A 288,358-nucleotide genomic window follows, 5' to 3' on the forward strand; every position below is an offset into this window, starting at 1 on the left:
ACCAACAGATAGGTCATCCAAATGAAAAATTAATAAAGAAATTCTAGATCAAATGGACCTAGCTTATGTCTACAGAATATTTCATCCAACTTCTGCACAATATACATTCTTCTCAGCAGTCCTTGAAACTTTCTCCAAAATTGATCATATCTCAGGGCACAAAGAAAGCCTCAGCAAATATAAGAAAATAGAAATAATCCCATGCATTCTATCTGATCACAATGCATTAAAACTAGAACTCAACAACAAAAACAGCAATAGAAAACATGCAAACAATTGGAAGCTAAAGAACACATTGCTTAGTGATTAGTGGGTCACCGATGAAATAAAAGAGGAAATGAAAAGTTTCCTGGAAGTTAACAAAAATGAAAACAAGACCTACCAGAACCTATGGGACACAGCAAAGGCAGTCCTAAGAGGAAAGTTTGTAGCCATGGGTGCATATATTAAAAGGACAGAAAGATCTTAAATCAATGACAAAAACATACGACGGAGAAAAGACAGCCTCTTCAACAAATGTTGCTAGGAAAAATGGTTATCTACCTGCAAAAAAAAGAAAGTAGATCCATGTTTATCACCCTGTAATAGTACCAGCTCAAAATGGATCAAGGACCTTAATATCTGACACAAAAGTCTGAAGTTAGGACTGGAAAGAGCAGGAAACACTCTGGAAGCAATATGTATACGCAAAAACTTCCTCAATAGAACCCAAAAGCAGTTCAGAAACTAAGAGAAAGAATGGACAAATGGGACTACATAAAATTAAAAAGCTTCTGTACAAAGAAATGGTCTCTAAACTGAAGAGACCACTCACAGAGTGGGAGAAAATATTTGCCAGCTATACATCAGACAAAGGACTGATAACCAGAATACACAGGGAGCTCAAAATCTAAATTCTCCCAAAATCAATGAACCAATAAAGAAATGGGCAACTGAACTAAACAGAATTTTTTCAAAAGAAGAAATTCAAATGGCCAAAAAAAACATGAATAAATGCTCACCATCTCTGGCCATAAAGGAAATGCAAATCAAAACCACACTAAGATTCCACCTCACCCCTGTTAAAATAGTTATCATCCAAAACACCACCAACAACAGGTGTTGGCAAGGATGTGGGGAAAAAGGAACCCTAGTACACTGCTGGTGGGAATGCAAGCTGGTGCAACCACTCTGGAAAACAATATGGAGGCTTCTTAAAAATCTAAACATAGATCTGCTATATGTCCAGCAATCCCATTCCTAGGGATAGACCCAAAGGAATGTAACTCAGGTTACTCCAGAAGCACCTGCACACCCATGTTTATTGCAGTGCTATTCATAATAGCCAAGTTATGGACAGCCAAGATGCCCTACTACTGATGAATGGATTAAGAAAATGTGGTATTTATACACAATGGAATTTTACTCAGCCATGAAGAAGAATGAAATCTTATCATTTGCTGGTAAATGGATGGAAGTAGAGAACATCTCCTGAGCGAGGTTAGCCATGCTCAGAAGACCAAAAATCGTATGTTCTCCCACATATGTGGACTTTAGATCTAGGGCAAAGCCAGTAATGTTGTTGGACTTGGGTCACACAGTAAGGGGAGAGCACATACGGGAGGAATGGGGATAGGTAGGAAACCCAAAACTTGAAAGTGTTTGATGTACCCACTGTAGAGGAGCTAATACAGAAATCTTAAAGTGACAGAGGTCAATATGGGAAGGTGACTGGGAAGTAGTGAAGAGGTCAGGTAGAGATGAATCAATTCATGTTGTAATACACTTGTGCATGGAAGCAATGCTAAGAATCTCTCTGTATAGCTATCCTTATCTCAACTAGCAAAAATGCTTTGTCTTTCTTATTATTGCTTATGTCTTCTCTTCAACAAAATTGGAGAAAAGGGCAAGAAGGGGGGGGGAAGAGGAAGGGGACAGGAGAGAGAAATGACCCAAACCATGTATGCACATATGACTATATGAATAAAGAAAAAGAAAAAAAAAGTCACTGAAAAAAAACTTGAAGAAAATATTTTGAATGTCTTTACCACAAAGGAATGATGAGTGTTTAAGGGGCTAGATATCCTTATACTGACTGAAACACTGCATATGTATAGATTAATTGAGCATCCTATCAGAGAGATAACTATGCATTGCTTGAATTAATTAAAACATAGCCAGAAAATGATTTACACTTTTCTGCATCCCAGCATCTGATGTGAGAAAACTTGGTGACAGTAGGATGCCCAGAAATTTAAGAGAAATTTCAGGGATTACACATAAAACTGGATTAAAATGGCCCAGTCTACCCCAAATGTAGCCATTATGGCTAACAAACTCTTTTCTTTATTGTCTTCCCTCATTCATTAAAAGCTTGTTTAAAAAATCATTGTACAGATTCAAGATATTGGGATTTTCCCCAGTATATAAAAATGACAGGATGACAGAATTTCCTCCCAAAAATTGCAGAATGAGGCTGGATGTACTTTTTCACTGTGTCAGCATTTGAATGATGTTATATATTCTTCCTCAAAAGTACATGAAGTAATTCTGAACATAAATGAGTCAGAACTCCCTAGCATTTCTTTTTACTCAAGTATTATGCATTACAGGTGTGTGCCCTTTTTTCCCATAGACCATGTCACCTTGCCATTTTATGCTTCAGCAAACTATAATCTGGGGACAGAGAGAGTTAGAGAGAGAAACACAGAGGGACCAATATCGTCAAATGAGATAAAGAATAAAAGAAGGAATAGGAGGAACACTGAAAAAATATAAAGGCTGTTACAGAAATCAAAAAGGAAGGTCCTGGTACTAATTCCAAGATCTCCATTAAAAATGTATTTAATAACCTTCTCCAACATTTCCAATAATAGTCATAGAGATCATGTGTCATATTTACCTTCATCTAGGCATCTTCTCCATCTGTCATTGGCAATCCCTAACAATATGGCCCAGCCTGTGTCTCTGGCCTGTACCTCCTTTTATCTTTGAAACACGTCTCAGGCTGCTCTCCATTGCTCATACCACAGGCTGGTTTTAGAGCTTTCTGAACTTCCTAAAATAATACATTCATTGGCCTTGTTTTTCATGAATTTTAAGGTGTCTGCAACTATCCCAATGCTAAATAATATAACAAAGGGACATCACTCTTAGTTCTGAGGATAAAGGCTACTGAGTTGAAGGATGATCATTTGACCACTAATGGGAGTATCTGTGAAAATTATCTACCAGACCAAGGGATTCTCTTCTACCCTGAACTAGTAAAAGTGCAGTGATGGAGGTGGTGAGGAAGCTGTAAACCAACTCTGATTCCTGGGATAGTAAAAAGCATTTCTGTGATGTTCACTCTTGTGACTTTCATTTTGGGATTGTGTCTTACAGACTTTCAGTGACCATGTATTTAAGACATGAATGACTGAGTAAAAAGATAATGAAGTCCAAGTTTGGCAAGCAGTGGTGAGTTTATCCTGGAACACACTTATCAACCAGAACACAGCAACACTGGTCTGTTTCCACCTTCTCCACAATGTTGATATTTGCTGATAGATAATACTCAGTGCAGTGCCATCTTCATTCTGTGTCTGTCTCATTTCCACAAGTTTGCTATAAATGAAGGAACTTTGCCCTTTTTAGTTAGCACCATATTCTTTGTATAAAGACGAGAAATGAGTTGAAATGACTAAGAGGAAGCTATTCTTATAAGCACATGTGTGTCATGTGATCAAGCTACTCTACAAAGTCTCTGAGACCCTTAATATCCTGAATTGCATCACCTGTGTCTCTCTCAGTGCATGTCCCCAAGTATCAATATCTTGAGGGCAAACATTTTTTAAATTATATTTTCCTCCAACTCTAAAAAATAGCATGTATTCACACACACAAAAAAAAAAAAACCTGAGAAAAGACAAAGGGCACAAAAAATAAAATTATCCATTATATGCCTAGTAACAAATGTTGGCCTCTTCCTTCCATTTTTGTCATGAATATAAATATACAAATATTCACATAATTATCATGAGATGAAATAAGACAAGTTCCATGTTATTATTAGTTGGTCTGCTTCAAACTCTGAGATTATCCTACTTAACAGTGTACCCTAATTCAGATCTGTCCACCCAAATCTTAAATCTAATCCTCTAAAATTTACCTTATATAAATGCATGATCCCTAGACATTTGACTTAGCCTATCAGTTAGGAAGCTCTTTGGGAATTTGAATTTTCCATTAAGAATCTTTTTTTTTCTCATAGATCCCTTTTCCTCTCAAGTTCTTATGAATGTTTAGATTAATAAATGAATATTTTCATAATCTTACCCTCTTAATTGATGGAAATTTGATCCTGATTTGAAAATGGGACATAAATAAGAATGACACTGAGGACTGACATAGGAGCATCACCATGCAAGCTGCTGTATCATTTCACTCCTCCACAGCCATCCTGGCCATGGCTGCCAAATTCATGGTGATGGCTATGTGAATGCTGCATGCTTCATGAAGAAATATCACTACAGTAGGAAAAAAACACAAGGCATGCTTCCTTTGCTTCAGTTTTTAGATTTTTTTCCTTGCATTGAATCTTTTCTTAAAGGAAATTTTCTAAGTTCCCCTAACCAAAGTGTGTCAGATTGTCATGGCTGCTGTAGACATGGCATCAATACTAGGAACATAAACATCTTTCTGAACATAAAGTAGATGATATCTTCCTAGCTCTAACTGTTAACACAGTCTCTCAAATATTTAAGGAAAATCAACTGCCAAGAGGAATGGTTGAGGGAAATGATACTGCTTAGAGAAAGAGAGGCCTAACTTACCATCTTGGATTTCTCCAAAAGCAAAGTAGTTGAAACTCAGAAAATTCTAGAAAATTGGTAATTAAACTAAATGAAGTAAATAACCAGTGAAGAGTATGGCGTATGTTCTAATGCTAAGAGTGGGTCACAACTCATTAATAAGCACTGTTTATTAACAAAAAAGTCACTGTGGGTTGTGGAGAAAAACACTTCAGATTTCCAAGTGAGCTCAGCAGGGTTAGTGACTTCTGGCAGGCATATGAAACCTGAAATACTTCAGAAAGATGCCAATACGAAGATAGAGAAACTAATTATCCAGACTATCTGGAAGATGCATGATCTCCATCACTGAGAGATATGCAAAATAAAAATAGTCAATATCGAGTTATAAACTCACAACAGACAAAAAGGTCATTTTTTAAAAGTTCAAAAGTAATATCCATTTGGTTATGTAGACTTTTTTCTTTAGTATTGTCCCTTAAACAAAAATTTCCTTTTGTTGATTTTTAAAACGAAGTTACCATTACCCCTACAAGAAGCTATGACCTTGATCATTCTTAGCACAGAAGACATCTGATAATATTTTAGTTTTTTAATTAATCAGTTGTTATTGGGAAAGGAAAGCCCAGTGTCATTCTAAAGCTTTTTATGAATAATACATCTCTATGTTATAAACACCAGTATATTATAACAGTTAGGGTTTCTCTCACCATCATTATGTAACTTCTCAACTTAAAATGATTTAAAGGCCAAGCAGGAGATCTTAAAATATTTTTTAGAAAGATAAGCATTTATTCGTCGCCCAAACATCTATCAAATGGGGGTGATATCTCCTGATCTGTGCCTGAGACGTATGTGTGTGTGTGTGTCTATATATATATATATGATCAAGGAAAATAAACATCTCAATGCAAACTTTTATAGATTGATTATATATACATATATATATATGTATATACAATCACTTCTATACAAGTGATTGTACCTTGTGATGCTTGAGGCCTAGCAGTTATATAAATTTTCCTTACCCAAATGACATGTACCCATTTCTCTGATACTGACACCCAATACAACAAATACCAAGGCCAAGCTATTAGTGCTTATTGCTGGTGTTTCTCACAAGAAAAATATGAATATTGGTATATTTTTCCCCTTTCCAAGTGAACAGATGAATCATGCTGACTGGATATGACACCCTACTTCACTTTCTCTCAGAAACTATTTTCTGTGTTAATTGATGCCCTGCAGTTGACCACTGATGACTACAATTCCACCAATAGAGAAAATTGGACTATAACTTAGCTTCCACTGGAAAAAGGGCAGAATGGCACAGCCCCCTTGACAATGACAAGAGGGTTTGGGCTGATGAGGAATGATCAGTGGACCCACATGTTGGTTGAGTACCTGTCCTATGCCTAATGTGAAGACAAAGATACAAGAAAAGACAGCCCTGTCCTTCTAGACCTATATAATCTACTTGAGAGGATGAATATAAAACATATAAAATAATGTATAATATAGTATTTTATTCTCATGAGCAGACTTGAATGACACACAAACTAAAAACAGGGTGCTAAAGGAGAACAGAAAAGATAAGTTGAAGTTTCCCATAGTAGGAGAAGTTCACAGAAGTCATTGAACTTATGCTGAGCTGTGAAAGTGTAGGTGGAATACCTGGACATGTGGAAGTTGGAATAGGAAGTGAAGACGCTGAGCATTACCAAGCAGATGGACTGTGTGGGGAATAGTGGGATAATGAAAGGTCTTGACATCTTGTCAAAGGAGTTTAGACTCAGTGCAGCTGGAAGTAAAGACCCACTAGAGATTTTGAGCTGAGGAATAGCCTGACAATATAAAACAGCTGAAAATACAAAACAGCAATCAGTTTGGAGCTTTTCCCATGGGTACAGAGAACTGAGGGATTAATTCAGGTATGACAGGCTGGATATTTTCCATGGTCTCTGAAGTAGACCCAGGATCTCTGAGGTACAGCTCTCTACATCCTGAATCTAGTAAAGTCCCAGCCATAAAAAATGGCTCAATGAGGAGCAAGATGTTAAAAAGAAAGTTGTAGATATTTAAAACAAATAATAGAAGTGATGGTTAATACCTAAATTAAGCACTCTTGAACTGGTGAAAATTTACAAAAATACTGCTGTTCAGAATTTTATATAATCCAGGGAAAACCAACTTTTTCCTCTGCAAAAACCATATTAGTTAAAAGTGCAAACTTCAGAGCCAGAGCACCTAGAGCTAGAGCTCTGCCACTTGCTTTTTTGTCACCTTGGATGAACATTAACCTCTCTGGGCCTCAGTGCCCCACTTTATAAAACGGAAGTGATTAAAGTACCTACTTTATAGGTATAAGAATTACATTCATACTTGTACATCACTTTAAAATTGAGTTGTGGACATAATATGTTTTACTTAAATATTTGTTAATAATAAAGACCAAATAATTAATATGGAAAACCCAAAATATTAAGGTTTCATAGAGTTTTCTCAACCCACTGAAGAAAAATACATCTATTTAAAGAATTTTGGAATATTGAGCATAGTAATCTATCTCAATATGGATGAATTAGAAGGAGTAATGTTGATATTCCTCTACCCCAGGAACAGGTTTGGCAATATATGGAGACATTTTTGGTTGTCACAACTGCAGGATGGAAGCATGGGGAAGCTGTCAGCATCTGGTGGAGACCAGGGATACTTCTAAACATCCTGTCATACATAGGACAGCTCCTACATAAAAAAGAATTATCTTGCTCAAAACAGATAATAGTTTATTAAAAGCATGCTCAGAAACTCTGGATTATGCTATATACACATCGCTGATCATTGTGAATAAAAGATCTGCCTGAAAAATAGCAAAGAAGAGTGGGACCAAAAAGAATCCATACCTTAATACACTGCTTATATGACATTCCCTTGTTAATCCATTTTTTGACCATTGTCCTGATTGTTTCCTATTGTAGTGAAGAAAGTTGAAAATAGTTATTTTTCTATTCAGTATAGCACTATCTGCTAGTTTCATCCCCCTGTCCACTTTTTTAGCCAAACAAGGCATGTCACAAAAAGGAAAGCAAATCTCTTCCCTCAGATAACAGTCTCCTCAGTTGAGGAAACAATAGGAACACTTAGGAAATTATTATGAAACCTTACACATGGTGTGGGACCAAGACTAAGAACACACCTTGATGACACAGGTACCTAGACCAGCACTGAAAGGGAGAAAATAGTGTAGCTACAGCTTTCATAAAGGCTTCCTAGATTCAATCATGTCCACGTTGAGCTTGAAACATGAATAGAAATTTGATGGTGAGGAAAAGGCATTCTCTTTGATGATACTGGATTATCTAAAATAAAGTGGTGAGCACATGCATGTGTCCAGAGAACAGTGAGTAATTCTCCCTGGGGGGACAATTTCAGGGGCTAGAAATGTAGGAAGGTTAATGAGAACAGGAAATAAGTTTGGATAAGGATAGAGCCAGTGAAGGCACAAGGATCCCTTCCTGAAGGCTGAGGAAATGCATAATCAAGACATTCATGCATTAAAAAAAACCTAAAAGCAACAACAATGGAGCCGGGTTCTGGTGGTTCACATCTGTAATCCTAGCTACTTGCGAAGTTGAAATGGATTAGACTGTGCTTCATGCCCAATCTGGGCATCTGGGAAAATAATTCATGAGACCCCAAAAATAACCAGAGCAAAATGAACTGGAGTTGTGTGTCAAGCAGTAGAGTGCCTACTTTATAAGCACAGAGCCCTGGGTTCAAAACTCAGGCCTACCAAAAACATGACAAAAACAAAACAAAAAAGGAAAAGGGTGTTTTTAAAATGCTGTACTACAGAGAACACGAAGGTAAACCTCTTCAAGGAAAGCAGAGAAAGGAACCTGCTTTCTACCCTTACTACAGGGGAAGAAAGGGGCCCTCGCCCTGGAGACCAATGCATGCAGCACAAGCTGCTAAGTCACTTGTGCTTCCTGGGAAAGGTGTTGTTTAACCTAGCAACAGATTTAAGTTTGTACACATTTGCATGCCAAGATGTGCTTCCACACAGTGCCATTTACAAACACCACCACGAGCCCAGCCTTTAGCTTGGGGTGGATATTCATGTTTACTTAGCTATCTGGGTTTCTTTTTTTCTTTTCTTTTTTTTTTTCTTTTGGTTACTAAATTATACATGTAAATCAATATGTATCTTGAATTTACATACCAAATGCAAATGGTGCGACTGTCGCTTTTACTCCTATTCCATATTTGTTCTCTGCAGAATGAATACCATATGCACCTTCAATGAATCACTGTAGGCCCTTGCCCTTCTTGCTTCTCAGAAAATCTTTATCAATGAAGTTGGGAAAATTCTTCAGGGTATTTCAAACAGACAAGCAGTGAGGCCTTTGGTGCACATAGCTTAACAGGAGTTTAGAGTCAGATAGTTAATGTAAATCAAGGAATCATAGCCACTATCAGACTGTAGAGGATCATGACATCTGCTGAAAAGTGGAGAATGAATGCCTCACTTAGAGATATTAAGTTTAAAAAGAAAATTCAGTGTGCTGGGAAATGGGGAGCTGAACTAGGCCAAAGGGCTTGAGAGCTACTCCTTGCCTGCTATCCTCATATGTATATGTACAGGCAGTCAAGATATAGAGCTCAAGCTTTGTTATGGTTTCAATAAGAAATGATCCACACAGGCTCATGTGTTGAAGACAAGATCCCTTCTGGGAGGTTCTTTAGGAGATAGTGCCTGCCTGGAGGAAGTAAGTCACTGAAGGGACATGCCTTTGAAGGTTACACCTGGTTTCCATTCCCCTCCTCAATCTCTGCTTTCCATTCATCGTCGATTAAACAGTTTTCCTCCACCATGTGCTCCTGCCACCATGCTGTTATGACCAAGTACATGGAACCAAGTGACCATGATCAAAACCCTATGAAACTATAAGACAAAGTAATCCACCCTTAAGTTATTCTTTCAGATATTTTGATGAGAAAACAACTTGATACAGGCCTTTATCACTAAGTAGCATCTATGCCTCAATACCCTTCTCAAGGAAAAACCCTGGGAGTCCTACTTATTTATTTATTTATTTATAATCCTAAACTCTTTGTGCTATGCCTTCCTTTTCTTTGCCTAAACCCCAATCTTCCAGGACCATTGACCCTATCTGGCCTCACTGGGCATGGGCCAAGATCTTTCTGTCCTTCCAGTTTGTCTACATTGACTCTCAGACAGTATGGCTCACTTGTTCTGCCTAGAAATCCTCCTAGGAAAGGCTGCTTTATCATTCATAAAAAGAGATCAAATACACTGTAAAACATGGTTTCTAGGAACAGTTTGGAATAGAAAAGAAAATTAGTTTCCCTCACCACTCTTTTCTAGTTCTAAAATTCCACCCTCATGTTTCTGACATTGTCTTTCTTCATGTAAAATAATGACTACTATTAACTGCATAAAATGGCCAAGATTAATTCTGAGAGTTTTTTAAAAATAAATTTGTATTAGAGTTTGATTCTTTTTTGCCAAATCTCAGTCTATTTTTTTTATCAGTTCAGTACAGCTTCCTATTAAGAGCTATCAAATTCAATCAAGGTATTCAATTCCTACTGTTCAACTTTCCTGAAATTCAGTGCTCTTCTCTCCTTCTCAATGAACTTTGCTAACTACATGCATAGAATTGTCACTCAACCTTAGTTACATCAGACAGATGCATTTTAAGTCTTCACATCTAAGACAGGAACGATAAGAGCTTAATCATTTCCAAATGGAAACAAAGTTCTCTGATCATTGACAGCCATCTGAGTCAGCAGCATAGAATCTTCTGCTATCCCATAACTGGTGGAAAGTGTTTCACTCCTCTTATGATGATGTCCCCATGTCTCATGTATGTGGGAATTCAATTATATTTGAAGTGAAATAGCTGATTTCAAAGACTGAAACGCTTCATAATTCTTGCCACTGCTTTTGAGAGTGAGAGTTAATGTTCAGAATGCCCTAAAATAATTTGAGCTATGTTTATTTAATTTACTTCCTCCATACCCATATGCACATATATCACTTTATTTTATTTATTTATTTATTTATTTTTGGTGCTAGAAGAGAAGTCAAACCAATGTATACTAGAATGGAACCACTAATGAGCTGACGTTATCTACTGGTCTCTTAAAAATGCTGCTCCCTTTCTGTTTTGCATTTGTTGCATTATAATTTTAAATTGTATATGCATCACCAATTCTCCTGTCACCATTCCTCTAGAGTTCTTTCCTCACTCCCTTTCTTTCATTTTGTAATACAGGAAGCACATTTCCTTAGGAATTTCCACAGATTCACACTTTCATGAGCACACATACACGTCAACACCCAGGCACAAAAAGCATACTCTAGAGTCAATTTAGATTTTAAGTTATAAGGGAGATGTGTGAATGTATATAAACTCTCCTTGAGATGTACACGTATGTTATCCTGTATCCCCTTTCTTTCCAATAACTTTGAGCTTCAATTTGTTGACATTTGTTATTCTTTATTTCTTAGGGATTCATTGTTTCCTACAAGGTAGCTTCTTTTGTGTTTGTTTAAATAAAATCTTCAATGTCTGATGAGGGTACATGAATGAAGCTTTCTAATTGGAAAGTGGAATAGGTGATGATATGTTGAGGAGAATGAGTTATATTTTATGTATGGAGAAATTATGCATCCAGTTTCCCAGGACATGTCCTTTCAGCTATTGTCCATTACCATTAGTGGCATCCTTTTTACTCTCTTAGTGGTGTCCTGGCTTGGGTCATATATTATATGGTCATCATTATGTCCAGCACCTATACACAATGTCATTATGGATGCTGATGAAATGCATTTACTGAAAAATAGAATGCACACAGATGAAGATACTCTAGATTTTTGTAAGAATAAGAAGAACATTTCAGAAAGGCCAGCTCCAGTCCTAATAGTGGATTAACAGCACCCAACAGCTTCCCCTTCTGGCGCCATCTTTTGTCTGTGTCAATTATCCCGTCACTCAAGGTTTTCATGTTGCCTCCTAATCTTTCCACTCAGCCTCCAACTTTGCTATTTGTAACCATAATCTACCAGAATGTGTTGAAAAATATCCACACCTAATATCAAGCTCAAAATAGTATAAGAGTCTTCTTTTTCAAATTCAGAGTTTTAGTAAGTGGCAAAATGAGGATTTGGACCTAAGAATAAAGACTTAAGTTTAGTGGTTGCTCCACTAAACTTAACTTAGGTGAGTTCTCCCAGTTTGTAGTAGACTAAAAATGGTACATTCTGGGCTTGATCACTTTCATAGTTCAGCATCATGTATAATAGTCAGCAGAAATATAAGAGAAGTCTACTGCCTAAGAGCTTTGGATATCAGTTTAGGGTGTGTGTGTGTGTGTGTGTGTGTGTGTGTGTGTGTGTGGCTGTTTACCTAGTAACCAGCAGGAATCAGAATGCAGAAAAAACAGGATATTTCCTCTCTAAGGACCAAACTCATCCACCTTTACTTTGAATGCTGGCCATTCAGCTCACAGTAAAATCATGTTTTACTAAGTTCCAAGTACCCTTGTTATGTAACTCTCATTTGGCAATGATCATTGGGTCTAGTGTCATCTCTTACCTGTGGTAAGTGTTCATGTGTTAATGTGACCCCCAATTGGACTAAAATCTCTTCCAGAACAGAGGCAAGGCTACACTTTCAGCACTGATCCATCAATGAAAGGATTTTGGCAACTACTCTAAACCATTGAGATGAAACCTAAAGTTGCACAGTTTAGAAAACCTGTACTAGAGTCAATGAAAAAGCAATGTCCCTTAAGAATCACACCTAAGTCTTCTAAAACATTGAATAAGTATCTAAAAGATCCTTTGGACACTCATGGAGTTCACTGTGTATCAGAGGTGGAAAGGATTTCACTGAGAATCTAATTCAAAAGTTCTGCTTTACAGATGAAAACAGGCAACCCTATATGATATGACTTGCTAAGGTGACACCACAACAGGGTGTCAGGGCTGGGTCCTAGAATGCACAGTGATGTCCTGTCCTGATCTCTTCCCTGTAAGCCATGCCTATCCTTTAGGAAAGAGTTTTGGAGGCAGAATATCAATTTCCTGGTCAGGAAGTTTATGATTTGGCCATGAAATAAAGACTTGTGCTCCCTCAATGTCATTGCTTGGCTTTCTTCTTGTAATTTTAGTTGTTTTTTTTTTTTTTTATCTTGAAATCATCTCCAGACCAGTAATCTCCCAAACTGCTTGTCTACCATCACTCTCTGCTCTCCACAGGAGGGAATCATCTGCAGAGCAACTACCAAAAATCAAGAGTGTTCTTCACCTCAGGCCTCTGCCAAGATGGATCTCCCTCCTGTTTGAAATCTCACTGCATCTTTCCTTAGACACCTCAGTATCACTCAGCGTTGGATCTGCACAAAGTTAGCTTCCTCCTTCCCCTCCCTCTTCCTCTTTACTTTGTCTCTCCCTCTCTCCTCAAGCAGATATTTGTGCTCAGAGATACCTATCTTGCCTCAGTCTTTTTTGCAGCAAATTCCATGTCCCCAGCCTTTGACCTCACAATATCCCTATTTTTTTCCTGGCCAGGAGTTGTTATCTCTTCGAAAACTTCAGTCCCTTTCTCACTACCTAACAAACTCCTTTCCAGTGAATCTCTTTTAAATAATCAAGTTTAATAGAATATATGACTTCTTATTTACTTAGCTGTTTTATAAGGCATTTAGTAAAATACAAAACACTATATGGCTATTGCTACTTTATTTATAGTGTACTCCTTACAGGGTACGGGTCATTTTTTTATTAAAAAATTCTTCAGATTATCAATATAAAGGTTCACATCACAATCCTGTATTACAATATTGTACTCGTGATAAAATCAAATTAAATTTTGAGTCACAATGCCTCAGGAATATGGTTTTCATACCACTTCTATTTTCTGTAAAATATGCTATTGCAGCATAAATTGGCATGAGCCAGCACTCTAGGCAAGGTGAGATATGAAATTTATAAGTTAAAGATAAACAAAAAAAATAAAATGGTATCTTAATAAGAAGAATAAGAAAGGAGAGAGGATTTCTATTTTTTTTTTTAAATTAGCCATTCATTATCACAGAGAAAAAAGACAAATTAATCTTTTCAAAGGTACTCAGACTGTCCTTACAAAGTCTTTGCCACTTGGAGACCTTCAGCTATGCATGCCATTCCAGCCTCTACCCTTTATTAGCTGTGACATTCAGCCTTATTCAGACTTCTGTTTACTCAAAGAATATCCTATTGATCCCTTCCCTTTTCCCCTGAAGTTACTTTCTCAATCTCTGTTTTTCCTTTACTCCCAGTTCCTAAACTGTGAGTTTTCTGAAAAACTGAACCAAAAGCCTTTTCTTCCCTCTTCTACCCTGGCCCCATTTTCTTCCTGCCAAATCTTCTTGGCAGTACTTGCCACCTTGCTGGGGGAAAGAAAATACCATTGCTTACCGTCTATTTCAAATCACACCCTGACCCTTAGTCTAATCACTCAGTTGGGAATTGCATAGTGTCTGCCCCTGGTTCTTAGTCCTTGGACCACATAAGTGTATAGCATTGTATGGTCCTCCTTTGGGAATGAGGGGGTCATAATGAGGAAAATTCTGACCTCAGAGAGTTTATAGTCTAAGCAGAGGAAAATCATGTACAAGTGGAAGGAAACAAGAAATATGAAAGAGAGAAGAGTCAGCACTATGATTTAGATATGGCTTGTCTCACAAAGATTCGTATACTAGAAGCATGTTTCCTAGCATGAGAGATGTGAATTGCTAAGGAGTGGGGCCTTGTGGAAGGTGATTAGGTCACGGAGGCATTACTCTTAGAAAGGATTAATGCCCTCTCATGTGCATGGGGAGCATCTGTGGGACTGGATTAATTCCCAGAAGAATGTGTTATTACGAAGTCAGCTCAGCTTTCTGAGCTTGCTTCCTTGCTTCACTCTCCAGCATATTTGTTCCTTTGGCACACAGCTACTTATCTACCATACTGAGACATAGCCAGAGAACCCTCACCAAACATCACTGTCATGCTGTTGGACCTTTCTAGCCACCAGAATCATTAACTTCCTTTCTTTATAAAGCATCTGAGGTATTTCGTTAAACATATTAAGACAGTCATCTAGGATAAATCATAGAATAGAGAGTGGTCTTTAAGCACAGAGACAAGGAGATAGATCTCAGGTGAAAATGGCAGAGAAGGTTGGATATAGTTGGAGGCTTTAGGGCTATTGGTTCTCAGAACAGGTGACATGCTTATCTGCCTGGAAGGTAAAATCAGGACCCATCCCATGTCTTCCACTGCAGCCTTGCTCCTTGTACCACCTGGCAGCTTTAAGAAAGCAATGAAGCTTCAACAGCCAAATACAGTGAGAAGGAGGTTTGGGGGTTAATGAGTTTTGGTAGCATGTTACTTTAATTGCTGTTGTTATTTCTGTACATGTGCCTAGAGGCTTGCAGTCAATGCATTTTATTATTAATATTAAGCATTTTGTACAGCACTTTCTGTTTGCAAAGTGCTTTACAATCATTAATTAGTTATTCCTCCTGACACCCTGGTGAGGTGATCCAAGCCTCATTCACTCCCCTGCTCAGTTATAAAGTACAGCTCCAGCGTGTTGAGGTTAAATGACTTGGCCAAGGTCATCAGGCCATTCAGGGAAAAGCTGGGATTAGAATTCTCCTGTTTCTCTTTAGGCTGGAGCCGATGCTGCTGGACCCAGAAGCTTCCCTAGGCAGTGCTCATAAGTGTTACAATAAATAAATAAATGAAGCTAGAGGCAGGAAAAAAATGGTTCCAAGGCTTCCCTGTTAAGGCCTGGGGACACCTCTGTCACAGTGGCAGGAAGTAGAAATTGCTGAGAGAAGACCAAAACTGAGTTCCTATAATAACATAACCTTCCATAGCCTGCTCTAACTTGTCCTCATGGAGACCCTCACTGTCCTTGCTGCTGGCTCCTCTGAGTCCCTTTCCTTTGCACATTCCTTCTTAACTCTGAAGGCAGTTACTGCCCAAAAGGACTCCGAGATGTATAATAACGTGGTGATGCCTGGAAGAGCACTGTGTCAATTTAATTTGAACCAATTTGACAAGTCTGATACACTTTCAGGACAGCAGCCCACCATGAGACGACACAAGGCTTCTCTTGTTAGGTTCTTACCCTTGCTATTTCTCCTGGAGGTAATTACCTTAGATCAAGAGACCGATTGTAAACGTGTTATGTTTTGCTGACAGCACAAAGCTGGGGAGAAGCAGGAACTCCAGTTTGAGAGGCAAGGAAAATGCAACACGATGTGCTTCCCTCTCTAAACTGCTATATGCAGCAAATGAAATTCAGTATTGACAAACGCACATTAATGCCATTGGCCAGGGAGAGGAGCAGACAGGAAAGTGCTGACCTGCAGAAGGAACATTTTCTAAAGGTGTCCCTGGGCCACACTGCTGAAAAATATCACAGAGGGAATCATTACAACCAAGAGGCTCTGGGAGATGTCTTTTTATTTTAAAATAATTCATCAGCTTAGGAAAGAGTTGCCCCCTCCCTCTTCACTCCACACACCTGCCCATGCTCACACTCTAGTACTTCTGCCAATTGGAGAAGCTACTAAGACATTTTCCAGGGATTAGTGATCAAAGCCGACATCCTGTAAGGAAATAGAGATTTTTCTAAAAACAGGAGTGCTCAATTTAAATCCCCTTATGGCAGATGTTTTTTAAAAGCAAAACCTGTTTTGCCTCAATTTGAGCAGGACCAGCCCAGCCTTGATTTATGTTCATTACTCTCAGAATCTTCCTTTCCGATGTAAGAGTGGATCATGATTGTTCAGTTGGTAGCACATTTCTCACTTCCATTTTGATGGTATTTCCACAAAAATGTCACAGAACCAGATGGGCCACCTTCCTCCGCAAAGCCCAAAGTTAGCTTTACCTTCAAGGAGAAGAAAACACCATGGATGGTTTAGCACATAATTCCCAACAGTTCCCTTTTTGGTTTGTTTACTTGTTTTAAGTGATCTTTCCATGTGCTAAAATGAGTACATACTAGGGATCTACTGCACTGCAAGTGCAAGTTGAGGTGGGTGGCAGTTAGTGACACATGGGGGAAATGACAGGCTATAATCCCAAGGAGCTCACAATGGAGGCAAGAGTAAAATAAAGATTTGGAAATAACAATTCTGCTCAGCTGGGTCCGATGCCAACAGAGAGATAATGAGCATTACAGGAATTTTTGGATCACGGATAAGAATAATCCTCTGGGAATTCATGGAGGAAGAAAAAATGGAGCAAGGCCCAGAAGAACGAATGTAATATACCTACACACACACACACACACACACACACACACACACACACGCATTGACAGAAACTGTGGTTTTGTGTGTGTGTGTGTGTGTGTGTATGTGTGTGTCTGTGTTTCTAATCTAAAAAAATCTCATTTGACCTAGTATTGCCAACTAGTGCTCTTTGAATTCTGTTTGATTGCTATCAAGGTTCTAGAAACTGGAGAAGAATTTGGTTTGAAATTAACTTAGTTCACAGTGAAAAAAGCAGGTCTCAAACTGACCTGTGCATTAGGTGTAGTTTCTAGGCATAGGACTGTATTCATGCACACAAAGATTTTGGGTTCCTTTAGGGGTTTTTTTCTCTATCTTTTTCTCCTGATGAGACTCTAAGTCACTGAGTCAAACCCCACAAACTCCCACAGGGTCTCAAGGTTCCTGAAAGAGAGCATGTAGTTATTCTTCCAGAAGAGTGCCTGCTCATCCTCAGAAACCCTGTCAGACAGCAGCTTTTTCCAGCCATGTTTTTTCTGCTTCCCCCAACATCCACTGCATTATAGATCCTTGATCAGGAAGCACTGCCTCAGTGCACAGATTCTTTATGAATGCCTGCTTTGTGCCAAAGTGTTGCTTATTTGAGTAGTCCTCAGTCTCATAATATGGGAATACTATCTAGTATTAATTAAACACCTATTGTTATTGTGTGTAATGTACTATGCTAAATGTATTGTGGTATTACTCCATAGAATCCCGCAGCAGCGCTATGAAGCAGGTATATCTGTTATCCCCATGTCTAATGTGAATAACCTCAGGCTTAGAGAGGTTGCTAAGAATTTCAAGATTATACAACCAGTAATTGGCTGTGTTGAGGTTGAAAGCATCTCTGGCTGACTCCCAGCTTCAGCTTTCTGCTCTTAATCTTCACCTCCCTATGTGAGCACAACTAGATGACAATACAGAATATATGCAGAAGTATTGTTCTTCCAGTTCAATTGCTTTTAACACAGATGAAACTTGGAGTTAAGAAAAAAAGACATGTAACAACCAAAATAGATTTTAAAAAACTCCAAGTACTTGCTGATGGGCTTACCTTTGACTCATAGGAGAATCAGTTAGTGACATTCTTCTTTTACAAATAATTATCTGCCTTTGTTCCTATGACTTACCTAAGATCAGAAACAGCTACCATTCCTTTTTTAACCTATAAGGAAAATGAAGCTGGTAGATATTATAGCTGTATTTCCAAGGAAATGATACTGGAAAATGAAGGAGTCTGAATTTAAAAATCTCAATTTGTCTAAATCCTCACCATGATTTTTAAGAGGGATTTTTAAAAACATTCTCTTAAAATCAAATCCAAATGTTAATTTAATTTCAAGACTATAAAGGGGTCTTCATACAAAGGGAATCATAAATTATGGATTGCTAGAACTGCAAAAAAGACTCTTTTAATCTAAGCCCATATTTAACAGTTAAGCTGTAAGTCCTTGTGAAATGTGAGAAATGTGGTAATTAAAAGATTCCACACTTTTTAATGTAGTTGTAGCAACCTAGACAAGAAATCTATCATTAATCTAGAATGTGCTATTCCATGGATTAACTATAACCAACCCAAAGTATAAAAATAAACAGCTAATATGATGTTAATGTAGGTCTTACAAGTGAATGTCTTGAATAAGCTACCTTGTTCTCCATCTCTACTTTCAAACATGTGTGCACTTTAACTCTGATTCATACCCTCCTTCTTCAAGAATTAAGTCCTAAATGCAAAAATGATAACTGTTGAAACTATTCCAGGAATGAGGGAAGAGGGAGATAAAAGAAAGAGGTAGAGGGGGTGAATTCAAGTTTAATATATTTGATACATTGTAAGAACTTTTGTAAATGTCACGATGTATCCCCACCCACCACAATGAGAAAAAAAAAATAAGGTCCTTTGAAGCAAAATTTTACTATAATTTATGTGAGGGGCCTTTATACTTGTATCATAAAGAATTTCCAATCCATTGAATCCATATTAATGATATGTTTATGACAAAATTTCTTAAAATTTAGTCTCAGTAAAGGTATCAACAGAACTTACCTCTTTCTATGTAGGCAAGACATCGTCATATGGCATTTAGATAGCAAATGCAACTTTGAAGTCACAAAATCTAGTTTAACTTAATTCAATATGTACTTATTAAACATACACAATATATTCAACACTATTTCTGGTACTGAGGGATACAAAAGAAAGTATAATACTTTTCTGGGTAAATTTATAGTTTATCTGAGAATAAAGAACTTGTACACATGAAACAACTGGTAACAAGATAAAGAAGCACAAACAATAGTGTGTGCTAAGAGTAACACAAAATGGAACATCAGGAGAGGTCAATACTGAAAACAGCGCTGTCCCTGAGATATTTAGTGGGTGGACCCCTACATAGTCCTTCATTGCAGAGAGGTGATTATCTAGAGATGTGTGAATGAATTTTCACTAAAAAGTAAAGGAAGATCATTGCCAGTGTGTGGGTACAGCAAGATGTGAAACAAACTGATGTTGGAGGCCCTTAGGACAAAGGAGGGAAGATCAGGTTGGAAAAGAAGTTTGGTGCATTAGATAGATAGCCACCCTCGTGTACTTTAATATACAGATCTATAGGATGTTCTTCCCTTATTCACAGAAGGAAAAATGGGCTTCAGTTGCAACTTGGAGGGACTGGTCAGAGCACCCTGCAGATTCTCATTGAAATATCTCTCATCAAAAGGACATTTAAGACTACGGAGAGGGGTGCAAATGGCCAATAGAAGGACTTACTGAAATAAGAGCAGCAAAATAATTTCCCAGATTTCCAATGACTATTAAAATAGGCCATGAGGGTCCATGGTTATTACTTTAACAATTAGTTAATTTTAGCAGCAGGGAGGCCATTAGCTGACCAGCTCACTCTTCTCCCCAGCATATCCTGGCCAATGAGCTGTGATTGGGGCAATAAAAATGAGATTGTGCCCAGACAATAAGGTATTTAGACTTTTAATATGTTGGTAGAAAGTAGACTACATTTAAAGTGATACAGCATCATATTTTCTTTTTTTTTTTAATTTTTCCAAGGCCAATGTGCCTAATCATTGGCTTAGGAATTTGAGAGTCTGTGTAAGACAACCAAATGAAAAAAGAAACACTGAGAAGAAACAAAAATTAATAAAATCAAGAAGGAAGCATAGAATACATTTTCTCTGCTGCAGTGAGTAGACATACTTGGTTGCGTTTTCAACAAGGAAAACAGGTTATGTGTAAAATCACCGCATAAATATCAAAATGGCATAATATATAAAGGATATGAGAATTAATGATGTAAACATAACTTTATCTGTGAATAGTGTCTATGGCTAATGTCTTTATCCATAAATGCCACCCAAATATAAGTGATACAGATTTAAATTTAATTTACAGAATGCATGCAAATAACTTAAACATTCTATATTCAAGTTAGTGTAAATACTGCAAACCCCCTGAAAATGGAAATGAGTATGCAAAACTTTCTGCACCAATAAAGCCAGCATTCATATTACTATTTTCTTTCAACAGAATTTTGGTTTTCTACAACAAATGAAAGTATATCATAAACTTGAGATTTATCCTGAGGTGAGCAGAGCCTAAGTTCTATCTTTCTTAAAATCCTCCCCCATCCTGTACATATGCAATAATGACCATGCAGTCAAAATTGGTCTCTCTTCACTCATGGTCTGTACTTGACTATTCTTTGTCTTGTTTTATTGGGAATATACAGTCCCACATTCTCTCCTTATCTAAACACTACACAACTTTGAAACTTACCGTGTCCATCCTGAAAAATTGGCCTTCTTACTTGTAAGAACACTGTAGTTTAAGGATTTGTAGCATTCCAAGAAGATTTGACGGTAGTCTGAAGCAATCAAGGAAAGTTTTGTAATGAGGCAAACAGCTGACCAGATTTTGAAGGACAAATACTATTTGGATCAGCAAGAAGAGATGCAAAACCCTATTAAAAGAGAAGATCCTGATGAAGGAGCACTTAAGGACCACTTTTGCTACCTTTACAAGGACAAAGCCTACTTTGCATGAAGGAGGTTCAAATACAGAGCAATAACAGACCAGACTCTACCTTCTAAACCAGCCAGCTCAACCCTGAGATACCATGCTCTCTAGGTCAGTCTATGTAGTCCCTATCCATGTGTTCCTTTTGCTTCAAACTAGCAGATGGGTAGCTTTCATGGCATTACATCATCATTGAGTTCTTGGCACATCCTTAGCTTCAAATTTTCTAGTATTCATTATTTGGTTTTTAAAAAGTAAAAAAAAAAAAAAAAAGGAAAGAAAGAGGATAATTTACATTTCCTGATTCAAAGCCAGTGCCTATTCATCATCGCCTGCACATCGCTTATAAAGATGATAAATGAATGTATAGTAACTGAACCCTAAAACAAAATAATGTGTTTTTCTTAAAGCTTCGCAGGGCTGCATTTCCATTGTAATTAGTTTACTTTTTTTAATCAAATTCTGTTAAGCGGCAGTCAAAATGAAAGCTGATTTTCAGACTGCTAAAAGCAACCCAAAAAAGAGAAAAGGAGAGAAAATAAGGATATTTTTTCATATGTAATGATGCAAAAATATCAAGGTAATTTTTCAGAAACAACAAGAATATAATCACATCTTGGTTACTGTATGATATTCAAATACAGGATGCTGTAAGAGAAGCTACCATTTGATAAAAACCTAGATAAATTGCTACTCCATTTTTGGAAAGTCATATCACATTGAAAAGAACTCCTTTAAATTTCTAAGTTTCCACAATTCCCACAGGATAAACTGAAAACTCTCAAATATTACCATTGCAGTTTTAGTACTTCACCCTAAACTAACTCTCTGTTCTCTCAAAAGTATTGAATTAATCCATTTTGGGGTTCTTTGGTTTTGAGCCTGGATTGTTCTCACAGTATGAAATGGCATTATCACTCCATTCTTATCAATCTGATTCCTGTGCATGTTTCTAACATCATCATAGTTTGCTTTCCTTCTCTGTAAAGCCCCTGCTATCCTCTCCTCCAACAATCGTAGCTCATTCTGTAATTAGATCTTTCACTCACAGTTCACTTAGCGTGTACATATTCTTGGTATTGTCTTATTTTTAGACTTTGAATGGTTACTAACTTCTCAGATGTGTCCTTATCTTCCTGATTATACTTCATAATGTGGAGGTCATGTCTAATAGAAGTCTAGTGTTTATTGACTGAAAGCAAATCCTCACTGGGTACAGCAGTAGTGCTACCGAACTGAGGTAATTTCTTAACAGCCTAATTGCCTTTCTCTTACAGAGAGGAGGGAAGATATATGTGTGTTCACTGTCTAGCTTATGTGTGTTGGGTATCTTTTTCTACATGACACCACACTTGGAACACATTTGAAGCGGTTGGAACTCTCTCTGAGTAATGGTGTTCCACTGTTTTGCATTCAGTCTTGCCACTGATCTTTGATGTTCTAAAGCTACCATCCCCAAACACATTTACTTACAGTGTCCCAGAACCACTATGCTCATGACCTGCCTCTTCATTTCCCATTTTATTTGGACCAGTTTTTAGAACTTGCCTTCTTTCTGCAGGCAAATGTTTGTTAATGGCTGAGCATCTAGGCTCTACATGCTGAAGGAATAAGTCAGGCCCTCACTGCTCATGTGCTGGTGCTGTGATAAGGGATGAAGGCCAGCACTGAATGAGTACAAAACACGTGCCAGGAATCCCACCACATGACTTACCAATTTCCAATTTTACTTCAGCTTCCAACATTTGCACATGATATTGCATGCTTCTGATCGCCTTGGAGGAAAAGGTACCCATTTCCTATGCAAACCTAATCTTTAAAGTTGACTTTAGATCTGATCCCTTTTTATCTTAAAGGCTTACTTTCCCTTTTTTCCTTCCTTCCTTCCTTTCTTCCTCTCTCTCTCTTTCTCTCCCTCCCTACTCTTTTAGTGGTGCCTTATTTTTCCTCAGAATCAATTAGCTGTGAGTCTTCTTGTTGACTGTGCCTGTTTTGCAGAAAGCCATTTCGGTCTGCATCCAAGACTTTAAGAAAACTTTTTTTCTATTTAATTTGCCGTTGTGTGTTGCATTTGGTATTCCTTAAATGGTCTTCTTTTAAGTATTTTTTTGCCTCTATGTCTCTTTCCTCTCATTTTGAAGTAGAGAATCTGAGGTATATATGCTCCCCCCACCATAGAACCTTCATCTCTTCAACTTTGTCTGGATTTGGGGTGTCTTTGGAGTGGTGGTAGACAAGGGGTGCCAGATGTGGCCACGGAAGCTGCATGGAAGCATGCTTATCACAGCAAGCAGGTCTTTCTCTTAACCCAGTGGGTTTCAAACTTTGACTGCTTCAGAATCTCCTATAGGATTGAATGAAACATGGACTGTATGGCTGCACTCTCAGAGTTCAGGATTCACTTTATTGAGCAGACGTAGCAAACACAGGTTTCTAACAAGTTCTCAGTTGATGCTGCAACTTGTCCAAGGATCACTTTTAGAGAATTGCCACTCTAAATAATATATCTAAATGATCTTCCCTTGTTAATGTGAAAGGAAATTTGGAAGTTGGTTTGTTTTTAAAAATTAGAAGCAAATGTATTTATGTACTCCATCTAGTAGAGTGTCTGTCTGTCTGTCCGTTTGTTTTTAAAATCAATCTCCAAGATAGAAGTCAGAACAGCACAATCTGTTTTGGAAAAGTCTTTCAAGTTCACAGTTCCAACCAATGATCAAGAAAGTTCCAATCCAACCCAAGCAGCACAGCAACTAAGAGATAGCATAGATAAATGGGACCTCATAAAACTAAAAAGCTTCGCTCATCAAAAGAAATGGTCTCTAAACTGAAAAGAATACCCACAGAGTGGGAGAAAATATTTGTCAGCTACATATCAGACAAAGGACTGATAACCAGAATATATAGGGAACTTAAAAAACTAAATTCTCCCAAAACTAATGAACCAATAAAGAAATGGGCAAGTGAACTAAACTGAACTTTCTCAAAAGAAGAAATTCAAATGGCCAAAAAACACATGAAAAAATGCTCACCATCTCTAGCAATAAAGGAAATGCAAATTAAAACCACACTAAGATTCCACCTCACCCCTGTTAGAATAGCCATCATTAGCAACACCACCAACAACAGGTGTTGGCGAAGATGCGAGGAAAAAGAAATCCTCTTACACTGCTGGTGAGAATGTAAACTAGTACAACCACTCTGGAAAAAAGTTTGGAGGCTACTTAAAAAGCTAAACATTGATCTACCATTTGATCCAGCAATACCACTCCTGGGGATATACCCAAAAGAATGTGACACAGGTTACTCCAGAGGCACCTGCACACCCATGTTTATTGCAGCAATATTCACAATAGCCAAGTTATGGAAACAGCCAAGATGCCCCACTATTGACCAATGGATCAAGAAAATGTGGTATCTATACACAATGGAATTTTATGTAGCCATGAAGAAGAAGGAAATGTTATCATTTGCTGGTAAATGGATGGAATTGGAGAACATCATTCTGAGTGAGGATAGCCTGGCCCAAAAGACCAAAAATCGTATGTTCTGTCTCATATGTGGACATTAGATCAAGGGCAAACACAACAAGGGGATTGAACTTTGATCACAAGATAAAAGCGTGTGCACACAAGGGAGATATGAGGATAGGTAAGACACCTAAAAAATTAGTATTCATTGCCCTCAACACAGAGAAACTAAAGCAGATACCTTAAAGCAACTGAGGCCAATAGGAAAAGGGGACCAGGAACTAGAGAAAAGGTTAGATCAAAAAGAATTAACCTAGAAGTTAACACACACGCACAGGAAGTTAATGTGAGTCAACTCCCTGTATAGATATCCTTATCTCAACTAGCAAAAAGCCTTGTTCCTTCCTATTATTGCTTATACTCTCTCTTCAACAAAATTAGAGATAAGGGCAAAATAGTTTCTGCTGGGTATTGAGGGGGTGGGGGGAGAGGGAGGGGGCAGAATGTGTGGTAAGGTGGGGGGGTGGGGGCAGGGGGGAGAAATGACTCAATCATTGTATGCACATATGAATAATTAAAAAATGAAAATTTAAAAAAAAAGAAAGTTCCACTCCTGCATTTTATAGTCAACAACGAAGATTTTGTTTCTGCTGCTGTAATTTTGTCAGCTTTTCTTTCTTATTCAGATTATCATCCTACCCATATTATCGTTTATTTCTTCACATTGTAGCTTGAGTCTAGCCTTTGTCATTATTGATTTCTTTCCCTGTTTCTCATAGGCCATGTCTTATATCAATGAAAATAGCATGGAATTTTCCAAAAAAATTTCTAGCTATTTTATTATATTATTTTAAAAAGTCTTAGCTTTCTATTAGCGTTCAGACAGTATTTCATTATCCTTTTGCTTTTAGCATTTTTTTCTTAGTTTCTGGTCTAGCTTTCCTAGGTTTGTACATCATCAAATAGTTAGGTTTAAGAACATCATTTCAATATAGGCATTTGATTAGCTTTTCTATATTTGAATCAGTAGTGATCTATTTCAACTCAACTTTTTTTTGAAAAGTTATGATGTTTACGTGTATTTTGGTCTTATACACTATTTGTGGTTGCTTGTCATAAAGCAAGCACAACAGAACCATTTTCAAGTCTTCAGCTGCACAGTAACTAGACACAATCTAACCAGCCTAAGACTGCTTTGCTGGGTGGAGAGTCTTAACTATCTTAGTCTGTAGCCTGGTTCCAAAAACTGATGTCAGATATAACAAACAAATATTTAAATAATAAATAACAAAAATAATAAAACTATCTGCAGTATATGCTCCTGTTAAGAATTTGTTGTGTATGTGGTAGGGGGATGTTTACCAGAGTTTTAACTCAGGGCTTCATACTTGCAAGGTAGGTGCTCTACGGTTTGAGAAACACTTCCAGCCCTTTTTGCTCTGGTTGTTTTGGACACAGGGTCTTGGTTTTTGCTCCAGCTGGCATGGGCTGGAATGATAGGTGTGTGCCACCAGAATTTTTCTGTTGAGATGGAATCTCATAAACTTTTTGCCTGGGTTGGCCAGGAACCATGATCCTCCTGATCTCAGCCTACCACATAGCTTGGAATGGCAGGCACATACCACTGTGCCCAGCTATTTTGCTAAGACAGGGTCTCACAAACTCCCTGCCTGGGATGGCCTTAAACTGTGATCCTTCCTATCTCTACTTCCCAAGTAGCTAGTATTACAGGCATGAATAACCAGTGCCCAGAAAGAATTTCCTTATCTCTGTCACTGCCTTAAAATACAGTACATGTAGATTTATCAATCAAAGTGTAAAATCCCAAAGCCAATCTGTGTTTGTACTTCTAGCCTACCCTCCTCTTATTATGCTATCTAGAGAGGCAAGGGCACTAAACTGTGCTGCAAAATGCCACACCAATGTTAGGTGGCCAACATAGGCACTACTCACAGTGGGTGTTGAGCCCAAGGAGAAGACCCTAGACAGGACAAATAAGGATGCACACTACTATGCTATATAAAAAAGCTATAGATTTTTTTTCTGTCCAACTACATGGACCATATAAATGTTGAAATATTTCCAAAATTCTGGCAATGGCTTTCTTTCTGCCTTAGTTCTCCCAGAGATATGAGGACTTATTTTTTAATTACTCATAAAACTACCATTGGCAAATGTGCACAGAATAGTCCAGGGATGGCTAGTCAATGTTTGTTTAACCAGAAATCAAAGTAAGCTGTGTGACATAAATTTTATCATCCTTTCTACAGTTAAAATCCTTCAATATCTCCCCATCATTAGCAAGATAAACATTAGCATTCCATAGTGTGAAAGTCAGTCTTTTGTATTATGTTCTGGCCTACCTCTCCAGATCCCCCTCTCACTACTGCATCCAATGTTATGGACCAAATTGTGTTCCCCTAAAAATGAAGTCATAAAAGTAAAATCATGATAAAACACCATCTTTATAAGAAGAAACAGAAAACATCTCTCTCTCTCTCTTTCTCTCTCTCTCTCTCTCTCTCTCTCTCCATGGCCTATCTCAACCTTCATACACATACACATAGGAAAAGCAATGTGAGAACACAGTAAGAGTGGAGAGGGTGACCATCTATACACCATGAAGAAAACCCTTACCAGAAAAATTATTTGTGGGCATCATAGCCTCCAGAACTTTGACAAAACAATTTTTTATTCTTTAAGTCAACCAGTCTCTAGTATTTTGTTATAACATCCTAAAGCAGACTAAGATAACAAGTGTCTTTATATTAGTCAGGGCTCTCCAGGAAAATAGAACCAATAAGATAAGAAGACAGGCGAGAGAGAGAGAGAATATCAATAAAAATATATTAAAAGATTTGGCTCTTGGCTTATGTGATCAGAGGGACTGAGAATTTATTCCCAAATTCTGAAGTCGGAGAGCTGTAGAGCAAGAAAGTCCAGAGCACACTTCTACCCCAAAGGCAGGAGAACACTAATGTCCCATTAGACAGTCAGGCAGAGAGTGTGAATTCTACCTTACACAACCTTTTCTGTTTCATTCAGGCCTCAACAAATTGAACATGCCCCTCACTCCCCACTGGAAAGAGCAATGTGCCTTATTCAGTCTACTAATTAAAATGTTAAACTCACCAACATATATCCCACACATACAGCAAAAATAATGCTTCACCAACTATCTGGGCACCCTATGGCCCAGTCAAATTGATACATAAGACTAACCATAACAGTTTTCTTCATGGTTCACAACAAACACCATTCTACCAGTTTGGCAGAATGTCACTTATGTTATCATTTTGGTACATATTGTTGGACCTTCCTGCCCTGAATGGTTTCCCTGTGCATCCTTCACTGACCTTCTTCAACTAAAAGACTCTTACCCATCTTTAAATGTCAATGCAAAGGCCTCTGAAATCATTCTTGATTTCCTCAAAGAAAATGGATATTTTCTTCTATTGCTCTTTTCAACAACTATGATAAAGATCCCATCAGGTATCATTGTTATTTTTATTTATAAATATAAAAGACTTTTTGAATAGATTATGAGATCTTCCCAAAATATCATGTTTTTAATTTTTTGTATTTAGTATAGAGCATTATATATAAAAGTACTTCAATAAATTCTTGATCATTAAAGAAATTCCTATATGAAAAAAGCAAAGTTATAAATCAAAAGACAATAGTGTAAGTCTGTGACAATGCCACCTTAGATGCTAACTAGTAGTGTATTACCAGCACTCCCCATGGCAGCACATAAGATAATGTTCTGCTCCTCGCAAACATGAACACTCCATTCAGTTTCTGCAGCTTTATTACTTTTTCCTCTCAGTTTCCTTTCCCTGTATTTCTTTTCACGGTACTATGGCGTAAACTCAGGGCCTACACCTTGAACCACTCCACCAGCTCCTCTTTTTGTCATGGTTTTCTTTTTTTTTAAATAGGGTTTTATGAACATTTGCCTGGGCTGGCCTCTAACTAGGATCCTTCTGATCTCTGCCTTCTGAACAGCTAGGATTATAGGTGTTCAGCCTTTCCCTCTATTTTGCCAAATAATGGATGTTCTCCCATCAGGTAACTAAGTGAGAGTTCTCAACAGCAAGAGCACTGGACACTTGAAGAATATATTTCTTCTAACTATCTTCATATGTAAGGAGATTGAATATGATAGAGAGCCGGGCCAAGTATACCAGTGCCTGAAACGGTATTACTAAGGCCAAATTAGGCACAAAGATCATTGGAACCAAGCAAAAAAGGTTACTGGATTACTGGGGAATAATCTAGAATTGTGGAAGATGAAGCTTGAGGAAACAGAGAAAAAGGGATCTTCTCTGTCTGAGGCATAGTCTCCTGTACCTTCCTGCCAGTTGAGAAAGCAAGTACTGAGCACAATAGCCTCTGCACAGTCTCACACACAAAGCTGGGGAAGCCCCTACATTCCTGGTATGAAAAACCTCTCCCAGAAGATATGCACTTGTTTACACTTCTAGGACAAAGAAAGGCAAGTAGTGTGAGAAGCTGGGCAAGGTCCAGGCAATGCCTTTGGCAGAACTCCTTGATGAAGTAATGGCTATTGGTCTCCAGCCAGTACATGGAAAGTACCAAGGGGAAATGCACTCATGTGGACCACTCAATGTGGTCTCCTATCTCTATATCCAGCTTGAAGGCCGTAATGGTCACAGGAATGCCAAATCCCCATAATCTTGCTTCTTAATTATATGATAGTGGAGAGAGAGAGGCATAGCCTTCTAGGTTTTAACCTCATCGCTTGGCTGTCCATTTTTCCCCAAATCATCAGGCCTACATCTTAGAAGCATATGCAAGTTTTCTTTAATTTCTAAAGAAGTGAGAATTTGTCTCTCTTTCTGACTAGAAAATTTGCAGCCAATTCTCCTTTGGAAATTTTTCTGAGCACCTATATGCAAGTGGGTTTATCTGCACACAAGTAGCATACCCATCCTAACTAATATCAGTACCACATTTCAAGAACCAAAGGGCTTCAAGTGAAGACATAATTTTCTTTCTGCTCACAGTAGAAATATGTCTTGGAAGATGGAGAAAGAAGTTTTCAATGGAAGCTTGAAGGAGAATTGAATTACAACCATATTCATCCCCAGCTCACTTTCACACATAGCACAACTCAACCTACAAATTCTAATGGCCAGAGAACTGGCCTTTGCCAGATCAACAGGAAGTTTTGCTGGATGAGTCCATTCTATATTTTGTTTAGAGTAGTAAGATCCAGTGACACTAAGCCTGCCACGCTCTGGACGTTTGAATCAATACATTCACTGTGACAGATAGAGCTCTGAAAAGCCTACAGAGACCCAGTGCAACTGGTGTTATCGTTGATGCAATTTATCATCTGATAAATCTGATAAATGAATTTTAACCAACTGATGAGAAGCAAGTTCTATGACCACACATGTTTTCTAATGAAGTGGAAAATCCACAGAAGCAAAAAGAATGGTCTCACCAAGGGCTGGATGATTTCTAGTCACCTCTATCGTCTCTATCATGAAGCAGGGGTAGCTGGGATGTGGTAAAGTTTTTCCTAAACAAAAACCAGCAAGGACAGCATAAGTTCTTTCTATGACTGCTGTCACCTAGAGTCTTCAGATTCTCCCTGTTGCCAACGACTAATATCTTTCAGATTTCTACATTCCATTTGTATTCATGTTTAACGATCATTTGAGTTTCCATTTTGTTTTGAGTTCAGAGAAAGTCTAATATTTTGCTACATATTCATCCTCAAGGAATTCTGGAAATTCTCTAGGAATTCTTACTACCTGTCCCACCATCACCTGGCCCCTTCGAAAAGTGTGTGCTTCAAAGAACATCATTGAATTCTCCCTCTTATCAACACTCTTCAAGTTTATTACATATGTTAAATAATTTAGTGTCCACAACAATCTATGAAATAATAATAAAAAATAACTACTATTTCCATTTTCTGGTTAGTAAAAGAAGAAAAATTTAAATACTTTTCCAAAGTAAGAAAATGAAGTAGTAACTAAAGGTCACATGAAAATATCCAGTGAAACAGACAAAATACTGCTGCCATTTTAGAACAATAGCAATCTTACCTCCTGCCATTACTTTCCCCTGACTTGCTCAAACTCTGCCTTTAACCATGAAGTGCAAATTATAACTACGTATACTCTCAAAACCTCCATAGAATCCTGAAAGCAAGTTGTGTTAGGGTACAAATGTTAGGGTACCTTTGAGACTTGCAGCCCACTCAGCCTGAAACCCGCCATGGCTAACATGACCCAAGCCACCACTTACTGGAACAAAGGGAGGTGGGACGGTTTCTGGGAACAGGGACTGTTTCTGGTTAATCTTGCTAAAACGGTATGTGAGTCAATGAGTTGAGACACCTGGTGTTTACCAAATTCCTGATAAATAATCTTCAAGTAATCTGGCCCACCACCAGGATGTGGGAGATATCAGAAATGTGTGACCCCAGGGACCATAAAACTTGCTGTGTAACCGTGACTAATGTCTAAAAAAATATAAAAGCAGCCTGAGTTTTGTATTCGGGGTCCGTGTTGAAACCCACTGCATTGGGCGGATACCCGGACCCCAGCTGGCTGGAAATAAACCTCGCTTTGTGGCTTACATTATCGTGAGTGTCTTTTTGTTCCTCTGAGGGGTGGTCAACTCTGGACCCCAACATCTGGAGGTCCCACCGAGATCTGAGCTCCTCCCTGAGAGGAACAAATGGCCTCCAATACCGGGGTTTAATTGGGAAAAGACCACGGAAGGAGGATTGGCCACCTCCGTTTGGAGGGACTTAGAGTCCCTGTCTGAATTTGGTTGAGAATTCTCATTGAGTGGAAGGAAGGAGTTACAGCCCTGGAGGCTTCACTATTGGAAGTTGTGGGAGACATCCCCGATGGTCAGGAGCTGCGCCGGCATCCTCAGTGGACTCCGTTTGGGCAGTCTTTGGGTAAGGATCCAGAGTCTGGTATGAATGGAATTGCGCCTGTGAGAGTGGTCTGGTTGACCGGCCGGTACTTATGTATGTTAGAGAGTCCTGTGCGAATTTGTTTGTCTGCTGGAATTGTCTCTCTTGTTCTTTGCTGTCTCCTCTGTCCATCTCTCCTGATCATCATGGGACAGGCTCAGGTAACTCCTAAGACCCTTCTTCTGAGTCATTTTTCAGAACTCCGTGCTAAGGGACACAATTATGGTGTGAAAATTAAGAAAGGTAAATTTGACACCCTTTGCTCAGCGGAATGGCCAACCTTTAATGTAGGCTGGCCTCCTCAAGGTACCTTCTCCTTGGACACGATTAAGAAGGTCCGAGATGTCATTAATAGACCCGGTCTATTAAGGCTACTGCAGGCTGTGGATATTGGGGTATGCTGAACTGGCAAAACCCTTATATGAGGCAACTAAGGACAAGGCCCCTTGGGCCTGGGGGGCCAGATCAACAAAAGGCCTTTGAGGAGCTCAAGACCACCCTCTTGAGAGCCCCGGCCCTGGCGCTGCCAGACCCTCTAAAGCCCTTCACCCTCTTTGTAGACAAAAGAAGAGGGATAGCGAAAGGGGTACTAATGCAGCGCCTAGGGCCCTGGAAGCAGCCAGTTGCTTATCTATCCAAAAGGTCAGACCCAGTTGCAGCGGGCTGGCCCCCATGCCTGCGGATCATAGCAGCAGTTGCCCTAATGGTAAAGGACGCAGATAAGCTCACTTTTGGGCAACATCTGAAGGTGGTAGCCCCCCATGCAGTAGAGGGAGTCCTAAAGCACCTTCCAGGTAGATGGATGACCAACGTCCGACTGACTCATTACCAAGGGCTCTTGCTGGATGCTCCCCGAATCCTCTTCTCCGACCTGGTCTCTCTAAATCCGGCCACCTTGCTGCCAAATCCGGACCTGGAAGCCCCTCTACATGACTGTCAGGAGATTATAGCTGCAATCACCCAAGTGTGCCCCGATCTCCAGGACTCAACCCTACCCAACAGTGAGCTGGTATGGTATACAGATGGGAGTAGTTTCGTCTTGGATGGGGTACGTAAGGCGGGCACAGCAGTGGTGGACCAAGGTGGGAACATAATTTGGAGTGCCCCGCTGCCCCCGGGGACCTCAGCCCAGAAGGCCGAACTGATTGCGCTGGCAGAGGCACTCGAGCGGGCTGAGGGAAAACGAGTGACTGTTTATACCGACAGCCGTTATGCTTTCGGCACTGTCCATGTACATGGCGCCATCTACCGGGAAAGAGGTTTCATTACAGCGGAAGGAAAGAAGTTACGTAATCTCCCAGAGATCCAGAGACTACTGACTGCGGTGCAGAAGCCCCAAGCTGTGGCGGTAGTACATGTTCCTGGTCACCAATCTGCCCAGACTCCAGAAGCTACGGGGAACCGGCGTGCGGACATAGCGGCCCGAAATGCTGCTTTGGCCTCCACGACCCTAGCGCTGACCTTACCCGTGCCCTAGCTTCCATGCTTGCCACCATGACCCGAGTACACCCTGGAAGACAAACAATGGATACAAGATCACTAGTGCCCAGAGCCCAATCAGCAAGGCTGGTATTGTGTTATCGAAGGGCAGCGGATCCTTCCTGAAAAGTTAGGACTGTTTCTCTTCTCCAATTTACATCGAGCCAACCATTTAGGCAAGAAGAAACTACTCACCCTCCTCAAGTCGGCCCGCCTCCGGTTCCCGCACCAAACAGCCCAGATTCAAAAGATTGTGGACCAATGTGCGGGTGCCAGGCTATGAAACCCAGCAAAAGGGGACTCCTACATACAGGTACACGGGTATGGGGGAGGGCGCCGGGATTGAGCTGGGAAGTGGATTTCACTGAGGTGAAGCCGGGAAGGTATGGGTATAGGTATTTGTTGGTTCTGATAGACACCTTCTCAGGCTGGGCGGAGGCCTTTCCTACAAAACAAGAGACTGCCCAGGTTGTAGCTAAGGTTTTGCTGGAGGAAATCATAACCAGATATGGCATCCCTGAAACTCTAGGCTCTGATAACAGTCCGGCTTTCATCAGTAATGTCCTACAAGGGCTGGCCCGTGCAGTGGGGACTAATTGGAAGCTACATTGTGAATATAACCCCAGAGCTCAGGGCAGGTAGAAAGAATGAATTGGACCCTAAAGGAGACCTTATCTAAATTAGCCATCGAGACTTGCGGAGACTGGGTGGCCCTCCTACCTTATGCCATCTTCCGGGTTCGAAATTCACCATATGTACATGGATTGACACCTTTTGAAATTCTATACGGGGCTCTGCCCCCCATTATTGTCTGAACCCTACTGGACCAAGACCCCAGTATGGCCCCAAATTACTTGGCCAGCTTAAAAGTTCTACAGAGGTCCAATGTAAAATCTGGCCCATAGTGCATGCCTTGTATGAGACAAAGGACACATTGAACCCAGAATATGGCATCGTTCCAGGGGATTGGGTATGGGTAAAGAGGCACAGAGCCCGCACTCTGGAAGAAAGATGGAAAGGCCCTTACCTAGTCATTTTGGTTACTCCCACTGCTCTTAAGGTTGACGGCATCGGGCCTTGGGTCCATCACTCCCACGTGCGTCAAGCCAATCATCAGGAACAGAAAAAGGCTAGAGAGTGGACTGCATGGCGGCACCCAGATAACCCATTGAAGCTGAAGCTTTTGCGGCCCCGGGAACATGCAGAGTCTTCAGGAGCAGCCACGGATGGGTTGGCTGGTCACTCTGATCTTGCTCAATGCCCAGAGCAGGAGCCTTGCAGAAACCAACCCTCACCAGCCCTATAAGCAAACCTGGATACTCACCGATGGGGAGACTCATACCACCCTTAACGAGACTACTCGCACTGCCCCCATAGGAACTTGGTGGCCGGAGCTTCAATTCTGCTTCAGAGACATCAATCCTGCCTACAAGTCTACTGCCCCGGAGTCAGCTCGACGATATGGTTTTTATGCTTGACCCAGCCACAAAAAGAACAAGGACTGTGGGGGGATACAATACTCCTTCTGTAAGTCATGGGCATGTGTCACATCCAACGATGGTGAATGGAAGTAGGGGATATCAAAACCAGACCTAGTCAAATTTGCCTTTGTAAATGGAGTATCCTGGGGGTGCAGAATTCCATCACCCACCCATAAATGCCAGCCCACAGATACAGATAGAATCAAGGTCACCTTCACTGACAGTGGCAAAGAGGACACCCCCAGGTGGATACAAGGTAAGGTGTGGGGACTTGTGTTTTATAAATATGGTGGACATTCTGGCTCGACCATAGTAATCAGATTAAAAGTTGAGCCCATGGGGCCACTGTCCAAAATGGTAGGCCCCAACAAAGTACTTAAGCCACCCTATGTAGAGCCACCTCTCCGACCTCGCACAACCCCAGTCCCTACCCAGCCTCACACAAAGGCTAGTATTAAAACTCCAGGACCATTAGGCACCAGCCCTCCCTTGGTGAAGCCCAGTCTCATGACCGGGTCCACAGACCCCCTCTGGAATCTGGTAAATGCTGCATTCCTAACATTGAACCACACCAACCCTAATATGACTACCTCCTGCTGGCTGTGCTATGATGTGAGGCCCCCATTCTATGAGGCAATAGGGCTAAATGTCACCTACGATATCTCAACTAGTGAAAACCCCACCCAATGTTCCTGGGGAGACCGTAAGAGAGGTCTGACCATACAACAAGTGAGCAGCCAAGGAACCTGCTTAGGGAAGGTGCCAGTGGGAAAACAGGACCTATGTGCTGTTGTAAAAGACAACCCCACCTGGGGCGATGGTATTAAGTGGATAATTCCAAAAGGCAATGGATGGTGGATATGCTCACAGTCTGGGCTCACCCCTTGCCTATCAACTAATGTGTTTAACGGCTCTAAAGAATTCTGTGTCCTAGTGGCTGTGCTGCCCCGCATCCTCTATCATTCTGAGGAGAGCCTATATTCATACTGGAATACAGGAACAGGTGAGAGAAAGAAGAGAGAGCCTATTTCTGCATTAACCATTGCTACCCTACTTAGCCTAGGGGTGGCTGGGGCAGGAACTGGCATAGCCTCCCTGGCTACTCAACATAAAGGGATGTCCTCTCTGCGCGCAGCCATAGATGAGGATATAGAGAGGATAGAAGCCTCCATTAGTCACCTAGAAAAATCCCTTACCTCTCTATCTGAGGTAGTGCATCAAAACCGACGGGGCCTAGACTTGTTGTTCCTCCAGCAGGGGGGACTATGTGCAGCCCTAGGGGAGGAATGCTGTTTTTATGCTGATCATTCAGGGGTAGTTAGGGATTCTATGGCTAAAGTGAGGGAAGGACTGGCAAAAAGGAAACGAGAAAGGGAAGCCCAAGAAAATTGGTTCGAAGCTTGGTTCAATAGGTCCCCCTGGTTCACTACCTTGGTCTCTACCCTGGTGGGCCCTCTGGTCATACTACTGCTTATCTTAACCTTTGGTCCTTGTATTCTGAATAAGCTAGTGACCTTCGTGAAAGATTGAGTTAGTACAGTCCAACTAATGGTCCTGAGACAGCAATATGAAAAGTTACCTAGCCCTGAGGATGTTTACACTCATTGCCCAGATGAGCATGATTCCTCATTATGAACAACTAAAGGGGGGAATGTTAGGGTACAAACGCTAGGGTACCTTTGAGGCTTGCAGCCCACTCAGCCTGAAACCCACCATGGCTAACATGACCCAAGCCACCACTTACTGGAACAAAGGGAGGTGGGACGGTTTCTGGGAACAGGGACTGTTTCTGGTTAATCTTGCTAAAACGGTATGTGAGTCAATGAGTTGAGACACCTGGTGTTTACCAAATTCCTGATAAATAATCCTCAAGTAATCTGGCCCCACCACCAGGATGTGGGAGATATCAGAAATGTGTGACCCCAGGGACCATAAAAATTGCTGTGTAACTGTGACTAATGTCTAAAAAAATATAAAAGCAGCCTGAGTTTTGTATTTGGGGTCCATGTTGAAACCTACTGCGTTGGGCGGATACCCAGACCCCAGCTGGCTGGAAATAAACCCCACTTTGTGGCTTACATTATCGTGAGTGTCTTTTTGTTCCTCTGAGGGGTGATCAACTCTGGACCCCAACAGTTGCCAAGGTCCTGCCTTGCCATAGGGACATTTTTACTGAATGGTGAATGGTCCCTTCCATGGACAGGACATCTTGTCACTGAGCCATTATCTAATCCTAGTCTAATAGGAACTGTGGGTTTAAGCACTACTGAGAGTCTTGTTGGACTCAGGCACACAGTGGAAATAAGGGGACACATAACTTGAGGCAACATCTCATGTTGAACAGGGATTTAGAGGCCAGTAACTGAATAACAAATTAGAAACAAGACCTTTCTTCTTGTCCCTAACTATTCCATTACAGATGTGCTATATACTCTTGATTCATTTACTAATTAGTTTGTATTTGAAAATACCACTCAGTAATAAAAAAAGAGTGAAACACTGATATGCAATGATGGGGATGCATCTCAAAATATTAGGATAACTAAAAAAAGCCAGATATTCAAGACTACATCAGTGATAGTCTGGCCCGAGGCTGGTAGGTATGGTGACTGGCTGAAATGACATCAGAGAGAGAGAGTTGGGGTGACAGAAGTGTTCTGAATCTTGTAAATGGCAGTGGCTTCATGATTATACAAATTTGGTTAAAAACCATCAAACTGAATTTGAAATTGGTGATTTTTTAAGGTACAATCACGTGCCAAATAACAATGCATTCTATGAAGTTCCAGCAACAGCAGAATTACCTAACAATATGTTTTTCAGAATCCATCCCTGTCATTAAATTATGTATGACTGTACCTAAATTATACTTCAGTAAAACTGTACGTGGCTGCATATGCACACCTACACATGCACATGTTCCCATGTGTGGACACACACACATGCATGTACATATGCAAAACCAAACCCAAGAGAAAGTTTTAAAGCAGGTATCTGAAACTGACAAATAAATAAAGAAGCCTTAATGGCCAGGTAAAAAAGTGGAAAAATTTTAAGTTGTGAGCTAAAAGGGTGCCCAGAATGCTCTCCTGGAAAACAAGATGTGGCCCATAGCAATTAAACACAACTCCAGTGTGTAAAAACTACTGGAAATTGACTTAAGCTCACTTGTCAGAAAAGAAAGACCTGACAATAATGGGAATATTTGGAATTTTCACCCCCAAATATTAGGGTTTTTTATAGGGTTTTTGCTGTAGACCCCACTATATATACAGCTTTATATTTCTAAAATGCAAAACGTCAGAAACTTATCTGCCATTGAGATTTTCAGATAAAAGATTATGGGTCTGTATCACATGCAGAAACTCAGTAATCTCAGTCTGTAGCAGAGATTCACTGAACTACACTGATGTGTAACTGAGGATGTGGTATATGCATTCAGTCTATGAATACTCCATCTGTACACACGCACACACACATGCACAAGCACGTACACACACATTGGCTGATAAGGCTTGAAAAGATAGAAGGGCATTAGATTAGTGGATTTAATAGTGAAGAACAGAGGGAAGATAAAGATAAAAGAGAGGCAATGGATGGAGGCAGGATGATGCTGGGGTACGGGCTGATCTTCTGATAAACATTGCCATTGGTCAGATCTAATATTATCCTTTAAAGAACTGCAGTTGGCCTCTCAATTCCTTAAAGAACAGTGGTGTCAGATGGGATAGGAAAGACACATCTTGATTCATTCAGAATTATGACTTCATATATATCAACTCTTATTCCAGTCATACACAGGCAGAGTATTAGCTTTGAATCTCCTTATTTCTTATCAGGTTCTTATGGCAGACTAAGTCTCCACAGTGATGAATAGAATCTAGCACTTTCAACCACTATGAGCAAGAACTCCTTTGCACTGCTGTCTGTCAGCACTCTGTCACTTCAAGAAAACAGATCAGATTAGGATAAGACAAAGAGCTGATGGGTATGAGAGGTGAGACATCACAGTACAGAGGAAGGGTATATACTGCATCTAAAGAACTCTCTCCATCCAATTAGACTCCATAAGTCCTTGGATAAGTCACTCTCTCACTCAAAGCTATAGTTCTTTTCCCCAAACATTACTTGCAAATGCATGCCATTATTGTGCAGTTGAAATTAAATAATGACTGTAAAACTGTTCCCAATATGCATGAATATCAATTAGTGTACATCTGCATCATCATTTTTAAAGACTGCATTTTATAAATGTACCAAACTTACTGAAATAGTCCATAATTATCAATTGCATTGTTTTCAGGTTTATCTGTCATAGGAATAATGGGGTAACATTTCCTATATATTATTACATGCTTATCTAATTACTTCCTTCAGAAAATAATCATAAAAATAGGATTGGTGCGACAAATTTTTTTACTTAAATCAACTTTACTGAGGTAAAATTACACAATATAAAAGTACAAATTGTAAGTCTAAATAGTACACTGAGTTTTGACAAATACATACATCCGTGTAACCACCATGACAATGAACACACAGGGCAGCTCTATAATCCAGTTCTATAACCCTAACTCTCTTGTGCCATTCCCCTTTAAGTCCTATCCCTCATTTTAGGCACCAGCAACCACTGATCTGTTTTCTGTCACTAAAGTTTAGATTTACCTTTCTTAGGTTTTATATTAAATAGAAGCATGCATTACATACTGCATTATAGCTGATTTCTCTTGCTCAGCATATTTTTGAAATTTATATATGCTGTTGCATTTATTGCAAATGTGTTCTTTTTATTACAGAGTAGAAGTCCATTGAATGAATTTAGCACAATTGTTTATCCATTTACCAATTAATAAGCTTTTATGAGTAAAGCTGCTATGAACATTCATGTGTAAGATTTGGGAAGATACATATTTTCATTTCTTATAGAAAAATATCAAGGAGTAAAATTGTGAAGTCATAGAGAAAATGTGTAACTTTATAGAAACCATTAAACTATAATGCAGAATTGCTGCATATTTTTCATCACCAATAACTGACAGTTCCAGTTGCTGTACATCTTCACCAAAACTTGATATTATCACAGATAAAAAACATATTAGCCATTCAAATGGGTTTATAGCACCATGTCACTATGGTATGAATTGTCATTTCCCTAAAGACCAAGGATATTAAGCATCATTCATTTGCTTATTGACCATTCACACCTTCCTTCATTTTGAAATGCCTTTTCAAATTTTCTATATATCAGGTTACTTGTCTATTGTGATGACTTGAGTTTTTTATGTATTCTGCATACAAAGACATTTGTAATACAAGAATGTGCATATCTTCCTTGCAGCTCACTTTATCATGCACTTACAATTGTCTTTTAGACTGCAGAATTTTGATTAATAAGTAATAGATGAGGATAGAAAAGTGGAATCCATTTTATCAAAGTTTTTTCTTTCAAATTCTGTGATTTTTATATCCTTTTAACTTTTATTTTTAATAGATACATAAAAATTGTATAGTCATATGGTGTAATGTGATTTTTCATATAGGTATTACATTGTTTAGTGTTCAAACCAGAGTAAGCATACCTGTCTCCTTAAATATTTATCATTTCTTTTTGGTTAAATCATTAAATGTCCTTTATTTTAATTTTTAAAAATAGATAATGTTTCATTATCTATAGTCACACTACTACAGAATAGAACAGCAAACTTATTTCTTCTATTTCATCTATGCTGTAACTTGGTACTAACTCACCAAATTTTTCACATGCTTTCTCACCAGCCTCTTTCTAATCCTCTGAAACAACAATTTTCTCTGTTTTTAGAAATTTTTTATCTTTTAGAATTGGTTTACAAATATTCCATATTAATTATTCCATATATTTCCATATGCCAATATCTTCCTGCCATAAAAGCCAAAAGTTCCAATAAGGAAGGACTTTTAACCTTAAAGTTTCTATCTACTTACAGTACCATTCAAATATAAGAGCTATAAAAATAGTATTAGACATATAAGATATACGAAATGGCTGCACAAAATGACATATGGAAAATAGTTTGGAATGAAGAGAAGGCTAATATAGGTAATACTAAAGTATACACAAACATACATATATACATACATACACACATATATGTATATGCCTACACATACACACACATGTATATACATATATACTTTATATGATTCATGCTGTATATACAAAATCCATACAGATTTTCTGTGACACAAAAGCATATTATAGATGATATGCATAATGGGATCAGATTTTATGTGATAAGTATCATATACAATATGATGTATGTGTTACACATCAAGTATTTTTATACTGTAGATTGTTATGTTTAAAAGTAACTAAAACAAAGCAAAAAACACCAGTGTACCCACAAAATCTAGAATTAAAATCCATAGATGGTATAGATATCAATTTAGAAAAGAAAAATTATTAAAATGACAAAAGACCTGAAAGAATTGTTTTTAAATTTGCACATTTCAACAGATATTTTTCAATTATTGATAGAACTAGTCTACAACTAAAAGAATTTGAAGATAAAAAACAATATAATTAATAACCTTGAACTAAAGGCCACCTATAGAATTTTCCAAGAAATAATTGCAAAGTACACATTTCTCTCAAGTACTAATTGAAAATTTATAAATATGATAGAAAAATGAATTCAACTATGATATATTTGATATATTGTAAGAACTTTTGTAAATACCACAATGTACCCCAGCACAACAATAAACAAATTTAAAAAAAAGAATATTTACAAAAATATAATATGCCAAGAAATCAGAAAACCTCAACAAATTTCAAAAACCAAATATAATTCTTAGGCACACCTGAATTTTCACACTTAATTTTTCCTCTTGATGACCTTAAATCAGAGGTTGGAGTCATCAAAAGTCAAAGTAAAGGTTGACTTTGTTTTCCTCAATATAATGGAAGATAGAAAAACATGCATAGACGCTATTGTTCCTTTCCTCTTTAATCACCCCACAGACATACCTGATCACCAATAGGTTTGTGCCAAAGCGAACACAACTCTATGCATATTTTCAAAGTAGCTTTACATACATTTCCATATGTGGCTATGATGGGATAGCTTATAGAGAATGACATACTTTTTTTTCTGAAAGCAAACAAAAAATCTGGATAAAATACTGCCAAGTATATGTTGAAATACTAACTAGTATATGTTCAGACACATTGGAATCTTCGGAATCAGCCAAGACATGAGAAGCTAAGATCTTTAAACAACTGGGGTTTGAACTCAAGCTATTGCACTTGCTAGACTGGTGCTCTACTACTTGAGCCATGTCCCAAGCCCTTTTTTGCTTTAGTATTTTCAAGTAGAGTCCTGTGTTTTTGCCTGGGTCAGCCTCACACTATGATTCTTTTGAATAGCTGGGATCATAGACATGCACCTTTATGTCCAGCTAATTGATTGAGATGGCTAGCCCCAAACCATGATCTGCCCAGTTATTGCCTCCCAAATAGCTGGGGTAATGGGCATGAACTACCCTGACTGGACAAAACCTTCCATGTATTTTTTTTAAAGTTTTGGCAGTACTGTTTGCTAGGCAAGTACTCACTTGATCCATGCCCCAAGATCTTGAGAGTCCAAGCTTTCACTTTTAAGTGAGAGGGAGCTCAGGGGCATTTGTCAGATTTTAAGTAGTGATATGTAAGAGCCTAGAAATTGAATTATATTTTGTCTTTATGAGACAAAAAAGGTAGCAGAGCTTTTGGCAGCTGCACATAACTCAAAAAGCCAAAATTGGACATGGACTATGAAGGTAGTTAGGCTGTTAGGGCTAGGGTCCTGAAGAATACCAGGGTGGAAAGAGTGAGACTAACATCCTATACTTGGAAATGGATGAGCCACAAAGTCCAACAGAGCACCCATAGTCTCTTGGTACTTCTTGGTACTTTGGAGTAAAACTGGAGTTCATGAATTTCCTAGGAGCAGTTCCCCTAAGGACCATCCAAGGATCTCAATAGCAAATTATGAAGAGCTACAAGTAGCCCTGGAGGACAAGTAAATATATATGTATATATATATATATATACATATATATATTTATATATATGTATATATATATGTATATATATATATATACATATATATATATATCAAGACTTACAAAGTCTCGAAATACAGCTTTGACTCAGATCAATTGATGACTGCATTGCAACTTTCCTGCCTAACAAAGAATAAGGTTCATTCTCTATGGAGCAATATAACATTACCCATAGCCTCTTAGGATTTTTTCATTTTGACAAAATTTAAAAATTTTATTTTATTTTACAAAACATCTATCATTCCATCAAAGAGTTACCATGCATTCTATAAGAATGGGCCAAGAGGAAAAATAAATAATAGTAATAGTCTCACGGTTATTCCAGGTACTAGAGTTAACAAGGAAGAAGTTTAAAATACTATTATTGATACGTTCAGAAAACTAGATGACAGAAAGAAGCGGTTAACCACAGAACTGAAAACTTTAAAGAGAATCAAATGGTCATTCTAGAATTGACAATTACAATATCTAAAATTAAGAACTCAATAGGTAAGGTTAACAGCCATTGTGTTACTACTACTGAGAGTGAAATGAAGTGAAAGGCAGTTTAATAGAAAATAATTAAAGCAGATATATAAGTAAATGGAAAACAATACACAGAGAGAGAGGTGTCAATGGTGCATGGTGAAAAGGTATAATATATGGATAATCGTAGCCCATAGTGAAAAATAAGAGAAAATGAGATTTTATACATAAATTAGAGAGAAAGAATTTCTAATAATTTTGCAAACATTACAAAATTTTTGAAACCTCAGAGTTAGAAGCTCTAAAAACCTCTAAGAAAAAAAATTACAAAGAAAAGATGCCTATAATATGTCATACTAAATCCTCTGAAAACTTAAAACAAAATCCTAAAAAGTATCCAGAAGGGGGGAAAAGACATTATATTTAAATAAGAAACAATAAAATGAGCACTGACTTTTCAGAATATATTGAAACCAGTTGATATTGTAATGACATGCTTCAAGTACCAAAAGGAAACACCTGCCAACATAAAATTCTAAACTGATTGAAAATGTCCTTCAAAAGTGAAAGTAAAAAAGTGTCATATCTAATCCAATACCGACAGAATTGTTAATGAGCACCTGCATAAAAGGAAATATTAAGGAGTGTTCTGAAGAAATAGTATCAAAGATAAACTCAAAAAAGAAAAGAATGAAGAAGGGATAGAATAGAAAAGGGTAGTAAATACGTGGATTAATATAAATTAACTCTGGTCTTTCCCCAAAAAAGATCCTGCATTTTTATCGTAGGATATATCAATTTTAGATTATTTTTAGATTTTCACCATTCTCATGATTATCTCATGAACTACACTTACAAATCTTGCTCCAAAAATGTGAATTTCATTAGTAAAACATGGCAAATCTAATCTGCATTACGTGATATAGAAGTTCTACTTCACAAATATAATCTTTGTATCAAACTCTGTGTTACATCACGACATCCTCATGGTTGCTATTGGGAAGGAAATCACCGAAAACACCACATCTTTGAAATGTACCAATGTCAATCTATGACTTCTCACACTGCCCCTGTCCCTCCCCTTGCACATCACACCAAAATCTTCATAGGCACATTTCATTGTTTTTACTATGCTCTTTCCATTCATGTGGTGTATCATCAGGAAAAGCATATAAGTCATATAACCATCTAATAAAGTCTATTCCAGATACCAACTGATTATTCAGAGAGTAACTATGTCAGTTACTTACCTAGTGTCTTACAGACCCACATTGTTGCTTCCCTCTTTTCTGTAATGCTGAGGCTTAGTGTCTACAAATTAAATTTTCCAGTTTCCTCTGCCAACAAATTTCCTATTAGTTTCTCCCAAAGGAGGCATTAGTTAGAGATTGGAAAAGAAGAGGGAAGAAGAAATTCTTACCTGATTTCTCTCTGCTTCTGGCAGCATACTGAAGTGTATGTGCCTCTTCAGCAACCTTGACAGAACTTTGATTGATACAATATTTGGAACTGAGAGACTTGATATTTATAGAAGATGTAAGTTCCATCACTACACTGCCATTTAACTAGCCATTTTCACTATACAGAAGATGACTAGATCTTGGAAAGTGACTGCGGATTGTCACAAAATAAACCAGGTTATAACTCAATGCAGCTGATGCTCCTGGTATAGTATAGAGAACAAATCTCTTGGGACCTGACATACAACTATTTATGTAGCATTTCCCTCCTCTGTGTACCAGTTACAAAGAACAAATGAAACAGGAAGGGTTAACCTCACAACAATATTCTTTAACTGATAGACTCCAAAGTCTTGTGAACTTTCCTGATCTCCATGACAACACTAACATATTATAACCCCCACAACTTTGTGATGGTCCACTATCTTGATGACATCATGTTGATTAACCTTGATGAATAGGAAGTGACAACTGCCTTAGAAGCCTTACAAATATTTAAATATGACAAAAATTTAAAGGTCCATAAAAATATATGGACCTGACACCTTGGTGACATTCCTAGGAGTATAGTCAGTCACATTTCCAACTGTATAACTACCACTAGGATACAAGTTCAAAAAAAAACATATTTGACTCCTTTGGATTTTGGAGTAACATATACTCATTTGAGAGCACTGTTACAACTCACTCCTCAGTTGAGAGGCTCCAGTTTTGTGGGGACTCTGAAGCTGACCAAGGTTATAGTGTTTGGTGCACTGCCAAGCAAGCTTTAGCATCCAGCATTTCCAATGGGACAGAGTAACTGTACCAAATAGAATGGAGTCTGGATAACTCACCCTTACACAAATCGTAGTATGGTACCTCAAGATTTTGAAGCAAGAAAATGAAGATTTCTGGAGAAAATATTTACGGTTGGAAAAAAATCCTAGATTAATACCACGTCCTGATAGAGATTTAGTATCTGATTACTGTGCAAAACCAGCCACCTCAATTACATCATAATCTTAGTGTCTCCTCTAAATCATGAACTTAGGGTTTGTAGTGGCACTCCATCAAATCAAGTGGAAGTCTTATATACTAGAAGACATTGTATAAGGATCTCAAGACAAAATGAAGTTGCACAGGCAGGAGGCTCAGAATCTTCCTGCGTTTCCACTGATGCACTATCTCTCACCACCACTTTAGCCACTCCTATAATTTTATGGGGTGATCCCAATGATAACTTTACAAAAGAAGAAAGAGGTCAGATCTAGTTTGCAAATTATTCTATATGATTTACTGTCACCAGTTATGAGTGTCCCCGGTCAACCTCAATCAGGAACATCAGAGAAAGACAGCAATGAAGAGAAATCTTCCAACCAATCTTCCTGGAGCATAGATATCTCCCTATAGATATAGATATAGATATATAGATATATAGATATATAGTGTATAACCTATATACTTACTTTCTTTACATGGATGGAAAAGATTCACAAGCAATACATAGCTGTTTGGATTAAGAGTTGCACATTTAAAAAGTAAAAAGATTTAAAAATTAATTATAATGAACTCAGAGGGGAAAATCACTCTACCTATCCTGGGAGGGTCGCAACAAAAGACATATTTGTTCTATGTTCTATGCTATTGACTACTAAAGGATACTCAGAAGAGATGAGGCTCTCAAACATTAGATAGACAGGCAAACCCTTTCTGCAGATGTTAGCCAACCTCTTTCCCCAGCAACCTGAAGCTTATGCAATGGACACCTATTTATATGTTCATGGCAATAGGAATGCAAAGTCATATATATAAGTGAAGTATAAGATCTCACATCATTAAATGATGCCTAACCTTCCAACAGGTCCATATGGGTCATCAGTTCTCAAGGGGATCATCATAGTCACATGATGGTAATTTGATTATATTCAATCCTTTTCTACAATATTGGGAGCAATAATATATCTCCAACATGTTAGGTATATATTCTAATAAAGGTTTTTCTTTCCAGATTCAGAATTTTTCTACAAGTATCACCACAGATTAATGAAATGCCTTACTCACCATCATGTTTTAACAAATAGCACAGGCTGCATAAAATTCCATTGTGTATAGATACCACATTTTCTTAATCCATTCGTCAGCCATGAAGAAGAATGAAATGTTATCATTCGCTGGTAAATGGATGGAATTGGAGAACATCATTCTGAGTGAGGTTAGCCTGGCCCAAAAGACCAAAAATCGTATGTTCTCCCTCATATGTGGACATTAGATCAAGGGCAAACACAACAAGGGGATTGGACTATGAGCACATGATAAAAGCAAGAGCACACAAGGGAGGGGTGAGGATAGGTAAGACACCTAAAAAACTAGCTAGCATTTGTTGCCCTTAACGCAGAGAAACTAAAGCAGATACCTTAAAGCAACTGAGGCCAATAGGAAAAGGGGAACAGGTACTAGAGAAAAGGTTAGATCAAAAAGAATTAACCTAGAAGGTAACACCCACGCACAGGAAATCAATGTGAGTCAATGCCCTGTATAGCTATCCTTATCTCAACCAGAAAAAACCCTTGTTCCTTCCTATTATTGCTTATACTCTCTCTACAACAAAATTAGAAATAAGGGCAAAATAGTTTCTGCTGAGTATTGAGGGGGGGAGAGGGAGGGGGTGGAGTGGGTGGTAAGGGAGGGGGTGGGGGCAGGGGGGAGAAATGAACCAAGCCTTGTATGCACATATGAATAATAAAAGAAAAATGAAAAAAAAAAAACAAATAGCACAGGTTCTAACCAAACAACTTATTTAAATGTAAAAGTACAGCAGTGAAATAATTCTATGACATTCACTTGTTTCTTGGCACATTTTCCTTCCCCTAGATGCACTTGGCCAAAATAAAATGATGAAATGACCAACTGTAAACTCCCTTCAGAATGTTATATGAACTATTGATCAATATGTAGTACTATTTCTTTTGTAGCTATAATGTATGCATTTTGAAATGAAGAAATAGAAATGGGACCACTGCCCTCACTCTACACTGATAAACTACTCACAAGATTTTTCTTCCCATCCCAGTAACTTTAGGGTTACTGATTTAGAATTCTTAGTTTTCAAAGCAGTAATACTACCAGTAGTTAACATAACAAGATTGTCTTTGAATTGGAAATTGATTTGTCACCTGTTCTTTTGGGGTTTCTCACACCATTAACTCAAGAGGCACAAAGAAGGTTAACTATTGGCCAGTTAGATTACCAAAAGGAAGCAGGGTTGCTATACAATGGAGGCAAGAAAGACTATGTATGGAACCCAGTGGATTCCCTTGGATACCCCCAAGAAATCCAAAATCAAGTTCAGAAAAGTCATAAAAGACCACAGCAGCCCAGTATAGGTGAGGCCACTAAAGACTAAAACCCTGTAGGAATGAACATTTGAATCACCTAAAGCTAAAATACTCCGACAAATTGAGAAACTAGGTAAGGACAATGGGATCATAGAATAGATAGTAGAGGAAAGAAGTTGTAAGTATCAATGGTAACCTTTTTACAAGATATAGAAACAACAGTTACAGTAGGAATAGGATTTTTTTCCTAACTTAAATTCTATCCACATACCCAAACAACCACACATATATACAAAACTTTGTCCTCTTCTTTCCCCCTAATACTTCATATAAAATATGGGCAATACTTTTATTTTAAATTTGGCTTTTTTAGTTACCTAATATCCAAATGGCTTATACCTGAGACTTAAAAAAAAAAAATCTAATCTTACTCAGAGACAAAGGCAGAGACTGATCAATGGAACTTGGTATCTTCCCTTTAGGATCTTGCTCAAAGAAAATACGAATATAATACCAGGTACTAAGAGAAATGGATTTTATCGAGCAGAAGTATGGAGTTACATGACTGTGGTTCAAGAAGTATAAATATTAGTAGAAATAGAAGAGACAGGGTCAGTTACTGACCTCTGCTTCTTAGTTTCACAGCTGCCTTTCTCTACTCTGCTCAGTAATGCCAAGACTGGAGATTGTCTTTCCATCTGGCTTCCTGGAGGGGTCAGAGACAGGAGCAGGAAAGAAGCAGTATTGCTTTGATCCTCCATCCCCAGTGGCAGCTCAGGAAGTGCCAGGAACTCTGTTTCACCCTGTTTTTTTTCCTCACAGTTCCAGTACTAACCACATGGACTTTGCTCAGGAATTTTGGACTCTGATAACTACACATCCTCCTTTTTCTTCCACAAGCTCTGTGATTGGTGGCTGTTTCCAACATTTATTAATTCAAGTCATCATTCCATTCACATTTACTTTCTCTTTGAAACTGGTAGGATGATTTCCTTATCTGCTTGTCATATCCTTCCTTGATCCATTCTGTCTATCCTTCCTTCACATTTAAATGTCTCAAGTCATCTGAATCAATGATTTTTATATAGGTTTTTGGGGTCCTAAACTCTTCAGAGCCTCTGCTAAGAAAACAAGGAAGGAAAAGAAAGGGGATCTGAATTGTTCAAAAAAATATCTTTGCCCTCTTCAACTGTATTATTTCTATTTCTGCATGTTTTGTTTACATTTCATAGAGGGCTTTCCTCAGAACAAAGCCTTTTGCTGATTATAAGATGTTCGAAATCATGGATCTTTGCCTCTGGTAAACAGTTCGAATAGAAGTTGGTCAAGGATAAAAATGTGTCTACTGCTTCAGTAGACATTCTTTTCTTCTAATCAGAAGGTGGGGGAACACATCACTTGAACCCAAATTTCCTTGCCTTTTGCTCTTTTACCCCACTTCATCAATTACAATTTTATTCTATCACCCTGAGCCCCTATACCTTGTTTCCAGTGTATTCTCCCTCAAAATCCCAGCTCAAAAATTCCCTGAGCATATTGTGTATCGAAAGAGTAAATGCATCCAGAAAGCCTGCAATAAAAATAACCCAAACAAATGACTACCTTGTCACATGTCCTATTAGCAAAGTACTGTGTGGGAACAAAATGTTGTTGTTGGTTTTGTTTTCATTTTTTTTAATACAGTCAAGGCCCCAGTGGGGCATGAATGTGGAATATCATCCCATTTTATAATATATGCACCATAATCTTCTTAAAATGAGTTTTCACTTCAAGAAACATAAGGACTTAAATATGAGCAGCCTGTTTTGTGCGCTTGTGTGTTTGGCATCTCATTACACTTCAGACCATTTTGTCTTCTTAGAACAATTGAATATCATTAGTGGAGGCATATTTTGTTGCCAGAACTTGCTTGGTTGCGATTGTGCTCGTTAAAATGTGTCCATTTGCCAGCTGATGGATGGGAATTCTGAAGGGTGCCTGGTGGGTGAGCATTTGAATATCAGAACTTTCATCTCTTTCTTCCAGAGAGAAAAATAGCTTTGCTACTAACCAACACAAAGCATGAATTGTCCTTGACTTCCCCTCCCTCCTTTTGTCTTCTGTGTGTAACACTCAGTTTAGCTCACTGAGTTTCTATCAGGCACCCAGAATTGTGGAAGACAGGCAGACTCAGGAGCAAATGTAAGCTCCTCAGTTTTATTTGTGCTGTGACCTTGAGCATATCACCTAACCTCTGAGAGCCTCAAGATTTTAATTTACAAAATGGGCCTCAGAATGCTTACTTTTCAGGTTCATCATAATGAAAATCCCAAATTCATTCTGAGTACATAGATATGCTATTGGTCAAGAACTTGCCCAAATGATGATGTATAAAACACTTAGGAAAGAATTCAAAAGCAAATATAGTGCAACATGAATTAGAATACAATTCCACCAAAATAAATCTAGAGACAAGACCTATACGATCCAGTCAATTCATGTTACTCACAGCGGTATGAAGTTCTAAGGTGCAATACATTAGCAGTGAATGATCTAAGCCACTGAACTATTGTTCCTAGGGTTAAAATAAGATTAGGTTCCTGCGATCCTCTGGTCACATTTTCATCAACTAACCAAGACATAATCTTATTTAATATGTGTTTCCATTTAAAGACCTTTAATATATCTCATTGATTCATTAATATTGAACTTACAGTCAATCTAACTATAATCTGTGCCCGAATGAATCTTATCTAATGCACATATTTTCTCCACTGTGCACATCACAGCCTTCTTGCTTTTCTTGGTTAAGAACAGTAGACAGCAATACAACACTGTGTTTGGGAGCCATTTTAAACAGCTAATTCACAAACAAAGCATAAAAAGCACAAAAGTGTGAAAAACATCACACTTCTTAGATAATGAAAAGGACACTTGTTTACAATCTGGGAGCTGGCAAAAGAACGTAGTGTCACTGTCACTTCATTCCACCTCAGCTGAGAATGCACACTCCAGTGAATTGAAATTTTCTCTACCTGTGTGTGCACAAGTCCATGAATGATCACAAAAAATGTCATGAGTATTGATTTGAGTGTAATCTACAAATAATGTAACTACCTGGGAGGACTCTTGGACAAAGGAGGAGATGGCTCAAAATGAATGGAGAAAAGAGAGAATCCAGGCAGGAAAAGCCACATTGCATAGTAATGAAGGTAATTAACAGTCAGGAAACGAATGTGAGAGCAAGTCATATCTACCAGGCACCCTTTTAGCCCAGTTCCTATGTGACATCCCTGCTCACTTCTGTAGATCAAATCAAATGTCCCTTATTTACAGTCATCTTATCTGGCTTCCCCCTTAACAAAATTACCCATCTCTGGTCCTTTGTTCTAGAGTCCTTTCCCTTTATTCTTCTCCAAAGCACACTTTCATGACCTCCAACAGGTTTTTGTTTGTTTCTTAGTTGCTTTTTTGTTTATTTGTTTTGAGAATTATCTGCCTGTCCTTGCCAGAAAGCAGACTCATTGAGGACAGGAACTTTGTTGCATTCACTAGCCCTGACACCTACACAGTACCTGTGATAGCATGATTGTCTCTGTCTGTTTTAAATACAGAGATGAATTTAATGGTCTGAATAACACATTAAGAAACATACCTTCATCTAAGAGAAATAGCCAGTTACTTGAGCAGACATGGAACATTGTTCCTGCCATTGCAAACTGCGCATTATGACAAAGGAGAAATGAACTGAAAACAGAACGGTAGAGATCATTCTCAGCTTACATGGGGTGTTATAGTTGAGTGCAATTGTTTATATAAGAAAAACACATTTTGAAAGAGACATGGGACTTTGGGACTGTGGAGCAAGAGAAAGGAGAATGTAGATTGATGTTCAGGCTTGTATTCAAAATGACAATACCTACTTGCCCAAATTGAGTAGACCAGTTTCGCTGTCCTAAAACTTTTCGATTCTTACACTCAAAAACACTATGCTCCTCCAATCTCAGCCTGTAAAGCCTATCTGATTACCCCTATTTGTTTAAGGTTCTTCCTTGCTCAAAATCCTTGGCAAAATTATAGCAAGCATCTATCCTTAACAGAAACAACTTTCCGCTCTTTTTTGTGTTTATTTCAATTGCGTCTATCTACAACCTCCATGATATAATTTGATATAAACTGGGAAGCTCCCTACATTATCAATGATGCCTAAAATGAGAATATTATAGAATATTTGGAGCTTAAGGGCTTTTAAAATTCCACTGTACTTGAATAATTAACAAATTAAGCTACTGTCAGTCATTAATACTTTAGTGTAAATTAGCTTATCTTGCAGTTTGAAGCAGCAATCATGTAATTCCAAACTATAATTTTATAGAGTGAGAAAACTGATATTCATAATGGGAATATAGTTTTGTAGTTAACTTAGTAATATGAGAGAGGACAAAACCCCAGCTCTCCTGGCATTCAATTAACTATAGCATTCTGATCCAAAACCCTTCCAAATGTGACAGCTAGCTGACATGGTTAAGACTATCTCCTAATGAAATTTTTGATTAGTAAATTCTTTTGAGGAAAGGGTATAAAACCCTCAATAAAAATCAAATGTCTTAACAGAAAAAATGCAAATAACTCAAAAATGTTTTATCTCCAATTGGCTTATCCAGTGAGCTATTCCCAGAAGTCAAGTCCCATCTAAGGCACAGTATCCTCCTATGGAAGATAAATTGGGTTTACATTTCTTAGAGAGAAAGAAACAGAGGAAGAGAAGATTCAAGAAAGGACTGGAAATCTGAGCAAACTAGAGCTTATATGCAGAAAAGAACAATAGATCAGTTCAAGAGGGGAAGTCATAGACTAGACACAAGAGTGTCTTAAAGCATGCCTCAGCTTTGCTAGTCTTCTCTGCCTAACTGTGGCTTGTTCCCAGGAGTCCAGGTCCCCTAAAGGCTGGCAGGCAACCATAGAGAGCCAGTGCTTCCTGCACTCTTAGCAGCTGTCTGCATGTCTTAAAGAAAGAATTTCAAAGCCTTGTGACTGCAAATGCTAATCCAGAAACTGATTACCTCACCGAGAGAAGAAAGATGAACTAATTCCTTAATGGAGGAATTGGGTTTTGAGTAAAATGCTTTTGGAAGCATTTCATTTCAGTGCTGCCCATTTCTTTAATATATCCCACCACCACACTCACAACCATATCCCACAACACACACACACACACACACACACACACACACACACACACACACACACATACACATACACATGCAGAAAGCCTGCTTGAACTAAGCACAAAACATTGTTCTTCTTATCCCAAAACCCGGTAAACACTTGTCACACTGGAAAAGACTTTATAAACAATTACACTTTGCTGTTATTGCTTAGATGCTATCTTCAAACCATTTTCTTTGCTTATCTTCTCTAGGGTATTTAAATGATCAAAAAGAAATTTAAACTTCTTATTCCAAAAAGATAGAAATATCTATTTTCATCTTTAACTTGAATACAAAATCAGGAAATATATTTTTGCTATGAATTGAATTGACCTGCTAAAGGTGAAATTTCTAACATGACAGCAGGCAGCAAGGAAGGATCTTAGAGAAACATGATCCATTTCTACTAGCTTCCTAAGTGAACTATAATTTGTCACCACAGTTCTATACACCCATCTCTCAACAACATTTGAACACAGGATATTGAATATTAACCGAAACCTTATCTACAAAACTTTAGGTGGGTAAAAGAAAATATCTGGCGTTCTTCTTTGAAGGGCTATGTTTTCCTAATTTCTTAAAATGGATTAGGTAACTGTGTTAGGAAAAAGAACAACATTGCTCTAAACCAGAGGTCAGTAAACCATGGCCCTTCAGTCAAATCTGGTGTACCACCAATTTTACAAAGATATGTTAATGTGCACAGCCACATTCATTTATTTGTATATTGGCTATTGCTATTCTTATGCCAGAAGAATGGAAACAAGAATCCATGACAGAAACTATATAGCCCACAAGGCCAAATATATTTAATATTGGTCCTTAACACACAAAAAAAGTTCATTCTAAAATAGCATATCAGGTTTTTTATATAGGCATTAATGTTTTAGCAAGGCTTTCAGGAAAGTCTACTATCTACTGGTGATTGAGAAAATCCACATTGAGCTCTTTATATGCCAGACTCCAGAGAGGGCCAATGGCAAGAGCAGGAAAAGGACACATTTACAAACTGTTGCCCAATAGTCTGGCTCTAAGGAAATCCTACATGATAGCTCCTTTTTTAACTTTTCAAGTCTCATATTTCCTCCAGCTTCCTAATTTAGCCTCATATTTCCTGATACAGATTTTGGTACTTTTCCACTTGGCTCTTGCCATCCTCCTGTTAGGAAGCCAGTATTTACTCTTGGCATCACTCTTTAGTTCTACTCTTGCCACTCATATTGTGTATGTTTATCTGTTCTTGCTCCACTGCCGACTCCAGACATCCAATTCCCATCTTAGTTTGAGTATAGGCAAAACAACAACAACAAATATTCTTCTCGGTTAAATGATTTATCTCTCAGGAAGTCTCCAGTTCTCAATGCTTGATGCTAAGACAAACATGAAATTGAGACACCCAAGCAATTGTTTTTATCTCAAGGTCAATCTGTGCTCCAGAACTTGTTACATGGGATTGTCCCAGGAAAAGCTCTATCACTGAGCTTATGACATGGGATCACCTGGTATACTGGTTAAATTCATAATCAGTATTTTTTTCAGATTAAAGAAAGCAAGATTTCTTCCCAACTCACTCTATTTTTCCAAACACTGAGAGCAGAATCTTCGCTAGGAGAAAATGTGGGTAATAACAATTTCTCTGTGCACATCCCACTCAACCTCCATGGAACTGAGTGGTCTGACTTTCTCTCGGTCACTAAGCTACTTCCAAACTTATTTCAACCAAAAATTATAGCTCACTAAAACTTAAAACATTAATCTAAAAGCATAGACCTTTGAAGGTTTAAAGACTCTCAGAATTAGGAGCACATTTATTTCTATAAACAGAAAAAAATATCAAAATGTATGTAATGTCACTCTATATGTATTCATGCACACACATGAGCATTTATATGATATTGTTATAAAAAATATATATATATCAGTAAAACAAGAGAAAATTGTGTTCAGAGGCCACAAATCACTATAATTTGAACTCATTTATATGAGAGCCAGATAGCCCTACTTACTTTAAAAAGTCCCAATATTATACATACCACTAAATTCAAAATACAAAGCAATGTATATTTGTTATAATGACCTTGAAAATTTGATTAACAATTTAAATTATGCTCAATATCTCCTCTTAGAAAGGTAAACCTTTCATAATAAATTTTACAAACTTATCTAACATATTAATTCCCTTGCAATAGAATACTGATCTGCTTATGGAAACTCACACCCAGAAGGCTTACAAAAGCAGGGGTCCTGTGGTTAACTATTTAGATAAAAACTGAAGGTGACCTTTTGAGATCTCCATGAGACATGATCTGTGTCACATTCATCATTGCATCATCAGCACAAGACACCAGGAATCCAGCTCCTTCCAGAAAATTCTACTAGCTCTAACCTCTTGGATAGAGTGCCCTAAGATTCAAACTCCAGTTTGCGTTAGGTAGAATTATTGCTCATCTTTGAACACTGAGCTTTGAAAAGTTGGGCTTCTCCCACTCAGGACTTTATTGTCAACTTGGCCTCCCTCAGGCCTGGTCTAACTCAGCACTGGCTTCCTTCTCCCCAATTAGTGTCAAGAGTGTTTCACAGATGGCTCATTCAAGATAAAACAACTCTCTCCTCTTTAAAATTTGCATCACCCAATTGTTACTGCTTGTAAGAAACTATGAGCCACTTCCAGTAGTTCTTTCAGAGCTCCTGGAGTTCCCCTCAAGGAGATAATGAAGACATGTGTCAAAGTTAAATGAGAGTAAACCCCAGGGGGTAAGAGAAAAATGCAGCCATTGAGAGTGATAGAAATGATAAAGGCTGTAACACAAGGACTAGCTACTGAGGGCACTGGATGATGTACAGGTTGCTGGATCCTGAAAGTGAAAAAACTTAGGATAATAATTTGATCAAAAAAATAATACCACAAGAAATAACACACCAAAAGATGGTTATTGCCAAGAAAAAGTGATGATATTTTCAAATCTTTGACAATGATCACAGTTACCCTCAACCTTCTCTTCCCTTGAAGGAATACCTTGTGTGAGAAGAGACATGAAAGAATACTCTTGTTCCTGCTAGTGGCCTTCCACAGTAGGGGTGGGAAGTATGTAAAAGCAACAGGACACTTAAACCAAAGCACAGAGGAAAAGATACAAGTATAAGTAAGATGAAGCATGAGTAAGTATGTATGTTCGAAAATATATTTTAATCTCTTTCATTGGTAAATCTTATTTTTCCACCTAGACTGCCAGTTCCTATGGGGCAAGAACAACATTTTATAAGTATTGAAAATATTATGACACATACAAAATCTTGTCCACATACATAGACGGGCTACTCGAAGCTTTCATGATTAGTAAATAACAGAATTCTTTGGTCTTAGAGTTCAATCCCAAAGTTCTATCTACCTAAATCAAATGTGTTTTTAATATGATATGCATTTCATATATGCTATGCTTCATTCATGGCTTAATTCTGTTCTGTTGTTTCTTCTTCTTTCTTTCTATTTTTAATGTCTTACATAGTTAAAGTTTATGAATCTCTGTAAATCACCTTTTATCCTTTTCAAGTACAAAGCAGTTAACCGAATCAAGAAAGAACATACTCATTATTGTTATCATCATAATCATCATCAGTGTTATTTATGTGTGTGTGAGTTTGTATGTTTCCTGCTAAATGAAATGATTTGTTCTGTGTAGGTACAATTTGATAAATGTACCTTTTAATCTATAGGAATACTGGAAGAAATCCATTATCTATACATTACTTAATAAATTACTTAGGAATCCAAGTAAATGTATCCCTTCTTTGAAATTTGGAGTACCTACCTAATATCCTTTCCTTTCAAATCATTTCTCTCAAATGTATTCTTGGTTGTCCACCTTCTGTGGATCCTTCTTTTTTCCCACAGTCTCCATTCCATTCCAAGTTTAAGGAAACAAAATGAAGGCAAAGGGACCCCGTGGGGTCTTACACATAGAACATCTATTACTTACTGCTCTTTTGTTATTTCTTATCCTTAGGAGGCATATGGAAATGGAAATTTAGATTAACTTTCAGCAATGTCAAATGTGCTATGAACAGAACCAAATTCTGTGGTATCTGAGTTGCTTTGTGTTTGTGTGGGAGCAGATACTGGGGTTTGAACTCAGGGTTTCATGCTTACTAGGCAGGTACTCTACCACTTTTCCACCAACCCACTAATTGCTCTTGGAATATGAATTTTAGTTTCTCAATATGAGATGCTCTCTGAGTTTAAAAGAAGTCACCCAATAAAAATAAATGGTGAATAACAAAAAATCAGAAACTGAGGAATTTACAATAAAAAACACAAATTCATGTCAAAGATGATTATGAAATCATTAAACAATTAATGCTGAGGACTTAATGTTTTCTTAGAACTGTCCTAGACACAGTTGTGAATGACAAAACAGGGAAATCTCAACATGTAATTGTTGAAAACATGGAAGACATGAAACATTGCACAAAAATGGTGAAGTTGGGAGAAAAATGACAATGCAAATGTGCAGGGTATATTTTACATATGCATATACACACATGGAGATAGATGATTAGATAGCTAGCTAGATAGATGATAGATAGATAGATAGATAGATAGATAGATAGATAGATAAACAGACATGGGTCTCATTACTCTATAAGTGCTAGATTAGGGAACAAGAGTCCAGAATCAAGCTCTAGCTTGGTCACCAATAAGCTTTACGAACCTGACAAAGTTATTTTCTATGTCTGGCTCTTTCTTTATCTATGAAAAGAGGACAGTTGAGATATTTCTACTCTGAAAGAATATGTTATGATATGAATATTTAATCTACTTCTTGATTTTGAACACTGACTTATTTATCAGAAGAAATAGGAAATACTTGATTTTTGCACCTAAATTAAGTTACTTTGACAGAAGAAATTGACTCCTCAGAGAGTCCTTTGATAAACTGAGATACAGTCCAAGGCAGAGGGTAGTGAGGCTAAACTCAAACAGGATATCTTAAAGTTATATTCTTAAAAGCTGAGTGATAGTGGAAATGAAAAACCATAGTATTGGATTAGAATTTTTTGGCAGTACTGAGGTATGAAGTCAGCTAGGCAGTCCCTCTACCACTTGTGGCATGCCTCCAGCTCTTTTTGTGTTAGTTGTTTTTTGAATAGAGTTTCACATTTTTGCCTAGGGCTAGCCTGGACCATTATCCTCCTATTTATGCCTCCTGCATAACTGGGATGACAGGCACCTGCCACCACTTTCAGCTTATTGGTAGAGATGGTGGTCTTGCTAACTTTTTTGGCCCAGGCTAGCTTCAAATCACAATCCTCCCACTCTCTGACTCCATATTAGCTGGAATTACAGGTATGTACTATTATGCTCAGCTTGTTTCGGGATTTTTTATAACACAATTCTCCATTGCCCTTTGTAGGAAAGATGCATAGTGCAGTGATTTGAAGATGAGGAAAAGCTCCAGGATTCAAGAACAAAGAAAGGCCCAGAACTATTTATTAGCTGTTTCCCTTTCAGCAGTTAACATCTCTAGAATCAATGATTTGAAAAAAGCAACATTATCACTGAATCAGTCTTGTGGGAAAGGAGTAAGCAAAATAAGCATTTAATAAAATGCAAACAATCTGATATTCATAACAATAAGCATAGTAATGCACATTATTAATTTGGGAGTGATACCCCTACACCATAGAAAACTTAGTTAACTGTTATCACTATTTTAAAAATTCAGACAGTCCCACTAACTGGTCACCAACTATGTATAATTGGTGATATTAATTTTAGGAACAAAATGAAATATAAAATCAATATTTTCTAAAAGTTGGTCATCAAAAGGGCCTGTGAGTTTAGTCTTCACTTTAACCTATATTTCTGGGAAGAGAAATCTCTATGGTTGGTCCTCTACATTCCTGTCCTTTGTCCTGTGGAATATGCCTTACTGTCTCTCCTTAATACATAGGTAAAGGTGATTTCTTCATCTGAACAACTCTGCAAGACTTTTTTTTTTCTTCCTTTCCCATCAAACTCTTTGAGGGCATTGAGCTGACAGTTCTGGGTTGGACTGAGTTTAATCTTTTCCTTTCAAATCAAATTATGGGGAAAATACCAGGGAAATGGCTCCCTAACAGCTGGTATTGTTCATAAATCACTGAGCTTGGTGAATTTGTGAGATAAGTGTCTAAATTGTGGAGAAAGGAAGACAGCTTCCCTTCTTGGGCTGATATCTGAGGAACTAATGACTAAATAACTCCATTTTGTTCTTCACACAATGGCCTGCCCAGAAGGCCAAAGAGGCTCTTGGGTTCAGGGACTGCTCCAAAAATCAGCCTGTCGAAAAGCTAGCTTGGGATCTTCTTCACTGCCTTTGCTTCTAACTTTTAAAGCTGGTGAGGATAGAAGAAGGTACATTCTTGACTTGAGTAATGTGAGAACCACAGAAATCTTTCTATCGAGATACGTAGAGAAATGGCTAAGATCATAGAAAGACTAAGAGGACAAAAGCCAAAAAGGGAGAAGCAACTTTTAAAATATTATCAGAGAGGCACTGCATTCGCATTAAATACTAAAATATTAAAATTGATTGAGGTTGTGAAATAAGTGAATTACTTAGTCTGCCATGCATTAAAATTAATTTTTCATCTCCTTCTCCAGGCCACTTCCCACTGGCTTTCGTTGAGTCCTCTTAATATTTTATTTGCTGAAGGGAAAAGGTTTCCTTCTGACATTGGCATTCTTAAGGTTGATTGACTATCTCACTGCCAAGTCCATAAGCAGATTTCTCAGTCCAAGTAAAGTGATAACAAAGAATTAGAGAGTCACCACACACAAAAAGCCAGATATATTTTTTTCTAACCAGATTCTCAACTAAAATCTTTTATCCATGAATCGACTACCTTTTCTCTGTACAGTACCACCTTTTTATTTTCCCTCCAACCTCCCCAACCATTAGCCTATTGGTAGTTTATCCAGAGAAGAGAGACTAAAGAAGAAGTTGAGGTAACTACTTGAACTGCCCAAACCAGCTCTTATTTTTATTTGGTCTCTGAGAAGGGGGCTGACCTCCTTAGGGATTTTGATCAGGCAAGATTTGATGGTCCCTAATTTCTGGAGCTCAGGAATTAACATGGCAGATCTTCTGTAGCTGCAAAATGAATCTGAGCTGATAAGCAGGTGTTGGAATAGATGCTAAAGGCAGAGTGGACAAAAGACCAAAAGAGTCAAATAGGCATTTGCATCCTAGAAATGGACTGTGGAGAATTACTGGGAAATTAAACATAAAACCTTCAACTTTCCAGTCACACACTTACAAGCTGAACCTGGACTCCCTCCTGTAAAGTAAGTTCGTGATTGTGAGGACATAAGAATAGAAATACTCAATGTGTCTTTGGAATCAGGTGGGATTTCAAATCCTTCGTAAATTCATGTGTCTTTTCGTGATCACAAAGGAAGAACAGAGCTTCTGAGCACAGATAAAATTATCAGTGTTACATATAAAGAGGCATTTGACTCTAGTTTAGTCTAAAATCCTCCTTTAAAGATCCTAAAACACCAGCAAACAGAAGTGACCACACTTTTCCAGACAAAACAGAGCCTATATCCACATCAAAATCCTTCTTTCCAAGTTCCCAGTTTAGGACCTTTGCACATGTAAGAAAGAAAAAAGCCTTCCTCCTGCCCATCCAGGTTTAGTAACTCAAAGCCAGCAAATTAAACTGATGAAATAGAGAGGAACAGGCGAAAAGCCATCTTTATCGATATCAATATTTTTACATGCATGGGGGTTTCTCAGAAAAGAAGTGAAAACCCACAGAGGCAGTTAGGCTCATGGGCTTAAATATCATTTTAAGAAAGGCTGATGAATGCAAGTAAGTTCTTAGATGAAGAAAAGGGTGGATTGGGCTTCTAGAGGTGGTAAATTGTAAAAGGTGAAATGTATGGTAGACAGGGGGTTTTAGAACAGTTTGTTTGGAAGATTCACATGGTCTCTGGTGAAGAGAACTGTGCTTCTTTTCCTGGTATGGGAAGAGGAAGCATCTTTACAAAGGGAAACTTATCCCTCTGCTTTTATGCAGAAAGAAGGGCAAAGAGTTCCTCTTATAGCTGCTTCTTCTCAATCGTTTCAGCTCAAAATAATCAATATGCCAAAGTGGAAAATTTGATAGTGGCATGTCCTGATCTCCACACAGATTATTGTTTGCACAAATGATGGCCAGACTTTCTTCTTAACTTTTTTTTCTTTTTTTTTTTCCAGTACCAGGGCTTGAACTCCGAGCTTTGTGCTTGCCTGGCAGATGCTCTACCTCTTGGGTTATGTCTCCAACAATTTTTGCTCTGGTTATTTTTGAGATAGAGTCTTGCTTTATTGCCCAATCAGGCTAGATCTTGATTCTATTTATGCTTCCCATAGTAGCTGGGTTAACAGACATGTGCCACTATGCCAGTTTTTTCCTTTGAGATGAGTTACGGCAAATTTTTGCCCTGGTAGCCTCAAACCATGATCCTCCCAGTCTCCTCCTCCCAAGTAACTAGGATTACAGGACTAATTCCCAATGGCTAGCTATCTGCTTACTCTAAAAATGCATTCTTCTTTTATCAGATAAAGATTAGAGGTCAGTGCTGAAATCATGCTGTTTAAAGTCACTAGAGTGACTTCAATGGAACAAAGAAATTCTCTGGTTATAGTACTTACATACTCCTGATCTGGTTCAGTGTTCAGACTGAACCTCAGCATATAAAACCAGTAACCACTTCTATATATACAAAACACTGTCCATGTTCAGTTCCATCTATCCCTGTGATGCTCATAGGAGAGATGTCAGAAGATATCAGTCCCACTCAACTCATGAAAAAAATGTTGATCCAGTTCCATTATTCATCCAAAGGCATAATGTTGGTTAATCCTAAAGGACAGAGATCAGCTGCCCCACTACTAATTCTAGGCTCTTTACTGTCCCCAAATGGAAGGAGAAGATACATTTGTCTACTGAAGGACATCACTAAGATGGAAGATTCCCAATGCTTTAACAGAAGGGAACACCAACCCATATGATAAAAATAATGATTACAAAACTCAAAGGAAATTCTATACCAATTAACTTAAGAAATTAAACTAAAAGGACTCAATACATTTTTATGCTATAGAATATTCCAGAGTCTCTAATATCTTATTGAGCTTTGCAAATATTTAAGAGGTATATGTACCAAGCCTATCACAAGTATGTGTGACCATGACAAGCATCAAATAAAAAGAATTTCAACCATATTCATCTTCTTAACCTACTTCTATTACCCTCCCTCTCTTATATGTGACCTTCCCTTAGTGTGACCTGTTTTCCTTAACAGTGTTTGTGTTTGTATTGGGTCTATATTCCACATATGAGATAAAACATGCAGCCTTTGGCTTTCTGAACCTGGCTAACTTCACATAAGGTGATGTTCTCTAGTTCTATCCATTTACCTGCAAATGACAAATTTTCATTCTTTGTGGCTGAATAAAATTGTATATAAATACCACATTTCTTAATCTATTCATCAGTAGAGGGGCATGTTGACTATTTCCATAGCTTGGCTATTGTAAATAATGCAAGAATTAATACAGAAGTTGAAATTTTCTATATTTGAATATATATGTTGAAATCACCATAAGAAGGGGGCTAAGGTAGAAAGGAGAAAAATAGAGGGGATTAACCAATTCAGGTTATATATACATGGAAATGTCACAATGAAACATCTTGCATAGCTATATTAAACAAACAAAAATGTAATTTGTTTTTACAAAAATGGAGAACAAGCAGGCAAAATAGGTCCTGTCTGGGGGTTGGTTCCAATGGGAGGGGGTAAGGTATAAGGAAAAGATGTAAGAGGATGAATATGGTAGAAATATTATGCACACTGTATGTATGGAAAAATGAAACCTGTTGAAACTATTCCAGGAATGCTGGGAGGGAGGATAAAAGGGAATGATGGAGGGAGTGAATTCAACTATGATATATTGTAAGAACTTTTGTAAATGTCACAATGTACCAACAGAATTTCAAGTCAGTACTGAAATTCAGACTGCACCTCAGGAAACTAGGTCATGCCTATGGTTTCCCACTCTTCTTCATCAGGTTTTCCAGGATGCCAGATAGAGACAGGGAGCTGAAGGATTCGTACTCTGTAACTCCAACAACTTTTGTTATTCTGTACTGAATATCACCACAGTTCTCAGCACTTCAACAATCAGCTCATTATGAATGTGTTAAAAATCACAGTTTGCAATTTCTTTTCTTAGGCCAGACCCATTGCTTCATGTCTAACCCTCTTAACCTGTCCACAACTTAGGTGCAATCTATATTTTTCACATTAATTACAATCATACTCTTTGCTCTTATCACACTTGCCAATTTTCTGTTCCCATAATGACCACAGCTCTTTTAAGATCTTATCTTTGCTTATATTGTTCTTCTTATCTGTAATGAATTGTTTTCTCTTTCCTCACAGTCTAGCACAATCCTCACTGTGGTGTCCTTACATCCTTTCTTCTGTCTATGTCAACATTGTCCCTAATTCAGAATCAAGATTCTTTGACTTTAAATATTCAAAGTATTTTTTAGTTTCTGCCTAGTTTTGCTAGTTTTACTTCACAGATTTGTGTTTCATCTACTATTTAGCTTACAAGGTCTTTTATTCATCTTTGATTCTCTATCAGCACAGAGCTTGATGTCTGGCACATAAAACATTTCAAGTAATTGTTAAAGTTAAATGAAACATGGGAGTTGGAGTTTTATCAACAAGTTGAGATCAGATTACAGAGGGCCTTGAAAGCCGCATAGAAGACTTTGGACTTAATCTGATAGATGTTTGGAGATGATCTGGATTTGTTCTTAAATAAAAGGAATAAGACAAAAAGCACTATACCTAGGTTGACAAGCAGCATGGTTAGAAATCATAGGCAGGTGTTCTAAATCACACCTTTTAGGACCAAATCCCATCTCTGTTCTTATTACCTGTGCAACCTTGGAGGAAGTTGCTAAATTTCTCTGGGCCTCAATTTCCTCATTTGTAAAATTATAATAGCTTTTCTCCTGGGGTCATAAAATCCCTAGAGCAATGCCCAGTACTCTGTGTGCCCTCAGGAAGTATTAGCTAGTATTGAAATTAACCGCATGGAGAAGTGAAAAGAGCATTCATCTGGACATCAGGAGACCTGCACTGGGCTGCAGTTTGAAGGGAAGGTACAAATGTCACTTGTTGAGAGCCTTCCTGGCACTCAAGAAAGGAGAATACATGTTTGGTAAATTCACTATTCTCTGTACCTCAGAGTACAGAGAATATTTGCTCAGCAAATGCATTAATCAAGCTCACAGAGGCGATCTATAAAACACAGAAGCCCAATTCATTAATTTACAACAAGAAATATAACTATTAAGTAGACAAGATGTCAGTGTTTATGGATAAGCACACACCTTCCTTGTGAACAACTATATCTAGGAAGCTAAATTATAACCCAAGGATTGTTCAAAGAGAAGGAAACAGAATAAGGAGAGAAAGTGCCTGACCTCATTCACATGATCACAATTAGGTACATCTACTCGGCCATGGGCACCCACCCACCCACCACTCAAGGGATGCCACAACACACTCTGCACCTCAGTCTTCCAACGACAGAGCACTCTCCATCCTCTGCTTCTGGGAATGCCCTCTACACGTATCCATGTATACTATCATTGACTGTTTGCAAAGCAGTTACTTGAATGGATGTTTTTGAAAAGCAATCAAAATTACCAAGGGTTTTGCCTCAAAATTACAACTGAATTTTTGATCTTTATGGACCATTTATTAGGATAATTTTACGAACATTAATATTTTCTCTTAAACTTCTTTGGTGGGACTCTCAGCACCAAGACTCAGAGTAAGAGATTTCTGTATCCCTTCCACTGGGTGTCTTCTACATTTATCCTTAAATAATATAATCAGTCATCTCATGGTGCATAAAGCAATGACCCCAAAACTTATTGGCTTAAAATTGTCTAAGCCCCTTTATTCACTAAGGACCCTGTGAGTCAGCATTTGGGGATAGCCTCAGTTGGTGGGTACTATCGCACATGTCTGAGCTCAGACCTATCCCAGACAGCTGGGACTCTCCCCATGTGTCTCTCACCTTCCCTGTTCTATTAGGCCAAATCCTGAGCTAAGTCAGAGGAAACAGACCCTACTTCTTCAGGGAAGAGAGAAGCTGTAAACAATCTATACTCAGATTTCCTGAAAACTACTGTGGATGGGAGCAAATTACAACTGAGCAAATCACTGAATAAATGAGTATGTCTTCAGGGAGAGATAATACTTGTGGAGGACTAGAGGCAGCTCTGATATGCAGAAGTCCAGGAATGTATACATCTATGCTACAATAAAAGGGACTCCAATTCCCCCAAAGCAGTGCAGGGCCAGGCAGCTTGCAGTGTTCCCTCTTAATGCTGAAACTTTATGATCCTAAGAACGTAATCAGCAGGGGAGGCGAGAGCCCTGAATGGAGGCTGACATCAAGTGACCCTTCCTTAGGAAGCTGACACTGACCACTCCTGCTCAGTGATCGAATTTGATGGGTTTCATCATCTTCCTCCTGTGTCCGCTCCAGCTCTATCGATTGCATCGTCTTCAATATCTCTTTTGTGGTTAAAGGCTGCTCCCGAGGCTGCCCTGTCTGAGTTGCCTAGTTTTGTCAATTCCAATTCAGCCAGACATCCTTTTACCCTTTCCTAGACAACAAAGCTTTCTGGTCGATGTTTAAAAGAAAAAAAAAGAGAGAGGAAAGAAAACTCATAGAAGACTTTAGACACCTCAGAAAATCTTACTAAACCCTTCCTTCTGTAGGGCCAATTCTCCCAAGCCTGGGTTAAGGACAGCAGTTCTCCTTTTCTGATGAAAGTTTCTACTTATCTTTTCTTTCAGCTTTTTACCTCTGCCTTGGGACCTGAGACAGAGCCTCCCTGTTATTTTCCCCTTTTTCATTTCTGAAAATTAAAAATGCTTTATTGAATATCAAGATAGCCTGGACATGTTAACTTTGTACATATCTTTCACCTTATTTTTTACATCAGAAAAATACATTTTGAGAATTGTCAGTAGGCCTAAATAATGAAACATGGACTTTCTGTTTTATGCTTCAAGTCCTGTGTGTCTCTTTACCATGCTGCAGAAATGGCTTCTCAAAGTGGGACTGACACTAACATCCTTGGAAGAACGTTACAGTTATCAAGTGTCCTCATGGTGTCTTGTCTGTATCTTCATGATAGACATGCATTGCATTTCCAAAACCAATGCTAGACAGAGGTCCCTAAATTATAGGATAAAATCTAATCACCTTATCCTAAGAATGAAAATTTAAAAAATCAGCTGACATGTCCAGCTTACACCTTGGCCACTCCACCCTGTCTAATGTACTCAGAAGCAACACCAAATCAATAGAATGAACATTCTATCCTCAGCCTCCATGAGGCTGCACAAGTAGTTCTGCACAAAATATCCTTTCTACCAGTTTTCACGGAAAACTCCTTTTCAGATTCTATTCCACATTTCAGCCTTATTATCCTTACCTGGCAATCTCTTTTTGGTCCACCTAAATAGTGCATTACTTCCTCATTTATACCATCACTACACATATCTCACCTCCTTAATGCAATTGCATTAAAATGTAGTTAACTATAAAGTAGACTTTCTCCTTAGAGAAGTTTCAGAATTCTGTCTTAGTGTTTTGACGCAGCCCTCTGTTAAGGTTTGGATCTTAAATGACCCCAAAGACTGTGTTTTAAAGGCTTGGTCGCCAATGTGTGGCACTGTTGGGAAGTGTGGGGTTAGTGAAAGAAAGTTAGGTCATTGAGGTGCGCTCTTACAGTCAATACTAACACCGTGGACCTTCTCTCTCTCTTTTTGACTGCAAACCACAGTAATATGAGTGGCTTTACTTTACTATGTGGTCTCTGCCATGATGTTCTGTCTTGACACAGGTCCAAAAGCATAGGATCCGAATGACATAGACTGAAACCATGAGCTGAAATATATTTTTCTCCATTAAGTTATTTATCTCAGGTATTTTGTCACAGTGACAGAAAGCTGACTTATATATTCTGCCTTTGTCTGAGAGATCTACTTCTCTTTTAGTGGCCAATATTTGTTTGAACTACCTGTGTTTTGTAGCAAATCCTATTTCATCTTCATCCCCACAAAATCCTCCTTTATCCAAGTGCTACTTACAGACTGTAAATATTATCTTCTCTTCTCCATGCTAAAGTCTTATTTATCTGACTTTGCTTCTCCATCAAACTCCCCACCATTCTCCTTTTCCTGAGCACCTCATTCCTTAAAAGAGTAGTTTGCACCTGCTATCTCTGCTAGACCATTTAACCACTTCTTAATTTTTTTGCAATCTGGTCTCTAACTTCAACACTCTTATTGCAATTGCCGTCAAAGAAGGTCATAAATTATTTACTTGCATAAGCATACACATATCCATGCATACACATAGATATGTAAATATAAAATTTTATGCAACCCTTATTATCCCTTCCTGAACAAGTAGGAAATTTTAAGCAGCATTCCCTTCATGAACCTTTGAGACCTCATCCTTCATGACCTTGTACTTGTCTTATTCTGGCTAAGAGGCAGTTCAGTGAGGGATAATAGATGACACTTATTTCAGACTTAGGATTAATTGGTGTTCTCTCCCATGCTAAGGTCATACTGGATTCATTTGACTGGGAATGAATTCCCTGGATTTTCTGCATACTTCTACTTCAATTTACAAGTTCCATACTCACTGAGTTACTCATGATTATACCCAAACATATTTTTGCCATTTGGGCTTATTATTATAATGGTACATTTTAATTAAATAATATATCAGCCAATAAAATATGAATAAAAAGAAATAATCATTTCTTTCATGAAATCTAAATTGAGAAGATTTGATGAAGGCAATTTGGAAATAACAAAACACAGCAAACCCTATTAAGTTAAAGTGAGATGTTAGTTATAGGAGAAGAAACAAAATAAAATTCCTAAGTGTCATCATTTATAACATTTAGCATCATTTTAAAGAAACAACAATGAAAAAGCCAAGATAAGACAGTGTGGCTGTGTTTTATACAGACAAAAAGAGTAGCATGCTTCTTGGCTGAAAGGTAAATGCTGGTGTTGAGGGAGATTAGAAGATGATAGAACCCAAACAAATACCTTTCACATCTGGAAAAGGCATTTGAGCATTTTCATTAGTCTACAATGACCACACCATGAAAGAGAGCTCCTGTAAGTGCTCAGTAGCTCCTATCAGAGAAACATAATATTAAATCCAGCTCAGCCACTTATTATTTGTGTGTGCCCCTGGGCAAATTGCTTACCCTCTTTAAGTTCCAATTACCTTAAATAAATAAAGGAAACAATAATAATTTACTTACACTGTTGTTATGAGTTGATACATAAAATGGTCAATTACATAAAAAGATGTTTAACCTCATTAGTATGTAAAGATTGTTACATAGTGTCTAGTCAGCTAAGATTTTTACACAAAGTGCTCAATAAATTATCATCATCATCACCATCATAACGAATACTACTCATTGATGTTTTTCTTCCTTCCATTCATCTTCATCGTGTGCAGGCCACATGGTCTGTACTCAATTCTGTCATCTCTTCAAAACAAAATTTCTCCTTTAGCTGGAGCATCCATCATCATGGCATCAAGGTGTTGTTCTGCCTACCATTCTTCTTTTTGTAAAGGTGTGGATTCCATGTCTATTATGTGCAAGGCCCTAAGAGTACAGTGTGAAAATGATATTGACCTCAAAGGTTCTCCTCTATGGCTGGCTAGCTCATCCCACAGTTGTCTCTAGTGAATCTGAAAATTCTGTCAATACCTCTCACACAGGAACCATATGGCACTGTGTGTTGATTGATAACAATACTATTTGTGGGGTGATAGGTGTACAATCTAGTTTTGTTTTGTAGAAGATCCTCTGTACCACCTCACTATATTCTATTTCCTCTTCATCTCCCACTATCCCTCTCAACTAGCATGCTACTTGTTAAAAATAGACATGATCTTGTCTTATCCATGCTAAAGTCTTGTTTGTCTCCTCTTGCTCCTCCATTAAACTCCCCATCATTCTTCATTGCCTTAGTACCCAATTCCTTAAAATAAAATAGTTTGCACCTGCTATCCTTGCTCTACCATCTAGACACTTCTAGACTCTTTGCAACCTGGTCTCTGACTTCACCATTTTTTTTTTGCAATTGCCTTTAAGAAGTTCATAAATTATTTATGTGCCAAGAAAATGCACACACACACACACACACACACACACACACACACACACACATGAGAATTTCAACTAACACAAAGAATGTTAAGCCTACAGTGTATGTTTAAATTTTGGGGTCCTCTTGACATTTCATTTGGGAAGCACAGCTTGAGTTAGACTTTGTGCTTTTCAGATCCATCCTTTAATAGGAAGCAACACTGGCATGTAAACCTTGGCAAATCCAGATGCTCTGACACAAAGGTAGAGATGTTCTGATCCCATAACTAGACAAGACTAGCATAACATTCATAGGTTCACCAGTGATTCTAGACTTAGTTGTGCTACCAAGTAGTTCTCCCTAAATACAAACATACCATTTATATTCCTCCCTAAAATTCCCTGATGTGCTTGCTAGGTCCCAGTGATTACACCTGGATTTGAGTTTTCATTACATCATAGTCCTTAGGTCCCTGGCTGAAGCCTCAGCAACTTTTTGGGAATTTTCACACATTGTGTTTTCATGGTCCTGCTTTCATTGCCCTTCAAACATTTCATTCTACCATGTCTTCATGTGAAGTCTCCAAGAACTTATATATTTTGACTTTCTTGATATATGCTCCAAATTTCCAAATAACAAGTCTTTTTTACCAGATTCAGCTTTTAGCTCCAATATGGAATAAGGTCACCACCATTTTGGGGATTCCACATGGAAGGTGGCCTGCTCCCTCCCTCAATCTGGCTAGGTTGATGCCCTACACAATTGTCTGTGCTACCCCTGCCTCTTGTCATGTTCCTATCCCTTTCTGTGGCTGAGGGCACAACATGACTCTCATCTTTCTTAACTCATGTTATGCTAGGTTCGCAGCTGGTAAATTATTGATGATGAATTGGTTGATACCATGTAATAAGACTCAAGAGCAAGTTAAGCATGGGGCAGTGACATTGAATAGCAAGGGGAAAGATAAATCAGGGGGTTAGCTTCCACTTGATGTTGCATCAAATAAAAGCCCAAGAGAGGTCATACCCTGGATCAGCTCAGAACTTGAGGGCCAAGAAGTAGGGAATGGCAGGATCCTGAAGGGATAGTAGCTATAAAAGAAAAAGCACAGTGCCAGCAACATAAACCAACTTATAAGTCCAGGTACAGGAGTACTAACATTACCCGTTAAAAAGGACACAAAGAAGAAAAGATGAATGTATGGAAAAATCAGCAGGGAAAACAGAATTCTTTGCTCACAAGGAGCTGAATAATTAATGGTAGGAGGTAAGTGCATTGTTGATGAATAAAATAAAGAAAAACCTTATGGAAAGTGTCAGTGAGGTCACCAATAGGAGATGAAGGGACTTTATAATCAACCTAGATCCTCTTGGACACTGAAGTCAGAAATAAGAGTTTAGGAACCACACAGAGTGCAATTATGTTTGATACTAATGGAAAAGGAAAAAGCAATCTTTTGGGGGTGATTCACACAGTGAGTAATTGACTCTGAGTTTGGATTGTAATTGCAGCAATGGCACCTCTGGACAAAATGATGATGCTTTAGGGGCGGCAATCAGGCCGGTCCTAGATCCAGCAGCTTCCTAGGGGGGATCTACTTAAGCTTGGAAGGGAGAATCTGTGCCCTGTCCTTATCTGTCTTCCTGAACCTGGAGCCTAAAAGCTGGAATCCTGATACAGCTTCTCAAAGGTAAAGGCAGGGCAAGAAGGAACTGGGTATAGGCAGGTCTGTCATAGTGGTGATGGAAACAGTCATCTCTGGTGTCTGGGAGATTAAGGCAGTACTCAACAGTAGCCCAAGGAGACATGAAATCCATAGGTGTCCACAATCTGCTTCATTATGGCTGTACTCCTTGTTATCCTCTTAAAGCCACTTAGTATCTTGGCTCACACTATTGTCCTGTCTAAAGTACACTCCGTTCTTTCAACATCCTTCTTCCAAGGTTAAGCAGAACTAGCACTCCTTAGTAAATCTTTTCCAGCTACTCAAACCTACAGAGCCTCTCTCTTTCCTGGTCATTCAGTCCTTGGGGTCTAGTAAACAGTGGTAATGTCATCGATTACTGTTTGAATCTTATCACCCGAAAAGATCATATAAGCTTCTTAAAAGCTAGAGCTGTATCCTCAACAATATCCAGCACAGAGTAGAGGCATTAATTGCCTAGTGAATACATATTGATCAATTGATTATTTAACTCACTTAACACTTTCACATTACTTGGCTTAAGTATCTGATGGTTAGGGAAAATTCAGTGGAAGTCAAACTGATTTAATTCTAATTAATGAGAAATAGAAATGAGACAAACAGCTTCTTTAGAGCAATAAAAATAAACTTGAAAAGTAAAATGAGCAAACTTATAAAAAGATTGTTTGACCTCACTATTAAATAAGAAAATACATTTTAAAACTAGAATGAAATAACATTTTTCACACATCAACTTTGCAAACAAAAAAAGTAACTCTAGTATCGAGAAATGGTCACTCATACATTACATATTTTAGTGGATTGTAAATAGATTCTTCACAGAACTCAGCAGACTTTTCTCAAAATTAGAGATTATACTTTTATGAGCCTGTCTTAGCGAGAAATGTATACTTAATCAAAAATTATAAGTACCAAGATTTTTTTGCCATAAAGAAAAGATGAAAACAATCTACGTGCCCATCAATAACATATTACATAAATAAGTTCTGAGGCTTACTTATTATCAGACAACATGGAGCTATAAAAGAACAAAGGCAACAGATAAGGAATAATCGTCAAGGTACATGTTTGAGCAACAAATTAAGCAGCTCATTAGAATCACACACAGAAGCTCCTCAACTTATGATAGGTTATGTCCTCTCAAACGTTGAAGCTACCTCAAGTTACAAGTGCGTTTAATACAGCTAACTTAACAAGCATCACAGCTTAGAAACATAGTACACTGTAGAGGATTGGTTGTTTGTCCTTCTTATCACATGGATGACTGAGAACTACAGCTTACATCACAAGACAGCATCACAAGATAGAATTGAGTCACATATCACTAGCCAGGACAAAGGTCAAAACTTGAACCACAGTTTCTACTAAATGCCTATCACTTTTGCATCATCACAAAGTCAAAAAACCATTAAGTCAAATCATCATAAATTGGGGACCATCTATATACAGATGATCCCATTTAGGTTTAAAATGTGTATAAATGTACATATCTACATAAATATATATATATATCTGTATCTACATATATACATGCATATAAACAGAGCTGGAAGGGCATTCAGCAAAGTGTCCATTGCTGTTGGTGCTCTCCAGAGGAATGGAAATAGGAAGGAAGGGAAATGAAGGGAATGATTCCATATAAAATAGAGTGAATACTGTTTTAAAGAGGGGGAATGAATAGAGAGGGTGAACAAATTTTAAAAATCTTCAGATGTAGTAATATTCAATAAGTATTTGTAACATATGAAATAAAATAGAGTTAAACATGAAATAGAAGACTAAATGCAGGAGACACTCAAAGATTTCCTGCATTTCCAATGTGTGTATACCTAGGTTAATATATATTCTGCTTCAGGCAGCTGTCTACACAGTGTCCTATTGCGAACATCCAGGACACCCTTACCTCATAGTCTTGCCATCTTCACACCTGGTGTGCCTCCCATTCCATACCTCAGTACTATTCTTCTTCCAGATCCCTTTGGGCTACCTCAATCTGCATTGATTTCACCCTCTCAGAACTTCTATGGCATATGTCTGCATCAATCAATTGATAATTAATTATGAATGATTGTGTGACTTTGGAAGAGTAACTTTGAAATGAGCTACTGAGAAATTCCTCTATTGTAATGTTTACAATTTCATTTGACTCTTTAGCAAGTGGCAGAATTATGGAAGTCTATTCCCCTTTTTTCCTTTCTGTTCCCTTTTTTAACTCCCCTCTTCCCCCCCTACCACCCCCATTCTGGGGCTCTTCCGTTCAAAATGAGAATACAAAATACTCCTGTAGGTAGAGAGCATGGATCCTTCTTTCTCTCAACTTGCTACATCTCAGCTCCCCTCAAGGTGTAAAGGTAACATGGTACTTTAATTAACATGAACGTCTTTTTCTCTGATGGACCCAATGGCAATAGAGTAACTAAACACCTGCCTGTGGCAAAATGACCTCTGCAAATTAGAGAGCCTAACATTTCATAGGCAAGCTCAGCTAGAGTTATGTAACCATATGAAAAACAAACACTGTAATAACAAGAATCCCATTTCAAGTGTTGATTCTGGGTATTGTGCCTCTGAGTTTAAAAAGCTGGGAAAATATCTCTTAAGTGCCAGTCAATCAGTTTGCATCCATTACTTGGTCTCTACTAGAAGGAAGTCAGACCAGCTAGGATTGCAATTGGTCCCATGGCAGAATGGCCTCTGCTCAGCACAACCAGTCCCCAGGGCTTCTGATTGCTCTGTCCTTAGAAGGAAGGGAGGCTGCTAAAGATACACAAAGTCCTCAGGGTCTTCTCTGTTTTCCTATCGTCGCCACTTTTACTCAGCTGTCTTCATTCCCCAATTTTCCCAACTCCTAGAATTTCATAATAGATGCACAATACATTTTTAATGAATTAAATTAACATTTTTAGCAACATCACAGAAATAAAAGCTCTGCCTCTGGCTGAATGGGAAATAAAGAGGTGCTGCTTAATATTTAAGTGTTATCAGATAGAGAGAGACAAAAAGAGAGAGAGGGAGAAATTTTTCATCTGAATTCAGAAAGTCTGTAGTTAAGTAGAAAAAGATAAAAAGGTAAACATGAAACAAATAATGAAATTTTATATACACCCTGGTAAAAATCTGGATATATCATACAAAGGATCCATGAAGAACTTTAAATGAGAAAAATGTTACTATCAAAGATTGGTCTTAGGTAGCTCACTGTATGTTAGTGTAGATGACAGACAGATAGGTAAAATTTACATCAAAAGAACTAGCAAAGAGACCATGATAGTGGCTCTTCATGAGAGCATGAACAAATGTGAGGCCCAGGGGCTGCACTGAAGGGCAATCTGGAAGATGTTGGATGGAATCAGGGCAGCCTGGAGTCCAGAGACAGCCAGCAGTGAGTCAGGAAGTCTCACAGGTTGTAGTGTGAGGGATGGGTGGATGACAGTGTTAGGCAAAAGACAGAAAGTCCTATAGGTTGTTTGGATGGGAAAGAAGCTGAGTTCTGTTTAGGACATTGTAATTTTGAGGTCCTATGTGGGAACTGCAGGTAGAGTTAAGATGAGGACAGCAGGGATATTGAAAGAACAAGCACAGAGATCTGGTAAGTGGGCTTAGAGTCACTGGTGACAAGATGGGGCTGAAGCCCAGTGTCATGAGGTCACCCAACAGCTGAATTGAGGAAGAAATGATTGAGGTTGCATCCCTAGGAATACTCAATTTTAAAGGTCAAGCAGGAAATTATCTCTTTTGACTTCTCATCACCCATATTTAAGTTTAATTCATGACATCTGAGATGAGTCACCTCCGTTTTCAAATTCCCATGCTTGCATGATGTAGAGCTATGTTTCTCAGTCTCAATTCTTTTTGTTGTTGTTGTTTTGAGGCACTGGGATTTGAACTCAGGACCTTGGACTTACTAAACAGGAGCTGTACTACTTGAGCCACAGCCCTTTTGCTTTAGTTATTTTTCAGGTGGGGTCTCACATTTTTTTGCCTAGGCCAATCTGGATCATAATCCTACCACTTACACCTCCCAGTAGCTGGGAAGACAGACACACGCCATCATGTTGAGATAGGGAGTCTCACTAACTTTTTATCCAGGCTGGTCTTGAATGAAATCCTCCCAATATCCACTTTCCAAGTAGCTTGTATTACAGGCATTAAACACTGTACCCAGTCCCTCAGTCTCAATTATTTTCATGCCTTGATACATTTTATTTTTTTCCTTTATCATCAACAAAGGACCCTCCACAAGGACACTCTGCTGTGATATTTTAGAATCTATTGTCAACTCTTTCCCAATTGTAGAGGTAGCCTTATATCTGCATCAAGGTCTTCACACCAGAATTAGAAACCTCAAATGATTCCAATATGGTTAAGGATTTTGACATAATTTCAATACATTCTCAAGATATATGAATGTCAATTCATCTGAATGTATTATAATAAGAATAAAACCACTAATGAAATAAGGCAATATAATATTTCAATATGACATTTCAAAAAATTTAACACACCTTCCAAAGATGGCAGAAATATGCACATCAGGAATTAGTCTCCCACTAAATTGTGCCTGAGGCAGAACCAGGACCATAGCCTAAGACTCAAATACAGTGCCAAACCCATCCATGCTTACTTCCATGAAAATCTTGTAAACATTCATCTATCTCTCTGCTTCTCCAGCTGAGAGTGATATCTTTCTGCCTCATAAGCATCAGAAGACAGCTGGTATCTAAAGGTACTATAATGAAAAACTTTGCTCTTGGGTGGGCCAAGGAAGTTGGGAGGGGGTAGCAGGAATCTGCAGGGTTGTCAGTGCTTGGCTGGAGTGAAGGAAAATAGACATGCTGGTACACAGAAGGAAGGAGCACAGACAGGAGTTGGCTGAAAGTCTAGACGCATGATGAAAAAGAGGAAGGGGAACACAAAGAAAAAGAAGAAGACAACTAAAGTACCTGAAAACCTGATCTGAAAAAGCTTTTGGAGATGACTTGGATTTGTATAATATTGAGACAGAAATACCATTTCTTGTAAATAAATGTGATGAATTATAACAACAAAGAGACCAGGAGGATGGAAAGACTTGAATACAAGAAAGTGATTGGAAAATATGAAGCATTGTAGGAGTGCAGGAAGAAGGAAAAAGGATGCCTGTATGTTGTGGACTCAGGGCCTCAGGGAGCAGCCCTGAGCCTTGACAGAGCCATCCAGAGTTTGCCCTCCTCCAGTGGCCTCATCTCCTTTGGAACCACCTGTCAATCATACCTCTGAGGGAGCCCAGTGGTGTGAGAACGTTCTTCCCAAGGCATTCCTTCCATTATCCTCGCTAAACCTGCCTCTGCCGTAGGGATGCACGGAGATTGCTCACATTAAGAAGCAAATTGATTATGAACTGAGTTTTGTCTACCAACAATTTTTAATATGTAATCTTGTCATGAGTGAACGAAAGTCATTAATAATACAGTAAGCAAAATGTGCTACAGTTAACCTTAAATTATAACTTACAAAGAGCATTCTTGCAGTTTCTTCTTTGATTTATGAGCTCAGTTTATTCTATGCAAATTCATGCACAGTTTCTAATAAGAGGGAGGAGGAAAGATAAAGGAGCTTTGAATATTTTATAAGCTTTTTCCACTTACCTTAATTTAGAATTATGAGGCTGAATATGTAAGTAGAGAATAATTACCTATTACTAGTCTCCCACATAGTTTATCTATTTCATCTCTGAACATCCTGAGCAATGCAAAGCATAACTGTTTTACTACCTGCACCACTGTGAGTATGATAATTAGGCCTCCTTCAGTGTTACTTGTTGCTGACACATGAGAAGATAGACACTGTACTATAACCATGCAGTACTGCACTGTTGTTTAATATCTCTTTTTAAAATAATGTGCCAGTTGTTCAATATTTCATTCATTGCACATGGCTAAAATGAACTTTTAATGAGGTCTGTGTTCTGAAAAATTTCCTTGCTTTTCTTGTCCCAATGTTGCATGCTACGAACTTCAGAAGTATGGAATTAAGTAAACCATATAGAAAGACATCAGATTGATGGTCAAGAAGACCTAGAGATCATTCCAGAAGCAGCATGGCAGCAACTCTATTCTCTTACCCACCTCCCCACCTTAGCCACCTCTTCTCACATGCAAACACTATATCTTTAAGTCTCCATCCCAAAGCCATGGTCTCAGGGCATTAGACCAATGTAAAGGGGATGGAGAGAAACAGAAAGAAAATTCAGGATTTAGGAGGTTTGGTGGAGAAAAGCTAAAATAGATGAAGTTAATGATGCTTCCAGGTGCCGAAAAGGAGGCTCAATTATTAACTGACTACAAGGAAGGAAGTACCTTCCAAGAGGTACCAGAAGGAATTCTTCAAAAGAAGGAATGAGTGACTAATAGCAGCCTCCACAGGGAGGTTGTATCTGAAGGCAGACAGTGATTCTTAGGAAAGGGATTGGGAGTACTCCTTAGAGGTAGACTCAGGAGTACAGCCAGACTAGGCAGATACTAGCAGTACCCAGACTTCAGGATTCACACACACTCTCCCAGGAAAGCCACTAATCATAGTGGCTTTGTTTTTAAGAAATCTGGACCTACGTAGAATATTGAAACTGACCAGCCCATTTAATGAAGGAAATGGGATAGAATGGACAGCCAGGCATTCAGTTTTATACACACAAATGGATTCAGAGGCCATGGAAAAAATAAGGCCCTGCCCTCTGCCTGTTCTTCACGAGACTCAGCCAGACTCCCCTTGGAAATGAAACAGTATCTAAGGTTTGTTTTGTCTTCTTAGATTACCAACAGAAACTCTTAAGCACCCAGTGATGTGCTGAATTATCTGAAAAATAACATGGATTGAGAGTGAACTGTCCTTTGCATTAGTTAGGGCTCAAGGCAAATGAGGAGCTGTGGTTTCCTCTTCTATCACAGTAAATGCTGATCAAATTTAACAGAAGGAGCAGGCAACTTCCAATAAAGGGAGAAAAAAGGTTTTTCTTTCCTGGCAAATTGCATCATTGGATTTCGTGATAATTAGGACTTCATATTGTATTATAGTGATGGTGTCAGACCAATAGCCAAACAGAACTAATGAGTTAAATATCTGTCAGTGGGATGTGTCAGGTCTGATTAAGGTCACTGAAGGTGTGTCTGTCTATTTCTTTTCTCTTTTTTTATTTTCTTGATGGTCAGTATATGGAATTGTCAAAAGACCATCATTATATTGACATCAATTATCAATGGGTAAAGAAAATTATAATCACTTCACCTGAAAATAAGAAAACTCTGAAGGATAATAACTGATATCATAAGAAGAAAAAAAGACACACTAAAATGAAAAAATTATAATCTCATCTCCAGTACCTGAATATTTTAAGTGAATAGAAGAATGAAGCACGAGTCAAATCATTCATTTTTGTTCGGCTGCTATCTGATACTTCAAAACAATTAAACAGCTTTGTGACATAAAAGTTTCCATTACTGAAATAATCCTGGAAATATGAGTTCACAAAGACTTACCAAATAGCAGGCACTTCACCTATCATTTTATATACACCATTTGTTTAATCATTCCATCAGCCCTATGGTGAAATTTTGTTATTCTAATTTCTGGTGAAATGCAGCCTCAAATGGAGCTGCCTGCCCTTTATTTTAAGAATTAATAGTTATTAAACACTTTCTCTGAGTCCAATTATATGATGAGCATAGATTAAGGTAAAATATGAGAAAATAGGGGAAATCAACCCTGTCATAAAGGACATTTGACCGAAGTTACAATTATGAAGCAAAAATGGGTGGGGAAATTGATTAAAAAAAAAAACCTTAAAAACAGAAGAGGGAAATAACTATATGGCACAATGTAATATCAGAGCTGTCACAATGCATTATATAGTTGATTGTCAAATGAGTGGCAGAGATAGAAACTGCTATTAGTTTAGAAAAGAAAGGAAATTATGGGCTAAAGCGGTCTGAGAAGATTGAAGGAAGAGAAGCATGCTGACCTTGGTCCTGAAAGATGAGTAGAATTTGGATACAACAAGGTCAGGAGGACATGATGGGGGCATTTCAGACAGGATGGAGAAAAGAAACATCAGTGATGAAAGAGCACTAACACCGTTAAGCAGGCAAAAGCTGTCCAGTCAGGTTGGAGAGGACAGCTCATACAAATACACAATGTGTAAGAAGATTGGAGGGGTTATACAACAAGACCTTTAATAGGAGAGAGGAAAATTTGAATTGTTTTCTTCTAGAAACATTGAACCATCCTTATTTTAATCAAGTCTATTGTGGGCACCTGGTTTCAGTTAATTGTCCTAAATTGATCATGTAGTTCATTATCCTTGTACTTTGCATTTTCTATTCTGTAAAATGCTCTCAAAAGCAGTTTCACATCGGTCATATAATCTTCCATAAACTTTGAACTTCAAAGCTAGTGGCTTCTAACAGTTTTGATCACACACACACATACACTATGTTTATGGCAAGCTCAATTTTTACAGATGCACACATATTCATAACTAATAAATTAATATGTTGCATTCCCTATAAAATGTGCATTAAAATATAAATTTAAAAATAATGGAAAACAATGAAATAAGCAAAATTTACATTTTTATTTTATTTTGTAATCATAATTCCATGTTAGCTTTTTGTGTAAATTGAAGCCATTATTTATAATTATATTTTCAATGAAAGCAATAAGACTGAATGCACTTCACAATTCAGAAAACCTGGATCTAACACCTCGTGATAGAATGACTTTACAATCTTACGTGGATTTCATAGGTTTCTGTGGCTTCTCTACCTGTAATAATGTACCCCACAGAGACACAATGCTCCCAGGGATAAAGGCACAATCAGCTCAGCTAACTTGTTACAAACTCACTATTCATTTCCATGTTCCCATTGCTCAAAAACATTTGTTGAGTTTTGCTAACCAATTTAATATTAAGAGGGTTAGAATGTTTTTCCTAGTATTTTCAAAGTGCTTATATAAAAGTTTTAATCAGCATTTTTTAGCAACAATATTATACCAAAATGGAAAACTTCCTAATTATCCACTGTCGAGTGGAGTTTACTTTCCTGTTCATTGCTTGACCTGTCTTTAGACCTAATTAGACAGCTTTTATTCTACCTGGCAATGAAGCCAAGGAAGAGAAGTGTTAGCTCTAGCATGGCCTAACAAAACAATTGTCCTCTACTTGTATTGATCATGCTACCTTCAGCCCACAGTGGCCATCACAAATCCACTTACCTGGGCACATATAAACTAAGAGACAATAAAAGAGCTATGCAATTCCACCAAACCTTCTGCACTACAGAGTTGTCACCCTCCAGACACTGCACGTCCACTGTGAGTCATGTGATTTTTCTGTCTTAAGGTCTAAGAGGGCTTCAATGACAAATTAAAAATTAAACCTTAGAATTTTAATTTTCTTACCAGTGTAATTTCAGATATTCTCTTCCTACATCTCAGGTTTTCATCCTTTGATTATAAAACATCACTCTGGAAACAACTGGCCTTCCCCTGTTGTTAGTGTTTGCCATCATAAAGCAAAGGAGTTTTAATTGGACCCAAGTGCCAGACCTGTACTGTGCTGATGTGCACATCAGAAACACCTCTATCCACTGGCCTTGTGGTCACAAGGTGATAGCTATACGTCAGGCATTCATGAGAAGTGTACACAGATAAGTCAGAATTCTAAATGAGGAGTCTGACTCATTTTTGTAATTTCTTCCTCCATTCCCTGATCACCTCACCCTATCATCACAATGAACTTAGCACAACAATGTTCCCTTAGTATGCATTCAACATATACTTTAGATTTAAATTTAATCCAAAGCATTTCCCCAGAGTAATGAGTGGTTAACTAAAACACATGCTCACAGGCACATGCAAAAACCAATGTACAGATGTAAGTTGCTCTTGTGACAGAAAAAGAGGACCCTAGCCCAAATGTAATCCCAAAAGGCCTGATGCAACGTCAGAAATACCTTCAGCAGAAGTTATTCTTAACAAGGTCTTTTCATTATTTTCTCCTACTTGGGATAAGAACATTGTATACTTGAAGCCATAATACATAGCACATGCCTGTTAAAATCGTACTATTAATATCAATAAAATGGTTTAAAATTTAGAGTTTAATTATGAGGTTTAAAATGTAAAATGCCATATGAATTAGACAAAGAAATGATGATGGTCTGGGGATGTAGCTCAGAGACAGTATGGTTGCCTGGCATGCATAAGGCCCTGGGTTCAATCTCAGCAGAGAGAGAGAGACAGAGAGAGAGAGAGAATGGGAGAATGGTCTGGAGAAGCAAAGGAGGATGTTTCTGTAGAGGAGAGTCAAATTCATCTGGACTTTGAGCTCTGATTAGGACTTGCAGAACTAACACAGAGAAGGCAGAGTCAGTAGGGCAGAACAGCAGCTGTGGCATGATGTGTGTGGGGGAGATGGAGTTGGGGGAAACAGCAGAGGCTCACTGGGTCAGGAGCAGACTCATGGAGTCCAGTGTGCTGTGTGCTCATGAGGGACTTTTCTCTGAGAGATGTCTTTCCTGCCTATTTGAGACAAAAATACCCCTCTGGAAGTGTCAGCCCTGTCAACTGAATTTTCATATCTCTCCATTAAATAATCAGGATGTGATTGGGATGTTACATTTATGAGGCAGTTTTTGAAACCTCTTTGAAGATAATTGTCAGTTACTGCAGTAAAAAATATGCCCTTCATGCGACTTTCCCCCCCCCAAAGTTCTTCAACTTCACAATCTGGTGTGGGTTTTTAACTCTTGTCTATATTATCACATCCCATAAAGATTAAAACAGAGGATGATTTCAAGGGGCACAAAGGGTGGGGCAAAAAATGAATGTATGATATTCTAATTGCTATTTAACATCATAGTATTAGAAGGAATGAGGTCAATGGCCCATCCCAATGCATATACAACCTTCCTCATGCTGAATGGTTCTCTGGCTCCTTTGATTACCCACTAAAGGAATTCAGCTTCTTTGGAGATGAAAAGGCATCTCAGAGGCCACTTTTCTGCTTCGTCACTGTTCCATAATTTTTGCACATAGAGAACTCAGCCCTCTCATCTTTGAAAATGGTCTATCCACCTTGTCCCCAGGATGACTATGGGTATGACTTCACACATCTGTTTTCCAAAATAGTCACTGCACCTTACATCCTGTGCCATCATGAAACCAAACACAAAGAAAAGAAAAAGAACTGGGAAAATACAGTCAATTAACTTAAGGGAAATTGCCTCTGATGTGCCTGTAGAAATGAAGTTTATTTTACCACTAACAGAAACTCATAACTAAACCGACTCGTTCTCTATCATGACAAGTTTCTTTACTTCTCGTTTCCATGTACATCATAATATGGGCTCAGAGGCACTCCACATCATGGTCCCACCCTTGATAAAAGGCCTCAAGAATCAATGCAAGATTTCACAGACACTTCAAGACATCCAGGTCTCTCATTTTGTTTTTTCCCTTGAGTCCTTCCTGTCTTCCAGGCACCTTCACCCTTAACTAAGGCTTATAATTTGTTGTTTTTTATGTGCATGTTTCTGCTTCTACTATATTGCTTATGCAAATTTTTCACATTTTTAATTCATAGTTCTCTGGGTCAAGGATACATCTGAGATGATGCACCCAAAGACCCTCATAGACAGCTATACCTAATAAAGATCATGATATCATGGAATTCCAGCCATATTCTGTAACTTAAATGAAACTTGAAATTATAGGAGCAGTAACTTTTCCATGTGGTAAAAAACAAAACAAAACATGAATTACTGGGGCCAGAGGGTATCCTGTCGTAGATATATGAATCATATGAGTCTGATTTCCTGCCCTCTTATAGTATTTATTCTTGAAGTCTGCATGTGACTTTCTCTGGTTAATAGGACAGCTACAACTATGACACAAATAGAGCCTTGAAAGGCTAGAAGATTAAAGCTTTCTTTCTTGGAATGCTCTCAACATCACTTTAAGATTCCCAGGCTATAATCCCAGCTACTCAGAAGGTAGAGATTTGCAGGATTGTGGTTCAAGGCCAGACCAGGCAAAAAGATAGCAAGACCCCATCTCAATCAATAAGTCAGGCATGTTGGTATATGCCTATCATCCCAGCTATTGGGAACATTGATAGTAAGATCATGGTCTGAGGCTGTCCCCAGGCAAAAAACAAAATAAAACAACAACAAAGAAAACCAGTGAGACCCTACATAAGAAATAGCTAAAGCAAATAAAGAGTGAGGTTGTGGCACAAGTGGTAGAACTCCTGCCTAGCAAGCAAGAGGCTCTAAGATTAAAAGAAAAAGTACTATCCAGAATTTTTAAAATAATATCTAAAAATTTAGAGTCCCAGGATCAGCAAGGTGTTGTGGTTCATGCCTATAATCTCAGCTACTTGATGGGCAGAGATCCCAGGCAAAAAGTTAGACAAACAAGCAGGCATGGTGGTGAATAACTACAATCCCAGCTACTTGACAGGTGGCATTAAGGAGAATTGCAGTCTGAGGGCCATCCTCTGCAAAAGCAAGACACTATCTGAAAACAAACTAAAGTAGTAAGGACCAGAGGCTTAGCTCAAGTGGTAGAGTGCTTGCCTAGTAAGTGTGAGGCCCTAAGTTCAAATCCCAGTATTGCCAAAAGAAGAAAAAAAATCCCAGGTTATTTGTTGATGATATGTGGCCCAGCTGAAAGCAGAAGCAGCCAAGAAGATGTGAGAAGCTACCTATGACCATCCAGTGCTGTAGCTGTCAGATGATGACAACTACAGAATAAGACCAGCAGAGAAGCCATCCAGCAGAGCCCAACCCAAATTGCTGACAACCTACAAATGATATTTTAAGCCACTAGGGTATTTTTTCTCACAGCAATAGATAACCAGCAACCATATTTTAAACTGAATGGTGATATGATCTAACTTAACTTATAAAAGGACCTCTATGGCTATTATTTGGAGAATATGTACAGAGAAATAAGGGTGGAAAGGGAGATTTTTTGGTCAGTAGGATACCAACAAACATAATACAGAGGATTGAAAGTGATTAAACATTGGTAATTTCTCTCTTGAAAAGCTGTTGCCACCGCCCATGTTTATTACAGCACTATTCACAATAGCCAAGTTATGGAAACAGTCAAGATGCCCCACTATTGACTAATGGATCAAGAAAATGTGGTATTTATACACAATGGAATTTTACTTAGCCGTGAAGAAGAATGAAATCTTATCATTCTCAAGTAAATGGATGGAACTGGAGAACATCATCCTGAGTGAAGTTAGCCAGGCTCAGAAGACTAAAAATCGTATGTTCTCCCTCATATGTGGACTTTAGATCAAGGGCTATACAGCAAGGGGACAGGACTTTGGTCACATGATTAGGCAAGAGCATACAAGGGAGGTATGAGGATAGGCAAGAACCCAAAACACATGATAGTATTTGATGTCCTCAGTGCAAAGGAACTAATGCAGAAACCTTAAAGCAACAGAGACCAATAGGAGAAGAGGATCAGGAACTAGAGAAAAGGTCAGCTTGAGAAGAATCAATTTAGAATGTAACACATATGTACATGAAAGCAATGTGAGGAATCTCCCTGTATAGCTATCCTTATCTCAACTAGCAAACACCCTTTGTCCTCCTTATTAATGTTTATACTCTCTCTTCAACAAAATTAGAGATAAGGGCAAAACAGTTTCTGCCTGGAAGCGGGGAGTGAGGGGGAAGGGAGGGGGAGAAGGGGAGAGAAATGACCCAAACATTGTATGCATATATGAATAAATGAAAAAAAAACAAGTTATTGCCACCATGTGAGGAGACAGACTCATCTTCAGAGGCATGTGGCCCAGGAGATACACAGACAGCCAGCAGATGTATGTGGTCATCTGAGATTATCCAGCATGAGACAAGTTGTCTAGCCTGTCAGATTACTATACTAATAACAGAATTCCCCAGGAAGAAAGTTATAATAAGCGTCCACTGGAGCCCAGCCTAAATTCCTGGCCCCCAAAATAAAAAGTAAATGAAAATACTGTTGTTTTAAGCTAGTATGCTTTGCAGTGGTTTATTACAAGAAATATATCACTGAAGGAGAAATTAATACTAAAAGTAGGTTACTACTATAATAGGTACTAAAACGTTATGCCATTGGCTTTGGAACTGGACAGCAGATAGACTCTAAAATCAAAGGCAGATCCACGACATACAGTAGCGGGACAATGAACAAAAATATTGTTGTAAAGGACTACACAGAACATGTACTTAACGAATTTGTGATCTATCTAGATACAATCTTAAAAATGTCATTGAACATTTCTATCTCTATATATGGTAACATTACAATACAGGGATAAGTTAGAAAGAGACTGTTGAAATTTGTCAGCAAATTTGATATATGGAGAGAGACATATGTCAGAATGGAAAACAAGACTATCACTCATCTCCAGTCTCTGAAACCAACTAAAATTCTCAATGAATGAAATGCCCTCTGCTTAATTATATGTTAATTGATGGGTGTACTGGAACATCATTTGTTAAAACTTCAGATAGATACAGGTAGCACCTAGTAGACTGTCTCTAGTAGAACATGTGCCTTCAGGCATCTAAAGGTTATGTTTCTCAGGGGAATAACATGCCCCAAATAGTCAGGATTTATCCTAAACAGAAATGTGGGTATGACTTTTTCATATCTAATGGCATGAAATTAATTTCATACTTAAGAGGCCAACAAGGTTTATAAAAGAATTTTATTAGCATGAACTAAATGGACCAGAGACATTTCAAAATAAAATAGACATCTGATTACTCAATGTGTACACACTGGAATCGGAAAGAGCTATTCGTTTATAAAAATAGATCATTTGTTACGTAGAAGGAAATGTCAACAGGTGAAGTCAAGAGCCCAGAAGGAAGAGGTAAAACTTTAAGAGAAAAATTGGCACGGAAATTATCACTGGGAGCAGAATCATTCCCTAATTGAGGAATAACTTCGGACCCAGAAGTGAGAAGCCTGGTAGCATGTGCCTGGTTTAATTTCAGAATTAGAATCAATCTGCTAAATATTTAGGAATTTTTCACCTTGATGGCTAACAAGAAATTCACCTTGATGGTAACATGAAATCAGTCACAGTAGGAATATTGATACAATAAAAATCAGCAAGTGGTAAAGATCAGAAATGTTCTTTTTTTTAAAAAACCTGGTTAATCAGAATACCATGGCTATACATTGAAAAAGTCCAGTCTTGCTTGTTGGACGATGAGAGCCCACCTAGAAAAGATGATTGTTTTAATATAAGGCCCACGAAAACCACCTAGCCTAAGATGTAGGTGAGGCTATCTAAAATGTTCAGCAGCCAGCTGACCTGCAGTATGATTTTTGCTCCCCAGATATTGGCAAACTTGTATGCAATAATGAACTATGGTAGTTCATTTAGGCTGTAAATCTGAACTGGTTTATTCCATAATTCTTACCATGACCTACAAGGCCTATATGCTCTGAATTTCCACTATGTACAAACCTTACTTCTCACTATTCTTCCCCTTTGCCTCACCTGCTCATTGCCATACTGGTTTCTGTGCCATTACTCAAACTGGAGAAAACACAATCCAACCTCAGCCATTTTGCATTTCCAGTCCTGTCTGCCTGGCACACTCCAAATATCTTCCTTTTTGGTTTCTTACCAAATGTCAACTTATCAGATGGGTCTTCCCTACTTACTCCTTTGTAAAGTAAATCCCTTCACTTCATTCTCCTTCATATTGTTGTATTTTCTTTCATAGTATATATAATTATTGGTATCATTATTTATTAACACATATTGTACATATGTACACTTTAATAAAATACAGTACAATATTCTGTATGACAATTTTATTATATAACAGATACATACTATTATAATCACATGTAATATATTAAATATCATATATTATTATATTTATCTATTTATTATTTATCTTCCACCAATAAAATATAAGCTCATGATGAGCAGGGCATTACCTCTTTTATTCTTTTCAAGCTCTAGAACTAATTTGACACTTAGAAAGTATTTAACTAATATTTGCTGAATAAATGATTTGTGTGGAATGTATTAATGATATAGTATATATCTAGGATTCTACTATGCATTTGGAAGAGAAGATAGAGTATAAGGCAACAATTAAAGCTATGATATGATAATAATAATAATAATATATACAGTGCTCCTATGCTCCCAACACTGATCTATGTGTTTTGCAAATATTAACTAATTTAATCTTCACTTAATCCTATAAAGTATGTGCTATTGTTATTCCCATTTTATAGATGAGGAGAGCTAGGGAGGGGTTAAGTACTTGTTTAAGAGCTCACAGCTAAACTTCAAAGATAGATTCCAACCAACAGCTAACTCCAGAGTTCAATCCTTTTATCACTATTTTATATATCCTTCAATTCATTTATGGTCTAGTTAGAGAAACAATAACAATATTCTCAAAATAGAAAAATAGTCAAGTGCTGTGGTATGAAGCTTAATGACAATTATGATAGAAACTCAGAGAAACTGAGTGTTCAACAAATTTGGGACGTCCAGGAGAAGTTTCCTAGAGAAGGCAAGGGTTAGTCTGTCCTGAAGAGCAAGTCATGAGATGCAACCACTCTAGGTGGAAGAGTAGCTTACATAGTGATGCAGTGAAAGAAGTATTTCAGAAAGAGCAGGAAAGTTTCTTGACCATCACTGGTGTCCTAATGGACTATACTTGGTTTTAGAGGAATTATAGGCCTTCATGAAACCTTGGAGGAAAGATCAACAAAGTATGTCCTTTGTGAAGGAGTGCTAAACTAAAAAAATCCACCTCTGTTTATCAATCCCTTCTCTAAAAGGAGCATCTCTTAGGTAAGAAGAGCCCTGCTGGGGTCAGTGTAGACGGGGAAGCTATGGGGAGCATGAACCTCAGCTTGAAAAAGCACATCCTAGTGAGGGAGATAAAACATGGGTGCAAAGACTGTGGTGGAAGACAGATACATAGGGCATCCTCTGGTTATTCAACAGGCTTTTGAATGTCAAAAAGGTGAGATTCCTTTCTGTCGAGGTGGTTGAAAAGGATATTTGGCATTAGTAGTGCTAGACTTGAGCTTTATAGGGCAAGTAAATTTCATATGTAATGACTTGAGTGAAGATCGATTCCAAGTAGAAGAGTGATGACAAATCCACATGCACAATTTGAGTAGAGGTGCGAAAATAGATTTGAATAATAATGAGTAGTATGAGTTTAAAAACAGAAGAAGAATTTGCTCAAATTATGTTCCCAGAAACACTACATTTCCAGGATACAAAGTCAAAGAGAATTATTTTTTTTAATGTATGTTTGTGAACATACATGTGTTACATACACAAACAAGTAAGTGTGTTCATGTTTGGGCATGTGTGTGTCAAGAAAATATTAAAGACATCAGAAAACCAAAATAGAAGATGTGTAGTGCAGGTATGGCTACAACAGTAAGTTAAGAGCAGATTGCACAAGTCCTTGGAAAGTCTGTGAACAGAGAGGTGACATGAAAATAGCAGCACACACAGATCCAACTGGATGAGAGACTAAAGGAAGAATAAGCTGCTGCTTAAAGCTTTAGATAGGAAGCAATAAAGGTTTTTTGTTTTTTGTTTTTTCCTAAATAAAGCTTACCAAAGTGTGATGCAAAGTAATTTGTGTGTTAACACATTTTTCAAGTCTCACTCCTATTTTTTCCCTTTTAAAAATAATATTACATGGGGGTAGAGTAGCATTTAAATTCCCATTGCCTAGGCTACTGATTCTTTGAGAACTCCAATTTTTCTAAGGTTGGAGGCAATAAGAGACACCCTCTACAGATATTGGGAACAAGATGAGAGATTTCCAGTTTCTGCTCTGGTGGTGAAAGCTCCCAGCTCTGAGTAGCTCAAATGATGTGCAGCGCCAGGACCCAAACCTAAGAGAACATCTTGTTCTTTTGACTTCTCATTCTCAGCTGGTTCTCAAGATTATCTCATTTTCCTTTCTGAGCCATTAATGCTATCACCCTGAATTCCGGTTAAAGGGCATCCCTTGCATGCCTTGGCATGGTTCCCAGATATGTATTTCATCCAAAATATAGAGACCAAATTACCAATAAAGAAATTATGAGTGACTGCAACTGCTCTGTCTCTGTCATCCTTCTCCACAGTTGAATACTCTTCATTGTTAGGGACTCGTTTTTTCTTGCAATTCAGCTTAAATTTTCCTTACTTGGCTTCCTCCCATCACTCCTAATTATAGACTAATAAAGCCTTTGGATTACTGTGAGCAATTTTCATCCCTGCCTTCTCCCACCTCAGTGTTTCTCCAGAGGTTTCCTGGGCTCTACACTGGATTGTGCAAAATGGTGACGAAACCCTACAAGTTTATTGCACAGAATTAAGATGTGAGGTGTGAGGCTTTATACTCAGGGGTTTTTCTCTATTTTCAATCATTCTCCCCCTACTCTTGGTCTTAAAAGCATTCATTACAAAGGTGTCTAAGCTGAAGACTTCCTGGAAACCATAGAATGGATCTCTGAAAGGTGCTCACAGGCCAAATTTTAACTAAGGGGAACACTGCTCTGAATTGGTAAACCCAGTCTATCTGCCTGTATCCATTGGAAGGCTGGATTTTTCTAGCCCCAGAAAGAGGAGTACATCTCCCAAATTATTCTGAAACCAGTCCCTATCCACTCCACCTCACAGAATTAATGAAACTTCTTCCCCCTCAAGATTAAGTTACCCCACAGAATAAAACACTGAAGAGCTTAGAATTACTGATTAGAATTACTAATTGTGTGATCTTGGGGAAGATCTTGTTGCTGGACCATGTATTTATTTTGAAGATTCAAGGAAATAGTTCATAAAGACTCATTAAATGGCAATGTGATGAAGGATACAATTACTGTCAAGTGCTGTTAATACTCACCAGGGCAGAAGTTCAAAAAACAGGAAAGCTAAGAACTAGAATATTGAGAGCTTCTTAAGAGGACAGGAGATTTATGATAGACCTCCATGGAGAGGGAGAATTTAGTAACTGGAAATCCTGAGAGAGAGCATCCCAAGGAGGTGAGCACTATAAACAAAGCTTAGTCTTTCTTAAAGAACAGGCCTTAATTTGCAATGCTCTTTCATCCTTATCTTATATGTCCACCTATGATTATTGAGTTGTAAAATCCAGTGTAAAACCTCACAAGGTTTTGTGGATCACTCCTAATAATTTGGAAATAAAGTTCTATTATGTTCCCAATTAACACTTCATTATTTAAGAGTATCCAACCCCTACCTCCTAGCACTGCCACTCTCACCGCCATTATGTACCACGCTACTCTAGTCCCATTCAACCATAAATCCTAAAGATCTGCTTAAATTGCACCTTTTAGAATGGATAACTGGAGATGAATAAAGTTGGTCTTATTAATGACCCCAGATTAGGAATAATGACATGGGTTTTCCAGTGCCATGGGAATCAGTCAGGGTGGCCTGACTCTGAGGACATCTGACTGGCTTGCAGACACTTTGGATGACAGGGAAAGTGAGGTGAGAGCCCTCCCATTGGTTACCTCTGGCCTGGAAATCAAACATGATTTATCTACATTAGTGGGCTTCATCTTTGTCTTATTATCCCAGCCACAGCTTGCGACCCAGGCTGTCTCTCCTGCCTTTTAATAAACAGACTTAATAGGACTGATATTTTGGCAATTTGTAGAGTAAATTAGATTTAATTTGGCCTGAATACCACTGATTTCTCATATTGTTCAAAATAATCTTATCCAGGGATGCATGTCATCCCAATGCATTCCCTTCTGATGCAGCTGAAAATAGCCAGCTGACAAACTTAAATAAGTGGATGTTCTCCAACAAAGCTGTGGCTTTCTTCCATGCTTCTTGTAACTTAATTCACTTACAAATATGGCCCAGTAGGGGTGTATTGACTATAATAGTAACAAAACCAGTGATAATTCCATTGTGTCTTCACTATCAGGTATCCTTGCAGAGTAAGAACCTGAAGATAGTCCTCCTTTACATACAAAACACCAATGTTTTAGGGATTTGGCATGGAAGTAATTCTAAAACGTCACACAACTACCCAAGCTTTCATAAAGAATGCACAGAACACTATTTGGGTATTTTTTTGCTTGACAACTGGAAGCTGATTTCAGCATCATTTGGTATATTGTGATAGAAAGCAATTAATAACTCAAGCCTCTGTGGCTAGGCATTTACCCCCAAACTAAATGGCCCCAAGTCTTGCATCTTGAATTCTATTCTTTACATTGTCTCATCCCTTACAAACAGCTGTCATCCTTTAATGTTGAAGGTGGATCAGCTGTAACAGTTACAGCCTTCCCTCACCTCTGGAGTACTCATTAGTTCTGATCTCCAAAATATTCAGACTCTGGTAGCATTGAACATTCTGTGACCATTAGGGTTGGGAGTATGTGGCCTGGGCCTGTCAATTTTATAAGAAGTCTAAGCCTCCATGAGGGTTTTCCTGCCACTGTGACTGGCAGCATTCCAGAGGTCTTCTTTGTCAACCCAAACCTTGAAACAGAGCCCCCAGCTAACCTGCAATGATGGCAGAGAGAAAGAAGTGTTGTGTTAAGCAACCAGGAGTTTGAGGCTATTTTATTAGGATAGTATAACCTAGTCTATCCTGGGAGACTTACTTCTCCACTTTGTAATTAGAGCATTCTGACATAGCTCAAACCTGGCCACAACATAATAAACCATAAGTTTGTTTTTCTAATTGTACATGAAATTGTAAGTTAACCTTTCAGTGGACTCTTATATATAGGTAAAATGCATCAAAATGCATAAAATTTATGGCTTCTGTGGTTAATGTTTAGAATTTTTTGAACCTATATATCATTCAGGGAAAATTCATGTAAAAAGTGAGTGTCTTTTCCAGTAAGAATAATGAAGTACCCTTTCCATGATGGAAGAAGGCCAATGTAATCAACCTGGCTCCAGGTAGCTGGCTGGTTACCCTGGGGAATGGTGCCATGTCAGTGTTGGTCTCTGCTGCTGGCAGATTGGGCTCTCAGTAGTGACTCTAGTCAGGTCATCTTTGTGAGTGGGAGTACATGTCACTAAGCCTACATGTACTCTCCATCTCTGCCACCATGGCCACTTTGTTGATGAACATATTAGGCAATGACAGGAATAGCTGGAGAAAGAGGTCAGCTGGTACCCACAGAATGGGTCATCTTAACCACATGGTTATTAAAATTCTATCCCACTGGGATCACTCTGTGGGGATCATTCACATGGAGTACAAATATTTCACTTGGTCCCCATTCAAGTGGTTCTACCCATAAAGCCTCTTCCCTAGACCTTCTTCTCACTAATTTTCCACTTATGCTCTTCCCAAGTCCCCGACTTTCCATCTAAACTGTTCATAGTTAATGAGTTGGTATAGATTATGTGACTCTTACCATTGCTCTTTCTAGGCACTACCCAATATTCTCCACTGAGAAGGCTTTGCCTCACTAAGATCTTTTAAGACTGTATGGAATGGGGGTACAGCAGCCTTATGCTTTATAAAGGTGCCTGCATATCATACAGAAAACCAAGAAAACCAAGATTTTCCTTTCAGCTAACTGGTTATAAAGAGTTCCATGTGAGGTCCAAGTTTGAGAAAAAGTTTGTGACACAAGTAGAGGCCATCTGGGCCACTTCCTCATGGAACTGTGTCCCTGTGTTTTCAGAATCTGCTTAAGCCTAGTCTCGTGCAGATCACTTCTATTTGATAATGGAAAACTTCTGTACTTGGCCAATTCCTGGCTTGGTGAATCAAGAAACACTAATTTGGGATGGAAATCTCAGGTTGCACAGCAACTTGCTGCCATAGGTTCAATCATTGAGTCTCTACCAAAGCCGAATAACAAGTGAAAATCTATCGCAGCAAGAAAGTAGTTTCTGAATAGTGACTATGATTTTATTCCAAATCCTAAGGTTTGTGCCACAAATTAGGTTTAGCCATAGGTTGTGCCACAGATTCCACACAGTTTCCCAATCTTTCATGGACACATCAAGTATCACTTGGAGCTGCTGGATCATATGACCTATACGGCAGAGCAGTTTATGTGGCATCCTAGACCTATTTCAAAGCCATCTCTTATTCTGAACGCCAAATTATCAGCTTTCTGTGTCAGTCAGTAAAGGTCAAAGGAGGGTGAATAAATGAGGTATAAGTTGCCTCCAAATTCCTAAGGAATACAATGACAGTAGGACCTTGAAATTTTGTAGGATTTATTTCCCACTCTAGCATGTAATTGTATTCTTAATATGTATGGGGAAAGAGCCACTTCCTGATTGCTGGCACCAATCAGCATAATACTGTCCATGTAAAAGGTCATTGTGATGTTCTGTGGAAAAGAAAGGCAAGCATGATCTCTATGGGCCAAACTATCACATAAGAATGGAGATCAAGAACAAGCAGGAATGCACAAGCATAAATTGCAGCCTATAAAGATAAAATGAAAACTCCTCTGAGTACTTACTGTCTTTGATCTTGAAGGTATCCTGCAGAGGCCAGGGTCCCTTGTCTCAGAATTAGTCATCTAATCTGACCTAGGATTCAGGAGAAGGGGGAACAGATGCACCTTGTCTCAAAACAAGATGAGTCGGCAAAAGGTGACAATGTGTGTGAGATACTAAATGACTGTTGCTTCCCTTTGCACTTCCAAATCTTCCATAAGAGTCTCTTTTGTGGCTTCCACTAACCAAAAACATAAAGGAAATGGAATCCAGCCTAGCTGGGCCATCACATTATAAAGTCATCATAGCCTATAATCAGATATTCTGGATGCATGCATCCTTTTTGTATAAGTTCAGCAAAAAGGGATGTGTGATATAAAGTACACACATCCCTTCTAAGGAAGCCACCATCATTTATAATATAAACTTGGCCTCTTCCAAATCTCAAGAGACAACATCCCTGTCAACTTTGTGCTGAAGCCTGGTTATTTGTTGACCAACAAAATTCCCACCACCTGATACTACTGCTGGCAAGGGCTAAACGGAAGTGACTAGTCCCCAGAGTTCTGGATGTTCAGGGAACAGTATAAGAGCAACATCCCAATAGAGTTTATACCAAGAATAAACTGCATTATCTTAGAGTCTCTTCAAAAAGAGAAAAGAGGAAGGAAGGGAGGAAGGAAGGAAGGAAGGAAGGAAGGAAGGAAAAGAAGAGAGTGGGAGGGAGGGAGAGAGACAGAGAGAGAAGCAGAAAGAGGGAAAAATAAGGAAAAGATAAAGCTGTTATATATGATTCTAGCCAGGTATCTTTCAGTTACGAGAGCAAGAGCAGAATCTTGGGCTACTATGGTAGTTAATTGTTTTTTAATTTATTAGCCCTCACCAAAGAATCTTTCCAGATTGAAGAATTATAAAATATGATGTACAGTGGGTTCTAAGATGGGATAGTATTCATCAGCAACAATATCAATCAACTCTATGAGAAGCCAATGTTGAAACTTGTATTGAATGGCTTAGAGACCTTTGGAGAAGGAAATTAAGGGATAAAAAAAATAGGTAAGTGGCTTCTGAAGTCCTCTAAAACTGTGGCTCACAAGATAAAGAGATCTCATCCCCCTCCATCCCTGCCACCGACCTTCTTGACTTGAAGTGCATCCTTGTCCTCCTCCATGCCTTGGGACTTCAAATAGGAAAGCAGTGTCCTTCCAGTTCCTATTTGTTGAATAAAGGGAGTGAGAGAGGGTCTTGGGAGGACTGTGGAGGGAAATCCAAACCTATGACACAGCACAGGTACTTGGAGAACATCCCATCCCCACCAGTATATTTGCCCTTTGTCCAGAGAAGTGCAAAGTGTTCTCTCTGTCCTGTTTTACTAAGCAGAGAAAAAAATTGAGAATGAAATAATAAATAGGAACCCAAGATCTAAGACAATATGCTTAATTTTTAAAATCATTTAGAGTGAAATTCAGGTTTCTTAATTACAGCATGAAGTTCCTATCTGGAAGATTTAGCCCTACAGAATCCTTCAACTCTCAACATCCCTAACTGTGGACCAATGTAGTAACTAAAGCAGAACAAATTCCTTTGTCATTCCTTCTTGATGACTCAGTCATTATGCTAAATACCAAGTTCAAGCTTATGCACTGAAGCAGTGATATCTGTAGGGGAGGAGGCAAGCTACCTAATGCAAAAGGGCTAGAGAAAACACTGGGCTCATAAATAGTGGCCTATCGTTGTCCAGGCACAGTGGGGCGGCCACACAAGTGAGTAGCTCACCCATGACCATGCAAATAAGTCTATAGCTTCCGAGCCAGGCTCCTGTGCTTACTCAGGACCTAGTTGGTGGCAACTTTCACCTCCTTCTGTATACCCAAACACTCTGGTCACTTGGAAAAGCCCAAGCTTTCCAGTACACTGTCTTCCTGTATCCCATTCCTGGGAATCCTGAGGAGCACACAGAAGTCTCCACCTCAGAAAAGGGCTCCAGGTACATTTTATACAGCCAGGGCCTGCAAAAGAAGGTGGAGGCCTTCTGCTCATTGGAGCTCAGAGCTTCTGTTTTGCCACCACTATGCTGATTATATCACAAAATTAGGGTCTTTTTCTACTTCCAAGCCATGGCCTGTTGAGAGCATCCCTGGTAATTTTCTGCTCAGTTTGTGGCCTTTGGTGGAGTTTTAGAAGGCTGCTTCATTTTAAAGGGCAGAAGGTGTGAGAGGGCAGAAACATTGGAGGTGATTAAAATAAAGTCAGTGTCTTTATCTCTCCCTCCCTCCTTCCCACCCTTCCTTTCTCCCTTCCCTCCTATATATGCATGTTTCTAGAGAGAGAAAAAAAAAGACATGGAAGTAAAAGTGGGACTATTTAGGAAGAGGAAGGGACAGTGGCAGGGAAAGGGAGACAAGACACAGAAATAGGAGGAGTGAATATGACTAATTGTGTTGTACACAGGTATGAAAATGTCACAATGAAACCCATCATTTTGTACAATTAGTAAATGCTATTAAAAAGGGGAAAATAAAGATATGAGACAGATCTCCCCAGGAGGAAATCATAGAATTGAATCCATGAAACAGGAAACAATATATGACCCCAAGCATGTGATTACAAAAAGACCAGTCCAGGTAATACATGGCAAAGAACAAGGAGAATTGACATGTACTGGAATTTTGGAGCTATCTCTTGAGCTAAAATAACAAGCAGAGAACAAAGGCAAGAGGGACAAAAGTGTGGTGTGCAACCCAGCAGCCACTGTGGCTAAGGCTTATGGGGAGGATTGTCCCATGTAATCTGCACAGTAATCTTCAGGAACCCAGTATTACTATGATCCCTGCTTTTTGGATAAGAGAGCCAATACCTGAAGACCACATCAATTTGCAAAGGTCATGCATATAGAGACACCTGCTTGACCAAGAGTTTAACCCTGAACAACTTCACTCTACATGGTGTCCAGCCTAAGACTATGGTGGAGGCAGAATGGAACACCTTGTAGAAGGTGTAACAAGAGGAGCCAGGATCAAATGTCCATGACTATAAAGGAAGCAAGCCCTGCCCACAATGGCTGCTTTGCCCAATTCTGCCCTTTCTGTTTATGACTTGCCCCCATCCGGCTGACAGCACTAGGGAGCAGATGCTCACTTAATCCTTGGGATTAGGTCCAGATCATGGAGAATAGTCAGCAGTAGCCAAAGCACAATGCAGGTGGCACCTGCAAACACACACTTCCAGATCCAGCTTGTTAAATGTAATAATGATGCACAGTTCATTCCTAAATTCTTCTCTGGAAACTGAGACAAGGCTGTCAAAAGTTCTAGCATTATACCAACAAAATGAGAACAAAGTTCTTATTATTTGGAAAATGCTTTGAAATCTATTAGAGAATGACTGAATGTGTGTGTGTGTGTGTGTGTGTGTGTGTGTGTGTGTGTGTGTGTATGTAAGAGAGAGAGAGAGACAGAGAAGGGGAGGGAAGGAAGTTGGGAGGGAGGGAGGGAAGTTGGGAGGGAGGGAGGGCGGGAGAGAGAGAGAGAGAAATAAAAATGGAAGAAATGCATCTAAAGGTAATACCACTACATTCTTAAAGTTTAATGATTCAGTTCTTGATGTGTAGAATATATTATGTCCATGAATGTGGAATAATGAATCAAATACATGGTTGAGGAAGAGACCCTGAGATTGGTAGATGTTGGGAGCCCCTAATGAGCTATGTGACCCAGAGTGAAGGACCCCCACATTTCAGCCTCATTCTTCATCTCAAAGACAGTGGAACAACATTTGCCCTTCCTGCCTCCTAAGCAAATAGCGAAAGGACCTATGTACGAGTACTTTAGAAAGAAGAAAATGCCAAATAAATGAAAGGGGTAATTATCAGTAATCACCATCATCATCATAATTTAATCCTGAGGATGACAGGCATGGTTGGGGAGAAACAGACTCCATTATAATTATCTAGAAGATACAGCCAAAAGTACATTTAAGCCACAATTCCCACCTACCATATTGCCTACTTTTGTACTTTCTGTTCTGCATCTGAGATTCATTTGAGAGATCTGCTGCTTTGTAGGTGGAAGGCAATTGCTGGCATAAAATCCACAAACTAAAAAGGACTTTCCCCCTTATTTTTATTGAACTACCCCAGCCTGAGAAAGCTTTCATGGATGCACACAATCCTTCACAACTTAGTCTTTATGGAACACATAAGCATTACCAGCTTCAGTGCCCAATCCCATCTCATGCCTCCCCTCCATACTCACTCCATGTTGGTGAGCTCTTAGTAACCTAGAGCCCCTCTCAGTAAAGAATCTTGGTCTGGGAAGTAACTGGGGATTGAACCTGGGGCCTTATACATGGTAGGTTGACCTCTTTGCTACAACTCTGGGCCCACTTCTGAGTTTTGGTTTTTTTAATATTATGTAATTGTTATTTAAAAAAAGAAAAGAAGAAGAAGCCAGGAACAGTGGCCTGTCTGTACCTATAATTTCAGCTATTCGGGAGGTAGAGATTGGGAGAATCACTGTTTGAGATCAGCTGGGCAAAAAGTGATACCCCATTTTAACAAATGATCCAACTGTGATAATGCACATGTATGATGCCAGCTACTGCAGAAGGCATAGGTAAGAGAATCATGGTTCAAGACTGGCCCCCCACAAGAGACCTTGTGTGAAAAATAATGATGGCAAATGGGCTAAAGTGTGCTTACGTGGTAGTGTGCCTGCCTAGCAAACAGTGTCTGGGTTCAAACCCTGGTACTGCCACGAAATACGTAACACGTCACTTTTTTCCCTTTCTTTTTTTTTCTCACTGAATTCTTGTTAAGTTATATTGTACACTTGGGGGGGAATAGACAGAAGCAGATGGCAATCACACATCTCTAGATATTAAAGTGTAGGTAAGGGAAAAGTGTATAGTGACCATGCACACTTTTTACTTGGTTCCTCTCTTTTTTGGGTATCAACGATCTCCTGCCCTTAGACAGGGTATTCTCCAAAGCCTCAGGATCCTTAGTGGAAAATTCTATTCAAGGAGGTGCTATCCCAGTTTTTGGAATTGTGGTTAACTTTTAATTCCTTCTACGTTACTTTTCTTTACTAGTCCAAGTCTTCTACTTGGAAACTGAGTTGTTCTCTAAAAAAACTACCATGGGTCTATATTTTTAACCTTCCTGTGACAAACCTCTCAGACATTTACTGTTCTGCTTCTCTCCTTTCCTTTATAGCTAAGCTGGTTTCAAGACTGTACTAGGGCAGTTGTCTCTGCTTCCTCAAACCATGTTAATTCCTTTTAAAGTATGTTTTCACAGCTGATAAATCCTCTTTGACCATTACATAATGCTTTTTACTTTAATTATGCATAGACTATTATTAATATTTCCAGGACTAGCTTCCTTCCTCTGGATTTTCCTGTTTTATCATTACTCATTATCTTTTATTTCTAACTTTTCTTTGTTTGCCCTCTTATTTAGGCTATTCTTTCCTTTAAACTTATTATTAACTCAATAGAAAAGTCATCAATTTAAATATTAGATGCTAAGGCATTTATAATTGTTGGAGTGACATGTATCTTCTCCTACTTATTTCACCTGATAAGTTATCAGTTGTCTCAACATTCTTGTTCCTGCTGTGGTCCTCTGTTTCTAAGTCTACAGATACAATCTATCTGCTTATGTGTTTTGTGGTTATTTTTAAATGAAAATTATTAGTTTTATTTCTAATTCTTCACCAAGTTTGCATTTAAATCTCTCCCAAACTATCAAAATCAAGATCAAATCAATATACTTTAAGCTGATTCTCACCATTCCTACATTATCTCCCCTTCTTTTTTAAAGAATTATTTCCTGGGTTTTGCAACCTGAGTTTCTGTTGCCTTCTTATCTCTAGCATTTTCTCATTTCAGCTAGCTCTTCAACTCCTGATGTCCCCTTCTCCTCTTGCCTGAATGCCAGTTTCTTTCACGTGTTTTCTGCTATCAGAAGGAGCAGAAAATTGCAACCATTTGTGTTTAACTAGGTAACACATAAGGCATTTGAGAGAGGAAAGAATAGGCAGGTGGAAAGATAGCTTATGCCATGATCTGACCTTAGAGCAACTCCTGGCCACCTCTGGATAAGAGAAGGGGCAAAGGCAAATGCAGCCATGCAACTTGTCAACAAATCTCTGTGAAACTCTGCTTCAAGCTCAGCTGGTTTGGGGTGCCTGTGGGAAATGAGAGGGGAGCTTGCCTTCCTCTAAAGGGGCCATTTCAAGTCTGCTTCTCTGAAGCATGAAGCCTGGGAAAGTCCAACAGTTCTGCTGGCCCATGAGTCACACTCTCCTGTGACTCTCAAAAATAAACAGTGACCTTTGCAGGATTGTCTAGGGTACTATTATATAGAGAGGATGACGGCCATAAAGCCGCACCTGTGGAAAGTTCTGGACTGTATGTTTCTTGATTAACTTATTTGACCGGATGGCTTCTAGGCTATTTGTCTTTTTCATGTTTAAAATAATTTTACAGTTGTACTACTAATTTGGATACACAGGTACTCTTTGTCACATAATTATAGGTGTCACACACATGGATACATACACTTCACATTCATGAATGTCTCTGGTAGCCTACCTGTAGCTGAATACATTCTGGGCTTGACTTTCCACCTAGACTTTTCTGGCTACCTGTATGCTCCTTTGTACTTCCTGAGTATACTGTGGTCCTTATCTCTCTGCTTCTTTACTCTGACATTGCTTCCAGTTGGAATTATTCCTCCATACTTATGTAGTATCATCTTGAAGCCATTTCTTCTTCTATGAAGCCTTTCTGGTTCCTCTTCCACCCCATTCCTGAGTAAAACAGAACTCTTCCTTCTTATGCCCTTGCTGTATGCTAGGCAGACCTCCATGGCACTGTCACAGACATCGCTTCTTGTAGTTTTGTTTTATACATTTCTTACTCTTCTGGATTATTAGACCTTTAGAATAGAGACATTTGTTATTCTTGTTTATATCTCCAGAATATAAGACACAAGTAGAAATGAGAGTGGATCTACGTTTATGGTTTGAATGGTGAAATGAATGAAGAAATAAGCCAGAATAGCTGTGAACGTGCAGCTAATAGCAGAGGAAATGAAAATCTGAGGAGTAAGGCTTTTCATCTGTTGACAGTAGGGAGCCATGGAAACCTCTGGAAAAAAGTCAGCATTCTGAGTTCTCTGAATGAAAGAAGGTCTACTGGGTCTTTGTTATGTCCTGACTTCAGGTGAACTTGATACATAGAAATGGCACTCTGTGAAGCAAGCATTTAGGCAACATCCCTCCTCCAAGAAATGATTTCTCCAAGAAATCATGCAAGTTAGAAGATAGAAACAAGGTAGAAATCATAAGCTCATGGATCATGGGGGTCTTATTCTGCTATAATAATACAGGTCATGATCTCAAGAGTTATGTCTAACTGAATAGAAAATTCAAAATATAGCACTGGAACCAGAAAATAAAATCTTTAAAAAACCCTTTATTTCTACTTCTTTTTTTTTCCTATAATTACCAGAAACCCATTAGGCTTTAAGGACAAAAATAACTCTTAAATCCCCAGACAGAGGTGCCAAACTAGTCTCTTTCACCCTGGAAACATTTGGGGAAGATGATTCCTTTGGTCCTTGAAGGTCTGAAATTGTCAGCATCCTCTAGCCACACCCCTGGAAGGGGGGGTCTCCACTCTGATTATGCCTTGCTTTGGAGCCATATTTGGACATCTCTGGGGCTGTCAGTTTTGAATGGTGTTTATCCAGGAAGAAAGAAGTGAGAAGGAAAGAAAAGCTGAGACAATCCAGGAGGGAAAAAAATAACTTGGGAAAATCTGCAAGGAACAGTGGCTGTAGAGGGCCAGGAAAGGGAAGGCAGAAGGTCCATCAACAAGGAGTACAATCTCTCCCATCTCAAGGACCTAAACAACCACATTCTCCTTGTAAAATGACCAGGACTGAAGAGTAGCTGTGTTGCCAAGCAGCTGATGCTCCACTTCTGTACCTTTGTCAGAAATCCAACCTTTTCCCCTTGGAGTTGCTATTCTTCTCTTTTCCCTGAATGCAATTTTTCCTCAGCCCAACAGGGATAAATCTTATTCAGTAGAGATGTGCTAATCATAGAATTCAAGAATTACCCTGTATTAAAGCTTTGGGAATTGAAGAGAGGATACAATGGGCACCAAGTGATGAAGAGCCACATGACAGGTAAGGACAGCAGTCAGCACCTCATTCTGGAGGTGGTCCTTCATTCTGGAATAAGCTCCATGACTTGGGTATCAGCAGATGCATCTTCAATATCTGTGATGCTACAGTATTGCAGCATCAGGATTGGCAGCTCATTTGCCAGAATGGTTAAGAGTAAGCGAGCACCTGTGGTCAGATCTCCCTGTTAGGGCTAAGGAAGCACAATTTGGGTACTCTGTGGATTATAATTGCTCAAAAGAAAAGGGAAAACTCCACTGGCCCAGATTTCCAGGGAAATGAGATTCCTAGCACAAGGCAGTGAATAAAAGAGACAGAGCCTCTGTCTATTGGAGACTAAAGCTGGCAAAAGGGAGAACGAGAGAAAGATTGCTTCTTGGACATGGGAAGTCTTTACATCTTCTAGTGTCTTCTTTAGTTTCTTTCTTCAGCATTTTATAGTTTTCATTGTACAGATCTTTCATCTCCTTGGTTAGATTTTTTTTTTGCAATACTGTGGCTTGGACTCAGGGCCTTCACCTTGAGCCTCTCAAACAGCCCATCCTGGGCTGGCTTCGAACCATAATCTTCCTGATCTCTGCCTCCTGAGTAGCTAGGATTATAGGCATGTGTCACTGGCACCCAGCTAGATTCTTAATTTTGTATTTTTTGAGACTATTGTGAATAGGATTGTTTTCCTCATTTCTTTCTCAGCATGTTCATTATTGTTATATAAAAAAGCTACTGATTTTTTCAAGTTGATTTTGTATGGTGCTATTTTGCTGAAAGTTTATCAGATATAAGAGTTTTTCTGGTGGACTCTTTAGGGCCTTTTAAGTACACAATCATGTTGTCTGCAAACAGGAATAAGTTGACTTCTTCTATTCCTATTTGTGTTCCTTTTACTTCTTTCTCTTGCCCTATTGCTCTGGCTAAGAATTCAAGCACTATATTGAATACAGTTAGAGACATTCGACCCACATGTCTCATTCTTGATTTTAGAAGAAATGCTTTCAGTTTTCCTCATTTAGTATTATGTTGACTGTAAGCTTGTCATATATAGTATGAGGAGGTAGCATCTTTATATCCCTTCTTTCCTTAGGGCTTTTATCATGAGAATTTTGTCAAAGGCATTTTCTGCATCTGTTGAGATGATCATGTGATTTTATCCTTCATTCTATTTATGAGTTGTACTGCATTTATTGATTCGTATATGTTAAACCATCCTTGTATCACTGGAATGCAACCAATTTTATCATGGTGTATGATTCATTTAATGTGCTATTTTATTCAGTTTGCAAGCATTTTATTAAGTATTTTTGCATCTATAAGTCATCAACAAAATTGGTCTATAGTTTTTGTGTGTATGTCTATATTTAGTTTTGATATCAGGGTAATACTGGCTCCATGATGGGTATGGTAACATTCTTTCAATTTCTACTTTACGGACTAGGTTGGGGGACATTTATGTTCTTTTTTTAAAGGCCTGGGAGTAATAGAGGATGATTATGATCAAAGTACATAATATGCATATGTGGAAATATCACAATGAAACCTTTCACTTCATACAATTGATACGTGCTAATTAAGAAAAAAACAAAAGAGTAAAAAATTAAAGAATTAATATTGTGAAAATGGCCATATTACCAAAAGCAAGCTACAGATTTAATGCAATCCCAATTGAAATTCCAATTACATTCTTCACAGAAATAGAAAAAAATTCCTAAAATTCATAGGGAAACACACAAGACCTCAAATAACCAAAGCAATCCTGAGAAAAAAGCAATTCTGTAGGTATCACAATATCTGAATTGAAATCATACTACAGAACCACAGTAATAAAACACCATGGCACTTGCACAAAAACAGACTGTAGACCAATATAATAGAACAGGGAACCCAGAAATAAGTCCACTCATGCAAAAACCTCCTTTAGAGAAAAGACAGCCTCCTCAACAACTGGTGTTGGGAAAACTGGATGTCCACATGTAGAAGACTGAAAACAGATCTGTCATCACCCTGTATAAAAGTCAATGCAAAAATGAATCAAAAACCTTAATTAAGACTTGAAACTTTGAGGCTACTAGAGGAAAACATGGGAAATACTTCAAAATACAGGTATACAGAAAGAGTTTCTTAATAGGAACTCTATAGCTCCAGGACTGTTAAGAACTGACAAGTGGAATTATGTACAATTTAAAAGCTTCTGCACAGCAAGAAAACAATTATCAGGATAAAGAGATAATCTTTTGGATGGGAGAAAATATTTGCCTGTTACTCATCTGACAAGGTAGTAATATCAGGAACATATGAATTAGTAAACCAGAATGGATACTCCTCAAAAACTAAAAACTAGAACTGTTGTATGATCCTGCTACTTCACTCCTGAGTATATACCCAACATAGTTGAAGTGAGCATACATAGAGATACCTCCACATCCAGTCACAATTCACAGTGGCCAAGTATGAAAATCAGCCTAGGTGCCCATCAAAAACAGATTAATGGATAGAGAAAAGGGGCTATGTATACACAATGGAGTATTATTCAGCTATAAAAAGAATAAAACTATATCATTTGTAAGAAAATGTATTGAATTGGAGATAATCTTGTTACACAAAATAAGCCAGACTCAGAGACAAATATTACATATTTTATCTTATTTGTGAAATATAGATTTTAATCCCAGTGAAGTCACCTCATTAATTTATGCTAATTTGAAAATAAAATTAAATTCTTTCAAAAAGATAAAGAAACACACACACACACACACACACACACACACAAAAACATGAAATCATAAGGGGTCTATTTGAGAAGAGGGGAAGCCAGGAAGGAAGGAGTTAAGAGAAGGTGATGGGGGTGAATGTATGCCAATTTAAAAAAAGATTGCTTCTTGAGACCCTAGTGGAAGTCTTCAGCCCCAATCAAAGGGTTTCTGTTAGAGTCCTGACAACCAGGGGACTGGCTTTCTCTGATTCTGCTGCATTTTGCATCCCTGCCACAAAGGATCGGACAGAGGGAAAGAGATAAGAGAGTGGCAGCCAATGGCCAGGACACCTTAGAGCTTGTTCACACCCCAGAATACCAAAACCACTGGACAAGGTTTGTATAGCAGCAGTGAGGACTGCAGTCAATGGGATGCTTCCCCTTCAGCAGTGCACCAAAAAGACCATGGAAAGACAACACTGGGCTATAGTTTGCTGAATCTGGAGAACACTGTTCTGTAAGATCCAATGTACAGAAGGCTCTAATCACTGATCTCTTCCTTCAGTATCTGGAGCTAGATCTCAGCCACTGCACTTTGGCACTAGCACCATGTAGCCTCCCCTGGCCCACTGGTGGTAGTAGAAGCACAGTAAAGGAAAGAGTCCCATGATTCAAGAGCCAGTCCAAATCTGTTTCCTTTCAGGAGAGCAAATTCAATTAACCCTGAGCTGTGAGTAGGCAGAAGGCAAGAGGGAAGGAGATACCAGTAGAACTTTTAGGTTCCTGCCAGTAGTAAGATGGGTATAGAAATGAGGCTACCTGATTGGATCTGCACTCTCACTCAAACATAGCAAGAGGACAAGGAGACCTTGGCTAAAAGAAGACTTCCCCTTCTTTACGTGTGTGTGTGTGTGTGTGTGTGTGTGTTTCTTTTATTCAGTGGATACCAGAACTCCCTCCATTAGATATCACTGGCCAAGAATAACTACATCCTTTGTTCAATTATTCATATTTACCATAAATTTACAGTGGTCAGTACTGGGGCTATAGAGGCAGATGAAAGGAAGGTCAGCAACCAAGAATGGTTATTCAGTTATTTGCAACTGACACAAGTTCCACATCAGCCCAACAGGGAAACATCAGGCAGAAAGACCTGACACATGCTATCAGGAATGACTGCACAATGAACTGCAAGACTCTTTCTACCTGAATGACTCAAGGTGTTTCCAAAAGGAGATGAAATTTGACTGAGTAGAAATTCTCCAGCACATGAAGGGGAAACAAAAATGTAAGTAGGCATGAAAAAGCCTTAAGTATTCAGGCATAATTAAAAGTTTGATGGGGTTTCAACACATAATGGTGGGGATGGTGGTGGGGCAAGTGGCACAAGAGACATAAGAAGGTTAGCAATGCAACTCATTGTGAAGGTGGACAGCTTAGGAATGGGGGAAAAGCCAGCATGGGAATCTTAATAGTAAAGTGATATAATCAGATTGAGTCAGCCATAATTGCCTCATCATCCAAAATGTGCTAGATACTGTACAGGATGTGAGGCATAGAGACAAGATTTGATCCTAGTCCATGAAGAACACATTATTTAGTGAGGGACAAATGTAAGGAACCAATGTAATGTGGTACAGAGGGAAATCAACTAGGAAATTTCAGGGGCCTTCACTCACCTTTATACTCTTATTTAAATTCTTTCTCTTAAAACAGAAAGAATGCAAGCTTCAGATCACAAAAGCTAGATCAATCCCTCTTCACTAAAGTGTATAATACCATTGTAATCACAAAGAATGGGCAAACTTTTCATAACTTTGGTTTAGGATCACAGAAGGTCATAGAAGCTGGTACAGTGAGTGGCTTAACCTAGTGTAGTTTAAGCCATACTAGATTGTTAATTTAAAAAACGAAACAGTCCAGAGCAGGGCTGGAGTGTAGCTCAATGGAAGAGGTTATACTTAGCATGCTCAGAGGATGATGGTACAGAAGGAAGTGAAAAAGAATGCTTTTGATATCAGAGTGGAGGCAAGAAACCAGGCTGCCCTAGATCAATCATTCTCAAAGTGGGGTTCTCTATATCAACACTTCAGCACTTCCTGAGAGTTTGATAAAAGTGCTAGCTTGGGGCCACTGCTCAGACCAATTGAATTGAAAACTCTGGGAGTAGGCCTAGAATCTGTGTTATAACATGCCTTGCAGGTGATTCTGATGTATGCCAAAGTGAGAAGGAATGCTTTAGACTAAGGAATGGGAACTACAATGAATTCCCTGGAAAACATGTTTAAGCTGCCTTCCAGACCAGGTGGAGGAAGCAAAACTTCCGTCACCAGGAAAAAGCAGTTTTGCATGGTAAGGAAGAGAGGGAGAAATCTATACTTAGGATTGTGGAAGATTTTGCAGCGGGGGGAAATGCATTAGTATATTCTGTCAAGACCAAACTTTTTACTGTTTGATCACACCTCATTTGCATTTTTAATAGCCCCCATTAGACAGCCTCTGAGCTAATTAGGCAGGCGTCTATAATAGAAGACTTCTGTTTCCTGTTTTCAGAACTCAGAAACTAATGGCTAAAGCACTGCTAAAACAATTAAGTAATAAGAAAAATACTGTGTAAGATTGGCAAAAGCACAGCTGCCATAAATCATTACAAATGACTTGCAGCTCAAAATGTTTAATTAGGGAGGAAAAGTAACCTATCACATGTTGGCATGGTGGGGGAAAGCAGAGGGAGAGGGACCCCAGAACAGTTTATTTGCCCTCTGCCAAAAGCAAGTGAGATAGGTGGTTGAGAGCCCAAAGTAGTTCAGTACTGACAACATATTCCAAGGCCTCAAGGGATGCTCAGAGGCATCTTTGACTACATGGAAGTTTAACAGTGAATGAAAACTGCAGCAAGCCAATGAAATCAGGACTACAAAAGATTCAGACTTATTGGAAATAAAATGTGGGTCAGTCATTAGGGGAAGAAACCTGACCAGCTAAGATACCAGCTGAGAGCAAAAAAGAAACATGGAGTGGATTAGTAGTAAAATCAGGAAGTTATAAATATTGAATACAAAATGATCATTTTCAGAATTGAAAACAATAGCAGTGTATGTATTTCCTTCATTTTCTGGGTGCATATTTGTATTTTTAAGCAATTTCCTACTCTCTCCTATATATAAAGATTTACATATGGAGTATTGGTGATGGTTAGCCCTACAATTTAGGCTTTAGGTTATAGAATATCCAGACAGAATTGTGTCTGGGCTAGATGCACATTAACCAAGCACAGATATGATGATTGATATAATTTTATGTTTGTACTTTTAAAGGATGGTGGCAAATCCGTGTTAGTATGAGGGCTTTAAAGAGGTGGATTGTGCTACCGATTGTATCTTGTCCTTAGCTCCACAGTTACTCTCATATACTCTTCTCTCCATGGCGATTGTAGGCCTAGAAGTTACATTTTCAATTTTGCTTCCCTCTGTTTGAAACAGCTAGAATGGTTTCTGTTTTTCTCTGACATGACTTTGAATGATACATAACACTTAATTAACAAGAATGTAATCTGAATGTAAATCTATTTTATTTGCTAGTGTCATTGTAAATAGGTTCACCTACAATCTAAATCCTGTTAATTTGCAATGTTGAAGTGTGAAAGCCTGTAGTTTATATTGATTAACTTATAAGTTTAGTATAATTTGGGGACACATTGTACACAATCATCAAAGAAGGATTAATTTGAGTACTATAGAATGAACTCCAGTTTGTGTTTATTCTTTTATGTATTGCATTAAATACTTACAGACCACAGGCCAGGTATTCAAGACCATGCTAGGTACCTTGAGTAAGATTAGGAAAGATAACACATTTCTAGGTCTCAATACAAAGATATCACAAGGCAATAACTATTGAAAATAAGAAAAGCACATGATTCATTCACATTTGTGACGTTCTGTGTTCATTGGTCAGATAATAGTATGCTGTAGTGAAGCAAAAACTGAACAGAATTTTGCAGGAGAGTCTAGGGATTAGAAAGATGGAGAAAATAAGTTAGTCCAGACAAAGTTAATATTTCAAAACTTATTCTCAGATTTACTCATTTGACTTAGTCTATTATTTCATAGTCATTTAACATAGAAGTAGAAAACTTGACCCTTGGGTCAAATCTGAAGCACTACCCTTTTTAATATATCCCATGAACTAAGAATAGTTTTAACTATTTAAGGAAAAAAAATGTATTTCATGACATGTGGAAATTATTCAAGTTTAAGTGTTGACAAATTTTATTGAAACACAACCACACTCATTTGTGTGCTTTTTGTGTATGACTGCTTCCACTTTACACAGACAGGACTGAGTATCTGAAACAGTGACTGTATAGCCTACAAAGCCTAAAATACTTACCATATGACACTTTACAGAAGTTTGTTGACTCCTGACTTAATGTATTACCTTAAAATTCAACTTCAACATCTGAGCTCAGAGCTCACAATATATAGAAGGCATTTCCAGATGCTTTGTGCTTGGCAATAAGTGTGGCTCCTCATTTGTTAGCTCCCTCTCTGTCTCATCTTTTCCTTCCCATTTTTTACTACTTAAGGATTTCCAGGTTTATTCAAATGACTGACTCATAGACCCCATCCACATCTTCCCCTGTTCTTCCCACTGAACATTTCTTCCATCTAATTGTGTATTTTGTTTTGTTTAAGGAGGATGATAAATTGTTGGGCAGATGCAAAAGAATAATTAAGGATACCAATGGCTATAAATAATAAAGAAAAACACTCTATCATAATTTCAAAAACTCCATAAAAACCTCTTTCTCCTTTTATACCTTTGATTCTCAAGTCTCACCTTCTTAGTGACACTTTCTCAGATAGTGCCAGACAGTGGTCAGAGTACATGGGACATTATCAGCAACACACAATTTAATGATAATTTTAAAGTTTAGAAGTTATAAATTATTCTTAAAAACTCAATGTATAATTTCAAGTATATTTAAACCACCTTCAGAAATATATGCAATCTCATATTCAGTTCTTTGTAATATTCTGAATCTCAAATACATTCATTCATATTCTTGGGCTCTCAGAGAACTTCAATTTGCCTGCTATGAAGTTCATCCCCCACATTTACTAAATATTTTCATAGACTTGGAAGATTGGTGCTCCTGCAAACATCTTACCATCTGATGGTATTTAAAATCCATGACAGTATTTAAAAAGGGGATCTGGTAAATCTCATGATTTTATTTAAGCCCAAAGATGACTTTCAGTTAAACTATCTGAATTAATGAAATAGGAATCTAAACACTTCTTTCCTCTTTCTTGTCTAAAGTGATTAAGTCCATGTCCTACATATATAATGGTGCTTAAGCTCAGACTAATGCAAAAAGAAAAGGACCTGGACTAACAGTTAAGGGTATCAAGATCTAGTCTTAATGCCAATGTGAAATTTCTGAGCCATTTGAAAAGAAATAACTACCATTTTGTCCTCAGTCTTATATCTGAAACTTCCAAGGAACTTGTTATCATTTTCTGAGTTCATGGGTTGTTACCAACATCAACAGATAAAAGGGCCAAAGCTCCCTTTCCCCCAGTACCCAACTTGTGCGTGCTCTCTCTCCCTCTCTCCTTCTCTCTCTCTCTTTCTTTCTCTCTCTCTCTCTCTCTCTCTCTCTCTCTCTCTCTCTCTCTCTCTCTCTCTCTCTCCTCAAATGTTAGCCCTTTTCTTATGCTCCTGAAATCTATATAGGCCCAGGAATATGTATTTTTCAAACGCTTCCCCAGTGGTCCTGAGAACAGGAGCAATGTTGGGAACACTGATCTAGAATATACACAGGAATCTAGGAAGAAATAAAAATGGGCCCAATAGTCAAAAGAAATCTCCAAATCTCTAGTTATTACATGCCTTCTCATGGAAGGTGATATCTTTCTCACTTAAAGCTTCTCACACTCTTCATTGAGCACTTAGAGTTTATCATACTCTTTGCTAAGACACATTATGGAAACCCATTTACAAGTTTCCCACAATAAATCCAAAGCCACTCATAAAAAGTACATACACAATTTGCCTAAAACCTGTTATATCCATTGCCCAAAGAAGTGACAATTGATAACTAGGAATATGAATCATAAACAAAAGTGTAAGGAAGGAAATTTTTTATCCTTCCCCAGGTCTCTTTACCCCTTTTGCAGTCTGCCAGCAAAGGACACTTTGGTTGTACTAGTCTACATTCCCACCAACAGTGTAAGAGGGTTCCTTTTTCCCCGCATCCTCGCCAACACCTGTTGTTGGTGGTGTTGCTGATGATGGCTATTCTAACAGGGGTGAGGTGGAACCTTAGCATGGTTTTAATTTGCATTTCCTTTATTGCTAGAGATAGTGAGCATTTTTTCATGTGTTTTCTGGCCATTTGAATTTCTTCTTTTGAGAAAGTTCTGTTTAGTTCACGTGCCCATTTCTTTATTGGTTCATTAGTTTTGGGAGAATTTAGTTTTTTAAGTTCCCTGTATATTCTGGTTATCAGTCCTTTGTCTGATGTATAATTGGCAAATATTTTCTCCCACTCTGTGGGTGTTCTCTTCAGTTTAGAGACCATTTCTTTTGATGAACAGAAGCTTTTTAGTTTTATGAGGTCCCATTTATCTATGCTATCTCTTACTTGCTGTGCTGCTGGGGTTTCATTGAGAAAGTTCTTACCTATACCTACTAACTCCAGAGTATTTCAACCACTCTGGAAAAAAATTTGGAGGCTACTTAAAAAGCTGGACATCGATCTACCATTTGATCCAGCAATACCACTCTTGGGGATATACCCAAAAGACTGTTACTCCAGAGGCACCTGCACATCCATGTTTATTGCAGCACTATTCACAATAGCCAAGTTATGGAAACAGCCAAGATGCCCCACCACTGACGAATGGATTAAGAAAATGTGGTATTTATACACAATGGAATTTTATGCAGCCACGAAGAAGAACGAAATGTTATCATTCGCTGGTAAATGGATGGAATTGGAGAACATCATTCTGAGTGAGGTTAGCCTGGCTCAAAAGACCAAAAATCGTATGTTCTCCCTCATATGTGGACATTAGATCAAGGGCAAACACAACAAGGGGATTGGACTATGAGCACATGATAAAAGCGAGAGCACACAAGGGAGGGGTGAGGATAGGTAAGACACCTAAAAAACTAGCTAGCATTTGTTGCCCTTAACGCAGAGAAACCAAAGCAGATACCTTAAAGCAACTGAGGCCAATAGGAAAAGGGGACCAGGAACTAGAGAAAAGGTTAGATCAAAAAGAATTAACCTAGAAGGTAACACCCACGCACAGGAAATCAATGTGAGTCAATGCCCTGTATAGCTATCCTTATCTCAACCAGCAAAACCCCTTGTTCCTTCCTATTATTGCTTATACTCTCTCTACAACAAAATTAGAGATAAGGGCAAAATAGTTTCTGCTGGGTATTGAGGGGGGGAGCGGGAGGGGGTGGAGTGGGTGGTAAGGGAGGGGGTGGGGGCAGGGGGGAGAAATGAACCAAGCCTTGTATGCACATATGAATAATAAAAGAAAAATGAAAAAAAAAAAAAAAAGGACACTTTGGGAGTCGGTTTTGATTTTTTCCATTTTTCCAGTTCCTTATACTCTAGTGGGTAATAAACACCTGACCTCTTACTTCAACTTCTTCCCTATAGAAAGATTTGATTCAGGAGTAAAAGAAAGGAGATAATGCACAAGCCACAAGATTGAACTTCAGACCCCAAAGATTTCTATCGGTTGACCGTACAGCCACTGAAACCTGACACTCTGATAACTACTCTTCTCAATTTTGTCTTCAGTAATTTCATTCACTATAGTTAGGGAATTTCAGTCACTATAGTTAGGGAAAAAGAAGTTCAAAAACAGTAGTTTAATAGTATATATTTCTGATTATTACACCATCTAATGTGATTATATCTCCACAATATCAGTCTTCAAATACTCCACTCCCAATAAAGCATGTCACTTTTTATATCAAATAGCACAAACTATTCTTCTTCTCCTTAAACTTCTGATGACCTTGGGAAATGCTTCAACTAACAGAATGTGACAGAAGTGTTATTCTAGAACTATTGAGCCTAGAGGACTTCAGAAGACTGGCAGCATCTGCTTCCTCACTCTTGGAGCCTTGCCACCATGCTGTGAGGAGGTACAAAGAAAAGAGAGGCCCTGGAGGATGACAGGCCATCTTGGACATTCCAGCCACTGCCTGCAGTTGATAACAGCTGCATGAATGATCCTAGTTGACATCAAATGGTGTTAAAGATCTGCCTAGAGTTGAACTCTGCCTTAATTCTTGACCTACTGGATTTGGAGAAACAATAAATTTTGGTTTTGAGCCACCAAGTTTGTGAAGAATTCATTATGTCACAATGGGTAATTAAAATTCTCTCCTTCACTCAAACTGAAATCTTATAGAGTGTAACAGTTAGATCTTGCTTAAAGCAGGAAAAACAGTAAGAAACTAATCTGTGTTACAGCAGAATATACTAACTGATATTACCAATAATCATTAGGAACACCCTGCTGAAGTTTGCATGACATATTTTAGATATAATTCCATTTGAATTTGTTAAAATTGTGAATATTGATATAGCAACTTTAAAGATAAATATCAGGAATCTGGAATGCTGGCTTATAGGCTTATATGGGAAGCTTCCTCCCTGAGAATGTTAGACACATAGCTTTTTATACAGGAAAATCACCTTTGCCTTGAGACCAAAGAGCCTGAAAAAGCTGTTGAGTTCAGGGCTTGCAGACAGAAGATGACCAGTTAGGGGGAAGACATCTAAAGAATAAGTGCTTGAAGTTAGAGGATAGAAACTTCCTTGGTGGTCTGCTGGCCATCATTAGCCTTCTATGTTTATAGTTGCATCACTCTGATCTTGCCTATCTCACATGGTATTCTTTCTGTGGGCAGGTCCTTAATAGTTTCTGTGTATCCTGGCCTAACCACTAACAATGCACTTTTTTGAGTAGTGTACCTCAAAGAGGAGGTCTGGATCCTATCCACACCACAACCATTTATTTACTGTAGGATGTGGGCAAAATTACTTAACCTCTCCTGAACCTTAGTTAAAGAACAAGTCTGAATCCTACCGATTCTCCTTTCAGATAGACTCTAGAGGTTTCTGTTCGAGAAAGAACATCATATTCCTCTATGGGAACTATTACTGTTGAGATAATATGACTTTTTGAAAGCACTGGGTAAGCTCCTAAATGGCTGGCCAAGCTTCCCTAGTGAACGATGCCTAGACCAGCTATAACAAATAACACAAACCATGTTTGTTTATTGGCTCACCCTATGAAAGTCAGACATCTGAGATCAAGGTGTAGAAAGGGTTGATTCATTCTGAGGGCTGGAAGGAGAACCTGATCCATGCCTTTCTCTTAGCTGTTGGTGATCTGCTGGCCATCATTAGCCTTCTATGTTTATAGTTGTATCACTCTGATCTTGCCTATCTCACATGGTATTCTTTCTGTGGGCAGGTCTTTGTGTTCAAATTTCTTCTTTATGTAAGGACTCTGAATATGCTAGATTAGGACATACCCCGGGGACTTAATTTTAACTTGATTACTTTTCTGAAGACTCTACCTCAAAACAAGATCACATTCTGAGACAGTGAGGGGTCAGGACTTTAAAATATCTTTTTTAAGGGGGTACAGTTTAAGCCATAACACCTGGATCAGTTCGGGTACACTATTCTGACCTGCAGAACTGTAGCGTTTGAGCATCTATGGAAGCAGAAAACTCTAAAGATACCACTCTTGACATCTCTTAGACTGACTCAGTTTTCTCATTACATCATGGTTTATAACTTTCAAAAAGAGTTCCATCAGTTATCCAGATGGCCTTTGCTAGCCTAGACCCCTGCTGACCTCATCCCACCTGCTGCCTCAAGTCCTACTTGCTCTGTGGTCACTCACCCTTGTCCCCAACTCATTCAACAAGCATCCCCTTAATGGAATCCCTGAACTCTGCAAACCCTAGTCCTCTCTAAAGTTTCTTCCATCTATGAGTCTCAGGCATTAAACTTAAGGAACTTTATTTATTTTTAAGTTTTTCTTTCCAACGCAGGAAAAGACACAATATCTGAATGACAAATTTATCTATCCCTTACTTAGAAACTTTAGAAGAAAAAAAAACAGCCCTTACAAAGCAAGAAGGAATAGCCACTTAACAATTCAGTGACTGTCTTGGTGCACATGCCTCCCTCCTAGTTAATTCTTTTATACTAACAACTGCTTTGGGCACCATAAATTATATACCTGCTTTGACTAAAAGGAGCGGCATGATGAGTGGTAGGGCTTATCAAAATCGAGTCAACATTGCAGTGCTGTCAGCATGATAGACAGAAAGGCAAGGTGTAATCCTGATGACTCCCTGGTGAAACATATACAGAGGCTTAACCTAATCCCTAAAGGAATGACAGGGAAAATAAGGTGAAAAACCAATTAGCCTCTTTCCATATAATCTTAAACTTATTGGCCAGCTATTTCCTTTTCTTCTATTCTATGATTCACTAGGTAGCAGCCAGGAAGTGACAAAAACCACTGCTTTCTCCACCAAGCCATCCAATACTTTTTGGAGGAAGATCGACCTGACTTTTTACTGGTCCCACACCCTTTCTTTTATTAGAGTTGTAAAAGACTACACATTTATCCCTATGCTTTTCTAAATGGTGGAAAGTAGGTATGTGGGAAGAAATTGTATTTCTCTCAAATGTAATTCATCAGTTATTAGTGACTGCTTTGTATTTACTCCTTTTTAAGTGTTGTGGAAGATACAAGGAAAAGACTTCTTTTGAAGTCTAGTGTGGGAGAACATATATAAAACTCTGCTGTAGGAAGAGAAAGTCTTAATGATGCTGCTGTGTTTTATGTGTGATAAAATTGTCTCTTCCCTTTCATCAAGACAAGTATTGCCTTTGAGATTTTTATCCAGATCGCAGGATGGTGTGCACTGGATGCTTATCTATCTGTACTCTTTCATTTAGTGCCCATTGTACCCAGTGGGGTACAGTGGAAGGTAAATTGAGAGAGTTAGAGTAGCAGCTGCAGTGGTACTCAGGGACTGAGACAAAGAAGAAATGAAGATATGACCTACAATGCTGTGATTACCTACCCATGATGGGGAGTAGACTAAAGGTGCACTGGAAATAATTGTGATCAGAATGAGGGAATACATTTTTAGTTGTAGAAAAAAAGTTTCCTGCAACTAATGGCTGGAATCTTTATAGTCCTCAAACATACTGCTTTGGCCATGTGTCCTTACTAAATTCTCCATATAACCTACTCTAGGTAAGTTATAATAAAGCCACTAAGGTGCTTTACTCACTTCAGTGAGCTGCCAACCTCACTGAAGAGCCTCAGCATCCAAGCAATCCTAGTCCATTTCCAAAAACTGGAGCACATCCATTTAGAAGGAGAAACTCATGTTAATCAAGCCCATGTTATTTCTTCTCTGTTGTCTTTGCCCACATATGCCATGTTTCCCCCAATCAACTTCAATTAAATTTAACTTAACAAAAATTGATCAAAATTATCATTACCATCAACAAATAGTCAGTTTTTTCTCCTCCCAAAGTGCTTTTTTATTTTTGTCGACACCATTTTCACATGCATTCATTAATTCCTTGAGTCTAGCTAGGTGCTAGGTATTGTTGGGGACACAAATGGCGCAGCTTCTCACACCTACTGACTTGCTGGTACTCTTGTTCTGACCTTTCAAAGATCATTGTGACCAAACTATCAGGCAAAGATACCAGAGAGAAGGCAGGGTTCTTTTCTCATAGGACAAAATATAAATCGCCCATGTGGCCCATCCTGCACCTCCTGTCATTGCTCCATCATGGTACGTGACTGGCCTGGTTCTCCAGGTTGCTTCCAATCCCTAGGATCATGGATCTGCTATTCCTCCTTTCTTGATGGCTCCAATGACTCTGTTTCCAATCTTACCCTCATTCTAGTCATACCTATTTCCTCATAATTTCTTCCAGATTCCTTTATGTTGCATTTTGGCTCTTGGCTAGGTTTGCAACTCCTCCCAATTTAGCAACATCAGAAAATTTAATTAGCGGGAGGTTGTCTCCCTCTTCCACATAATTAATGAAGATGTTAAAATAAAACTGGATAAAGAATTTATTACACTATAATTTGCAAATCATTGCCACAGTTACTAGATAAGCTCTAATAAGGCAGGAGGGAGCAACTTGAGCAGGGCAAGGTGGCTGAGCCATCATGGTCTTTACTCTGAGCTGGAGGCAGTGCAGCACAAAGAAAAGAGCTCAAGCTGAGAGTCTTTGGGAGCCCGGATGTTCACAGGAAATCTGTCACTAATTAGTAGAAACTCCCTTATAATAATCCACCCCTAAATCCCAATGTGTGTGCTTAAGAACATCAAGCAAATCTCAGCTCAAGGACCCAAGAAGTTAGATGCTCATGTGAGATTGGGACAAATGTAGTGATCTATTAGAAAAGGATGGCATGAAGAGTGGAAAAGAGAAACATGTGTCTTTTACTGAATATTGTAGTAAGAACAAGATATTTTGGAGATCGAACAAGATAGTATTAGGTTGAATCATACAATACAAGGAAACACTTCTTTCTAAATATTTATTCTTGGTTAATGCAACCAGCCAACCCTAGATAAAAGTAGGCAAGCTTAAGAAATGGGAATTTCTAACATTTAGAAGTAATAGACCATTTGGGAAATCTTGTGCCTTATTTTATCTCAGACTACTCCCAAAAATATCCATAATTTCTGCTTTTGCCTTCTGTGGACCTTGGTCTTAGTTTAGTTCCAATGGTTTCTGATGACCTGGAGACTCCTCACAACAGAATCTGTTACCTTGACTCTTTACTTTAACCTCTATTGCCTTACATCTGTCCTTATTCTCCTTCATGTTGGCTCTTCTTAGAGCTAATAAGTCTCATGTCTTTTCAGCACTGGCTGAAAAACCTGCTCCAACAGACAGTCCAGATGCACTGCTGGCTCCTAAGACATTCTGGTGCAGGTAGCTCTGCTTTGTCTTTCATCTTGAACCTGGCACCTCCTTCTTGCCTGTAGGTCATGCACACCCAGCAGGGAACAAACCTTAGAACAGAATTAAGTATATTTACAGTGGACAGATACAAATGGGTTATTAGAGGAGTTAGTAGTCTTTAAAACAACAATCTTTACAGAGCAAATATTAAATAGGAACTATGCTTGTGGAATATTTTCAAGAAAATAAATGTTGAAGAATATAATTCACGAAATCTGATTTGATTCCAAAGTCCTTTGGTTATGTCCCATAGATGATTTGGCAAATCATATATGACTTGACTGTTTTCCTGGACCCATAATGCAAATTCTAGGTCAAGTTTGGTACAAGATATTCATTTCAATATTTAAGCCCTGAGAGTTCTTTAATTCATAAATTGGAAAAGGAAGCATGTTTTGTTTAAAAAAAAAAAAGAAAGAAAGAAAAAAGAAGTATAAGACAAAGCAGTGATTCACGCAAGGGAATACCTTGAAACGGGTATAATTTATAAAACAAAATACCCTTAATGTGACAGCAGTCAATTTAGCCTGATATAAAAGAGGGTCTGTGTTTTCTTTCATTTATATTTTTATGATACGTAATGTCTTTATAATTCCACCACTCCACATCAAAGCCGCCAACTGCTGAGAGCCTAAATAAGTAGCATGTGAAGAAAATGAATGAATTGCTAAATGTCCCATTACGTCCATAGAGAATATCCTTCTATTTGGAGTCAGGAATCTTAAATTGAGACAACAAATGAATGGTTTTCACTCCAATGGAGAGAGAGTTTTGGCAACTTTATTATTTTCAGCATTTGAATTGGAATAAGGGAAAAATATAGAGAAATGAAGTTTTAAAAAATAACAAGTGTTGTTGATGTCTAGGTTCTGGCTCTGCATGTCAGTTCCCCTGTGAGACAGAGTGATGGAGACAGTAGGGGGCATAGCACATGGATAAAAGCTCCTGGGAGAGGGAGTGAGGGCCTGTCACTAGTGTGATTTCTCCAGCACAAAGAAGCTATTTGGAGAATCTTAACAAGTTCCAACATGTTTGGCCCAACACATTAAGGCTGACATCAAAAATTAAAAAGCAAAGAATGTATCAAGCTGGTTAAAGGAAATCACAATAATCAGCAGCTTTTAGACATCTGGGAGTCCCAAAGAGAAGGATAGGAAATGGAGGTGGGGTGATTACAGCACTGTCCAGGTACTCAGGGATCTTAAAAATCCAACCAGGGTGCGCCAGAGGAGCACACTTAAGCAAAGGCAATACAGCTGCCACTCAAAACGCCACACAGATCCACCTCCATGGCCCCTTGCTAGCCCCTGAATGCCCAACATTAAAAATTATTTTTCATGTTTTAGGTCTCATCTCTCTCATCTCTTTTTCTCTTAAGAGTTCCAACATACCATGGAGACTTCCTCTTACCATGGCATTTTGTGTCATTCTTGATGTCAGAGAGGAAAAGGGACTCACTGGTATGCTGGGGTGGCTTCCTGGTCAGGGGCTTGCATTTTCTGGGTGAGACATTCAACTTACTGGTCAAGAATTAATTGATCAACCTGACATCAGTGGCTCATGCCTGTAATTCTGGAATCCATGTCTCTAAGGAGGAAGAGGTAGGAAAGATGACAGTTTGAGACCAGCCTGGGCAAAAAGTTATCAAGACCTCATCTCAACCAATAAATGAGTAAAATGGTGTGCATCTGTAATCCCAAGCTATTTGGGAGGATGAGATTGGCAGGATCCTGGTTCCACGCCAGCCCATCTCTGCAGAAGAAAAGCTGAGTATGGTGGCATACACCTATCATCTCAGCTATAATAGAAAGCATAAAATAGAAGGATAGCAATCCACAGCAATCTGGTCAAAAACTCAGACCCTATCTCCAAAATAACCAGAGCAAAAAGGACTGGAAGTATGGCTCAAGGGATAGAGCATCTGCCCAGCAAGTGCAAAGCCCTAGCATCACCAATAAATAAATGAATAAATATCTGACCAAGAGCACACGCCCAAAGTAGGTCTGAGGTCATTGACGTTGAGCGTTGAGGTCACTACAGTGAGTAATCAAGTCAGTTGCTTTATTCCCTGAATGAGATTGACCTGAACATAGGTGGATAAGCAGAGCACAGTACAAAGAGGGTTGAGCTACACCTTTTACAGTGTTGTTTTGGTTTTTGTTTTTTTGGCAAGACCCAGATTTAAACTCAGGGCTTCACATTTGCAAAACAAGCACTCTACCACTTGAGTCATACCTCCAGTCCAAAATATTATTTAGGAGATGGAATTTATTGAACTATTTGCCCAGGCTGGCCTCAAAACACAATCCTCCCAATCTCAGCCTCCCAAGAAGTTAGGATTACAGGTGTGAGCCACTAGCGCCCAGTTTAGGATTTATATTTTAAAGAAAAACACATCAAACTTAGATGGAAAAAAATAACCAGGAAATTCTAAGATTTACCTTTTATGCTAAATTGAGAGTTGCTATCCTATACATATAGCCAATATGGTATTAAACTGAAACAATGTATGTAACCAGAACATAAGCTTTAGAGCTTGAAAACTGTTATTTTAAAGACAAAATAATCAATGATTGGCTGCTTCCTTTCTGATTTCCATTTTCTAATTACAAGTGGATTTAATTACATAATTTTTTAATTCCCACCAAGTCTCAAAATCATAGGTCTTTAACAATATAAATAACAAATCACAGCTACCCAATGATGACATACACCAACATCCTTGTCAACAACCATTTTTAAATGCTTAAGAGGCACCAGACAATGTGCTAAGTGATTGATGTATTTTACCTTTTTTTATCCTCAAGAATTAGTAGTCATAATTTCTTAATGAAAACAAATAAGTTTCCCAGTATCATATAGGTTGTGGATGGCAGTACTGAGATTCAAACTTTCACCTACCCCCCAAACCTGTGTTCGAATCTAAAAACATATTACTGAGTGTTTGACTTTTAACTAGCAGATGGGAGAGGAAGACAGACTCTAAGAGTCTGAAGAGCAGAACTATTTTTGTTAAGTGTTTACAGTATTACTGAAAAGAGAAGAACCACATGAGGAAAAGATAACCATACAGTATGGTATGTGTATATGTGCTAGACTGAATAACCATTCAGTACACACTACAGGACTTAGTGTAAAATAAAAAAGGTTAATAGCTATATAGTAAGTATATGTTTATGTTTAAAAGAAATGACAGGTGAGTGGACACAGTGGCTCATACCTATAATCCCAGCTACTCAGGAGGTAAAGGTCAGGAGGATCACAGTTCAAGGTCAGCCCAGGCAAAAATTTAGGGAGACTCCATCTCAACAATTAAGTCAAGCATGATGGTATATGTATCTAATTCCAGCCATGCAGGAGGCATAGGTAGGAAGATCCCAGTCCAAGGCCAGCCTGGGGAAAAAGTACTAGACCTTATCTGAAAAATAACCTAAAAAGCAAAAAGAGCTGGTGTGTGCCTCAAGTGGTAGAGCCCTTGCCTATCAAGTGCAAGCCCTTGAGTTCAAATTCCAGTACTGTCCAAGGAAAGGACCAATCTATTTTTCACAAGTAGTTGTACTACTTTAGAGTTCTGCCAGCAACACATGAAAGCAGCATTGTCAAGCTTCTTAGTTTTACCCATCAAGACCACATTTTTCATGGTCAGCATCCATGAAGCACGAAAATGTTCAGTGTCACATTATAATCATTCAAAAATATTTTCTAATTTCTCTTACAATTTCCTCTTTGACCCATTGGTTATTTAGAAATGTGTTCTTTAATTTCCAAATATTTGGATCTTTTTCTCTATGACTTGTTATTAATGGTTTTCAATTTAATCCCATAGTGGCCAGAAAATGTAAGATTTCAGTCTCTTGAAATTTATGAGATGCACTTTAGCAACCAATATATGATCTCTCTTGGTTTGAATGTTCTGTGTGTGCTTGAAGATAATATGCATTCTCTAATTGTTGGGTGTGCTGTTTTGTTAATGTTGGTGAAGTCAGGTTGGCTGGTAAGGATGTGCAGCTTCTCCCTACTCTAAATGACTTTTTTGCTTGCTTGTACTGCATCAATGATTTCATTTATTGTATATTCCATCTTTTTACATTCACCCTGTTTACATTCAAATTGTCTGTCATCAACAGTACATATTTTACTTTTATATCCAATCCAACAACCTTTGCTTTTTGAGTGTTTATTTCATTTTCATTTAAGGTAATTATTCATATGATTAAGGTTAAATCTATCACATTGTTATTTATTTACTATTTATGATTTTAGGGGGCCAGTGCTGATGTTTGAACTCAAGGCTTCCCCGCTTGCTAAGCAAATGCTCTACTTCTTGAGCTATACCTCCAACCCTAAAGTGTAGCTCAGGCTGGTCTTGAACTCATGATCCTCCCGCTTCATCCTCTTCACCAAGTTGTTTACTTGTGTGCACCACCATGACTGGTTATTTACTATTTATCTGGGATTTTTAATCTACTTTTTGATGGGTGTAGTTTTAGCATTCTCTTTTATTTCTTCTATTGGCTTTTAACTATGTTGCATTTTGTTATTTTCCTTACTGCTGTAGACATTGCAGTGTGCATCCTTAGTTCACCAAACCACCCTTACAATTAACATTTTACCAACTTACACTTCATACTTCATGCTGCCAGTGTCACAAGTGTATTATTGTCATACTTTTATCTCTACGTGTGTTAATTCCATTTTAGTGTCATTTTTGCTTTAAGTCATTTGTCCTTTAAAGAAAAGTTCCTTTTCATATATTTACCAGGTTAATGCTTTTCATCTCTTCTTATAGTACTAAATTTCCATCTGATAACATTTTTCTTCAGTGTAATGGATTGATTACACTTAGTATTTCTTCCAGTGCAGGTGCACCAGCAACAAATTTTCTGGTTATTGTTTATGTGTAAATACCTTTATTTGGTCTTCATTTTTAAGGATACTTTCACTGCACTGTAGATTTTTGATAAGCAGGTTCTTTTTGTTTTTCTTTATGCATTTTGAAGACCACCATTCCATTGTCTTCAGGCCTTCATCATTTCTGATGAAAAATCAACCATCTTTCATATTGTTGTTATGCTGTATATAATGTGCTGTTTTTAACTAGCAGCTTTGATATGCCCCCTCTATCTCTTAGCTTTGGTTTTGAGCCATTTGTCTATTCAGTGCCTAAGTATGGCATCCTTTTGTTATAAAGACATACTACTGATTTTTACCCTAGACACATTGTATCACATTGGCAATATAACAAGGTATTACATTGTTATAATTCTAAACATTTCCAAAATTTTTATGGATATTTAAGATTAGGAAATCACTAAACTGCAGCAAACTATTCCCTATCCTGAGAAAACTGAGGTGGTTTCAAAAATCTTTATTATTAAGATATAAAAATATTTAATAGACATGATTTGCTAAGAAAATTCAGAAAAGAGAGAAGAAAACTAAATGGTAAGAAGAAAAAGTACACTAGGAGGCATAGTATTTAAGTAAAATCTTTAAAGATAAGCAGTATTTTCACTTATAGAATTGATGGGAGATTGGCCTAATTTAAGTGGTCATCTATAAACTCCATTATGAAGGATAGTTTTACTGCCCTAAAACAAACCTGGAATATCAGACATAAAATACAAAACTAAAGAAATATTTCTGAAAGGCTTATGTTTGAGGTCTCTGACCTTTCAACCTTTAATACAGAACTGTAACCTCTACACACTCACATACATACAGCATGTAATAACACCTTACTGAGTAGAAAAAAGGGGTCCTGGTATACTTTCCAACCCATTAACAAAGTGCAACAGCCTCTATTTTTTTTAATGCAACATAACCTGGATGTCAGGTTGCATTAAGATGCCTTGGGTTACGATGACATAAATAGTTCAACATAATGAAACATGACACTAAGATATATGGGCATCGATCTGTGCCACTAATTTAAAGATGCACTGGGTTTTGCCTTGATCTGTTTTTATGTCCTCAACCAGGAAATGACACAAGGATAATGGGTATTGTCTGCTTTGTTGTTCCCAGGACAGGCTGCACAGCAGTTTTTCCATTATTGACACATCCATGGTATTGACAAAAAGGTTATCATATTCTTTCTCATGGACTCTTGTCAAATGGTCATAACTTACACAAATGAGAATGGCATCATTCTAAATACAGTCTTCAGGAAAATGGATTCCAACTATATCTTCCTCATACTTCAGTCTGCACTAGAGCTAAAATTTAATCTTAACTCATTCACACAGTCAGTAAACTATGGGTGAGGTCTGTACTTGGGCTATGGATGCAGAGATGACTAAGACTCTGAAAAGATGTGTCCATAATTTATTACAATATATTTTTCAATATATAATTAAGGATAGCCCTAAAATCTCTCTGTTTTGGAAACACAGAGTTAAACACAAAGTAGGAATTTGAAATCTGAACTGATTCAGAATTGCCTCTCACTCATACTGGAGAAATATAGTCACAGCCCATTACCACGTGGGAACTGGAACTGAAGTATAAAACCTGGGAGTTTCCAAATACGTTCTTGTCCATGAAATGGGAACTAAAATATCCTATCCACTATCCTACAGAAACAGTAGTGAATCATCATTTTCCTGAGGTTATGGGTGTGATTACTCAAAAAATGTTAGATACTCAAGCATACAAGTATAGATGTGAGTTTCAACTATATGTAGGTAGAGACCCAAAATTAGAACTACACATAAAATTCATCTATAACTAGTGAAATCCTAGAGTAACAAAAGAATAGTCTGTTTTAAGGGATTTTTCCACAATCCAGAAATGGCTGAGTTCCAATAGAAAACAGATTCTACCAAGTATTGATAATAATAATTATAAGCAAAAAAATTTGAGGAAATAAATCTCTATTGGACAAAATGAATACATATAACAACAACAGCCAAAGGAAAGGAGGGATTACTTAAAATTTGTAAGGAGATATTAAAATAGGTATATTAAAATAGGTTTAGAACTTCAATATGTCAATATTTTTCTCGGTATTGTGCCTTTTTGTGATGGTTAATAAATGTTTAGCTTTTCCAAGGTAATGAATATATATTTTCTTATGTTTGCTCATAAAAACTTACTGTTTTAACTTTCATGCTAGTAAAAAGGTAGCACAAACTAGATGTTTGCACACATACACTGATAAAATCTCCTATCTACAATATATTTAAAAGGTCTAAAAATCAATAAGAGAAAGAAAAGCAATGCAATAAACTAGTAGACAAAGTATTTGAACAGGTACTTCACCAAAAACATACTGAAATGGCATTTTTATAGGTCACAGTTTACAATGAACATTAACATAATTAATCGTCACAGAAAGGAGCATTAAAGCCTCTATAGGATACTATTACACACCAGAAGAATGTCTAAATCTTAGGTTATCAATATCAAGGATTGGCAAAGGCTTGAAGTAACTAGAATTCTTATTCATTGATTGACTAAGTTGCACATCATCTTTGACCACTTTAGAAAATAGTTTGGCAATATTTTTTAAAACTTAAACATATGTATAACTTGTGACTCAAAAATATAATTTATGGATATATATTCAATTAAAATGGAAGTTTATATCTACCTAAAATATATAGAAGACTATTTGCCACAGCTTTATTCATAACAACCAAACTGGAAACAATTAAAATATCCATTAACAGTAGGATGGGTAAAGAAATTATGGTGTGTTCACACAATAAAATACTACTCAGCAGTGAATTAAAACAAAGAACTGCCTCACACAACAACATACTTGAGTTTATATACATTATATTGTTATAACATAACATACAATAAGTTCTTGAATATTAGGGGAGCATGGTGATAGAGAAAGAGTAAGTAAAGGAGGAGGTATTTGATTAAAGCATGGTATACACAAGGCTTGAAGTATCATGGTGATACTCCCTCAGACTGTCAATATACACTTAAAACAAAATGAAGAACGGGAGGGCAAAATAGATTTCTTCCAGGAATGGGTACAGTGGAAGGGACGAGCACATAAAGAAAGGGTGACCAAGGGTAAATAGGATGGATGTGTTTTGTATACGTATATGAAAATAGAAAGATGAAGCCTGTTGAAATTGTTCTGAGAAGGGAAGCAGGAAGATGAGGGACAATAAGGCAGGGGGTAAATCTAAGATACAGGAATTCCAAGATGGTGGCTAGAGGTAGGAAGCAGAAAGCGACCCTCCTATAGTGAAATCTTGGAGAGACGCTGGAGACACACTTTGCAGGCATAATCACCAAGAAAAGGCATAACTTTGACCCCTCCACATCTCCAGCCAGTGCAGAGAATCTCCACTTCACATTAAATGGAGAAACCAGGAGGGCCCCCAGGGCTGCCAGTGGCCGGCACCCATATGGCTTGGGAAGACGCGGACCAGGTGAGCTTTGCGGTACCACGGTACTCCCACAGACAAGCCTGGGCCAGAGCAGCATAGCCCCCTGGACAGACTGACCTCCACCCGGGAAAAAAAAAAGAGAAACTGAGTAATAAGCAATAAGAACAGTTAAGACACACTGGAAAGAGGGTGGGGCGCCCTGAGTGCTGAAGATTGGGAGAAGGGAATCCTTCCCGGGACTGTAAATAAACAAGCCAGGCGGGCCGGAGAGCCTCTGGCGGGAGCGGGGCGCGCGCCCAGCAACCAGGAGCGGAGAAGCTTGTGAGAGGAGGGAAGACCCACTTCCCACATGAACTGTAAACAAACATGGCAGCCGGCAGGAGCAGCAGCACCGCCCAGTAAGCAGGAGCAGGAAAGCTTCTGAAAGTGGCAGTGGGAGGAAAACTGCACAGGAGAGGGGGGAAGACCCACCTCCCACATGAATTGTAAATAAACACGCAGGCCTGACAACGCGGGGCAGTGTCACCTTTCCCAGTGCTTGGAAAGGGGAAAGCCTGTAGCAGAGGCTCCCGCACAGGAGAACTCTGAGCAAACAAAGCCTGTGCGACCAGGTGAGTGCTAGATCACCCCAGAGATCTGCATAAATAACGCCGCCAGCTACAGGCTGAGAGCAGCAGGCAGGCAAGCCACAGTTGCAGATACCACTCTCAGAACTGTCTCCAGACGCTTTTTTTTCTTTTTCTCCCTACCTTTGATGACAGAACATCCGAATTACACCTGCAGGCCGAAAAACTTACTGAAACTGTATTGCATTTGAACTGGGGACACTTGGTGGGGCTTTTTGTGTGTGTGTGTGTGTGTGTGTGTGTGTGTGAGTGTGTAGTTTTGTTCTACTTTATGCATCCCCTTTGATGAGACAACTACAGAACAACATCTGAGGCACCAACTCCAGGACTGGAGATTGAGACGGACACCCAAATTATTAAGACTGAAACTGCATACATATAAACTTGGAAGTTTTTTGTTTTTTTTTTTTTTAATTTTCTATTTTCCATTTTATTTTAATTCATTTTTATATATAGATATTACTTTCATTTACTTATTTTTTATTTTTTTTATCTTTGATTTTCAATCCTCTCTCTGTCTCTCTAATGTCTGTTCAGCTTACTGTCAATTAGTACACTAACACTCCCTGTTTATACCTTTGAAACTCTCTTGTCTGATACCTTGTTCTGCTTTCTCCCTCTTGTCTGTATATTTGTTTTCCCCTTTTCTTTAACTGCTTGCTTTCCATCTCAGCTCACTCTTCCATTCTAAATACTACCATTGTTATTATTACAAGCTAGAAAATACTTAATTACACACAGTACAGGGACAGTAACAACACCAAGGACAATGACGGGAAGACAGAAAAAACAGGGAAACCAGTTTCCCCACAGCAAAAAATTAGTACAGGAACCAGAGGGGAATGAAGAGAACAGAAACTCAGATCCAGACTCCAACAAAATGAAGATAAACTATGCCAAAGGACCCAATGAAGCCCACAAGAATAATTTAAAAGAAGACATACTACAAATACTCAATGAGAATTTTATAGAGATGATACTGGATAGGATCAACCAAAATGTACAGGAGACACTCAAGAAATTCCAAGACAATAAAAATAGAGAATTTGAAAAAGCAAAAGAAGAAATAAAGGAAACCATAGAAGCACTGTATAAACACCAAAGTGAAAGAGAGAACACAATGAATAAATGGATAAATGAACTCAGGACAAAAATAGACAACAATAAAGAAGAAAACTGCCAGGATATGGAAAACCTCAGAAAAAAGAACAAAAGAGAACTGCAAAACAAAACGGAAGGCCAATCCAGCAGAATAGAACAAACAGAAGACAGAATCTCAGAACTTGAAGATGAAATGGTAATTAAAGGAAAAACCAAAGAACTATTAATTAAACAACTCAAGACCTGTGAAAAGAAAATGCAAGAACTCACCGACTCCATCAAAAGACCAAACTTGAGAATCATGGGCATCGAAGAAGGAGAAGAGGTTCAAGCGAAGGGAATGCATAATATATTCAACAAAATAATAACGGAAAATTTCCCAAATCTAGAGAAAGATATTCCATACAAATGCAAGAGGACTCCAGGACACCAAACAGACCACATCAAAATAGAACTACTCCACGACATCTCATCATTAAAACAACAAGTTCAGAAACTAAGGAAAGAATATTGAAGGCTGTAAGAGAGAAAAAACAAGTAACATACAAAGGTAAACCCATCAAAATCACAGCAGACTTCTCAACAGAAACATTAAAAGCAAGAAGAGCGTGGGGTGAGATCTTCCGGGCACTGAATGAAAATAACTTCAACCCCAAGATACTCTACCCAGCAAAGCTATCATTCAAAATAGATGGAGCAATAAAAGTCTTCCATGATAAGCAGAAACTAAAACAATATGTGACCACAAAGCCACCATTACAAAAGATTCTGCAAGGGATCCTGCACACAGAAAGTGACACCCAACTTAACCATGAAAAGGCAAGCAGCACCAAACCACAGGATAAGAAAAAGCAAGACAGTAGAGAGTAACATCAAGTTAAGTACACACAATCAAACCTTCAAACAACTAAGACAACTAAATGGCAGGAATCACCACATACCTATCAGTACTAACGCTTAATGTAATGGACTTAATTCACCCATCAAAAGACACCGTTTGACAAAATGGATTAAAAAAGAAGATCCAACAATTTGTTGCTTACAGGAGACTCATCTCACCGACAGAAATAAGCATATGCTTAGGATGAAAGGCTGGAAGAAGATTTACCAAGCCAATGGCCCCCGAAAACAAGCAGGAGTAGCAATACTTATCTCTGACAAAGTAGACTTCAAACCTACATTGATCAAACGAGATAAAGAAGGACATTCCATACTAATAAAAGGGGAAATAGACCAAAAGGAAATAATAATCATCAATCTGTACGCACCCAATGTCAACGCACCCAATTTCATCAAACATACCCTGAAAGACCTAAAAGCATATATAAACGCCAACACAGTGGTTGTGGGAGACTTTAACACTCCATTATCATCAATAGATAGGTCATCCAAACAAAAACTCAATAAAGAAATCCAAGATCTAAAATATGCAATAGATCAAGTGGACCTAGTAGATGTCTACAGAACATTTCATCCAACCTCTACACAATATACATTCTTCTCAGCAGCCCATGGAATCTTCTCCAAAACAGATCATATCCTAGGGCACAAAGCAAGCCTCAGCAAATATAAGAAAATAGAAATAATACCATGCATACTATCTGATCATAATGCAGTAAAAGTAGAACTCAACAACAAAGACAAAAAACATGCAAACAGCTGGAAACTAAATAACTCATTACTTAATGAAGAGTGGATCATCGATGCAATAAAAGAGGAAATTAAAAAGTTCCTGGAAGTCAATGAAAATGAAAACACAACCTACCGGAACCTATGGGACACAGCTAAGGCAGTCTTGAGAGGAAAGTTTATAGCCATGAGTGCATATATTAAAAAGATTGAAAGATCCCAAATCAATGACCTAATGATACATCTCAAACTCCTAGAAAAACAAGAACAAGCAAATCCCAAAACAAATAGAAGGAGAGAAATAATAAAAATAAGAGCTGAAATCAACGAAATAGAAACCAAAAAAACCATACAAAGAATTAATGAAACAAAAAGTTGGTTCTTTGAAAAAATAAACAAGATCGATAGACCCCTGGCAAACCTGACTAAAATGAGGAGAGAAAAAACCCAAATTAGTAGAATTAGGAATGCAAAAGGGGAGATAACAACAAACACCATGGAAGTCCAGGAAATCATCAGAGACTACTTTGAGAACCTATATTCAAATAAATTTGAAAATCTAAAAGAAATGGACAGATTTCTAGATACATATGATCATCCAAAACTGAACCAAGAGGAAATTAATCACCTGAATAGACCTATAACACAAAATGAAATTGAAGCAGCAATCAAGAGTCTCCCCAAAAAGAAAAGTCCAGGACCTGATGGATTCTCTGCTGAATTCTATCAGACCTTTAAAGAAGAACTGATACCAACCCTCCTTAAACTGTTCCACGAAATAGAAAGGGAAGGAAAACTGCCAAACACATTTTATGAAGCCAGTATTACACTTATCCCAAAACCAGGCAAAGACACCTCCAAAAAGGAGAACTATAGGCCAATCTCCTTAATGAACATTGATGCAAAAATCCTCAACAAAATAATGGCAAACTGAATTCAGCAACACATCAAAAAGATTATTCACCACGACCAAGTAGGCTTCATCCCAGGGATGCAGGGGTGGTTCAACATACGAAAATCAATAAACGTAATAAACCACATTAACAGAAGCAAAGACAAAAACCACTTGATCATCTCAACAGATGCAGAAAAAGCCTTTGATAAGATCCAACATCATTTCATGATAAAAGCTCTAAGAAAACTAGGAATAGAAGGAAAGTTCCTCAACATTATAAAAGCTATATATGACAAACCTACAGCCAGCATTATACTTAATGGAGAAAAACTGAAACCATTCCCTCTAAAATCAGGAACCAGAAAAGGATGCCCACTATCTCCACTTCTATTCAACATAGTACTGGAATTCCTAGCCAGAGCAATTAGGCAAGAAGAAGGAATAAAAGGAATACAAATAGGTAAAGAAACTGTCAAAATATCCCTATTTGCAGATGACATGATCTTATACCTTAAAGACCCAAAAAACTCTACTCAGAAGCTTCTAGACATCATCAATAGCTATAGCACGGTAGCAGGATATAAAATCAACATAGAAAAATCATTAGCATTTCTATACACTAACAATGAGCAAACGGAAAAAGAATGTATGAAAACAATTCCATTTACAATAGCCTCAAACAAAATCAAATACCTAGGTATAAACCTAACAAAACATGTGAAAGACCTCTACAAGGAAAACTATACACTTCTGAAGAAAGAGATTGAGGAAGACTATAGAAAGTGGAGAGATCTCCCATGCTCATGGATTGGTAGAATCAACATAGTAAAAATGTTGATACTACCCAAAGTAATCTACATGTTTAATGCAATTCCCATCAAAATTCCAATGACATTCATTAAAGAGATTGAAAAATCTACTGTTAAATTTATATGGAAATACAAGAGGCCACGAATAGCCAAGGCAATACTCAGTCAAAAGAACAATGCAGGAGGTATCTCAATACCTGACTTCAAACTATATTACAAAGCAATAACAATAAAAATAGCATGGTACTGGCACAAAAACAGACATGAAGACCAGTGGAACAGAATAGAGGATCCAGATATGAAGCCACACAACTATAAGCAACTTATCTTTGACAAAGGAGCTAAAAATATACTATGGAGAAATAGCAGCCTCTTCAACAAAAACTGCTGGGAAAACTGGTTAGCAGTCTGCAAAAAACTGAAACTAGATCCATGTATATCACCCTATACCAAGATTAACTCAAAATGGATCAAGGATCTTAATTTCAGACCCCAAACACTTACGTTGATACAAGAAAGAGTAGGAAATACTCTGGAGTTAGTAGGTATAGGTAAGAACCTTCTCAATGAAACCCCAGCAGCACAGCAACTAAGAGATAGCACAGATAAACGGGACCTCATAAAACTAAAAAGCTTCTGTTCATCAAAAGAAATGGTCTCTAAACTGAAGAGAACACCCACAGAGTGGAAGAAAATATTTGCCAACTATACATCAGACAAAGGACTGATAACCAGAATATACAGGGAACTTAAAAAACTAAATTCTCCCAAAACTAATGAACCAATAAAGAAATGGGCATGTGAACTAAACAGAACTTTCTCAAAAGAAGAAATTCAAATGGCCAGAAAACACATGAAAAAATGCTCACCATCTCTAGCAATAAAGGAAATGCAAATTAAAACCACGCTAAGATTCCACCTCACCCCTGTTAGAATAGCCATCATCAGCAACACCACCAACAACAGGTGTTGGCAAGGATGCAGGGAAAAAGGAACCCTCTTACACTGTTGGTGGGAATGTAGACTAGTACAACCACTCTGGAAAAAAATATGGAGGCTACTTAAAAAGCTGGACATCGATCTACCATTTGATCCAGCAATACCACTCTTGGGGATATACCCAAAAGACTGTTACTCCAGAGGCACCTGCACATCCATGTTTATTGCGGCACTATTCACATAGCCAAGTAATGGAAACAGCCAAGATGCCCCAGCACTGATGAATGGATTAAGAAAATGTGGTATCTATACACAATGGAATTTTATGCAGCCATGAAGAAGAACGAAATGTTATCATTCGCTGGTAAATGGATGGAATTGGAGAACATTATTCTGAGTGAGGTTAGCCTGGCTCAAAAAACCAAAAATCGTATGTTCTCCCTCATATATGGACATTAGATCAAGGGCAAACACAACAAGGGGATTGGACTATGAGCACATGATAAAAGCGAGAGCACACAAGGGAGGGGTGAGGATAGGTAAGACACCTAAAAAACTAGCTAGCATTTGTTGCCCTTAATGCAGAGAAACTAAAGCAGATACCTTAAAGCAACTGAGGCCAATAGGAAAAGTGGAACAGGTACTAGAGAAAACGTTAGATCAAAAAGAATTAACCTAGAAGGTAACACCCACGCACAGGAAATCAATGTGAGTCAATGCCCTGTAAAGCTATCCTTATCTCAACCAGCAAAAACCCTTGTTCCTTCCTATTATTGCTTATACTCTCTCTACAACAAAATTAGAAATAAGGGCCAAATAATTTCTGCTGGGTATTGGGTTGGGAGTGGGAGGGGGCGGAGTGGGTGGTAAGGGAGGGGGTGTGGGCGGGGGGAGAAATGAACCAAGCCTTGTATGCACATATGAATAATAAAAGAAAAATGAAAAAAAAATCTAAGATACATTGTAAGCACATATGTAAATATTGCAGTGTATCTCCCTGTATAACTGTTACATGCTAATAATTTTTTTTAAAAAAAGAAGCCAGAATTCCCCATACGATCCATTGAGATCACCAAGTTTGCAGTATTTTATTCATTTTCTTTGTGTATTATAAATTTTCCCAATCTTCATGGCTTAAAAACTGAGAATTTATCATTTGACAGCTTATGTGAATCATAAGTCTTAGTGTGGCTTAATTGGGTCCTCTACAAAGCCATAATCACAGTATAGGCCAGGGATGGTTTTCATACACAGGTTCAGCTGGTAGCAGTCTACTTCCAAGAGCAGCTTACAAAATCCACTTCCTTGCAGTTGTAACACTGAAATCCAAGGCTCCTTGTTGGGTATTGGCCAGAGGACACTTTCAACAATTAAAGGCTATCTTGTCACATAGCCCCCTTGAAACATGGTGGCTTGCTGTTCAAAGCTAGCAAGGGAGAAAAAGAGCAAGTCTGCTAGTAGTATTGTGAAGAGCAGTATCATGAAAATGAAATGTGGAATGCATGTCAAAGAGGAAGAAATGGTAAACTAAAGCTGTTCATAGGCCATAAAAATGTTCATAGAACATTTAATTGGATTTGGCAAGGCAAGTCATTTCTGGATATTAGTAAGAACAGAGTCAGGGAAATGATACAGAAAAAAGTAGCCATGAAGGGGGTCAAGAGATCTGAGTAGGGAAAAGGTGTGCAGAAGGATGTAAACAACACTCCAGCTTTGTTATAAAGACAATTTCAGTATACAACTATAAGTGAGTTCATTACCTATAGGCTCTCATTAAGGTATTCACTTCAGCAAGAAGAACATGTACTTAAAGGTAAGATTCATAATCGTGAGCACAGAAATGGATTTTTAATGAGCAAATTTAATTTGCTATGCATTATAAATAAATTTAACCTTTACTGTAAAAACCAAAAATAATTTTTAAATTAATAAGGTAGAGGAGAGGGTTGTTCCGTGAGGAAATACATCATGATAAGACTGACAGAATTTTCAGAACAAATGACTAATATATAATTACAGAGGAAAATTCAAAGCAGATCTACCATAGATTGACACATGAAAATGACAAGAAATCTTTACCAATATGGAAGTTTTGAACAATGAAATAAAAATGTCTGTTAGAGATTTGTAGAATTCTGCTCCAAAAATATGTAAAGATTACATGTTATTTTTAAGTACATATAAAACATTTTTTAATTCACTATATATATGAATGAATCATAAAGTACCTGTCAGTACCATGAAGGCTATATTCATTGACTACAATACCATTAAATAAAAAATTAACAGGAGTAAGTTAGTAAGTAAAGTTTGGATTGATATAATGATTGTTAAGTAGCTTGTGAGCTAAGAAAGAAATTACAATGGAAAAAATGTTTTAAAAGTAACATTTAGCTATGAAAGCATTAATTAAAAACTATGATTGAAAACAAATGAGTTAAGTTTTAACTGAAAAGCCTGATAAGGAAATGAATAAACCTAAAGAAAGTAGAAGGAAATAACTATGATAAGATCAGAAATTAATTAATCAATTAGCTACTCTTTTATAATGTTTATAATTAAGTAGAAAAAAACAAAGAAGCAATGCAGAGGATCAACAAAATTTTTTAAAAGCTGCTTCTTTGGAAAAAAATTAATAAGATAAGTAAACTAACTTGAACAAGTAGTGAGAAAATACTGAAATAGGCAAAATTTTAAAAAAATTAGTAATTAATAAGGGAATCAATCAACAGATATATGAGATTTAAAAACAATAGACCAGTCTTTTAGAAATATTTGGAACAAACTGTACATAAATTAAAATGCAAATATCATTTTTAACTATGAAAGAACAATACTTAAAAACTTTATAACAATGACAATAAAGGCATAAACTATAAAGTACAGAAAAATACTCCAGTAAAATTACCATGTGGGAGCCAAAGAGAAGATAATCCATTATACAAATTATTTCAAAGAGAAGAAAACAAAAAAGGTTTTTTAATTATATATATAACTTTGTCACCAAAAGTAACGAGGGGATTTCAAAAAAATTAAAATGTAACTACTCTCATTATTAGTATAGACACAAAACACCTAGATAAGCCAACAGAATTTGAATTTTGTGTGCATTTTAAAAGGTTATATCATTATAGGTAGTAATTATTCAGGAAAGCAATATCTCAAAACCAGAAACATGAATTTATTATGTATATTAACAGTTGAAAGAAAATGATACGACCATCTGATTCAATGTAAAAAAATCATTCATAATTTTAAAAATTCATTCATTCATAATTTTAAAAAAGCCTACCTAACTAGGAAAACTTTTTTTTTTATTTTTATTTTATAACTAGGAAAACTTAATGAGGACTATCCTTAAATTGTATCTCTCAAACATGCACAGCAAACATGCGACTTAGTTATGAAAGTTTAGAATCTGGTTCATGAATGTTAGCGGAAACAAAGAGACCTGTCTTCATGTTTCCATTCCACATTGTACCAGAGCCCAAGCTGATTCAATGTGACAGAATAAACATTAGAGGGTAAGAACTGAAAAGAAGTTACATTTTTCTTTTACATTAATGCTAATGAACAAGAACATTCTTAATTTTTTAAAGTTTATTATTTGCCTACATAAATTTAATGGATTTTCAGCATAGAAAACTACAAAATTCACCAATAAAGACAATGTGTTTTGTTTGTTCCCTTCCAATCTTTACCTGTGTTCTTTTTTCTTTTTTTGTTATTCTTTTATTTAGAACTTGATGGTGATAGCTTGATTGTTCTGGAATTTCATGAGAGTGAAATTCCAGGAAGTGACTTTTGCTATAGGTGTTTAAGAAGTTTGTTTCCATTGGTATTGTTCATACATACTTAAAATTAAGAACAGCTTGTTAATTTTATTCAAAATTTCTTTCATCTGTTGAGTTGATAATATAGATATTTTACTATAACTATTAATATGGAGAATTGCATTTATCCATATTTATTGATAAATATTCTGTGATTAAAATCTCTTTACATCTTGGGATGTACTGGTGCGGTTGTTGCAGCTCTTAGTTTTATATGCTGCTGAATTTTATTGCCTAGTATTTTATTTGGTATATTTTACACGTATATTTAAGGGTCTATAAATTTATTATGCTATCTTTATTCATCTTATTGCTAAATTTACACTAACCACCTTAGAGAGTTAAAATGTCTCTTTTTTTCTATTCTTTTTCTGAAAGCTTTTTTTAAAAACAAAAAAAAGTGTCAGATATTTTGGTAAAGAGCTTACACAATATTTCTCTGCTTATTTCCTAGTTAACTGAGATGTTGGTGATATAAAATATATAAAAATATTTATTGTTGAAATTTTGGCAAGTTTCACTTGTCAGTAGAAAATTATACATTTTTGTTAAATTTCTCATATACATTTTCAAATTGTTTAGAACTATGTGCTCACATTTTATATATATACAGTACATACTCCATGTGTTCGCATGCCTCTCTCACTTTGTGTGTGTGTGTGTGTGTGTGTGTGTGTGTGTGTGTGTGTGTGTTGCCAACGCTCACAAATTTTGCTGGAAGTGAGCAAAATTTCTTATTTTAAAGAAAAAACTTTGGTTTGGTTTATTGTTTCCTTTTCATGTTTTCTATTTTATTAGTTTATGATATTAGCTCTAATTTCCCATGTGTTTTAATTAGTGATTTTTAAAATTTGCATACCCAGAACATTAATTAAAATTATTTCCTATTTGACATATGCATGTCAGATTATAGATTTTAGATTTCCCTCTAAAACACAGTTTCATTGCATCTCAGAGGTGTTTTTATTGTTTTTCACTTCTGAATATTTTGTAATATTATAATTACTTTTTAATATATGGACTATTGAGATTTATGCCTTTTATTTTCTGAAATAATATAACTTATTACAGTTTTCTACTGATACTTATTTTCATTACACAGGGAAAGTAATCTACATAATACTAATTCTCAGGTCTTTGTTGAGAACTGTGTTGAGACTTATTACACATTACTTTTGTAAATATTCCATGTGTGTTTGAAAGGAATGTGTATGTATGTTTAAAAATTAATATATCTAATAAATGAAGATCACTAATTGTGCTTTGGGGATCATATAGTCTCACATATTTTGGGGGTAAGAGTGATTCCCAACATTTTCAAACACCACATAAAAAAGTTGAGAGAATTTTTATAGTAACCAATTGAATTTATTATATTTGCATCATCTCATCTCATTTGGTTACCAATTTTTATTCATCCATAAATCCATTTATATGCTGTTGCCAATTACATAATGGACCTCTGTTTAGTTTTTCCTACTTTTTACCTTTTGTTTAGTTGTTTGTCTCATTTTATAATTATTGTTTCAATTTACACAATGGATTTTAGTCATGCTTCTGTGCAGTATTTTCTAATGATTTTTTTAGGAAACACAACTCTAAATTTTTATAATCTGCATACATCTAAATGATGATGCAATCATTCACTTAAAATGAAACTTAGCAACAATGGAAGTTCATTTGCCACATAAAATGTTATGATTTTGTTTTATATACTTTTAGGTATTTTAAAGAATTTAAAGAAAATAAAAATGGTCTTTCATGTTCACACAAATTTTCAATCTGCTTCATTATTTTCTGAAAATTAAAATTCATTTTGTTATACTTTCAGTTCATAGACAGAAAAAAGTCATTTCAAAATTATCATAATACCCAAAATTTATATATTCAATAATCTCAGCAATTACCAAGAAATATAATTAGGAAGAATAACATTCTTAGGCACATTCAAAATTACAGTAAATAAAAGAGAAAAATCTTAAATTTAGCTAGAGATAACAGGAATTTTTATAAAGGGAAATAGCAATTTTTAACTACTGACTTTTTTACCAGAAACTATCAAGGGTGGATGATCATGGAACAACACATTGAAAGTTCTTAAACCTTCTGGGAATGGTGGCTCACACCTGTAATCCCAGCTACTCAGGAGGCAGAGATAGGAAGATCTTGGTTCAAGTCCAGCCCAGGCAAAAGTTAATGAGATTCCTATTTCAATAAGCAAGGTGGGTATAGTAATACACACCTGTAATCTCACTTTGTGCCAGTCACAGGTAGGAGGACCATGATCCATGGCCATCCCCAGACAAAAGCCAGACCCTATCTGAAAAATAAAGCAAAGCAAAAAGGATTGGGCTTGTGGCTTGAGCAGTAGAATGCTTGCCTAGCAAGTGTAAGGCTCTGAGTTCAAACATTACTACTACCAAAAAGAATAAAAGAAAGTCCTTAACATTCTTCCTAAAGAATGTTTTTGATGGATTTAGAGAAATACACAGTGGAAATATCTATCAACAATAAAAACAAAATAAAGACATTTAACCTAAGTGACTTTGTCACTAACCTTTACTATAGGAAATGATAAATTTCTGCACTGTTCAATATTCTTATACCATTTATTTAAAAGACATTTCTCTATTGAAAATCTTCTGTATCTTTTTCAAAAATCAGTCATATTTTTATGTCTTTTTTTTACTTTCTAATCTTTACTATAGGTTAACATATTTATCATATTACCAACACCAGTGTCTTAATTACTGGAGCTTTACATTAAGTCTTAAAATGACTTAATACAATTTCTCTATTATCTTTCAAACTGTGTAAACTGTTCTGGCTGCATTTCTCTGCACATTTATTTATTTTTTATTTCTAGCAGGATTGGTATTTGAACTCAGGGCTTCACACTTACTATGTAAGCACTCTACTGCTTAAGCCATACCTCTAGCCAATCTCTATAAATTTCATAAATACATTGCCAATATCTATTTTTAAAGGCACAGTGTGGGATTTTGATTAAAATTAGTCATAATTAATTTTATCACAACATTGTATCTTCCAGTTTAAGATAAAGGTAGATCTCTTTACTTGATTAGGTCTTATTTGCTGAGGTTCATTAACATTGTGCAGTGGTCAGCATACAGTGTCTGTACAAGTGTGAAATTTACACCCAAGAATTTCCTTTATTGATTACTTTTAAATAATATCTTAAAAAAAAAATTTGGTAGCCATGCTGATACAAAGAAATGCAGTTTATTATTATATATTAACCTGGTATGTGTAAAATTGCTAAACTTACCTTTAGATTCATGAATTATTTTTGTAGATTGTACTTAGGATTTTCTTCAGCAACAAGGAAGCAATATGCAAATAAGGACAGTTTCGTGTCTATGTTTGCACAGGTTAAATACAGGATTGGTGAAAATGCATATGGGTGCATTTTCCATAAAATTTTCCACCTAAAAGGCTTATCATTCAGTCTTTCATCAGTAAGGATAAAGTGAGCAGTAGAGTTTTTGTAAAGTCACCTCTTCAGAATAAAGACGTTCTCTTTTATTTCTTATCTAGGTGAATAATTTTATGTGCTTTTTCTGCATCAATTGCAATGGTAGCATGCTTTTTCTTCTTCAGGCTGTTAATATGACTAATTTGCAAATAATTTGTATTCCTGGCACTAAACACAATTGGTTATGATAATGCTTTCATGGTTTATTTCAGTGATCTGTCAACCCGGTAAGGTCACAAGTTCTAAGGCTCCTCCTATGCGTGGTGAGTCTAATCTTAGTTCAGTTTTCAAAGATTTTGTAGTTGTTTTCTTCCCTCCTTAGACATTTTATGACAATCCGTATGACTCTCTGTGACTCCAGATTTCTTCCTAAAATGCTATGTCTTTTCTTTATTTACCTACCCCTCCCCCAATTATTCCTTATGTTGGATCCCAGGTCATCAAACAAATGTAACTCTAGTTATGTCCTCTGAAAAAAATTACCACATGTGTTCCAAGAGGACATACAGAGATGGATCCTGTAGCATTGCTTGAAATACTGAAAATTTTTCAGTACCACAGTGAATGACCATTAACAAACAAATCCATACAATTATGGTGTGATCTGCAATTGAAATTATTTTAAAAAAAGAAGCAGAGAGACAAATCTCACAATTATATGTTAACTTTTTTAAAAAGTTATAAAATGTCTACAAGTAATAGATTGCTCTTATAGCAATTTTAAAATGCACAAATAGGTATAGCATGTATTGTTTATGGATTTATATTTATAGATGTATACTTTACTATATTAATATAGTAAAGTAAAACTTGAACCTTTACAGTGCACATCAAATTCATGATACCAAGTGAAACTGGAGAAAAGAACAGAGAGAATAACTGTTGGATGGGAGCAAAGAGATTTTCACCCAATGCATTATGTTCTTTGTATTTCTTAACTTAAAAATTGAAAAACAAAGTAATAAATTGTTAATAGTAATTCAAAGTAGTGGAGACAGTGCTGTGGTTCTTGTGACTTGTTTATGATTTTAAACTTCTCAAAACTAATAAAAACAATTAAACGAGTTACTTAATGCAGATGTATGGTACATTACCAAGAATTAGTATATAACATTTCTTGTCTGTGGAGCATCTGGCAGAGCAAGTACAACATCCATTTAGTTTTGAATAGGAGGAAAACTGTTTCAATGTGAGCATAGTCACATTGCTGTTTTTCTTTTTACCTTTCTAAGCTTACATTCCAATTATGTCATACAGTACAGTTTTCCACATAGCACACATATAGAGCAGGTATTATGCCCCAAGGACCTAGGAAAAAGAGTGCTTTCATGGAGCCCAGGGCCTAAAGCCCTTTGCAACTACAATTCTTTTCTTGTCCAGTAGAGATAACAAGACCTGTGTTCATTGCTTTGTTGTGTAAACCCAATGCAACATAAAAGTGCTCAGAAAGATAAAAGATATAGATCAGTTCTTTTAATAGGAGTCAATTTTGCCCCTCTTTCCCCTTCCCATACTTGCCAGGGGACATTTGGCAAAATCTTGAGACTTTTTTTTAAAAATATGAATATATATCTAGTAAGCAGATGCTTCTAAACATTCTGTGATATTCAGGAGAGTCTTGTCACAGAGCACTGTGACAGAGCTTAGCTTCCTAGTAATGAATCTGACTCACTCATGTTCTCCAACAAGAGAAAGAATAAGTCCATTTTCTTTCAGAGATCTTCTTGCAGCTTTAATCTAGCTGGTGCTCTTGAAAACAAACACAAGGTGCCCTGGACCTGACATAGGCAGAGACACAGGAAAACTGATACTCAGCAATTCAAGAGGCAGTAAACCCCAAGAGGAAGCACATTGCCAGAAAGGGCCAGGAGTATACATCTGTGAAGCTTCAGTTTAATAGTCATTCACTCAAACTCCTCAGGACTCATGAATTTTTCCTTAAAAAATGACCAGGTTAAATGATAAACTGATTCAGGTTATTTGTATAGCAAGGATGAAATCATTGTATGAAACAGAGGAGACAGTGTTTGGAGCAAAAGAATGGTAAAGACACACTGTTTTTAAATCTAATTTTATTCTTACACCTTCTTTGTTTATTTTCTGGGATGCTCCAAGCTGAGGTAGCTTCTAAGAACCTACCACATTTAAGAAATTAGGTTACGCCAAAGTAATTCCATGCATTCTGATGTTATGACATCAGCCACTGAGTTCATATGTTAAGTGATCCCCTTAGGTTGGCCGTTGTCACTGTCAACTGAGGACAGGGAAGTAGCTATCACATGCCTGATTGATTTATCCCAGAAAGACATTGAGCTAGAGTAAGAAGGTCAGTAACTTTACAAATGACTCAATGCAGTCTTTTTCCATTTTCAAAATTAGTGGCCCCTGATTTTGGGTGTCTGGAATTTAATAAACATTTTAAGCTAGGTTATGTAAATTAATATAGCTGCATGTGGTCATTTTTAAATTCATATTATTGAAATGAAGTTTAAACCTACCTACTTTACAAATAGCTTCTGGATTATTCCAAATTTGTTCAAACTATGTTTTCTTTAGAAAATTGAGATGTGATATGAAGAAATGTTCTCCATTATGGCTAGAGTGTGTTTCAAAAGAATCTTATATTGTACACTTTTCTGAACACAGGAAGATTACACTACATCACTTTGGCAACAGCTGAACACGTTCTGCTTTTAAACACCAATCATTTCACCTTGGACTTAGACAAGAGGGAGATAATTTCAGCAATTTCTTTGCAAAAACTTTCAAATTTATGGGGTTCTTTTTTTTTTTTTTTTTTTTTTGCACAACAGCTATGACACAGAGTTTACCCATTTCTACAAAGCAATAAAGATTTGGAAGATCAGAAAAATCTCTAGGAGAACAGGGGCAGAAAAGCCAGAAGCACATTTGATGTAAAAGAAATGAAAAAAAGCATTAACCAACAAAAGGTACACCTGAAGACAACAACAAAATTCTTTGGATTTTCCCACCTCTAACATCTGAAATACTGATATGGGAAAGTCCTATGAAGCTTCACCTCCAGTGTTCATGTAGGCTACTTCCAGGAGCTCTTTCAATCCAAGATTCTATCACAATGTAGATTTCTGAAGTATGATCTCACAGGATGTGTGTTGAAGTGGTACTTCTTCAAATTATCTCTTTAAGGAATTATTCCTCATCCCTAATTCCTAAATTTTCTTCTAAAATCTAACATGGCTCTGTCATTTAGGAAATCTCTTTGAGAAATGACATCCACCAGTTTGTATCCAAATATTGAAATCAGGGATTTTGTTGTTGTTGTTGTTGTCTGCTTTTCCCCACCAAGATACAAGGAAAACTCTGAATGACCATATTTGGACAAGTTGTGAGGAAGTCCATGCCTCTCCCAGTTCTCGAACGCCTAGTCTTACCCATCTTACCCTTTTAGGGATACACAATGTTATGGTTGTTGAGCTATGAAATATTCCCCAAAGGGGGAACATGTTTTAAAGGACCAACCTCATATGTAAAGAGCTTGATCCTCAGCTGGTGGATCTGATCATTGAGAGGTGATTGAATCATGTGGGCTCTGACTTCATCAGTGGATTAATTCACTGGTGGATTCAGAATTTTACGGAATTCTTGAGAGGTGGTAGAAACTTCTGGAAATGGACTCTGGTTGGAGGAAGGATGTCACTGGGAGTGTGCCCTGGAAGACTAATTTGTCCCTGGCCCCTTCCTCTGTACTCTCTCTCTGCCTCCTGAAGTGAACGACTTTGCCCCACCACATTCTCTCTGCCACAAATGTTCTGTCTCACCATGCATGGGCCCGTAAGCAAAGAAGCCAAGTGACCATCACCTGAAAACTCTGAAATTGTGAACCAAAATAAATCCTTTCTCCCTTAAATTGTTTTCTTGAGTATTTTTATCACAGCAACAAAAAGCTGATAACCTACACATATTTATTCATTGATGATTATAAATACTATAATAGAAAAAAATATAAAGGACTATTGTCCCTGGCCTAATTTGGTTTAAGGAATATTAGAAAACAGACCCATAAATAAACTGCTACACTAATGTATAATTGGAGATGGAAATGAGGTTGACAGTGAAGTCTGTACTATCTCTATGTTCTACAAGCTACTCAGAATCCTTATTAAACATGCCGTTTCCTTGAAACATTTACTTTCATTTTTTTCACTCTATGGACCAATCATTTTTGAAAAGGTTTTCTGAAAATCCAGTATCAAGGACTAATTGGATGAGTGAATGATTGATCTCAGAGCTTGATGCCATGAAAAGGAAAAATCACGGTGTATCTGTCTGGCTTGTTAGGAGATGGGTAGGAGAAATGATTCTCTTTGAAAATGAAGCTTGAAAGCGTACTTTCTGCTCTTGAATCATATACCCTAAGTAACCACAAGGTGCTATAAGAATGCTCTGATATACCCACCTCCATAATTGTCACGAATCTGTGGAGTCAGGGACATCTATAGAAGACACATTGTCCAATGTATTACACATAGAGAAAGTGAGGACAGTGGCAGGAAGAAATGAGAGTCAGAGATATTCCATGTGATATCTTCTTTCTGCAATATTAAGAAATGAATATTTGAATAGGAAGCAGTACAGAAATAGAGAAAAGTCACTGACTATTAAGTGAAAGAATAATGTTGGAGGTGAACTTTGCAACATAAAACTCTGATTTGTGTACAAATATTTTGGTTTAAATAAAGTAACAATAGCTTAAAACCAGGTGCTTGGATTCTGAAATTAAGTAAAAGAGCTGAAATTTCATTCTAAGAAATAAACATTAGTCATTTCTATCTCAGACACATTCTTGCTTAAATGATACTCTTAAAGAGTATGTTTGAACGTGCTCTTTTTGTTATTTATGATAATCCATTTAATATGTTTTTTAATAACAATGCAAGGTAAAGTTTCTAATCGTAATCTGGGTCTTTGGTGAATCATGTCAAATGTACATGACAGGCAAAGTTTGCTGCCTAGTGCCAGTACACATGACTTATAAGCTTAGTTTTTTATTTGGTTTTTACAGTAGTAGTCACCAACAACTTTTGTAGGTTGAATCTACAAATCTCAAGGCAAAAATCAATGAAAAATACAGGAATTTTTAAATCAATAGATGTTGGTACTTAATATATGTCTTTCATCAGTTAAATTTTGTATTCTTTGAAATACTGACTATTCAAGGGAATCATTTCTCACTGCCTACTAGAGCAATCCCTCTCATTTTCCCACTAGTTTTTAAAGATAAAGGTCTCCTTGTGATATTAACAAAACTTTTGAAAAGAAAGTTGGCAACAATTTCTCTGTCTCTAGAAAAGCCAGGAACTTTAATATTTAAGTAAGTTTTGTCTTTCGATATAATAAATACAGAGAGCAATGATACCATTTTTTTTAAAACTTCCACACAATAGCTTGTGTGTCTTAAGCTGACAGTGTCAGTCCTGCAGAATGAATTTGCATGGAAGATAAATGAAAAGTCACTCTCCTAGTATCCTGGAAGTGTTTGTTAAAGCAATAATGATCATGGTCTGAGCCATTGCCCCTGGGATTAATGACAGTCCAAGAGGAGTTGATGGTCCAAGACACACAGAAGAGTCATTAAATCCCAGATAACTATTAAGTCCCTGGTAATTCACTGTGGCTGAAGACTGTGGATGGTGAGACAGAAATATCATAGAGATGAGCCTAGAAGGGACAGCAGGAGATGGTTGAGTTTAGTGAGGAGATGAATTTTCCAGTGCTCGCAGTAATGATTGCTTTGTACAGTTAAATACCTAAAGGCAAATCTCACCTCAAGTCCACATAAGTAGTACAAAGTTGAATGATTTTATCTTTGTAGCATTCAGTAGAAGCACTCCTACTTTTGTGGAATTTGTGTTAAGTTCTCTTTGTTTCTCTTCTTGGCTTCTCAAGGTCTATTCCATTTACTTCCATTCTGGAAATGCCCACTAATGCCAAGTGCTTGAATGTTTGGACATTATGAGGATAAACAAGAATCAAGGTCTTTGCCACTTCAACTGAACTAAATGTGTGTAGAAACATATATTATATGCTGGAGTTCCAGAAAACATGCTCACCTCAAAAGAGCACAGTGCCAACAGGAGGGTTCTAATGACAAGTGACAGTGAGCAGACCAATGCCTTTAGAACAGGGATTAGAAGCATAGTTTCTTATTTCTAATTCTACCCTGTGTTTATTCAAAATGATTTCACATTATTCATTGGGGGTGTATTATACACACAAGACGTATGGGTGAATTTTTATTTTTTAACTTTTTATTTTCTGCTTTGATTCACTTTTTTCTGATGGATGGCAAATTCTGAATAAAAATTATCATTATCATTATTATTATACTCATCATCATCATTATTTTGTAGTGCTGGGGTTAAACTTAGGGCCTCACTCATCATGAGCACACAGCATTATTGTTATCATTATTATTATTGCTATTACTATTGTTTCCTGGACAAGAAGGATGACACCTTATAACCCCACCATGTACTCAATGGCAGGTGCTTCTCTCAGAAATATCTTTGCACCCCCATCAAACATTCCTCATCAGAGTGTTTTAAAAATAATTACGGCAAACTCTAATTTTATTACCCCAGAAATATATTAAAAATGTAGATCTTTTATAATTCCTTCAATTAACAGTAGACACTTCTTGATTACTTTCTAATTAAATCATTTCACTCTAATACTTGGTAATTACAACAAGAAGTTATTAAAATTAGAAAACATTTGCTAACTCAGTACTTTTGATTATTAAGCCTTTGTCATTTAATATTGCCAAACAGTCTATGAAGATATATGAGCAAAGAAACTGATTTTAATGTCTTTAGCTGCAATAATTAACTACAGGTGCCCCAAACAATGCATGTTTCTTTCATATCACATATTTTTCTATAAAATCTATTGTTATTGTCACCAACTGGATTTTGTTTCCTTTAGTCTATTAAACTATGTTTTCTACCTATATTACTGAACTTCTAATGGAAGAGAATTATATGCTTAAGTGTTCTCTGCTTAGGGATTTTATCTTGGTGCCCTCATAAAATTACATCCACAACTTATTATAAGAATCAAAATTACTCTGGCTTTGATGGTTTATCTGACCAATCACCACATTCTGATCTATAGGACAATAAACTTCACAAATCAGATACTTTCTTAGAAAGAAAAACATCCATATTGCTGGGGCCTGGAAAATGCACTGTACAATTTGCCATCTCAATATGTCAATGGAGTAACAATTTACTTTCATCAGATTTCTTAGGAGGTGTGATATCTTTCATCTTCACTGGCTGGCTTTTAGTGGGGTAGGGGAAAGGAGGAGAAAGAGATTGTTCCTTACTTTAGATAAGTCTCAAAAAAAAAAACCCAAAGGGCTCATTTCTATCCTGCTCTTTGCAAATCAGTATGAGCAAGGGGTACACACATCATCACTGATAGGAAATGGCTTTTGAAACATAAGATTGGATCCATAGAACCAAATGATCCCTGCAAGCTGTGATCAGTCAAAGTAAATTCCCCCAAATGTGATTCTGAAGCATAGGGTGATGTGCTAATGGCTGTCTATTGGAATATCGGTTGACAAAATGCACCTAGAAAAGATATTGACAGGCTCTTCAGTGTTCTAGCAGAAAAGACATTCTTGAAATCAAGCCCATTGCTCCTCTGCCTGCCTTCTGCTGAGAGACCAAGAGAAGGATTGAACAAATTCATCACCCCTTAACAAAGCAATAAGTGAAAACTGATGAATTTCTGTGCCTAATGGAAAGGAAGCATCCTGTTCACAGTGAATAGCAGCTCTCTTATACTCTTACACTGATTAGAGAACATCTAGGGAATTGTGGTCTATTTGAGGCACAATGTTTTCCCAAGGACAATGAGAACCACCCAAAGGAGGGAAAACATAACTTGAAGAATGAAAGGGAGAATAGAATCAGAAAGTTGAACCTGGTGATGGAAAATTGACATGGAAGGAGTACTGCAGTTGTCTTCAGATGTGTAAGGGGTGCTGTGCAGTGGGTGACAATACACAAGGCAACAGAGGACAAACAAGGCTAGAGGAGTGGGAGTCACAGGGAATCTAATTTAAGGTCAAAATCAGAAATAACATTCTTATGGTGGAACTGGCTATTTCAGTCAGTGGAGGACTCCATCTATTGATGTATTCAGGTGATACATCAGGTGATGTATTCAGGTGGAAAGGTGATGACAGTTGAGTAAGATGCCAGATTGATCTGACAGATAGAACAGACACTGGGCAACAAAAGCCTCTATTGCTCCAGAAATATGCATTTGGTCTGAATTTCTTCTGTGACTTTGGACTTTTACAAGCCGGGAGGAATTAGTTGTGCCAAAATGAGGAGGAGATTTGAAATCTGTGGATGATGAGTAATGATTCTTCATGGGTCTTAAGAATGCATTTTTATTCGTGGGTATACATGTTAGGTGTACAAATAAAACTAATGAATACATGTTTTATATTATTTCAATAATATCAAGGTTTACATGCCTGTAACGTGTACATCCTGTGGAATTATCAGAGACAACAAACAAAAAGTATTGATTAAGCAAGTAGCAGCTAAACTATTCAGTTCTCAAAAAATTTTAATTACTTAGATGACTTTAGGCAACTTCTCTTCACTGGGACTTCATAGTTTCATCTAAAAAGATGGGTTATCTGCAGCTATCATTATGTTCTGAGGGGTTTTTCTCAAATATGTATGGGAACCCATGATCTTTAATATGTACACATAATACGACACATATATCAACTCACCGACTACACTATGAAATGCAATGCCTCAGACAATGTACATTGTAAGAATATTGGTTTTGCTAACATGTACTACATTTTTTATCCCTGGAGTCCAAGAAGATGAAAGCATTGAAGAACCTTGGTGAATACTTTGATCCACTAAGGAGATTCACAACATAAGCTTGATATTTCTTGAGTTTTAACCATGCTGAGATAAACCCAATATCTGAATTTTTGCATTATACTTATAAAAAAAACAATGTAACTCTTCCCAGCTGGCTTACTTACATGCCTTTGAGTTATGGACTCATAAGATACTAAAGCAGCATGGGGGGTGTGGTGCTTAGAGGCCATCTAATCCTAACCCCATGTTTTATAAAGTGTGGACCCTGAAACTCTGAAATCCAGAATTACTTAACCAAGGGCACAATTGTTTTGAGCCAATACTAAGGACTATCTGGGCTTCTAACATCTCATCAAATTATATTCTTACACTTAAATATGTCACTTATCAATTCACATTAATGAGCTCCTTGGCTTTTTATATTTTACTAAGGTTAAGGTTATTGATATTTATTTATAAATACATCAGGTAGAAATACTATGCTTTTAGAAACAATCATGTTTAGTTTTCTCTAATTTCTTTTTCATTGATCTCCACTTTAATAGGCAAGATGAGTCTTGGACCTAAACTTTTTGTGTTTTCAATGGAAACTTCTCAGAAATGGGTACAAAATCTACAAGATCTGCTCATAAGAAGCTTAGGGAAAACAGCTAGGACACCACTAATACAAAGGGAGAGAGTTTGTGTTCCTTGGTGGGAAGAAAGCAAGGTGACTTGGCTAGATATTGGGAAAAATATGCATACACAATTCCCAAATATCTGAGTGTTCTGTAATGATGACTTGCTTGCTCAGTACCCAAGAGATTTGGCAGAATATAAAAAATCAGAATTGCTTCTCTGGGTGAGTCTTATATCCCATTCAAATGAGAATTCTGACAGGGCATTGAGACAGAAAATCTGTGGAAAATCTAGATAGTTTTCTTAGATTGCCAAAATCAAATGGTTTGTAATTTGAAGCTAATGCTCATTCAAAGCCTTGACTAATCCAAATTTGATTTCTGATATTTTTCTTAATCTTTAAGAAGCTAGGAGGCTAGTTTGTCTAAGTGAACTAGTCAGATCTAATAACCAAAATAATTATTAATGGATAGGAAGAAATGTCTGGAATCGAGCAGATGGTTTTCCCACATGTAGGTTAAGCATTTGATGTGCATCACCACAGAGAGATTCTGTGTTCATGGTTGGATTGATCTGGGGGTTGTTGGGAAATGATGTGGGGCTTGGATCAATATAGACACAGATCAGTTTTTCAGTATTTCCAACAACCTGTGACCCTCCATCTGGGTTGAGAATATACAGAATAATTGTGGAAACAGAACAGTTCTCTACCAAGCCTGACCTGTTGACCCTCTGGAAGTTCTCCCATAACTAACTCTAGTCTCACAGGTAAAAGAGAGGAAAGACAATAAATAAAACCATGTTTGTAAGTAGACCCCTGACTGGTCTGAATGCCTCCCCAGTGTGGCTAAAACTGTAATACTGCTGGAGTCAGAGAAAGTCCCTTGAAATGAATTCTCTTGCAATTTATTGTATGTCTCCAACTGAGCCTTAACAGATATACCACTCCTAGCCTGGGGAGAGAAGCTTCCTTGTTAATGTGGCCAAAGTATGATACAACTGCCCCTAGTCACTCATCAATCCAAATTATTTGATGTGGTTTTAATTAGTCCAAACAAGGGACCCAGTAGTTATTAAAACTCCACTGTAGAAAAAAAAAAAAGAAAAATCAACTCTTTGTTTACTTCTGGTGCCTTGGATACATGATGACACACCAAAATAACTGCTATTTATTTTACAAGATGGAAAAAATATTGACTGCCCTCTGGTCATAGAAGGCATTTTCTTTTGGGATTACAAGTGCAGAGATGAATTAGGTACACTTAGGATCAATATCTGTTTCTCTTCTTGGCTCAAGATGGGATTTGTCAAAATTCGAGAGCAGCTTCTATTGAGTGTCAGCTACAAATCCTTCCACTACTGAGTCATACACCTATTCAGGTTGAAATATAAAAGGCAAAGGGCTTTTTCAGCTACAATATCTAGGGTCAGGATGCTGAATCGCTGCCTGCCTTTTCCTTTAATGAGCTTTAGTTTGATGAAATGACCTTATCAGCAGAGAATGGAAGGGAGTAAAGGTCTGACCTATCAAAGGACAGTGACTCTTAGGGATGGAGGAAGATGCAGGCAGAAACACTCTCTATGGACTGGGAGGGAGAGGAGAGAAGGGCAAAGGTGAATAAGAAACTGGATGAACCTGCTCTGGTCAAAGATATGGTGGGACAGATAAAGAACAGTCAGACTAGGATATGAGGGAATTTTTTTTTGCTTTAGCTTTACCTAATTTTTAGGACTACAATAATTAATCAATAAAACATTTGACATATTTACTATCATTGAGAACTTTAAAACTTGGAAAGTGTCCTTCTGCATGGGTAAGGGTTAGGCAGAAGATTTACAGGTGTGCCTTGAGTGGAACCAGTATGGAATGGAGATAGAACACTTAAAGTGATTTTAGTCATTCTTGAGTCAGGATTTGGAGGTTCGTGTTTCACAAGTGAGGACACAAATGGATGTAAGCTAGTCAGAAAGGCACACGTGCAGGACAGGCTGCTTTTATTTGTTTTGGGGCATTCCAAACTGTCAAGGCCTTATCAGGAATAAAGGTGTCTTACGTGGAATTAGAAAACAGAAGAAAGAGTCTCTGATCTAAGGAAGGAAACTTTAGAGGAGAAGGCAAAATAATCCCAATGCCTCATAAATACCAAGGATGAAACAATCACTAAGATCTCAGGGTTCCCACAAGTGCTGTGGAACTAAGACAGACAGGAAAGTTATACATTGTACAGTAAGAAGTTCTCTGAGGACATGGAACTTGAGCTAGACCTCGCAGTAGAGAAAGGATTCAGCAACATGAACAGAATGAAGGCGAGATTCTGAGCTAGTGAAACTAATGAGTAAAAAGGGGTAAAGAAGAAAATGATGATGTAAAGGGGTAGCAGCCATGTGTCATAGCCCTAGTGATACACAGTAAGTGTGCTGCAAAAAGAAAGATGCAGGTACCTGTGTAGCACCTACACCAATGAATTCAATCTTCATTCATTCTCCAACTTCAGTTTTCTCTTCTCTAAAATGGGGATGATAGCACCAATTGCTTAGAAATGTTGAGGAATGAAAGGAACAAAAGCTACATAAATCACCCACCTTAGCTAGTAGCAAATCCATTGAATTTCCCTTCTCCACACCTATCCTCTGCTCAGGCAAGGAAGCTGGATCTAATTCCAGTGTTTTCGTATGTTTTGCAGTCACATCTAATGAAAATCAGTGGCTGTTTCAAAGGCACGTAGTGTGTTTGAGAGACTCTTGACATATAAAGTTCTGTTAGTTCCTATCCTAGTTGATCTCAGGCTGCTGTACCCTTTGAAAATCTTAAGTCTGATTTTTTAATTTTCTTTTTTCTTTCCCTCTGTCAAGCTCTCAATGGTACTTTTTGATACTACCATCTCTGGCTATATTGCTGCTAATCTGCTATGGACCAGGAAGCATTATGAGAGTATAATAAATTCATGGAGCCCTAAATATAAGAGTTAAAGCTGAAAAGGTTAATCAGGAATCCAAAGGACTCCATCCAACCCCATGTTCACCTTATGCAAATCTTGGTAGATGGTTAGGTTTTTTTAATTTTTTTTTTCTCAGCAACACTAGCAAGAGCTTCAGACGTGGTACTACCCAATCTTTTAAAATAATAAAGTCATACATACTCACAATCAAAGTTGAATTTCTGCAAAAACTAAGAGTGGCAAAGTTGGTATATCTCTTTTCTGTAACAATTACCCAACAATCTAATGATTTAGGCTTCTTTTTCTAAAAGCAGTTCTTGGAGCTCTGATCCTGAGTTAAGGGTAAATTAATAAGATGCCTTGTATATGGCGCTACTCAACTTATTTGCTTGCTGACAGAGATGTCTTACATTCACACAGAGAAGTTCTAATGGGGAATCTTAGAACTTTTGAGTGAAGAGATTTTTGAGGGAGAAAAACTAGAAGGAATCTGTTAAATCTTATCAGGTAGGTGACCTCCCGCCTTCCTTATGCTAACTCCCAGCAAAGGGACTAAGTCATTGCAATGCATGCCACAAAGTCTCTTCTTAGTAATGCACTTGACTGTCAAGTGTTCTAGGGGGATCTAGTCTTTTACTTCTCTTGAACACAAATTCCCCAGATGAACACCATGATAATTTCCTTCTTCATGTCAAGGGTGTGTCCCAGAAACTAGTCACTTATTTTTAGAACAAGAGTTAAGATCCTTCAGAGAATAACACCGTCAGAGGTGAACATGGCTGCCTGTTCTCTCAGGCTGCCTCCTCTTTGTATTACACAGTGAAATTGACTAGGGCATTTCTAACCAAGAAAGACGTGTATTTGGGATAAATTGAACCATACAGGAGAATTAATATAAAGCAGTAATGGTTCACAAGCCAGCTCACTCCTCCTTGAAATTTCAGCGACTGGAAAAATTAGTCTCCTGTCTCCTTTCCATTCCCTTTTTTTAATTATAACTTGCTGAGGCACTAGCTAATACCCTTTAATCTCTTTTAATAACTACCCTATCCTCGGTTTCTCTAAGCATCCTTCTCAAGGCATCCACAAATCCAAGAATGCTCTTAAGATTGACTGACTGACTGATCTCTCAGCTCTGTTGATTTACTGTCACAAGGTTTATTCCTCCAGCCCTGGCTCTGTGGGGATGAAATTAAAAGCAAGGATATGAACTCTTTCTAGACCCAGGAAAGGGCCAGCATGCAGGAAATTTGGGAAGGGAGCCAAGTGTGGTTTTAGACGTACCCACCACACATTTCCTTATTGTTTTATCTTTCTCAGAGCTCTCCTGTCTCCTAACTAGCAACTTCCAACAGCCTTATCCTGTGGAGTGTGGAGGTAATAAATTTTCCCTCTCGGGGGGATTTTACATGTTCAAAGAAAACCAAGACATAATAAGAAGTATGTCTCTACTAGAGGAATCTCAGGCACTGTGTCAGGTCCACAGGGACACATTTATGGCTATAAGTCATGGTAGATCACAAATCGAGTCCTCCATCTTGTAACAATAAGATGTATTTTGGGTGAAAGATATCAAGGTTAAAAATGATTCACCAACTTAAGCAAAAATGGTACCTGGCCTCAAGCCACTTACCATCACCCTCCACCCTTTTTCTGCAATAGGCACACATATAATGAGAGGATATTGCAAGGCAGAATAAAGTAATGAGGCAAGCAATTAAGTATTTATTAAAGCACCTACTCTGCTTGACCCAGTGAGGGGTGCATTGTGACCTAGCAGACAGTATCTCCACTTGTGGTACAAGAAGAGAACAATGAGTAAAATGTCTTCAAAGCCACTGCTCAGGAACTAAGTACTTAGAAAGGTTGATGAATGGATATTGATGAAAATCCACACATTAGGGAAGTTTAGTGAGCCTTGAATAGTGTTAAATGTCTAAAACCAAATGGAAAAAATGTGAGTTAAAAAGAGAAATACCAGTACAAACATGGAATGGTAGCAATAGGGAAGCAGACAGTTCAAAAATGGGTAATAGAACAAAATATGGATCCCCTAGAAAGATGCTTCAGTTTAGGAACCAAATAGTTGATTTGAAAAGAAAATATGGAGTCATGCCCATGTATGATGTATATTTGCTTCACCAGCACAGCTCTGTCTCAAAAGCCATCATAATCAGGTTCTGCCCAAGGGAGGCTAGAATGTGGGCATTATTTACTTTTTGCACCCACCATAAACCCTGTAGACAGCCATTCATGAGTCTAACACCTTCTCTCTGAAGTCCAAAGCCCCTCAGTGAACTGTACTTCTAGGGCACCACTATCTAATAAAAATATGACAAAAGCTACAAAAGCAAGCCACACATGTAATTTTAAATTTTCTAGTAATGACACTTTTTTATGTTGCTGGGTTTTTTTTTATTCATATGTGCATACATTTTGGGCCATTTCTCCCCCTGCCCTCCAAACACTCCCTCACCCCCACTTCCCAAACTCCTCGCTTCCAGGCAGAACCTGTTCTGCCCTTTTCTCTAATTTTATTGAAGAATAAACATAAGCATTAATAAGAAAGACATACCATTTTGCTAGTTGAGATAAGGATAGCTATACAGAGAGATTCCTAGCATTGCTTCCATGCACAATTGTGTTACAATCCAAATTAATTTATCTCTACCTGACCTCTTCACTATTTCCCAGTCACCTTCCCATATTGACCTCTGTCATGTTAAGGTTACTGTATTAGTTCCTTTACAGTGGGTACATCAAACACTTTCAAGTTTTGGGTTTCCTGCCTTTCCCTATTCCTCCTGTGTGCATTCTCCCCTTAGTGTGTGAGCCAAGTCCAACAACATTGCTGCATTTGCCCTAGCTCTAAAGTCCGCATATGAGAGAGAACATACGATTTTTGATCTTCTGCACCTGGCTAACCTCGCTCAGGATGATCTCCAGTTCCATCCATTTATATGTGAATGATAAGATTTCATTCTTCTTCATGACTGAGTAAAATTCCATTGTGTGTAAATATCACATGTTCTTGATCCATTTGTCAGTGGTGGGGCATCTTGGCTGTTTCCATAACTTGGCTATTGTGAATAGTGCTGCAATAAACATGGGTGTGCAGCTGCCTCTGGAGTCACCTGAGTAGCATTCCTTTGGGTATATTCCCAGGAGTGGGATTGCTGGATCATATGGCAGATCTATGTTTAGATTTTTAAGAAGACTCCATATTGTTTTCCAGAGTGGTTGCACTAGTTGCATTTCCACCAGCAGTGTACTAGGGTTCTTTTTTCCCCACATCCTTGCCAACACCTGTTGTTGGTGGTGCTTTTGATGATAGCTATTCTAATAGGGGTGAGGTGGAATCTTAATGTGGTTTTGATTTGCATTTCCTTTATGGCTAGAGATGGTGAGCATTTTTTCATGTGATTTTTGGCCATTTGAATTTCTTCTTTTGATAAAGTTCTGTTTAGTTCAGTTGCCCATTTCTTTATTGGCTCATTGATTTTGGAAGAGTTTAGTTTTTTGAGTTCCCTGTGTATTCTGGTTATCAGCCCTTTGATGTATAGCTGGCAAATATTTTCTCCCATTCTCCCATTCTGTGTGTGGTCTCTTCAGTTTAGAGACCATTTCTTCTGTTGTGCAGAAGCTTTTTAATTTTATGGGGTCCCGTTTGTCCATCCTTTCTCTTAGTTGCTGAGCTACTGGGGTTCTATTGAGGAAGTCTTTGCCTATACCTATTGCTTCCAGAGTATTCCCTGGTCATTACTATACAAACTTCAGAGTTTCAAGTTTGATATTAAGAGCCTTTATCCATTTTGAGTTGATTACTAGTACAGGGTGATAAACATGAATCTAGTTTCAGTTTTGGGCAGGCAGATAACCACTTTTTCCAGCAACATTTGTTGAAGAGGCTGTCTTTTCTCCGTCACATGTTTTTGGCACCTTTGTCAAAAATAAGGTGGGCATAGCTATGTGGATTCATATCTGAGTCCTCGATTCTGTTCCACTGGTCTTCATGTCTGTTTTTGTGCCAGTACCATGCTGTTTTTATTTCTATTGCTTTGTAATATAGTTTGAAGTCGGATATTGTGATATCTCAAGCATTGCTTTTTTGGCTGAGTATTGCCTTGGCTATTTGCAGTCTCTAGTGTTTCCAAATGAACTTTAGGGTAGATTTTTCAATCTCTGTGATGAATGTCATTGGGATTTTGATGGGAATTACATTAAACAAGTAGATTGCTTTTGGTAGTATAGTCATTTTTGCTATGTTGATTCCACCTTCTGTAGTCTTCCTCTATCTTTCTTCAGATGTTTGTAGTTCTCCTTGTAGATTTCATTTACATCCTTTGTTAAGTTTACTCCTAGGTATTTGATTTTTGGGGGGGCTATTGTAAATGGAATTGTTGCTGTTTTTCTTTTGTTGTTGGTGTATAGAAAGGTTAATGATTTTGTAAGTTGATGTTGTATCCTGCCACTTTGCTGTAGCTGTTTATGGTGTCTAGGAGTTTTGGGGTAGAGTTTTTTGGGTCTTTAAGATATAGGATCATGTCATCTGCAAATAGGGATATTTTGACAGTTTCTTTACCTATTTGTATTCCTTTTGTTTCTTCTTCTTGCCTAATTGCTCTGGCTAGAAATTCCAGTACTATGTTGAATAGGAGTGGGGATACTGGGCACCCTTGTCTCATTCCTGATTTTAGGGGAAATGATTTCAGTTTTTTACTGTTAAGTATAATGTTGGCTGTAAGTTTGTCATAAATAGCCTTTAAAATGTTGAGGTACATTCCTTCTATCCTAGTTTTCTTAGAGATTTTATCATGAAGTGGTGTTAGATCTTGTCAGAGGCTTTTTCTGCATCTATTGAGATAATCAAGTGGTTTTTGTCTTTGCTTCTATTAATGTGCTGTATTACATTTATAGATTTGCATATGATAAACCACTCTTGATCCCTGGGATGAAACTGACTTGGTCATGGTGTATAGTCTTTCTGTTGGGTTGTTGGATTCAGTTTGCCATTATTTTATTGAGGATTTTTGCATCAATGTTCATTAAGGAAAAATGGCCTATAGTTCTCCTTTTTGGAGGTGTCTTTGTCTGGTTTTGGGATGAGAGTAATTTTGGCTTCATAAAATGAGTTAAACAGTGTTCCCTCCCTTTCTATTTCATGGAACAATTAAAGGAGGGTTGGTATTACTTCTTCTTTAAAGAAGAAGAATCTATCAGGTTCTAGATTTTTCTTTTTTTGGAAAACTCTGTATGGCTGCTTCAATTTCATTTTGTGTTATAGATCTATTCAAGTGATTCATATCCTCTTGGTTCAATTTTGGATGGTCATAAGTATCTAGAAATCAGTCCATTTCTTCAAGATTTTCAAATTTATTAGGATATAGGTTCTCCTAGTAGTCTATGATGATTTCCTAGATTTCCTTGGTGTTTGTTGTTATCTCCCTTTTTGCATTTCTGATTTTACTGATTTGGGTTTTTTTTTTCTTCTCCTTTTAGTCAGGTTTGCCAGGAGTGTGCTAATCTTGCTTATTTTTTCAAAGAACCAGCTTTTTGTTTTGTTGATTATTAGTATGGGTTTTTTGTTTGTTTCTATTTCATTAATTTCGGCCCTTATTTTTATTATTTCTCTCCTTCTGCTTATTTTGGGGTTTGGTTGTTCTGGTTTTTCTAGGAGTTTGAGATGTAGCATTAGGTCATTGATTTGAGATCTTTCTGAGCTTTTAATACATGCACTCATGGCTGTAAACTTTCCTCTTAGGACTGCCTTTGCTGTGTCCCATAGGTTCTGATAGGTCATGTTTCCATTTTCATTAACTTCCAGGAAACTTTTAATTTCCACTTTTATTTCATCAGTGACCCATTGATCACTGAGTAATGTGTTGTTCAGCTTCCAATTGTTTTCATGGTTTCTACTGTTGTTGTTGTTGTTGTTGTTGAGTTCTAGTTTTACTGCATTGTGATCAAATAGAATGCATGGGATTATTTCTATTTTCTTATATTTGCTGAGGCTTGCTTTGTGCCCTAGGATATGATCAGTTTTGGAGAAGGTTCCATGGGCTGCTGAGAAGAATGTATATTGTGCAGATGTTGGATAAAATATTCTGTAGACATAAGCTAAGTCAGTTTGATCTATGGTTGATTTAGTTCTAGGATTTCTTTATTGGTTTTTTGTTTGAATGACCTATCTATTGGTGATAGGGGGTATTAAAGTCTCCCACTACCACTGTGTTGGAGTCTATATATGCTTTTAGGTCCTTGAGAGTATGTTTGATACAATTGGTTGCACTGACATGGGTACATATAGGTTGATAATTGTTATTTCCTTTTTTTGTATTTTATTAGTATGGAGTGTCCTTCTTTATCTCATTTGATCAATGTATGTTTGAAGACTACTCTGTCCAAGATAAGTATTGCTATTCCTGCCACTGGTTTGTAAATCTTCTTCCAGCCTTTCAGCCTAAGCCAGTGCCTGTTTCTGTTGATGTGTTGGGTCTCCTATAAACAACAGATTGTTTGATGTTCCTTTTTAATCCAGTTTGACAAACAGTGTCTTTTTGATGGGGGAGTTGTGTCCGTTAACATTCAGTGTTTGTATTGATAGGTATATGGTGATTCTTGTCATTTAGTTGTTTTTTGTTGTTTAAGGGTTTGATTGTGTGCAGCTGAATCAATGTTACTCTCTTCTTTCTTGTCTTTTCTTCTCCTGTGGTTTGGTGCTTCCTGTTCTGTCATGGTTTTGTTTTCATTGTCTGTGTGCAGGATTCCCTGGAGAATCTTTTGTAGTGGTGGCTTGGTGGTCATATGTTGTTTTAGTTTCTGCTTATCATGGAGACTTTTATTGCTTCATCTGTTTTGAATGATAGTTCAAATACTCTGGGTAGAGTATCCAAGGGTTGAAGTTATTTTCATTTAGTGCCCAGAATACCTCACTCCATGCCCTTCTTGCTTATAAGGTTTCCATTGAGAAATCTGCTATGATTTTGATGAGTTTACCTTTGTATGTTATTTGTTTTTTTCTCTCTTACAACCTTCAATATTCTTTCACTATTCTGTGTGCTTATTGTTTTAATGATAATATGTCATGGGGTAGTTCTATTTTGGTCATGTCTGTTTGGTGTCCTGGAGACTTCCTGTATGTGAATGGGCATAGATTTCTAGATTTGGGAAATTTTTGTTATTATTTTGTTGAATATATTATAAATCTCCTTTGCTTGCATTTCTTCTCCTTCTTCAATGCCCATGATTCTCAGGTTTGGTCTTTTTATGGAGTCAGTGAGGTCTTGCATATTCCTTTCACAGGTCTTGAGTTGTTTAACTAATAGCTCTTCAGTTTTTCCTTTAATTTCCATTTTATCTTCAAGTTCTGAGATTCTGTCTTCTGCATGTTGTAGTCTGCTGGAGTGGCCTTCCATTGTGTTTTGTATTTCTGTTTCATTTTTTTTCTGAGATTTTCCATATCATGGGTCACTTCCTCTTTAATATTGCCAATTTTCATTTTTAATTAATTTATCTCTCTATTTATAGTGTTCTCTATTTCACTTTGGTGTTTATTTAAGGCTCCTATTGAGTTCATTTATTTGTTTCTGTGTTTTCTCTTAATCTTTATTTTTGGTATCTTAGAATTTCTTGAGTGCCTCTTGTACATTTTGGTTAACCATGTCTAGTAACATCTCCATGAAATTCTCAGTGATTACTTGCAGGATTTCTTCTTAGAGACTGTGTTTGTGGGCATGATTGGGTTCTTTGATGTCATGTATCTTTGTTTTGTTGGAGTCTGGAACTGGGTATCCTTTTTCTTCATTTCCCTCTGAATCCTGTGTTAAATTATTTTTGAGGTGAAAATGGCTTCTGTCCCTCTTTAGTCTTCCCATTGCTCCACTTAGTACTGTGTAACTATGTTCTTGATAGGCTATTGGTGGTGTCAGTCACCTGTTTACTTTCCTTTGGTTTAATTTTATTTTGTGGGTTTATCTGTGGGTTTTTAGTTTAGTGTGTGATGCTATTTCTGTCCCTGGTCTGGGTGTAATTTAGTATTAACTAACTCACAATAGTAAAACTAACAACAACAACAACAAAAAAGAAATCAATGGGGAGAGATGAACAAACAAATGAACAAGAAACAAAACAAACAAACAAACACACACACAAAACAAATCCAGGCTCAGGGACAATAGAATTTCATTCTTAGTAGTTCTGGTGTTACTCCTTCAGCATCCAGCCCTGGTGTTAGTATTTAAGCAGAAGCTTTGTCTTAGTCTTGCCAGGTGGTTGGGGAGTCTCACCAGTTTTTGTTCTGTCTTTCAGCAGTAGCTGCTTAGTCAGCTCCTACCTCAGTAAGGTGTGGCGATTTAAGTTTGTATGTTGTCCTCAGGATCTGGAGATCAGCTCTGTAGCCCACCAGCCATCCTGCTTTGGATTTGGGTTTTCTTTGTGCTATTTTCATGGGGGCTTGTTTCTTTGCCTCACCCTCTTTGTCTGGTACAAGGTCAGTGTTCTGTCAACTGGCCCCCTGCTCTCAGCATGTTGTGATGGTTTGCTGATGGTTTTTCAGGTTTGCAGGGCTATTTGACTTTGGATGTTGCTCACGGCCCAGGAGATGAGCTTTGTGGACCACTACTTGCCCTATTTCATGTAACTGTTTATCACTGGCCCACTGTCGGGCCTTCTGCCTTTCTAGCCTTTGTTTACTGAAAGTTTGCATGGAGATCAGCTCTTTGCACCTCCCCCCTTTTCCAGTGTGCTTACAGCACCTGCCCCCTCTGCTGTGTGCTAGTTTTCAGTTTATTGTTTATTGTTCAGTTTTGTTTTGTTTCGTTTTTTTGCAGGGCAGGGGGTGAGTCTGCCCAGGGTGCTATGCTGGTTTATCCCAGGGGTGGCTGGGGGAATGCTTCATGATGCTTGATGCTCACTTGTTGGTCTGCCAAATGTCCTCCAAGCAGGTTTGGAGCCAGCATCTGGCAGCACAGTAGCCCACCTGCTTTCTCAATGTAACGTGGCATGGAGAAGCTTTCCACAGACTAGGGGTTCAGGGTGTCAAAGTTTTGATTCTTCTTGATGCTTTATTTCCTCTAAGTGTGGGTCCAGCATCTCAGCAAGATTTTTGATTTACAGAGCTCATGCTGTCTGCTTCTGCACCCTAGTTGCCATCTTGGATCTTCTTAGTAATGACACTTTTTTGTGTCATTACACAAACGTACTTATTTGTATGTTTGTTTGGTGATATTGGGATTTGAACTCAGAGCCTCACACTTGGTAAGCAAAAGCTCTAACATTTGAGCCACAGACTCAGCCATTTTTTGCTCTAGTTATTTTTCATGTAGGGTATCCTGTTTCTGCCCAGGGCTAGGCTCAGACCACAATATTCCTACCTATAGCCTCCTGCTCAGCTGGGATCACAAATGCACACCATTGTCCCCAGCTTATTGATTGAGATGGGTTTTGTGGGTTTTCCCCAGGCTGGCCTCAAACTGCAGTCCTCCTGATCTCTGCCTTTCTGTGTACCTGGGATTAAGATGTGAGCTATCATTCCCTGCTATATTTTTTTTTTAAGTTAAGAAGAAATAGGTGAAATTGACTTTAATATATTTTAACACATATATAGAAAGTGTTATCATTTCAAAATGCAACCAATACAAAGCAATTATTAATATGATTCATTCACTTTTTCATACTAACTTTTAAAAATCCAGGCTGTATTTTACATTTATACATCATGTCAGTCTAGTCACATTTCCAGTATTGAATAGCTTCATGTGGCCAATGTCTACCATGATGGGAAACTCAATTCTAGTACTAGCCAGTCTATAGTTTTAGTCTCTCAGGTCACTTTTTCCTTCAAATGTTTGTCCAGTAAACTGCTCTATCCTGAAGAGTTGATAGAATATCTGCATCTGTCCTTTCAGATAACATCTTCTCTCATGCTGGTAATTATCACATTCTAAGGCATCTTGCCCTATGGACATCCAATTTGGGCAGACTAAATATTTCTGACATTCTGACCAGACTCAAGGGGTAGAAGCTTGCATATGAAATTCTTGTTGCTTTCTGGAATCCTCCTGACTTCTCCAATCCTGCCAAAGATACTATTGTTTTGGAAGAGCTGAATAGCTCTCTGTGTGCTCAGAAGATCCTAAGAAGGACTGAGTCTGTTCTTGGTTTCAAGATAATCCTGAAGCAGCCAAGAGGCTCAGTGCTACAAATACCTGTTCATCTCTAAGGGCCCTAGATCCCAGGTTTAAAATCAATGAGCTCTGAACTAGGTCGGGCAAGTAGAAGTCCACTGTACAAAAACAGATGCTAAAAATGCTCTTGGGGGTAAAATGGGTCTGCATTGAAAGAAGGAAGGTGGACTGAGTATAGGCTGTACACTAACTAGACAGGCCATTCAATGAGAAGCATGGCTGAGGTTCTGGATGCAGTGTTTTAAAAGAGATGTAGGAAAACATGAAAGTGTTTCAGAGGAGCAGCTGGGGCTGCTTGAATTTGATCCTCGACTGGGCCACTCATGAGCTGGCTGACCTTGGGCAAATTATTCAGATTCCTTAGTTTTGGTTTGTCAAGGTAACAGACCAATACACTTTACTAGGTGCCTGACACCTAGTAAAATATGGCTATTTAAGATAGATAGATAGATAGATAGATAGATCAAACCCCAGCAAAGAAAAAAGAGATAAAGGTCAAGGCAATAGAGGACAAAAACATACACATGGAATACTTATGCATGCACACACATGCTTATCATGTATGCATACACGCATACACAGGATTATATACATACATGCATGCACACATGCACGTGCAGGCTTACAGCCATGAACATGCAAGCAGCATGTGAGCACATGCACCCACATCCATAATCATGCATACATGCACACAAAAACATGCATATATAACCTTGCTTTGACATTCTGAACCTCAGCCAGAAGGAATATTAGCTATAGTCTCAGGCTCTGCTCCTGTAGCCAATAGATTTCTGCTTCAATGCCCCCCTCCTTATGACCTCATTGAGTACAGCTGCCTCCCTTATGCCCTGGATTACATCTGGAAGAGGAAAAAAATGTGACTTTATCAATAAAGGGAAACTTTGCCTTCCCTCCACTCAGTGTGGCAGATATATGACTCCCTGACCACATGATCTCACAGGACTGGATGATGCTACAATGTGTCCCCTCTACTGCAAGCATCCAAAGGTATTTAGAAGAGACAATAAATTATTATTGGTTGAAAGGCCCCAACATTATAGTATCTTCCTTCCTCACTCACTTCACATGCTACAGAAACAGTATGTAATTAATGCCATGACTAGATTTGTTGCTACAGTTTATTCCCACAAACCATGGAGATGTATGAAGGGGTCTATATCAGAATGGCATAGCAATAGGCAGGGTGATTCATTGCAGTATGGAAGAAGAACCAAGTCAGGCAATTCAACAAGGACTTATTAGACCTAGAGTGCTGAAATCCACAAGGAAAAGAGGCATGGTAGTCAACTCTAGGAGATTAAATATCCAACCCATATAAACAAAAAAGAAACTAGACAGTATTCCTATTATGTCTGGCTGGCCCACATTGAGTGCTTCCCAAGTACCTGGTTCTGTGGTGAGGATTTTAACATATTACCTAATTGCACTTTTACGATAAAGTCAGTTAAGTTTTTAATTTCCCCACTTACAGATGAGAAAACTGAGAAATCGATGATTAAATCACTTCCCCCAGGTCACTCAAAAAAGACACCAAAGATCTAGAATAGTAATGGAATCTCAACTCCAACTGAGAATGACTGATCTAGAGCCAGAGTATTTAAGATCCCACAGATGGAAGATACAATTCTTCATGGCACATACTCTGCTGGCTTCTCTTTTTATAAATTCAGTTGACCCTTCCCAAGTCAACTCATTACTGGCCCCTATCATGAAGCCTCTGAAACCCTTTTCTCTGACATTCTGTTAAAACATTTGTCTAATACATTGAAATCGTTTTTCTCCAACTAAACCTGTAAGTGATGTGCCCATTATGTCAGATGAGAGTTAATACCACCTGCTAATATTAACACTAGTGTTATTAGCTGTTCTAGAAAACATGTTGCTTACTCACAATTCTTGTTCCCCAAAATAGATCCAGTACCTGGAACAGTGTTTGATGCCGAATAAATCCATTTGTTGTCCAAAATATGAATGGCTGTGTGCAGATCACAGAGGAGAGAAGAAGAGATGTGAAAAATATGAATAAAATGCTTCACTTACACTCAAAGAATCAACATCAAGTATAAATCTATGGCATTCCATCAATAAATACATCTACAATGTAAACTTGGGCATGGTAATTGCAGAAACAAGAATGAGATCCAGAAAAAGGGATGGGTGGGAACAAACACCAGAACTTGAAAACATGTGGCTTAATTTAACTAATGTACAATACCTGGACTCTCTGCTTTGGATATTTGCTATTTCATTTAAAGATATCTGTATGGATATTTACAACTAATTTGATCTTGAATCTACAGAGCTCTCCATAAAGAAAACAGGAAGAATAACCATTATGATTTGACTCAGATATGATCTGTTTATCCTTCCAAATCCATTTCATTTCTCAAGTCAAAACATATCTCTCTCATTGTTATTATGATTTTCTGAGTGCCACCTGTAATGATGTGAGTAAATTACAAATGTGCCTTGAATGTCCCCTGGGGCCAGTCACTCATCAGTCCCTAGGTGAAGCATTGTATGGCAACTTAACCTTTATTGTTGTTTTTACCTGATGTTTGGTTTTGGTTTCATTGGTGGCACTAGAATTTGAGCTAGGCAGATGCTCTAATACTTGAGCCATGCTTACAGCATAACTAGTCCTTAAAATCACAGAATCAACATGTCACCTTCCAAGGGGGGATAGTGATTTTTCTTTCTCTTCATGAACCCCCAGTAAGATGTGGGAAGGGGTCGTTTGTCATTTCTCACACTGTGTATGACTGTCCATCATCTTTTGCCTACTATTTCTTGCCTTAGTGTAGCCTCATGCTTCTCTGGCTGTAAAGCTCCCTGTGGTGTGCAGCTGGATTTTCTTTCCCCTTCAGTGTCCAAATACTTGGCTGTCATCTCTACTGATGCTACCAATGGCCAGGACACAAGAATTTGGAGTCCCTCAGCTCTCCTCCTGAGAACAACTAATGCATATGAAGAGTAGGAAGGTACCTGAAAGAGGAACACTCAATACAGTCAGGATCCACAGAACTTGACCTTGTCAGAATGGAAAAAACAGAGATTAGAGGTGGATTTATGGTTCATATTCTAACTGATGTGAGTTTCAGGTAGGGAATGGGATTGAAGAATATTAAATACAATTACCTAAACAATATTTTAACATTTTTCATATGAAGAGTATTCCAAAGTTGTTCCATGAGCAAAAGTCACTTGGGAATCTTTTTAAAATTGTTAAGTTCCCAGCTCTCTTTCTGTTACCTACTAAAGCATAATCTCTAGAAATGGAGGCCAAGAATCTGAACTTTCCAGATTAGAAACAGAAATTTCCCAGGTAAACCTAACCTGCAATCAGGTGTGGGAACCAGTCATTTTAACACCTTCAATTAACTTTTCCCAGAGTGTTGTTGCCCTGAGTACAGGGATATAAGAGCTTGAGGCAAAATATTCCATCTTTGGGCCATTCTGTTTTCATCTACACATAATTAGCCAGAAAGCATCTCTCCACAGTGGCCATTGCTGGATCCTACTTCTATTCCTTGGAACCTCACACAGCCAGTTTTTGCAGAATACTTGACTTGCTCATTGCCTTCCTCTGCCAGAACATGGCCTCAGGTGATCTGTGAATGTCATTTTGGAACTCTTCTGAACTATTGAATAAGCTGCAGCTGTTATTTTAAGTCAACGTCCACATACCAACTCCTCAACCTGGAGACTGAGCTACCATCTCGCACTCAGCCTGCTCCTATTGGCTTTTCTTGCTTGTACTGCTGGTTTTCCTCTTTCCTTCCTGCATTTTTCAAGTTTCTTTCCTTCAGTCTCTTTGCAGCAAGACTATAAATTTGCAAGTCAATAAAGGAACCAGAAGAGATGCTCTTTCTGCTCTTTCCTCTTTCAGTGCTGTACAAAGAACAAGGGGTCTCTTTGGATAACTACTCTCAGCTTTCTCTCCCACAAGGAGCAAAACCACAAGACAGTGGACATGAGCTAGCTCCATGCCTCTGGTTACAACATTCCTTTCCTTCCCATAGTACTAACTTTGGCCTTGGTTAGAAACTGGGCTTAACTAGCATATGAGAGAAAGTGTTCCGTGTTATTTGATCCAATATGCCAAAGATGCTTGATTTAAAGCATTAGGTCCAAGAACATGAAAAATCAGTTGTTACATTGAAATTGTCTCTTGCACCATGATTTCTCTTAGGAACATTGGAGGAATGAAAGTGTCATTGGCTTGGGTCAATTATCCCCAAGCTGTCAATCCCCACAAAGTGATACCCACAGTGTGTAGCAAATGTGTGTGTTTGCTTTGAGATGGTGTTCCAAACTGCATCCAACATCTCCAACACATAAAAGCCAAACTAAAAGTTCTTTAGATAATTGGCACTTATTTGTGCCACTGTAACAAACATATATCATTTGAGTGAACATACATAATTTATGAGTGAACATACGTTACTTGAGTCACATGTACTCATACTACATATCCCTTCTTGAAAAAACGATGTTAATTAACTTGTAGATGATAAGTCACCCACCATGCTTGCAGAGAATCTGAATAATATGACCTCATGTCAGGATTTGCATTCACAACCCTGACTTTAACATATGCTATTTCTACCTGAAATCCAGCCTTCCATCTCCTTCATTTGGTCTTTTGCCCATTGGGACTGTGCACTAGCTTCATACTGGCCCAATGTGAACTAAATACAAACATCTCCTCTGTGCTTCTTCCCCAAGTTACACTTCACCTTCCACCCAGGCCTACTAAATGGGTTTCTGATTTTCTGCACTGTGATTCCCTAATCATTTCCTGTGGATCTCCAAATCCCTATACAGCCTTGCCTTTCTGCAAGGGTTCTGGTCACAGGGCACCTATCTATTCCTGATTTTTGTTACTCTAACCTGAAAACCCTAACTCATTCTGCAGGGAAGAATTCAGGGGAGGGGAAACGAGTATCCACAGGTGAGACTTGAACTGGGATGCACAAAAGAGTTCTCAGATATACCTGGATTCAAATCTTGACTCTGAAAAATACAGGTTCTGTGGTCTTCAATGTCATGAATTTGGTAGGAACAACCTCATAGAGCAGTTGTGGATATTAAATGGGATAACATATTTAAGATTAACGGCAATTGGGAATAAATATTAATTCCTTTCTCTCTCTCTCTTTCTCTTACCCTTCATGTGCATTCAACTTGAGAAATGAGAGCTTGCCTGTTCCTAATGTAGCTAAATGATCACACCTTTCATCTGTACAATACTTGGTAAAATACAAACCACATTCAGAGGACTTTCATTCTTGAAGACATTCTGTAAGTGGATGGAATGAATATCATTATTGTCAACTTTCATGTGAGGAAATAGGACATAAAGGGTTAAGTGATTTGCCCAAGTTTCTGTACTGTGGTCTCTTGATTGCAGAGAACACATCTTCTCAGGAGATTGTTAAACACCTGAGTATCTGCTTAGAAGAGCCATTGCTGATCACTCCATGCTTCTACAAGGCTTGACATCCCTTCCTAAGCAAACTCTTCTACCCAGTTCCAGTGCCTCTGAGGACATGCACACAGAAATCTGACAAATTAAGTCACTTGAAGGGACCAAGGGCTGATAATGGCTTAATACACTAACATTATACAACTATTGACATTTTAACAGGAGAACACTCTAGAAAATACCTTAATGCAAGGAGTACAAATAGATTTAATTCCTGATGCGGTTTCTGGTCAATTAGGGGTGGATTCTCATCATGGCGTTTTCTAGGCTTAGAGGAAAGTCTGTCATTATCATTGTCCACATCTGTCATAAGTGTGGTTGGGCTAGGAGAGTCAGGCTTGCCACTCTGCCACTCATTCCCCAGTTCTGATCCCAGCTTCCCCACAGAACTTCTGGAAAGCATCCCTACCTTCCCTTAATCCTTCAATCCTTCTAGATTCTGTGAAGCAGAAGGATGGCAAAATGTAGCTAGGACAGGGGCCTGTGTGAATCCCAGCAACCCTGAGGCTAGGTTTTCTCATGATGAACACTGAATGAAATATTTGGTACAAAAGTTCTTTGAAATTATAGCCACTATTCAGATATGTTGTGTAATTGCTTTTGGTACAAGTGTTACAGCCCCTGGAGGGGTGGGGAGTCTTCAACACTCTTAGATGGCTCCTGGAAATAAGGAGTAACTTAATTGTGCAGAAAGTGGAAGAGGCTTTGGTTTTCTGAGGTCACCTTTGTCTTTGCCTTTCTCTTCCCCCCTCCTCTCAACTCTCCAGGAGATGAGTTTTACAAGCTACCCCAGCAGCATTTCCCCCTCCTCCCAAGCTGGGTATTGGCATCATTATCTGAATATCAGCAATAACAGATAGGAGCAGCAGATACCGATGTTTCATTACCTTTGGCGCCTCTGGGGATTGCTGCCTGGATATTTGAATTCACATGGCTTTCTCTCTCTGAGGCTGACAAAAAAAATGAATGTCCCTTGATAGGTTAACCACTGCAGGCCTGGGGAATGGAGGCCACTCTGGCCTTTGTACTGCTCTGGATCTCATGCTGCTGGGCCATGCCTGGTGTTACCTAGTTCTGTTCACAGCAATGCCAGACTCAGATCCCCCAAGTCACTTCATTGTTTGTACCACTAAGAACATACGTATCGTATCGACTAGGAATGTAATGTCCTGCATACCTCTTGCCTTTCTTCCCAAATTATCACATCTTCTCCTTGTCACTAACCTATTGCTTCCAGGAAACTGAGCTATGTGCTGTTTCTCACAGAACCCAGGCACATCCTAACCTGCACACAGCTGTCTAGACAATATGCTGTCCCTGGAATGCCCAGCATCAAGTCCCCAACCTGCCAAGTGTCACCTCCTGCTCAAAGCCCAACCCACATAACATTTTCACAAGGTCCATAATGACCTTTTTCACCAATGGTTTATCTTCTCTTCCTTTTAAATGAAGATTTGATAATAGCCAAAAATTATGGAGTATATACATGGGACCTACACGATACTTAACTTCATACCCACAATCTCAGTTAATTCTCACAGTAGCCCCATGATTGGGCTCTATTATTAATCGAACTTTTCAGGGGATGGAGTCAAAGACAGAGAAACTGAGGTGTTTTCCCATAGAACCAGTAAGCATGGGAACTAAGATTTAGGCCCAGCTCTCTGTCTCCAGGACCCATGCCTATAACCCCCACATATCAGGGCATATTGAGCCCAGCTCTGTGTTACAGAAGTACCACTTCTGTTGACATAAATTATATTCTGCCAGGTGTGAAAGTTTACTATGATTTTGTCTCTATCCCCTACCTCCACTATAAACTTTTGTATGATCAGGAAGAAGACATATTTTCTTCAACTTTCCCTAGCACAGAAAAAGTACTGAGTAACTCTCTGGATTTAATTAGTTTATTTCTGTGTTCTACATTCTGAACCCACCTTCTCACAGCCTAATCTGGTTAAATATTTTAAATATTGTGTTTCCAAACAGCCTCTCCCAAATACTACGTTGTTTTTCCTACGTTCTCTTGGCTCGTGCCATTTTCTATCTCCATCCTGAATCACCCTTGTGTCTCAAAATCTCCAAACTTTAAAACTCTACTCTGAGAGTCTACCTTCTCTGGGGTCCTTTCCTAACCATTCTAGTCCACATTGTCCTTTCCCTGCCCTGAATTAGCAACACATATAAAGATCATTCACCAGCTCCTTTGCCAGTTGATGATTAGTAATGTCTATTATGTTTTGACTTCCACATTAGGCACTTTGAGAATTAAAAAATGTTGCATACACACAGTCCTGGCCTTCCCAGCATCAAACACCAGGGAGACAGGAGTGGCTTACGTGAAAAGTTAACAAAAATGACCAGCTACTTAAGTATCAGGTGAGCAGTTCAGACATAGTATGTACTAAAGGTACTCAGAGGAGGATGAAAGCATTGTGCATTATAGTGGTTAGGCTGGAGGTGACCTAAAGGAGATAGACCCTGGAGGATGAGTACAGTTATGGCAAGTAGAAAGGAAATGACAAGTTTTCCAGAAAGGACACTAATACAATCACTTAGTGAAAATATGAAACAAGAATGAATTGTGAAATAGGAGGTAAGGAAGAAAGTTAGACATATGGGAATATGACAGCAAAAATCAAAAGTAACAAATACTTACCTTGAAGACTAGATTCCATATGGAATGTCTCATTCAACCTTTCATACACATGAGATTATGAATGCCAGTGATGGGGATGTGGCTCAGAGTTGGCAATGCTAAAAATACCACCGGACTTAAGGTAAAACAGTCCCTGACTACAGCCTAGTGGCTGCCTTGGCCAGGACTTTTTTGCTTAGCAGGTCTTGAATTCCTTCATCTCCTGAGGGTGGAGGAACAAGAAAGCTTAAGATTACAGCCAAATCCCAGGATCATGGTAGGACTTAATGAGATGGTGCTTTTCTGGTATGTAGCATGGTGCCTAGCACACAGGAAATTCTAAATGTAAATTGCATTTTATATGAAACATGGGGGTGATAATACTTCTCCCAAAGTGATATCTAGTAGTCTATGCAATTAAATAACAGAGGAACCAAACAAAACCAAGAGTTCCTGGGAGCAGGAGTTTATTCCAACTGGTATCTATAGTGCAGGCACAGTGCCTGTCTGCCAGGAACAAATGTGTAACTCCAGCCCTATCTAGCCCAGGGCACCATCCATTGTAGATATTTAATAAAGGTTTCTGAGCTGAATGGATTTAAACTGGATCAAATTTAATTGGATCCTTTGTTTAAAATTTAACTCTGCCTCTGAGAAGAAGCTGAATGGAACACTTCTTAGGAGTTGGGATTGTTAATTCTTGTGATCAGACTTGACCTGTCATTCATTTATGTTGATAATTCCCAACAGAATGCTCTTCCTGTCTTTTCCCTCGTCCACTGCTGAGAGAGTTGATTGACACAAAATCTCACCTGTGATTGAGGTTTTCTTGGAGTCATTCTGTGATCACCTCCATGGGACATAGACCACCCAATACACCCTGCAAAGAAGATAATCAGCCTTGGGATTTCAGGAGGAAACCCATTTCCCACTCACATTAAACCCTAAGTTTTACCTCCAATAGAATGTTCAAAATGTGTTTTTCCCAGATAACATCAGTAACTCATGCCATCAAATATCACAAACATACATTTTTATGTCCATTGATGGATACATTTGTGTATTGTTATGCATCCCTTCTCATGTACACTGACATACATAAGCATACATGCTTAGTTACACAAACATACACATAGTCATTCAATATTTTAAAGAATCATGTGTAATACTAGAAGAATTTCTATGATTAGGATAAGCTATATATGCACAATATCCCCTGCCCCAGTTCCTGCTTTTCAAATGCCACTGCATGAAAAAATTCAATGTACTAAAGTGTCCTAAGAAGTTACTGAGCTCTCTCCCATCATTTTAAGATAAAGGAATAAGCCCTAGAAATGTGAAGTACTTGCCCGAGGTTATCCAGCCAGGAGACTCAACCACAGTTTCAAACTTTGAAGTCTCTAATCTCTGCTCCAGTGACCTTGTCTCAATTGTGGCAACATAGGTTGCCATGCAACTTCCAGAGATGCTTCTGGGAGGCTCGCTTTCCCCCAGACAAGGTTACATTCTCTAGACCATTTGTCATATGCTCCCAATGTGTCAGATACTGTGGAGTGATACTCAGACCCATTTCCACCATGCTTTGCTTTCTTTTCCATCCCAGGAGCCGAAAACCTATAAACCTTATAACTCAGAATCCTTGGCCAGCTGCTACCAAGAGAAGCTCAGTGGATGTAAAGGCAGAAGGCAGAGGGAAGCCATGCCTCTCCTGATTCTGCAACAACCACTGCAAGCAGACGAGGACTCTGGCACCATTTGGGGGAATTTTACCATGAGGGATGTGAGCTCATGAGATCCTGCTGAAAACAGAGGACAGTGACTCAATGCCAGGATCATCGGCCTGCTGTGAAGCAGCAGCCCCACTAGCACAAGTGCGTGTTTTTGCACGTAGTAGAACCACACGTTTTTCTCCTTCAGACATTCCAAAGTATGCATGACCGAGTGTCTGTATTAAATTTTCATCTACCTGAAATACCTGGAGTTCTCTGTGTTTTTATCACTGTATACTAATACAACACAGGAAACTTTTTCTTAATTAGTGTGTTATGAACTGTAAAAATAATTTCATTAAGCAAGTTTTTTTGGCAGTACTGGGGTTTGAACTCAGGGTCTCATGCTTGCTGGGCAATTGCCCAACCCATTGAGCTCTGGCCCAGCTTTTCTTGCTCTAGTTACATTTCATATAGGGTCTTGTTTTTTTTTTTTTTGGTCTAGGACAGACCTTGCACCTTGATCTCCCTACCTACACCTTCCACATAGCTGGGATTATAGGTGTATGCCACTATGTCTAACTCATTAAGCTATTAATGAATAATAAATACTTTGGCATTTCTAAGAGTAAGGCCTTTTTAATAGATTAAAAGGAAAACATCTGAAGGTAGAAGGATTTTCTTCCAAATGACACATGATGGAGAATGTTTTGACCCACTAGTCCTTCTCCACACCTGGAACAACTAGGACAGAAACAACCTTCAGTGCCCATATGCAAAAGGCCAGCAGTGAAGGGGGCACCGTAAGCAGCTGTCCCATGAGTATAGATCATAAGACAGAAAAACAGGAGGCAAGGAAGGTTCTCTTACCCACGCTGCCACCACTCATAAAGTTAGCCCGGGAGGTGGCCCATCCACTTACCTCTGAAGCAAGTTCTGGCTGCAAGGAGGGAGGTGAGGCTCTGTTCCTGAGCCAAGGCTAAACCTGAGGCTGAAATGAGGCAGAATGTCAGTGCCAACTCTAAGCACAATGCTTGTAAAGCACACTTCTCCACTAAATCAATCAGTTGCCACGCTCAGTCCACTACTCCTTACTCAGTATGCACTGGTGATGCCTCTAAGGTAAAACTGCAGCTCTTAGCAAGATCACAGCTTTGAAACAACATGTGACTTAAAGTTATTGTTTTTTGCTTTGTTTTCTATTTAGAGGAAAAAAACTAACAACAACAACAATCCAAACCTTTAAGAAATCTAATTATATGTTTGAGTTATAGACTGGTTTTTAACAACAACAAAAAAAATTAACAAAAAAGGGGGCTCATTAAGAGTCTTTTGTCTCCAAAACAAGTGTGTTTTCCTAAGCCATAGAGCAAGCAAATTCTAATTGCTGGCTTCATTATACAGAAAAGTCTAAGTGTAACAATCAGAAGCCTTATTACACATACATAATTGAGTTTCATTGCAACTTATGAAAACATAAACTCTCTTAAACACACTTGCAGAAAATGTCGCATCATCAAATCAACACTTTTATTATACAAAAGTAATTGTGTTTAAAGACACCAAACATATGTTACTTATACAAAAAAAAAAGATGAGTTGTACTATGATTCAGAAGTCTAAATCTTGAATCTGAGCAATGTTTTGTTTGCACATATAGGGTAAAATAAGGCAAATTACAAACTTTACTAATGAGATGTAAGGAAACTTGCTTGGGAAATACTCTACTTTGGAAATTCTGAATTCTTAAATTCCTTCTTCTGATCTACTCTTCCATGCACCTACTTTCTTCTGTGCCTTTCTTCTTCTAAATTTGTTTATAATCCTACACCTTCATATTTTTCTTTCTGGTTTTGAATTCTTTCTCCATCCAGTCTAATCTCCAATTATTTGCATTTCTCTTTGGCCAGTTCTACTAGTTCTTTTGCTCTTTTAAAGTTCTACATCCTCACTCCTCCCTAAATCCCACTCTCAACTTCCTAAGCTTCTGCTTCTGGGCTAATGGTCCCTCCTGGAGAATCCCTTTCTGTTCTACCCATCAGGAACCCGTCAGCTCAAATCCAGCAAGTCCTCATAGTTGCCCTCTTGCTTCCCTAGACAACTGTCTTTCCCAAGGCAGGCTACAGAATTTGTGGAGCCCAATGCAAAAATGAAATGCGGGCTCCCTTGTTCAAACAGCACAGGAAAAATTTTTTTTTCTTTTTCCCTATCTTTTTATTTGCTTGCATCCTTAAGCACAGGGACTTTAATATTTGGTAATGACAAGAAAAGACATGACTTGGCCCTGTATATTAAAAGAGGGCCTGTCTTTAGGATAAGGTGTGAATCTTTTCCTTCTGTGAAAGGAGAAATGGAGGTATATGCTCTTAGTCCACATCAAATAGCAAAAGAAAGTTAAACAAAGACCAAAAAAACCAGACAGAAAACAATCACAAAGATATCATTTTGTGATTCAGTGCAGTTCAAATGTCTACTTTTGTCCCTTTACTGCTGTGTTTCTTGCTATCATAGTGCATGCTCCCTGTCATTGTCTTCTCTCACTCATAAAGATGTCTGCCTCTGGTTTTGACAGTTAAGGATTTTCAGTGATGGATCCCACATTGTTTATTGATGCTTTTTGTCCTTGACCTCTCCATAGCTGAAAACACGGGTGACCCATCTGTTTCTCCACATTTCTACATTCGTGATTTGCTTGGATCTTATTCTACCTGTCTCTCAGGCAACAATTACAATGGTGGTGTCCTCAAACTACGTCCTTTGCCCTCTTCTTTTCTCTTTACTGGGAGACTCCTCACTATTCATAGGTGTCTGCTGGATGTCACACACATTTATAATCCTACACTTGTGTAAAAGTAAGAGCCATAAGCAAACCAGCTATAAATCAGACACTTTACATGTATCATCCCCATAATACCTCACCAGCTCTTGAAAGTAATAGACCTTAGAAATCTGAAGTTCATAGTATCTAAGTGCCTTTTCCCCAAGCTGATCTTGACTCCAGGTCTATCTTCCAACACTGCCCAAGCTCCATTATCTCTCTGACATATCTGCCAAACTTCATGCATAGATTTCTTACTTCTTCCGATTTGTATCTCATAGACCTTGATTTTAAAATATCAAGGTTTTACCAAAGTGCTACTCTTGGATTTTCCATTCTTGATTAATAGGATCAATGAAAGATTCTTACTGGAGAAAAGCACAGAACAGGTCTCCTGGAAGAGGGGGGGGGAAGAGGGTGGAGGGCAGGGGCAGGAGGCAGGAGGCAGAAATGACCCAAATAATGTAAGCACATGTGAATAAATGAATAATAATAATAATAATAAAAGATTCCTCATGGACTCTCTAATTCTCTCAGAATTAACTTGGAATTTTTTTTCTAGGACATAAAATGTTCTCCATGGCCTGGCCCTTATCTAACCGTTAAAAGCATTCAGATGTACCAGTCTACTTGTGACATCCTAGCATAAAACACTCTGTTCTTTCAGACAAATAATTATCTTCTGAGTGTCTGCTATGTACCAGGTTCTATTCTGGGTACAGTAGGCTATATCAATGAACAAAACAGCAAATGCTTTTTTGAGTTTATAATATAGTGGAAGAATAAATCCTGATAACACATGAAAAGCTATAATAAATTATACTACATATAAGAAGCATATTTTAAGATTTGAAGAAGAATCTGGTTGTGGTGGCTCATACATGTAATAAGTAGAGATCAGAATGGATTGCAGTTCAAGGCCAGCTCATGAAAAAAGTTTACCAAATTCCTTCTCCATCAATAATAAAAAATAGATGAAGAAAGTAGTGTAAAGGGAATTAAAAAGAGATTCCATAGTTTACAATTAAATAATATCCTCATGTAAGCCTCATTTAAAAGGAAACATTTGAGCAAAAATATGAAGGAGTTGGAGGAAGGGGACCGTGCTGACATCTAGGAAAAGTGTCCTGGATAAAAAGAATATATACTGCAAAGTCCCTAAGATGGGAGTAGGCCTCAAAGAAGCCCTGTGGTGGCTGAAGTCACAAAAAGTCAACAAATGTAGAGAGTTATGGCAAAGAAGGTTATAAAGAATAAGGGGGACTGTCATGTAAGATTGTGGGATATTTTTAGGATTTTGGCTTTACTCTGAGTAAAATGGTGAACCCTTATAGGGGATGACCTGTCATACATTTTAAAAGAACTCTGGCCACTAGGACTATATGCAGGTAAAGACAGGGACAGTGAGCCAGAAAACTACTGCAGTGACCCAGTAAAGAGATGATGTTAAATAGAACAAAGGCCATAGAAACAAAGGGAGTAAGAAGTGGTCCACACAGCATCATAATGTCCCATTGGTCTGGATTACTCTCCCCATTCATCCAAGCAGCAGACTCACCTGACCTTCCAAAAAATCCTCTTGGAAGTCTTTTCAAACCTGTTACTCTTAGCTAAATTCAGTTTCTTCTCTTAGCTCTGAACTTCCATAATACTACAACCATTTCATTTTCAGAACACTTATCTATGTCAAAATTCCTGATGTTATAATTATCTGTCTGCTAACCAGAATGTGGCTACTTTAAGACAAAGCTGCTCTATACTTCTTTGTATGGTCAGGAAGCAGTTTTCATAAATGCTCAATAAAAGTTCAATGACCAAATGAAGGATATAAATGTGCAGAGTGGGTTACACTGTCTATTTCCATATACATTAAATCCCAGTATCAAGACATTCATGCAATGGTCAATTCTCAGAGAAATGCTCAGCATTAATCACCTGTATAAGAGCCATACCAATTTAGAAGAGCTAAGGAGACCAAGATAGAAGCCCCATCACCCTTTCTTCTGCCATCCAGTTAAGGAAAATCAGGATGATCAGCATTTGATGTGCAAAATAACTGGAAAGAAAGAGACTTGGTTCTGATCACCTTGTATTTATCCTATCAGTCAGGGAGTGAGCCCTCATAGTCAGTAATGAGAGATGACCAAAAACATGATATCTTCATTGGACAAATGAGATTGACAGCAATTTATTAGGTAAATTACTTACATCCTAGAGCAAGAGGACACCACATGTCATGCAGGGCCACACAGGAGTTGCAATTAGGAAAAGACTGAATAAGCAGGAACTGTAAAAGGCAAGTTCTATACCAACAAAATCATGAGATAACCCCTAATTTCCATGGGTGGATTTAATTTGCTTGTTTGAAGAATTTCATGTGTTAGCCATCAGGTTGAGGTCCTGGTGTAGAACAGCTGGCCCTGCTGATAAAGGAACTAGTTGAATAGGGAGGCTTTCCCACTGAGTGGTGGTCATATCTAGCAAGAGCAGGGGAATTCATGTTTAAGCCTTTGGGGCTCTATGAGGCTCAAGAATGTGAAGACAGTATTTTATATTGCATGCTAATTTGAGGCCTCAAATTCCAACATGGAATGAAAAGAAGTGCCCAGGTCTAAGACTAGAGAAGGAAAAAGATAGAAGAAAAAATTAGGGACAGTTTGTAACTTGGGGACAGCATTTGAATAAGCAGTTATCATTGGAGAAAGATGCAGAATATAACTAACAACAAAAGATAGTCTGATAACAATACAGATGATGACACGGATCACAATTCCAGGTCTATATGGATAAGCTAATTCTACAGCACTCTCAATAGATATCTCAGGGAGGCTGCAAATATATTCCCTGCCTTATTCTAAAATTTCCTGGAAAACTGAACAAAGCTGAGCTGGCAGTAGGATAAACATACACACCTAAGTGGGTGGCTGACACATGACACAATGTATTATGCATTTTAATAATATGTTCAGAGCAATAGTCTTAGAACCTACCACCATCTTTGTACTCACATCACCAATGCTTTCCCATATCCTGAACAATAAACTATTAATTCTCCAATCTGCTGGTGAGTGCCCCCATATATGCCAATTCTACTTACTTAGCCTTTATTTCTTTCCTACAAAAGTCATCTTTTGTCATTTCCCACCTCTTTTAGGAAAGACTTCCAAAATAGCATGAATCATAGTGATGATGTTTAGTAATTAATTTCCAGCTGTAAGAAATTTTTAGTGGATACCAACTCAATGCCAATAGTATGCTTTGAGTTAAGGATACAAAGAAATACAACATAAGTTCTTGACTTCACATTGTTACAAATCTAACTGAACATCAAGGCATAGCATATTCTTAACTAAGCTAGAGCAATGTGAGGTTGAAACAAGGGATTCAGGATGAAGGGTAAGGAGAGATCAATACTGATGTGTTTATATTGTAATTTTCTTAGGTTTTGTCTGTTCTTCCTCCTTATATTTTATATAAAAGCAGAGGTACCACATTCTACTTTTCCACATGCAGGACCTAACATTATTTATCATATTGCTGATTGATTGACTACACAATTAACTGATACATTGATGTTTGCTGGTCCTTTTGTAATCTTTCAAATATGCCTATTTCTGTTCTTGCATATCAGTGAATTTCAAATTAACTCATCTTAAAGGGTCTTATCACCCTTGGGAAATTTAGTATTACTAACTTAATATCCTACCTTCTCATGCTGGGAGGTAGTTGTTACTACTGCCATAATTAAGATCATATTAATTAGATTTTTTTCAATTACCTGGATTTCATCAGACTCCAACACTAAGGGTTGTGGAGCCATTTGGGATATGAAAGGCATGGGAAAGGCCTCCCTGACCCCAAAATGTTGTATATAGGTAGACTCCTCTAGTGACTAACATTGGAAATCAGTATAACCAGATAACCCAACTATTTCCCATGTAGGAATTGCTTTTGGGATGTTAATGCTTCCCAAAAAGATGAAAGTAAGTCAGTAAGTGTATGGGAACTTGGGGTTTTGTTTGTGAACTTTAAAAAAAGCTTCTCCTATGTACCAAATGCTGTGCTAGGTACCATGGGGATGTAACGCTTCCAAGTTCAGTCACCTCCTTCAATTCCATCATTACCTGGTTAGTTGGGGAAGGTCTACAGTTACCTAGCCATGTAATGGATATTTACAGAGCAACAACACATAATGAAGTAACAATTACGAAGTAACTATGGAAAGGAGCTTGTTCCAGAACAGCTAATATGGTGCCCCAGTACACAGCTGCCATCAGCAACTTGGCTCCCAACATTGCTTTAACCCCAGCCCTAGAAGATTTGAGATGACTCTCACCCAGAACAGAGCGGGCAAAGGTACAAATGGGAGCCAGAGTGACTAGGACAATTTCAAAGAGAAGGCAGAGCATGAGATGGACTTCAATGAGAAGTAGGATTTTGAAGGAGTAAAACGGGGAGGGCATGGTAGGTGGGGTGAGAACCACAAGGAAAGGCTCACATTCACCTTGATGTGACCTTGCCATGATTGATTTGTATCAGACATAGTCCCTTTTGTGTGGTAGCTTTACATACATTTTGGAACACTAACATTCAGGTGTTTAGAAATGATTACTTAAAGGTAAAGCTGGCATCATCACATGCTTTCCAAGATTATACTTGTTTGCCCATTCTGGGCCAAGAGGGTGATCCTTCTCTGGACATTCAGGAAGGCATTGAATCCCTGGAATATTTATTCCATGCCCCAATCCAGCCCTTGTGGTCTATTAGCTCCTAATATGTATGACAGGTCTCCGCAAGCTTGCTGGAGCTCTTGAGATTCAGATTCCAAGTGGTCTCTGTGAGAAAATTTACTCTAGCCCAGAGCCACCACACTAAGTTCTTTGTTGTAGTCTTATTGTCTGTTGTTTGGTGTTTGTTTCTCAAGGAGGGATATATGCCAGGTGTAGCAAGAGTTGTTCTTTGAGCACCTCCTTTGCTTAGTATACTACTTGTGGTACCTCATCTAATCTTTGATGGAACCCTGATTGGTAAGCATTCAGTTGCCTACTTTACAGGTGAGGAAAATGAGGCTCTGTGAATTAAATAACTCATTCAAGGCCTCAGTTAGAAAATAGCTAGACCAGAATTTGATCCCTTGAAGATAGAGCCAACATTGAAGGTACAAAGTTGCAGGAAGTTCTGACTCTCAGATGTTGATTCCACATCTGAAAGGACCCACTGTACTTCACCCTAGTCCTGGTCCTGCTCACAAGGTTGTCTGGCTATACAATCCAAACTCTTTTTCTGAGGCCACATGCACATTCTCTAGGGCCAGCTTGCCAACAGTTTCATTATTCCTGCAGGATCCAATAGGGAGTTATGATACCTAGGCAAACCCATCCCTAGAAATTCTGGCTCCCAAGTGACAATCTCATATGATTTTCAGTCAAGACGGAGTGGGAAAATAAAGACAGATCAATCATTATCAGCCATAACTGCTACTGGCAGTACACATAACATTCACATGTCAAGAGACTCTTGTGTGTGATGTAACCTCTGCTGGAGCTACAGAGTATGCTGGGGCAGTAGATCTGAATACATTAACTTTAGAACACCAGAAAGTTTGCAAGCATTTATGCTCTACAGCAACCCACAGACATCCCAGTTCCTTTAGCTTGTATAGACACTGCAACAACTTTCCCTGGTGAAATTGATGCTATTGGATGCGGATATTGTTGAAAAATATCAGGTCAGGATGGTTACCAAATCCCAGCCCAGATCCACCACAGAAAGGGGCACAACACCCTTTCTCATTTTTCAAGTATTTGGGACAGAGACTCGTGCAGCAAACAGCCTCACTGTGGATATTAGGACAGGAGGCCAATAAAGCAATACACAAAGGCTACATTAAAGAGACCCTGCAAGTCTCCCAGGACAGCAGTAAATCTCTGTGAACACTGGCAGCAGGCTGCTGAATGCCTCTTTTTTCTGCTATGAGCTCAGGCTTGTGTTGAAAGCAGGTTGTGGTCTTATTCTTACTACAACCTTAAAAAGTATTATTTTTGCCCCATTTTACAAGTGATTAAGGCTTGAAGTTAAGAACCCTTGGTCAAGTTGCATAGCTAAGAAGTACATTTAGACCCAAGCAGACTGGCTGCAAGAAACCTATGATCTATCTAGAATTTCTATCTTGTGGGATAATGATATCAGTGATGCTGATGTTGATGGTAGGAGCAATGGTAGTGTCAACATTGGTCATGATTTCTGTCATCATCAAACAAAATTGTTTCCCCTATAGTTGTAGATGACAGAAAATGTAGAGCAAACATGGAAGCTGCAGTATACAGAATATGAAACAGCAATACACGTCATGTATTAAAGCTATCTTTCTCAGCTTTGCTTGTCACCTAACTGTTGGATTTCATTTATGCATTACTTGTTTATGTGTTAATTTCTTTCTCCTCTACCTTAAGTGTAAGTATTAAGGGGGAATGCACCTTACCTTGTTTTGTTCACTGTGACATACCCAACCCAGACCTTAAGAGTGTCTGGCACATAAATGTTGCTCAAATGTTAAGTACAACATGTTTCTAGAGAGAGTTCATGATATTTGAAAAATAAGGAAAATATGATATTTAATAGAGAAATTGTTCTACACAAATATAAGATGGACAATAAATGACTTGATTCCATTTAAACTTCTAGAGCATGAACACACTAAAATAAGATGAAACATCATCCTTACTAAAGAGCTGATCAGAGTTCCGTGGAATTCTGAGGGACAGGAAAGACTGGATGGTGTTCAGGGAAGAGAACTTAGGATGGCAAGATGATTCAAGACATTTTGCTAAGGGTATAAGAGTATTTTGTACAAAAATACTTGAATATCTGCCATGTGAGGTCATAGACATATTAGATACAATTCCACAGAGAGAACAAGGGTCACTGGATCAAAAGCATATGGAGTCACATTATGATTAAATAAAAGCATGACAATTTAACCATTCTAAATTGTTCAAAAATGAATTTGATTCATTCTCTCTGGGATCTCTTTGACATTTTTGGAAGTGCTGGTATAGCTGGACCACCACTAGACATCAATTGTCCTGGTTGTGATTCAAGCAAGAGATTAGGCTAAATGAACTCTAAGATGCCTGTCAACTCTGAAACATGGTGGCTCTGTGTTTCTCATGGTCATATGTACCTGAGACTCCTCAGAAACATCCAGAAGAATCCTCAGTGAAACCCAAATCTAGCATCAAAATCCACCTGTCTTGTCCATCTCCTCAGAATATTTGGACTCTCACTCTAGCTGTGGCCACTTGGAGTACCCTGTTAAGCCTTCCCTTAGCCCTCTTGCAGACTTCATGTAGGCATAGGCCACCTTCTCCTCTTCCCCAGTCTTAGACTCCTCACATTCCCATTCCACAATTTGTGCATGTCCTAAGTTTGGGGCCTCCAGAGCCTATTCTATACTGCATGCTCACTAATTATTTATAAAGGAAATCAATCTCCATTCATGTGTCAGTGAATTTGGACAGAATGACTCACCCCATTGAAAATGCACATATCTCTTGAAGGACATTTATTACAAAGTAAGTAAATCCCAAGGAATCTCAGGTATTGTCAAAACCTATAAGGAGATATAATGAAAGTTAACAGATAACATAGTAAAGGTGGGAGCTTATAATCCAATTAGGAGTCAGTACTAGATGGTTCTATTTGAAGTGCCAATTGCCTTGTAAGATGTGTGACAGTTACATGTACTTATAATTTCTATCAACTGTCAGTAACTTCAGGTGCAGTTTATGGAGACAATGGGATGCTCTAGGTCCCCACACCCAGTTATGGTATTGCCACTGACTTTGGAGTGAGAAAAGTAGATGTACCTCAGTTCTGACAATGGTAAGAATAAGATAAGAGTATTTGAAGTGAAAAACAAGTCAGGAAGAAAAGACTAATCATAGTTACAGAGAAGATATGAGCATCTGCCTATAATAATAATGTAAAAGAAGAGCCACCAGACCATCTGCTCTCCCCCAGGTAACACCTTTTTCTAAAAGCATGGCATTTCAGGCTTTTCATTACTATGACAAAATACTTGACAATACAGCTTGTGGAAGGAAAGATTTAATTGGGCTCATGGTTTCAGAGATTTCAGTCCATAGTCCTTGACTTTGTTGATGCTAGGCCCATGACAAGGCAGAACATTATGACAGCGGGAGCATGTGGCAAATACCACACAGCACATGACAGACAGGAAGCAGACAGCAAGGAGTGACTAGGGACCAGGTACAAAACTCAAATTCATGCATTCATGCCCTCCACTTCCTTCAGCTAGCCCTCCCCCCTAAAATTTACAATACCTCCCAAAATAGCACCACTTGTTGAGTACCAAGTATGTGACTGAGCCTATGGTAGACAGTTCATATTTAAACCATAAAACATGGATAGCAGGAATATAATCTTAGGAGTACAGGCTTGGGTATGTTTAAGGAAGTAGTCACAGAAGGAAGGACTCAGTTAATCAAGGCCCCAAGAATACTCAGTGCCTCAGCAGGGAAATAATTATTATTATTATTGATAAGACTGTATGAGTTATTATTTTATAATTATGTTGAGCTAACTCAAACTTTTGTAAGTTGGAGCTGTAATTGAAGCATATTATCTGGACACAGTAGGGAATTAACTATGGTTTATAAATTACATTGCTGATCTATATCATACCTGAGCAGGTAGAGGCCAAGGAATCTGCTCCAGGGCCCTATTGACATTGCCACCTAGTTATGCCGTGGTTCAGAAGGTGCTATAAATACCTACAACACTCAGGATTACTGACATTCACACCATGTAAGGGAGGCCAACTTCCTGTTGAAATTTAGTGCAAAAATGAATATGTTCCCATGGGTTTAAGGTGAGTGGACCCCTAAATTCAAGGCTGCTCAGGTTGTGAGAGGCACTGAGGAAGGAGGCTAAAGACAGTCGCATAGCTTCTTCTCTCATGCCACAGATTTTTCCTAATGACACTGGCCTCAGACTCCTTACACAAGCGTTTTTAGGAAGTGACTCAGGTTCTCTCTCTCCTCATGTTCTGTCAAAACAATCCACCTAGGCTCCAAGTCCACAAGGTTGCTTTCACTGGTGATGAGTTATTGGTGAAGAAATGTATATGATATATTAACAGATTATAGTAAGCAACCTCCCAATTTGGAAGACATTTATTGAGTACTGCCTGTGTACCAAATACTGTTTTTTGAATTCAGTAGGCCCTCTTATTCTGACAGCAGAATAGCAAATAAATCTCAACTTTTACCAAAATTTACTTCTGATAAACCTAGGACTCTTACTGCTGAAGCCTAAAGCTAAGAACAAAAGGGGCATCTGTAGTGTTTGGGGACCAGAAAGCCTTTGACACCACACCAACCTGCTGTCACTATCACCTCTCTCTTTCTAATATCAATGTATGCATTTTCATGCATACATTCCTATGCTATGTAAGGAGCTGGAAAGTTGAGACAAGAATGTCAATGTGGCCCTCAGCCCCAGACTCTGGTTAACCATCCTTCAGCTACTTAGTTTTTTGTGGGTTTTTTGACATTAAGCTTAATGAATCAGTTTTTAAATTTTGCTAGCTGGACTAGTCTAGTCTTATAGCTGAGGTACCCCTCCTCCCAGCTTAGGGGTTTTCAGCTCTACTGACTGAATTGCATAATTTGATTTAATAAATCAGGAGAATTTGCAGTGGGTTTTGGATACTTTCATTAGGGAAGATATATGTGGTATGGCTGCTGTTTGGTCATGTGTTTAATTAAGTTAATGAATTAGTGTCTTTGGTAGTGAAGATTCCAGGCGCTATCCCCCCTCTTATTCTTTACCCCCAGGCTTCACTTGTTAAGATTCCTATATATAGCACACCTAGCTATTGAGAAAGGAGTTGGAGCTTACTTGGTGTTCTCTCACCAAAAGAGTAAAGCATAGTGACCCCAAAATTAAGGGATTTCATCAGTGTCTACTTTTGAAGTTAACCTTGCATAATCTACCTACTCCATGCATTCATTTGTACCCAGTACCCTGACCTTCAGTGGCCTGACTCATCCTTCCCCTCTAGACAACATGGTACTTACTTTCACATTCTTGTTCTCAAGCAGTAGACCACACATGACAACAGCTTGACCAAGGAGCCTGGTAAGAGAAACTTTTCAATAACTCAAAACTCATAGGATGAATGTATATGTTATAATATCCACAGGAGATTGACTCAGAACCCCCAAGGATACCAAACTCTGCAGAAGCTCAAGTTCCTCATATATAATGAACAATATTTGTATTTATCCTATGTATATCTTCCCACATACTTTAAATAATCTTGTTTCTTATAATACCTGTTACAATGTAAATTCTATGAAAATAGTTGTTATATTGTACTGTTTGGGAAATAATAACCAGAAAAAATAGTCTATACATGTCAGTACAAATACAATTTTTAAAGAATATGTTTTAGTCTGTGGTTGATTGAATATATGAATGTGGAAGCCATGGACACACAAGGCTGACTGTACTTCAAAATACCATGTTAGCAGGGCATGGCTGCATACTATAATCACAACACTCTGGGGGCAGAGGCAGAAGGATCTTGAGTTCAAGGCCAGCCTGGGCTACATAGCAAAACTATCTCACAAAATAAAAAAAGAACCAACAACAGCAAAAAAAAAAAGTACACTGTAAGTACATTCAATTTGATTTGTCAAAAAAAAAATTTTTTTAAGTTAAGGGAGGAAACACCAATATTACTTCTTCAAACCTATGTGTGCAACAGTAAGGGACTCGGTCCTGTATGGGTTCAGTATCCCAGAGCTACTGAGGTCTCTCCTTCACCAGCTTCGAGCCAGTGTTGCCCAAAAAAGGAGAAGTTTGACCATTCAAACTTCTCCTGGGCTTGCCAGGCACCCCATTGGTCTACCATGACATGGAGTCCATTACTCATGTTTTCCATGGCTGTAACAGGCTTCTGGAGTTTGCAAAAAGCAAATGAAGCTGCAATCAAGGTCTTTGTCACTCTCCACATTTGTGTGAAGTATGTGTTCATTTTGGGGACAGCTCATCAGTCCTCAGTGTGCTCTGAAAGAGGGTTTTTGGTTTTGTTTTGTTTTTTTTCCTAAGGAACAAAAGAAAAATAAAAAGGATCTTTTTGAAGCTGTGATTTTGTGATTTTTGATTTTGTGAAGCAGACAAAAATATTCCAATTCCTCCTTAGTTTACTTTGCATAATATATTGGTCCAAACAAACTAATGACTAGACTCACAAGCATAGAGAGGGCAGCTCTGTTTGCAGTGCTACTGGGCTGCTTCAAAGCTGGATCAGGGAGGAGCAGAACAAAGAACAGTAAAGACAGCTCTGTAGGATAGAGCCCTGAAATTCAGTTCTAGCACTGGGAGCCAGGAGTATCCTAAGGGAGAAGAGATGCTGAGCCATACAGAACATAGGCAGGTATCAATTCAGTCTCTAAAAAGCCCTTACTACAGATTTTGGAAAGTATCATAGAATCACCTATGTCTTCTCTATGTGCCTAGATATATTCATGGCTTTCAGATTATGTCTGTAACATCATTTGTGTTTTCTAAAAGAACTATTACAAAGGAGTCCTACATATGAACCTGATACAGAGGAAACAAAGGGATGATCCAGGCTCTCTTCCACTCTGAGCAAATTCCTTCCTACAACCTTTCCTGGAGACATTCTTAAGGAATCTGTCTTAATCAGCTTTGCATTATGACAAATGTGTGAGACAATTATTTACGTTACCCATTATGGATTATTTTTATGTTAGTTCAATCAGATAAGACAGAGGGAAAATAGAACTCTAGACTAAGCTTCCAGGAAGATCTTCTGAAGGATGCAGTACTTGCTCTGGCTTTGGAGAAAGCTGAGAGTAACCATTAATGCCACTTCCTTTACATATATTACTACTCCACATTTTTGTTTTAATTTAAATCTTTTGATTAACATGGTAACGATTGACAATATTTTTGAGGTACAGTGCAATAGATAAGAATAAGTTCTTGAAATCTATGGAGTAATAGAATGATATAGCTAACAATACATTGTATATCTCAAAATAGTTAGAAGAGAGGGTTTTTATTACCCACGAGGAAGTGATAAGTTTAAAGGATATAAACAGAATGGATATAGTAATGCCCGGATTTGGTCACTACCCAGTGTAGACATAAATCAAAACATCACATTGTCTTTTCGTTTCTAACAACTATACCAGATAAGAACTATCATTCCCTATTGTGAATGAGACTTGGGAGGTAGAGAGTACAAAGCATGCCAGACCTACAGATTGCCCCTGCCCTTCTTTACCTCACAGTGCTGGTTGAACAGAAGTTACCTGGCAGAAGCACAGGAAAGTGCTAGCTGCCTGGGGGATGGCATTTTTAGAGGGAGAATAGGAAAAGGAACCTGAAGGGGACCAAGAATGCTTGCCCAGAAGCAGTGAGAAATATAACAGGGTATGAAGGTTAGGGTAAGATTAGGTTGTACTCATCTACTAGATTTCTCATTCCAGAAATAGGTAGTCCCTATAGAAATTTCTAAATTATCAAACTGAAAAATACACTCTTGACATTATTTCTGTACTTTAGTAGACTCTATGATCAGATATATTTTTTGCCTGTTTTAAATTTGATCCAAGTTACACATGAAGTTGCCCTAAAAAGCCCTTTCTTGTTTTTCTATTTGATTTGTTTCATCTTGACACACCTTTGGGACATAAGCCTCATTCACGAAAAACTAGAATTTAACCCAGCTGCTTTCAGCCAATCTAAAGAGACAAGGAGGGTATGTGAGACCCAGAAAATTCCCAAACTTCCTTGTTGCACAATTTCTTACTCTAAAGTAAGAAACTTTAGTGGACCAGATTGGAACTTATCCACAGCTTGGGTGTGCTAGAGAGAACAGTGGATTGTCTCTGCCCAGCAGCTGGCTCAGCCTTCCCTCCTGCTGCTTTAACAGCCTTTTAGGTAATGACCTCTTTTATTAAGACAAAGCCCCAACCCTTTAAGACCCAGCAGAGATGAGTTTAAAAATGAGACACTCCAGGTGGCTGTGGTGAGCTACTGAAACTTCTATGCCCTATTGCCCTTAGTTCTGCCCTCCCCTAGGACAGGAGTTCCTAACCTAGAAACAGCAGAGTAGCTTCAATTGTCTATTAGCTTTTGAAATTCATGCAAAATATTGGGTTAATGTGTATCTTTCCAGGGGAGGGGTCTATGGGCTGAAATATCATATCCAAAAGGGGTCCGAATCTGCAAAGAGAGTCACAGCTTACCTAAAGGCCACTAGAGTCCTGTCAGTCAAAGTGATTCAGGAAAAAATGTGTTGAATGGAGAGACTGAACAATTGAATTCAGACCCTGGCTTTACCATGAGAATCTGTGCCCTTCTGCCAGGGATTGCAACTCTCTGAATTCAGTTTCTTTTTTTTTAATTTTTTAAATTATTATTCATTTATTCACATGTGTGTACATTGTTTGGGTCATTTCTCCCCCCTCCCCCCTCCCCCATCCTCTCCCTCCCCTTTCTCCCTTGCTTCCAAGCAGAACCTGTTCTGCTCTTATCTCTTATTTTGTTGAAGAAGACATAAGCATAATAAGGAAGACAAAGCGTTTTTGCTAGTTGAGTTAAGGATAGCTATAAAGAGAGACTCCTAGCATTGCTTTCATGTACAAATGTGTTCAGTTTCTTCGTGCAAGCCTCATACTCCTTCCTTTGTAGAGGTGTGGTGAGAAATAGACATAAAGTCTATAGCAGGCATTCTGTGCAACTGTTGATGCTTGAACACTCCTATCCAAGCCATAATGAAATAGCATCATTTACTCTGAAGGCAATCTCCATGTAGCTCTACAAAAACTTTTCAGTATATAGTTCAGTCAACTCTCTGGTGTTCATGTGTTGGGCAGAAAAACCAAAGGAGGGAGCAATGAAATGATGGGTTTATCAAACCATTGACAGGCAAGTATCCACCATTATCTTCTCAACGTGTGCTAGGAAGACCAGGGTTACAGGAACCACCACGCCCAGGTTCTAGTGTAAACTCTAGAACTCTAGTAACTACTTCCCCTGAGAATTCTCTCAACCAATAACTTTATCTATTCTGTTAAATGAAAAGAGTAAAACCCACTTACTGTTTACATAGGGCACTGATGAAGACAAAAGGTAATTATGAATGATATGGAATTCCATGAGTATAAAACAATTCTAAAAATATCAAGGGCTGAAAACATAAGGAATGGCCACAAGCATCTCATTGTGAGTAACCACAAAGGGATACTTTTCTTTTTCTTTTTTATTTTTTGGAGTTACTGGGGTTTGAACTCAGAGCCTCGTGCTTGCTAGGCAGGCACAGTAACACTTGAGTCACTCAACCAGCCCACTGTTCAAAGGGATCTTTATAGGAAAAATAAGCAAACTGGGTTAGAGGTTAGAGATAAAGCCTACTGCTGCCCAGATAAGTGAAATGGTCTGTCCTCAGAGAGTGGGAAGTGAGCCATCTGTTCCCTTTCTCCTTTTAATTTCCCCAAGACAAGCAAGGAAATGTCACATGATTCTATCTGTGGGATCTCCTTTTTTCTATGACCAGTGTGTGCTGATTTCCTTATTTTATATATTCATAAAACAGCACTCATTAATATAAGTTCCTTATGTCATTCCAACAACGAAAGCCTCCTCCTCTTCCTCCCGTCCTTCTCTGCCTCCTCCTGCTGCTGCTCTTCACCCCCACTCCCACAATGTGCATTCCCAGCTTTCTTTGTCTGACCATGCTTTTCCACATCCTCTAGGAATAACTGGAAATGGCAATACCTAGACACTTCCATGTAATTCATCCCTCAAAGTCCAGTTCAGAGGACACTTTATGTAATAACATCTTTTTTTTCTATCCTCTGTACTCTCCTCACTCCTGGAGACTGAGAGTGCTGACCATGAAATCTGTTTTATAAACTGGAACAGTTATGAGAACCAAAGGGATAGCTATTAGTGATAACCATGAGGACAACAAGTATAAACAGAATGTGTCCTGGAATAACTAGAATGCATAGTCACACAAGTCTCTGGGCTACAAAGGCCATTCCTTTGCCCTGGGTTGCCTAATGTATGATTTTACTGCTCATTGAAGGAATCTTCTTTATCCAGCTGGACTCACATAGAATAAGACCCGTTTTACTCCTCCACCACAAACCACTCCACCATTATCTAGAAGATTGTCTTAAATCTGAGTCTATGAACAAAGATTCTTCAATGGAGATTTTCATATAGAATGTTGATCAGAACATGCTCTCAAGAAGATCTCAGGAAGGGAATCAGAAGAGATAGAAGTTAAACTTTGGATATTTTTGGAGAGAGACATGGTTCTGAGCAACCCAGGCAGTTGGGAGAGTGAGTGACTTGGACCTTGTGTGAGATTTCTGGTGATGCAAACAATGCCTGATGCACACATTTAGGTACTTAAAAGAGCACATAGTTATTAATTCACAGTTCTGTAATTCAGAAGTCCTGTTGGGGCTGGACATAGTAGTTCACACTGTAATCTCAGCTACACCTGAGCCAAAGATTGAGAGAATGCCTTTTGAGGTCAGCTTGGGCAAAAAGTTAGTGAGACCCCCTTCTCAACCAATAAACTGGGAGTGGTGGCACACACTTGTTACTCCAGTTACATGGGTGGCTGTAGGGAGGAGGATATCAGTCTAAAAGCACAAGACCCAACTGAAAAACAATTAGAAGGCACAAAAAGAGCAAGAGTTCAAGTGGTTGACCACCTATATAGTAGGCGTGAGCTCCTGACTTCAAGACTTTAGTTCCATGAAAACAAAGAAAAAGATATCTATTGGACTTGGGTCGATACTATTTTTAAAGTCTCATAAGGCTGAAGTCAAGCTGTCAGTTTGGCTGCACTCTTATCTGAAGGCTCCAGGGAAGCTCTACTTCCAAGTTCACTCAGGTTGTTGTGAGAATTCAGGTCCTTGCAGCTGTAGGTCTAAGGTCCCTGCGTCCTTCTGTCAGCCAAGCATTGCTATCATCTACTAAAGGCTGTCTGCATTCCTATGAGAACCCCTCTAGAAGTAGGGACCCTCCATAGGATTCGATCCTCTACATTTTGAATCTTGGGCTTTCGTTTAGACCCAGGTTTAAGCACTCATGTAATAAGGCTATACCTTCTAACTAATCTTCATATCCTCAGTTCAACTTATTTGGAAACTTTGCAGATGTACCTAGACTGGCATTTGATTGTATAACTGGGAAACAGTGTGTACACCAGAGAATCTTTGAGGTTATCTTAAAAATCTGCCTACTGGAGACTTGAAGGCCAAATATTACTATACCACAGAATTCACTATAACCAGTTATTACCTATCCTAATCTCTTTTCTGCTGCTATTGCAGAACACCACAGACTGGGTAAATTATAAACAGTAGAAGTTTATTTGGCTCACAGTTTGGAAACCGGGAAAGCCAAGATTGAGGCATAGCTTCTGATGAGAGTCTTCTTGCTGCCTAATAACATGGCAGAGGGGGAAGCAAGCATGCTCAAGACAGAGTACAGATTGAGATAAATTCATTCTTTTCATCAAATACACACTTCTGTGGAAACTAACCTATAAATGTGACAATGGCCTCAATCCATTCATAAAGGCAGAGCCTTCATGAACTAATCATCTCTTAAGGCCATACCTGTTTTATTCTCTATGTAATATTAATTAGATTCACTGCCTCCACCTTTCTCTTTTATTACCCCTTCTTAGAACAATTTCAAAGGGTTTCATTGTTCCATTTTCATACATGAATACAAAATACCTCCACTATATTTACCATCCTTCACCCTTTCCTTATGCCCTCCCTCTTCCCACTGGTACTCACTCCTGGACAGGACCTGTTTTACCTTCCTGTTCTTCATTTATTAAAACAGATAGGTTATATAGTTATACAGAGGGTTTCATTGTGACATTTCCATATATAGATGTATTATTATACCCTGAATTGGTTTGTTTCCTCCATCATTCTACCTCCTAATACTGTTATAATGGAAAGTGAATCCTAATGTGAGTTTTGACAGGCAACATTCAAACCATAGCACAACCAATCCAGTGAACAAATGTCAAAGTTGGGGAAACCTCTCAGGACATGACTATCAGTTCTCTTCACTCCATTGATTCTTATCTAGTCTTATCATGAGCCCAAGAAGAGCAATACAGAACCTAAATTCCTATCAGGATTCTAAACCAAAAGGGAAGTTACCACACTCATATCTGCCCACTTCAGCCCCCGAAGAGCGAGGTCCAGATAAAGGCAATGAAATGAAAGAAAACATTATATCCACCACCCTCAAAAAGGAGTACTTTTGGCTGACTGATTTCCTTTCTTAGAGTAGTGACTAAGTGGTCAGACCTGGAGGAGTTTGCCTGTATTCAGAGCCTGGCCCATAATTCGCTGTGTATTTTGAATGAGTTAGTTAATCTTTTGTGCTGCAGTTTCCTCATCTGTAAAATGAGCATGACAATGCTTCCTTGGTGTGATTTCTGTAGGATTAGATAAGAAAGTACATGCACGCATGTGGACTATTTCTCATTTCCCCGTCAGATCCACCCTACATCCTTTTCTTCTCTGCTTGCTTTGAAAACCAGAAGACTGACCTACACTAACTCTACTAATGGAGTCCCTTACCCTCTGGCTTCTGAATGGGTCTATCAGCTAAACATATGGAACAGAGATCTAACATGTGTTCATTGTCCTAACTCACTCCCTCCAGAGTAACCTCAGGCTGGCTGCATCCTTAACGAAAGGTCACACCAGCTGTCTAAATGGCCTCTTCACACAGCAGTCTCTATCCAGGTTCCAGTACTTGCCTCCTACCTGCGTTCGTCTGGGTCAAGGGTGACAACTCCCTGTTACTACACCTTGACAAATTGAATTATACTGTGTTGTTCCCCTACACTTCTATAAATAGACCCTAAAGTTAGTTTCATTTTTTTCCTGCTAAAACTTGTGAAAACTGGTGCATAGCCAGGATTTGTTAACTGTTAAGTATTAACAACTATGAATTCTTGGCCATAAGATGGTTTGCTTTGTGACTCTCTTTTGGCCATAGGTCCATAAGCCTCCAGCTCAACCTCAGCTCATTGAATGCTGTTCTGATCACGAGGTTGAATGAAGACAGAACTTTGCATTGCATTTGCTGAAATCCCTGGTCTATGTCACAAGTCCCTGTCGAGGTTCCTCTTTTGACCAATGACTATCTCTTGAGAACTTTGACTTTGTTGTATCTCCCTGGGAGCCACTCACAAATTCTCATTCCTACATGAGGAAAGTACTTGCCAATCTAGTCTCTAGAGCACCCAGCACTTACTGAGTAACCCTTTCAAGTTCTTCTCTTATAGGCAATGGTGGCTATCCCTGTCCTCAATCTATTTCTCCCTTTTCTCTGTGTTTTCCAAAATTACATTAATTAAACTTAATGCTGCTGTCTTTGTTGACTCAGGCTACTATAATAATAGACTGGGTGGTTATAAACAAGAGAAGTATTTCTCTCACCATTCTGGAGGCTGAAAGTCTAGATCAGAGAGCCAGGATGATTGGGTTTGGTGAGGACCTTCTTCTGGATTGCACACTACTGGTTTCTCATTGTAGTCTCATGTGGCAGAAAGTAAGCAAGACCGCATTCCCTGGTATAAAGGCATTAATCCTATTCATAAGACCCCACCCCTCCCAGAGGTCCCACCTCAATACCATCACATTGGGAGATAGGAATAGGGATAGGAGACCTGGAGCCCATCAGAGCTGCCAATGATGTTTAAACATCTTTAAAAACTTACCAAGGAAAGCACACAGCTCAGAGGCAGCAGAAAAGACAGGTCAGGCTGATCCCACAACCATTATTGTCAAGCCAGACAACAAGAACCGACTGGGAGATGGTATGAAAAACCAAAGAAAGTGTTTTTACACCCTAGTTCCACTCCTCCTTCTATGGAAAGGGTAACCCCACTGTGCCCAAAACCCACAGCTTCATAAGACCAAGGTTCATTTTACAGTGTGATATATCTACTATTGTCCCTATTAAACAGGAAAATTCACATATACATTGGGTCAGCAGTCTATTCATTAAGAGGAAAAATCGGTTTTCTGAGAAAATGAAAATCATTAATTTATCCTGAAATTTTACTGGGAGGAGTTCTTCTGTATTTAAATACAGATGAGAGATAAGAGATGCCTGAGTACCCCATTCTTCCCTTTATTAATGAAGTAGGATACATAAAAACAGGCCCATTAAAGTTACATAGAAGCCTCATAAGCATCTTTCACATCTTAGTCACTTTCGTGTCTTGAAAGCAGCATTTCTGTGACAAGGTGTTAACTACCCACATTCACACATAAACATACACACAATCTAGTTATTCATCCACTCATTTATTTATTCATTCATTACTTCAATAAATGGATTCTGAGCACTGAGAGTGGGCCACGCATTGTCCTAGATACTGGAACCCTAATTATGGATAAATTAAGTTCATTGCTCTGAAGTGCTGACTTCAGAGGGGGCAAATAGACAATTAAGAGCAGGGAAGTCCTTAGGTCCTGTATGTTCAGATAAGAAACATCCAACCCAAATTTGGGACAAGAGGATCAAGACCTGAAGGGAAAATAGACTTATCTGATGAAATGGGAAAAGAGAAACAGAGTCAAAGAGAGATGGGGTGAGCAGGGTATTACATCCCAAGGAAGCAGGATAACAGAGACTCACAGAAAGGTTGCAGGAGTTCAGTAATATTAGAGCCATTTAAGGAGATCAGAAAGAGGCTTTGGGAGGAAGGAAAGGCTCCAGGGAAGCAGTAGTAAGAAATGAGACTAGAAAGATAAGAGGATGTCTAAGGCTGATCAGGGAAGCCTTCTTGGAGATGGTGAATCTTGATGGGAGAATTGAAAAGTCACAGTTATGCTGATCCATGCTAGGATGAGTTGCAGGTGGCAACAGACCCAATAAAGTGCATTCATAGCAAATCATCTGTGCTTCTAAGTCCCACATTTTACTCATCTAGCCATCAAATTCTAATTCACCCTCTAATACATGAAAACAGTAGGCTAGACCCAGTACAGATCTAAGAGGAATCAGACATGAGTCCATGCCATTGGTTTATACTCAATCTTCACATTTATTTAAGTTTTGAAAACTGCACTGTGATTGGAGGGCAGTGGATGGGAGTAGTAGATGACCAGTCTTGCCTCTGGCATTCCCTAGGTTGATGAGGTAGAAAGTCCCATAACTTGCATCATAAAGCATCACCTTGAGAAGAAAATAGTGGCACTGAAGCTTTGGGAAACTGTCTGACCTTACTAACCATACAGACCATTATCTTAAGACAATGACTGACTGTGCCACTGCCCTGTCTTCCTCTGGACACTGGATCTCCTGCTTAGTTACATGCTCTAGCCCATAGGCAAAGAACACATTCCTGGTTGTATATGAGTGTCAAAGTCTCAAATCCCCACTGTAACACTCATGACTATTTGATGCAGTGACTTAATTACCTGAACCTCTATTTTTTGGATTTCTTAAATGGGAATGTCCACCCTCCAAGGTTCTTGACATAAAACACCTATCTGTAGTAATCATTAACATTTTTAAAGAAAAAAAAATGAAGTTGTAGAGTGTGTGCCAAAAGTTCACTGGTGGAGTTGGCATGAGTGAGCAAAGTTGAGGCAGAGTTTCAGGAGATGTTTTTTAACTGGGACTTGAAATTCCTCTGAGAGACGAGTGGCAATTGCTTTGGGGATTGCTTTACAGGAAGTGGAGTCTTTTCAAGGTATTCATTTATTCCTTCAATAAATAAGAATCATCCTTTGTTTACTTCTGATGATTCCATTGCCTAAAATACCTGTTTCTCATCCTCCAAAATTCTGTGTTCAACTCCAACCTACCATCCAGCATAGCATATATCTTCCCCCACCCTTCACTCCCTGATAAAGCCTAATGCCCACCTACTTACCTATCATTGTGTAGTGGGCATACTGTGTGGTCATAGGCTTTTCGTTACATTGAGATTATTTTCTTCTTGCATATCTGGCAATTCCTGGAAAGCAATCTTTTTGACAGCAGGAATTGTGTCTATTTTTTACATCTCTAGTAACAGTTAGAGCCTAATAAATGTTTGTTGGATTGGGTATTTGTGATACTTTGTAGTTTATAAAATACTCTCTGTTCATCATTTCAGGAAAGTTGAGATGATCCTCAGAAAAACCCTTGGAGTAGGCTGGAAAGATCTATATTTTAACTCCAGTTTGGAGATGTGAAAATTTAAACTTCAGTTGCTTCTCTAGAGCATGAACTCTTTACTCTGTGGGCAAGTAGCTGGCCTTACACACTGGGAAAGCTAAGGGAGATAAGCCAAGGAAAAACCTCATATTTTATAAGACAAAAACACAGTGTCACAAATCTTTCAGAGGGGCTTCAGCAAGACCTCACAGAAAAAGAGAAGGAATGGGGATTTAGGTTTAAAAAAAAAGATTTTACCTTGCCATTACAAGTTCAATGATGTTTCAGAGAAGAAGAAGAGAGAGAGAGAGAAAGAAAGAGAGAGAATTGTCCAAATTTCTTAGTGTTTTTGTTAAACTGCACAATAAAGACAGCAATAATTTTCCTTGGAAATAAATTGTAAAATGTACATAAAACACACAAAATATGTTTTCAAAAAATAGCCAATAAATAGTAATGTACCCTTGTCTAGCCTTCCCTTGACATTTAGGAAGTCAGGCAGCATCATACTAAAATTGAATCAGTAGGGGCTTCATGAACAAGGTACCATATAAACTAAATATCCATGGCTGATCCTGGCAGAGATAGAGATGCAAGGTGTTTCAGGAGGAAAGAATTGGCAGAGAAAAGCAGAAAAGACAGATAATTATAATGAACAGTGATATGAGAGTGAATTTATGTCTGTAGACTACATGTGTCTGGATGCACGTGCAATGTACTTGTGTGTATTTGTGTATATTAATGTGTGTGCACTCGTGTTTGTATAATATCTATGTGTCTGCATGTGTACAAAGTAGAAACATGGTAAATGCAGTTGGAAACATGGGATGAGACCAGGAATGTCCCTACATGGACATGAGCCACAGAGCCAAGAGTTTACTTGGTAGCAGATGGTGGGCCTGGACAAATTACGGGACAGGGTAGGGCACAGCATGTCAGTCTTGCAGAAGAGGAGGGCAGCTTTAGGCCATACTGCAGAGAACAGAGAGCAGAGCTAGAAAAAAGAGTGAGTCTGCAGTGGTGAGCTAGGTGGAGGGAGTGCCACACAGGCTGAGAAGGAATGGACAGTCACTGAAGGAGTAAAACTGAATTGGGAGAGGAGGAGTTAACACTGATTCAAGATGTGAGGCAGAGTCACCAGGGGGAATGTGGTAGCACCAAGGGGTTTATAGATCAGAGAGAAATGGAAAGGCCCAGGGTCAAGTAGTCTGTCAAGCTTTTTGGTTTGAGGATAAGGGGAGGAACCCCTTTTCAGCTGCTTGTTGAAGTTCAAACCCTCATTCAAAAAAATTCCCCTCCTGAGCATTCTGTCATTAGAACTTTATTCCTAAAGGTCTTCGAGGCTCTTTTGTTCCTTGAAGATCTTTCGTTTGAAGGCAAATACAAGGGGAGAGGTAACACCTTCTCCTTAGTTACCCAATGGCCCAGGGAGGAGGTAATGCTCATTAGTCATCAGGCCAGAAAGCTCTCAGAGGAGGACGCGCCCCCACAGAGAGGGATTTGTGTGGGAGCCATAAGAAAGATGCCTTCAAAATACAACAGTGCTCTGGGGGCAGCAGAGGAAAATCATGTGCCACCAGGGCAATCAGAGATATCCCCATGAGGTCCCAGCACTTAATCTGGGGCAGAGGAGGGCTGAAAGAGAAGGCAGGGAGGGGAAGAACATGATGGATTTTTGCCAAGGGCCAACCTGAGCGCATCAGGGACCAACAAAAGAGCAATTTCCTTAATCTCAGCACATTCTGCAGAGATATTATAAATGTGGTTATGGCTTTAGGCTAAGGCTGAGGTAGAGATGCACTATCTCACCTACCCAGAGTGAACGAGGCACCTGGCCCAGCATTTCTTTGCCTGTTGCGCTCTTCTGTCTTGCCAAACCTTACACATCAATATTGTCACAGCCACTTTCCCTAGTGAATGAAGGAATGCCTGATTCTTCTCAGGAAGTAATTCTGTCCATCTACACAGGAAGGAAGTCGGTCACAAGGCCAGTCTCCATGAACTCAGCTTTCATTGCAGCCCACTAAACTCTCAACTGCAAGCACTATTGAGGTCAATGCCCAAGAGACCTGCAGGTAACAGCATCATCTTCCCAATCTAATTGTTTATTTCCTTAAAAAACATGTAGAAAAATGCGGCATTGGGGCTCAGTGCACTATCTGCAGCTGAAAAGTGAACTCTACCGTATGTGGTCTACAGCAATGCTACATTATGATTGGGCTCAGTCAATTTTATGTTGCCGCCTCAATGCACAGAAATCCTCTAGAAAACCAGCAACCGCAGAGGAAGTGTACTCCAGCCCCTCCAATAAGAATAGGTAGCCCCAATGTCATTTATTCTGGAGTCTGGAATGATTACATGATTTCACTGTAAACTATCATTCAATTTCACTTTATTTTATTTGGGGTAATATACATTCTTCCAACTGAAATTTTATTAAACACTAATTATGAGCTAATAACAATTTTTAACTATTTTATATGCTCATTTCGGTAATGGGTATAACTATAAAAGAAGTAAAAGACATGCTAACATTACATAGAACAGCAAATTCAGGAGGCTAGGAAGGTCTTAACACTATAGAAAGCCAGCCTCCCTTCTAGAACTGTAGTGTCCTTCCTACAGTCTCTCCAAGGTGTCATCAGACCTCATATTCAGCAATCCATGACAAGGAACATGTTTTTTCAGTAGCAGCCCAAGATGCTTTAAGAAAACTAGGATTGAACAAGTTTTTCCACGGCCCCTAAGAACTTCTCCCAAGTCCTATGGGTTTTTTCTTCTGGAAGAGTAAATGTTTTAAAATAATACTTTAAAAATCTTGGTCTCTCTTCTCAGCCATATGATGGCATAATATTGACTATACTTTTTTCTGTTCTCTCTAGTCTTTTCTATTTCATGTTAAATAGCTCCCTATCTTTCAACTTTCTCATAGGTGGGACAATATTTAAAAGGATAAGAATAAAAAGCTATAAAAAAAACTGGTAGTAATGACATTGGCTACTAATCACAGTGAAGTCACTGTGGTCTATTGCCAATAAATGACCCTGAATTAACAAAAGAATTCAGGAAATATCAGGAGACTCACAAGCTTCAACAGTTCTTTGTATCTTTTAATCTTTATAATCAGTTGGCCATTAGCTCCATGTTTTTAGAACTGGGCAAAATTGATCAAGATAATGTGTACCTTTTGAAGGGGTTGTTTTGTTTGTCTTTATTTTAACTGTATATCATGTAACAGTCCCTGCTAAAAAGTAGATGAACAACAAGAAAAGAGGCTAGGTTGGTGACTGTCTTAGTTCAAGCTGTTACACAAATGATCATAGCCTGAATAACTTATATAAACAGCAGAAATTTATTCCTCACAATTCTGGAGGCTGGAAGTCTGGGATCAGGTTTCCAGCATGGTAGGGATGCAGTGAGTGCCCTGTTCTAAGTTGCAGAATGATAAATTTCTCCCTATGTCCTCACATGGTAGAAAGAGAGAAAAGATTTCTAGAGATCCTTCCATAAGAGCACTTATCTCATTCATGAAGGCTCCACCCTTATGACCTAAATACCTCTCAAAGGCTCTAATTCTTGACATTGTCACTTGGGGGTTAGGAATTCAACATACGAATTTGGGGAAGACACATTCAGTCCACAATAGTGGCAAAATTCATGTGATTTCTGTAGTCATCAATAATCGTCTATGATATAAACCTCGCTTTGCAATTACACTCACACAAAACACCTTCTTTTCATTGGCTGATTTTGCTTCAATACATAACCCATTCTAACTACATCTTAATTATTTTCTGCTGAAAAGTTTTATATCTTCTGATCAGTTGCAACAACTTCATAATAATTATAGGAAATCATATCAAGTCTTTGTGATAGAATCACATTTTATTAGAATATATTAATTGTACAAAATAATGGCTTCATTATGACATTTTCATAAATATATAGAAAGTACTTCAATCATATTCACACCTCTGCTAGCCTGTCTTGTCTACTCTACCCACTCCTGCTGGTCCCCTTCTTTTTCCCAAATAGTCTCAGTCTACTTTCATGTCTTGTTTCTTAATCTGCATTCTGCATATGAAAGCAAATATGCATTATTTGTCTTCAGAGTCTGCCTTATATCACTTGATATTATGGTCTCCAATTTCATTACTCTTCCTTGTTGCTGAATAATACTCCATTGTGAGTATATAATACATTTTCTTTATCCATTGATTTGTTGATGGGTACCTAGGCTTCCAGAGTTTGGCTATTATGAACAGTGTTGTAATAAACATGGGCGTGCATATATCTCTATTATATACTGACTTACATTCCTTCAGAATGTGATATAATAGGATCATATGGTAGTTTTATTTGTAGTTTTTTTTAGACAAACCTCCATACTGATTTCCACAGTGGCTGCACTGATTTACTTTCCTACCTACAGTGTATGGGAGTTCCTTTCCACTCCTCCCCCACATCCTGGCCAGCATTTGTTGGGTGATGGCGAATCTGACTGTGATGAGATGGAAACAGTGTAATTTTGATTTTCGTTTCCTCTATGGCTCAGATGTTGAACATTTCTTCATTCATTTATTGGCCATTTGTATGTCTTTTGAGAAATGTTGTTCAATTTATTTGCCCATTTAATTGGATTATTTGTTCTTTTGGCATTTATTTTTTGAGTTCTTTATATATTCTGGATATTAATCCCTTGTCCAATGAACAGCTGACAAAGATTTTCCCCCATTCTGTAGTTTGCTCCTTCATGCTAGTAATTGTTTCCTTTGCTGTTCACAAGCTTTTTAATTTGATTCAATACCATTCATCAATTCTTGCTATTATTTCTTGAACTATTGGGGTCCTACAGAACTCATTTTATGTGGAACATTTCAAAGATTTTTCAGAAAAAGTGGCACTTTCTTTTGGCAGAATGTTCATGATTGGGTTAATCAGAATTGACCATATACACTGAGAAAATTGAAGGGTGAATTTGGGTAAGAACAGTAAATTCATATTCTAGGGAAACTAAAATATGGAGCTGCTAGAGAAAATGAGTCCAAGAGTACAAATATGAAGATGAATTAGGAGAACATAGCCTGGAGACCATGGGCAAGGCATGTCATCTTGGGTGGGGACTTTGAGGCAAAAAGCTTGTCTTGCCGGTATGCAGACATATCACAATGAGGTCTCCATCTGAAAAATGAAAGAGATTGGCAGGACTTAGAGACCAAACCTGTGTGAAGTGTGAGAGAAGACAGCAGTTAGCCACAAACCGACTGACACAAACCTAGATAACTGGGAGTATGTAACTAATAAAAGTATGTTTCCATTTGTTGACATCCCAAAGAGCATGTATATACAGAGGGCAACCAGAAAGAAGCATTCTGGGAAACAAGAGTCATTGATCGTTCATACTTGAATACTCTGTGCATTTGTTCAAAAAGACCCATTTTCTATTCCACCATACTCTATCAGTGCTAAAAAATAAACAAACAAAATAAAGTATACAACATTATTCTAACAACACTGCAGTAGTAAAGGAAGATTAAGATATGCACAGATGTCTACAAAACCAGGCAGTACATAGCAGATGCATAGCCTAATGCAAAGTGCCCATGAAGCTACAATGAAGCAAATAGCTCTGGTATGGAGACCTGCATTTTTCCTGCCTCACTAAAGACAAGTAAAACACAATGAGAATGTTTATCACTCTCAGGATGGAAAGAGAGCTCCACAGGGTAAACAGGAAACAACAAATCCCCCACTAATCTCTCACCAGTGAGGTAGAAAAGGCAAGCCAAAGTGCTGCCAGGGCCAGGCTACCTAGCAAGTCCATCCAGCCTTGAGTTAAAGAAGAAATCAATAACCACATGTGGATCTAAGTCAAGGATATAAAGGATCTACCTACCAGGAAACACAGTCCAATCAATTGCACCAGACCAATTAATGATTGGGCTACTCCTTCTTCCTTGTTAGGATGGAAGGAGCTAGGCAAGGAAAGACAGAAGTAGTTGGGCCTGATTTAAGAAGTATGGAAGGATGGAGGTATTTTCTTCTCTAGGCTAAGCATTCTTCAAGGTCTGAAAGAAATCTTGCATCTCTAAAATCCTAAAAAGCCTCACCACTTATTCTTATTTCAGAATAGCTTCAGCTATACTTTTAGGTTACTAATTTTCTTCATTCCTTTGAAATTATTTGGGTTACATGTCATTTTCCCTACTTAAATCATAGTTTTTTGGAATCAGACTCTAGGTCTTATTTATCCTTAAAGTCCCTTTTCTGTGGAAGTTGGTGTCAGACACACGCAGGAAAACGTAAATATGATACCCATGGAAAACCTCACTACCTCACTGGATTCCACACAGTTCAACCTGGAAAGAGTGGAGGACTTACAGACAGGGAAGGTCAGAAGTTGCCAACTCAGAAGGAATATATGGAAACAATTGCATTTACAATAGCCTCAAAAAAAATCAAATACATAGAAGTAAACTTAACAAAGAATGTTAATGATCTCAACAAGGAGAACTATAAGAAAGAGACTGAAGAAAACTACAGAAGGTAGAAAGATCTCCCATGCTCATGGATTGGTAGAATCAACATAGTAAAAATGGCTATACTACCAAAAGCAATCTACATGTTTAATGCAATTCCCATCAAAATCCCAATGACATTCATCACAGAGATTGAAAAATCTACCCTAAAGTTCATTTGGAAACACAAGAGACCATGAATAGTTAAGACAACATTCAGCAAAAAGAGCAATGCTGGAGGCATCACAATACCCAACTTCAAACTACATTACAAAGCAATAGAAATAAAAACAGCATGGTACTGGCACAAAAACAGACATGAACACCAGTGGAACAGAATTGAGGACTCGGATATGAATCCACACAGCTATGCCCAAATTATTTTTGACGAAGGCGCTAAAAATATATGATGGAGAAAAGATGGCCTCTTCAATAAATGTTGTTGGGGAAAGTGGTTAACTGTCTGCAAAAAACTGAAACTAGCTCCATGTTTATCACCCTGTACTAGTATCAATTCAAAATGGATCAACCACCTTAATATCAGACCCGAAACTCTGAAGTCGGTATAGAAAAGAGCAGGAAACACTCTGGAGATAATAGGTATAGACAAGGACTTCCTCGATAGAACTCCAGCAGTTCAGCAACTAAGAGAAAGTATGGACAAGTGGGACTTCATAAAACTAAAAAGCTTCTGCACAACAAAAGAAATGGCCTCTAAACTGAAGAGACCACCCACAGAGTGGGAGAAAATATTTGCCGGCTATACATCAGACAAAGGACTGATAACCAGAATATTCAGGGAACTCAAAAAACTAAACTCTCCCACAATGAATGGACCAATTAAGAAATGGGCAACTGAACTAAACAGAACTTTCTCAGAAAAAGAAATTCAAATGGCCAAAAATCACATGAAAAAATGCTCACCATCTCTAGCCATAAAGGAAATGCAAATCAAAACCACACTAAGATTCCACCTCACCCCTGTTAGAATAGCCATCATCAGCGACACCACCAACAACAGGTGTTGGCGAGGATGTGGGGGAAAAGGAACCCTTGTACACTGCTGTTGGGAATGCAAGCTAGTGCAACCACTCTGGAAAAAAATTTGGAGTCTTCTTAAAAACCTAAACATAGATTTGCCATATGATCCAGCAATCCCACTCCTGGGAATATACCCAAAGGAATGCAACACAGGTTATTTCAGAGGCACCTGCACACCCATGTTTATTGCAGCACTATTCACAATAGCCAAGTTATGGAAACAGCCAAGATGTCCCACTACTGATGAATGGATAAAGAAAATGTGGTATTTATACACAATCAAATTTTATTCAGCCATGAAGAAGAATGAAATCTTATCATTCGCAAGTAAGTGAATGGAACTGGAGAACATCACCTTGAGCAAGGTTATCCAGGCTCAGAAGATCAAAAATCGTATGTTCTCCCTCATATGCGGACTTTAGATCTAGAGCAAATACAGCAATGTGGTCAAGCTTGGGTCACATGATAAGGGGAGAGCACACACGGGAGGTATGGGGAAAGGTAAGAAACAAAACATGATAGCATTTGATGTCCCCACTCCAGAGGAACTAATACAGAAACCTTAAAACTGCAGAGGTCAATACAGGATGGGGATCAGGAACTAGTAAAAAGGTCAGTTAGAGAGGAATCAACTTGGGATGTAATACATTTGTATATGGAAACAGTGCCAGGAATCTATCTGTGTAGCTATTCTTACCTCAACTAGCAAAAACACTTTGTCTTTCTTATTATTGCTTATACTTTCTCTTCAACAAAATTAGAGATAAGGGCAGAACAGATTCTGCCTGGAATCGGGGGGACAGGGGATTGTAGAGGAGAGAAACAGCCTAAACAATGTATGCACATATGAATAAACAAATAAAAAAATAAAATTAAATAAATAAAAGAAGTTGCCAACTCAGAAAGGGAAAAGATGCTCTATCTGGCTATTAATCAACTAAGATTTAAAGATAGAAGACCGCATCCTCATTTAAGAAGAAGAATTATGACCTGCCCCTTCACTCAGGGGAAAATACCATACCCCTGAACATGTCATAAAAATTCAGATAGTAACAAGGAAGTTAAAAACAAGGGAAGCTTACACTGCTGAAGAGGTTGGAATACTCGGGAAATCCCTTTTGCTGGTGGAGGTGGACAACTGATTGAAAAGAAAGCCATAATTTGTTCTAATTCTATATGGAAATGTTCTCACATTCATCGTTGTATCTCTAGAATTTAGCACAATAACTGCTACTAATGAAAGTCATATCACTGATCCATGAACAATTGGTAATCAATTATGGGGTACAAGGAATTAATGAATTCCATTTGAAGCCAGCTTTAAATGCAGGCTTAAAGCAGGGAGGCCGAGGAAAGGAGTCCTTGTCCCTCTGTGTGTGTTCAGCCACTTCTCTGATTTAGGAGGACTCAAGATCTGCCCAGAATAAAAGGGAAGAATGTATGCTGGAGAACTTCCTTCTGCCCTATTTCTTGGGACATGAAACCTATATAGGCAAAATAACACTTTTTTGCAGTGCTAGAGATCAAACACAGGGCCTCAGACATGCCAGCCCAAATTATTAACGTTGGTTCAGATCTTAATATACATTTGAAATGAAAGTGATGAATGGAATGAAGAGCACCAAATTAGAGACGTAAACAAACCAGACCAAATTCAGCTAAAGAGACAGGACTTCCAAACACTTTTAGAGCAACTTTGGCCCAGTTGGAACCATGAATTGCATAGACATATTGAATTCCCCAATAATTTTTATAATCACAGAAGACCTGTGAAGGTGTGTGACCTCCAGATAAGCCATTTAGGGTTCCAGGAATCAGTCCCTGCTTATACTTGCCTATACTCTCTCTCCAGGCATGTGTTAGCTCCCTGTACCACATGCTGTTCTGAATTTTATGTGTGATCTTTAGGGGGAAAGACATCCAACTGTGTGGAAGAAATGAAAATGATTTCTCTTTTTCTGTTTTTTTCCCTTTTGGGCTCTTTGAGGGGTATAATGCATTAAGAACTATCAAGAGTATCCAGGGATGGACAGAATAATGCAGAGGGGAAATCCAAAGAACACCTCAGGCTCCCACCATGACCACAGGATGGGGCTGGAGACTTTAGGCCATGATTGAGATCATAGAAAAAGCAGAAAGATCTAAGCCAAGTGCTAGAGGAGAGGCTGAGAGGAAGGGCAGGAGGTAGGTGAGAAAGCAAAGGTGATCCCTGAGGAGTACTCGAGAGAATCCTGTTCCAGGAGCACGTGCATCCTTGCCATTTGATAGGGCCATAATTACAGGGGGATTGAGCTGACGAGGCACAGAGGACCCTTTCCGCTTATGTCTGCATCTTTCCTCCATAATCATCTCTGAGAAAAACATTAACTTAGAGATGGATAAATGGCTGGGAAACTCAAATCATCTGCTCAGTGACTGTGGAGTCCCTGAAACGTGGCTGCCAAAACATCTTGTATCATCAAAAGACCTGACTGACCTGTGTGTGCACTTCTTCAGGTGCTGGGGCAGGTCTCTGAGTAAAAAGATGGCAAAATATCTGCCCTTGACCACATTTGAAAAGAGCCTTCTTCCAGAACAAGTGTCTAATACAAAGCTACTTGTGTAAAAAGCATGATGTTCACTCAGTGCTATTGGAAAAACACAGCTCCCCATGAAGACTTCATGATAGTTTGGGGAACTCAGCCTCTAGTTTCACAAAAACATAGAAATCATATTCACTGTGGCCAGGAGCAACAGAAACAAGCTCCCTGAGAGAGCAAGGACTTCTGCTGTGCCTTGAAGACTATAAAAGAAGGCATGGGGTAGGCCAGTAAGCCAAGGCCCAAAGCTGAAGTGGACTTAGCAAGTGACAGGCAGCACTGAGAACAAATGCCTCTGACAACTTCTATCCTTTGAGAACCCCACATACTCCTTTTCTCATGGAGCTTTCCCTCATTAGTACATTAGTAGTGTCATGTCTAATGTCTCAACTAAATTATAACTTGGTCCTTTCATGTGTTTCAAGGCATGCCTTATACTGGAGTGTTTGTATGCCCCAAATTCCTTACTAGACTCTAAACTATGTCATGTCCCTAATAGGCACCTTCTCCATATTAGAAATTTAGTGTGGGTTAGTTTAATTAATTAGCCAATAAATGAAGAAGATATATCTGGACTACGTGGTGGGTGGAGGTATGACTGCCCTTAGCAAACGTGACTTAGCACCAGAAATGTAAAAGCTGGTGATGAAGAAAGTTCAAGGCTAAACTGGTCACCAGTGGCTCATGCCTGAAGTCCTAGCTACTCGGGAGGCTGGGTCATGGTTTAGAGCTAGCCCTTCAAGAAGTTAGAGAGATTCTCCATCTCCATGAATAACTGGACGTGATGGGACATGCCTTCATCTCAAGCTGTGCCAGAGGCTGAGAGCAGGAGGATCTTAGTTCCAGGATAGCACTGGTTAAATAAAAAAAAATTCATATGATCCCATCTCAATGGAAAACGGCTGGGTGTGGTGGTGCGTTGTCATGCCAGCTACTGCCAGAAACCAAAAATAGGAGGATAGAGATCCAGGCCAGTCTGAGAACAAAATGAGAGCCTATCTCCAAAATAGCCAGAGCAAAAAGGACTCAAGGCATGGCTCAAGCAGTATAGCACCTGCCTACCAAGTATAAAATTCTGAGTTCAAAACCACCACATTCACTATACAGGGAGTTTCTTCCATTACTCTGAGCCTTACAGGCTGGGCACAGTTCCTACTTCAACCTAATCATTGAGTTCATAGAAATTCTCTGACAAGCTTTCTTCAACAAACACCTCCATGCACAGAGAATTATTTCATGAGAAATTGTAAGAACTGAAGTTATGCCCTGGCAGTAGCTTAAACATGAGCCCCTGTTTCAATATATGGAGATTTTTAAATAATAGATGACAGAAACCTTATGATCCTAATGTAAAAGGAATCATCCAGATAAAATTCATCATATAATTTTTATTTATGTCCCTGTTATAGAATATTTTTCTTTCACTAATATCGGTTGGCTGCTGGACATGCCCCATTTGCCCTGACAGCTCATTCTCTACTCTCTGTGTTGCCCTAGGCTGACTTCCACTGGCTGAATTGTCCAGGCTCTCTACTGTCTGGCTTCCTGAGGCCCTCACAGAAGACTGGGGATGGGAGGAAAGAGCAGTCAAGGCCTTGTGCCCTCAGCTCCCTCCTGGCATCTCTCTGGCTTGTCAGTAGCTCTACTGCTCCACCAAAGGGTCCTCTTCTGCAAAGATAGTTACAATTCTGTCTGGATCCAGCAACCATTTTGCCCTTCAGCCTTAAGCTGGGAACTTCCCTTGCTCTTGTGAAGCTTAGGGAACTTGATACCTTTGGTGGGTTTTCTTTAATGCTGTCAACCCCCCATACCTTATTTGGATGCTTTCTATCTCTATTTCCTGCAAGAACCCTAACTGACAGAAGGTCTCACTAACCAAACAAATGCTCAGGGAGAAGAATGATGATAAATCACATTTCTATTTATATTCTCAGAGTCAGAGTCACCCTGATCTTTGTGCTCCAAGCAATGCTAGTATCTTGGGTTATTTGTGTTAGGTGGAGACTTGCTCCTGTGGGTTAACTCAGAATCCAAAGCCTCTTTCTTAGCTAATCAAATTAACTCATGAAAAGCTACCTTAATAAATTTATGATAAGGGCAGTGGAAAATCTCAGAGAAAATGGACTTATAGGCCCTGTTTTGGGGCACATAGTTAGAGGAGACCTCTTCTGCACTCTCTACCCTGGTTCATGTTCCTTGGAGCTCATAGAAATTTCAGAAAAAGAGGTTTATTCTGAGCCCATGAGAGCATTTTTACTCACTCTTGTTCTAATTTCTTGAAATAAGAGAATACAAATGTAAAACATAATTTTAGACTGTATACCATCAAGCCTTCCATTTTCATAGCTATAATTTTAGGCTATAGGAGCAGCTTTGCATTTAGTCACTGCCTTCAAGGAGGGATAGGGCCCAGGGAGTCCTTTTATGAAGGTGTCCAGGTTAGAAGGGAGACACTGACCTGGGGTATACAACTCATCAGATGGTTGAAGCCTCCTGCTCCTGGCTTTGGGAAACAATCTCTAGGGCTTCCCTCACTATTATCACTCTGAGTGTTCCTCTCCCTAAGTAAGATTCTCTCTCAATGGCCCTTGCCTTCCACATCATGCAAGCTCACTCTTCAGTGATTGAGTCTATGTGCATACTATTTAATATCTGCTCAGTTGTACATATGTTCTTGTAGTGGCTGGATACTACAGCCTATAGATTCCCAGAGGCAGGCACCTTGCCTTTTACATCACCTCATGCAATGCCCAAGTAGGGAAAATTATGGGGTTAAGAACTGGTGCTTTGTTTAAAGCATTATGCAAATACAGATTAACACCATCATTATTAATAGACAAGGATAGTGATAGTATTGATGATGATGGCATTTATAATAGTTCTTCCGAAAAACAATCTTCCCTTCCTGCCCTTAGAATGCACAGGTTCTCCCTCCCAGTGGTTGACTGCAAACTACACACCCATGAATCCGGGATAAAAGCTTCCTGGATTTCCCTGAACTTCTGGTAAAATGCACAACAGGAGTGTGGGTGTGGGTGTATGAGCGTATGGGTGAGTGCATGCATTCAGGCATGTAGACTGATTGCCTTCTGTCTCCAACAGGAAATGACTCCAAGGTAAGGCACAGGGGAGGCTTTGCCGGCTGCAGGCTCCTGGGGTGTAGCCATAACCATAAGGGCTGAGAGTTTGGGGAAAATAGTTTGCAGTATGGGAGATGTTCCTGCATTTGAGGGGAGCATTTCTTCAGGCCATTGTGGACCAATAAACAGTTCAATTTTTTCATTGTTCTAATTAATTTAATTAAGTTAACTTCCAAAGTGTGTTAAGAAGCAATGCCTTGGGTGATTAACTGTTCCCATATCAAGGTGTTTTCACAAACACATTTACCCTGATTAGTGTACACATTATTATGTAATTAAATACCTCACACAGAGGAATTTATTAGTGCCTCCTTGTCTCCTAACAAATAAAGCAGCCCTCAGAATCTCTTGGAAAAGATGATTCCAATTGCTAGGAGTGAGGGACAAACAGATGTGGAGGCATGCCAAGATCTAGACTAGGAATGAAGTCGCCTGAATTCCCATGGCTGCCTCCTTTAGGACACAGCTGCTCCTCTGAGGACAGCAGTGCCTCTCATGGGGTTTCAGCCTGACCCACTCATGAGCCCATTGTCCTGTCTCTCCTCTCTTCGTTGCTTGGTCCCAGAAAATCTGTGTGGTATATCAGGTGTGACAACCAGGGATAAGGAGAAGATCTTTGCAGAGAGGACTCTGTCTCCTCTATGCACATACCTCTGGGTGGCCTTTGGAAAGCTTGCAGTTTACAGTTTTGTTTTAGCCTTCTTGGTCTTCTTCTACTCCATTTTCCATAATGCCTTATCTTTTGGAGCCAGTTTCTATAGGGCTACTCCTTACTGCATAGATACTGGATTCTAAGACAAGTATGAAGAGTAGTTCTTTCTTAGACAAGCTACCTTCTTAAACCTTTCTTCCCATTTCTTCCAACTTAATTATCTTCACAGTCAACCTTGGAAATCCTAAGTGTATTAATAATGGACATACTAATAACTCATACCTCTACATGCTTTACCACTGTGTGGAACACTTATGTCCCTCATCTAATTTAATCCTACAACTCTGTGAGTTTTTATTAGCACAAGTTAACAGATGAGGATGCTGAGGCATAAAGTGTTAAGGCTCCCATGTTCAGGATCAAACAGCTAGAAAGTAGGATCATGGAAAAAAAACAAAGTCATCTGACTCAAAAGCCCCAGCTTCCAAGCTTGGTTCAATACCCAGTCTCAGCCTCATTGCTGAGCACAGGAGCCTGAGCACAGTAGAGAGCACAGTAGACATTTTCAGGTCTAGGTACCCTGAGGCCCATGCGTTCCTTTGCTTTCCTGCTCCATTTGATGCAGTGAGGCCCAGGCAACTTAGCCACCTTACAGAGGATAAATTAAGTGACATTTCAGGGGAATGTAGAAAATACTACTGAAGGCCAAGTGAATCAATGCTGAATGCAGAACAAAACAGTTCCCACCACTGGGATCAGACTGTTCAGGTTGGTGGCAGGGAGAGAGAATTATGTGAACCAGGGGCTAGCTCCTGAGGGAGCCAGGATTGATTCTGTATGATTGATGACTCGGGGACAGAATGCCAAGTCATCAATTGCCTCAGCTCATGCCACCGACGGCATCAAGATCACTTTTCCCTGGTGCCCAGCCTGAAAGATTTCTCTTCTGTTTGTTTGTTTGGCCTGGGGCAGGCGCCTGCCAGCCTCAGCTGTGTAACGTTATCAAGGCCTTCTGAGAAAAGACAGGTGACAACATCTGGCAGGAGGGCACAGAACTTGAAGGAGAAGTAGCAGGATTAGGAGAAGTAGAGGCTGTGTGTGTGTGTGTGTGTGTGTGTGTGTGTGTGTGTGTGTGTGAGAGAGAGAGAGAGGGAGAGAGAGAGAGAGAGAGAGAGAGAGAGAGAGAATAGCCTGTATTTTCTTCTTAGAAAAAAGTCTCAAGCCTGTATTTTCTTCTTAGAAAAAAGTCTCAAGTTTTGTGAAAGATTTAACAGAATAACCCATAATGTGAAGGTAATATACAGAAATATGGTACGGAATACAGTCCAGGAATGAGGTAGTGAATTCATGGCTGCACGTGTTGACCACCTTTGCAGTGTTCAAATTGTCCTATACAGGCTCTTCTCAACCTAGTCATTCATTGACTCACCTGTTCATCCTTAAATAATCACACACTGAGGATTTGCCATGCCCACACATAGCCCTGGTAGTCTTGGGGCCCAGAGGGCAGCAACCAGAGTGAATTCATACTAAGTGATCTCCTTTGGAGTCTTCCTGAAATGATTCCAGAGGAGTGGTGACAGGAGAAGTGACAGAATCCTAACCTGAAGATACTTTCCAACAATTGACAGTACTGGCATTAGCAGAGGAAATGGAAAGGCTTCTGTGTGAGTTCTTAATATCAACTCCTTGGAAACAGGGTTAGAGAAACGTGACTTAAAAGCCACTACACACCGAAAGACTGAGACATGTGCTGACAACAATCCCAGCAGCAGCTGGGTGCAGATAATAGAAATACAAACATATTCCTTCACTAGCACAGTGTAACTAACCCATCCACACCCACACAGGAGTAGCCAAGGATTGTGTACTCAATACCATTATGCTCTGTTCTGGGCAGGGAACTCTTGAAAGAGACCTTAATAGACCAAGATGAGTGCATCCTGACAATGACAAAGAGGTAAGAGACTTAGAAACCTAGTCATAAGTGTGAAACAGAAGAACTGAAATGTGTAACTAGAGCAGAAAATCCACCTGGTGATGGGAAGGGGACAGGATAAATAGTTCTCTCAAACACCTTGGGACACTGTTTTGTTGGAGGGACAGACTCATCCTTCACAGCTCCCAGGATAACAGATAGAAAATATAAGATCCCTGAAAGTTTAAGTCATCATAATGTAGACCTTTCTACTAATGCAGGATTCCCCATAAATTGAATAGTCTTCAGTGTGAAACAGTGAGTTGCCCTTGATAAACAAAAATATATGTGAAGCTATTCCTTTGAACTGAGCTCCTGCACCAGGCCCCAACAGAACAGACCAAACCAGAATGGAGTTGCTCATGCTGAGTGCCATGGCATTAAATTGAACTTCAAATGGGCCAGTTTTCAAAAAGGCAGGAGATTTAGCGCACCCAATCAGAAATGCCTCGGTTGACCTCAGAAGACATGACAAGGAAGTTCCTGTTTCAGTTCTAAAAGGAAGTAACTTTGAAACACCCAATCCCTTTTTGTTCCTTATTACTTCTTTCTTCAGGTCTTTTCTGCCTATAAGCAGTCTCCTCTTCTCAACTCATGGGAATCCCAAATCTGTTTTATACAATGAGGTGTTGCCCCAACTTAGGAGGCACTAATAAAAGCCAAGTAGATTTTTAAAACAAATTGGTTGAAATTTTGTCTTTTGACACCTACTATCAAGAATACAAGTAATTATTCACAATAGCTAAGGCATGGAAATAGCCAAGATGCCCCACTACTGATGAATGGATTAAGAAAATATGGTATTTATATACAATGGAATTTTATTCAGCCACAAAATGACAAAATTTTGTCATTTGCAAGTTAAATGGATGGAACTGGAGAATATTATCTTAAGGGAAGTTAGCCAAGTTCAGAAGGCCAAAAGCTGCATTCATATGTGGAATAGACCTAACACAAATACAGCAGTATTATGGGAGGTCACATACAAGAAGGGAAGAATAAAAGAAAGAAGTTAAGAAGGTGAATTTGGTTGATGTACTTGCTCTACAAGAATGAATATAGAATTTTTAAACCAGTTGAAACCACCATAAGAAAACTAGAAAAAAGAAAAATAGAGGAAATGAACCAAATCAGGCTATAATACATATATACGTGGAAGTGCCACAAAAAAATTCCCTGTGTAGCTATCTTAAATAAGAAAAAATGTCATTTTTTTTCCTTTTACAAAATCAGAGAATAGTAGTGCAGAACAGGTCCCGTGGGGGTGGGTACCGTGCAAGTTGCGGGATGTAGGAGGGTAAATATGGCACAAATACTGTGTACACATATATGTACATAGAAAAATGAGACCTATTAAAACTATTCCAGGAATGGGGGGAGTGAGGAATAAAGGAGAATAATGGAGGAAATGAATTAAAGTATGGTATATTTGATATATTGTAAGAACTTTTGCAAATGCCACAATGAACCCTTACCCAGCATGACAATAAAACACAAAAGTGGGGAAAAAAAGTCCAATGATTACAATGAAAAAAATACATGCAAAATCAGGGTCAGTATGTCAAGATAGTAAAAAAAAATAATTGTGTGGGTCAGAGTATGGAGTCCATACTGTTTCTGTTAGAGTTCATGATTCTCCGATAACTACAGTTTAGCTACAAAGCAGGAAATAGAAAAGTTTTGGATCTTACTTTCAGTTCTCTCCCAAACTTCATAATATGCTGCTGGTCAAGCACCACTAAAGAACCCTGGTCTCAGTTATCTAATCAATAAAAAAGAGTGCCTGTATGCATCACTGTCCAGGGACTCATCCACAGGTCCAGTAACACATCCAACGGGGTTAAAGCGTAAACCTATAGTTCAGCTTCAGCTGGTGAGATGTCAGTTATCAGAACATAGGTGGGGCAGTGGCTTCCTTTTGGGGACAGGAAGGCTTCCTGAAACCCCTCATGTAGTGTCAACTCGGCTACACTTGTGCTTCAGCTGGCCATGGCAGATAAATAAGTTGTGTTATAAAGACTCTGCTACCATGACATCACCACCTTAAAAGCAAGCTTTCTAAGGCTGCTCTAAGTCATGAGGCTCTCTCCCTTTTCTGAAGCCCAACCAGGCACCTGTTTAGAGCAGTGGCAGATCCAAATGTGGTGGAGATTCTCATGTTGAAGACCTAAAGCCATGAATGGAAGGTATCATTTTACAAAACCTTTCTTCAAAGGAAGTTTTACCAGAATGCATAAATCTACCAAACAGATATAAGCAGATCTGCTCTACTTGAGCAGTGAATGGGAGGGAAGGAGGCCAAAGTCCTGTGTGTTTTACCCCCTGAATCTTGCCCCTTCCTTCAGGGGACCCCTAAGAAGGCTCTGCAGAGCCTAGTTTGAAAACCACCAAGAGTCACATTGCAGATGGGGAAACTAAGGCAAAGATCTCAGAAATGAAAAGTCACTCACCAATGTTGACAACTAATTAACACAGTGCTCATATTCTACCAGATCACATGGTTACACTAAGAGTATGGGAAAGACATATCAGAAAAATAATGTGTTATGTTCTTCCTTAACACTTCTTTTATTAAGTGGACCTGGAATTAGTTGCAACTCTTTCCCCCAAAAGAAATAGTCCACTGTGCTGAAAATGGCAGAGAAAGATTTGGGGGTAAGACAAAAAATTTCTGCTTTGGCAGACACAGTCACATTTTTTTTGTGAATTTGTTTGTAGGTGTGAATTTGGCTCTTCTTCCCCATAAAATGTCAGCATTTTTAGTCTCATGAACAGCTTTCTCAGCAAAATAATAGTTTTTGGTCCATGAAAGTCACTTTTTTTCTTCTTTTATTTCCTTGTGCAAAACAGAAGTTTGAAGCTCAATGAAAAATGGAGTGTCTGGACCATTTCCTCCTCCTGTCCTGGGAGTCATCATCCTAGATGGGCTCCTTTGTGAAGCTGGGCCTGCAACCAGAGAAACACTCTAGGGAAGGAGAGAATTTCCTCTGAAAAGCCAAAGGTTCAACACAGTGGATGACTGTCTGGACATTCTATGTGAGCTACAGAGTTCAGACACCAGATGGAATACCTGAGGGGGCAAGTGGATCAATCTCCTTTCTGGACTTTTACCTAGCTGTTATTCAGCTCATGAGACCTCTGTCTGATGTACCATGGTAGGCACTGCTTTATATTGTACTTGAAACTTACCCATATCTCTTTGTATTTTTGTGAACTGTCTTCACAATAGATTTTTAGCTCCCCAAACTAGGAAAAGTTTTATATAATCCATGTGATTTTGCACAGGCATGAGCACATAGTTCACATGCACAGAACTGTTCATAAAAAACTGAAAAATTAATTAAATGCAGTCACCAGACTTCCTCATCCTCATCCTCTTCTTCTGCTCCTCTTTCTCTTCCGAAGTGTATACAGCTTTGGGCAAGCTATCCTATCTGAGTCTTCATTTCTCCAACAACACCTGAGATATACATATCTTCATCATAGGTTCTTTGCAAAGCTAGGTAAGACCCTGTAAAGTATAGCAAAAACAATTCCTAAAGTTTCCTATCCTTCTTTCTGCTTCAGCTTTTCCTTCATCTTTCTGGGATCCTTCTTGGTAAGGATACATACCAACATACATACTCTCTGGTTAAGAGAGTAAATACTAGTTTCTCCACAGTGTACTGACAATAGTGAGTTCCTTCTGCTCCTTACTATGTAATAACGGAGGTGTCTAGTTGATAAAACATTCAGGAATCAAGGCCTAGGAGGGTTATGTGGAGAGATCTACAGGCCAGGGAAGCCTCACTAATTTAGAATCCAGGAGTCATTTGGAGCTATCAATTGAGAGAAACAGGTAATGATTTGGAATCCACCAAACCATGTACTCAAAGGAGTTCAAGTTTTGCAGGCACCTGAGGCCTGCACAAAAGAAAAATCTACTAAGAGCACAGATACCAGAGGAAACAGTGGTATTAGAGCCCTGAACAATTTTTCAAGAACCAAGGGAACATATGTAACTAAAAAAGAAAGAAAACCCTACTTAAGCACCTCTGGCCATTCCTTGGCTCTGCCCACCAGTTTCTGGAACAGGTCTTAGTCCTCTGCCACTGCAGGCTCAGCCACACCAGGCTCAGACAATTATAGCTCTTCATGAGCACGGTCTCACAGCTCATGTATCCCAAGCCAGGCAGATCCAAGTTCTTTCCTAGAACTTTTCCAGACTTGATAAAGGACAGAAAATTTTGTGGACCTCTGCCCATAGCTGGGGGTACCATTTGGGACCATTTTCCCTTTCTTTTCTTTTTCTAATAGGCTTGTACGACATAAGTCAGGATCTGCCTACAGCTATAATTCTTTCCTTAGACTGTCATCCAAATGTAGTCTGAGTGCAAGTACAGCCATCCCTCAGGCTCTTGCTGTTTCAGGATTTGTAACTTGGGCCAGAGGAGGTAGAATCTCCCTTCCTCATATACATATTTTATTTTTAACTTTCAGTAGCTTGAGTTCGTTTTGTGTCATTTGCAACCAGAGTCCTGATGAATTCAGGAACTCAGAGCTTTTGGTTTCTAAGTCAGCTGTTTTCAGCATCCCTCACATGATAATACACACCCCAATGAAGAATAACCTGAAGACCTAGATGACTGGCACCTAAAAATATGAGACTGGGTGATTTGAAAAGGGCTGGAAGAGACTTTCTATATGGGAAGTCATCTGAGAAGTAGCTCTGGATACTAAGAAAAAAACAGAGGACCAGAGAAGAGCATTTCTTCTGAATGACTCCATTCATTCTCACAGACCCCTTCCTTACACATGCCCACCCCAGGCCAGTCATTGCTGGAGAATTATGCCCACCGCTACAATCATCATATCTCAACTAGACTGCAAACAGGTATTTTTGGTCAAAGTCCTATGAGTACTTTAAATTTGAAGGAATTTAAAAGTTCTAGTTGTCTAAAATGAGCTCACTCAAAGCAAGACTCCCTGCTCCAGCATCTGTGACAAAGGGTCATTAGTACCTGCACGGCACCCCATGTGGACAGCAAGATCATTCAATTGTGAGAAAGCAATAATGGGTTGTCTGGCTGGTAAATACCCCTCACTGCTCTTCATCATTTGTTTCTTTTTTAAATTTTTGTAATTTACTCACTCACCACATCCCTATTCAAATTGTGATGTATTTCAGAGAAAACCTTCAATCATATTCAGCACCATCCAAATCTAATAGATATTAATATTTTGACATATTTGTCTGAAATCATTCTTTTTATGAAGAAATAGATGGTTGCAGATACAGCTGAAGTTCCTTGTATACTCCTTCCTATCCCATTAACTTGGATGTATCCCCAGACATACCCAAATCACTCTCTGCCTAGGACTTCACTTTTACTACATTTGCATAGTCATAAGAGTGTATGCTTTGTTTGCAACTTTCCATCTGTGTATACTGGCTTTCAGGTGGTCCATGTATATGTAGACCACCTACTCCACTGTTTACAATGATATAGATATGCATTAGGTGAACACACAATTCATAGCATATAAGTTAGTTATCTACACTCATATTGATGGACATGTATTGCTTCCAGTTTGCTACAACAAACCAAGTTGGAAAAGGCATTCTTACAGATAGCAACCTCTTCACCTGGATCTAAGTTTCTCTGGAGTATATATTAAAGAATAGAATTGTGATGTCATAAAGTTTTAGCATCTTCAGTTTTAATGAGGATTGCTAAATTGCCCTTCAAAAAATTTTGTTACCAATTTATTCCCCTGTGAACAGTGTATAAAACTTCCTATTTCTAAGTCTTCAGCAAGACTTGAGATTATTAAACTTCTTGCCTGCCATGTGAAAAGAAATTTGTTTCAGATAAAGTGTGTGAGATACACTGCCCAAATCAGGGGGTTATCACTTTTATTACTCACTGGTGCCTTTGAGCTCCTGTTCATGTGTACTGGCTATCAGAGCTTCCTTTTCTGTGATTTGACTGTTACCTCACTTTCCTTAGTTCATTTCCTTGACACATTCTCCTGTTAAGTAATTCAGCTTCTCACATTGGTTTGTAGGGATTTATAGATTCTGATTAGCAGGCCTTTGTTGATTAAAGCTATTGCAAACATCTCCATGTGGGTGGCTTGTCTATGAAATTTTTATGTGGTCTCTTCAGTTATATAGATTTAAGATTCAAAGTAAGAAAAATGTAAGATATTTGCTTTTGGATTTCTACCTTACATGTCTTTTTTGAGAAATCTTTACCTACCTCTCTATTATAAAGATGTATTTCTGTAATCTATAAATATTAAGGATGGCTTTTCATATGTTAGTAGTATACATAACTTTTTTGTTTCTTTTTGGTATGAAATTGGCATCTGATTTACTTTCACATGGAAAACTAATTCTAGAGTACAATTTATTGAATAGCCCACCCTTTCCTAACTGTTTTAAAACAGTATATAGTTTCTAAATGCTGTTTCTAGGCTGTGTTTTCATTTGATCTATTTTTTTAATCCCAAGGCCAAAACCACATTATTTTAATTAGTATAACATTATGCTAACTCTTAATATTTGAAGGGCAAGATTCACACTTATTCTTCTTAAATAAGGATAACCTCAATTATTTACATATGAACTTTAAGAGCACCTTGTCAAGTTCCATGAAACAAAAACTGTCAAGACTGAAATTGAAATGTATTTAATTATTGGATGGTAGGGAAAATATTAACAACTGTATAATATGGACTCTTCCCTTAAAAGAACATTGCATATCTCTACAAATACCTGGATCTTCCATTTCTTTTTGATAAAATTTTTAGCTGTCTCCATAAAATTCTAAAATTTCTATTTGCTGAATTTTCTTAAGAATTAAAGTTGCTGCATATTAACTTATAATTTCCTTTTGCATTGCTTAATTTTGGAATTATTTATTTTATTTAGTTTAAATAAAATCTACTTTCTTGCCACCTAAAAGCAAATATATCTGGAATGTTGTTTCTTCCTACTAAATATAGTTTTATCTATTGTGTTTTAATAATTGAAGATATGTCAATATACTTAATTTTCCATTTTCTCTCAGTATTTTATGACAATTTTCAAAACAAATGTGAAAGAATTTTGCAGAGAAAGCCCTTATATAGTCACCTATTCTCTATTTTTACCATTTTGACATGCTTTATCATGTCTATCTATCTTTCCAACCATTTCTGTATACAACTATCAACCCATTTTATCATTTGGTGTATTTCAAAATGAATTTCAGATATCAGTACACTCTCTGTCTTCATCTTATAATTATTTTAAGCCACAATTGTGAATTATAATTATGAATATATCTGATTTACATTTATCATTTATTTTTATTTTTGTCTTTTGTTGACAGTCTTTTTTGGTGAAATTTTCTTTTGACTTTCACTACCATATACTATGTACTACTGAGAAGTTTTTTTAATCATAAACCTCTATTAATTGTTGATGAATGCTTTATCTGCAATGATTAAAATATATTATTTATTACTTTGAATAATTAGTGTAATTCATTCAATTGGTTAATGTTTTCATGTTAAACCAGTCTTCAATTCCTGATATAAGCCATACTTTGTCATAAAGGATTATCCTTTATGTATTTTTGCTATATTTTATTTGCTAATATTTTGTCAACAACTTTTTGTGTCTATATTCATTAAGAACACTGATCTGAGCATACCTGTCTATAATACCTGCTACTTGGGAGTCTGAGACAGGAGAATCACAAGTTCAAGGTCAGCTTAAAAAATTTAGAAGACCCTGTCTCAAAAAGGGCTGGGAATATATCTAAGTGGCAGAGCTATTGTTTAGCATGTGTGAGAAAGAAAGGAAGAAAGGAAGGGAGGGATGGGGGAGGCAGGGTAGGAAAGACTGAAAAGAAAGAATAGAAGAAAAGAAATATATTGGTCTTTAATTTTTATTTTTCATAATGTCCTACATCAGTTTTTTAGCACAGTTATGCTGTCCTCCAGACATGAGTTAGGAAGTGGTCCTTCCTCCTTTTGTGAAACCAACTTTTGCTCATTTTCCCTATTATTTATTCATTTTGCAGTTTGTCAATATGCATTCTTATCTTTACTTCCTATTTTCTATTGACTTTCATTATAATTTGCTCTTCTTTTTCTAGTTACTTAATGTGGAAGGATAAGTAATTATTTTTATACCATTCTTTGTCTCTAATGCAGGAATTTAAATTTATAAATTTCCTTTAGTGCCATTTCAGCTATATCTCACAAACTTTGACATATTGATTTCCATTATCATTAAGTTCAAAACATATTTTTGAGATTTATTATTTGACCTATGGATGACTTAGAAGTGTTGTTTAATTTCCAAATATTTGTCTGTCTAGAAATATTCATGTTATTGATTTATAATTTAATGTGTGGCCTGCAGGGAATATACATTGCATGATTTCAATGCTTTGAAATGTATTAAGACTAGTTTAATTAGCTAACATATGGTCATTCTTAGTATAAAATTCATATGTGATTGAAAAGAATATATAATCTATTGTTGAGCTTAGGGTTCTATAAAATGTAAATTAGGAAAAGTGTTTGACAATATTACCCAAATTATATAATTAGTACTTTCTTTTTTACTTTTTTGTTCTGTCAGCTATCCTGATTGTGGATTTGCTTTTTGCCAATTTAATTCTGATCATTTTTGCTTTGTGTATTTGATAATTTTGTTACTGTAAATGTGTATTGTTCAAAACACATTTGTAATGGTTATGTCTCCCTGATAAATTGAAATCTTTATAATTATTAAACACCTCTTTGTATCAGTTGTATAATATTCTTCACCTATTTGTAGAAAAATATATTAAGAGTATGTCTTCAATTATTCTGCTATTAAGATAACCACATCAGCTATTTTTGCTCAATATTTAATGGCATATATTCTTCCATCCTCTTACTTTGAATCTATCCCTCGATTTATGCTTAAGGTGTGCTTATTATAAACAGCATGTAGCTATGGCCTTTTTAGATATCCAGTAGGACAAGCTCGACACTTTTACTAAGAGAGAGTAGTACATTTCTATTTGATATAATTATTATATCTGGGATTAAATCTGTATTTTGTGCTTGTTTTGTATTTGTGTCATCTGATCTTTAATTCCTCCTTTGCTATTTTTTGAGTGGATTGAATATATTTTAGAACTCAATTTTATTTCCTTTATTAGTGTTTTAGTTATGCCTCTTTGTGTTTGTTGTGTTAGTTATTGCTCTAAAGATTTATTAACCATGTTTTACTAATTACAGCCTATGTGAAACATCCTACTACTTCATGAAAAATGTAAAAACAAAGTCACATTTTTATTACCATCCCTTTGCCCTTCATGGACTTGTTATATATTTTATTTCTGTATGTGCTTGTCTTGTAGACCTATCTCTTTCTTTTACTCCATGATTCTTCTCAATTAATTCTTCCCTCCCTCTTCTGAATCAGTTCTTTATTATTGGTGTTAGCTCATTTTCATTAGGATACAATCACACTATTATTTCTTCCATCTTTAAAAAAATACTCTAGATCTCCCATCCACCTCCATGATTGCTCATTTCTCTGCCCTCTTTTACAATCATACTTCTTGGAAATAATTCTTTTCTCCCACTCTTTTGAGTACACAACTAATTACAATTTTGTTCATTCTCTTATTATAAAAAGTGCTCTTGAGGATAATAGTGAAGTGTACACATTTAACACTCAGTCTTTATCTTAGTTGATCTATCAGCAGAACTAAGTACAGTTGATTATTTCCTCCTCCTTAAAGTAATTTCTTCTAACACATTTTTTGTAGAGTTCCTTCTGCCTCAATTCCTTCTCTTTCTTAGTCTCTTTTCCTGGTCCCTCCTTAAGTCTCATTTGCTCCAGGGCTCACACATTGAGTTATTTCCCTTGTACGTTCATAATTATTATCTTGGTAACCTCACCTATTCCTGTGGCCCAATTCCTAATTTACAACTGCTGTCCAGAGTTCTTCACTGAATTCCAGTCTCATATACCCAACTAACTACTTTACATCTTCACTTGGATACTAAAAGATATTTTAAAGTAAAAATTACAAAATGAACTCCTAATAATTCCCCAAGCCCCTAATGTGTTCCTCCCCAATTTTTTTCCAGCTCAGTAACAACTCCATTCTTCTTGTTGTTCAAATAAGAAATCACCTTTGTTTCCTCCCTTTCATTCACATGCCACATAATCAGAGAATAGCTGACTCAATTTTCAGCTATATTCAAGATGACCAAAACTTCCCACAATCTCCACTGTTTCCACCGTTATCATTGCTCACTACGATTACAGTCTCCAAATCTATCTACCTAATTCTACCTTACTCAATCTCCAATCTGTTCTTCTCGATCCTGACATCCAAGTGATACTGTTATATTTAATTTAGATTATATCATTCATCTGATCAAAATTCAATGGTTTCCTACCTTACTCAAAATAAAATCCAAAGTCCTCATTTTGCTTACTATGGGGATTCCAAAGATACTTATTATAGGGTTGGGTAATATGATTATGGGGACATAGATGTCCTATGATATGCTGTCTGCAAGCCAGAGAACTAGGGGACTTGATAACATAGCTCAATCTTATTTGAAGGCCAGAGAATCAATGGAACCAAAAGAAAAACTCACAGTTCAAGGCCAAAGCCTAAGAAATTCAGGGATCACTGGTACAAGTGCTAGAGTTCAAAGGTTAGAGAGCCTAGAGTTCTGATGTCCAAGGCCAGAAGAAGAAGGGTTTCCTAGCTCCAGACAAGAAATTAATTTAACTTTGCCTTTTTGTTCTGTCCAGGCCCTCAACTTATTGGATGTACATTCCCCATTGCGGGAGAGTGGATCTTCCTTACTCAGTCCACTGACTGAAATTACCATCTTTTCTGGCAACATCTTCTCAGACATACTCAGAAAAAATGCTTTACAAGCTGTTTGAGTGTCTCTTAGTTCAGTAACATTGACACTTACATTAACCATCACACGACCTTATTTCCTCTTCATATATTTATCCTATGCTGCCATTTCTCTTCTCCAAGAATGTAAAATCCATAAAATCAAGAATTTTTCTATAACTAGTTCACAGATATGTCCTCAGTTTCCAAAATGTACCTGGTACTGGTAACATTAGTACCATCTAGTCTCTTTACATTCTTCACCTTGCTAGTTTGGCATCAATTAGATGTCTAAATATGTACAGCCTTTCTGTATTAAGTGACTAATCCATAACCTTTACAAAATTGTTAGTCCAGAAAAAAATTTTCAAGAAATAGTCACTGTCTACTATGTATCAGATACTACATTAGATCCTTAAGACATAATAGCTAGCAAACTGTAGAAGGTTCATATTTTAATGTATAAAAGAGATACCTCTCTCCTGCTAAAAAACTAAGTAGGTAAATAAATGAGCAAATATGGTTCAGAAATTAACTCCATTGAATGAGCAAGAAAATGTTTATTTTACAAATGTTACATGATGCGTCATATAATGAAGTGGCCAAAATGAGTCCTATGGCTTAATCATCAATTTAAATATATTTAATATGTGTACAAGGTCTTCTTCTAAATGCAATAAAAATTTTGGGTGCCACCCCTTTACTTAGCCTTGCAACCAACTACCCAGCACCAAGTTACATGACTTATGTTATGGTTTGGATAGAAAGGGTTTTCCCCAAAATAGCTTATGAGTTGGTGGCTTGGTTGCCAATGATGAGATTTTAGGAAGTGATTGGATCCTAATCAATGGGTTAATCCCTTGATAGATTCATAATATATTGGCATTATTGGTATGTGTTAGAAAGAAGGAGGTGGGGCCTAGTTGGAAGATGTAAGTTATTGGAGATATACCCTGAAATGATAAATCTAATCTCCTGCCTCCTCCTTTTTTTTTTTTTTCTTCTTCTTCTTCTTCTTCTTCTTCTTCTTCTTCTTCTTCTTCTTCTTCTTCTTGTCTTCTTCTTCTTCTTCTTCTGTCTTCTTCTCCTCTTTATCCCTCTCCCTCTCTTCTTCTTCCTCCTTCTCTTCTTTTCTTCCTCTCTCTCTCTCTCTCAATCTCTGTCTTTCAATCTCTTTCTCTCTCTCTCTCTCCACCCCCATTCCCAGCCACCATGAGTTGAGTAGCTCTGCTCCATCATACTCCCATTACCATGATATTCTGCCTCACCTCAAGCCCCAAACAATGGATCCAGCCAACTATGGACTGAAGCTTCTAAAACTGTAAGTCTAAACAAATCCTTCCTTCCTCCTTTGCAATGTTTTCAGTCAGATATTTGTCACAGAGGCAAAAAGTCTAATAATACACCTTATAAAATGACAAACCTTGGAACATGAAATTGATATCTCTCCTAAGTGTCATTGAGGCTACTTTGGGGCTGGAAAGAAGTATGCTATAGTTTGGATCTTGCTTAATCCCCCAAAAGTCCATGCAATAAAGGTTCAGTCCCCAGGATGGTACTACTGAGAGATGGCAAAATCTTTGAAAGAAGGGACCTTTGGAAAATCCTTATGTCATTGGTGATATGCCCCCAGATGGGATTGTGTGATACTGACTCCTTCCTCTCTCTGTCTTTTTGCTTCCTGGCCATGAGGTAAATCATTTTCTTTCACAACACACATCTGCCATGATATGCTGCCTTACCATGCCCAAAGAAATGAGACCAGTTGATCATGAGCTAGAACCTCCAAAACAGTGAGCCAAAATAAACATTTTCTCTTTATATGCTAATTATCTCAAGTAGTTTTGGCATAGTGACAGAAAGTTGACTAGCACAGAAGATTTTGACACTTACACATATTATACCTTAATTCATTTATCACTCACTGCTGGCTTATAAAGAAGCCCATCCATAGCCTCATTTCAGGAACCAAATATCCAAAAATAGTCCTACTCTTAACAACCGTTAGTATTCAAATGGGTGATGTTCATATTCCTAACAAAATGTCCTTTCTGATCAGAGCTAGTCTGTGATTCTCTTTCAGGCCAGTTACAAGTCCTAGGGACTTAGTAGTCAGAACAAGTCCTAAGTCTAAAAGTTGTCTCTTCTCCCTCTTCTGTTACCTATGGTCATCCAATCTCATACCATCTTCCTTTTCCTCCCCTCAATATCTATTCCCTAAGATCTTGAATTATCTCTGAGGTACAAGAGATTGGCAATAACTGTAAATTTAAAACTTCCTAAGCAGAGCACTTAAAATCTGTCAAAATCTTAAGTTAAAGCCAGAAGTATTAATGATGGATATTCACTTGTTTTTCCCAAAGCCAAATGAGAAATATTTGTGTGTTTGAGTTTTCCTAGTGGTTCCTAAAAGTACTCCTCATGGAAATTTGGACTGGTATGGACTCCTAAGAAGCTATGACAGGGCTTTCTGGCCATAGTTCTGTGGTGAGGGTATCTGTCAGGTGCAGAGCACCCACCTTTTCTTCCTGTGATTCTCAAGCATACCTGCTAACTGTGGCTGACCCTCTGGCAATGAGCACTTTGGTCAGTATTTTTGATGTGTGAAATTTCCAAACAAGTCATTGTGAGGTTTAGAGATGGTTCCTATAAAGTACTGGCACAGAGTGGGTACTGTATGAATGGTGGCAATGCTTTGTGGATTTTCTGTCTCCTAATGATGGGTTTTAGGTCCATTGCTCCTTCCTCAAACCTGCTTAACAAAGTCAAGAAACCCTTTGAGTAGAAATGGTGATGGAGTATACTGCCTAATTACTGTGCTGATAATTAAGTTCCAATAGAACAGCCTATGTGCACTTAACTAGACATTTAAAATAGCCTAATAAGGCAATGATTGTATGATAAATACATACTACTTGATTACAAGAAATAGATGCACTGAGCATTAACAAATGCTAGTGACAAGCTAAAACCATTACAAAGATTTTGGAATTTTTCATTAAGAAGTAAGTACATTAATTCCTTTACTTGCTTCTTTATACTTTTCATATCAAAAATATTCAACAGGTGAATAAATATGATAAAAATAATCCAGTTAATCCACTTGACACAGTTCAACCCTGCTTTTAGTTTTGTGACTAAGCATGGTTGGAGCCAGATGGTCACATGGAGAGTCAACATCTGCTAGGAGAGTCCTTGGACACCAGCTGATTCACTTTATTATGAGAAATCCAAGGACCATAGCAGAGGCTTGCCTTACCCAAGGTCACACAGGCGAGAGGCTCAGGACTTCTTCTCATGTGTTTTTTTCTTCTCACAACGTGGATATGTGCATTATTGTTTGTTTTGTTTGAAGTCGGTCTTCCCATATTCACTGGAATATCTCCTCTGTCTGCTCATTGGAAGGGAAAAAAAATCAGTTTTTCTTCTGCAATGAAAAAGCACATTCTCAGAAATGAAGAGATAAGAGACAGATATTTATACAAAGGTATAAATGACTGCTATACAATCCTGTGCAGATTATGGGTTTTGACCTAGATGACAGCAGAAATTTATACCATTAGGATCAGTGGTGAGCTGGAGCCAGCTCATACCAAATCAGATTCCAAGAGCTGAATTTGCTTATCCCTCCCTTGCTTCTTGGAGACTTCTGTTTGTAGCCTTGCCCTGCTGTAAGTATTTACACCACAGAAAGCAGCAAAAACTAAAAGTTCAAGTTTGGGGAGTATTTTTATCGTTTTTTTTAAAAAAAAAAAAACAAGTTTACCAGAAAACCATTAGAGCCTGATGGGTCTGACAGAAGTGAGTAACACAGAAGGAGAGAGTATGTAGGAGTTTGAATTAGGTTGTGTTTGATGACGACCATCAGGGACCATTTTCCGGTTTTGCCAAGAATTGTTCCTGGGCATGGTTTCCATCTCCATGATCTTTTAGATCCAAGTCCATGGGCACAGACTTTTTTTTCCTAATTAAAGGGAACTGAACACAGAAAGAAGATAAATAGGGCTACAAAAGAAGATAGCTCAGAACACACTGCTGATCAATTAATGCTAATTAGTATCCAAAAAAAAAAATCACAGAGATTCTTCATTGGTTGGGCATGAAATATGTTTGCCAGAGAGCATTATAGAATTTTTTTAAGCTTTGCAAAAGTAAGGCATGAAATCCAAAAATCTTGGTTCTCATAGTCACCTGCCACTTAATTAAAATCCAATAATGGCCTAATTATATTGAAGAGAATCCTTCTCAAATGCATACAACAGACTAAAGAATGTGAACTTAATATTTGTTATTGAAATCATGCCATCTGGTTCTTTGTTATGGTACAAGATGAAAGAACATAATAGTGGCATTATCCCAATCATGTGAGCCAGCATTGCAAGGTAGGAATTGGAAATTACAGGAACATTGTACCAAATGAGAAATCACATGTTTAAATCAATTACTCACTTACCTTATTACTAACACACATTAAAGCCAAGGAGATTTAGAGAGCACTTGGCGTGGCACTGTATTTCCTTCATATTAGTTTCAGGCTACATTTGAAAGTGAGGTCCTTGGAGGGTGAAACAGCCTCTCTCGTCTCCTACAGTGAGATTTACTCGTGTGATAGCAGAAAACACAAGCTCTCCCTCATTAGGCCCTGGTGATAGTGACCGCTGATCTTAGAGCCTTAGACCATGAATCTTCTATGGAAAGCAGTAAAATGGGCAGCTCCCCAGGGGAGTTCAAAATCCCCAGGTGACTTTAATGTGTAGCCAGGGTTAAAAGCCACTGATCCTGTCCCTTTTCAGCCTCACTGTGTCTTGTCCTCCCTTCCAGAGTTAGCAAGTTCTCCTGGTTATTATCAAAGAACAAAGAACAACACAGATGTCCCCTCCCTTCCCCCCCCCATGATATGCACCTGCTAAGACAAACACTTTTTAGTGTATGTCACATTATTATCTTATTCCAACCTAAAATCAATCCAACTATTTTACAATAAAGAAGATATGAACTGTTTTTACTTACAACACTTCTGGCCAAATGTGTGGAGTTTTTCCCTCACATGTCTCCAACTCTCCTGATACCAACTGGGTATCCTACAATTCAATTCATTTCTGACACTAATTCCCCCACAGTGAAGGCCAAGGTGCCACAAGACTGCCCTCACTTCAGACACCAGAGAAAGTCACAGGTTTCTAGTTTTACTTTGATATACTGGTTATAAAGTGCTGGATTATATATGTTTAATTTTTTGAGGACCCACCATACTGTTTTCTATAATTGCTGTACCATTTTATATCCCCACCAATAATTTATAAGGATTCTAATTTCCTCCTCATACTTGATAACTTTTTAGAACACTCATACAACTAGAAGGCACTTTACTTACTATTACTTATTCATTGTAAAGGATACATCAGGAACCACCATAGGGTGAGGTCTGAGGGAATGTGTATGGAGCTTCCATGTCCTCCCTGGGCATGCCACCATCCCAGCACCTCATTGTGTTCACCAACTTGGAAGCCTATCATTTAGGAGTTCTTTTAAGGTTTAATTACATAGACATGACTGATTAAACCAACGGCCCTTGGTGACTGAACACAAAATCTCTCCCCTTCCCCCTCCCCAAACCAGAAATGGGCTAAAATTTCCAACCTTCTATTTGCCTGATTAGTTCCTCTGGCAATCAGTCTCATCCAGAAGTTATCTCTTGGTGCTTCAGAAGTCACCTCATTAGCATAAACTCTTTGTAGTTGAAAGAGGATTCTTTTGATTACAAGAAGGTTCTTTTCACCCCTACCACTTAGAAAATTCCAATGCTCTGAGTCCAAAACCTGGGACAAAACCCCAATTTTTTTTTTTATCATCATGGAAGTTTAAAAAGTTACTCAAAATAGAACCAGGTAACATGTTGTAACTCCACCAAGGCCCTACTATAGGAAAAAACTACCTCATCTCCATATTTATTTGTTTATTTACTTACTTACTTACTTACTTATTTGTTGGCAGTATTGGCCTCATGCTTGTTAGGTAAGTGCTTTACCCCTTGAGACACATGCTCAGTCCTTTCGCTTTTAGTCTGTTTTTCAGATAGGGTCTTGTGCTTTTGCCTACACTGATCTCAGAATGCAATCTTTCTATCTCTACCTCCCAAGTAACTAGGATTACCTTCATGCACCACCATATCCAGTCCTCATTTCTACTTATAAAAACATTATATGCATGTGTGGAAAGGTCATGATGAAACCTCTTACTGTGTACAACTTAATATATTACAATAAAAAATGCTGATGCATGAGTCCCAGTCTCCAAGCTTTTGAATTATTCAGTGGGTCCTAGACATCACTATTTTTTTTAACAGTTCCAAGGGAGATTATAATACGCAACTAATATTGAGAACTGGTGAGTTGAGTGTGTGCTAAAACTCCTGGCCCTCCTGAGGAGCACATGAAAAGAGGTTCAGCATCATCAATTATTAATGAAATGTAAATGAAAACCACAAGACACAGTTTAACATTGTTAAGAGAGCTACTATCAAAATAGCAAAAAAATCAGGTTTGCACTAAGATGTGAAGAAATTGAAACCCTGGTATGCTGGTGGTATGAATATAAAAAGGTGCAACCACTATAGAAAGTAGTGTGGTGGGGCACATGCTCATAATCCCAGCACACTGGAGGCTGATTCAGGATGATCTCAAGTTCCAGTGCATCCTGGGCTACACAGTGAGTTCAGAGCCAACCAGGGCTACATCAGGAGACCTTGAATCAAAAACTTTCTTAAAAAGGCAAAAAACCAGCATAGTGACTCTTCAGAAACTTAAACATAGACTCATAGAACTCAGCAATCCTATTTCTTATATATATTCAAATGAACTGAAAAAAAGGACTCAGAAACATATTTGCACTTTCTTGTTCATACCAGCATTATCCTTAAGAGCCAAAAAGTGGAAAACCCAAGTATCCATTGACGAATAGATAAACAGAATGTGGCAGATACCTAAAACAGAATATTTTTCAATCTTAAAAAAGAAAATTCTGACACACACTACAACATGGATGAACCTTGGAGATATTATCTTGTGAAATTAACCAGTCACAAAAACAAATATTGTATGATTCAACTTATATGAAGTACCTACAGTGATAAAATTCACAGAGATGGAAGAGAGAATGATAGTTGCCAGGGGCTGGAAAAACGAGGAGCAATAGACAGTAAGTATTAACAGGTTTAGCATTTCAGCCTGAAAAAAATGGAAAAGTTCTGGAGATGAATCATAATGGCAAAAGTTGCAGAATAATGTGAACATATTTAATGCCACTGAACTATACACTTAAAATGATTAAACTAGTGAATTTTATCCTATATATGTATTTTGCCACAACTTAAAAATCCAAGGAGAAACAAATGAAGAAGTCCTGACCATTAATCCCAAACAAGCATGTGCAGACACTTCACTAAGAGACACAGACAGCAAACCACAGTTCTTAGAGATGCACCTCTGGAGATCTGAGCTCAGCAGGTCCATCATTACTCTCAGGAAGCTGCATTTTAGCATGCATACACTCAATTTAATTAAAATTCCTGTCAGAGTCTGTTTTGGGTAACTATAATCAAACAGATGAGAAAAAAATTATTTTCCCAGAATTCTGAAGGCTGGAAAGTCTTATAATAAGACACTGGCAGGTCTGGTGCCTGGTAAGGTTCTGGTCGCTACTGTTTCATTCAGAGGGGAGGAACAAATGCCGTGTCCTCACGCAATGGATGGCAGAAGGGCAAAAAGGAAGGAATTCCCTCTATTCTCTCTATCAAGTCCTTTTATAAGGACATCTAATCCCAGTCATGATTTTAGATGTTTCTCCTCATAAAGTGCCCATCTTGTTATCCTATCACATTGACCACACCTGACTGTCCCATGGGACACAGTCAAACCAAAACAGTGCCTCTTATCCCAGGAACCCATTCTGAGAGATTTTAGCCTTAGAGCTATTCTATGTCAGAGAAATAAAGCAAGTGTAGATTGGAGTTCTCAGGTAGGGTTCACAGGGGTAGCAGATTTGATGTGGACATTAGAACATGAGTAAGAAAATCTTCCTTCACCTCTTTCCTTTTACCTGCTGCCTAATCTGCCAGTTAGAAAGTGTTCACAGAGGATCTCTATAGAACCAGGGCATCAAACACTAGACCTGACCCACAGGGTCTAAACCCCTCAAGCACTACTGAATCTGCTTCCAACTTAAAATAAGCACACCCTATTGCTCAGATTCGAAGAACAGCAGGTATTTCATTTGCAAACCCCATTGGACTCCAAGAGGAATTACTCTTACCTGTGCACAGCATACATAGGGCTGACTCCAAACTCGAACAACAAAGGAGTGAGCTTTGAGTGAAGACAAAGTGACTTCTCCCAGGATATAGATCTTCTCACCCTTATCTAGGCAAACATGAAATCACTAGGCCTAAGTTAGTTTCAGGGTCAACACTATATCACCCCCATAATCAGTGTGTCAGAACAGGTGGAGTATCAAAGAGGCATAACTGAACGTCATGGTGCATGCTCCATGTTCTTGGTATCTGCTATGATCCAGGCCAGAGAACTTCTATTGATGAGAATGTTGGCAATTATTTTTTCTCTTGTAAATTTCCAGAATCTTAGAAACAAGGGATTAATATAACTTCAGTCATTTGGGGATTTCAGTTGATTGTTTGGTTAGGAATTTTGGCAAATCAAAAAATCATCTCTTTCCAGGATTGTCCCAGGACTTCCAGGCAGCAGCATTGTCAAACTAGCACAGTCAGTGCTTCTCTGGGCACAGAGGTCTCTCTGCTGCCCTCCATGTCGAACAGCACATTCAGGAATTTAGAGGAGCCCAATTGCATCCCTTAACCAGGAATGAAGCTAAATACACAAACTTACAGAAATCCTATCCTTGAAGCAAAGTGTGTGATGCAAAGTGTGTGCAAAGTGTGTGAAAGTTAAAAACCTCTTGCTCCAAAGACAGGTCCCTACAGGCCTGGCTTCTTCATATTTCAGAGGACTTTCCACCTAGGAAAATCTCCAGGCTACAAAGGGGGAAGAACAAGCCTGGCTGAACTTCTCTAGAATTTTCCTCAAGAGATGTTTATAAAAATTGTACTGCAATCCCCAGATACAGCAGAATGGAGTCCATTATGGCTTGGCTATAGCCTTCCTTGTACTACGCTGGGCAGCCCTAATTGAGTCTCATAACTGCTGTAGGCCTCAGTTTCCCTTCAGAGAAAAACAGGGTTACAAAGTCCTTATCTCTCCTAGAAGATATTAAATCAGTCTGTTATTAGATAAATGCAGCTGATGAAGGTAGTTGGGGAAAGTCTAATAAACTCTACAAATGCAAAGTCTTTTTGCATTCACAGTGCTTATATTGCCTTTTGTGCAGGCACTCTATCTATCCTGGGGGTAGGGAAGCAAAGAGTGGCTTGTGGCATTTGGCAACAATTTACACCACAGATAAATACACCCACCTTGACATTTTCAAAGCCTGGCTCAGAAGAAAACGTCCCTTTTCTCTCTGAAGCATTAAGAGAAAATGTGCATGATTATCATCTGTCTAAAAAATGGAGAAAGAAAGAGGGAGGGAAAAGGAATACAGCTGAACTGACACCGAGAAACTCACCATTTTATTCTGCACAATTGAACTTCATTAATCATAGAAAATCAGAGATGGAAAAGACCTATTAGGTCACCCCATCTATCCCTCTGAAAGCATTAAAAGCTTTCAAATGAGACAGAAATCGGAGGTCCTGATTGCTGATGGTCATTAAAGATGGTTTTTGTGAAGAAAAATGTTAACCTTCACGTCCCTGACAAATTACACTCTGGGTGGTTATGGCTGCCTTTGCCAGAGCGCCCCAGTTCTAGGGTTGGAGGTCACCACCCCTTAGCATGAGTGCCTCTAAGTGGCTTCATCAGGCGCCCCATTTGATAACCACCACTCACTGATGGAGGGGGCACTGCAGGAGAGGAGCTTGGCCTAGTTCCCTGCTCTTCCTCTGATCTCCCTGCAAAGAGAAAGAATTCAGTTTCCCTTCCAAAGACACCTTCCTTTCAAGTTCCATGTTTTCCAGGGAACATTCCTGCTTTTGCATACCCCCTCCCGGCTATGCATACATGGTGTGGCCCCTTTGCTAAGCATCACACACATGAATTCTGGCCCTCATAGAGCAGCCCTGGCCCACAGACAGCACCTGCTGCTTCAGAATGTCCCAGATTTCTTTGCCTTTTCCTCTGACAAGAGCTCCCACCCTTACTCCATTTATGGTAGGGAGCAGTCTTTTGCCATGTGACCCTAGTGGGGTAGGACCCAGCCATCTTGTTCATTACAGAGGGCACACACCTCAGTCCTGCTCACCATAGTAGCTAACATTCTCTGATTGGCCAGGAATGAGCACAAAATCCAAGCCACTCCAGGTTTTATTTGTTTTTGTTTTGTGTAGTACGAGGGAGGGTTTGAACTCAGGGTCTCAGGCAGGCGCTCTCCCACTTCAGCCACTCCTCCAGCCCCTCAAGCCACTCCAAACAGGTCTTTTTATTTATCAACACTCGGAGAGAGGAGCTTTCTCTTTTCTCTGATGCCTCTAAGGTTGTATGATATAAACTCAAAACTGTAATAGCAGCCACCCTAATACATAAAAGTACCTCAGGATAGAGTAAGGCCAACCACTCCTGGTTTTCTAAGATATAGAGCCAATAAATTAAATTTCTTCACTTCAAGCTACTGTGAACCTGGTTTCTCTCCATGGGAATCTATGGAGTCCTAACTTCTAAAAGGTCTCTAGGTTTTGTCACTCTATGACAAAATGTCATGTGTGAGACTCCCTAGCAGAATGCCAGCTCCATGCTTGCATGAATCAGGCTTTCTCCTTCTCTCCAGTGTTAAGGCTCAAGCCCAACCCAGTTGGTCATTAAATAACAGTTCATTGGGTTGCATCCAAGTATTTTTACCAACATTAACTTACCTTCATATTTCCCCCCTCACAGACTGCTTATAGCTAAAAAGCATCATGAATCATACCCCTAACTCTCTGACACCTCAAGACAAGTGTCCTCCTCCTCGGAGGATGTAGCCAATATGACTGGGATGACTGAAGAGTTTCTTCCCAACAGGTCACTCACAACCTTCCCTTCTCCTGGATGTTGTATGCTGAAGCTTTTTGTTGAGGGCTCTGCATTTTACATATTATATGTGACTTTACTCACAGCAATCAAAGACTGATCCCTTTATTGTCTTCCTGTCACATTTCTTTAATGTTGTGGTCATCAATCAGTCTTAACTTGGAAATGTGACCTTTAGGGCCAAGGATAGACCTTGGCAGGGAGAACTTCTAAAAAAGCAAAGGACACAACTTGCATTGGCAACCCTTCCACTCAAAGATAAAAAGTGACAAGAAAAGATTAGTGTTAGTTACTTAAGAAACAACTGAAGTTAATACCTCAAATAAAATCACAAAACTTGTATCCCTGCTCACTCCCTGCCCCTACAGCCTCACCACCTTACCCCACCCTCATCTGCACCCTTCTGTAGTGCCCCACCCTCCAAAGTCACCTCCTCCTTTGTGTCTCCTAAGGACCAAAACTTTCATATAATCAGTCTCGGGCATGAAGAGATTACCTTATTAGGTTTTATTAAACCACTTTTTATTAATCAAGGTAAGCTATACATTTTGTGTTTATCTTTTTAACACTTAGACCAATGATAATAACAGCAACACACACTTATAAAGCACCATCGAAGTGCCAGGCATTGTCATAGTTGCTTTACAAAAATCTTGGAGAGAAAGCTACTGTATCACCACTGAGGTCAGATGATTTGCCTATATCTACATGGCTAGGAAATCACAGGACTGTGATTGATTTTTACACTCAGCCAACAGAATTAGAAATAGGCCTTGTTTTAAACAGGGGGGTGCGGGGAGATTTGGGGTATCAGCAATTTTGGAATAAGCTGGGTGGGAGAAATGGGAAATGAAAGCTGGAAAAACAAACAACAATGGGCAGCTGGTTAGAGATAATCTTGCAGAGTGAGTGAGCAACCACTGGGAATTTGGAGAGGAAGTTGGAGACTGAGAAGCTGAGGGAGATAACACTAGTCCAGGGCACCCAGCCAGTCATTTATGAGAAGTCAGCAAGTATTGCCCTGATATGATGGCACAGGTGTCTGCCCCTCTTCCCAGCTGCCAGGGCTCCAGGATGGCCCTGAGTAGCCATGGGAGAAGTAATCCCAATGAGAAGGGTCCCAACCAGGGAACAGAGACATCAGTCAGGCCCCTAATAGTTAGAATTCTTCTGTACTATGACTTTATAGATAAGTATAATGTGAGTTTCAAATAACAACACATACAATAGTTAGAATGTGGGATATTCATATATCATAATAATAAACTAGTTTGATAATCTTAATTATCCTTAGTAAAACACATGATTCATATTTAATTGCTTTACTGTAATAAAATAAAGTGATTGTAACTGTAATTGTTACATATAAAATAGAATTCACACTATAAACTAAAGAAGTTCTATTATAATAAACAAATATGTGATTTATTTAACAATTGCACATTGCAGATGTTTGACCTGAAGGAGTTTAGGGGGTTTTGCTGTTGTTATTTTATTTTTTGCCTCTAAGTCAATTCTAAGTTTTCTCAGATGGAGGTCTGTTTTATAAAATTCTGTACTCCATTACCAAGTCAGGATTTGTATAGCCCTCACATGGGTGACAGGTGGAAGGACTCTCAGGAGAAAACTATGCCCTCGTCCTTGACAAATCATCTTCAACTGAAGGACTTACCTCAAATTTTATTGGTGTATATTAAAGTGTGCATAATAAGGGGTTTCACCATGACATTTCCATGCATGCATATAATATTCACCCCCTCTATTACTTTTTCTTATCTCCCCTCCCCATTTCACTTTCTCTTTTGCCTCTCTGTTAGTCCATTTTTATAGCAACTATGTTAATATATAAATTACCTATAATATACTGCACCCATTCTATGTGTACAATTCAATGACAAATTTGTGCATCTACTTTAACCATCACCACAATATATGAATACTGGATGGAATATGAAGGCATACAAACAGGTATAGTGAAAACAGTCAAGGTTTCTACTGATTAAGAATGAAAGAAACAAATCCCATGCAAATCAACACAGAGTTGTCGATAATGGGTTCAAAAACACTTAGTACAATGACTAGCATATCAGGCTGTGTATAGAGAACAATGTAAGTCACCAACTATCCAAGAAAAGTCAGACAAATGTATAAGAAGGGGTCCAGGAGCAAGAAACCAAAGAGACTTTAAAGACATTCACTGACTTGAAAGTTTTTTTCCCAGTTATTCCGAGAGCCGTGTTGGAGTAGTCCAGGTAGGGGACAGCACCACCTATGGCTGCAGGTTATGTGTCAAAGAAAAAGGTTTGTTTTCATCATTATCCATGCACCCATGCTCAATCACTGGCTGAGACCTCTCTCAAAATGGCAACTCTCTGCATGTGTTAGTGTTTCATAACTGTGACAAAATACCCAAAATAAACAATTTATAAGGGCAGGAAGTTTACTGTGGCTCAGAATTTTAGAGGTTTTGATCCAGGATTTCTTGGCCCATGGTGGCATAGTTCATCATGATAGGAGCATGTGGAGGAAAATCCTATTCACCTAAAAAAGCAGCTCAGAAACAAAAACAGAGACAGGAGGATCCAAGGTCCCAATATCCCCCTGATGGATATGCCCCTTTCTATCACTAGGTCCCACTTCCTAAAGGTTCCACCACCTCCTAATAGCACTACAATTGGCAATCAAGCCTTTATTTAACACATGAGCCTTTAGGGAACACTCCAGATTGAAACCACAGCATTGCATCATCCCTCATTACCCTATCATGGGAGCCTGGAGCCTAAAAGTTTAAGCCTTTACTTCTTTTGACAGCAAAAGAAGCCCAAATTGCTGAGTGCAGTAGGATTAAATGTCTATCAGCCCTCATACATTCTATTCTTTCTCTCAGTACTCTTCAATTAGGGGAAAATCTTAACCCTGTGGTTAAGGTTATTTTAGGAGCCAAGACATTTTCTGCCAAAGACCAAGAGTGATATACCATTAGAATCCAACAGTTAAGTGCAGCTGTTTTCTGAAGCTGTGTTTCCTACATGATAAAAGGCAAGCTGCCTCTCTCACAAGCATGGGTACAAAGAAGGCAGGAAGGTGATGGGCAGCTCAGGGAGCAAACTGAGGCTCTGGAATCCCAAATCCACTTCAAGCAGTTCAGATGTTCTTGGATACTGAAGAACCATAAAAGCACCTCACCTCTAGCCAGATGAACTCTATACTGTTCTACTCTCTGAGTCTTCAAGTCCAAGTTTGACTCCATTACTCTCACAAGAGTGAGACTATTCTAAATAAATAAGTTGAAATGCACTTATTGTTCATCCAATATGTGTTGGTACTCTGCTCTTTAGAAATTGTCATGTCATTTGGAGAAGCAAGACATATGGTAATGAAAACAATGAGTGATGGGCCCAAGGGAGATAATATTACAAGAATGGTAAACTATTTTCCTTTTGGTGATTGATTTTGGAGGAAGTTTAGGGTAAGACTTTCCATTATTCCTATAGCAAAGAGAAATCCAAACTTTTTTATACCCAACTCAAATTACTCGTGTGCTAATTTTCTTTGATAGGGCACTCCACAAGCATGGAGAACAACTAACCATTAACCACCACGTAAAATCCATAAATCCCTATAAGTGAGCTTCTCTTTAGAAGAGAAATAATGCTTCTTAAATGTTCCTTCCCTGGATTCCTTTGCTGTTTCTCTTTCAACTTTTTTTAAACTCTTTTTTGTATCTTAGTTCCTAAATGTGGATTCTTTATATACTCTTTCCTGGAAGTCTCAAACATTCACAATGTTAGAATGATAAAAGATTTTAAATTCTATGGAAACCATGTGAGACCATACTGTGTAGCAAATACCAGACTGTGACCCAGACAGAAAACTGACTTTCTGAGAAGATACCACAACTTAATAAAATTCCTGACCATCATAGAAAAATCAAACAAGAAAACTAAATTTTATGGCTTTTCAATCTTCTCAGTTAGTTGGTTGATAGGATGTTTTAGGTTTATATAGACACAAATTTATGCTAGTTACATAAGACACAAACTTATCTAGTCTTATGATATTGTAAAAAATTTAGTCTAATGGCTGAATGTTCAATGATGAGTTTCTGCCTTCTGAAAGAACACATTTCTTCTTGAGTCATCTAAGATCTGCACCCCTAAAAATATACATTTTTTACCTATTTCCTTAATAAGAAAGACCATCTTTGGCCCACAAATTCAAACATTAATTATCTCTTCTGTAGCAGTGAACTAACAGAGACAACATATTTTGCCAAATAAAAGAAAAATATATAGCCCCTAGTTTTCTCTCCCTTCTGCTCCCTTCATTTCTCAATATCCTTTAAGACTGAATAAGATATCTGTGACTGGTGCTGACAATTGGCTCTAGTAATAAAAATCAATAGGCACTGAACTAGTCATCTTATCTAGGTCCCACAATCATATAACCCTCAGCAATCCACCTAATTCTCCAGATTAATTGTCAAACAAGAGTAATACACCCCCTTCCCACCTCCAGTGATCATTCTTTCTAAGCCAAATACTTACAGAAATGTTAAGCCTGAGAATTCCTATGGATAATATGGTCCCTTATTCCTCCACCATCTCTTACGATAGATGTTATTATTTACTCATACATCAATGACAGAAAAACTGAGATTTATCCTAAAGAAGCCAAAAATCTCTTCTGTCAATGCAACCAATTTATTCTTATTCCATCATATGGTGTGAAGTCTTGCTCCTCTCCTTTTTCAGTTTTGCCCTATTTTAGACTTTAATTGTGCTTTATCTGGATTACTCCAATTGTTTTTTGCAGGTCCCTGCCTCAAATCTTGAACAGCCTACTCATTCCCCGCTATCAACAAAATGACAGTTTTAAAACTTATATCATTCTTTACTTAATATCTTGCAACATTGCCTTCATAAAAACATCCACATTTTTGGATAACATTTAAAACACACCTTCACCATTCTTAATCCCATAATCCTGTCCTTACTTACACTATTTCATCTGCCTGGGTGTTTTGTTCCTTTTCTTCCTCTGCCTTTTCTCAACCTACATCCTCGCTGATTCTGTTTTCCTAAAATTCCTCATGTTCCTCAGTATCATTACTAGTATATTTGCTAAAGTAGGCATACATTCTTCATATTCCCACAGTAGCATATGTCACGAACCATGAAGGGTCTGAAATTTTATCCTTCTAACAAACTAACAAGTTATCCTGTTACAGTTTTATGGATGCTGGTAGAAAACATAAGACTGTTCAATCAGAATGAGGGATAATTTTTTACTCATAGCATTGCAGAAACCAGAGAATCAGCATATACTTCAGTTCCCAAATTCTGCAAGCTAAATCAACAGGGGATAAAGGCATTTATACATATGGTGGATGCTGTTATTGGAGAGGAACTGAGCTTTGGTAAGCTGATCTTCTTTTAGTGGGCAGCCTTTGCTCTAGAATAATGAACTATCTCTATCACTCAAGATTGTTCATTACACTACCATTTTTCAAAAGACAGTTTGAAACAAGGAACAACTAGTACCTTGCTTAAAAGATGTACAGAAATTAAAGAGATCCATAGAGAACTGTCTTCTAACAAACTTAACATTATGTAATCACAGCTTTTATAACATTGAGTTCTTGTTACCCCTATAACTGTCAATCTCTGTCACTAGACTTTGAACTTCTTGATAACAGAGACTGAGCCTTGTTATTCTGAGATTTCTATGTGCATGACACATAGTTGGGATCTCAAGTATATCTGTTGAATAGTACGACACTTAAATCTAGAAAAAAATCTTAAATTCATACTATTTTGTGCATCCCTGAGCAGATAATTTGTGTAATTTCAATTAGATTAAAAGATGTGAAATTTCCTAGATTATAATGAACTATTAAAAGTAAGATGTTTTAACAAAGGCTTGAAATTTTTTCTCCAAATGATTTTTTTTCTTATTTTCAAAATGGAATACTATCGAAGATTCATTTGTTATCTAAAGCCTTTCCTATAGCTATTTTCTTCAGTGTCTTTGGATAATTCCTAGTGAAAACACACCTTAAATGCTCTCTCTTCACAGAAAAGTTCCTGATCAGAGTGGCTGCTATTTTTAATTCCATGGACAACCCTCAGCTAAGGTACACACATACATATACATACCCAAGTATATACACACAAAAAAAAAAGCCACAAAAGCTTGCAAGAAAATTTGGGGAGGTAACAGATATGTTTAGTATCTTAACTATGGTGTTGATATCTATATATCTTGTATATGTGTATGTGTGTATACATGTATATATGCATATATATGCATATGTGCACGTATATACACAAACTTATCAAAATATATGTTATATATGTGTAATTTTGTATATCAATTATACCACTATAAAGCTTAAAGAGACTTTTTTTAAAATTCTCATCTTTAATTCCCATATAAAGTCTCCATCCTTCTGTAGCCAAATCTTTTGGGCCTAATTTCCCTGTTTCCTTACACAGTGGCCACACTAGAAAGTGTTTCCTTCCTGGGGTCCAGGAGAAGATAAGAGTTGTCCTCTGGTGCCCAAGTTTCATGCATGAAGCCAGGATGCTCTGAAAGTCATGCTCAGGGTATAAAGGAACCAATGTGAGAGTAAGGAGGCTTTAGTATTGACACTAAATTACAAGTAATTTTCCTGAGATATTCCTAAGGAGCCCTAGCTCCAAACCAGATCAATCTGCAGGAAATATGCAGAGTTTTATGCCCCAAATGATTATTCTCACTGACCTGTCCTTTTCTACTCATTTTCAATGTATCCTTGGCCCATCCATATTTAATAGATCAGCTATGTTGTGTCAAGACCATCATCATGGGCTGGGGGCATAGGGGTGTGGCTTAACTGGTAGAGTGTCTGCTTGGTATGCACAAGACCCTGGGTTCAATTCCCTTTAGCACTTACACACATACACATGTAAGAACATCATTGTGATAGCAAAAATATAATTCAAGAAGAAAGGAAGGAAATTAGGGGTGAAAGGGCTCACCTATAATAGTCTTTTTGCATTCACACATCATTAAAAACATATATGAGCTTTATTATATTTTATTATTTTTTAATGGGAAAAAATTTAAGCATTTATATTTATTACCATAATTGATGTCTGTAGGCTTTAGCACTTTATTTTATAATCTTCCTTGGCAGTCCCTTAATTTTCTGTCTTTTACTAGATTATGTGTTAATTGCTTTTGTTTTCTTTAGCTATTTGGAAAGTTAAAAAATAGTGTTTTTAATTATATTAGTGGATATTTTAAAAAATGTTTTGAGGAAAAAATAGTACAGAATGGTAGTATAAAGCCACAAAACCAACAAGCATATTAAGAAACAGAATACTGTTGGTCTCTCAGAAACCCCCTTTGTCCTCCATTTCAGTCTCTGGCCCTCCAAGGGTAATTGGTTCCCTAATTTTTAAGAGTATAGATAACTTTTGTGCTTTATATAAATGTAATTATCTAGCACTGAGCCCTTCATAACTGGCTTCTATAGTTCGGCATTATTTTTATGAGTTAGTTATATGCAGACGTTTTGTTTAGCTATAGTGCTTTCATTCTCATTGCTATCTAGTAGTTCTTTGGATAAATAGACTGATATATATCTATCCATTTGATGTCTTAGTAGTTTCCAGTTTGAGGTTATTAAGAATAGTGTTACTTCTGCAACTAAGAGAAAGGATGGACAAATGGGACTTCATAAAATTAAAAAGCTTCTGCACAACAAAAGAAATGGTCTCTAAACTGAAGAGACCACCCACACAGTGGGAGAAAATATTTGCCAGCTATACATCAGACAAAGGACTGATAACCAGAATATACAGGGAACTTAAGAAACTAAACTCTCCCAAAATCAATGAACCAATTAAGAAATGAGCAACTGAACTAAACAGAACTTTCTCAAAAGAAGAAATTCAAATGGCCAAAAAACACATGAAAAAATGCTCACCATCTCTAGCCATAAAGGAAATGCAAATCAAAACCACACTAAGATTCCACCTCACTCCTGTTAGAATAGCCATCATCAAAAGCACCACCAACAACAGGTGTTGGCGAGGATGTGGGGAAAAAGGAAGCCTAGTACACTGCTGGTGGAAATGCAAGATGGTGCCACCACTCTGGAAAAAAATTTGGAGGTTTCTTAAAAAATCTAAACATAGATCTGCCATATGATCCAGTAATCCCACTCCTGGGGATATACCCAAAGGAATGCAACACAGGTTACTCCAGAGGCACCTGCACACCCATGTTTATTGCAGCACTATTCACAATAGCCAAGTTATGGAAACAACCAAGATGCCCACTACTGATGAATGGACCAAGAAAATGTGGTATCTATACACAATGAATGTGTATGAATGTGTGTGTGTGTTAAGGGATGGGGTAATAAGGGAAATGGTGCCATAGTATATTGTAGAAGTCCAAACTCCTTTTTAGGAGATCTGAATTCTGGCCTGATGGGACTACATGAAATTTAAAAGCTTTTGCACAACAAAAGACATGATCTCTAAACTGAAGAGACCACCCATAGAGTGGGAGAAAATATTCATTGGCTGTACATCAAAGGAAAAGGACTGATAACCAAAATATACAGGGAGCTCAAAAAACTAAACTCCCCCAAAATCAATGAACCAATAAAGAAGTGGGCAACTGAACTAATCAGAACTTTTTCAAAGTAATAAATTCAAATGGCCAAAAAACACATGAAAAAATGCTCACCATCCGTGGCCATAAAGGAAATGCAAATCAAAACCACACTAAGATTCCACCTCACCCCTATTAGAATAGCCATCATCAAAAACACCACCAACAACAAATGTTGACAAGGAGGCAGGGGAAAAGAAACCCTCCTACACTGCTGGTGGGAATGTAAGCTAGTACAACCACTTTGGAAAACAATATGGAGGCTTCCTAAAAACACTAAACATAGATCTGCCATATGATCCAGTAATCCCACTTCTAAGGATATACCCAAAGGAATGTGACTCAGGTTATTCCAAAGGCACCTGCACACCCATGTTTATTGCAGCACTATTCACAATAGCCAAGTTATGGAAACAACCAAGATGCCCCACTACTGACGAATGGATCAAGAAAATGTGGTATTTATACACAGTGATATTTTACTCAGTCATGAAGAAGAATTAAATCTTATCATTTGCAAGTAAATGGATGGAACTGGAGAACATCATTCTGAGTGAGGTTAGCCAGGCTCAGAAGACCAAAAATCGTATGTTCTCCCTCATGTGTGGACTTTACATCTAGGGCAAATACAGCAATGTGGTTGGACTTAGGTCACATGACAAGGGGAGAGGACATATGGGAGATTTGGGAATAGGTAGAAAACCCAAAACATGAAAGCATTTGATGTCCTCACTCCAGAGGAACTAATACAGAAACCTTAAAGCCACAGAGGTCAACATGAGAAGGGGATCAGGAACCAGTGTAAAGATCAGTTACAGATGAATCAACTTGGGTTGTAACACATTTGTACATGAAAGCAATGCTAGGAATCTCTCTGTATAGCTATCCTTAACTAGCAAAAATGCTTTGTCTTCCTTATTAAGCTTATATCTTCTCTTCAACAAAAATAGAGATAAGGGCAGAATAGGTTCTGCCTGGAACTGAGGAGGGGATGGGGAGAGAGGGAGGGGAAAGGGGACAGGGGGGAGAAATGACCCAAACAATGTACGCACATGTGAATAAATGAATAATAATAATAATAATAAAAAGAATAGTGTTGCTTCTGGCTTCTGCTTGAGAAGTAGAAAGCTAGAAGGAGCATCACTCCAACTCTTTTAAAAAATAAATGCTGTGCAATCCATAAATTTATATCTTTACTTGAACACATTAGAGATATGAGTTTGCAAAACAATGAATCTGAAATCAAAGTAAATACAAGTGTCTGCAAAAAAGAGAGAGAGAGAGAATGTGAGCACTTGCTTAGCTGAGACAGATCCTCCCAGACACTGGTAAGAACTCAGCTAAAATTGCTCTTGAACCATTAAGGCCAAGTGATGGATTTTGAGAGAACAGAGAACTCCTGAGGATGCAGATATGCTAGAGATTCACAGCTACTCGTGGGCTCTTCTACATACACCTCGAGGGTAATCACACACACAAAAAAAGAATACTGGTGAGAAAGTGTCCTAAAGGAGTGTCACCTTGCACTGGAAGCCTGGAGGAAGAAAATAGCAGGTGCTAGGAGCAGCATAAAATGCCTAGTTTCTTCTTGTCTGCCCTTCTTCTCTAAAAAAGCCTTAAACTTCAGGGGGAAAGCCCACAATCACCTTCAACATGTAGGTAATGTTGAAAATTCTTAGCATCTGGAGAAAGAGAATAGAAGAAAAGAAAATCCTCGCTCCAGGGGATGGGCAGGAATATGAACTGGGCCCAGAATTGGCCCCAGAAGAAGGAAGAGATCAGTGAGAAAACTGCAGCCCTGGAGCCAAGACACAGTATCTGTATAGAGTTAAACTTTACTAGGAAGAACAGAGAATTCACCTGTTCCCACCACAAGGCTACAAAGCATCAAGAGACATGTAACAGCTTATAAAGGGACAAAAGCATGGGAAAATAATTTTTGAATCATAGCATAAAGGGGAGTCCTGACAGTGGTTTTGACATTGAGAACAACTCTGATAAACTAAACTCCAGCCTAAAGACATACTAATGCTTGAGGAATTTAAAGCAAGTATTGCATTGTTGGTATCTATATAATGAATTATAAACTCAGTTCAACCCCTAAGTAGATTTATGCAAGTCCTCAAAATAAATTTTAACGGAAGAAAGGGCATTCCTATCTTCAAGAAAATAAACCACTAACCTCAGCCTCTAATATCCTATGCAAGAGGTGCAGCTTTCAACAAAACTTACAAGTCACATGCAAACTCAGAGGAAACGAAACACTGTTAAAAGAGAATGCCATCAACAGAATGACATACATATATGACACAAATGTTGGAACTTTCAGAGGGGGAAATCAAAATAACTATAAAGGCATTAATGAAAGGATGAACAGCATGTAACATAGAATGAGCAATTTTAGCAGAGAAATGGAAACTATAAAAAAGAATCAAAAGGAAATACTAGGAAACAGTAACCAACATGAGGGGAGCCTTTTATGGTTTTCCTTGACACACTGAAGAAAGAAGCAATGAGCCTGAATATAAGATCATAGAAATGATCCAAACTACAGGAAACAGGAGGAGAATGAGGAGGAGGAGGAAGAATAAATGAACAGAGCACAAAAAAACTATGGGAAACTATCAAAAAGTAGAGCATGAATATTACAGGACCCTCAGAGAGTAGAGAGAAAGAAAGAATGGGATGTAACAAATACTTGGGACAATAAGAGTTGGAAATGTTTAAATTAATGATAATTATGATATCAAGAAGGGAAAATAATTTTAAATTTAAAAACTAGGCATGGCATATTCAAAGTGCTTGAAACAAAAGACAAAAAAAAAATTGATGCTACCAGAGAAAAATGATACCTTATCTATAGAGAAAAGAAGATAAGAATTATAGTAAACTTCTCATCTGAAATCATGCAAACCAGAAGAAAATTAAATGGCATTTAGATCATTGAAAAAAGGCAGTCAATTCAAAATTCCATTCTGAAGAAAAAGGTCTTTAAATAACAAATAAATTACTTTACTGGACAAAGTAAAAACACACTGCCATGAGACCTCTACTATAAAAACCATTAAAAAACATTTAGAGGCAGAAAGAACTCTACAGACAGACCATACGGAAACTGGTTCTACAGAAAATAAAACGGACAGGGATGGAAATGACATTAAGGAAGATAAAATAAAATTTCCTTTATTCTTATTTGTGGTAATTCTAAAAGGTAACTGTCTAAAGCACAAATAGCTGCAACGTGTTGTGTTTGTAACATATATAAAGGTAAAATGTATAATAAAAATAGTACAGAGGATATAAAGGAGAAATTGTAAACAGAACTTACATGAAGAAGCAGTATCTGCTATCTATACTGAAAATCCTTAATTCCACACTTTCCAGTCTGTACAGATTACTGGGGTGGCCAGAAGTGCACTGGACATGGGAGAGAAGGCAGAAAGACTCCCTGTCCACTCAGCACCACGTGGACAATATGGAAACCTGACTTAACCTCCAGCTGCAATGACCCACACACAGCTCCCTACAGAACAAAAAGGAAAGCCAGCTGTTTTTTCACGTATTCCTGTTGCAAACTTTTCTTTAGCAGATATTTCAAACATTTGGAGAAAGAGACCATTCATGCTTCCTCTCTTGGTTATAATTCAGGTTCTACTCTATTCTATTCTACCCCAACTCTTGGGACAAAAAAACCTCTGTCTGTGGCAATGAAAGTTTTTAGGCCACAGTGACACTGGCAAACAGTTCCCTTGTAGCTTTTCCCTCTTTTCTTGCTTTCTCTTCTGCCTTACCAAAGGAACCCACTTAGAAGCAAATTTACAACAGAAGCTGAAAATCCAATCTCTCAGGCAAGAAAAAGCTGGATTTTATAATAAGTCAGGAAGGTAGAATTTTAGAAAGGAGTTGCTGCAGTTTTGATGGTGTGTCAAATCTGCAACGGCTGAGCGAACTCCGGGAGCTGCCTGGTGCTTCCCAGCTCCAGGCCTCTGAGCTGAGCTAAAGAGGTTGGCAGGTGGTGATGGAGACAGGGCAGGACTGGGGTGGGCAGCTGCTGACGAGGAGCAAGGGGCAGGCTGGGGATCTGACACAGACCCAGTTTTACCTCCAGTGCTGCCAACACCATTCTATCATGATCCAATAATGTGTGAACCTGGCAGAGCCGCCATTTGTAAGCCACAAGCAGCTACATGTGTGAGATTCAGGCATAAAACACACCAAAAGACACAACCCTATAGCAGTGACACCTCAGGCCAGACAGCAAAAACAGTTGCCTCTAGGGAGATGCCCTGGTAATACCTGTTTTGCACGGAAAGTCTGAGAAGCTGTCAAGGACAAATAGTCCACATGCAGAGCCCCAAATTGCTACCCATGGGCTTCTGAGATGCCATCTCCTGTTTGTCCAGGAAATGATCCTAGTATATAACACAAGGAGGGTCGGCTCTGGAGCACCACTCGCATTCTCTCCTCTACCTCCTAAAAACAAACCATGCCTATGTTGAAGAGGCAAAATTTCCAAGCATTGAGCCTCCACAAAGGGTGTCATAATGACAAACAGACTTTGGGAGTTTCTTCTAATTCTTCAATGAGTTAGAATCCCCAAGACCAGTAAGAACCCCAATAAATTGGCCAATAGGTTTGTGTCTATCTTAAAGAAAATATACTCTGCTAATGCAAACCTAACCACCCATCGATGTTGGTATTTTTTTCTCCATGAAGCCGTCTCTGACTGTGTCCATCTGATTCTCTGAAGATCTTTGTCTAATAACTTAGGTATAACTTATCACCTAACAAATAGATGATGATGAAAATACCCAGTCCTGGCAAAAGGCATTTGCGTATCGTCTTGATGGTGTGTGCATTGGTGCATTTCTCTGAAGGCCATGGCAGCCATGTGTGTAAAATTGAACTGTATATGCTTTTGGACTTGGAATTCCTCTTCTCAGAATTTTTCCAGAAGGGACATGTATGCACACGATGTTCACTGAAAGCAAGATCATACAGGGCAAATCTGAGTACAGGTTTCCAAGCTTCAGTTCCCATCTCTGCCACTTAGAAGCTCTTTGAACTTCAAGTTTGGTATCTTCAAAATTGGGTTCCACACTGAATTGTCATGAAGATTAAAGAATATGATACATGTAACTTGGCACATGATAAAACCCAGTAACTTTCCATTTTCATTATTTTTATTGTAATTCAAATATCTTAAATAAACTTACATAGCCATCAAAGGATTTGATTACATGCATTATGATAGATCCATGCAATTGAATATTATACAAGCTCTTAAAATACTACAAGTTCTACAAACTTATTTAATCCAAAGGAAAAAATTTAGATTTCAGAAGAGCCTGTGTGTCTATGCCTCTGCATGTACCTGGCTATGTAAGAGTGAGAGTGTGCTGTCTGGTGTGTATATATTGCAATGTGTGTGAGTCTGTGTTTGTTTGCAGTGTATGCAACAAGTATGTTTTTAGTATGTTTTTAGTCTATGGAGTGTACATTGTGTGAGAAATATGTGTGTGTGTGTAAGTAAGTTCTGTTGTGGTTCTGCAGTATATCTGTGAGTGCTGTGGTGCATGGGTCTTTGGGGTGTATGCAAGAGTTCAGAGGTGTGTGTGGTATATTTGCATGGAAGCTCTGTGTGTGGTGGGGGGGGTGGCTGTGGTTGGATAAGCCAGTTTCAGAAGGTGAATAAGAACCTGGGCACTGAGTCAGAGAAACCTGAAGTGGCATCCAACACTGTGATATAATATTTCACCTGGACCAGTCACTCACCTCTATTAAAGCCATCACTGCCTTCCTCTGGGACTTGTGAGGATTAGATGACAAAATGTATGGGAAGCACACATCCCTGGGTCTGGCCCATGTGAGTGAGTATTCAATAAAGTTTAGCGATCATTCGTCATTGTCATATTCATAGAAAGGTGTCAGGAAGGATGTCATCTGACATCTTAACCCACATAGGTGGTAAGAATCATTATGTTTTTAATTTGCCTTTACAATTTTCTATATTGCTTAGACATTCTGCAGGTGTAATATTATCTTTATAGTAAAAGAATCCAGCATGTGTTCTTTCCAATAAAACAAACAAACAAACTACTGAGACTGGTATGGATGAAACACCCCTCATCTCCTACCCCAACACAAGCAGCGCTGTCTTTTGGTATGCACCTCCCCCTTCCCTGAAGTCCCCACCTTCTTTATGGCATGCCTAGATTAAAAGTTGAGACTATGATGCTGTCTAGAGAGCCCTGCTTTAAATTCCTGTAGTACCTGGGTTTGTCCAGCTGTTGGGATAACTTTCCATCTGTATTCAGCTAGAATTGAGTTCTTCTCTCTGGTTAGCTCTTTGTCACTTTGGCGTTAAGGGCAGCTTGGTGACTGTGACTGTCAGTGGGTAAGGAAGGGAAGCTGTGATGTGATGCAGATGAGTCCTCAGAGAAGGTGCTTCAGCGCTAAACCTGGGTGAGACTTGGAAGCTCAGCATGAGTAGCGAACAGACGATGAAGGGAAACTAAAGGAAAAACACATTTTCTCTGTTATTTGGCTCAAGCCAGATTTTCCCACAAGTGTAAGGGTTACCAAATTCACTTGGAGAGTTTGATAAAAATGCAAAGTCCAACAAGATTGTTTCCTACCCCTAAGAGATTCTGATAAAATGGGGAAGCAGGGCTTGAGCTTCTACTTTCCAGGTGAGAACTCAGTCAACCATTGTAAAGCAGTACTCTGGGTTAAAATCTCCCCCATGAAGTCAGGTGTTCTGCCACTTTCATAACTGTGTGGCTTCAGTTAAGTTACTAAACCTCTCTGGGCTCTGCATGCCAATGACATAAGGGTGATGATCCAGAACAAAATGATGATGAGGCTATTAATTGGGCATTCTCTAAGTGAACATAGAAGTTGGTACAAAACATAGAGGATGGTTTTCAAACCAAGCTTACCTGGTCATTTCCCCTAACTCAGAAGCTTCTCCCTGCATTCCTAGTCCTGCAGCGGCAGGAAGCCTGCGAGTGTGCTCCACTGCCCCCTGGTGGTCTCATCTGGGAAGATAAACAGAGTGTCCGCAGTTTAGCTTTCTTCAGGCCCTTGAGCAAGACAGAACAGGCTTCAGAGCTAGAGGTGGAGAGAGAGGGAGCCACAGGAAAGAATTTCTGAGCCTGTGAGCCTGACATGCCCCTCATTCCCACCACCACCTGCTTTCTGGTGCCTGGACTGTCACTGTGGAACATCACCACTGAAGCTCAGGAAGTCAGTCAGCCTCTTGTTGGCTTTTTCTGGGAGCAGGCCATGGGGAGAGAGACACACCTGTTGCTTCTGGAGCTGATCCACGAGATTATTTCACATGTGGGGAAGCCATGCAGAACCCAGCATTGAAAGGGGTCGATAAGAACAGTCCTGGGGGAGCACATTGCAGGCTCTTTGTGACCATTCAGCCTCAGTATGAAGAAGGATCAGAGGCTGAGTGACAGCCCACTGGGTCTGATGGTAGCTTCAACAAGTGCCTAAACCTCAAGACCAGGACAGAGGTGCTGCCATCTGCAGCGCTGACAATGGCCAAAGATGGTTGTCAGCAACCCCCAGCCCCGGAAGTCCCATTGCCAAGCTTGACCTACCGACCTTCTCTCTTGGGTCCCAGGCTACCCCACTGCAGAGGCTGTGCCCACCACTAAGCCCTCTTCCCTCTCCCTACAATGAAGCTCCCACCCTTTCTTTGTACCCCAAGCATATATCCCTAGGCAAGGTCTTTGGGCAGGGTACCCCTACTGGCACTTTCTCAAGGCAGAGTCCTCCCTTGGTGTTCTGATTCCTTAGTGACTCTACTCATGTCAAGGAGAGCCAGAGGATTTGAGGCTGGGCTGCTGGGAGGCCACTGAGGGCTATGTTCCTATATCCAGGCAGAAGCTCCACAAACTGAAGGATGAAAAGCTGCCATACTCACCAGCTGTGGTCTCCCACCTTTAGTATCAGGAAGAACTGAAGACAGAGTTAGGGATCCCTGAGATCCTCACCTGACACAGTAAGCCTCACACAGTGACGGGAGGGAAAGAAGGCCATTGCAGTACCCTCCTAAATCTGGGGAGGTGAGCTAGACGTCTGCTCTGGAAGCTGTTTCACCTTTGACCCACCGTGATTTCTATCAGCAATCTAATGAGAGGGGAACCTTGGCAGCTGGTCCTCTTCAGTGAGAAGCTGTGTAAGGGTGACCACTGACAGTCACAGACCTATCTATAAACACGGAGCTGGTCTTTATCATCCCTGCATCCTCATGTTGGAAGTAATCTTGTTGGAGTTACAGCCACTTCCTTGTTTTGCTCTGAAATTCTCTAAATACCCACCAACCAAAGACTTCTTCCTCTGTTCCTTGTTTTTGTTCTTCCTCTAGACAACAAGGCCATGTCTGCTTTGATTTAAGAAAAGGGCAGCAAAAATTACAAAGATGAAAATGAAAGCATTGTATTTTTACAATGACCTACGTCTCCACAAATTGCTTTCAGTATAACTCAGCCTATCTAACTCTTACAGAAGCTCAAATGAGACAGAGATGTGCTCAGTTTTAGAGACAAAGGGACAGACACTCAGAGAGGCCAAACGAAGATGTGGCAGAAGCTAGATCTGATCCCTTACTCTTGACCTTATGTTCTCTTGGTCACCGCACATCATCCATAATTCCCAGTAAGGCTTCTTTGCCTCCCCAGAGGTCCTGATGCTATTTTTCCTCAGTTGAGGTCTTATCATTAGACACTAATGACCCATGGAGCAAAGAGTATCAACAGTGCTTGTTCAGTGTACTTCGCTACGTACCTAGATCAGGGCATTGTTTTTCACATCCAGGCTCCCTTCTCTCCCACAGCCCATTCCCATATGCACACTACTCATGATTTCACAGTCCCTCACCTCAGGGCTCACAGCTCAGAGCTGACATCTTTCTGCTTCTCTCTTGTCCCCTTAAATCTTGCTCCAAGTCACTGTCCCAGTGGAAGCATCCTGAATAAGCTATGACAGACCTGAACACATTTTCCTCACTGGACTTTTAGGATGCCATCGCCCCCACCATCCCCACCTTCCTCCTCCCTCTCTGTTCCTTCTCAGCTGTCTCTTCCTGTGCTGGTCCTTCTGATCTGCAAACTGTGTAGGGCACAGGGCTCAGCTTTTGCTCTCTCCTCTTCTCTGTTAATACTCATTCTCTTAGGGATTTCATCCAGCCCTGAGACTCCAATGCCATGTACATCCCCTGAATATTCCTGCTCTAACTACATCTGGAATCTCCACTTGATGCCAAAGTCACACATCAAAGCAAACAGGGATAAAACTGAGCTTCCATTTCTCCCCATACCTGTTTTCGCATTGGTCTCCTGCCACCTCAACAGAGGCAACTCTGTCTTCTAGTTGCTCAGGCCACTGAGTCATGCTTGAGTCTCCTGTTCTCTCACATCCTCGGTCCAACCTCCCACTTGAATCAAACTGCTCCTCCCATATCCACTGCCCTGCCCCTTCCTTCCTCTCTTACCTCAATTATTGAAATCGCCAACCAACTTGTTACTCTGCTTCTGCACTTGCAAAAGGCACACTTTGACACTCCTATGAAAACCTTAGTCAGATCACATCCCCCCTTATCTCTGAACTTCCAAGGTGCCTCACCCACCCATAATGAGAGCCAGCACCCTACAATGACCTTCATGCAGGTGGCCATGCACCCCAGCCTGCTGCAAGCCCTGTGACTTCTTCCCTTCCTAATGTAATTACTGCAGGAACTCCTTTCATAAGCAAAGGTCTCCTTACTCATATGCACCTGCCCTATGTGGTCCTTATTCCTTCCTTCCTTCCATCCTACCTCTCTCCCTTTAACTACACTGTACCCTCCTGACCAGCTGTGTCCTTAGCCCCTAACTGGAACACTCTCTCTCAGATAGCTTAAGTCTTCTCACTCATTTCCTTCAGATCTCAACGCACACCAAATAAGGCCTCCCACACCCCTTTTCAGGACAACAGTCAGTCACTCTCTACATATCCCTGCTGAGCTTTCTGCACCTGGGGTGACACGTGCCTTGTCTTACTCTCCTCAGAGAAGGTAAAACCCTTCTCTTTCTGTCTGCGGCTCTGCCTCCAGAGTCTAGAACGGCTCTCACAGTGGGAGGTGCTCCATGAGTATTTATCAAAGAATGAATGAGTGAGGGACTGAATGGCTGGGTTCAAGAAAAGTCACAAAACGTGGAGCTTTCCTCTTCCTGCAACCCTGAAAGCCTGTTACATCTACTCACAATGCACATAGAGGGCAGCTTGGATCAATGGAAACTAAATAAACGTTAGGATTCGTCAGTCACTGGCACACTGGTCCGAGGTTTAGAAGATGTGGCATTCTGTCTGGACTGCATCACTTCAGCAAGTCTTAGGATCCCCCAGAGCCTCAGTTTCTTCATTTTCAGATTACAGTAATGTCTACAATTCCACATGGGATCCCAAAATGTGACAGCACAAAAGAGCAAATTAAAAAAAAAAAAAAACAGTGGGTCCTTTGCTGCCTTCCTGCACTCCTTGGCCCACATATCATTTGCATCTCATCTAACCACCCTGGGTCTGCCCTGGAAGCTCTGAGGCCTGGACAGACACATAGACAAGGAAGTGCCCATGTCCCATAAAGTGCCATCCTCCTAGAGGACACTAACCTTGAACAACTTCCTTTCTTGTAAACAATATGCATCAGCCCATTCGTGGACATCAGTCATTCACTGAGCAATAACTGTCACCTCAAGGTATAGCACTGGAAAGAGGAAACTCAAGAGAAATGCAGACACAGGAACAAGGGTCACAAAGCGGCCTTTGTGGAGTCATATGTAGGTTCTTTGAGAGCAGAGTGGCCATTCAGCTCTACCCCACTGCCTGCCTCTGCATGTTGAAAGTCACCTTACATAGGAAAAACACTCCCATCAATAAAAGGACCAAACACAGGATGAGGTGCAAATTCAAAAAGAAGATCAGTCCCAGATTTGGCAGATCAGGACTCATTTTTCAAACTTCTGGAGGACTCCTAGTTTTCAGGGTGACCCTGAGTCACCAGCCCCAGTACCTGGACATTGATGGGCACATAATAAAAATGCACTGAGAATATTAACACATTAATAAGTAAATAAATGATACACAACACACTTATTTGCTCTGACATATTTTGCACCCCAGGAACCTGGCCTCTACCCTGGGATGCTGTCTGTCACTGAATCTTCTTCTCAGAGACTATGGTAGGACTGGCTCTGCTTGGTAGCAGATTATGGACATAACCCTGAAGACAGGGTTCTGATCTAAAAGTACCTCCTACTGGAGCTCCTCGCCTTCAGTCAGCAGCACTCTATCACCAAGCTCTGGTTCACAGCATTTCACATACACTGAGTTTATAATCAGAATCTAACTGAATCTATTTTAAATACATGGGGACTACAGTACATATGAATATGCTAATCAACTAAGCTTAATAGTTCTCGTTTGTATTAATGCAAATTAGGCAGCTGCATTTCCCACCAAATATTTTCCTTGGTATTTACTGACGAAATCAAGGTCCTTCTAATAAGTTCTAATATTTAATCTAAAAGCTCTAAAGAAGGTGCTTTAGTTGAGTATAATCTAATTTCACTGAACAAAATTGCATCTAAAAGCAATATAAAGTTACAATTTGTTCCTTGTCAAATAGTAAAAATGGCCTTTAAATTTTACATGGTTTTGACCTTTGGTTTTTGCATTTCAATTAAACTTCCCTCAGAGCCCAGAGGATCAAATGTTCCCTGAGTGTGAATTAGGTCCCAGCAAGGGGTGGCTACTGGCCTCATGTTTCTTTCCTTTTCAAACTGTTGTCTATCTCTCTTTTGACAACAGAGCAGACATTTTCTCCCACAAAAGCTGGAGCAGAGGTAAACAGAAATTGATAGGCTTGGCCAATGTCTTATCCTTAGACACTTGAAATTTCTATGGGTGTCTTCAAAATTCACTCCTAGGTGGGCATGCCATCTTGCCAGATATCCTGTAACTGGACTGAGAATGACGCAATATCTCTTCTAAGAGTTTTTGAGAGTAAGCATTATCTTTGGGATACCTGTTGGACGCTTTCATTTTATTCATGTTTTGTAAAAACCCAGGAACCCAGAGGTGATGCCACCTTTTGGCTCCTGAGAGAATCAGGTGCCCAGGTCTGAGAGGCTATGATCCCACTCATATCCTTTCTCCCTCTTTTCATGATATTCAGGTCTTATTTTTATCCAGGGCAATTTTGCCCCAGCCAAATACTAAGCTGACCATCTTCCCTTGGAACTAATGAAAGATAGAAAAAGTCCTGAATTCCTGATGACATTAATATGTAGATCCACTATTCTAGCCCTGGCTACTACCTCCAGGCACCTTTACAAAGAAATTAGATATGTTTTTTTCTGATATATGCCTTTGCATCTAATCTTAACTTTTGTGAAATTAAAGTATGTAGTGCAGTTCCTGGCACATAAGTGCAAAATATATTATAACAATTAGTCTAGCATCAAATGGGTGACACATAATAGAAAACCAACAAAAAAGAGAGAAAGGCAGAGAGAGAGAGAGAGAGAGAAAATGAGAAAGGGCAATACCAACACTTGAATATCTTCAATGACAGCTGTATGTATCATTGTCTTAGTCAATTTTGTGTTGCTATAATAAAATCACTCAGGCTGGATACTTTATAAAAAAAAGAGGCTTATTTAGCTCACAGTTTTGGAGGCTAGAAAATCCAAACTTTGGCAACCACATTAGTGAGAGCCTCATGGCAGACAGCATTCTATGGCAAAAGCACATGTAAGAGCAGCAAGTGGTGCTTGTGGAAGAGGCCAAACACATCGAGTGACCACACTCTAACAATACCCATTAAGTCATAAGACCTAACCCACTTCCACTAAATGGGGATTAATCCTTTCCAGGGATGGTGCTCTCCGGTGTCCTGATCACCTCCCACTAGGCTCTAACTCTAAAGATTCTATCACCTTTCAATATAGTTATTGGGGATCAAGGTTCCATCACATAGCCTTTTGAAGGACAAACTATAACTAAATCATAGTAATCACTTAATAATAAAAATCGCAAATATTTACTGAGTTTATAGACACCAAGCACTACTCAAAATATTTTACATGTATTGACTCCTCTGTATTCCTAGCAATTAATACAGCACTGGTAAAATTGTGGGTCCTCAATAATTGTGTACTGAATAAGCTAAATTTTGCTTATCTGGGTCTATGCCTTACTGCTATCTACCCTGGGCATGACCTAAGTCAAGTGACTCTCTAACTCTTTAGGCCCATAGAAAATATATTTCAATGACCATCTCAATGATCATGGCTTCCTAAGGTCGGTATCAATTTATCTGGGGGAACTTTGTATGTTAAAGATCACATGTGTCTGCCACCAAAAGGGAAATTGCATCAGAGTGTCTCTTTCCTGAGTTTTGCAAATTTATTGCACTCTTAAAGATTTTGCTGTTTCAGGACTGGAGAAATGTCTCAAGTGCTAGAGCACCTGCCTAGCAAGTGTGAAACCCTGAGTTCAAATACCAGCACTACCAAAAAAGAAAAAAAGATTTTGCTCTCTCCTTAACCTCTCTGAAACCACAGGACAAAGACTTTAACATGATACAGAGTTGAAACTGGGGGGAGGAGCCTCATAAGCCACCTGTCATAGCATAGGAATAGACCCCAGCAGAAAATTCTGGAGCTTCCATAATAACCCATCAAGAATGGTACAATAGCACAATTTATTTTTATAATAGCCTCATTTGTTAAAACACTATTTCATGCTAACACACTAAGGCTCAGAGAAATTGTAACTTCTTCCATTCATTCAAAAATTTTAAGTATATAATATGTGATAGGCATTAACTTGGAGAAATATGGCAGATTGCTTTAAGGAACTTAGAATCCAGTAAGGGAGCTAGATATATTAATAAATAAAAATCATACATGTGACTGATGCTACAGTAAAAGCAAGTATCAGGTATTGGGACTAGCACAGAAAAGATGCTATTAGTGCCAAGCAGAGATGGGAGGCAAAAGGAAGTTAAGATGCTAAGAAACTATAGTTGACGTAACTGGAACATAAGTGTGATGGCTTAAGTAGGGTAAACTGCTACTCACTTGGTAGGGTGAACCGCATATCCCATAATTTCCTTTCTTTGTTCCCATCAAGAATGGCACAAAGGACATTATTGAAAGGATTTGGGGCATAAGGAGGCAGGAATGAACAAGCAGCCATTTTACAGTTCACTCATGTTTTTCCGCTGATTCACCTCAATGGCAGGAAGCAGCCACTGGGTGATCCATGTCTCTCCTTTCCCTCAACACGCTTTGAGACTCCATAGCTCTTGGGCTAGGTATGTGTGTTTAGCTCCCTTATGAAAGACTCTAGCTTCTAAAGGATAACCTTGTAACCAAGGTCAGAAACAACAAATATTAGCAAAATTCAGTCTATATTTTAGGGTTTCAACTTGTGCTTGTGGGTTACAGCCTACTTGTGATCTTCCTTCCCTATCTGCCTGCTTCTGGACCTCAGTCTCTAGCCACAGACAAGTAAACTACAACCTTAAGAGGACTGCTTCACCAGTTCCACAACTGTGCAACCCTGTAACAAATCCTGGAACATCCATACATGTACACCTCTCTTACTGTTTTGGTTTCTCCAGTAGAACACTTATAACACAGATTTGGTACCAGAAGTGTGTGATGCTGATAAATGTCTAAAAATGGAGGAGCATGTACTAGGTAGAGGCTAGACAAATTTTCAGGAGCACAACAAAGAGTGGGAAATTTCCCTGAACAGACTGTTAGCAGAGATAGGGACCACAAGAATGCTGCCAATAAAGATTCAGAAGGAAGTAAGGAACATATTAATGGAAATATAGGGCAGAAAGTTTAGCACGCAAAGGTCATAAGGTACAACCTTGGCTAATTCAGCTACAATGATTAGTGAAGTTGAAGGAATAAAGTGTTAAAGGTGTCAGCAAATTTCCTCTTGTTTATAATAATGTAAGAAAAGATAGATAAATTGATGGAAGAACTGTTTAATAAAAAGAATCAGAACTTGATTTTGAAAAATCTCAGTTTTCTACAGTGGCAAAAGATGTTGAAACTAAGAAATGACTTCTGAGCACTGTCAGGAAAATGTGACATAGAGATGAAGCTACTCTCTTCCCAAAGCTTCTTGAATTGCATCCTAATTAACTGCATTTCAGGGTCTAATTCTTGTGAAACCAACCTAAAATGCAGCCTTATTTTTTTTTCTAAGTTCTAGGAATTTGATGCTTCACACATCTCTCAGGCTCGGGGTCTTAACCCTGAAGATGAGGCTGTCCCTCAGAAGCTTCACCCTCCACTGTGAAGCCCACACACTGAGGCCAAGAACCAGAGGAGCTGAAGAGAAATGCCTAGAATCACTGTTTGGGGAATGTTCTCTCTCAGTGCCTTCTATGATGTCCTTTTCTTAAGTCCATCACATAAACACTGGTTGTTGTCCAGGGCTTCTTACTCACATCTCCTAGGAAATCTTGTTCTATTCCAGGCCTTGCATGCTAACAGCTCACAAACTGGTAACTGGTATTTTAAGCCCAATCTTTCCTCATAAACTGGAGCCCTTCTATCTCACCTACTATTGGAAATCTATTCTACCATGTTCCAAAGGCAACTCATAGATCTGGATTTCTCTTCTCTCTCTCTCTCTCTCTCTCTCTCTCTCTCTCTCTCTCTCTCTCTCTCTATTCCAACTTTACCACTTCCTAGCTGTGACATCTCTTAAACAAGTAATTTTTTCACCTCCTTATTCCTCAATTTCTTCACTTATGACTTGAAGTTAATAGTTCTTACATAATTGGATAATTGAGCCTGAACATCTAATGCAATTTTCCCTGTTGGGGTTTGGACTTACTAAGGATTTACTTATTCCTCTCTTTTACTCCTAATTGCTCCATTTTAAAGTGGATGTGTATCTCCTATGACTGTCCCACCATTGTATTTTGGAAACACATAGCCTGTTTGATTTCACAGGTTCATAGCTAGGAAGAAAATTTGCCTCAGGATGACTCACACCATAAGGCTCCACCATATCTGATTTATAAAATAGTTAGATGAGACTTTAATTTTTAGGCTTTTAAGTCAACAGTATGTGAGAAGTCCATGAATTTGAGGGGGTCAAGATGGAATGCTATAAAGTAAATATTTGTTTCTCTTCCACTTATGTCTTGAAACTCTAATCCCAATATAATGGTGTTTAGACATGAAACCTTTAGTTGTGATTAGGTGACTTAAGGAAAAGATTAGCACCCTCATAAAAGAGGCCTAAGAAGGATCCTTCACCCTTACCACCATGTCAGGTTACAGTGAAACAGGACACTACCAGACATTAAGTCTGCTGAACCTTGATCTTGGACTGCCCATCCTCCAATGAATTTCTGTTGTTTATAAACCACTAAGTCCATGATACTTTGTAATAACAGCTTAAGTGGACTGTACTCCAAAATGTTCCAAATTCAGCAGCAGGTGAATGAGGAGATGTTTATGGTTGGAGTCCTAGGTGGGAGGGACAAGTTGGAAATCAGAGAAAGCAGAGGGCAGTGCACTTTAGCCCTGGGCTGCCCTGGCCTACTTTAGAGGGCATCTCCCAACTGACTCCACACTGTCCTTTGCTTGAACGCAAAGTGAAGAATAATACTATCACTGCCATGTAACTGCAGTCTAACTATGGCAAAGGTGATGGACTCAGCAATGGAAGCAAGCCCTCACTATGACGGTGGAGAACTCCATAGTCAAAGATAAATCTGAGCACTAGAGCAGAAAACCCTTATGTTATAGGGTTTGAGCTTCCTTCTTATTTAACCTCCCCCAATCCCCGCTAGTAGTAGTCAAGAGGCTATCAGACAGCTCAGCATCTCCATTAGAATTCAAAGCATTCCATGGTAATTACAAAACAGCTGTAATGGAAAATTGGTAGTCAAACCCATTTTCCAGCGACTAGAACGGTGAATGGGCTCCATTATGTTCCTAATTCTCATTAACTTAATTTGCATAGGAAACAATGAAGGAATACATAATAAGGTACAGTGGGCCAGCAGCCCAGCTTTACCCCCACAGTGCTGAGTTCAACTCACAAGGACCCATACCAAGAGAGGAGAAGGCAAGAGGCCCCTCTGGGCTAGACTCCAATCAAGTGACCTGAGGCTGCCAGCCTGAGCTAGTCCAAATGGGACAGAGTGGAGGGTAACTGCTTGCTTTGTTAAAGATCACCTTGCCTCAGCTCCTAAGTACAAGTCCCATTTCTTCTCTCTACCCTACCCCTGCTCTTGGTAAGGCTGAAGCTCTAGAAAAGAAGGGGTCGGAGGCTTGTTTACACGTAAGCAATTTCAGGCTTAGCTTTGTGTGCACATGTATTTCTTTCTATGAATTTGGTTTTAATTAGAATTGCCCAGGACAAAGGATGAGATTGGCAGCTGGGAACTGAGTCAGGTTGGGACACAGGGCTCAGCCTGAGCTGAGCCATGAGTTCCCTTTAAGAAGCAGGGAGAGTAGGGCCTGGTTCCAGTTTTGTTAGACTAAGCACTAGTGACCACAGACCAGAACTGTGCTGGTGTTACAAATGAAACTAGAGAGGAGGCAGGAACAGATCACAATCAAGTGCACAGTTTAACAGCTCAGTGAACCCCTGGCTCTGTCTATCAAGCTGTGAGAGCAATAGAAAGCCAGAAGTTCCTTGTGCTCTCTATTTTAACAAATAAAATTACAAAATAGTCCCCCAAATAAAAGTGATATATTCGACTCACAGTTTGGAGAATCTATGATATAGCAGAGACTATTTTAGATTTTCTCAATGAATCTTTATAGAACAACAGAGAGATAAAAATTTTGCTAATGAGGAAACTGAGGTTCAAATAATTTGACAAACTAAGGGGGTTTTACATAAAGGCAAAGTTAAAAATGAAGTTACGCCTTATGAAATACCTAGTTTAGTTAGACTGATGCTTCCCAAACCTGCCTGTTTCGTGGCACGTAGTACTTAGGATGGAGAGGAAACTTTGAGACTAGAGAACATTGCCCCAACCCCTACTGGGTAAGCGGATCAATATTTTAAGCCGCATGGATTGGAAGACTCAAGTCTAATCCATAGGAAAAACGGTGACTCCTTTTCTTGAATAATCCAAGAGCTCCCAGGAAAGCAGCTATACTCAACAGTATTCCAAGAGCATCTCAACTGATGAGAAAGAAATACCTTCAATGTCACCGTTAGTTTGGGTTAATCATTGCCGTCTACATATTCCTCTTCTCAAATGTACGTCTCTGTAGATGATGCTAACATCATCCCTATAAAGAAATTCAATGTAAAGAGGATTTGGCTTGAACTAAGACCTGGATTTGATTCCCAAATTTGCCACTTAATAGTTCAAAGACCTTGTGCAATTCACTTCAAGGGAATTGGACCAGATAATCTTTTAAAACTCTGCAAATGTATCCTTCATAGGTTTTCTTCTTGAGGTAGGAATGGGCCAGTGTTACACAACATGACAAATGGAAAAATGGCACAGGCAGAGTAGATAGAAACAACCTTTTCAAATAGCCACACCAATTATGCCACCCCGACCATCTCCAACAGCAATTTCCTGAGAACCTACTACTAAATTCTAGGCATCACACATGTGTAGAATATAGCAACTCTGTGATACAGGTTTCATTGTCACTGTTAGAGGAGGCCCTGTCATGAAAAGAAGTTAAAACCATATAAGCCATTGGTGCTGTGTGTGATCTATGTGTCCAGCTCTGCCTCACCTCTTGGCTCATGTTTCATTTTTTTACAACAAGCTGCTGCCTCTCCCATAGCAAAACTTACTCTATCCCTACAGTGGGTGACATGCACTTCAGTATTTCAGTGAAATCTTGATGGTCAGAGTGAATTTGGGAATCCAGGTATGTGTCATCTCATTAGCTCCCCAATCTCACCCTCAGAGATACTGTCTATATCCAAGAGACTCAGAGACAGTCTAAGCAGGACTCTCAATTGACTTGACCAATTGGTTTGCCCTTCAGCTGCTATGCCTAAGCAGCCCAGGCAGAAACACCCTTAAGAAGCATCATAATGATTCCATCTGTACCAAATGAAGAAAAACAGCTAGTCCACAATCAGTGGCAAAAGCTTCTTTCTGTTTGTGCCCATTAGATGCTCAGTAAGTCTTTGTTGATTAATGGATTGAGTCACTACCTTTCTTAGTACCCTAATATGTGTACTCATTATACCCAGAATTGTAGAGAATTATACATTTCTCCAGTTTGAGAAACACATTCAGATTTTCTAAGTCTTTGTATCATTCCTCAAAACTTCTTGGTTATGACAAGGTTCTAGGGGATGTTCTGGAAGCAAACCTCACAGCTTAGGAGTATGTTAGAGAATATGGCAGAAAGGCGACCAAGAAATCAAGTCCTACTTCATCCCTTATCTTGAAGACAAATACCAGCTGGCCTATTTAACCAAGTATCAATTCCAAACAATTCCTACTCTCAGTTTAGATTAGTTTTCCTCTAGGTTCTCCAAGCACTGTCCCTCATTTCTATATAGAAGAGAGTAAAGCTTGAAGATGTGCTAGGAAGATTCAGAGCTAGTTTGTTTGTTCCTTTGTTGGGTTCGCTCAATGGTACTTACACACTGACAAAAACCCACTTCTGGCTGAAGTTTCCCACGCAGAGTTGCAAGCACACGGTGTTCCCTCAGTAAAGTGCCTCTTGCTGAGTTCCTAGGAGCCAGCATTGCACCACACAGCTCTGCCAACTGCATCACTTTTAGATTCTGGGCTTTGAAACCAAATAAAAATTGATATGTGTGTAATCACATTTGTTTAATTAAAGTAACACATCTGTGCAGTAAATATTCCAGCACGAGCTGGTCAATAGCAAATCCTCAGCATGTACAGTAATAATTGACTAATGTAATTAAATGCATGTCAGAGTTTTAAAAGAAAATATAATGAGATTTCATCATTTTATATGTACAGGTAATTAGTTCTTAGGAATGTGAGTAAAAGCAAATTATCTACAGATTTGAACTATCAGCAGATAATTCAAATGACCTAGTTTGGGAGAGAAAATGGTATCTAAAAACTAGAGAAATTCAAACCAAAATAAATGTTTTCTACTTGTAGTAATCAGGCTTTTTCATTGCTATGAGCACATATTTGACAGAAACAACTTAAGGGAGGATTTATTTTGTCTCACAGTTGCTAAGGGTTCAGTCCATGGTTGCTTGTACCCATGTACTTTGACAGAACATCATCAGGGTGGAAGCACGTGTCAGAGACCTTCAGCTCAATGCAGACAGGAAACAGAGAGAAACACAGGAAAGAGCTAGGAAAAAGATAACCCCAAAGACCTGTATCTAGTAATCTATTTCCTCCAGCTAGGTCCCACTTTCTAAAATTTCCAGAACCTCCTAAAATAGCCCCATCAGCTTGAGACCTAGCCTTTAACACAATGAGCCTTTTGAGGGGGACGCTTCATATTCAAACCATAACACTACTACTAAATCTGAAAACTATATTAAGAAGTGTGTACGTCTCTTCAACAAAATTAGAGATAAGGGCAGAACAGGTTCTGCCTGGAAGCGAGGGGGAAGTGGGAGAGAGCCGGGGCAGGGGATAGAGGGAGAAATGACCCAAACAAGGTACGCACATGTGAATGAATGAATGAATTAAAAAAAAAGAAGTGTGTACATTTAATTTTTCTCAACCTGTTTCCATATCACTGAGGTAACCCATCATGAGCGTACCAGATCTCTGTAAGCAAAGTCTCTCCCAGCTCTCACTCTTCCTCTAGCTGTCCAGGTCTCCAAGAACTTTGTGGCATCAGGCTCTTGGTCATTTTGAATGAACCTTTTGTTTGTTTTGTGGTCAAGGTTATCCACCTCCTTCTTCTTCTTAGCAGTTCCTGCTTAGTCTGAACATTACCATCCTGAACTTGGGATGGCATGCGCACAGGCAGAGCTGTGGGAAGGGCATTCCAAGAGTAGGGAATAACACAAGCAAATTCAAGGAAGCGGGAAAGCAATGCCTGTTTGAGAGGCAGTGAGAAGCTCGGTCTGACCAGAGAAGAGTCCAGTAGAAGAGAAGGGATGTGGCTGTCAAAACAGACTGGAAAATGATGGGCAGAAACTTGAATATCAGCCAAGAAGTTTGAGCATCACTCTCTGAAGGCAATACAGAGTTGCTGAAGATGCTGTTTTTTGTTACTTTACTCAACACTAATCATGCCAAATGCTTCAAAAATCCCAGCATTCAATTATAAGCTCGCTGCTTACAGAAACAGCAAAGTGGTCATCACTAAGACTGGGTTATTTGGAGATTAGGGTCCTTCCTCTCTAAAATGGAGCTATCCGATGCTTCTGCCACCCTCACAGTGATGCCTCAATTTCATACCCTTCTCTAAACTCCTTCAAGTGATAAAACTGACTACCTTAATGGCCCACCTTAGACACTGTGACTCTGGACTGTGATTTTTATCTTGTGTGAATCTTATTGCCATAAGTAGACCAAGGGTGGGCACACCCTTGTATCAGTTTGTCCTGTGCACATAGTTTTAGATATTTAATATATGTGCACAGACTATTTTGATTTTTATCTTTGCTTTCATAACCTTGTGATGAAACAGCAGTGACAAGAAAAAATGACATGACGAATCAGACACTTGGCCATCATTTGATATAAGAGTGATAGATTCATTACTAGTTGGAGGATAGAAGCTTGTCTGCTGACACAGTGAGTGGCTATGTTGAGGGACACCTCCACTCACTCCCTAGCTTGCACCCTTCAGAATCAGAGCCTTCCTTCTGTGGGACAATTTGTGCTGCTACATCAGTGACCAGAACTGAGGGTTAATATGGCCCCATATTTAGGGCTTAATAGTCGACAATTAAGAGTTTCTACAAACAGCAAAAATGATAATGATTTAGAGAAAACCAATAGACTAAAATAAATAGCTATATCAACCAATAACAAAGTACTTATTTAATAGCTAACAAAGACCTTATTTGGATCCAATGAACTGGGAAAACTTGTATATAAAAGCAACTGGAAACATATGAACATTTACTAGATATTTGTGCATTAGAAATTTCAAATTTAGGTGTAATAATTATATCATGCTTATAGCATATTAATCTTTTTCAAAATAGCCATTAGATGTTAGAAGTACAAACTAAAATACATACAGATGATAGGATAAGGTAATGTCTGTAATTTCTTCAGAATAATCCAGGAGAAGAAAGAAAAGAGTAAATACAGATATGAATGAAATAAGCCACATACTGATAATTGTGGGAGCAGGGAGACAAGTACATAGGGCTCAATATACTAGTTTCTTGACATCTGTGTATATTTAAATATTTCATTAAAATGATAATGGTTCTTCCAAGTGCAGCAATATTTCTGTGGCTGGGTTGGCAAGAATATGAGGTTAGACTGAGGTTGGAACCCTGGGTTTCCCTTGTAGCTAGGGTTATACATTTATAATTTATCGGGTGTGGAGCAATATATGGAAAAGAGATCAGAAGTGGTCAGAACAAGGAAGAAATCTTGTGATCATAATTATAGAATAGGTCTGGGCTTCAGATCAGTTTGTGGCCAGCTTTAGGGATTAATTGGAGCTGGAATTAAGTATAACCTATCTATAGCCAAGGTAGAAGGACATTCTTTCTGGAATTGAAGATAGTCTGTGCCCTCAGTTAGGAAATTATGCATTTCCAGAGCTAAAATTCAAATCTGTGGCTAAGTGGCAAGACAGTTGTGCATATCCTCTGTGGCAACATGGGTGAACAACAAGCTGAATCTGGCATGACAATACATCAGCGAGTGAGAAGAAAGAAACCAGTGTGTAACTGAAGTCAGAGTCAGCTATAACTAATTTGGTGGAGTCCTTTTGTGTTGGAGTTGAGGGAGTCTATAGTTCAGTTATCACTAAGATTAGGAAGGGAATTTACACTCCCAATTGGCATTCATATTTCCTATGGAGGGAGGGCCATAAAAGTGCCAGTGCCTCAGTCCCAGTCAATCATGGAACTCTGAGGTCAGGTCTGAGAACCTAATGAGAAGTGCTTAGTTAAGGAATAAAGAGTTAGCAGACTAAGGGGTCATTTATTTCTGAAAATAAATGGTGTTCTCTGACTAAGGTTGCAAGTATAAGGGGTTCATCTATAACAACATAATAAGAAAAAGTATGTGGACCTCAAGAACAATGGCAAGTTTACTTTATAGCACTGTGTTCTAATCCTGGGGCCCCAATTCAGATGACTGAAGAAACAAAAATAAAGAATGTGGTGGCTTGATTTAAAATAATGTTGCTAATCTATCTGTATGGCACATGTTGGAGCCTTTTTACCTGAACTGAGAATAGGTTTCTCCATGAAAACGTCTCAAGGTCTAGAGCCTAAGGCCAGTCAAGAGATCATAGATAAATTGGTCCATTAGGAAACTGAATCTATGTCCATGGCCTCAGTTGATCCTTGTGTCAGTCCACATAGCTAATTCACTCAGCAAAACCTCACCAATAGCACTATATACAGTAAAATGTGTAAGAGGCAATGGAGCCTAATAGAGAAACAATAATGATTATTGCAGGAAGGAAAGAGGGAGGATACATTGCTTAGCTTTCTTTTAGTTAGTAAATGCTTGCTTAAAGAAATGAGATTCTGCAGTCCAACACTCTGTTCTGGATTCCATCTGATTTATCTATAATATCCTTAATGAGCTCCTATTTTTTGTACCTGTGAGGATGTCAAAGACATGAGCTTCTTCAGAAGAAGCTTGTAACCTAAGACAGCAGGGACTCAGAGTCAGCTAGGTAGAGAAGCCATGTGAGATAAAATAGGTGGGTGGGGTCAAAACATTACTGGGTGGTGATCAGCTTCAAGAGCTCTTCAGCATCATATCCAAAAAAGCAGCTCTTCATCATTTCCTTCTTAGAGGGTCTCTGGTACCAAGAGCTGGTACCAAGAGTGGTCCTTTGACCACTAGAAAGTGGTATAAAATTCCTTTGAGGTGATCTTCCCTCCATTAAGATCTTGACTAAGATGCTGGTATCACAGAAGAACACAGCAAAGGGGCAGGAATGGGATGAAATATTCCAAGAAGATGAACCCAGAGAAGTGGGAGGTAGGGATGAATAACTAGTATTGTTGGGGATGGTAAACACTACAGTAGCCTACCAGACATTAGCGCTTTTCCCTCCTACAAACATAATCCCAGTTTAATTCAGGGAAGCAGTGTACCTAGTTTCAAAAACATTCCAGGCCTTCCTTGCTATTGGAGTTGATCATATGACAAAGTGGAACTGAGATATAAGTGAAGTTTTACTGAAGGGAGACATCAAACCTCCTTTCTTCCTTTATTCACACTTTCCAAATTCCAAACAATTCTTTTCTTGTAGCAAGGAAAAGAGGTTGAAATTACCAGTTCATGGAAAATAACATCTATAAGCCTGTGCCAGAATTAATTGCATTCTTCTGGATCATTAGTCTCAAACTACTGACAAGAGAATAAACCTGTCTTATGGAGGAGCCTGTCTTTATCCACTTGGGTGGCTAGAACAAATACCAAAAACTTAAAAACTTATAAACAACAGAAATTCATGTCTCATGGTTCCAAAGGATGAAAAATCTAAGATCAGGTACCAGCAAACTCAGAGATAAAGCCCACTTTCTCATGACACCTTCTTCTCTCCTCACATGGACAAAATCAAAGTCCTGCTGGCCTTTTTTTTAAATAAATTTTTTTATTAGGATATATTCATTATACAGGGAGTGGGGATTTGAAGTGACAATTCTGATCAGACTTATATTGAACATTATTTACATTTCCCCCATAGTTTCTTCCCCTCAGCCCTCTCCACACCCTACCCAAAGCAATTGCAAGAGATTTTTTAGTTCTATTTAAAAACGTATATGAAGTCCATCAACCATATACCATCACCTTAATCTCCTTCCTTCACCCTCTCCCTTCCTACACTACCCCTTACACACACACACACACACACCGTACCTATTTTACAGTCCTGGTTTTCACTATTAATATTTAAGCTGAAGTTCAGAGGAGGTGTTTCAATGTATGCCTACTGTGGGTGTACTTTGCTTTGGGCTGTTTATTCCCTTCAATTGCTCTCCCTTACCCCTTTACCTCCCGCCCCTGTTTTTCAACAGCTTTCAATATATATCCTTATATCCTGTACCTTCACATCTTATGTTATGCAATATTACTGATGCTCTATCATTCTCTTTTCTTTTCCCTCTTTCCCTGAGTTTCTTAGAGTAGTTCCACTGTTACAAATGGAAGGATTGGGATTTGAACTCAGGGCTTTACACTTGCAAAGCAGATACTCTACCACTTGAGCCAAATCTCCAGTCTATGGTCTTTTGTTTTAAATAAAAGCACTAATCTCATTCATAAAGACTCTGCCTTTATGATCTAATCACCTCCTCCAAGGCTCCATGTCTTAATACCATGAACTCAAGAGTCAGGATTTCAACCTATGGATTTTGGGAAGGCACAAACATTCATTCCAAAACAGAGCCATTATTGGGTCCCTGCTAGAGCTTGTGTGTATGTTAGGGGGTGGGATATGGTCATTCTAGACCAGGAAATGACACATTTCCAGTCTCGACAGGAGGGCTGAGCATCCAGAGCTCTGCTTCCCAAACCACATCAACAACAGAAAAGAGATCTCAGAAACCCATCCCCCACCTCCCCTGTGAATGTGATTTCTACAGTGGAAAGGAGGAATCATGCTCAAATGATCTCAAGTGTTTCTTTGGGACTGACAAAGGCTGTGGTGAGGGCTCTAGTGAGAGCTAGGACATGCTAGATTGTGGGTTATGAACAAAACTCTTCCATCTTCGTTTTTAATCAGCTGTTTACACAGAATAAGTCAGGGTTCTAAAAGACATGGATAGATGCAGAGCATGTGTCAATGTCTAGTGAGAGTCCTAGACTATGAGGTAAAAAGGGACAGATACCCTGGGAGTGCTTTCTACAACTAACCAAGAGGAGGTGAACCAGTCAATGGGAAAGGACTAGACCTCAATGATTTCAGCTTACCAAGGTTGTACCTCAGGGGAAAAGTTCTAATTCTCCTACCCAAATAAGAAAACCAAAGTTTGTCACTCAGGTCAGTTTACTTAGAAACAAGAACTGGAAATGGAGGAAAGACAAGTGACCTCTGATAGTGAGAAGTAGAGCAAATACAAAACAAAATTTGCCATATTAAAGGGCCAATTAAGTAAGGACCATAAAGTCCAAATGAGGAAGGGAAGATAAGAGAGATTGTTTTGTCCTCAAAGAGTGGGGTCCCAGCAGAAAGCAAGAAAGATAGAAGAATTGGGTTCCAAAGGATAGAGCATTTGGTAGCCTTAGTTGGGAAAATACTATTTACATTTAGGTTCTGATAACAACTCATGTGAACAGACTTATTATTACTTGACAAATATTATTGCTATTTCTATCTGTTAATACAGATGAGGATATTGAAGATCTGCAAGATATAGTCAAACACACAGCAAATTCAATCCCCAGGTCTACAACTCCAAAGCCTGACTTATTTTCTTTATTCCTTTATGGTCTTAATTGCATAGCGATATAAATTCAAGGTGTGTGTGTGTGTGTGTGTGTGTGTGTGTGTGTGTGTGTGTGTGTGTTTGTATACATGTGTTAAGGGAAGGGGTTGAAGAGAAGGCAGAGGGTCAGCCAGAAGAAAATGATGATAGTAATGGAGAGTCCTAATGCCTAGCTGAGAGGTTTTCAGTTGATTTGACAGTAAAGAAGATCCATTTTAACTCCTTGACCCAGGGCAGAGACCATAAAAGTGGTGTTTGGGGATGCTTAATCTTGCAGGGAGAATTGAAAGATAAACGCTTTGAGACTAAGGCAGTCAGGCTTCAGGAATCAGGGTAGCCATGTTTCTCTCCTTGGTCACTGAGTCAAGAGTAACCAACTAGCTTCTTTGTCAATTTTTTCCCTCAGGCATGCTTCCCATCTCTAGGAGGGAGTGGAGGTCGCCAGCTATGATCACTTCTAATGAGATTTGCACCTCTGAAAGCAATTTTCTCCTTAGAAACATAGCCATATATTCAATCTTCACCGGTCATCATTTTATATGAAAAAGAAATATCACAAGCAACACTCTCATCAGCTGCATTTTGAAGATGAAGGTAACCGCCTATCTAAAGGGGAAAGCCTTATAAACACTTAAGCACGGCAGGCATCCCTATCACTTAAAGGACAGGACTCTCTTGGATAGGAATTTGGAATTGATGTTGCCAGTCTCCTCCAATTCCATGATTTTATAAAGACGAGATCTAATTTTTTAAAATGTGTCAGGTCCAGCCTTCTGCCTTTAAGCAGACCTGCACTCTTGGAGGAAGCTCAATTCCTAGAGCTTGCCAAGCCTTTCTGCAATCCAGGGACTTGGCACTTACTGTTTCCTCTTCCTGGATGGCTTTTCCTCTTGCTCCTTGCAAAACTGGCTCATTCTCTTCCTCTAGGTACTCTCTGCTTTCTCAAACACCAACTTAAGTGGATCATCTTGTTTTTATTGATAATGTTGTTTCTTTCTCATTTTTGAACCCTGGTGAATCTAGCCATACTTTGGTACAATAACTTTATATATGTGTTTGCTTTCTTGATACTTTTCTCCACAATTAAAATGACAGCTCTACAGATTTCTTCCTGCAAACCTGAATCCCTAAGATATATGTAGTTCAGTGTCTGACACATAGTAAGTCCTCAAGAAATACTAGATAGATGGAAAAAAATTGGAATGGATGGATGGATGTTAGCTATATGAAAGAGTGGATGGTGAATGGATGGAATAATGGAAATTATTAAGTATGTCATGGAAAAGAAGTTTCTGAGGTCAAATGGGTTTGGAAAACATGTTCTTTTCCTTTCTTGGAGATTCACATGACTCATTAGCATTTAAAACAGCATGAAAATTTTTCAAGTAAGGAGAAAGTTATTTAATTTTATTTAACCCAGCATTTTCTGAACTTACTTTAACTCAAAATACTTCTTTTTCATGGTACACTCACTTAAGATCCTGCCAAAGAGTGCTTCTTGAAACACCAGTTTGGAAAATCTGCTCCATTATAACCATTGCCATGTTGAATAGTAACTATTTTTAACTCTCCTTCCAGGTTGTGTAGTCCATTAGAATACAGAATGAAATTTACTCATCTTTTTATCTTCTGTGTATAGCACAGTGCCAGACACAGAGCAAATACTCGGTAATAACTAAGTACCTGAGTAGGAAGGAATGAAAGAAGGGAGGGAGGGAGGAAGAGAAAAGGAAAAGAAGGAATGAAGATAGAGCTTGGTTAGTCAGTGAGTAATTGCTTCCTGATACATATTTCAATTGACTTTGATACAAATAATAAAATGTTAGTGATGACCTTACTATGTCAGTACTCAAGATTGCATTAACCATCTCATATAAACTTTAGAGTAGTTGTTGACCCAGGATTAAGATTGGAATTAATTCTCAGTAAACACCTCCTTACCCCCACTCCAACAAATACACACACACACACACACACACACACACCAGAGCATTCTCACGTTGAGCTCTTTCCCTTTCTGAGAATCAGATAATTGCTATTTTAGAAAGTGTTAGCAGTAGCATTAAGAGCATAGTTTCTGAAGTCAAATCCAGACCCTACTATTTCTAGCTGTGTTAACAAAGTATTCAACCTTTCTAGGGCTAAGTTTCCTCCCCTATGAAATTCAGATAGTGCGTAATTACATTGGTGTAGATATAAAATAAGGTAAACATACTATGACTTAGGGCAGTGCCTTTGCAAGCAATCGACAAACCACTAGTATCTCATGAGAAAGGACTCCCTTTCTGACAAATGCATCAGGAACTAAGACATGTCATCTCCCAGGTGAATTGCTTTTAGACTATCTAGTGAAATACTTAATTCAAAAAAGTAGTATTCTTATTATAAGGTTTTGGGATCACAGAAAGATAATTCCAAGGGATGCAGTCCTTCAAATCTTGTTCCAAGATTCTATCTTCCCTTTGAACACCTTGTGAAATTGCACACAATTTGATTATCAGTATCTAGCACTTCTTAGATACTCTCTGAACCACCAGACTGGTAGAAAACCAAAAATAAATAAATTTTCTCTAGAGAAGATTCAACCCACATTGGCTTTTAGAAATGCACTTTGATTTCGCTTTTTCTCTCTTTCCTTATAACAATATAAGATTCATTTTTCTTTTTCCTCTACTTCTCTTTGGACTTTATGAGTTATGAACACAGATAACTTCTATCTGTACAATATCTGTGTACTAGGAATAGGAAGGGCTATAGGGGCCACAAAAGACACAATCTTGTCCTAAAATGGAATTAAGGAGGGATGGGCTGAGGAGGGGACATGAGTAACAAAATCTGTACCTACCCAGGACTGAACACAAAACAAATAAATTAATTTGGAAATGAATTAAATACAAGAATACCACCCAAGAGTTATTTTTAAAGAGGATTTAGGTTCAGAACAAATATGAATTTCCCTTTCTGACTTCAAAAGCACTCTAGTTATGGTCTCATTGGAAGAGTTACATACTCAAAAAGCTGAAAGGGATTGAGAGAATACCATACTCTCTCTTTTTCTGAACAAGATTCATCTTAGATCAGTTCAAATTGTCTTTACCTCTCTTTAAAATAAACTTTAAACTCATCTAGATAATCCTAGACTCTTAGAGGTGGGAGAAACTCCTTCCTGAAATCCAACATCTTTGACAGATGGTTATACAGGCTTGGAAGGAGGAGGGGGGAGTGAGTTCAAGAGCTGCATCCCACATCTCTAGTCTTTAGAAAGTTAGTTCTTGTGTCAAGCTGAAATCTGCTCCACTGTGACTTCCATCTGTTGTTCCAGTTCTGCCATTTGGAGACATGCAGGACAGGTCTGCTCTCTTCCATTTGACATCCTTTCATTCCTGATCCCCACCTCTCATCATATCTCTTTCCAGTAAACACTCCTCGTTGAATGTTCCCCACATGCTGTGCTTTCCTTATCTCTTACCATGATAGGGCCTCCCTATGAAATCACTGTTTGGTTATTGTCTGCCTAAAAATATGCCTCCTACAAATGGCACCAATGTCCCAGATATGTTCAGACCCACATAGGGCAGAGAGGAACTGACTAGTTAAGAACAGCTTCTGTAGTTAGAAGCTTTCACTTCCATCAAGTCCTAGTTATGTGTCCTGACACAAGTTAAACTCTCTGAACCTAAGTTTCTGTATCCATAAAACAAGCACAATAAAAATTGTAATCATGTATAAAAAAGCATTAGGCATAGAACCTGGTACACAGTTAGTGCAAAATAAATGGTGACTGCAATGAATATTGATGTTGTTCATATTATTAGCCATAGTATTCTATGACTAGTTTAAATTTTTCAGTAGCTGATCATGCTGTGTATTCATAATAAGTAAGGCAAAACATAATTTTTTTCACAAATTGTTGTCAAGCTAATATCTCCCCTACCTTGTATGTGTGCAATGTGTAATTTGAACCCAATTCAAGATTCATCTATATTCATATTTATCTTCTGGTTCATTACTCAAACATACAAATATCATCTTTTATGGGTAAATTTTAAAAAGGCCCTCCCTTGTCCACAAGATACAGGACTTGACTATGTACAAAGTTTAGAAACTTTTCGAATGTAAGCAAACTCCGTGTAGTTGGTATCATATGGCCTCATATTTTCTTTTCCCACCTGAGATTTTGGGGTCCACATTTTCACTCTTAGGGATTAAACCTATGGGTTTAGTCAACAAGTTAAACACATGTTTGTTGAATGTCTTCTCTGATGTCTTTTCTTGACAGGGATTATGAAGTGGTTGAGACAGGCAAAACCTTTGCTTTTATTGAGTGTGTGCACTGCAGAGGGAAAGATGGATAGGCAAGAAGTGTGTAAAACAAATAATTGCAGACCACATTAAGTGTTATAAGTAAATATGGAAGATATCAAGATGGATAGGGATATAAGTAGGGAAAGGACCACTACAGTGAGATTTCCAGAAAATACCCTTTAGCTTAAGCAAGTCTAGTAGTTGAAGGGCTTAACAGATGCACAAGTCAACACTTCCCTTGTCTGTTTGGTTGTTCCTTTTTTATAAACATGAATGACACCAACATGAGTATCATATAAGGTAGTAAATTGCTGTATCTTCCCAAATTTCTAAAAACCTGGCTTAGTTTTCTATCCACAGCAAGCTCCTCGGGCTCACAAGGCAGAGCTTCCTTTGTAGTTGCCAGGAATGACAGCAGTTTAGTGTGGTAATCTGGAAATCACATGTTCTTCGGAAGTTATGGGAGCAGTTAAAATGGGAAAACATGTTCTTACTAATTTGGTTCACTTGGGAAACAAAATCGTATGGGATTCCTAAGAAGCTGGGCACAGAAGGCTTACTAGGTAGGAGAATCCAGGAGTTATTTTTCTCAAGTTCAGAACAGGAAAACTCCAAACTCAATCCCTGCATCTTCTTAGCTCAATGTCAATGTCTTAGCTCAATGACAATCTGATTTCTCATGGGAAGAGGCTTTCTTCTTTCTTCTCAAAAGATAGAGGTGAACTGAGGAAGGGATTGTTATTGAAGCCACTATCTCCTGGCATTCCAGGCAACCTGCCTGTTCATGACAGTTTGTCCTACTTTTTCTCTAAGATGGCCTTTTTCTATCTAAGTATAAGATTTCAGTTTTCTGAAAGTCCCTTTGGGGGTGGGGGAAGAAAAACATGAGAAAACAGGAAAATCTAGCAATGCTAAACAATAAATTCTTCTTGGTCAGAATCTGGAAGAGAATTATCCATTGGTTCCATGAGCTCTGGATTTGAAGTGGGAATTAACTGGGTAGGTGAACCTGATGAGGAAAACATGCTCGAGACAATGGCTGGCCTTTTCCTACAGAGAAGGTCTACCTTATCAGATACCAGTCCTTTGTGTGCTGTTATAGAGGAGTCTTTTTTCTTAGGAGACCAAGTTGCTATAAACCCTTCTCCTACCCACCCCCAAAACTTATCACTGATGTATTCGATGTAATTCCCTGGAATAATACTATGTTATTGTAGTTATAAATATAGATGCTCCTAGACTTGCAGAGGTGTTACATTCTAATAAACCCATTATAAATTTTAAAATATCATAATTTGAAAATTCATTTAATACACGTACCCAACCAAATATCATAACTTAGCTCAGCCTGCCTTATACGTGCTCAGAACATTTAGATTAGCCTACATTCGGCAAACTCATCTAACACAAAGCTTATTGTATACTTAACTGTTAAGTATCCCAAGTAACTTATTGAATAGTGTCCTGAAAGTGAAAAACAAAATGGTTTAATGACTACATTTTTTATCATCACAAAATATAAAAATCATAAGTTAGAGACCATCTGTATATGTATATAAATTAAGAAAAAAATTATATGGAACATTTCATGCAAAATGTTCATGGTAGTTATTTCTGGAGAAAGAGTTTGCATTCAGGAAGGGGAGATCAAACAGAATTTATAAAAATATGTATTTTTTCTTTTATTGTTGTTGTGATAGTTGGGGGTACATTGTGGCACTTACACAGGTAATTATAATGTGTTTCTAAGCAAACTCTATAATCGTGTGATTATTATGTGAAAATAGGGGCTAGACACAGTGGTACATGCCTGTAATCTCTGCAACAGAAAGAAGAAATCAGGAGGATTACAGTTCAAAGCTAGTCCAGACAAAAAGTAAGCAAGATGCTAGCTCAACCAAAAAACTCCATGTGTGGTTTTATCTGGGATTATAGGTGTAGTATTGCACACCTGGGATTACACAACTGTAATTCCAGCTATGAGGAAGGCATAAATAGAATAATCACAGGCTAAGCCTAGCTCCAGGCAAAAAGTGTGAGACCCTGTCTGAAAATTAACTAAATCAAAGAAGAGCCAGGGCATCACTCAAGTGATAGAATGTCTGCCTAGCAAGCACAAGGCTCTGAGTTCAAACCCCAAAACTGCCAAAAATAAATGACACCATATGAAAACAACATGTCTTCAGAATAAAATTGACCCAAAATTTAACAGTTAATCATGAATGGTGGTAAATAATTTAGAATAAAAGACAGAGGTTCAAAGAAATAGCAATAAGTACCAAAAGCATTTAAATGTAGGATTGGATCTAAATGACAGAAGGAAATTCAAAACAAAATGAAAACACTTTTATTTGAAAGAATATACATAATGTAAAAATAATTATTAATATTCCAGTTGTGAAATTCCCCAGCAACAACAACAACAAAGAAAAAAGTAAGTGGATGAAGGAAAATTTTCCTCATCTACAGAGTGAGCAATTGACAGTTTCAAGTTATTGCACTTCTGAATACTGCAGTGAAGACTAAATGAATGAATTTAACTGCATTGTTTAGCACAGGAACATGGTAGCTAAGAACTCAATAAGCTTTATATTGACTTGGATATGTCTAAAAATACAGGCTCAAGTGTATATTAAACTACTCGGTGTTTAGTGGAATTAAAAATCAGATACATACTTAGCAAAGAGAAAACAAAAGCAAACAAAATATAACTGATATGTGAATAGCAGATAACCAAAAAAAAAACAAAGAGAAAGAATACATTAAAAGCATGAAATAAAGATAGAGATTAAAGGTGAACATACTATGTTTGTTAGGTACTCCTGCCATGAGTAGCTGATAGTCTGATTTAAATTGGCTTTAACAATAAATGGCTGTGTAATAAGACATAGGCCAGTCACAGGGTCATGGATTCAGATGATGGGGGATACTACAAGAACCCAGATTCTTCCCACCTCTTTCCTCTGCCATTCTTGTGAGGACTTCATTCATGGGCCAGAAGCAAGATAATTATCCATCACCTTTCCAAGGCAGCATTCAGATATATGAGACTTGGCCAAACAGAGACTAACCTTTCCCATGGCTTTCTTAGGTGCAAAGTAATTTTCTCCAGAAATCCCCCAAATCCATTTCCTTTCTCAGTGTTGGGACCAGAATTTAGCTCCCTACCCATTCTGGAACCAATCACTGATACAAAGGTGATTACACTTAAACCAATCAGCCCACCCTGGCAACTGGAATGGACTTAGGTTCTTCAGCTTTGTCAAGAGTGAATTCCTGAAAATGCAGAGCTCCCTTAAGACAAAGCAGTGGGAACACGTGCAGATCTGGAAAGAGTGATGCCTACTATAGTCACCAGTTCTAAAAATCACTATCAGTATAATTAACTCCCTCATTAATAGGCAAAGGCTTTTTATGTTTGGTCAAAATACAAAATACACTAGCTACAACTCAAATGAGGTCAGAAATAAAGGTTAAATGTTTAGCCAAGATGTATGCACACAAAAAGCAAAGTAGGATAGAAATTGCACACAAAGCATTAACTAGGCCAAAGGGGGCATTTTAGATTGATTACAAGTATAATCCACAATTAAGATACAACAAATGTAGGTCCTCATCTAACACTAAATTATAGCAAAGTCTCTGACAAACATGAGGAAACCAAGAACCATAAAGTAGTCACAGAAAACCAGACACAGTATCTCCCAGGTTTTGGCTGATCATATTGTCAGATAGTGAAGAGGAATCTAATATAATTATCAATGTTTATTAAAATATTTCTAAATTAAATGTCTTCTAATCTTGTCAATCTTGTTTAAAATAAAATTTAATTGCAGTCATGATCATTGTAAGCATCCAGGCAGGCAATAGTACCTTTAAAGTGCCTCCCTGATGTTACTTATAGCTCCTAGGGCTCTTCAAATGCAAGACTGCCTCATCACCATGGAGCACTAGGCCCAAGGCCTCCTGATCATTGGTTCCCACAGCCTTCTGCTGCTGCTAGGCCACCATCTTTGTTGCAAATGGACCAGATAAGGGTCAGCTTCCTTGCCTGCCTACTCTGGCACACTTCCTTTATCTGTGTTTATCTAAAAGAGCTTCTTATCTCAAGTCCCATAACCTAGTGCTCATCACAGCCTTTAGCAAGACTGTTCATTAAGAAGGAAGAAATAAACAAGCTATACTTGCAACAGAGGCACCCATTGCCAGAAGCCCACACCTAAGCCTGTACTTGGTGTCCCTCCAGACGCCCTTTCTTCACTGATCTCTCTGTATTCCTGAAAGTCACTTTCCTGCTCAGTCATGTCCTGGTGTTTCTTCCCAAGTTAAGTTTGCTTCTCCAGACTTGACCACTGTTCCAGGCATTGACTGATGGAGGAAAGGTTGGTCAGCTTCAGATGGAATCATCCCCTTCTTCAGTGGTTGGTCCTGCTGTGATCTGTTAGTTTACAGTGATAATGGACAACTTTTGCCTTCTGCTACTTTTTCAAAACTCTTAAGGCTAAATTTCATCTTGAGCATCCCCTTCTAGACATATATCTCCCTATAGATGCTACCAAGAGAGACCCCTTTATCATTTCAAATACACATGAAGCACTAAAAAACGTACTCTATGTTAATCCAAAATATAAACCTGAATAAATTGCAAAGAGAACTTTTGTAAATGAATAGCAACAGACACAACAAAAATGTAATCACATGAGAAACTTAAAAGGTATTCCTAAACCTATCAGGATTAAATCTTTTTAAATGACTATTTATAATTTACAACAGAGAATTACACATAAACTTTTGTGTTACAACCAAAGTGTTCTCAGTGTTAAATCTCAGGCCTTAACTGCTTATAAAAATGAAAGTTAAATATGAAAAGAAATTAACAAAGCATCCAAATAAGTTATCAGAAGAAAAGATAAACCCAAGGAAAGAAGAAATTTTCAAGTTCACATAAAAATGTGAATTAGAAATGAGAAAATTGATAAATCCTACAAATAGAACTTTGAAGGAAAAAAGCAAATAGCTAAATATCTAGCAACTATATTTATATATTCTAATAAACAATGAAAAGAACAATAAGAAAAAATTAGAAATGAGGAAGAAACCATATCTATAAGCTTTTTTATAGAAATTACAACAGTACTCCACAACATATTATCATTAAAACAACAAGCACAGAATATAGAGAAAGAATATTGAAGGCTGCAAGAGAGAAAAAACAAATAACATACAAAGGTAAACCCACCAAAATCACAGCAGACTTCTCAACAGAAACATTAAGGCAAGAAGAGCATGGAGTGAGGTCTTCTGAGCACTGAGAAAAATAACTTCAACCCTAGGATACTCTACCCAGCAAAACTATCATTCAAAATAGATGGAGCAATAAAAGTCTTCAATGATAAGCAGAAACTAAAACAATATATGATCACCAAGCCACCACTGCAAAAGATTCTTCAAGGAATTCTGCAAACAGAAAGTGAAAGCAAACAAAACTATGAAAGGGCAGGCAGTACCAATCCACAGGAGAAGAAAAGGCAAGAAGAAGAGAGTAACATTGATTCAGCTGCATACAATCAAACCCTTAAACAACAAAGACAACTAAATGACAGGAATCACCACATACCTATAAATACTAATACTGAATGTCAATGGACTTAATTCCCCAATCAAAAGACACCATTTGGCAAACTAGATTAAAAAGGAAGATCCAACAATCTGCTGCCTATAGGAGCCCATCTCATTGACAGAAACAAGCACTGGCTGAGGGTGAAAGGCTGGAAGAAGATTTACCAAGCCAATGGCCCCAGAAAACAAGCAGGAGTAGCAGCACTTATCTTAGACAAAGTAGATTTCAAACTTACATTGATAAAATGAGGTGAAGATGGACACTCTTCATCTTCATTTTTGGGGAAATACACCAAAAGTAAATAACAATTATCAACCTATATGCACCCAACATCAATGAACCCAATTTCATCAAACATACTCTGAGGACCTAAAAACATATATAGACTCCAACACAGTGGTAGTGGAAGACTTTAATACCCCCCATCACCAATAGATAGGTCATCCAAACAAAAAACCAATGAAGAAATTCTAGGACTAAATCACATCATAGATCAAATGGACCTAGCTGATGTCTACAGAATTTTCATCCAACTTCTGCACAATATGCATTCTTCTCAGCAGCTCATGGAACCTTCTCCAAAATTGATGTTATCATGGGACACAAAGAAAACCTCAGCAAATATAAGAAAATAGAAATAATCCCATGCATTCTATCTGATCACAATGCATTAAAACTAGAACTCAACAACAAAAACAACAGTAAAAAAACATGCAAACAATTGGAAGCTGAACAACACATTGCTCAATGATCAATGGGTCATTGATGAAATAAAAGAGGAAATTAAAAGGTTCCTGTAAGTTAATGAAAATGAAAACACAACCTACCAGAACCTATGGAACACAGCAAAGGCAGTCCTAAGAGGAAAGTTTATAGCCATAAGTGCATATATTAAAAGGTCAGAAAGATCTCAAATCAATGACCTAATGCTACATCTCAAATTCCTAGAAAAGCAAGAACAAGCAAATCCCAAAACAAGCAGAAGGAGAGAAATAATAAAAACAATGGTTGAAATCAATGAAATAGAAACAAACAAACAAAAACACACAAAGAATCAATGAAACAAAAAGCTGTTTCTTTGAAAAAATAAATAAGATTGACAGACCCCTGGCAAACCTGACTCAAATGAAAAGAGAAAAAACCCAAATCAGCAAAATCAGAAATGCAAAAGGGAGATAACAACAAACACCACAGAAATCCAGGAAATCATCAGAGACTACTTTGAGAACCTACATTCTAATAAATTTGAAAATCTTGAAGAAATGGACAGGTTTCTAGATACTTAATGACCATCCAAAACTGAACCAAGAGGGTATTAATCACCTAAATTGATTTATAACACAAAATGAAATTGAAGCAGCAATAGTCTCCCAAAAAAGAAAAGTCCAGGACCTGATGGATTCTCAGCTGAATTCTATCAGTTTAAAGAAGAACTAATACCAACTCCTCTTAAACTGTTCCACAAAATAGAAATGGAAGGAACACTGCCTAACTCATTTATGATGCCAATATTACTCTCATCCCAAAACCAGACAAGACACCTCCAAAAAAAAGAACTATAGGCCAATTTCCTTAATGAACATCAATGCAAAAATCCTCAATAAAATAATGGCAAACTGAATCCAACAACACATCAGAAAGATCATTCACCATAACCAAGACAGCTTCATCCCAGGGATGCAGGGGTGGTTAAACGTATGCAAATCTATAAATGTAATACAGCACATTAATAGAAGCAAAGACAAAAACCACTTGATCATCTCAATAGATGTAGAAAAAAACCTTCAACAAGATCCAATACCACTTCATCATAAAATCTCTAAGAAAACTAGGAATAGAAGGAAAGTACCTCAACATTATAAAGGCTATATACAACAAACCTACAGCCAACATCATACTTAATGGTGAAAAACTGAAACCATTTCCCCTAAAATCAGGAATGAAAGAAGGGTGCCCACTATCCCCACTCCTACTCAACATATACTGGAATTCCTAGGCAGAGCAATTAGGCAAGAAGAAGAAATAAATGAATACAAATAGTTTTTTAAAAACCTGTCAAAATATCCCTATTTGCAGACAATATAATCCTATACCTAGGATTATATAGGACCCTAAAAGACCCAAAAAACTCTACCCCAAAACTCCTAGACACCATAAACAGCTATAACAAGGTGGCAGGATACAAAATCAACTTACAAAAATCATTTGCTTTTCTATACACCAACAATGAACAAACTGAGAAGGAATATATGGAAACAATTCCATTCACAATAGCCTCAAAAAAATATCAAATACCTACGAATAAACTTAACAAAGGATGTGAATGACTTCTACAAGGAGAACTACAAACCCCTGAAGAAGGAGATCGAGGAAGACTACAGAAAATGGAAAGATCTCCCATGCTCATGGATTGGTAGAATCAACATAGTAAAAATGGCTATACTACCAAAAGCAATGTACATGTTTAATGCAATTCCAATCAAAATCCCAATGACTTTCATCACAGAGATTGAAAAATCATCCTAAAGTTCATTTGGAAACACAAGTGACTGCAAATAGACTCAGCAAAACGAGCAATGCTTTAGTGTCACAATACCCGACTTCAAACTATATCACAAAGCAATAGCAATAAAAACAACATGGCACTGGCACAAAAAAAGACATGAAGACCAGTGGAACAGAATAGAGTATTTGGATATGAATCCACACCCACCTTATTTTTGACAAAGATGCCAAAAATATACGATGGAGAAAAGACAGCCTCTTCAAAAAATGTTGCTGGGAAAAGTGGTTATCTATCTGCAAGAAACTGAAACTAGATCCATGTTTATCACCCTGTAATAGTATCAACTCACAGGGGATTAAGGACCTTAATATCAGACCTGAAACTCTGAAGTTAGTATAGGAAGGAGCAGGAAACACTTTGGAAGTAATAGATATAGGCAAGGACTTCCTCAATAGAACCCCAGCAGTTCAGCAATGAAGAGAAAAAAATTGACAAATGGAACTTCATAAAACTAAAAAGCTTCTGCACAACAAAAGAAATGGTCTCTAAACTGAAGAGACCACCCACACAGTGGGACAAAATATTTGCCAGCTATACATCAGACAAAGGACTGATAACCAGAATATACAGGGAACTTAAGAAACTAAACTCTCCCAAAATCAATGAACCAATTAAGAAATGGGCAACTGAACTAAACAGAACTTTCTCAAAAGCAGAAATTCAAATGGCCAGAAAACACATGAAAAAATGCTCACCATCTCTAGCCATAAAGGAAATGCAAATCAAAACCACACTAAAATTCCACCTCACCCCTGTTAGAATAGCCATCATCAAAAGCACCACCAACAACAGGTGTTGGCGAGGATGTGGGGAAAAAGGAACCCTTGTACACTGCTGGTGGGAAAGCAAGCTAGTACAACCACTCTGGAAAAAAATTTGGAATCTTGTTAAAAATCTAAACATAAATCTGCCATATGATCCAGCAATCCCATTCTGGGGATATACCCAAAGGAATGCAACACAGGTTACTCCAGAGGCGCCTGCACATCCATGTTTATTGCAGCACTATTCACAATAGCCAAGTTATAGAAACAGCCAAGATGCCTCACTACTGACGAATGGATTAAGAAAATGTGGTATCTATACACAATGGAATTTTATGCAGCCATGAAGAAGAACGAAATGTTATCATTTGCTGGTAAATGGATGGAATTGGAGAACATCATTCAGAGTGAGGTTAGCCTGGCCCAAAGGATCAAAAATTGTATGTTCTTCCTCATATGTTGACATTAGATCACGGGCAAACACAACAAGGGGATTGAACTTTGATCACAAGATAAAAGCGAGTGCACACAAGGGAGATCGAGGATAGGTAAGACACCTAAAAAACTAGATAGCATTTGTTGCCCTCAACACAGAGAAACTAAAGCAGATACCTTAAAAGCAACTGAGGCCAATAGGAGAAGGGGACCAGGAACTAGAGAAAAGGTTAGATCAAAAAGAATTAACCTAGAAGGTAATACACACGCACAGAAAATCAATGTGAGTCAATGCCCTGTATAGCTATCCTTATCTCAACCAGCAAAAACCCTTGTTCCTTCCTATTATTGCTTCTACTCTCTCTACAACAAAATTAGAAATAAGGGCAAAAATAGTTTCTGCTGGGTATTGAGGGGGTGGGGGGGGAGAGGGAGAGGGCGGAGTGGGTGGTAAGGGAGGGGGTGGGGGCAGGGGAGAGAAATGACCTAAGCCTTGTATGCACATATGAATAATAAAAAAATAAAAATTAAAAAAAAAAGAAAATGTTGTATTTATGCACAATGGAATTTTACTCAGCCATGAAGAAGAATGAAATCTTATCATTCACAAGAAAATAGATAGAAATGGAGAACACCACTCTGAGCGAGGTTAGCCAGTCTCAGCAGACAAAAATCATATGTTCTCCCTCATATGTGGACTTTAGATCTAGGGCAAATGCAGCAATGTTGTTGGACTTGAGCCACATGACAAGGGGAGAGCACATATAGGAGATATGCGGACAGGTAGAAAACCCAAAACATGAAAGTGTTTGATGTCCACTCCGGAGGAACTAATATAGAAACCTTAAAGCGACAGAGGTCAACATGAGAAGGGGATCAGGAACCAGTGTAAAGATCAGATAGAGATGAATCAGCTTGGGTTGTAACACATTTGTACATGGAGGCAATATTAGGAATCTCTCTGTATAGCTATCCTTAACTGGGCTAGCAAAAACGCCTTGTCTTTCTTATTATGTTTATGTCTTCTCTGTAACAAAAATAGAGATAAGGGCAGAACAGGTTCTGCCTGGAAGTGAGGAGGAGGTTGGATAGGAGAGGCTGGGAGCGGAGAGGCAAGGGTTGAAATGACCCAAACAGTGTATGCACATGTGAATAAATGAATTTAAAAATTACAACAGTAATGAAATGGAGAATTTTCTAAGAAAAATAAATGAACCACAAATTAATCATAAAGAGAAAGATTGTCTGGTGATGCACATCTCTGATCCCAGCTAGTCAAGAGGCGAAGATTAGAAGGATCACAGTTCAAAGCCAGCCTAGGCAAAAAAAGTTAGTGAGACTCCGTCATAACCAGTAAACTGTATTTAGTGTGTGCCTATAATCCAACTACACAGGAGGTATAGGTAAGAGGATCATTGTCTGTCAAGGCTGCCCTGGACACCCTATCCAAAAAATAACTACAGCCTACAGGGCTGGGGGAAGGGCTAAGTGGTAGGGCACCTAAGCATGAGACCCTGAGTTCAATTACCATTATTGCCAAAAAAGGAAAAAACAATGAAAAAAATCTGAAAATGTAAATAATTATTACCTCCTAAGTGGCACAGGCAAATATTCAAGTTCTTTTGAATTCTCAAGGAATAGACAAATTCCATGCTATATAAAGCATATCAGGGCAAAACAGTTTCTGCCTGGAAGCCAGGGGGTTGGGAGGAGAGGGAGGGTGCGGAGGGGTAGAGGGGAGAAATGACCCCAACGTTCTGTGCACATACGAATAATCAAAAAAAAATAAAAATAAAGCATATCAGAGTTTGTTTTTATGGAACATTTTTCTAGGTTGTTTTCCATAGCCCTAATTCACAAAACTGATGGAGAAACACACTCTTAAACACACACATCCGCATACATCTCCAGATACCACTTAATGATAGTATAAATGTAAAAATCCCAAATAAAATATCGATAAAAATTAAAAGTGACATATATTGAAAATATGCGCCAACATACATAATCAGATAAAGTAACTTCAAAAATTTATGGATTGATTTAGCTTCAACAATGTACAAATACCAATTTTAAGGAAAAATAGTTAAACTAAAAATATTTAAATAAAAATAATATTCTTGTTTAAAATTTCATTTATATATGACTATATGTAATAATTTTATGTATAAATTATATATACACATATGTATACATATTTTTGACATATATACATACATGTATATATATATATATATATATATATATATATATATAAAGAAAAGTTTTCTTCCTTTAAAACTATCTATACTTAAACCTGGACATTTGTTTAAATGATTAAATCATTTTAAACAACACTTTCATACTTTCCATACTTTTTTACTGCTTTTCACTGCTTTTATGCAACAGTTGAAAGTTGTAACAATTGCAACAAAATAAGAAAAATATATTCTCTCTATATATGTATATATGAATAAATGAAAGAAAAGGAAAAATTAGAAGAAGCAACCAAAATATTAATGATAAAGTACAAAATACACACACAATTGCTTTCCACAAGGAATACCAGCAGATAAAAGCAATATCTAGCAATAAACATAGCACTTGAAGACAATCGTTATCCCTTACTAAAGGGCCTAAGAGTCTTGAATAAAGAGAAATATGGAGTATTCTTGAATAAGTAGAATTTTTTTTCAAGAGAATTTAGTATTGTCCATATAATTTCCTCCAGAATAATTCATATTTCAATTAATTTTAATCCAAAGGACAAAATTCCCTAGAAATGGAATATAAAAATCCATCCAGAAGAATAAACAAAGAATATCCCAAAAAAGAGAGCAATGAAAAGATTCTATCACTACCAGGCAATAACATTTACTACTTTATAAAACTCAGTAATTAAAACAATGTGATGCTGAAGAAAGAATTGTCAAGTGGATCAATGACATAGGGAGGTAGTTCCAGAAATAGCCTCCACTACAAATTAAAGTTCAGCATTTGACCAAGATCACATTTTAAGTCAGGGGAGAAAGAAGAGAATATTAAAAAAAGGGCTCTTAGACAACTGATTACATATTTGAAAAGAAAAGTGTTGGATTTCTGTCCTACTCTGTGTCTCAGAGGTATTAACCCACTAATTGTAAAATAAGAGAGAGGAAGGAAGAGAGAAACAGGAATGGAGGGAAAGAGTGGAGTGTAAGTTACTGTAAAATCTTTTTTTTTTTTTTTTCATTTTTCTTTTATTATTCATATGTGCATACAAGGCTTGGTTCATTTCTCCCCCCTGCCCCCACCCCCTCCCTTACCACCCACTCCGCCCCCTCCCTTACCACCCACTCCACCCCCTCCCGCTCCCCCCACTCAATACCCAGCAGAAACTATTTTGCCCTTATCTCTAATTTTGTTGTAGAGAGAGTATAAGCAATAATAGGAAGGAACAAGGGGTTTTGCTGGTTGAGATAAGGATAGCTATACAGGGCATTGACTCACATTGATTTCCTGTGCGTGGGTGTTACCTTCTAGGTTAATTCTTTTTGATCTAACCTTTTCTCTAGTACCTGTTCCCCTTTTCCTATTGGCCTCAGTTGCTTTAAGGTATCTGCTTTAGTTTCTCTGCATTAAGGGCAACAAATGCTAGCTAGTTTTTTAGGTGTCTTACCTATCCTCACCCCTCCCTTGTGTGCTCTTGCTTTTATCATGTGCTCAAAGTCCAATCCCCTTGTTGTGTTTGCCCTTGATCTAATGTCCACATATGAGGGAGAACATACGAACTAAACCTAAATAGAAAGGAAGAAATCAAGTAGCAAAATTTTTATATACAATTATCAGACATTTCTGTTTGAAGAAGTAAAAAGCACTAATTTTTAAACAGAAGGAAATATCTGAGTAAGATATGTGCAGCCTATTTTAGAACTCTACAAAGAAAATTAAGAAAGCATTTACAGATCATTAAAATATGGGCAAGACATAAGCAGACAATTCACAAAATGGAAACAAAAGATAAGCAATAATAATAGCCATATATGTAGTATTTCATGAAAATTAAAACACCAGTGTGATTTCCTTTTTGTCTATCAGAATACTACTTTTCATTTTTTTAAAAATTATCTTCTTTATTACTAACAGCCTCGCAGTGGAACTATGTCCCTCCAAATGTTATAAATGTGAGTTTAAATTGGTTCAGACTTTCTTGAGTATATTATAAAATTTTTAAATCAACTTTTAGCAATATTTCTGAGGAAATAAATTGAAATATGCCACAAGATATGTGTATTAATATGCCAACAAATGCTGTGCATCTAATTAAAAATTTAATACAGAATAACTCTTATGCCCTGGAAAGAGGGCATTGGTTAATATTTTTCTAAAAGTTTAACAAAGATACTCATGGAATAATATATTAAGTGAAAAAGTTTGGTGTATATTGTAATTATGAATTTAAATTTGTAAAACAAAATAAAAATAGGTGAGAAACAGAAGAGAAGAAGGACAAGAGAGAGAATAAACTCAGCAAATGTTAGCTAAGTGGTGAGAATATAAATGTATTCTGTGTTTTCTTATATTTTTCTAGGTGTTCTTCGCTAATTTAAAGAATAAACATTACTTTTAATATCAGAAGAAGGGTGTTATTTTTTAAATAGTCATTGTTTATATCAGAGTCCTTAGTTAAGTGGAAGTATTTGGATTAGAGTCAAATCTCTTTGAAGTCCATCTATGCCTTAAATGCTATATCCACAATAATCACCACCATCTTTGTCCCCATGAGCTTGCCTTTAGTAAACCCTTCTTCATTTCAGGCAGGTGGTACTGGAGACACAGATATATAATAAATTCCCCAACTTCAAGGAATTTGAAGTCCAGGTTGGCCTTGTGTGTCACACAAGAAGATCTAACTTGTCTTGTATTTATTTTATTTTTCTTTCTCTGGGATAGGAATACTTTCAGTCTTCCTTAGAGGATAAATCATAACTGAGGTGCAAAGATGGCTCTTTCCCTTGCAGTAGCAAAAAGGGCACATCATCAGAAAAAAAGACTATACCATTTATATCTGTACTTATGACAAGAAAAGTGCCTCGCCTCATGGTGGTCCTGAAAAAAAAAAAAAAGCAATAGTATAAGATCCCCTGATGATGACATACCTGGGATGTTAGGGGACAGTCATAAATGGGACTGAACCAGTTAAGCACTAAGGCCCAAGGTACATATCATGGAGCATAGCTTGACCGTACAGCCATCCATGGAAGGGAACATTCTCCTCAAATGAGCCTAATAGGGGACTTCATCCCTCCCAGAAATAATTTGAAAAAGATATACATGATCATCTAAGCATACTAAGTGAAAAATCTTGTATGACTTTATCATGTATATATTGAATTTGAAGGTAAATTTATAAAGCAAAACAAAACAAAAAAAGCCACAAATGTCCTGTTGTCCTGTTATCTAACAGTAGATCAACAAGTGAGGATTCTGGAGGAAGGACTTTCAACATCACCAAGATGTGACAGCAAGGAGACATTGCTGGACTAGGAAGAGTAGCCTAATTCATAACCAGGGCACTCATCACACAACCTGCCATTGAAGGATTGCCTCCTCCTTTTGAATTTAGCAAACCCTTAGAGTTTAATTGTTCTCAAAACTTCATTATATACTCAAGAATAGGGAAGAAATTCCAGTAAGGAGT

The sequence above is a fragment of the Castor canadensis genome, chromosome 4 (genome assembly GCF_047511655.1).
Source record: "Castor canadensis chromosome 4, mCasCan1.hap1v2, whole genome shotgun sequence".
Classification (NCBI taxonomy): domain Eukaryota; kingdom Metazoa; phylum Chordata; class Mammalia; order Rodentia; family Castoridae; genus Castor; species Castor canadensis.